This window comes from Thalassophryne amazonica, chromosome 18 (genome assembly GCF_902500255.1).
Source record: "Thalassophryne amazonica chromosome 18, fThaAma1.1, whole genome shotgun sequence".
Lineage (NCBI taxonomy): Eukaryota > Metazoa > Chordata > Actinopteri > Batrachoidiformes > Batrachoididae > Thalassophryne > Thalassophryne amazonica.
The window spans coordinates 34,490,451-34,746,481 of record NC_047120.1 but is presented as its reverse complement, the minus strand read 5'-3'; the positions used below and the strand labels follow the sequence as shown (position 1 = coordinate 34,746,481).

Here is a 256,031-nt window from a genome sequence, read left to right as displayed (position 1 = left end):
AGTGAAAATTAAACATTCTTAAACAAAACAGTAATAATACCACACTCATTTTGCACTCATCATAAGCTTAGGATACAGTGCTCTCCAAAAGTATTGGAACACTTGGTATTTCACACATATTATGTTAGAAAGATTAAAAAAAGAAAATAAGATTATAAACTCAAAACTTCACTATGCTTTGTGACAGAATCACTGCAATGACTGTTCCAAGATGGCGGCTGCATTTCTTGCACTTCAGCAACCAATCCAGAGTCTACTTCTCTTTATAATGTCTGTGTTCGTCTACCATTGTTTTGTGGCTTTTTACGACAACGGTTTGTGGCTTTTCCCCACTGCAGAGATTTTTTTGTACCATTTCCAGTTTGTGCCTCCGTCTACCATAGATTGAGCCTAGCACCGCTGCGCAGCACTCCGCTCGTATAACTACCTCAACAAAAATATAAACGCAACACTTTTGGTTTTGCTCCCATTTTGTATGAGATGAAGTCAATGATCTAAAACTTTTTCCACATACAGAATATCACCATTTCCCTCAAATATTGTTCACAAACCAGTCTAAATCTGTGATAGTGAGCACTTCTCCTTTGCTGAGATAATCCATCCCACCTCACAGGTGTGCCATACCAAGATGCTGATTAGACACCATGATTAGTGCACAGGTGTGCCTTAGACTGCCCACAATAAAAGGCCACTCTGAAAGGTGCAGTTTTATCACACAGCACAATGCCACAGATGTCGCAAGATTTGAGGGAGCGTGCAATTAGCATGCTGACAGCAGGAATGTCAACCAGAGCTGTTGCTCGTGTACTGAAAGTTCATTTCTCTACCATAAGCCGTCTCCAAAGTTGTTTCAGAGAATTTGGCAGTACATCCAACCAGCCTCACAACCGCAGACCACGTGTAACCACACCAGCCCAGGACCTCCACATCCAGCATGTTCACCTCCAAGATCGTCTGAGACCAGCCACTCGGACAGCTGCTGAAACAATCGGTTTGCATAACCAAAGAATTTGTGCACAAACTGTCAGAAACCGTCTCAGGGAAGCTCATCTGCATGCTCGTGGTCCTCATCGGGGTCTCGACCTGACTCCAGTTCGTCGTCGTAACCAACTTGAGTGGGCAAATGCTCACATTCGCTGGCGTTTGGCACGTTGGAGAGGTGTTCTCTTCACGGATGATGCGAAGGAGATGTGTTGCACTGCATGAGGCAAATGGTGGTCACACCAGATACTGACTGGTATCCCCCCCCCCCCCCCCCCAATAAACAAAACTGCACCTTTCAGAGTGGCCTTTTATTGTGGGCAGTCTAAGGCACACCTGTGGACTAATCATGGTGTCTAATCAGCATCTTCGTATGGCACACCTGTGAGGTGGGATGGATTATCTCAGCAAAGGAGAAGTGCTCACTATCACAGATTTCGACTGGTTTGTGAACAATATTTGAGGGAAATGGTGATATTGTGTATGTGGAAAAAGTTTTAGATCTTTGAGTTCATCTCATACAAAATGGGAGCAAAACCAAAAGTGTTGCGTTTATATTTTTGTTGAGTATAGTTGCCTCCTTCATAACATCTGTATGGGCATGAAGTGTTCAATAGCTCACCCATTTAAGATAGTTTAAATTGTAAGATTGTGAATAATTTAGGATGTAGTTACTTTGAGCGACACCTTGTTTTCCTGTGTCGCCAACCGAACGGTCCCCCCTAAAAATCGGTCCACCTTTTGCATCTGCGCATGCGTCATTAGCCACAATTCACGGATTAAAACCTCATTTCTGCTTAAAACTGCACTCCAGTCATCATCTATCTCAACAGATAACTAAAGCTTTTGTACAACAATCATTTCCACATAATTTCAGCATTATTTTATCATAAAAGACAGATGAAGTGATCAGAATACCGTGGCTAAATAAGCTGCTGGCTGATGCGTTCACTGCACGTCTGTCATTTCAGAGCGTCACGAAATTTCACAGAGTTTCTGCTTAAAACGGTCTCGATTCTGTTTAAAACTGACTGAAAAAGCACAAAAACTGGCATCAGTTAGCTCATTAACCTGGGTTAATTGTAGTGATTATCACCCTCACAGCTTCCTGCAGCAACTGTACATCGATATATGTTATTATATGTCATCTTTCTGTGAAGACCTTTGTCTGAAAGTCTATTTAAAGTCTAGTTCAAAGCATTTTCCAGCAATGTCTTGCATTCACCCAGAAACACACTGATATCAGGCTGCTGCCACTCAAAGCACCAGGAGCAACTTGGGGATTATAAGGACCTTGCCCAAGGGCTCTTGGTGATTTTTCAGATAGATTTGGGTTTGAACCAAGGAACCTCTGGGCTCCAAATTGAAAAAAGTAGCCCTTTTTTTCGTTTTTTTTTTTTTTTTTTTTTTTTTACACCAAGTTGCTGTTACGATCCTGTCCGGTTGGTGGTGGTAAAGCACATTAGCCCGCCATTCATTGGTAAACCAAAACAATAGAAGAAGAAAGCAGCAGCAGAGAAAAATCACGTGAAGAAGAACTCCGGCCCACCATGGCGGCAGTGACAGAAGGTGAGAATGAAAACGGACACAGCCGTGAACGCGGTGCCGTGGGACTCAAACAGCGGATTCACAGACGGCACCAAGCGCTGACGGAAGCTGCGGAGCGGAGGAGGGAGGCCAGAGATGGCCGGTCTGTGCCCGAGGAGCAGAGTGACTACTTCTCCAACGCTTTCAACCATGAGCGCGCACAAATCGAGGAGCTCCTGAGGAGGTGCTACGGAGCGGAGCGGACATCCGCCTTCGAGATCCTGGACCAGGCCAAACTCAGAACGGAGCAGCTACAAAAGTTTCTCAAAGACAGCTCCGGGTTCCTGAAGAATTACGAGCTGCAGCAGGCGCAGGATGCTTTCAGGAAGCTTCAGAGCTCTCTGGAGGAGACCAGGGAGGAGGTGCTGCCAAAGAAGAAGTTCGCCTTCAAGGCTCGGAGCAAAACCTCCGAACCCACCCCACAGCAAACTCCTGGTAGTGATGAGGCTGCTGCTGATGATGTTGGTGGCACCCAGGTGGATGGAGCTGTAACTGTGGAGCAGTGCGGTTTTTCCAATATGGAGAATGCCTTTCTAACCAAGACCGCCGAGGAGATCCAGAAACAAGACGTGCTGCTGACCCATCTGACCAACTGCAGGGTCCGCCTGAAAGGTTGTCCCAGCACGCTCCACCTGAAGGACATCGACGGCTGCGAGATCCTGTGTGGGCCCGTGTCCAGTTCCGTGTTTGTGGACCGGTGTCAGAACAGTATGCTGGCCTTGGCCTGTCAACAGCTGCGCACCCACAACACCACTGACACACAGGTGTACCTGCACGTCACCAGCCGAGCCATCATAGAGAACTGCCGCGGTGTCGGCTTCGCCCCATTCTCTTGGTCCTACCCAACCCTGGAAGAGGACTTTAGATTGTCCAGCCTGGATCGGGGCCGAAACAACTGGAACACAGTGGATGACTTCAACTGGCTGGCTGTAGGAACGCCTTCCCCCAACTGGTCTGTCATTCCGGAAGAAGACAGGAAAATCAGCTGGGACCTGTAGAGTCCAATCCCGTATTGACTCAGAATGAGGGAAGCCACCAAATGGAAGCTGAGGCTCACAAAATCTGAACAAAATTTCAGTTGTCATTTTATGTGTATAACTGACAAGCGTCAACAACTGTGTATTAGTTTTTGAAAGTGATTAAAAAGTTAAAATATGACTGACCTCAAACTGTTAAAGGGTGTATGACAAAATGATCCAGAATCCAGCTCAAGATGAAAATTCAGCTGCAAAAATTCTTAATGTTATTTCAAAAAGTTTTTTGATTAGATAGACATTTGTGGGGGGGAGGGGGGTAGTCTGTTTTTGTGCAATCTGACCTGTTTAAATCATTCCACTGCAGGCACTGCAAACACCTTTTTGCCAGAAAGCATTTTATTTGAATGGGTGCAAATCTAACAGTAAATATAATAAGAAATGGATGTGAGTGAGGAAAAAAAAAAAAAACAAGTAGCATGGGAGTGGTATATAAGTCCTGGTCTGAATTTTAAGTACAGAATTTAAAATGTGTTTGTAAATAAATACAAATTATGCATTATTGTACATTCATTAAGATTAGGAGTTACTGTAGGTGCTGTAATGGGACATAGCCTGAGATGCTGTAGCCTAAGTAGTAGGGTGTCGGCCTTCTCGCCCAAGTGGCTCGCGTTCCCATCTTGATTGGGATGGGAACATGTTGCATGTTGCACCAAAATCATAACAATTTAGATTTAGGCTGTTAGTGACCATCCAATGATTTTCTTATTTATTTTTTCTACTACAAGTCTTGAATGGCTGTGGTAAAGTCAGAATAGTGGATAATTAGAAATATTTTAGAACCACAGAATATGTTTTAAGATTGTCATTTCTAAAGGTAATTTGAGCTGTACTGTACTGTCGTAATCGCACAACCTACATAGACTGAAGAAGAATAGGATTTCATCACGTTGCTTGTGGCTGAGCTGACTACAGTGTCCTTGTAGCTATTAAGGGCGATGTTGCTTGTTTTCAGTCGTGTACTTAAAATAATAACTAGTGCATTGCCCATGGGGATCCACGGGTTCTAGATTGGGTAGTGTTTATAAAAAAGGTAACTGTCATTTTGGGGGGTGGTAATAAATTATGCAACGTTTCTATAATGATTTTAACTGAAAGTGCAGGAAATTAAAATGAGAAAGTTTTGTGAATAATTGTATTTATTGGGCACATTTAGTTGATGTCATGTTTTACAACTGGCATGGTTGAGAGCTTGTCTGGTTCCCAGGAACTGATTCATGGTGATATCAACATCCATTATTTATTGTTGTTATTTAATATCCCCAATTTTCAAAAAAAATATTAGTTCTGTCAACTTTCTCTTTTTGTGGTGTTACCTTGACCCAAAATACATAAACATATCAAATGGCAAATGTCAGCTCTCCCCAGTTCCTCCGTGATCAAAGTTACACCCACATACACAGAAGCCGTACAGATTCTGCACAGAAATGAATGTCGAATTTGCGCTTGAGGTCCTCCACATGATATGTCACAATTTTTGTGCATGATTAAGTGATGTTGCGTCAAACATTTTAAACATGAATTATTGCAGAGTAGCTGGGCAATTCTACCGCAACGGAATTACAATGGTAGTAAAATCTAGCTATATTTTAACTTGCCATTAAAAACATGTTCTGATTGTAATTTCATTACTATAGAATTTAGCTGCATGTCTCAGCAGTCATTTAAGTGAAAGCAAAGCTGGCTAATATTCTGCAGGAACATTTGCAATTGACACCAAATAAAATTAATTTAACCTGTTCTGTATTGCATTTGAATTAAACTTTAAAAAAATACTACATCTGGAATTAAGGAGGTACTGAAAAGTGCTTTTCTGCAGACTTTTCTCATGGGGCCACAAATCAGACCCAACATCAAGTTGAGGTATGGAATATACAGACTCTACAAAAAAATGGAGTAATCCTCACGTTTACTTTGATCTTTTATTTCATAGCAGAGAGCATAAACATGACATATTTCACGTGATCAACTTCATTTAATTTGTTAATACACATCTATGCCTGTATGTAAAGCTTCTAACACATTAACGAAAGTTGTGATGAGGCAATTTATTCTCAACAATAATTAAATCATCAATTTTAAAGCAAGTTTTCTCAAGACACGTCAGGGGAAGGATACATGAACATTTTAAAGTCATTGAATATGTCTGATTTCATGTGCATCAATCAGTATGGTACAAAAAGTATGGTAAATGTGTGTCAAATAGGCAGTTCTCAAAACTGAGTGGCCATGTTGGAAGGAGACTAGTGAGGGAAGCTACCAAGACATGCAGGCAACTCTGAACAAGATATAGGCTTCTGTGGTCTGTGCAACCCATGACTGGTTGCATTAAGATACAGGAGCTTATTATTTGACATCAGCACCTGAATGCTTATTAGTCATTCCGCAACGAGTGTTTTTTAGATGAGAACATTGTATCTGTGACCATGTAGCCTATACAGTAGTGTTCAGAATAATAGTAGTGCTATGTGACTAAAAAGATTAATCCAGGTTTTGAGAATATTTCTTATTGTTACATGGTAAACAAGGTACCAGTAGATTCTCACAAATCCAACAAGACCAAGCATTCATGATATGCACACTCTTAAGGCTATGAAACTGGGCTATTAGTTAAAAAAAAGAAGAGGGGGTGTTCACAATAACAGTGTGACATTCAGTCAGTGAATTCATCAGTGTTGTGGAACAAACAGGTGTGAATCAGGTGTCCCCAATGTAAGCACCTGTTGAACATGCTTTTCTCTTTGAAAGCCTGAGGAAAATGGGACGTTCAAGACATTGTTCAGAAGAACAGCGTAGTTTGATTAAAAAGCTGATTGGAGAGGGGAAAACCTATACGCAGGTGCAAAAAAAGTATAGGCTGTTCATCTACAATGATCTCCAATGCTTTAAAATGGACAAAAAAAAAAACAGACGCGTGGAAGAAAACAGAAAACAACCATCAAAATGGATAGAAGAATAACCAGAATGGCAAAGGCTCACCCACTGATCAGCTCCAGGATGATCAGACAGTCTGGAGTTACCTGTATGTGCTGTGACACTTAGAAGACGCCTGTTTGAAGCTAATTTATTTGCAAGAATCTCCCGCAAAGTCCCTCTGTTAAATAAAAGACGTGCAGAAGAGGTTACAGTTTGCCAAAGAACACATCAACTGGCCTAAAGAGAAATGGAGGAATATTTTGTGGACTGATGAGAGTAAAATGGTTCTTTTTGGGTCCAAGGGCCACAGACAGTTTGTGGACGACCCCCAAACTCTGAATTCAAGCCACAGTTCACAGTGAAGACAATGAAGCATGGTGGTGCAAGCGTCATGATATGGGCATGTTTCTCCTACTATGGTGTTGGGCCTATATATCGCATACCAGGTATCATGGATCAGTTTAGATATGTCAGAATACTTGAAGAGGTCATGTTGCCTTATGCTGAAGAGGGCATGCCCTTGAAATGGGTGTTTCAACAAGACAATGACCCCAAGCACACTAGTAAATGAGCAAAATCTTGGTTCCAAACTAACAAAATTAATGCCTCGCAGATGTGAAGAAATCATGAAAAACTGTGGTTATACAACTAAATACTAGTTTAGTGATTCACAGGATTGCTAAAAAAGCAGTTTGAACATAATAGTTTTGAGTTTGTAGCATCAACAGCAGATGCTACTATTATTGTGAACACCCCCTTTTCTACTTTTTTTTTTACTAATAGCCCAATTTCATAGCCTTAAGAGTGTGCATATCATGAATGCTTGGTCTTGTTGGATTTGTGAGAATCTACTGAATCTACTGGTACCTTGTTTCCCTTGTAACAATAAGAAATATACTCAAAACCTGGATTAATCTTTTTAGTCACATAGCACTACTATTATTCTGAACACTACTGCAGATAAAGAAAATTATTCCAATACACAATCACAGGAGTTATGTTAGCCAAAATCATTGCTACTTTTGTGAATGGGTTGCTGTATTCCTGTTCACTATCAAGTGTCCATAGCCTTTGTCGGCCATCAGGTGATACCATTAAAGCTAGTGGTGTGTTCCATCTAGCCAAAAACACAACCATGTGAAAGCTCAAACCTATTATGGTTCCTGGCTGAAGCTTGTGATCAGGCTCATCTTGTGAACAGGGATTTTTGTAAATTGGATCAGACTGCTTACAAGAGCTTAAAATGACGTACTCTTACCTTGAGTTTAATCATGAAGATCCTGGGCAGTCCTCATCTCCAACGCAAGGGGAACATCAAGTTCACCCTCACTTGTTAAGGAAGGGGGGGAAGTGTGAAAGTTGGTGACCTTGTAGGTGAATGAGATTAAGATTTTTTAGCATTTCGTTTTTTGCTCTTTTTTTCCTCAAAGTGGGAGTGAAGACCACCTTGAACCAAGAAGGATTGATCGATCAAAGTTGCTTTTGATTTGTGAACCTCCGCTCGTGCACTGTGGGATGGATTACAGGCTAATGTGACTCTCCTGAAGGACCAGCCAGAATATCGTGACAAAGAGTGAGAAGGGGAGTAAGGACCTGGGGTTGCTGGTTGGACCAAACAGGAGCACGTCAAACCAAAGGGAAATCTCAGCTCTCACTCTCCTTGAGTGTTGTTCTGCTGTATTTATTGGCAAGGACACTTCCCAGGCTGAACAATGGCTTTGATGAAGGTCAAGTTTGACATGAAAACGCGAGTGAAGCTCGCTCAGACAGTTTGGTTTATGTACTGGTTTGCCGTAATGGCTGGTGTGCTGGTCTTTAGCATGGGGGTTTTCTTCAACATTGAGCTACGGAAGCGCTCAGAACTTATGGACAACAAGGAAAGCCACTTTTTGCCAAACCTGCTCATATTAATGGGTCTAATAACCTGTGGCCTCAACATCTGTGGGGGTAAAATCTGCTATGACTCACTGGACCCTTCAAAATGGACAAAGTGGAAGCCCTTCTTGAAGAACTTCTTGATGTTCTGTGTGGTTTTCAATATCCTGCTGCTTGTGACAGCCCTGCTGTGTTTCTTGATGAGAATCCCTCTACAGTTCACCCTGGCTGAGGGTCTGAAAAGTGGCATGAAGTACTACAAGGACACGGACACACCGGGCCGCTGCTACATGAAGCGCACCCTGGACTTGATGCAGATTGAGTTTCGTTGTTGCGGGAATGAAAACTACAAGGACTGGTTTGAGATACAGTGGATTAGCAACCGCTACCTTGACTTCAGTGCAAAGGAGGTCAAAGAGTGAGTGATGGAGCTAAATTTGTGTCGTTAGAGATCAGTACTTAAGGTTATATAAGAGGAGCAAAGTGGACGACACTGCGTTGGGTTGCGTCATGCAAAATTAATTGTAAGTCAGTTTTGGGAGAAAGGACAAGCCCAGTTTTAGGGCTAAGGATTACCTGAGCAGAAGTGCTCAGTCAGTAAGGTTGTGGTGAATGGGGCTTAGAAGTTACACAGTTTTGTAGATAATTTTAAGAGATGGTTTTGGGACTTCAGTGAAAAATAAAGATACTAATCCAAGACTCAAGCAGGTTAAGGGGATACAACAACATTTACAATTCAGCCTAAGTATACTATGGTCTATGGTAGTTATCACAGGGTGGTAGCTACCGCCAGGTAGGGGGTCAACATTTAAAAATGCTCCAGTCTTGTTGAGTGGTATATCACATTGTTTGTCTGTTCATAAAGATTTGAAAAAGTTATAGTTCAGATAATCTATGACTGAACATTATGAAGTTATGGGGTAAAAACAGCAAAAATGGTGGTAAAGATCAATTTCAGTTTGTACAGGGATCAAAAGTTGAAGTTGCTCCAATTTTAGTAAAAAAAAAAGTAATCCAAATTAGTGGTTGATCTAACAGGAATAGTTTGTACCATTTGTTGTGCTTAGTTTTCACATTGGTTACATTACTGTTATGGAATAGTTTTGACCATGTTGAATGCTTGGCCTCCAAAGTAAAGGTCAAACAAGGTCTACATTCATTAGATTCTCTGACATATAATATAGACTACCCCGTAATGTGAATAGTAAGCATGTTATATATCATAGAATACAATGGATGTAGACCTTGTTTGACCTTTACTTTAGAGGCCAAGCGGTCACTTTTTTTTCAAAATTGGAGCATCTTTGACTGTTGACTGAAATTTGACTGTTGTCTGTAACAACTGAAATTCACCTTTGTCATCATTTTTTCTTTTTTCAATATGATTTGAGCTGTTTGTTTTTTTTTGTTTTTTTTTAATATTTACTCTTCTGTAAGCATTTATTGAACCCTACCTGGCTATAGCTGCCACCTTGCGTTTTTGTGTAGGCCATGGTATACTGAGGCTGTTTTGTAAATGTTGTTTAGTCCCTGTAAGTGGTAGTGATTATGTCAGAATTACCTTTTGGCTCATGGACTGTATGTATAGTTGAAAATGCAAGAGGTGAAAGTAAAAGTAATTGGTTATAGATAACTGTGTCTTGCTTCTTATTTGGAAAAACTGGCAATAATGTTGGCACAAAGTGTAATTAAAGTGTTTTATCTTCAGGATTATACTTGCATGTCCTTTCAGAACTGATGTTCTATCCAGGACAGGGTGTGGTAAACATAATTTCCACTAAGAGTTTTTAGGCAAGACATAACAACCATCACAAATATAAGTGCAATAATGCCAAATCCAAATGTATAGAAGTGAGTAGCAATTCTACATGTCCAAACATATCTAGATCTAGAATATTACTGTAGCCAACTTTGTTTGATATCACATTGGTTAGCATTCAACATTTGTGTTATTTACAGTGACATATTTTCAATTAGATAAATTGTTTCAATCAAAGTGTTTCTTGGGGCATTATTGGCGGATGAAGATCTGAAACACTCGGGTATTTACAATCCAATCACACTTGTCTTTCCATTGACCTACTACTGTCAGTCACAGTTAGATCCACTCTTCAGATTAGGCACATGAACAAATATAACATCCTAGTTTGGGTACCGGACAACATGGTGGCTTAGTGGTTAGCACGGGTGCCTCACAGTAAGAAGGTCATGGCATCGAATCCTACCTGTGGCCTTTCTGTGTGGAGTTTGCATGTTCTTCCCGTGTTTGCTTGGCTTCCCTCTGGGTCCTCCGGCTTCCTCCCACATCCAAAGACATGCAAGTTAGGTGGATTGAAAACTTTAAATTAACCATAGGTGTGCGTACCGTGTGGGTGTAAATGTGTTTGTTTGTCTATATGTGGCCCTGCGACAGACTGGGGGCCTGTCCAGGGTGTACCCCGCCTCACAGCCTATGACTGCTGAGATAGGCTCCAGCCTCCCATGAGCCTTGATTGGACTAAGCGGTTGAAGATGAATGAGTGAGTTTGGGTAGCAATGCATTTCCTTGTTATTGAAAACTTTGATAGCTAGGGGCAAAAGAAACGCAATGCCTAGTTCAAATCCCAGTTTTGGATCTGCATTGCAGGTCATCTTTCATGTAGTTTTTTGTCACTTCTTTTAAAATAAATGATGTTTTATCCACCTTTTCTGCCCCTTCAGTCGCATTGGCAGTAATGTGGATGGCCAGTATCTGATGGATGGGGTCCCGTTCAGCTGCTGTAACCCCAGCTCCCCCCGTCCCTGCATCCAGTACCAGATGACCAACAACTCTGCCCACTACAGCTACGACCACTACACTGAGGAGCTCAATGTGTGGATGCGTGGCTGCAGGGATGCCCTGCTAGCTTATTATGGTGGCATGATGTTCTCCATTGGCGCGCTGGTGGTGCTGGTCACAGTCCTGGAGGTCAGGATCACACAAAGCCTTTGATATCAAATCAAAAACTCATCCATGCGCGCACCAACAAGCCGTAAATTATGAGCTATTCATTACATGTCATAGAATCCCTGCAGACAATTTACAGCAGCTTGTGTTTTTGTCTAATCCATTGGATGCAAGCGTTACCTTGGAAGCTACTCAGAGCCACCCTTGTGGGAAAGCTCAATTTCAAAGTGGTTATGCAATCTGGCACAGAGGTGAAGGGGTGGCTTAATCGTGAGGTGAAGAGCACAGGCTCACTTCCTGAAGCTCTAGCTCCTGATCTAAAGTGAAGAATGACAGCCTTAACAGACTCTAAGCTGAAAAAACCTCAGAACCATCAGACAGGAGATACTTCACAATGCTAACCTCTTAGTAGCATGGTGGCTTAGTGGTTAGCACTGTTGCCTCACAGTGAGAAGGTCCAAGGTTCATTTCTGACCAGGTCCTTACAGTTTTTAATGATGTTCCTCCGTGCACGTCAGCTTCTTCTCACTGCCAAAGACATGCAGATTAGGTAAATTGCAAAACTGAGTGTAGGTGTGATTGTGTATATGTGTCGATAAAATGGAGGCATGTTCTGGGTGTACCTCTGGGGTACACCTGCTGGGATATGCTCCAGAGCCTCCTCGTGACACTTAATTTGAATAAACAGGTTTAGAAAATGAATGAATATTTATATTTAAAGACTGTTCAAAATATGTAGAATTATTAAAATGTTTGAATGAATTGAAAGTCTTTATTGTCATTGAATCGATTACAGAACAATGAAATTAGGGTTGCAACTCCAGGAGGTACTCATAAAATAAATTAAAGTTACATAACAAAATAGCACAAGTATTTAATTATAAAGCCTTACTTTTGCTTGATTTGAATGCAGTTTTGAGTCTGCTTATAACCAGTGTTGCCACAGTTACTTTGAAAAGTAACTTTATTACTTTATACAGTTACTTCATTAGCAGCTGTGGACAACTTGTCGGCAGTTGCTGAATGTAACTAATAAAGTAACTAGTAATCTAACTTGGTTATTTTATAGATTGAGTACTCAGCAAAGTAACTATTAGTTCCTTTTAGTTACTTTGCTGATTACTCAATCTTATGAGTAGCCAAGTTAGATTACTAGTTACCTTATTATTAGTTACATTGTCAGCATAAAGTTGTGAATGAAGCAACTGTATAAAGTAACTAAAAAAGTAGCTAATAAAATAACTTTTTAAAGTAACTGTGGCAACACTGTTTATAAGGCTTTGGATCCTTTGGTACTGCTGAAATACCTTTATGTCAACCGAACAGTTCGCTAACGAGAGACAGATGAGGTATACCGCCAGCCCTGTGAGAGCATATCAGTTACTTGTTTGGGTGTGATCCAGCATACAAATGTCTCAGGTTTGGGGACACCAGCAACTGTAAAAAGGCCAAAGTGACGCCCACATGTCATCTGACTACAGCAGATAGATGGTTACTTTCGGGAGTTGGGATGGAGTGGTTGTCTGCCTGGCTGGTTACCCTTCTGTAAAGAAGTGGAAATTTATTTTCCAAAATAAAGCTTTTTTTCATATCTGCAGTCGTAATATAATTGCCATCTATGATCCTGTTTGAGTCCTCAGGTTCAGGTTCAGCTTTACCTGTGATCCTCTCCAGGTTGCCGTCACTGTGGGCCTGCAGTACGTGAACACGTCCTTGTCCACCCTGGCCAATCCGGACGACCCAGAGAGTGAGAGTGAGGGCTGGATCCTGGAGAAGACTGTGAAGGAGACGTTCACTGACATCATGGCCACAATGAAGAGCATAGGCAAAGGCAACAAGGTGGAGGAGGGAGGCGAAGCAACAGCGGACGCAACAAGCTGAGTAAAAATGCTCCTGCAAAAACTGAAAACGCGCCAACCTGAAGGGCAGAGGAAGGGAACACTTAAAATTAACACCTTTTTTCTACCAACATTTATGCACATAAATACTACTTACACACATAAATGGACTTATTGCAAACATTACCCTTGAATAATGAATACTGTGCACTTCCTGCATAGACACAAATTGGATCATATGTGTTGTTATTTATGTTTTAATCCAGAAATCCATCTCAGTTTATTTCACAGCACACTTAAAAAATGGTGTGGGTTGGGTCTTTTATTCATTTTTTGTTTTCTTATTCCCACAAAAGTGAAAAAAGTTGTCAATAAATGTCACCTATTTTGAATCTATTGCCTGATAGTTGTAGAGAAGCTTGAATCTTCGACTGGACTGTGTTGCTTGACGCGAGGGCATTTTGCTTCAAATCGCAGAAGCTTCCTCAGCTAAAATTCTTGCTCTGGTGGTCTGACTTCTGTCTTGACTCTTGTAGAGAAGAATAATCAAGAAGTCACAAAAGCTGGAGTTTCAAACCTAACCAGACCCCTCCTACCGAGAGGCAGACTGCTATAGGCCAGTGACTAAACAATAGCTCTAATTAGCACCTATTGTGCTCTAGTTAGCACCCTCCTAATGACAGGGCAGCTGTCCCTCCTAATGATGGGACGGACCCTCTGTTGATCCAAAGAGAGGGTCCAAGAGAGAGAGAAATCCCAAAGTCCTCTTTGACACAATCAGCTCTATTGTGTCACCTGCTGCTGCTGTAACTCCTGTTCTTCCTAAAACAAGTAGTGATGAGTTCCTTAATTTCTTCATTGACAAAGTCAGAGTCATAAAAGATAGTTTGCCGCTCTCATTGCCCTCTTGTTGTGATTCCCGGTATTTGGGACCTCCCACTCAATGCTGGACCTCTTTTAAGCTCGTTACAATTGAGGACATTCTGTCATCAACATAATGAAACCAACCTCTGGTATTTTGGATGTAGTTCCTTTTAGATTGTTTATGAATGTTTTTGACTCTATTGGGCCTTGTATTGTTAAAATTTTCAATATGTCTTTGTCGACTGGTGTGTTTCCTTGTTCTTTTAAACATGCTGTTGTGGAACCACGGCTAAAGAAAGCAGGATTGGACTCTATGGAACTGAAGAACTTTAGGCCAATATCAAAGACCCCCTTTTTGGCTAAAGTCTTGGAAAAGGTGGTCTGTGTCCAACTTAAATCATTTTTGCAGACTAACAACATCTATGACACATTTCAGTCCGGGTACCATGAGTTTCATTCCACTGAAACTGCTCTGTTGAAGGTGGCTAGTGACATTATGATGGCCGCTGATAGTGGTAAATGTTCTGTGCTGATTTTATTGTATCTGTCATCTGCATTCGATACCGTTGACCATGGCATTTTGATTAATAGATTGCGGGATACGGTTGGCATGTCAGGTCCTGTATTAGAGTGGTTTAGCTCTTACTTGGTTGGTAGAACTTTTAGTGTTTCTGTGAACAATATGATGTCTGAATCTGCTGATCTTTTGTGGGGTGTCCCACAGGGCTCAGTCCTGGGTCCGATTTTGTTCCTGCTGTATATCCTTCCTCTTGGTAAGCTGATCCAGCAGTTCTGCGATGTGTCCTACCATTTGTATGCCGATGACTTGCAGCTGTACTGTTCTTTTAAGACAACTGAAGCACATAAAATTTGTTCTCTCATTAGTTGTCTCACTAAAATTACAGAATGGCTTACTGAAAACAGCCTGCAGTTGAATTCTAATAAGACTGAGACATTGATTGTAGCTCCAGATAGTGCTATGTCTGTCATTAAGAATCACCTTGGTAATCTGAGCAGCTCTGTTAAAGGCAGCCTGCGTAACCTGGGTGTCATTTTGGATGGACGGATGTCTTTGGAACATCACACCAGGCAGCTCGTTAAGAACTGTTTTTTCATTTCCAAATTACGCAAAATGGTGGCTTTTAATGAGCTAGAGATGATTGTGCATGCATTTGTTTCTTCACGACTTGATTATTGTAACAGTCTCTTTACATGCCTCAGTAAGAAAGAGCTGGCCCACCTGCAGGTAGTGCAAAATTCTGCTGCACGACTTCTTACCCGCGCCCACAGGAGAATGCATATTACTCCTGTCCTCAAGTCTTTACATTGGCTCCCTGTTTTTTACAGGATAAATTACAAAATCCTCATGCTGACCTTTAGAGCTCTACATGGGCAGGCACCGGAATACATTAAGGACCTGATCCAGCAGGAGTTTGAGGTCTTCCAATCAGAACCTGCTGATGGTTCCCCGAACTTGTTTTAAAACTCGAGAGGACAGATCTTTTAAAGCTGTGGCACCTCGCCTCTGGAATGAGCTTCCCTGTTCTCTTCGCTCACTAGATTCTGTGGATGTTTTTAGACAGCAACTAAAGACACATTTTTTTTTAAACTGGCATTTTAGTGTCAATTTATTTTATTGTTCTATATTTGTATGTGTTATTTTTATTGTCTATTTATATCGTGTGTGTTGGGTATTTTCTCATATTTTCTCAGATTTATATAAAATCTTTAACAGTGTGAAGCACTTTGTGACCTTGGTCTGTGAAAAGTGCTATATAAATAAAGCTTACTTACTTACTTACTTGATGGCTCCCTTGACGACTCTGCTGATGACGTGAATGACTCATTACCATGAACAAAAGACTGAAACTGCTTTGACCTGAGTACCCCATTGTAAACGGGGGATAAAGTGTGTCTCAGACCCCCTCCCCAGTTAAGGCTGGGTTTCAAACGTTTCACAAAGAATGCCTCCTTGACCCCTCTCTCAAACCATTTCTTCTCTCTGGCTAATATTTTAACTTCCTTGTCCTCAAACGTGTGGTTAGTGTCTTTAAGGTGGAGATGAACATTCAAGCTTCTCTACTATGGAAACCACCTGGACAACTGAGAGCCTACACAGAAACATTGCCTGATAGTTGTGTGAATGTGAAACAATAGTTGCTATGCAGTCATCCTCCGATAGGCCCATAATAGCCTCTGTTTTATTTTATTGAAATGTATCCTTTTTGCAGATTTAGGCACAGAGGGCCGAGATAGACTGGTGGCCATTCCAGGGTGTACCCCACCTCTCACCCAATGACTGCTGGGATAGGCTCCAGCTCCCTGTGACATTTAACTGGAATAATGCCCAAGCAACTCGGTACAACTTGTATATAATGGGGAAGTTTGGCACGCTATGTGGTAGAGCTCAGCACAGTTTGAGAAATGTCACTTAAACTCACTTCAAATTCCTAATTAACTCAGCTGGACTTATACGCAACTCAAGATAGCTCGTGGGTGCAACTCTGTCCGGTTTTCATACCGAGCATGGAAAGAATTACCATAAGCCATTTTGACTAGAGTACCACTGCTGACTCGGAGTTCCACCGATGGATGGAGTTCAACACAACTTTAAATGTCATATATTGACACAGTGCCAAATCATAAGTTAGCTCAAAGTACTGTGCACCAGTAAGCACTTTAAAACGAGTTGGTCCAGAGTGTACAGAGCTACCCAAACTTGAGTATGAGTTAAGCTGAGTGGGTTGGTTTGACTGAATTCCTGAACATGGTTCAAATTTAACTGCCCTTTCTTGACTTGTGCTCTGCGACAAGTTCATTTATTCATTTTCCAAAGGGTCATGGGGGGCCTATCCCAAAAACCATTGGGTGAGAAGCAAAGTACACCCTGGGCAGGCAGCCAGTCTATCACAAGGCAGACACATATGGACAATTTAAAATTTCCAGTTGGCCTAATCTGCATGCCTTTGGAAGTGGGATGAAGCTGGAAACACACAAACACAGGAAGAACATGTCAACAGGTGGGAGCGAACCAAGGACCTTCTACGTGTGAGGTAACAGTGTTAACCACTAAGCCACTGTGCTATCAATGTGATGAGTTCACCCAAGATATATGCAAGATGTGCTGAGTCACTCCTTGGAAAAATACACACCAAACACATCCTAGTTTGACAGCTGCTTCACTCCCAGTTGGTTGAGGTGTAACTTGCCCCAATACAGCCCAAATCATCCCCAAACATGGCCAGGTGAGAGGTGCTTAAAATATTTACAGAACTCTCACACACTGGAATTTGACCAAAATTAAAATGTTGATCAGTTTAAAATGTTGGACCACAGAATACATACTGTTACCTCTTTGGATCAAATCTATAAAATGGGGTAAAGCCATTTTTTTGTTTTTTGTTTTTTAAACATTGAAAGCCAAGGAGTTTTAGGGCGTTGGCAGAGGCATACTCTCTGATGGCTTTGAATCTGAATATTGAAATATTCGAAGAATGAGTCACATGACTTTGGATTGGATCCTAGAGACAAGAAGGGACAAGTCCAGAAAACAAAAAACTGTGTAGGACACTTGAATCTGGCAGCTAAATCCTAGCTTCTGATACTTGCTGTATAATCTGTGATCCTGCTAAACCCGTGTCCCTTCTTCATTCAGTATCTCCATCATGGCACCTGTATAATCCAACAGCTGGATCACTGTCTTTGTACATACTGTAGAAAGAATGAAAAATTTGAACTTTTTTAACAAATATATTGTGATTAATCATAATATTTGATTTAAATCAATGTAAATTATTTTTTTGTGCATAAAACAGTTTTTGGCTGTGTGTATAGAAAAGCTGAATGTATATACAAATAAAGGATTGTGATGTGATTCATGTTGTGTTTTCTTGACCTTGAGTAGCACAGAGTTGAGATTCAGAATCACGCTGCAAGAGCTGCGAGGTTCTAGATTAAGGCAACCAAATAAAGGCAATTATGGCATTACTGCTTTCACGTGGCCATGGGATGACACGTTGCTTGTCCAAACACTTAAAGAAACAAACACTTTGGTCACTTCAGTCTGCGTACACATCAACGAAGAAGTGACACAAAATCTGTTGCAAGATGTAAAAAGTGACTGAGGATCAGTGATGTGGGTATAGTCCAAGCAGATGGAAATCAACTCAGCAGCAAAAGTAGAAACGACTTTTCTTAACCAGAGTTGAGTAGATAAGAAGCCTCAGTGTTGTTAGATTAGCACAAGTCCTTTGGCCAGATTAGCAGGCGATGGCGTGATCATACATGGCTAACATCAAAATATGAAAAAGTGATCAGAGAACTGACAATGTCAGTGGACAAAACAGGCATGATGGATGTGTGTCAGTTCATTTTTACGCAGTAGCACTCCAGGCAGCGGTATTGTCTTCTGACCTGTATTTTTGTATAACAAAAATGCTTTTGATCTGATTTGGACCAAACTTGCTGAGAGGAACTGACGGTCTGCCTTGAACAACGTGATTGAACTTTGAGAAGAATCGGTTCAAGGTCACAGGTGAAGTTCAAAATTTTTGACTCATTGCTTATAAATACTAAAGCCTGTCTCTTATTGCTAATTTTTCATATGTGATTCTCTATACATTTGACAAAAGAAAGTCTGATAACCAATCGGGGCATAAAATCGAATATCATCGATGGTGAAAGTTTTATATGTCTAAAAAAAATTCATGACTGCAGGATGAATATTTATTTTAAGAAAAGTGAATAGTAATATTTAATTGGTGTAGAACTCAGCCACATGGGGTGTGTAGCCACTACATTCTGAGTGCCGGTCCCAAGCCTGGATAAATGAGGAGGGCAGACGGAAGCAGGGCGTCAACCTCGAAGTTTGTCCAATCTCAGTCACATGGGGTGTATAGCTAATACACCCTGAGTGCCGGTCCCAAATCCGGATAAATGAGTAGTGTTGCATCAGGAAGAGGAAAAAAGTCAACCCAAACATGCAGAACACAAATCGAATTTCCATGCCGGATCAGTCGAGGCCCAGGTTAACAACGGCCGCCACCGGTGCCCTTGTTCAACGGTGCCAGTGGAAATTGGGCTACTGACGGGCAAAGAAAAGGAGAAAATGTATCCACAGACAGTGGGAGAAGAGCAAAACTAGAAGGGTGGACATGAGAGTCGGGACATTGAATGTTGGCAGTATGACTGGTAAAGGGGGAGAGCTGGCTGATATAATGGAGAAGAGAACGGTAGACATATTGTGTGTGCAAGAGACCAAGTGGAAGGGAAGTAAGAGCAGGATCATAGGCGGGGGGCTCAAATTGCTGTATCATGGTGAGGATAGGAAGAGAAATGGTGTTGGGGTCATTTTAAAGGAAGAGTATTTTAAGAGTGTGTTGTAGGTTAAGCGAGTGTCTGACAGGGTGATGAATGTGAAGTTGGAAATTGAAGGAGTAATGATGAATATCATCAGTGCATATGCCCAACAGGTAGGTTGCAAGATGAAGGAGAAAGAAAACTTCTGGAGTGAGTTAGATAAGGTGGTGGAGAGTGTACCCAAGTATGAAAGAGTGGTGATAGGAGCGGACTTCAATGGGCATGTTGGCAAAGGGAACAGAGGTGTTGAGGAAGTAATGGGTAGATATCAAAGACAGGAATGTGGAAGGGCAAATGGTCATTAATTTTGCAAAAAGGATGGAAATGGCTGTGGTGAATACTTACTTTAGGAAAAGGCACGAGCGCAGGGTGACATATGAGTGGATGAAGGTGCACACAGATGGACTGCATTCTTTGTAGGAGATGCAAGATAAAGAAGTTGGAGACTGTAAGGTGGTGGCAGGAAAGAGTGTAGCTGGACAGCATAGGAGGGGGGTTTGTAGGATGACTTTGGAGGTAAAAAGAAGAGAGTGAGAGCTCAACAAAGAATCAGATGGTGGAAGCTGAAGGAGGAAGACTGTGAACAGAGGCACTGGATGGAGAGGAAGCAGTTTTGGACAACTGGAAAAGTACTGCAGATGTGGTGAGGGAGACAGCTAGGACAGTACTGGGTGTGACATCTGGACAGCAGGAGGAAGCCAGGAGACTTGGTGGTGGAACGAAGATGTCCAGGAAAACATAAGGAGAAAGAGGTTGGCCAAAAAGAATTGGGATAGTTGGAGAGATGAAAAAGGTAGACAGGAGTACGAGATATGGTGTAAGTTGAAAAGAGAAGTAGCAAAAGCTAAGGAAAAGACATATACATAGAGAGCTGTACAAGAAGTTGAATAGTAAGGAAGGAGAAAAGGACATGTACCAATTGGCCAGACAAAGGGACAGAGCTGAAACGGATACACTGCAGATTAGGGCGTAAAAGATGCAGATGGTAATGTGCTGACAAGCGTGGAGAGTGTTGAGGGAATAATTTGAGGAAGGAATGAATGAAGAAAATGCAACATTTCCAGTGGAGGCATGGAAATGTCTAGGAGAAATGGCAGTGGAGTTTCTAATCAGATTGTTTAATAAAATCTTGGAAAGTGAGGTGATGCCTGAGGAGTGGAGACAAATGTGCTGGTTCCTATTTTTAAGAACAAGGGTGATGTGCAGAGCTGCAGTAACTATAGAGGCATGAAGTTAGTCAGCCACAGCATGAAGTTATGGGAAAGAGTAATAGAAGCTAGGCTTAGAAAACAGGTGAAGATCTGTGACCAGCAACATGGTTTCATGCCGAGAAAGAGCACTACAGATGCGATGTTTGCTCTGAGAATACTGATGGAGAAGTATAGCGAAGGCCAGAAGGAGTTACATTGTGTGTTTGTGGATTTAGAGAAAGCTTATGACAGGGTGCCAGTACTTGTACTATTGTATGAGGAAGTCTGGAGTGTCAGAGAAGTATGTGAGGGCAGTGCAGGACATGGTTAAGACACCGTGGAGATATGCTCTGGAGAGAATTTTATATATATACTTTTTATTTTTATTTTGTTTTTAAACCTGCATGAAAAAGAAAGCAACCATATTAGAAATTGTACACAATAGGGAGTAATGAGGACTTTTACAATTGGACCTAATTGCTGCCAGTTGATGTGTTTCCAACAACCAGTAGATATCTTGATTACCTCAAATAGGGCACCACAGTCTCGTTTGAACCCTGCGAGATATCATGGGATTTGACCACTTACGAGGACGGCCGGTCCTGTAATATATACACAGCGTAACTACACATGGAAAAATGGTGTGCTGTTTTGTTTTTGGCTGCAATCACCGAAGCAGTCGTGAAAAGTATTTTTTTTTTTTTGGTTCCCAGTCTTGTTTGTTTCCCGCCCTCAAACAAGACTGCGGTGCCCAATTGCACACAATTTGTCACCTGATTATTCAGTATGGCTCCTGATTATGCACAATTAGGAAATTGGGACGAATTGGATGTATAAAACGGGTGGAAAATCTCTCCCTTCCATCAGTTTCATTGTGCCAACACCTTCAAGAGAAACAATCGAGAAATTTTAGCTTTTTTGAAATATAAAGGAAAAAAATGAAGTAAACGTAAGTTGCATAAGTGCAAAAATGATTTGTATAATGTGAATGGTACTGAAAATCAATATAAAGTATTACCTATTTCACTGCAAGGTAATAATAACAGTGATTTCATATCAGTTTTGGCTATGATTTTTCAAAGTTAATCCTTGTAGGTCAATTTACTGTTGATATATCATACTTTTAAACTGTGTAGCAGTAACTTTGACTCAATATTAACACATTTCTAGCAATAACACCAGAGAAAAGAAGCATAAACCATTGTTCTTTTCAGACTCTTTTCAGAAGCCACGTCGTCACAGGTTCAAACCTCTGCCTCCCTCTGTTGGTGGCTGCAGGATATACATTTGGTTAAAGTATAGCCCTTAAAAACCAATGGGAACTCAAGAGCGCCTACTTCTGCCAAGACCTAAGAGTCCTGTGTTTATCTTCCTTAACCAACTGGAAATTACAGGTGTGTGTGTGTGTGTGTGTGTGTGTGTGTGTGTGTGTGTGTGTGTGTGTGTGTGTGTGTGTGTGTGTGTGTGTTGGGTGGGGGAAGTGGGGGGGGGGGAGCGCTGTTTCAGTAAAGTTCAAATAACATGGACATTAATTAAAAATATTTTAGAAATATTAATAATAAATTTACATGCTAGTAGATAGGCCTATCTGTAGCCTTTCAATATGAAAATCAGAATTTGATGTGCATGCACTGTCCTGAATTGTCCAGCAGGGGCCAGGTTTAGCCAGGTGGCAGTACATCACTCCATGCCCTCGTTTTCATTTGGTCACCAGAAAAATATTTGAAACATGGGCGTTTCAAAGATTTCAAAATGTTGCAAAGCAGTATTTTGAGATTGCCATTAGTAAGTTGTAGTAACATGACAAAACATTTTGGCTCTATCCTCAGCCCACTATGTTAGCATCACATCTCTCCTCAAGGGTGCTAGTTTATCTCCACTTGTTAGCTGATGCTAACATGAGTGAGCAGCCATGTCTTTGGGATATTAAAAAGTGGAAATATTAGGTGCTGAAAAATAAAGCCAAAACCCTGAACAGCTAATTCCCACATTCATGATAGCTGTATGGTGTGATTTTTTTTAAATGTATAAAATTCATAAGTTTATGCTGTTTTAAGCCATAAAGCTATGCATAATTCAAGATGTAGTCAATTTGACAACTACTGTCCAGGCAGCTAGTTGCTGGCATGTTGCTAGCGATTAGCCTGCTAACAGAGTAACTCCTTTCTCAGCATTTTCATACAAATATAAGATAATGTAGATTGATGTGTGGTTAATTGCACTAACTGGTGATCTATAAAGTCTGTACACCAGTATTTTTACTGAATTAAACTTTAGTACTATTTAATTTGCATGGTAGCATTGTTAGCACTAATAACCAGGTATCTATAGCTAGGTAACATTAGGTAAAATGGTAAATGGTAAATGGACTGCATTTATATAGCGCTTTTCCATCTGCATCAGACGCTCAAAGCGCTTTACATTTATGCCTCCCATTCATGCCGATGTCAGGGTGCTGCCATACAAGGCGCTCACTACACACCGGGAGCAATAGGGGATTAAAGGCCTTGCCCAAGGGCCCTTAGTGATTTTCCAGTCAGGCGGGGATTTGAACCCATGATCTTCTGGACTCAAGCCCAACACCTTAACCACTAGACCATCACCTCCCCTAAACCATCACCTCCCACATTAGGGGTGGTGACCAAGTGGTTAGTGCACTTGGTTTCAGTGTGGAAGGTTGGTGGTTCAAATCCCACCCCTGGCACATTTCTTCATGGAATATGGAGTTGTGTCAGGAAGGGTATCTAGTGTAAAACCTCTGCCAATTAAACATGCAGATGCACCTTGGATTTACTGTGATGACCCTGAGTGCAAACAAGGGAGAGTGCCACCATTACTGAGTCTATATTGGTGGCTGTTTTTAATACCACCTGTCATAGTTTTAATACTGTCATCCATGCCACCCCTTATGAGAGCCACCACCCAGTTTGCACAAATATAATAATTAATCAACTGAACACAGATTACTTATCTTATTAGCCTAAGCTAGTTTAGTAACTTTGAAATAGGTGAATTTCTTGCCCCGAAGTCACCCAGGTCTTGCCCACGCTCCAGTATGCTGAGAACATGAAAACATAAGGTGTTGCTCAAAGTCATCAAATTAAAAACAGGGCTTTAAACACAAGAAAAGCATGAGAAGGAAATGTTTGGTCAAATGTGTGGGATTTTTTTCATTCTTGTGCAGCAACTTGGTTGTTTTGTTTTTATTCCCACTGTATTATAGTTAAAAAAAAACATGTTTATACCTAAGCAAAACTATAAATAATAATAATAATAATAATAATAATAATGAAATTAATGTTGGAATTTAGTGTATTGGAAATGTTCTTAAAGTGTTTTTGGAGTTAAATCTAGCAAGCAGATAAATGTATTCACAAGTTCCAACAGGTTTTCCTTTTAATCATTTTTGTGTACCCATGCTGTATCTTTGATATACATAATTTCTTTATATTAAAAATACAGTATCTGTTCACACACACACACACACACACACACACACACATATGTGTGTGTATATATATATATATATATATATATATATATTGTTTTTAATATAGGTTTTTATGTTGTAAAACACAGTAAGAAAGTGATCCCCCAGCACTTACTGCAGTACATTTTCTTACATCTCGAGGGAGATGATTGTCTAGTGGTTAAGTGTTGGGCTTGAGACCAGAGGATCTTCGGTTCAAACCCCAGCCTGACTGGAAAATCACCAAGGGCCCTTGGGCAAGGTTCTTAATCCCTAGTTGCTCCCGGTGTTTAGTGGGCCCCTTGTGTGGCAGCAGCCTGACATCAGGGTGAATGTGAGGCATTGATGTATAAAGCGCGTTGAGCAGCGCTTTGAGCATCTGATGCAGATGGAAAAGCGCTATATAAATGCAGTCCATTCACCAATTGTTTACCACTTTACCCATTTATGGGTTGGCTGGGAGTTAGATGGAGTCAAGATGGCAACATCCAGAGTCTCCCGATTTGAGATTCAAACCTGCTCTTCAAAAAAAAAAAAAAAAAACTTATGAACAACGTCATGTAGGGTTTGACCTTATATGCTCAAACACTGACAGTCGCGTCACTTGCTTGGGGGTTATCATGAAGGACATCAATTTGGCTTCCCAATAGACTAATCTCTGATACTGAATACAAATTTCTGTTAAACTTTAGAGGTTTACTGTCAAACTTCAAAACTGCATCAAATTCTGTCATTGGCAGCAGTCTTTAGTTATCGTCAAATTCCACAAGAGGGCGTATGTGTGTCTGCCACCAAACGCAGTGCTGCCAAACATTTTGCAGGAGTGATGTGATGAATTGGCTGGATTGATGAATGGACGCATGAATGAGGTGTACCAGTGTCAATAGATTGTTTAAAAAAATCAACCAGATATACTTACCAAATGTTGTTAATTAAGGCAACAGTCCCCCAAATTGTACCTGGGTTACCTCCTTGACTGACAGTTTTCTTCATCTCTCCCTGCTGTAGCAAATATTTAAATCAGGTATATTCTGGCAAAGTCCTGATCAACTGAAAATACAACACTGAGGAGTGAGGCAGTCAGCCAAATGCATAGGTAGGTATGAGGTGGATTTTTGGTTTAACTCCCGAAATTTTTGCCGCAGGAAACAAAAGCTTTATATGAAACTTTGAACCAAATGAGCTAGTTGTTTCAGAAAATTCTGCAGTACTTTAAAACAACTGGAACATTAAATTAATCTAGTGTTTCGGGTAATGATTGAGAATTTTAAAAATGTAAGGACTAAATGAGCCAACTGCCCACTAAGGCCAGCATTCTCCTTTAAGTGGCCTGCAGCATCTCAATGGCAGCTTATGATACTTTTTTATGTGTTGTTGTACTGAAATGCAGAAGTGGATAACTATTAACAAATGAAATGAAGTTGACCACACAAAACATGAAATATCTTGGGTTCATACTGTCCGCAGTGAAATTGAAATCAAAGTAAATGTAAGGATCACTGCTTTTTGTTTTATTGTTGTTGTTTGTTTTTGCATTTTTCATATTGTCCCAAAATTTTCTGATTTGGGGTTATATTTGGGAATGGCTATTAATGGTTAATAATAGGGCAGCACGGTGGCTTAGTGGTTAGCACTGTTGCCTCACAGCAAGAAGATCATGGGTTTGATTCCCACCTGTGGCCTTTCTGTGGAGTTTGTATGTTCTCCCTGTGTTTTTGTGGGTTCTCTCCAGGTGCTCCGACTTTCTCCCACATCCAAAGACATGCATGTTAGGTGTATTGAAAACTTTAAATTGACCCTATGTACACATGGGTGTGAATGTGTCTGTCTGTCCTGTGACTGCTGGGATAGGCTCCAGCCCTCCATGATCCTCAGTTGGAGTAATTGGGTATAGAAAGTGGATGGATGGATGGATGGATAATGCTACTGTTTCAGAAAGTGATTCACTACGCAAATTGTTATCATAGCGACATCTAGTGGACAATAACTCTGCGCTCTTTCTCAAATCGGAAGTCGATAATCCCGAGTCAGTATTTCTGACGTCTGAATGTCTAAATGTGTTGCAGTGCATCTACTTGTGAAAACACTGATGCCCACAGCAAAGTCATGTTTGTATGGATGGGGACGTTAAGCTCCTTTCTGCAATATTTTGACTATGTATGACTTCATCATGTAACTTCTATGTGACATCATAATGAAGTCATTAATTAAGATGGCAATTAATCACAAATTTTTAATGATCAGTATATGCTTTAGATCATCCATCTATGTTTTTGGTTGTTGAGATATATGAAAAAAGGTGTTTTTCAGACCATGTTTTTCTTGACCTTGATATTTGACCTTTGACCAAACTACTCTAAAATCTTATAATTTCTAGATGTTTGTCCAAGTAATATTCCCACTAAGTTTGAAGGAAATATATCCAGCCATTTTTGAGTTATCTTGCCCACACACACACACACACACACACACACACACACACACACACACACACACACACACACACACACACACACACACACACACACACACACACCAATGAAAACAATATCCTGCTTTGCCACTTCACTGGCACGCAGGGTATAAATTGACCAAAAAAAAGGCTAATTGTGCATACTGCTCACTGTGTGCACTGCCATATTGCTGTGCCAGATCATCACACTCACTCTAGATGGATCTTGCCCAACTTTCTGACTTGGAATTACAACTTGAAGGCCCGTTCTATTGTACTTTTCCAAGTCACCAGCTTTTAAAAACGTATAACATAGCCCCACCACCACCTCCACCATGAATTCCTGGCTACGCCCCTGAGCAGAAACATAAAAGAACAATAATGTGAACTAATTGCAGTAACATCTGATGGTCAATCGCGAGGGAAAATATCGTACTGTGATCTTGGCAACTTTGATGACTTTCCATAAGACACGGTGGATTCCAGATAGTGACACCCACAGTGACCTGCAACAACTTATGTCTCACTTTACTCTTCAGTATGCTGAATGAATATGACAGAAAGAAAAAACGGAATTTGTGAGAGAGAGAGAGAGAGAGAGAGAGTGAGAGGGAGGCTCGTGACTGGTAGATAGTGCTCAGAGGGGCATTGTTAGAACTATGAGAGGACAATGCACTGCCCCCGCCCTGAATACTCGCCATACCAGCTGACTTGCTATTACCAACACCACTGCCCCGTTACAATTCCTACAGCTCTGGCACACACACACACACGTACAGACACACTGTGTTCCCCCCTCAATCATAAGGTCAGACTTCCACAAGAAAAAAAAAAACAAAAAAACAGGTTGGGGGGTGGTGGTGGTGGGGGGGGGGGGGGTGTCACAGTGGACTGACACACAAAACCGCCATTTCTGGTTTCTAAGAAAAAAAAAACCTGAATCCAAGTTTCTGTGGTCTGGTCTGTGGTTTACAACAAGTACATTTGGACACCTATCTGTTTCTTCAGCAGTTCACTGGCCTCTCGATTGGCCAAGCAGCCACCCAGAGAGAACAAACGCACACCTCACACAATGGCGGCTGTCGGGGGGGTGGGGGGAGTGGACGCAGCACTCCTGTAACAACAAGCTTGGTCCCTCCTGTGGCCCCACGACGTGCAGAGACTCAAAACAGAATGCATTTGGCGTAAAGAAGAACTGCACACAGTGCACACCGGAACGCCGCAGCAAGCGTGTAAAGTACAGATCTTAAAATCGCTGGAGTGTTGCAGCGGAGTCGAAGGCGTTCAATGACTTTTAGTCGTTAGTGTGCCTCCTGAGTTTGGACTTCTCAGAAAGTCGACAAGGCCGCAGGCAGTCACGTGAGAGTCTTTGTTCAGTTTGAAACTTTGCCCTTTATCTCCTGTTGCCTGTCATCAACAATGAACAATTATTTGTAAATAAATAAGATCTAAGGGAAGTGATTCCCGTGAGACCGTCAAAGAAAAGAATTCATGCTTTGTTGCTTTTTTATCAGTCTATTTCTGTTTCACAGTTGTGTTACAGATGAACCAAGATGTTGACACATAACATTTTCTACGAGGCTGAGATCGGTCCTTCAACAATAATGTAAACTAGAAGGGAACTGACAGCACGCATACCGTCACATCGATAAAATCTATACAGAGGGGGCGTGGCACAATGCTGACTTTATACCATCAGATCTTTGTGATGTCATAGAGTGAGGGAATTTTAGCATTATTCATCGAACTTTGACAGGTTCCCTGCCCCCCTTTTCCCAGGAAAACCTACTTCTTTCATCAAATGTCTTCCCCATTTCCCAGAAGACCTGCTCCCTTTTCTGATAACTCACACTTCTTTTATGTGAAACAGATGCCTTTTTATAATGGAAGCTAATATTTAATAAACGTAATAAGTTACATTGGTTTTAATTCAAAGTGAATTGAGCTTGTAACCCCAAATCAGAAAAAAAGTCAGGATGACATGGAACACTGCCCTTTATAGTGTTGTCATTCCTTCTCACAACACTTAAAAGACATTTTGGCACTGAGTACATCACACAGTGGAGTGTTTCAGATGTTGTTTGTTCCAATCTCCCTGCAAACACATTTTAAGGTGTGCAACATACGGGGCAATCGTTGCATTTTCCACACGACAGGTCAAGACTGCAGACATGCCAGTCCAGTATCTGTACCCTCTTCTTCAGCATCAGAGCCTTTGTAATATGTATAGAATCTGGTTTTGCATTACCTTGTTGAAAAAAGCATGGACACCCCTGGAAAAGGTGTGGTCTTGAAAGTAGTGTATGTTGCTCAATGTACTTTTCAACATTAATGCTGCCTTTCCCAGCAGTCATGGAGTGAGTGGTGGGATACACCCTGGACAAGATGCCAAGTCTATGACAGGAATACGTGTAGACAGACAAACTCATTCACACTCACACCCACAGCCAATTTAAAGATTCCAGTTCATGTAACCTGCATGTCTTCGTAAGTGGGAGGATCCCGGAGGGAACCCAGGTGAACACAGGGAGAACATGCAAATTCCACACAGAAAGGAATAGATGGGAAGCAATCCCAGGACCTTCTTGTTCTGATGCAACAGTGCTAACCACTAAGCTACCGTGCCACCCATGCTGCCATCACAAAAGTATAAATTTCCTTTGCCAAGGACACAGACACAACCCCTTACTATGACAGACCCTGGATTTTGGGCTTGTTGCTGATAACAGTCTGGGCGGTCCTTTTTGTCTTTGGTCTGTAGCACACAGCATCCATTTTTTCCCCCCAAAACATCTGGAATACTGATTCTTCTGTCCATAGTACACGTTTTCTCTGTGAGATGGTCCAACCCAGATGCCTCCAATGCCATTAACGTAAAACTTCTTCTTTTGGACAGTAAAATTTTAAGCGGTATTTATGAAACTAACACCATATTGTAGTGCTTGACAAAGGTTTCCCAAAGTAATCTCTTGCCCATGTGGTTATATCAGCTATTGATGATTCTTGAAGCAGATCAGAGATCACGAGTGTTCTTCTTAGGCTTACACCCTTGCCCTTCATGCACTGAAATTCCTCTTTGAATCGTTTAATTATATTTTGCACGGTAGAGGGAAAAATATCTAATCTTCCCATTTTTCATTAAGGAATTTTTTTTTTTACAAAACATTTCAATAAAAACATTTCTTGACAAACTGTAGATCCTCTGCTCATCTTTGCTGTCTGAAACTCAGCCTTTTGTGGATACTGCTTTTGTACCAAATCATGATTACAATCACCTGTTGACATCACCTGTTTGAAATGCATCTGGAGCAGCTGCTTGATGAAGGTAAAGTCATTTAAAAATTCTGCCAGCTGGATTGACTTTTATCTAAAGTCATCGTGTTTTTAACCCCAAACATTGGTGGTGAATTTTAAATGCAGGAATAGATGTATATTAATTAGTTTCCTACAAACACATTAAGAATCTGTTTTGTATGAAACACCAAAATGGAATCAGATATCACCTTGCTCTTGTTCATATGAAATTTGTCCAAGTTTAACCTCAAGGTCATAACTGTTTTTCAAGCAGATTGGAGTCAGTATGGATTAAATACCATTGAAGGATTACTTGTGTGTTAGACAAGGATAAAGTCTTTCAGGTTTGGACAAAATTTGTCAAATATCCAGATCACACAGACTGCTATATTACACTATGTAACAAATTTTTATTTTTGTTTTGTTCCTGGGTACACAGTGTGTTTTTCCTAACCTGTTATGCCTTAAATATATAGAAAATAGCTGTTATTCCACAGAAACTTCTGCTTCTGTGATCAGGACAATGATATTTTGAAATTTGTCTGTTTTCAAGAATATTCTCGATTCACCTTCACTACTACTGAGTAGTCTTCTAGAATATTCTGAACTGTCCAGAATTTTCTAGAAGTTTCCAGAATTATCTAGAAATTTCAAGAAACTTTTAGAACTTTCTAGAACATTAAAAAAAAATAAAATCAAAGTTTGTGCTGAATGTAGTCATTTTTCCATAAACTTTAGAAATAAGCAGTTGAAATATAACACTTACAGCCGCTGGCAATAATTATGGAATCACTGGCCTCGGAGGATGTTCATTCAGTTGTTTAATTTTGTAGAAAAAAAGCAGATCACAGACATGACACAAAACTAAAGTCATTTCAAATGGCAACTTTCTGGCTTTAAGAAACACTATAAGATATCAGGAAAAAAATTGTGGCAGTCAGTAACGGTTACTTTTTTTAGACCAAGCAGAGGGAAAAAAATATGGACTCACTCAATTCTGAGGAATAAATTATGGAATCACTCTGTAAATTTTCATCCCCAAAACTAACACCTGCATCAAATCAGATCTGCTCGTTAGTCTGCATCTAAAAAGGAGTGATCACACCTTGGAGAGCTGTTGCACCAAGTGGACTGACATGAATCATGGCTCCAACACGAAAGATGTCAATTGAAACAAAGGAGAGGATTATCAAACTCTTAAAAGAGGGTAAATCATCACGCAATGTTGCAAAATATGTTGGTTGTTCACAGTCAGCTGTGTCTAAACTCTGGACCAAATACAAACAACATGGGAAGGTTGTTAAAGGCAAACATACTGGTAGACCAAGGAAGACATCAAAGCGTCAAGACAGAAAACTTAAAGCAATATGTCTCAAAAATCGAAAATGCACAACAACACAAATGAGGAACGAATGGGAGGAAACTGGAGTCAACGTCTGTGACCGAACTGTAAGAAACCGCCTAAAGGAAATGGGATTTACATACAGAAAAGCTAAACAAAAGCCATCATTTACACCTAAACAGAAAAAAACAAGGTTATAATGGGCTAAGGAAAAGCAATCATGGACTGTGGATGACTGGATGAAAGTGATATTCAGTGATGAATCTCGAATCTGCATTGGGCAATGTGATGATGCTGGAACTTTTGTTTGGTGCCGTTCCAATGAGATTTATAAAGATGACTGCCTGAAGAGAACATGTAAATTTCCACAGTCATTGATGATATGGGGCTGCATGTCAGGTAAAGGCACTGGGGAGATGGCTGTCATTACATCATCAATAAATGCACAAGTTTACATTGATATTTTGGACACTTTTCTTATCCCATCAATTGAAAGGATGTTTGGGGATGATGAAATAATTTTTCAAGATGATAATGCATCTTGCCATAGAGCAAAAACTGTGAAAACATTCCTTGCAAAAAGACACATAGGGTCAATGTCATGGCCTGCAAATAGTCCGGATCTTAATCTAATTGAAAATCTTTGGTGGAAGTTGAAGAAAATGGTCCATGACAAGGCTCCAACCTGCAAAGCTGATCTGGCAACAGTAATCAGAGAAAGTTGAAGCCAGATTGATGAAGAGTACTGTTTGTCACTCATTAAGTCCATGCCTCAGAGACTACAAGCTGTTATAAAAGCCAGAGGTGGTGCAACAAAATACTAGTGATGTGTTGGAGCATTCTTTTGTTTTTCATGATTCCATAATTTTTTCCTCAGAATTGAGTGATTCCATTTTTTTTTTCCCTCTGCTTGGTCTAAAAAAGTAACCGTTACTGACTGCCACAATTTTTTTTCTTGATTTCTTATAGTGTTTCTTAAAGCCAGAAAGTTGCCATTTGAAATGACTTTAGTTTTGTGTCATGTCTGTGATCTGCTTTTTTTCTACAAAATTAAACAACTGAATGAACATCCTCCGAGGCCGGTGATTCCATAATTTTTTGCCAGGGGTTGTAGAAGCCAGGAACAAAAATTGTCTTACATAGTGTTATGGGAACACTGAATGACAGAGATCATTTGTATGAATCTGTGCCAAACATATAAAGTATGTACATGTGTAATTGTATATCCATGAGGAGCTGGACGGGACATCCACAGACATTTTTCCGCAACATCTGCATGATTTTTGGTCATCTTCAGTGGTCGTGTGGCAATGATGTATTTCTGGTGGGATGTCCTTATATACCCCATGATCTTGTGCCAGTCCCTTAATTGGAAATCATCTGCAAACACCACTGAATTATGATTTCAACAAACCTCACTCCCAACAGCCCAAAAGAATTCTCTGGTCACAAGGCCAAAGTCCTGGGTTTTAGCCTTCTGGTTAGAAAGTCTGACTTCCATGCTGGAGATCGTGAGTTTGTGTCCTGAGGGGAGCCAATGGGCAGAGTCATAACAACACAACGCAGAGTCAACAAGTAAACCAAAGAATGCATCAAAAAATCTGATGTAATGCAAATTTTTTAGGCAGAAATTTGTCACTTTTTATTGAAAAACATAAACTAGATTTGCATAAGTTTAATTAACTATAAATTAAGTTGCTAAAATTTTAACCATAACATTTTTTTAAATTATTTTATTTAAGTTGGCAAACTCAAATAGTTTAAGGAAATTGGTTTCCTCAAATGGTTTGAGTTCAACTAACTCATTTTTATAGTGCACTTGACAAAGTTCCTTTGCAAAAGTCTATAAAGTTGCTTTCTTTATGACCTCATAGACACGTCAGGAGTAGTGATTAGAGTATGAAGGAGAGGGGGAGGGGGGAGGGGTCCGGGGCTGGGGGACCCTCCTCCCAATTGATGTCGGGGTCGCGCAGCGCGCTCCGGTCCCGTGCTGTGGTACTGTAATCATATGATAGGCAGTAGACCTCCGCCGCAGAATACCGATACACCGACGGACAGCGGACGATTCGGTGCGGAGGACAAACTGTCGATAGATTTCAGTCGTAAAAGAAGCGCGTGCGGTGCGTTCAAGTGTGCAGCGGGAGAAACGGAGCAAAAGTCCCCCGAAACGGAACTTTTCCCAAACTCCGGAGGGAGTGGGACAGAGGGTCATATTCCGCACCCAGACGACCAGACAGAACAACTGGACCCGGTTCAAGACTTCCATTTTTCCCCCTCTCTCTTTCTTTCTTTTGAGTGGGCTTGTTTTATATTGTTCCTGCTGTTGTCAGTGAGGCGTTGAGCGGCTTGAATCCCGCGGGGTTCTCGCGTCGCTTCGGGGAACAGCTTCATTCCCCACTTTGATTATTTATTTATTTTCCTCCCTCTTCGGGTAACGTTTTGGTCAGTTTACTGTGGCAGAAAAAGCAATGGTCGGAGAGACAGAGGTGAAGGAGAGACCGAAGTCCAACCCGGACTATCTAATGCAGCTGATGAATGACAGGAAGGTGATGAGTTCACTGCCCAACTTCAGCGGCATCTTCACGCATCTGGAGCGGCTGCTGGATGAAGGTAAAATAATTTAAAAAGAACTCCCGCCAACTGGAGAAACTTTTTTTTTTTCTAAAAGCAAACATGTTTTAACCCCAAACACTGGTTGTGAATTTTAAGCTTTGTTGCAAAAATAAATAAATAAATAAGCTAACGTCTCGGCAAGTGATTCAGCAGCATGAAATATACATTAATCTATTGGTTCGTGATATTGTGACGAAAAATACAGCACAAATTCGTTCTAATTCATTCCGTGATGGCTGCACGAAATTAAAAGTGAAGTGGGGGGGTTATGTTTAGGGTGGGGGGAAAGAGTAAGATTAGGTTATGGTTAAGGTTAGGGCATAGGCGTAGGAGGTGGGGGAGCATTTTGCTGAGCCCCCCCAGCTCAGTAAAATGCTCAAATTCAGGCAGATGGGCTGGGAAATTTGGGCATGGGCCATGTAGACTCTGAATACAGAATAGAATGACCTAAAATGTCAGACTTATTTTCGCAATTAATGTAAACAATCAAACTGCTATTTGGTCACCAATATAAAGATAAATATGGGTATATAAATATATGGTAATTTAAAGAGTCATGGGGGTTTCTGCAATTCGGGCAAATTTGGTGTCGCCCTCCCAAATAGACCCCACCTCCTACGCCTATGGGTTAGGGTCGGGGGTCGGAGTAGGGTTAGGAATAGTAGTTAAAAAACACCCCGTCACGAAAATTTGACTCGTCACGGGAGCACGAAAAAAAAAGTGAGATCAGGTTGTTATTACACTGTGCAAAGCCTTTACTATCCTATAAATTCTGATCATAGGTGTAGCTAAGGAGTGGATTTGGAGTGCAAAACCCTCCCCAAATATTCAATGCAGCTCTAATGGCAGAAAGCTTTTTGAGACTTTGGACCAAACCAAATGATTGCTTCACAACACAATTCACTGACTACGTTTATATGCAGCCAATAACCCTTTCATAACCAGAATATTAGCAATAACCCGGTTGCGCACGGCCATTAAACACCCACAAAAACCCGAATATGCTCATATTCTGGTTTTTAAAAACGCGAATAAGACCCCTGCGTTACTCCTTTTCTAACCCAAATATCAGGTCATATAAACGCGCATCGGGATATCCCCATAGAAAGGAACATTATTTTGTGTTCTGCGCATGTCCTATCCGCAAGGAATCTTGGTCTTTTGAGTACAGCAACTACTTGTATGCGGCGCACGCAACCCACCGGACACCACAAAAGCAGATGTAAACAGCGCATTGTGTTCTGCGTCCTTATCAGGCAGGCCGGTCGCGGCACCGGTCAGCATATCACCACGATTGCTCTCACTGCCTCGCTTACCGTATCTGCGGACTCGGTAAACGTCACAGCGGGCCACTGACACCACCCCCCCTCTCTGCTGTGCAGAGCTGCGCCAAATCTGGCAACAGGTCCAGAGACTGCGCTCACTGTTTTGATGCGGAGGCAGCCCGCAGGAGAGAAAAGTGAGAAAAATGTTAATGCCTGTTTGAGAAAAGTGTGTAGTGAGGGGTTTTACACGAAGCAGGATTTGCACAAACGCCAGACCAAATCAAGCACCGGTGGAAGACGTGCGTCACTGTTTAGATGATACCAATGACCATGTATACAGGAGTAACTCTGTCTGCTTAAGCATGTAAACGGGTTATTCCTAATGATTCAGAAACCAGAATACTGACCTTAACCCAAATATTAACGGCATGTAAACGTAGTCACTGTTTCAAAATGCTCAATGCAATAAATAACCAAAATGGTTCAAACCTGAACAAGCAAATTAATCAATTGTGCTGTAAAAGTATTCACATTTTACAATGCTAAAAACAGTAATGGAATTAATCGCATCAGACATTTACTGGCTGCTTCAAAATCTTTGCAAAATGATTCTGAGTTGAACAACTCAAAACATCAATTAAAATGAATTACTTCAATCATTCACTGTTTCAAAATACTTGGAAGAGTAAATTAATCACAAGGTAACTCACTGTTTCAACAACTCAAAACAGTGAAAACATGAATGGAATAGATTAATGTTGATAATAGACCAGAGCAAATAAAGAGATTTAAGGGAAGTGCTTGCCTTATATGTAGATACAGATCTTTCAGCTGCTGCCATTTAGAAACAATAATAAGACTAATGAGCAGCATAAATTACATTTCATGTCTTAAAATTAATTACTGTTTCAAACATGTTTTAACACCAAATTAGGTATTTGTTGCAGAAATTAATTAGCTGTTTCACAAAACACTTGCACATTATCAAAATGAAGCAAGTGGAATACCCCCCCCCCCCCCCCACACACACACACACACACACTCACACACGCACAAAACCCCCCACTCCTAAAACAAATAAATGAGCATTAAAAAAAGATTAATTCCCAGTCATGTTTCTGGATCTTACTGTTAATGAATCTGCATAATAAACCCAACACCATTCAGATATTAGCCTGTTGTACAGCTACTTGTGGGAATAATATGTGTTTATTGCCTTGAGACATATTTGTAATTTGTTGAGAGAAGCAAACACGCACTTATTCATCAAATTCTTATGAGGACTGTTGCATTTTGTATCTCATAATTATTAAGTGCAAGAACACTCTTTGCTCTTTGACCATTATTACCCTGTTACCAAACCTTTATGATGTCATTAGGCAATAATGGGAAATTTAAAAAATCAAAAGAAAAAATATGGGACAGACCCAGATCATGTCATTGAGAAAAGTAAGTGTTTATGTAGTTGTTTTAGGGAGTAAATTCAGTAGCATCGTTTCGTCATTGGGTGTTCTCATTGGTTGGTATGAACCAACATGCCCATGATTTTGGAGCTGCCCACCCCTTGTTTTTACAGCAGGCTGCTTTGCACATACTTGGTTGTCACTTTGAAATGATGCTACGGGGTAAAGGGTGTATTTGGCAAACAACTGTGACTGCATAAACCTGCAGCGAGGACTCGTCCTTTCACAGTGACAACAGCATTAACATACTTTTTCAAGCTTTTACAACAGTAGCCATCCAGCTTTTTTAAGTCAAGACCACTTTTTATGTCCAGTTAAAAATCATGGACAAAGTGAGGACATCTGCTCTGCACTCACAGAAATATTTGCCCTAACTTTTAAGATTTATGTAATTTTATTACATTACAAATTCCCATTTACTTTTTTTAGATAATTTTAATACAAACCTACCGAATAAACCTTACATGATGCATATTCATTAATCCTATTTATTTGAAATGCATAATCCTCAGCTTTATGTATTTAGTATTAATAAAATATAATTACTCTAAATCAATAATAATGACAGTATTTATTTAAAATAATAAAGTATATTGTTTGAATTGCATAAAAATTATGTTACCTATGTATAGTTAACATAATTATTAAAGTTAGGGTAAGTATTTCTGTGAGTGTGGACATCAAACAATAAGAAAGTGATTTATAAAATGCTACAACAGTTATAGTGCCATGACCTCCCGGTGCCATCCCAGAATGCGCAAGAAGTTGTGTTTGTGGCCAAGCTACGTTTGATGGCTATGCAGTAACTTTTGACTTGTGAAATAGACTCTGCAGTGAGTACATATGATCTCAATAGAAATAGTGTTAAATCAACTTTATCACTAAATAACAACTCTGTTAGTGTTGAGCCATTGGATTTAACACTATGGTAGTATGTATTGAACGCTATTTTTTGGAGTAGGACAGTATATACAGAGTCTGTCTTACTCTGTAAAATGTACCATTAAAGTAACAACTTCCTTTCTATAATCTGTCTATCAGTTTTTGAAATATAGTGTCTGCATTCAAACAAACAAACGCTCAGGACCAGTCACATCATCCTGCAGCTGCACCTAATGATTATTTTCACTCTGATACAGGTATATAATCATATAATCCATCTAATCTACCGACAGACAGGGGAGGGATTGTCTTTTCTTCCAATCAAGATTGCTCAACATGTCATAGATGAGTTATGATTGATTTTTTTTTTTGAGATATTTGTTCCAGCAAATAGCTGATTATATTTTAGCTATCTTAAAATGCTTGCTTTTATCTCCTTTCATTCTCACCTTATGACATCACAAAGGTCTGATAGAGAAACAAGACTTTGTCCACAGGTTAGTGTGGGGCAACACCCCAGTGTTGTGTGCACTCTGTTAGGCCCCTTCTTTACTTTTTTCTTACATACAATTAAACAATTAAGCATTTACACTTTGCAGCATCATGTGGGTGCAGTCCAAAGGAGCACATCTAAATTGCTTGTGTTGTCCAAAGCAGGACTGCAGATAATGATTGTTTTCACTTTCAATTAATGATTGATTATTTTCACGATTGATCAATTAGTTCTTAGGTCCAGAAAATGTCAGAAAATGGTGAAAAATGTCAAGCATTTTTCCCTCAAGGTTTTCAATTGTGTTGTTTTGTCCACGACCCAAAGACATTCAGTTTACTGCCATAAACGAGTAAAGAAACTAGTAAAATAAATAAGAATGTATTCACATTTAATATGAGGAAAACAGAGAATCTGGATATTTTATTTTTAAAAAAATGACAAAATTATTAACTAACTAGAGCACCATGCTCATAGAGTGCAAACCTCCACCAACACTAGTATCCAATTCCACAATTTTTTTTTATCTTTGAAAAAAATTTCAAGGTCAAAGTCCTGTCAAAGTCCTGTTAGAGGTAACTTTTCATAAGCTAAATTAGATGTGATCAAATGTCGAGAGTATGTATTTAATTCATCCACTTGAATCAGTTTTTTTTTCTGGTGTTGTCAGGGTTTTTTTTTTCCATCTTTTTCAGATTCTGAATTCTTTTTTCAGATTATTTTCACAGAACATTGGTTATCTATGCTATGCACCATTTGTCATTGCTTTTTGACACTTGGTTTCCCACAGATAACTAGAAAATAGGCCAACAAGCATAAAATTGGAACCTCCATCCAATTTTGGTGGTGAAGGTAAATCCATAACAGAAAAATGAGAGTGACTGAGGCACTTTTGATTGAGATATAGTGCAAAATGTACACCAAATGGGCTTTTCAATAAAATTCACAATCCAGATCAAATCTGGATCAAACTTTGTCAGGCAATAGTGAGTGCCAGTCTGCACCTCACTTTCTAATATGAGAGTGACTGGGGGATGTTTGATAAAAGATATAAGATATAATGTAAAATATACATTAAATGGGGTTTTCAGTGTTACATTTAAATGGCCACAAGACCTGGAATTTGGATCAGATCTGTATCAAACTTTGACAGTCAATAAAGGATACCATCCTACATAAAGTTGTAAAATATGAAAGAAAGTCAGTCTTTTTTGACAGTTACAAATTTTTGAAAATTCATTCAATATTAAAGGATAGGGATTTTTCGCAATTTTCCAAATTTTTCCTGACTTTGACTTATGACCTTGAAAATTGAATCAGTTATTGTCTATCAGGATATGAATCCTCTTTAAAATTTTCATAATGATATATGAAAAATTGTGGATTACAGGCTGTTCACAAACAGACAAACAAACAAACAGGGTCAAAACATAATCTCCACCCAACTTTGTTGGCGGAGGTAGTTATCAAAATAACTGTTGATTAATTTAATAGTTAATCTTTTCATCATTGCAGCTCTTGTCCATACAGTTTAAAACCAGAATATAGTAAATTTACATTGATATAAGATAATTAAAAGTGCAAAAAAATTATTAATTGATTACCAAAATATTTGACTAATTTTTCTCTTCTTCAGTACAGGGTGGTGGCCAAGCAGTTAGTGCACTTATTTCCAGAGCAGAAGGTTACTGGTTCAGGACCACCCCTGCCCATTCTCTGTCTAATGTGGAGTTGTGTCACAAAGGGCATCTGATGTCAAACTTGCGCCAAATCAATATGCAGATCCGTCTTCAGAAATTCATTGTTAAAAAAATAGTCAAATGACCTTGTTTTCCAAAATTGTCTCTCACTTGAGAGGTATTAAAGTTCAGAATAGTCCTTACAAAGACAGAAGAATAAGTATGCACACACACACACACACACACACACACACACACACACACACACACACACACACACACACACACACACACACACACACACACACACAGGCTTGCACTTGGTGATGGGAACAAACAGACAGTTGTTAGTCTTTCCCAGTGACCTAATGCACAGGCTTATGTGAATGTTGCAGCCCATCCCTGAGCAGGAACGAGAGCGTGTCGCTGAGTAAAATATGTGATTCCAGGGTGCTCCCAGGCACACGTTCTATCTGTTTGGCTCATCAGTGTGCCTCATGTGTTGCAGTAATATGTAACATTTTGCAAGCACTATTGAAATGACATAAACAGGCATTCACTCTGAAAAAGTGTGGGCTCTGGAGAAAATTTCACATTTTATGTTTTTAAATCTTATTTGCATTCCATGAATGAGTTGTGCTTTTCAAATTTGTCACTTTCAAAACACAACCGCTTAGTCCAATTGAGGGTCGCGGGGAGCTGGAGCCTATCCCAGCAGTCATAGAGCATGAGGCGGGGTACACCCAGGACAGGACGCTAGTCTGTCGCAGGGCCACAAAGAGACAAACAAACACAGTCGCACCCACACGCACACCTACAGACTATCTAAAGATTCCAATCCACCTAATCCGCATGTCTTTGGACATGGGAGGAAACCGGAGCATCAGGAGGAAACCCACACAAACCCACGACCTTCTTGCTGTGAGGCAACAGTGCTGACCACTATATATATATATATATATATATATATATACATACCGTATTTTCTGCACCATAAAGCGCACCAGATTATAAGGCGTGCCCTCAATTAGCGGGTACTTAACCCTTACAAAAGGCGCACGCTAAAACATATAGTCTACAAAAAAAAAAAAAAAAGGTCACGGAAGCAAAACGGTGAGTTTATTTGAACTTTTTAACAACTTTGAACTACCGGTATTTAACAATATGGTACTCACATTATTTTTTATTATGGTTCTGTCACAAATCCATCGAAGTCCTCATCTTCTGTGTCTGAATTGAACAGCTGGTCTTCTAGCTGTGGCCACCTCGCTTTGTTTCTGCCGAAACTCCGTTTGGTCTTTTTAACTTGGCGCAGTTCATTTTCTTGTTTCCTCTCGCAGCTGCTCTGTTCCCATGAACAACCGCGTAACTGTCGATCGTTTTTCCAGATTTTGGATTTCAGTGCACACATAAGGCGCACCGGATTATAGGGCGCATGGCCGATTTTTGTGAAAATTTAAGGCTTTTTGGTGCGCCTTATGGTGCGGAAAATACGGTGTGTATATATATATATATATATATATATATATATATATATATATATATATATATATATATATATATATATATGAAACGTCACCCCAAGCTGAGGTCAAGAGCACTCCGGAGCAGGTTTTCATCCAGGATGTCTCTGTACATTGCTGCATTTATCTTTCCCTCAATCCTGACTAGTCTCCCAGTTCCTGCTGCTGAAAAACATCCCCACAGCATGATGTTGCCACCACCATGCTTCAGTGTAGGGATGGTGCCTGGTTTCCTCCAAACATGACACCTGGCATTTCCCCAAAGAGTTCAAGCTTTGTCTTATCAGACCAGACAGTTTTGTTTCTCATAGCCTGAGAGTCCTTCAGGTGCCTTTTGGCAAACTCCAGACAGGCTGCCACGTGCCTTTTACTAGGAGTGGCTTCCGTCTGGCCACTCTACCATACAGGCCTGATTGGTGGATTGTTGCACAGATGGTTGTCCTTCTGGAAGGTTCTCCTCTCATCACAGAGGAATGCTGGAGCTCTAACAGAGTGACCTTCAGGTTCTGACTAAGGCCCTTCTCCCCTGATTGCTCAGTTTAGATGGGCGGCCAGCTCTAGTAAGAGTCCTGATGGATCAGAATTTCTTCCATTTATGGATCGTGGAGGCCACTGCACTCATTGGGACCTTCAAAGCAGCAGAAATGTTTCTGTACCCTTCCCCTGATTTGTGTCTCGAGACATTTCCTTTGACTTCATGCATGGTTTGTGCTCTGACATGCACCGTTAACTGTGGTACCCTATATGTAGGCAGGTGTGTGCTTTTCCAAATCATGTTCAATCAACTGAATTTACCCCAGGTGGACTCCAATTAAGCTGTAGAAACATCTCAAGGATGATCAGTGGAAACAGGATGTACCTGAGCTTCATGGCAAAGGCTGTGAATGCTAATGTACATAATGCACATGTGATTTCTTAGTTTTTATTTTTAATAAAAAAGCAAAAATCTAAAAACAAACAAAAAAACAGCCTTTTTTCACATTGTCATTATGGGTTGTATGTAGAATTTTGAGGGAAAAATGAATTTAACCTATTTTGGAATAATGCTGTAACATAACAGAATGTGTTAATTAACAGTAGATTTTGTAGGAGATCATCTTATTTTTGTTGGTTTTTGAATCTTGGCTTTCCCAGGTGAAGACTGTAGGTATTGTTAAAAAGGAGAAACCAATATAAAGATCAGAAAGCTATCTGCACCTGAAAACCAAGCAATTTTGAACCTTAGAAAAGAGGGAGATTCATTCAGAGGCACAAACACCAGGAGTAGCCAGTAGAGCAATTTTGAAATGTTTTGAAAAAGAAAAAAACCACTGGGGTACTGACCAACAGTCATCACAAGGGTCAAGCAACAAAAACCTGTCCGGAGCTGTGGCGAAAACCCTCAAAACAACAGTCAGGGACATCACAGAGAACCAACACAAGGCAAGGTAAAGGTTTCACAATTCACCATTCAAAGATTTTAGAGACGGTGTTACAAGGTGCAAACCACTCATCAGCAGAAAGAATAAACCATATTTGAATTTGGGGGGAAAAATACAGAGATGAGCCACAAAAGTTTTATGTATGTCATTTCTTAATAAAATTTACATTTACTCTGATGGACTACCCAGCAGTGGGGAATAAGTTTCATTACACTAGAAGTCTTTCAGAAAGCACTGTAACTAGGTTTAAGGATATGATTCCTTCTTTATGTTCTCTAATGCCATATACCAACACAGTGCAGAGTAGCTACCTAAACTCTGTAAGTGAGATAGAGTATCTCGTCAATAGTTTTACATCCTCATTGAAGACAACTTTGGATGCTGTAGCTCCTCTAAAAAAGAGAGCTTTAAATCAGAAGTGCCTGACTCCGTGGTATAACTCACAAACTCGTAGCTTAAAGCAGATAACCCGTAAGTTGGAGAGGAAATGGCGTCTCACTAATTTAGAAGATCTTCACTTAGCCTGGAAAAAGAGTCTGTTGCTCTATAAAAAAGCCCTCCGTAAAGCTAGGACATCTTTCTACTCATCACTAATTGAAGAAAATAAGAACAACCCCAGGTTTATTTTCAGCACTGTAGCCAGGCTGACAAAGAGTCAGAGCTCTATTGAGCTGAGTATTCCATTAACTTTAACTAGTAATGACTTCATGACTTTCTTTGCTAACAAAATTTTAACTATTAGAGAAAAAATTACTCATAACCATCCCAAAGACGTATCGTTATCTTTGGCTGCTTTCAGTGATGCCGGTATTTGGTTAGACTCTTTCTCTCAGATTGTTCTGTCTGAGTTATTTTCATTAGTTACTTCATCCAAACCATCAACATGTTTATTAGACCCCATTCCTACCAGGCTGCTCAAGGAAGCCCTACCATTATTTAATGCTTCGATCTTAAATATGATCAATCTATCTTTGTTAGTTGGCTATGTACCACAGGCTTTTAAGGTGGCAGTAATTAAACCATTACTTAAAAAGCCATCACTTGACCCAGCTATCTTAGCTAATTATAGGCCAATCTCCAACCTTCCTTTTCTCTCAAAAATTCTTGAAAGGGTAGTTGTAAAACAGCTAACTGATCATCTGCAGAGGAATGGTCTATTTGAAGAGTTTCAGTCAGGTTTTAGAATTCATCATAGTACAGAAACAGCATTAGTGAAGGTTACAAATGATCTTCTTATGGCCTCGGACAGTGGACTCATCTCTGTGCTTGTTCTGTTAGACCTCAGTGCTGCTTTTGATACTGTTGACCATAAAATTTTATTACAGAGATTAGAGCATGCCATTAGGTATTAAAGGCACTGCGCTGCGGTGGTTTGAATCATATTTGTCTAATACATTACAATTTGTTCATGTAAATGGGGAATCTTCTTCACAGACTAAAGTTAATTATGGAGTTCCACAAGGTTCTGTGCTAGGACCAATTTTATTCACTTTATACATGCTTCCCTTAGGCAGTATTATTAGACGGTATTGCTTAAATTTTCATTGTTACGCAGATGATACCCAGCTTTATCTATCCATGAAGCCAGAGGACACACACCAATTAGCTAAACTGCAGGATTGTCTTACAGACATAAAGACATGGATGACCTCTAATTTCCTGCTTTTAAACTCAGATAAAACTGAAGTTATTGTACTTGGCCCCACAAATCTTAGAAACATGGTGTCTAACCAGATCCTTACTCTGGATGGCATTACCCTGACCTCTAGTAATACTGTGAGAAATCTTGGAGTCATTTTTGATTAGGATATGTCATTCAAAGCGCATATTAAACAAATATGTAGGACTGCTTTTTTGCATTTACGCAATATCTCTAAAATCAGAAAGGTCTTGTCTCAGAGTGATGCTGAAAAACTAATTCATGCATTTATTTCCTCTAGGCTGGACTATTGTAATTCATTATTATCAGGTTGTCCTAAAAGTTCCCTAAAAAGCCTTCAGTTAATTCAAAATGCTGCAGCTAGAGTACTGACGGGGACTAGAAGGAGAGAGCATATCTCACCCATATTGGCCTCTCTTCATTGGCTTCCTGTTAATTCTAGAATAGAATTTAAAATTCTTCTTCTTACTTATAAGGTTTTGAATAATCAGGTCCCATCTTATCTTAGGGACCTCGTAGTACCATATCACCCCAATAGAGCGCTTCGCTCTCAGACTGCAGGCTTACTTGTAGTTCCTAGGTTTGTAAGAGTAGAATGGGAGGCAGAGCCTTCAGCTTTCAGGCTCCTCTCCTGTGGTACCAGCTCCCAATTCAGATCAGGGAGACAGACACCCTCTCTACTTTTAAGATTAGGCTTAAAACTTTCCTTTTTGCTAAAGCTTATAGTTAGGGCTGGATCAGGTGACCCTGAACCATCCCTTAGTTATGCTGCTATAGACGTAGACTGCTGGGGGGTTCCCATGATGCACTGTTTCTTTCTCTTTTTGCTCTGTATGCACCACTCTGCATTTAATCATTAGTGATCGATCTCTGCTCCCCTCCACAGCATGTCTTTTTCCTGGTTCTCTCCCTCAGCCCCAACCAGTCCCAGCAGAAGACTGCCCCTCCCTGAGCCTGGTTCTGCTGGAGGTTTCTTCCTGTTAAAAGGGAGTTTTTCCTTCCCACTGTAGCCAAGTGCTTGCTCACAGGGGGTCGTTTTGACCGTTGGGGTTTTACATAATTATTGTATGGCCTTGCCTTACAATATAAAGCGCCTTGGGGCAACTGTTTGTTGTGATTTGGCGCTATATAAAAAAAAAATTGATTGATTGATTGATTGATGAGACCAAGTTTAATTTCTGGTAAAGTGATGGGAAGTCCAAAGAGTGAAGGAAAAAATAATCATGTTGTGTCATGGCTTGAGTCTACATAGTTATTTCTGAAACAAACTGGCTGATCTGCCTTGATGATGTAACTCTTGAAGTTTACCATGAGAGTGAATGCAGAAATCTACAGGAACTGCCAAATTACAGATTGAGATAGGTACCAAAAACCAGTATTAAACGGGCCCCTTGGATTGGATTGATAAGCTCCGTCCCTTAATGGTACTGCTTTCTGTACTGGAGAATTAAAATTTAAAGCTCTTTCTCAAACTACAGAGTGCCACTGAGGTGCCCATGTCTCTCTGTTACTCACACACATGATGGTGGAGAGAATTACATGCTCATAAGTGTGGTTGCACTTAATTGATTGTTAAATTCTATAGCAAAAAAACAAACAAAATTAATTCTGTGCTAATTTGATTTTTTTTTTTCCAACAAAAAGTACCAATAAGAACCATTAAAGTACTGGACCGATAAGCAGTACCGCTAAGAGTAGTATCATTAAAATCTTAAGATACCCATCCCTAATTGCAGGGAAATGCCTCCATATTAATAATTATGCAGTAAGATAATGATTAAAACACAAAGTTAACTCGAGTCTGACCAATATATCGGTTGGCCAATACTTTTGGCTGATATGAGCCTTTTATCTTACAAAACAAACAATGGAGAAAAAACACTTTGACCATTAGAAATTATGTCATTATGCAGTTTCTACAGCAGAGGGCATGCCAACAGCATTGTTTTGCAATGTTGTCAAGCATTGTTGGGACCATCATCACCGCTTTGTCACACTACAAGAGAGAGGCAAAAGACCAGTTGGCATTCTTTTTCAATCAGAATGGCCGTTTTACAGTGAAAAGAGACAAATGATTGCTATGCTGCCAGCTAGATGTGGCCAAAATAAATGAGAAGTCCATCCATCCATCTTCTACCGCTTAGTCCAATTAAGGGTCGCGGGGGGCTGGAGCCTATCCCAGCAGTCATAGAGCGTGAGGCGGGGTACACCCAGGACAGGACGCTAGTCTGTCGCAGGGCCACAAATAGACAAACAAACACAGACACACCCACACACACACCTACGGACAATTTTAAATATTCCAGTCCACCTAACCCGCATGTCTTTGGATGTGGGAGGAAACCGGAGCACCCGGAGGAAACCCACGCAAACACGGGGAGAACATGCAAACTCCACACAGAAAGGCCATGGGAATTGAACCCACAACCTTCTCACTGTGAGGCAACAGTGCTAACCACTAAGCCACCATGCTGCCCAAATGAGAAGTCTATTTATCTATTTATGGTGCCGATCTGATCCAATGTGAGTATCGGGTTCCAATCCAATATTGGTATCGGGTTCCGAAACCAACTTAATTCACAGATTGAAAATTTCCGATACAACTTGCGGAGTTTTCCGATCTAGAAGCCATGTCTGTGTGTCTGCTGAATTTCTAACTGGCTGCTCTGCTAGCTCACTGCAAACTGTGGAAAGGGTTTCCTGAACGGAGGCATGTCTCAATGAGACGCGGAGCAATGAGACACGCTTCCATTCAGGAAATCCCTTCCAGAGTTTGCAGCCAGCCAGCAGGTGAACATTAAGGAGTCTTGTGGCTGACCAACTTTTCATCACGTCTGCTTTATTTTACGCTATAAACACCACAGAGCAAGACAGCAATGTGCAATGTTTGCTAAGCCATTGTACCGAGAGGCGGAAGCTCCCTCGTGACCTACAATACAACAAACTTAATCAAACATTTGAAAAACCACAGAAATGCGCTCCTACCTCAAAACAGTACACGTACTCCGGGCGGGTGTGCCATCTGGTGTTCAAGACATGAAACTTCAGCCACTGACCCAACAATGGCCCCATTTACATGTACATAAACATGTGTACCATTAATCATATTTGTTTTGTTCTTTTACATTTGCACATGTTTCAGCATTCTAAAGAGCTAATCTCTTGGAGAGAGAGAGAGAGAGAGAGCGCTGTCTTTTCTGTATGAAGTCTATGCTTTTTTTTTCCAAGACCTGCCATTTCTCTTTTCTCCACTTCAAAAGAAATACAATTTATGAACTGAAATTATGTAAACCAGGTTTTTCTGATTATCGGATTACTGAAGTGCATCAGATTATTACAGTTATCTGATTACTAACTTTCATCTGATTATTATGGTCATGTAAACATGCTCCACTACGAGGTGCTCACCTTGACTGGGACATCATCTCCTGTGATTTGAAAAAAATCAAGCACACCCTGTGATATAGGGTGTGCTTTATTGATAGGGTATATATTGGCAGACACATTGATATCATAAATTTTTTACTCCCTAATATCAGTATTGTATTGGCCCCCAAAAAATCCATATCGGTTGTGTTCTACCGCTAACTCAACAAAGACTTTTTCAGGAGACAAAAAGCAGAAGGGTCATGTCTGGCCAAGTCAATCATCAGACCTTTACCCAGATGACCAGAATTTCACCTTGTGAATGGAGAACAATGCTCTGAAAGAAACAACAACAGAAAGAAGCTGCTGTAGAAGTTTGGACAAGCAAAACGAGAAGAGAGCAACAGTGCTTGATGCAGTTATAGCAACCAAGAGATATGGAAGCAAATATAAAGTGTTACTTTCTTCAAGTCTGAGCAGTGCTCACCTAAAAAAATGGGTGTTCCATATCATTTAACACATCAGGTCTAACCGACAGGAAATACAATCGGACATTTTACAGCAACAGCAAATGAACCAGGCCTCTTGTTTTAACACCTTCAAAAACAACTATATGAATGAAACATGATTATCCACACACTGCAGCCAAGTCCAAAAGTATTTGGGCAGTGACACAATAACAATAACAATTTTGTTATTTTGCCTTTCTGTGCTTGTATTTTAACTTAATTCAACTGATTTAAGAAGAATATTAACCATTTAGGAATTATGGCCATTTGTATACATAGTCCCTTCATTTTCAGAGTCAACAAGTAATCGGAAAATTAAATATGAGGGTGACTTAATACAAATCATCACTTTTGCAGCCAGTTTTCAGGTCAGTTGAGGTGGATACAGTACATGCACATTTACAAATCACTGAATACGTTTTGGGCTTGATTTACATCAGTCGTTCAAGAATGCAAACAGTATGGAGGAGGCATTTCTCAAAAGCCCAGTGAGGGAAGCCACATAAACACCCAGGGAATTCTGAAGGAGTTATAGGCTTTTGTGGTTGTGACTGGAGAAACTGCAGTGCACCTTTTGTCAGCTTGACAGTGGAGTGGAACAGAAGGATTTTGACACAAGAAAACAGGTCAGATCTAGCCAAGCGTCTCTCATGTTCCAGGAAACGGTCCCAATTTTTTTTTCTTCAGATTTTCATTTTAAGAAAATAATTCTAAAGAAGGAGATGATAAAGAAGGGAATAGCAAAGCATTACAACTGGTAAAACCCGAATGAATTAAGTTGTTTGAACTTAAATTTGTAAGTTAGAGTTGATCTAACTTGCTAACGTAAGTTCAAACAACTTAATTTATTCAGGTTTTACTAACTGTAAGTTGGTTCTTTCTTCTGTGTAGAAAAGTGGTGATGCAACAGATGAAAGTTGTCCTGTGCACAATTTCTCGCATCACACCCACAGAAGCCTATAACTTCAGAATTTTTTTTTTTTTGGGTGCCTTGGTGGCTTCCCTCATTAGTCTCCTTTTTGCATGTTCACTAAATTTTGAGAACTCCCGACTCCAAGCAGATTTGGGGAGGTGATGGTCTAGTGGTTAAGCGGTGGGCTTGAGACCAGAGGATCCTCGGTTGAAATCCCAGCCTGACCACAAAATCACTAAGGGCCCTTGGGCAAGGTCCTTAATCCCCTAGTTGCTCCCGATGTGTAGTGAGTGCCTTGTATGGCAGTAGCCTCACATTGGGGTGAATGTGAGGCATTATTGTAAAGCGCTTTGAGCGGCTGATGCAGATGGAAAAGCGCTATATAAATGCAGTCCATTTACCACACAGTACCACACTGTGTTTGTTAATGTAGATGAAGTTTAAGACACATTCACTTACTTTAAAATATTCACAAATCCATCCCTTGACTTGTCTAAAGAAAACTGGCTGTAAAGGGAATGATTTTTTTGTAATGACATTAATTCTTTACATGTAGTACTTACAGCCTGTACAAATTGAGAGACTGCATATTAAAATGGGTGTAATTCCTAAATGGTTCATGCAACAGTTTTAGTTCAACCCCCTAAAATAAAGCTCGTACGAGCACATCAGGACTGTTTACTTTTCGCTCTAATTTTATGGTGCAGAGGCAAAATTACAAAATTTGGGCCACTGTCTAAATACTTATGGACTTGACTGTGTATCATCTGAGCTGTGGGCTGTGTTGATTTAAGAGTGTGAGGTTCACCCCCCCAACCACCACCAAAAAAAAAGTTGCCAGTCACACGAACTGTCAGGCACTGTGTTTGTGGTGCATTTTGGAAACACTACGGTGCAGTCTATATATAAATATGAGCGGCTGAAGAAGTGTTGCGATAAGACCTGTTATAGCGCTTCCCTTTATCTTTTCCCACTTGTACCATCTTGTTCTTCCTTCAGCATCTCTCACTTCCCTCATTTCCTTTCAGAAACGTACTTCCCAGTTTAAGTATGTGCGTCAGAAACCCTGCTTGCCCGTGCACATTTATTTGTGCATTAATCGTAACTTTCGGCCTTCACGGGTCAGAACGGGTTATTAGAGGTTGGTAGTTGCCACTGTGGCTGCGGCTGTAATTATAGCGTCCTACTGTAGTTATTATGGTCAGACTTATCAGTCACACAGAGACGTGCCTGTCAGACTGCTGAGGTCAGATGATATTTGCGCCCCAAGGCAGTTATTCTGCTATGTGTGAGTTCAAAAGGGGAGCCTGAGTGTATGTGTTGCGTATCAGTTTTTGTGATGCAGTAGGCAGTTATTATTGTGCTACTGTGTCATTACAAAGGCATTGTAGGCTAGCATTGGTCGGTGAGTTGACTCTAAACTAAGACAGTTGGAGACCTTTAAAAGTAGTGCTGCTGCAACAACCCCAAGACAACAAGTTGATCTTTTAGTGGCAAAATCAGCGCAGGCTGTTCTTCTCATCAGCACATTAAGAAATAAATGTTTGTTTTCCCTGTAGACATTTACGGATCTAACAGTCTTGGTGTTGTCTACTTGAATATTATAGACACTGGTGGGTAGAAGAGGTCACCATCTCCTTTATGAACAGAGAGTTCCTCATGTTATTTTTTAATAGGCATCCAAAGAATATTGCATGTCTGTGCAGAGAGAAATTAAGTTAGATTGCAAAATTAGGTTCTGCACTGAGGCTCAGATCATCTCTGATGGGAGACAAGGACTTCCATTCAACCATTCATCCATCCATTTTCTTAACCCGTTTATTCCAGTTAAGTGTCACGGTGGGGGGCCGGAGCCATTTCTTCTAAAATTCACATGACCACCAAAAGCACTCTAGGTGACATTGAGGTTTTGAACATTACTTCATTTCATATACTTATTAGTATATGAAAAGGAAATCAGAGAAGTGAAGTTTGTGTGAAAATGGTGAACTGTGTCAAATTTGTGGGTTTTGCACGCATGCATGAGTCTTGTCCAGGGTAGGGATGGGTATCGATAAGATTTTATCGATATCAATACCATTATCGATTCCGCTTATCTATCCGATTCCTTATCGATACCTCTTTTTTTGTGTACTAAAAGTAGGCTTTACAGGTTTTCTATGTCAGCGGGTCAAAGAGCTTTTTCTTATCATGCACCCGCTCTGTGGAACGGTCTTCCTGCGACCATGAGGTAGTCGGAGTCCGTGGACATTTTTAAGTCAAGACGTAAAGCCTATTTTTATTCTCTTTCTTATGAATAGTTTTTATTTTTTTTATCTGTTTTATTATTTTACTTCTGTTTTAATTATGTATTTGAATTTTTTTATTTTCATTTATTTATTTATTTACATTTTTTTATGTGAGGCGTCTTGAGACGGCTTTTGTTGTGATTTGGTGCTTTATAAGCCGATTAAATTGAAATTGAACAACATTTTATCGAGTCTTAGAGTAAATAAATATGAAATTGGTCACTGGATCCTTACACTTTGGACATAATAAACTCTACATGGTGGATCGTTGATCTCTGGACATACATAGAAATAAACAAAATCTGTAGTTATTGTCAAAAGCATTTCTGTTCAGACATTATTGGCATGAATGCCTTTCCATACATCTGAGCTGAGCTCTTGCAGCTGTACTGTGCTGCATGTCAGGATGTAATTCATAAAGAACGCAGCACGTCTCATTTTGGGAGGAAAAAAAACGTTTTCGATTGTAGTTTCTTGTCTGCATTACAACATTTGTAAGAGGTGTCATTTTATTTAAAGCGGCAATTCATTTTGAAGTTATTAATTCTGACAGATGAGTCTCATTTCTTGACTGCAACAAGACAAGAGTCCCAGTTAGTGACTTTAATCCACACAAAAGTGACACAATATTTTAATGGCTTTGAGAGGAGTTAAGAAGCGGACTTGCCGTTTCTGAAGAGCTGCGAATCAAAGAACCAACAAGCTAGTGGATCGAAGCATTGCTTCATTGGATCATGCTTCAAAGTGGTGTCGCACTGCAGAAACGGTCGATTACAGACCCGCTGCAGTCTGTAATCAACGTAGAGAAATGATCAATTTCCCACCAAACACCCTCAAAAACAATGGCTGCTCTGAAGGACCGATAAGGGAATCGTTAAGCAAAAAGGCTATTGATATCGGTGGATCAAATAATTTCTTAACGATACTTGAAAAGAACCGGTTCTCGATACCCGACCCTAGTCCAGGGTGAACCCCACCTCTCACCCTATGACTGCTGGGATATGCTGACCCCCCCCCCCCCCCCCCCGTCACTCTTAATTGGAGTAAGCAGGTATAGAAAATGGATGAATACATGAAAAAATAATGTTTGTTAAATTCTCTTATTATTAGAGACAGGTATATCCTTAGAAGAAATTATGTGATAGACATTTATCCAGATGATGGTAATTTATTTGGTGTGAAAAGGGTAAACTCAAAAACTACAATATTTTATGCCACAATGTCCCTGTTGATTCTGTAACATTGACTTTGAGATATATTTGTCATGTTCAAATGTTTTGTTTTTTCCCTCTCCTGTGATTAATGTGAAAAACATCTGTTCAGGATGTGAAAACTGTAGAACTTCAAGCCAGTTGTTCCACATTTTAAGTGCTACTATTCCATGTTTTCACTTTTGAGGCTTTTGTTTTTTCACTGTTTGAGGAAATTGGACTGAATTGTACCATGTCTTTTTTTTTTTTTTTGTACTGAGACACTGAAACTGTGATCTGTATTAAACTGTGACTGAGGCATCCCGTCACACCGCAGTAATTTATGTTTGTACTTTGAGAAGCTTGTGTTATATTAACCACCAAGGCTAAGAGTTGGACATTACAACCCCTGGCAAAAATTATGGAATCACCGGCCTCGGAGGATGTTCATTCAGTTGTTTAATTTTGTAGAAAAAAAGCAGATCACAGACATGACACAAAACTAAAGTCATTTCAAATGGCAACTTTCTGGCTTTAAGAAACACTATAAGAAATCAGGAAAAAAAAATTGTGGCAGTCAGTAACAGTTACTTTTTTAGACCAAGCAGAGGGAAAAAAATATGGACTCACTCAATTCTGAGGAAAAAATTATGGAATCATGAAAAACAAAAGAACACATCACTAGTATTTTGTTGCACCACCTCTGGCTTTTATAACAGCTTGCAGTCTCTGAGGCATGGACTTAATGAGTGACAAACAGTACTCTTTATCAATCTGGCTCCAACTTTCTCTGATTGCTGTTGCCAGATCAGCTTTGCAGGTTGGAGCCTTGTCATGGACCATTTACTTCAACTTCCACCAAAGATTTTCAATTGGATTAAGATCCAGACTATTTGCAGGCCATGACATTGACCCTATGTGTCTTTTGCAAGGAATGTTTTCACAGTTTTTGCTCTATGGCAAGATGCATTATCATCTTGAAAAATGATTTCATCATCCCCAAACATCCTTTCAATTGATGGGATAAGAAAAGTGTCCAAAATATCAACGTAAACTTGTGCATTTATTGATGATGTAATGACAGCCATCTCCCCAGTGCCTTTACCTGACATGCAGCCCCATATCATCAATGACTGTGGAAATTTACATGTTCTCTTCAGGCAGTCATCTTTATAAATCTCATTGGAACGGCACCAAACAAAAGTTCCAGCATTATCACCTTGCCCAATGCAGATTCGAGATTCATCACTGAATATGACTTTCATCCAGTCATCCACAGTCCACGATTGTTTTTCCTTAGCCCATTGTAACCTTGTTTTTTTCTGTGTAGGTCTTAATGATGGCTTTCGTTTAGCTTTTCTGTATGTAAATCCCATTTCCTTTAGGCGGTTTCTTACAGTTCGGTCACAGACGTTGACTCCAGTTTCCTCCCATTCGTTCCTCATTTGTTTTGTTGTGCATTTTCGATTTTTGAGACATATTGCTTTAAGTTTTCTGTCTTGACGCTTTGATGTCTTCCTTGGTCTACCAGTATGTTTGCCTTTAACAACCTTCCTATGTTGTTTGTATTTGGTCCAGAGTTTAGACACAGCTGACTGTGAACAACCAACATATTTTGCAACATTCCATGATGATTTACCCTCTTTTAAGAGTTTGATAATCCTCTCCTTTGTTTCAATTGACATCTCTCGTGTTGGAGCCATGATTCATGTCAGTCCACTTGGTGCAACAGCTCTCCAAGGTGTGATCACTCCTTTTTAGATGCAGAGTAATGAGCAGATCTGATTTGATGCAGGTGTTAGTTTTGGGGATGAAAATTTACAGGGTGATTCCATAATTTATTCCTCAGAATTGAGTGAGTCCATATTTTTTTCCCTCTGCTTGGTCTAAAAAAGTAACCGTTACTGACTGCCACAATTTTTTTTTCTTGATTTCTTATAGTGTTTCTTAAAGCCAGAAAGTTGCCATTTGAAATTACTTTAGTTTTGTGTCATGTCTGTAATCTGCTTTTTTTCTATAAAATTAAACAACTGAATGAATATCCTCTGAGGCCGGTGATTCCATAATTATTGCCAGGGGCTGTAGTAACTGCGTTCATTGTGATGTAATGTTTGCTCACGTTCAAAATCCAACAATGACTTTCTGAGGGAAAGGTCTTTTTGTGTCTCCCATCTATCTCCTAGTTTCATTCAATCTTATCAAATTTGATTTATATCGTACTTACTAGACCAAAAAGTGCTGTACAGGACAAAAAAAAAAAAAATGTAAACGTGAGCAACAGAACTACAGAACCCATATGTGTATAGAAACACATACATGAGTAGAACCTTAGGCCACAGAAAACAAACAAATCAACTTAATCTGCTTTTGAGAAATAAGACAGACGGCACATGTCTGAAGTCACAAGGGAGCTCCAAAGTAAAGAAACAGTACAGAAACACAGCACCTCCCAAATCAGGAATTTATTTTTTGTAACAATAAAAGATCATTGCAAGAAAAGCCAAAGAATCTAGTCAGAGAATAATCACTGAGTACGTTAGTAAGATACAGAGGACCATTCAGGTCTTGAGAATACTCGGATCTGAAGAAGAGCATATCTTCACAGAGGTAATGAAGTTGTTTCCACTTCTACATTCAGATCTTTGTGATGTCATAAAGCAACAACATTTAAAAAAGACAAATATGCCTCTCAATGTAAAGAAAATTTTAAAGAAAGCCCCCCCCCCCCAAAAAAAAAAACTGAGGCAGATCTGGATGACCACTGTAGACTGTTGATGTACTGGACAAACCCTCCTTGGTGTTGCCCATATGGTTTCTGAAGAGCACTTTTGAAGCTCAAAAAGTGTGGCTCTGGGTTTTGCCATCTTAGCAGTGCGTACTCTGCCTAAGTCCTGGCCAGCCCATAAATGGATAAAGAGGTAGAGCATGGGCATGGGCAAGACCCGTGTGACCTGGACGAAATGAAGCTCGAACACGCCCCATCTCAGAGTTACTGTATAAGCTAAAGGTAATGGGCTAACCTTGATTCATGTTTTATTATATATCTTTTATATTTTTGCAGACTTTTTGACTCAGTAGTCATGGAGTAACAGTTTAGCTAATACCAACAAGCTACCAATACCTGCTAACAGTGCTAACCTAACAAATAATATGAACATTTCGCTCAGTGGAAGTGCGGGAGCACAGACGTCCAAGATGGTACGACAACTAACCACACAACAAACCATATTATTAGATATTTGTACAACCCAAATTCCAGTGAAGTTGGGACATTGTGTAAAATGTAAATAAAAACAGAATACAATGATTTGCAAATCCTCTTCAACCAATATTCAATTGAATACACCACAAAGACAAGATATTTAATGTTCAAACTGATAAACTTTGTTGTTTTTGTGCAAATATTTGGTCATTTTGAAATGGATGGCTGCAACACATTTCAAAAAAGTTGGGAGGGGGGCAACAAAAGACTGGGAAAGTTGATGAATGCTCAAAGAACACCTAATTGGAAACACGTGAGTGTCATGATTGGGTATAAAAGAAGCATCCCCAAAAGGCTCAGCCATTCACAAGCAAAGATGGGGTGAAGATCACGACTTTGTGAACAACTGTGTGAAAAAATAGTCCAACAGTTTAAGAACAATATTTCTCAACGTTCAATTGCAAGGAATTTAGGGATTACAGCATCTACAGTCCATAATATAATCAGAAGATTCAGAGAATCTGGAGAACTTTTTACACGTAAGCGGCAAGGCCGAAAACCAACATTGAATGTCCGTGACCTTTGATCGCTCAGGCAGCACCACATTAAAAACCGACATCACTGTGTAAAGGATCTTACCGCGTGGGCTCAGGAACACTTCAGAAAACCATTATCAGTTACATCTACAAGTGCAAGTTAAAACTCTACCATGCAAAGTGAAAGCCCTACATCAACAACATCCAGAAACGCCGCCGCCTTCTCTGGGCCCGAGCTCATTTGAAATGGACAGACGCAAAGTGGTAAAGTGTGCTGTGGTCTGATGAGTCCACATTTCAAATTGTTTTTGGAAATCATGGACGTCATGTCCTCCAGACAAAAGAGGAAAAAGACCATCCAGAGTGTTACCAGCACAAATTTCAAAAGCCAGCATCTGTGATGGTATGGGGGTGTGTTAGTGCCCATGGCATGGGCAACTTACACATCTGTGATGGCACCATCAATGCTGAAAGGTACATCTAGGTTTTGGAGCAACACATGCTGCCATCCAAGCAACGTCTTTTTCAGGGACGTCCCTGCTTATTTCAGCAAGACAATGCCAAGCCACATTCTGCACGTGTTACAACAGCATGGCTTCGTAGTAAAAGAGTGTGGGTACTAGACTGACCTGCCTGCAGTCCAGACCTGTCACCCATTGAAAATGTGTGGTGCATTATGAAGAGCAAAATATGACAACGGAGATCCCAGACTCTTGAACAACTGAAGTTGTACATCAAGCAAGAATTGGAAAGGATTTGACCTACAAAGCTTCAACAGTTTGTGTCCTCAGTTCCCAAACGCTTATTGAGTGTTGTTAGAAGGAAAGGTGATGTAACACAGTGATAAATATACCACTGTCCCAGCTTTTTTGAAACGTGTTGCAGGCATCCATTTCAAAACGAGCAAATATTTGAACAAAAACAATAAAGTTTATCAGTTTGAACATTAAATATCTTGTCTTTGTGGTGTATTCAATTGAATGTAGGTTGAAGAGGAATTACAAATCATTGTATTCTGTTTTTATTTACATTTCACACAACGTCCCAACTTCATTGGAATTGGGGTTGTAATAAAATGCTCAGAAAGGATAAACATGGTAGATTGGCAACAGCTAGCCTCAACTGTTAGTCGTATCTGCCAGCGGAGCTCTGGGATAGGCTCATGTTACACACTACCTGTCAGTCAAAGTGACTGCGCCAAAATTTTTCAAACTTTTTGGCTAAAATATGTTAAACCGATAAGTTCGATCGAGCCTCAAGTGACCATTCAAAGAACTGCAAGATTTTCCATTACTTGATTTGCTTTGTTTTAGATGTCTGGAGGTTGAGGATTGATCGCCACTATCTAGTTCTCATGACCATTTCCCCATGGACATTAGTCAAATTCCATACACCACATTTTGAGCTTTCTTGCCTCCTGATAAACACAATCTCTGCCCCACCCCATTCATTTGGTTGAGAGAATAAATTCTATACTCGGTGTTGTGGTCTTCAGTCGCCCACCATAAACAACATTATAGAAATGCAATCTACTGGAAATAAAGGTTCTTTAATTTTAGCTATTTTCTTTAAATGGTCAAGAGCAGTAGCAATATTGCTAATCTGATTGTCAAAATTCAGGCTACAGTGTTATAATCTGATCACTGGTTGCAGGATAAACAGATTTATCCCTGCTTTTTAGGACACAGTTGTGTTTCAGTTCAGTTGTAGAAAGTTGTGGATATCTAACGATTCATAGAATTTGTGCAACTTTATTGGTCTCAGATCATTTTGTATAAAAGATGAAAATGCGAGTATGTGGTTTTAACATGATTCACTTTGAGTCTTAATGCTTTCAAGTGTGGCTGTATGGAAGTGAAAAACAGAGACCCAAGGATAGGACTTTGGGGAATCCCCAAAAATGTTTTTGTTTGAGATGATTGACAGCTTGTGTCTCTTTTTGTTACACTTGGAATTTCATTTCATGTAACCCTGGCAACAATAAGTCACTGTCCTGACTAAAAGAGGGTCTGAAGAAATATGACAGCTGTTAGACATCACTGGGCATTTTCGACTCCATTTGCTCAACTCTGCTTTCCACCTCTCTGTCTTTCCCTCCACCCCGTGTTTAACAGAAATCGGCCGGGTACGCAAAGACATGTACAACGATACACTGAATGGTGGCATGTTCAACGGCCGTGACTTAGAGGAGCTTCCTGAAGCTGTTGGTCCTGTGGCTCAGCTCCAGGAGAAGCTGTACGTGCCTGTCAAAGAGTACCCCGACGTGAGTTGACATATCCAAGACCTTTGACCTTTTGAAGAGTGCCTGTTTACTTTTCACTGTTGTCACTTTATCTCTTCTAGTTACAGACAGGCAGCCATGTTCTTAAATTACATTTTGTCTCTCAGCTCAGAGATAATCTTAATTTTGTAAAAAGGGTCGGCTATTACTTGATCTGCCAAGGCTTAAAATGACCCATCATGCAAGGTTATAAAAAGCCTTTAAACCCATTTATGCATCAAATACAACCCCTGGCAAAAATTATGGAATCACCGGCCTCGGATGATGTTCATTCAGTTGTTTAATTTTGTAGAAAAAAAGCAGATCACACACATGACACAAAACTAAAGTCATTTCAAATGGCAACTTTCTGGCTTTAAGAAACACTATAAGAAATCAAGAAAAAAGATTGTGGCAGTCAGTAACGGTTACTTTTTTAGACCAAGCAGAGGAAAAAAATATGGAATCACTCAATTCTGAGGAAAAAATTATGGAATCACCCTGTAAATTTTCATTCCCAAAACTAACACCTGCATCATATCAGATCTGCTCATTAGTCTGCATCTAAAAAGGAGTGATCACACCTTGGAGAGCTGTTGCACCAAGTGGACTGACATGAATCATGGCTCCAACACGAGAGATGTCAGTTGAAACAAAGGAGAGGATTATCAAACTCTTAAAAGAGAGTAAATCATCATGCAATGTTGCAAAAGATGTTGGTTGTTCACAGTCAGCTGTGTCTAAACTCAGGACCAAATACAAAAAACATGGGAAGGTTGTTAAAGGCAAACATACTGGTAGACCAAGGAAGACATCAAAGCGTCAAGACAGAAAACTTAAAGCAATATGTCTCAAAAATCCAAAAATGCACAACAAAACAAATGAGGAACGAATGGGAGGAAACTGAAGTCAATGTCTATGACTGAACTGTAAGAAACCGCCTAAAGGAAATGGGATTTACATACAGAAAAGCTAAACGAAAGCCATCATTAACACCTAAACAGAATAAACAAGGTTACAATGGGCTAAGGAAAAGCAATCGTGGACTGTGTATGACTGGATGAAAGTGATATTCAGTGATGAATCTCAAATCTGCATTGGGCAAGGTGATGATGCTGGAACTTTTGTTTGGTGCCGTTCCAATGAGATTTATAAAGATGACTGCCTGAAGAGAACATGTAAATTTCCACAGTCATTGATGATATGGGGCTGCATGTCAGGTAAAGGCACTGGGGAGATGGCTGTCATTACATCATCAATAAATGCACAAGTTTATGTTGATATTTTGGACAATTGAAAGGATGTTTGGGGATGATGAAATCATTTTTCAAGATGATAATGCATCTTGCCATAGAGCAAATACTGAAAACGTTCCTTGCAAAAAGACACATACGATCAGTGTCATGGCATAGGGTCAATGTCAACGATGATGTAATGACAGCCATCTCCCCAGTGCCTTTATAATCCTCTCCTTTGTTTCAATTGACATCTCTCGTGTTGGAGCCATGATTCATGTCAGTCCACTTGGTGCAACAGCTCTCCAAGGTGTGATCACTCCTTTTTAGATGCAGACTAACAAGCAGATGTGATTTGATGCAGGTGTTAGTTTTGGGGATGAAAATTTACAGGGTGATTCCATAATTTATTCCTCAGAATTGAGTGAGTGAGTCCATATTTTTTTCCTCTGCTTGGTCTAAAAAAGTAACCGTTACTGACTGCCACAATCTTTTTTTCTTGATTTCTTATAGTGTTTCTTAAAGCCAGAAAGTTGCCATTTGAAATTACTTTAGTTTTGTGTCATGTCTGTGATCTGCTTTTTTTCTACAAAATTAAACAACTGAATGAACATCCTCCAAGGCTGGTGATTTAGGGACTACATAGTGTTTTGGTAGTGTCCTGCAGTTTATAAGGATATCAACTTTATTTAATAGGTTTATACAACAATTTTATTACTGAGTGAGTTGTGTTGTCATGTACCAGGTAGGACACCTACAATTAAATTGTTTTTTGATTTTAATTTTTATTTAATTTAAATTAGAAAATTAGGTTTATTTATGGAAATTGAAAAAAAAAATTCTCATCTGATTTTTGTTGGAATAGGAATGATCCGCCAATTTAAATGACATTTTCTGTTTATACGAACATGAAGAAAGAAAAAAGAAAGAAAAGAAAAGCTATATATGTAAAAACAAAGTCTAAAAAAGTATTTTTCACTGTACAATCTGCTATGACACTCCAATCAGTGTTATATGCAATAAATTTTCATTTTACTTATTTACATAACCTTTTTAAACATTACTTCCACAAGTATTAAAAAAACAATGACATTAGAGTGCATTCCTGCCAAGTACAGTTTAGTACTTCAGTATGAGTTGCGTTGATCTAGGTTGAATGGCTCACATGATTTGGTTCATGCATCAGCCCACCAATCACAGTAAACAATTCCATGCTGTCCTCATTCACATGACAGCAGACTAACAGGACACACAGAAGCTCTTTGGAACGGCTGAGATCAAGGTTAAATATAGAGAGCAGTTCCTCTATCAGAATTTCTTGCACGCGCGTGCATTGGATTGTGTGTGTGTGTGTGTGTGTGTGTGTGTGTGTGTGTGTGTGTGTGTGTGTGTGTGTGTGTGTGTGTGTGTGTGTGTGTGTGTGTGTGTGTGTGTGTGTGTGTGTTTTGGTGTAAGTCAAGGGTCACCCTCGTGGCTGAAGTGTTGCAACCTTTTGTGAAACAAACACCAGCTTAAGAGACAAATTTGTGTGTGCAAGCAGAGTTTGGTGTCAAATAGGGAAAGAGACGACTGTGTGGACAAACTGTGTGGTAGAAATGGCTGAGGAAGAGGTGTCGCACGAAACAAAGGGCAAAGAAACAATCACACACAGCACATACAGAGGGACAGCTGCCTTGTTAATCACTCTGTCTTACTGACAGATAAGGTTACGAGAACGTCGCCATCCCATCAGGCCATTAGCGCCCGTATAATGAGCTATTTTTGTCTCTGTCAGTAACACACATCACAGATACTTAAACATTACACACACACTCATGCCAGTCTCAGACATACACACAGTTCAACAAAAGAGTTTTATTTGTATGAATGTGGTTGATGTGTGTTATGTGTTAGCGTTGCACCTTTTTTCATCATTTGTTGTCTTTTTAACGCAGTTCAATTTCGTTGGGAGAATCCTGGGCCCACGTGGACTGACGGCCAAACAACTGGAGGCCGAGACAGGCTGCAAGATCATGGTGCGCGGAAAGGGCTCCATGAGGGACAAGAAGAAGGTACGCAAATACACTCACCAAAACAAAAAAAAAAAAAATGCATATTCAATATCCAGCACAGGAAAATCTGATTTATAAAACAAAAAAGGTGTGCACATGCTTCTTCAGTGTGTGAGATGAGGCTGAATAGAAAAGTGGAAATGCAAGAGAAGAAATCTTAAAGAATTAGTCTGCTAACTGCTTTTTACAGTCTACACACAGAGTCGTTCCAGTCAAACTCTGATTATGATCATTATGGAATTTATTTTAGTACTTTATGAACTATGGATATCCTGGGTCCCCTGAGTTCCAACATTCAGCCCTGTGTGAGGAACCTCAGACTGATTTTTGACAGCCATTTAAAATTTAATAAGCAGATCCGTGCTGTTGTTAAAGTAAGTTTTTTCCGACTCCGCCTCTTAGCCAAGACCAAGCCCTATGTTTGTAGGATCAACCTCGAGAAGGTTATCCACGCCTTCATTACGAGTACGTTAGACTATTGTAACTCCCTATACATTGGCTTGGATCAGACCTCACTCAAATGTTTTCAGCTTCTTCAGAACGCAGCTGCTCGTCTTCTTTCAGGCAAGAAAAAGCGTGACCATATTTCGCCAGTTTAGGCCTGTCTCCACTGGCTCCCGGGCCAATATCGTGTTGATTTTACACTTCTTTTAATTGTTTTTAAAGCCCTCCATAGCCTGGCCCCGTGTACCTTTCCGAGCTTCTGCTCCGTTACACCCTAACCAGAGCCTTAAGGTCTTCTGACCAACTGTTGTTGGAGGTTCCTAAAACTAGATTAAAGACTAGAGGTGACAGGGCCTTTGTGGCGGCTGCCCCCAGGCTTTGGAATAGTTTCCCCTTCCATGTTAGATCGTCCCTAATGCTAGAGACTTTTAAATATTTAAAAACCCACTTCTTTTCCATGCCGTTTCCCAATTGAGCAAATGCATCTCTATTTTCTAATGTATTTTTTAAAAATATTCTTTTTAATGCCTGCTGCAATTTTATTGTTGTTTTTAACTTTTTATTTATTTAGTATTGAGCATAACCTGGTGCCCATTTTTATTGTACAGCACTTTGGTCGACCGCTGTCGTTTTAAATGTGCTTTAGAAATAAAGTGTGAGTTCATTTGAGTTGAGTTGAACCTTGATGACGTATCCAAACATAAATGCCTGTGGGGATCCACAGGTTCTAGATTGGATAGTGTTTATAAACTAGGTAGCTGACATTTTTTCAAGGGTGGTAATAAATTAAGCAAAGTTTCTATAATGATTTTAACTGAAATTAAAATGAGAAAGTTTTGTGAATAATTGTATTTATTATTTGGCACATTTAGTTGATGTCATGCTTCACAGCTGGCAAGGTTGTGATATTTCCTTTGTTCAGAGCTTGTCTGGTTACCAGGGACTGATATCAATGTCCATTGTTCAATGTTGTTTGCTAATATCGCTAATTTCTCGAAAAAATATTAGTCCTATCAACTTTCCATTTTTGCGGCGTTCATCCTTGACCCAAAATACATAAACACACCAAACGGCAAATGTCAGCTCTCCCCAGCTTCTTTCGTGATTGAAGGTACACATACGCACACATACACATACACAATGGCCACTTCACTTTTAATATATAGATTTTACCTGAACATGTGATAAAAAAAGTCCTTTACTTTGCACCAGCTGAAACAATCCTTTGAAATTTTCAGGAAAATGAGTTGGTATCAAACTCAGACATTCTCAGGTTCAACAATGATGATAAAAATGCTGAAATGTTTAGGCAAATGCAAAATTTTAAGTTATACATGTTTCCAAATGGTTATTTCAGGAACACAACCACCAAACTCCTCAGATTAACATTTGTGTTTCTGGAATTAAAGTTTATCTGCAGATAGGAATTATTTAACATATACAATTTATAGCATTTGGCACCATTATTGTATTCTGATATTTGCATCACACAAAAAGAAAGCTTTCTGTGACATCAGTGTTGCCTTTTAACTTCTGCACAGCTATTTGTCCTTTAAAGGGACCCGTCAGCTGTTACACAACCGTGCCTGTTGCTGTGGAGAAACAAAAGATGGTATTTCCACTGACCCGACAATCAAATCTTCTCTAATCACAATGAAGTTCTTTAGCATTTAAAAGCCTCATAAAAGTGACGGAATCAGGAACTAAGGAACCCACAATGATGTTTGTCCATCTATGGTTAAATGTGGGAGTCGATAATCAGGTCTGTGCACGTATGCCAAGTTACACACAAAGATTTCTAAACAGAATCGCTTTTTTATTGTTTGCGTACTCTGAAAAAGTGTTTACAGACATTTAAAATTTTGGTTGTTGTGGTTTTCTATCACATTGGAGAGTCTGTCTGCTTGAATTGATGTCAGCGCTGCTTGCTCAGTGTGTTCTAATTCACTTCAGTCCTTGAACTTTAATTAGAAACATACTAATCATAATATCTACAATAATGTATTACATTTGACAGGTGTCTTGTCTCACATTGTGCCACAGAAACATTAAAATAGTATAGTTTAGTGTACAATGTTTACAAAGTAGTGTACAATGTACAATGGTAATAATTAACCCTATTAAGTGTCCATTAAATTTATTGAACATTTAATATTCAGTTTTATTATAAATCTAACACACAGTTAAATTTTAACTTCATTAAGGGGGTGGGGATCCAAATTCATTGATATATTTGAAAAATTTTTAAGTAAAGCAATAGTTACTTTCCCTAATAACTAATTTCTTTTATAATGCTCTAACTCAGTTATTAACTTACTCACGTTTTTGGAAGAAGTAACTAGTAACTATAATTAATTGCTTTTTTTTAAAGTAACGTGCCCAACACTGAATACAACACAAAAAATACAACTCAACCTCAGAAAACTCAAACCATTAATGATGGTCAACCATTGTCAACATTATCATGTCTGCCAGTCAACAGAAGACATGTTTTTAACTTGTACAGTGTCTATATGTCTTTTTGCATCGTTATTTCTGATGTCAGAAGATTGATTATTGAAATACTTGAAAAGAAGCCACAGATTTAAAAAAGGGATATAAAAGACGAGATCTGGAATTTCTGTAAAACGGAACTGAAATCCGTTGTCTACTGTTTAAACTGGAGCACCGCACTCATAGAGTGCAAACCTCTGCCACTAGTTTCCAATTCCAAAAATTTTTACCTTGGAAAAGTTGTCACAGTCAAAGTCCTGTTTGAAGTGGCTTTTCATAAGCTAAATTAGATGTGCTCAAATTTCAGGAGTATGTGTTTAGTTCATACATGTGAATCAAAGTTTTTTGTGGTGTTGTCAGGTTTTTTTTCCAACTTTTTGATTACTGAATAGTTTTTCAGTTAATTTTCACAGAACATTGGTTATCTCTGCTATGCACAATTTGTCATTGCTTTTTGGCACTTGGTTTCAAACTGATAACTGGAAGACAAACAGGCATAAAATTGGAACTTCCGTCCAATTTTGGTGGTGAAGGTAAATCCATAACATAAAAATGAGAGTGACTGAGACACGTTTGATTGAGATATAATACAAAATGTACACCAAATGGACTTTTCAATATTAAATCAAATGTTCACACAATCCACAATCCAGATCAGATCTGGATCACACTTTGTCAGGTGATAGTGAGTGCCAGTCTATGCCTGGCTTTCAAATCTGAGGGTGACAGGGGCATGTATGTCATGTCATGATTGATTGACATTAAAAGGTGTTTTCAATGTTAAATTTCAATGGGCAGAAAATCTGCAATCTGGATCAGATCCGGATCAAACTTTTTCAAAGGATATCATCCTACATAAAGCTCTCAAATATGGATGAAATCGAAGCTTTTTTGACAGAGTTATAAATTACTGAAAATTCTTTCAGTGTTAAAGGATAGGGATTTTACCACTTTGCCAAGATTTTTCCTGACTTCGACCTTTGACCTATGACCTTGAAAACTGAATCAGTTCTTGCCTAACAGGATATAAATCCTCTGTAAAAAAAAAAACTTCATAACGATATCTGGAAAAATGTGGGTTACAGGCTGTTCAAAAACAGATAAACAAACAAATGGGTGAAAACATAACCCCTGTCAGCTTCATTGGCGGAGTTAATAAGAACTTTTCATGACGTTATCACCTGACAAATCTACTGCAATTAAAAGCAGCAGCTGACTGCAAAAGTTCACTGCTGTAACATTTAAATATAAGATCAAATGTATTTAGCGATGCCACACTCGCATTTCAAAATATCAGACAAGCGGAGAAAATGTGACCTTTTAAAGTTCAGTTACTTACAGTAGTATTTATTTCTGAACTTAGTTGTATTTCCATAAAATTTGCCATTTTAATATAAATATATTATTATTGAGAGTTAAATCTGACCATGACTTATGTCCTTCATCGCGGACTGATCTTAATATCTTGTCACTTTTTCCCATCCAGAGACCCAGTGTACCTGCCAAGTTTGATCAAAGTCAGTTTAGGCTTTCTTAAAATAGCTTGCTAACATACTGTACACATAAATATATTTACATCCATATCAGTACAGTGATGAGAGCACACACTTCTGGTGCCATCAATAACAATAAAATTACAAAATAATGAGTTGTTCAAGTTCTTTGCTTTTAGTCCATGGTTATAATTCATGGCTGTCAAGCAACCTATGTGAAATGTATGAAAAATACTTGTCTTCGTAACCTCTCTTCTTATCGTAATAAAAAAATTAAATCATGTCCTGACTTTGATGACTCTAATCAAACTAACCCCTCATAGTAGCTCTGGGAGGTTTGTGTTTGGATGTCAGTTGAGAATATTTGTATTCTCTTTTCTCAAAGTCCTTTAGTTGTCTTCTCCCGAATTCCCTGTAGTGTGAGTGGATGAATATGAACATATTGAAGAAGTTGATCTAACCACGGGGGTGAGGGACGTGCTGGTGGGAGAGACTTGAGAACTGCTTTTTAACTGCTGAGTCTCTGGTTCTTCATGGTCTCTCTTGTCAACTTGAGATGATCGAATCCAATCAGTCTCAACATGGAAGTCCTGTGAAACATCTTGTTTTTCTTCCAGTGTGTCATAAAAGCAAAAAACTTTCCATTCAGAGCACAGTTGCCTGCAAAGGCACAACAGTGCATTCGGCCGTATTAATTCTGAAGTACATTTAATCTCCTTGAGTAAATGCATGGTTTATTTCTTATGCTGTGATTAATCATATGGCTGACAGATGCTAGCTGTGTGTTGACCTCATGGCACGTTTCCCAGAGCCATAATCCATGATCCATGATGCCTCACTGCTGAAGACTCCAGAAACTAAAAATGACCTACAAGATAGAAACATGTTACCTGGTTGTGGCATGTTTTGGACACCCCAGTCTCACTTTTTTTTTTTCGTGCTCCCGTCACGAAAATTTGACTCATTTTATGACGGGAGCACGGTTTTGTTTTATTTACTATTACTAACCCTACTCCTACCCCCAACCCTAACCTTAACCATAACCTAATCCTACTGCTTCTTCCCCCAACCCTAACCATAACCCCCCCCCCCTCACTTTTAATTTCGTGCAGCCATCACAGAATGAATTAGAATGAATTTGTGCTTTGTGTGAATTTTGTGCTTTTCGTCATAATATCACGAGCCAATAGATTAATGTGTATTTTGTGCTGCTGAATCACGACTTGCCATGAGACCTGGTTGGTTTTGGAAAATAAGGATGGGCCATTGGTCTGCCTGAATGGTTGCTATAGACCCATGGGGGTTCCATAGGGTGGCAGATCCCACATTGCACTGCACAGTGCATGATCTTAGAGCTGAACTGATGTGACATCCACTAAGCCTGAGAACTGACCGCGCAGAATACCTGAAATGTTCCTCCCGCACATTAGGGGAGGTGATGGTCTAGTGGTTAAGGTGTTGGGCTTGAGTCCAGAAGATCATGGGTTCAAATCCCCGCCTGACTGGAAAATCACTAAGGGCCCTTGGGCAAGGCCTTTAATCCCCTAGTTGCTCCCGGTGTGTAGTGAGCGCCTTGTATGGCAGCACCCTGACATTGGGGTGAATGTGAGCGCTTTGAGCGTCTGATGCAGATGGAAAAGCGCTATATAAATGCAGTCCATTTACCATTCACCATTTACATTCTTCCTACTTGCAAAAAATAAAAAATAAACATCCCCCATTCTGGAAGCGTAGTTTTGTGGTATAATGGTCGGGTCTCTGGTTTTTGTTACCTTGTGACATGAGTTCAAATTTCAGTAGAGCCTAAATTTTTAGTCTTGTGGCATTTGATTTAATATAGACAGATGAAAAATGTACCCCCCTCTTTTTGTTTTGTTTTTTTATGTACCTTATGTCACTCTGTATAGAAACTCATTTGATCAGCTTTAAAAGATAAATGCAAGAACTGGAGAAGCAGCAAGGAAACAAAGTTTGAAAAGAAAAGACTCACCTGACCAGTGAAGGTCCTGCAAGACTTTGTTGGCTTAGGGTTAGATTAGGGTAAGGGTTGTGGTTTGGATGATCTCCTCTGACCATAAACTGTACAGAGGAATTATTCTTCATGATGTACGGCCACCTCTTGTACATTTGATGCCCCCAATGTATTTTTTATGGGGAGTTATAAAAAATTCTCCAAAATGCTGCATCTCCACCATATCAAAATCTTATAGGTTTTTTATTCGTACATGTTAAACCCGTCCAACTGATGGTGTATGTAGAGCAGGTAGCTCAGTGGGATCAGGTACCAACCTTGCCTGTGAAAGTAACCTGCATTGGACTGGTGTCCTATCCAGAGGGAGTTGTCCGCTTAACACTACAGAATCCAGGGATAAGCACCAGCACAAATGTGAATGAACATGATGACGTCACAACTTCGAGCTTTTCCTCATATCTGTGTCGATCATCAGGCTCCAGAGATAGAATACGATGACCAGTTAAGCTTGTTTTAAGCAAATACGATTAAATGTCATCAGCAAACAGAAATACGTGCTGCTGAATGACACCAACAACTGACAAAATAAATGTCTCTTCTTGCGTGCTGCTACCAGAGATGTGTTGTCTTCCAGCCATTGGCAACAGAAGAATATGAACAATATCAGTGTACGATCATGTAAGCTAGGCATCGGGGCCTATACAGGACTTACTTCTTCCAAGGTTGATGCAATAAAACACTGGTTATGTTGTTTTGACCATTTTGCAGAAGTGGTCAAAATAGAAAAGGTTCAAATCGACAACACTATTGATTTCTGATTATAGCAAATATCCACAGTTGTCCAAAACTTGATTGGTCCGAGGATGTCCTCCACCTGACTGCTATATGGCTGCATCTACTAGAATTAGAATAGAACAAACACAAAGCTACAAAAATAAATAAATGTGTGTAATGTTTCTGGGCGGGGCTGATTTTTTTTGCGTGGGCATTTCCTAAAAGATTTGATGTATTTCTTTGTACACTTGTGAATCCTTGGAAGCGTTCTGTCCGTCCGAGTGGTTTTCTCTCACAGGGTCTCCGATGCTGTTTTTCTCCAGTCGTGGTGTTTGGTCCATCTGTCCTCTCTTCCTCTCCCCTGGTGTTTGGTTGGATGGACTCTGCACAATCTTTCCAAACGGCAGGTGGAGCAAGTCCAGCATTCCAACCCCCTCTTTCCAGAACATTCCCTACCTCACACACCCCTCGGAGAGAGAGAGAAACACACACAGACGGAGAAGAAGGAAAACACAGACACAGTGGGATACAGCAGGCAGGGAAGAGAGAGATGTTGACTTTGAATGTTCTTTAAAATGATACATCACACTTGAAGAAACATGCACACAGGATATAGTCTCCCAGCATGCATTAGTCCAGGGGTTACACCGAGCCATTGCAAGAGGGACGCAAACTGCCGAGTTAAAAATGCGAATTGTAAGAAGATTTGAATGACTTTCTGTAAGTGGGGCAGAACAATGTATGAAGTACAAGAGGAGGTCTTATTGACGGGGAGGAAAAGAAAAACAGGTGATAATTGCCAAATCATGTTTTTAGTTCACACTAAGGATTAAAATGAAAGGGCACAACATGCTTGAACATGTTATTTTAGTGGAAATGTATGTTGGGTTCTTGTATCTCAAATGTAATGGTCATATGAGGCAATCAGAGGCGCAGGTTGGGATTGTCAGAAAATATTTGAACCCACTGCTTTGTAGCCCCTTTTGCAAAGTTTGGAACAATATTATTAACTAAAAAAAAAAGAAAAGTTTGGGGAGGAGCACTTCCTGGAATCAGTTTGTTTGAGGTGCTCTTTGCAAAATGATACATATACGAGGTCTGTGAGAAAAGTATCGGACCTTTTTATTTTTTCAAAAACCATATGGATTTGAATCACGTGTGATTGCATCAGCCAAGCTTGAACCTTCGTGCGCATGCGTGAGTTTTTTCACACCTGTCGGTTGTGTCATTCGCCTGTGAGCAGGCTTTGTGTGAGCAGTGGTCCACCCCTCTCGTCGGATTTTTATTGTGAATAAATGCCTGAACGATTTGGAGCTTTGCTGCATCAATTTTTTTCCAGAAACTGAGAGACCTCCAGGTGGACACCGTTCAGAAAATTAATATGCCTTTTAGGGACGATTTTATGGGGATTATACAGATTAAGGAGTGTTACTGCCGCTTTAAGGACGGCCCACAACTGCTGAGAGCACGGCGCGCTCCCAGCGCCGATCGACATGCTCAGACCCCGCTGAAACAACCAGATCATTTCCAACGTGAAGGCTTTGTTGATCCGGGATCTCGTCTGACTTTCACAAAAAGGCAGGAGACGTGGACATCAGCACTTTTTCGGCACATTCCACTGTTAAAGGAGTTTTTTTCATGGAAAGAAAAACGGAGGGATGCGCCACGGAGCCGTTCATTACGCGGGACAAAACCACCTCGGTGTTGGTCTCACAGGACGGCTTTCAGGTGGATTCACACGACTGAAAAGCAACCGGAATCCATCTGAAATAGATGATAACTGGAGTGCAGTTTGAAGCAGAAGCGAGGTGTTAATCCGTGAACCGCATCATCAGGGGGACTGATTTTTAGGGGGACCGTTCAGTTGGCGACAGCTCTCTTTAAAAGCTTTAAACAGACCTTTAATGTCACACCACAGCCACACAAGATCTTGAAAACAAACAGACTTCTACATGTTCCGGCTTCAAACCTTCATCAGGAAAGTAATACTATGGACTACTTTGCCCTGTGCTTTTCTTCGGACTGCCTTGGTGCTGTGATAAGACACACAATGAACCTGACTTTCACAGTAACAGTTTGCTGTCTGGCTGCTGTTTCTTTGAAATGAAAATGCCTCTATTGTAGAATACGATCAAGAAACTGAGGATCAGCAGTAGCCTATGTTGACATTCTACGGTGCACTGTGTAAGGGTGGTCTCCCATTGCTGATTTTTGATACCCAATTGTCTGTCTTTTTGAAATCGGGGTAATGGGGCTATTTCACAGAGCGCCGTTCCTTCCCATTTAATCCGGAATAGCAAAACTGGGTGCATTCTTAAGCACCATAGTAACTTCTTGATCCATCTTTGTCAATCTTGAACAAACTTGATGTATATAGTAGTTACTGCTATCATCTGCACCAATTTTTTGAACTGTTTAAAAATTTCATGCCAATTATCGAAATCTTTGCACGTACCTGGTAACTTCCGGGTATTTGCACTCTTAACGGTTTCAATCATGTTCGGACATCTTTAAATGGGGTATTCGTAGGGACTAAGGCTTGAAATGTGTTTCAGCGTGCTCCATGGGGGTAAAAATTTGAAACCCAAGCAGCTTTGTTGCAGTTTTTTGTTCAAAGTTGAACAGCTCAATCATGTCTGGTCGAGGGCGCAGGTCCTTTCTTTCGTTTTCATGCAGGTTGCCTTTATAATCCATGCAGTTGCCATGTCTGAACTTTATAAACCAGCCTGTTAGGAGGCAAACCGGATTAAGGCCTTTTTTCCTGTTTTTGCACTTTTTCGGATCTTGGGCGATTGTAGAATGGCGCCCTGTGGAATAATCATGTCATCTTTTGGTAAAAGTGCTATTGTAGAACACTGAGCAATCTGGAAAGTTTTAAACATGTTTTAAAAAATTGTGATGTCAAGATAAATCATGATCCCCATAACGTGAATAATTGGATTTAATTGTGGCAGAGCAGGCAGTGTTGTGGAGTAACTAGTTAAATATAATGGAGTTACGTAATTAAATTACAAAATAAATGCAGTTGTAATTTATTACAATTACTGAGAAAAATATGTACAATTAACTAGATTGAATATTGGCGATTACAAATGGATTACATTGGGATATAATTTAAAAAAAATTAATGTGCAAACTATTCAGTAGGCCTATGCTGCTTTGCATAATTCAAATTCAGAAAACTTTATTTTTCCCCAAGGGGCAATTCAAATGCCAAGAGCAGCAATATTTCAAACAGACAACAAAAAAAATGAGTGAATAAATAAAAATAAACTAATACCACAATAAATATATATCAATACAATTATAAGTGCTTCAGAAGTAAAATAGTTATATCATAATTACAGGAATAGCACATTTCTGAATGTGTGCTGCTGAGACAAATTTGAGTGGTCCTTATTTTTAATTTGCGCCACCGAATCCTGTCTGCTCAACCTCTGTGCCAGCATTGCCAATTTAGTAACTTTAGTAACTTAGCGGCTTTTGCCCTTCTCTCGTGACAAAAAAAAAACAAAAAAAAAAAAAACTATTGAGCAACTAGCAACAAATCTGGCAACTTTTATTCCAGACAAACTGGAGAGAGCCCCCCCCAAAACAAAATCTATCTTTTCTTTATTTTCAAACCCCTTGAAGGTGCACTTCTGTAGCCATTTTAAAGAATTTTTTTTGCACATAATAATAACAATAATGCTCTATGTCAGACTGGCGTCCTGTCCACAGTGTACCTCGCCTCACGCCCTATGACTGCTGGGATAGGCTCCGGCTCCCCGTGACCCTTAATTGGAGTAAGCGGGTATTGAAATGGATGGATGGATGATATTAATAATCAGATTCTAATACTTTGAAAAAATAACATTATTTAATGATTTATTATTATTATCATTCACTTACTATTTCTAATATATAAGAAATAAAGTAATTTTGCCTAAAACCCAGGAGGTTCACGCAATAAATTCTATAAGTATGTAGTGTATTATTTTAAAAATGACTATAAATTTCAGATATATGGAGAAGGAATCCATTCATGTGATGTTACTGTTCATAGCGGAGCTGCACGGTGCGATGATGGACCCCTGTGCTGTTGTTATAAGGCAGACAAGTAGACAGTCAAGGTAAAGTTAAATGGTGATTGAGTCATTTTGGGCCCAACCTCCAAGTGGTCATTCAAAGAACAGGGGGTTTTGGTACTTCCACGTTGGATTACTTCTTTAGGTTTCCATCATTTGAGTAGCACATATGTAGTCACCTCACATGACTTTCAGTGGTCTTGTGCCAGAGTTGAGCTGAGCTAACAGATCTGTTCCTCTCTCCTGATGGACCACTCAAAGAGCCGGGTTTGAAACGTGTGCGTTTGTGTTTTAGGAGGAGATGAACAGAGGGAAACCCAACTGGGAGCATCTCAGCGAGGACCTCCACGTCCTGATCACAGTGGAGGACACGCACAACCGGGCTAAGATCAAGCTGCAGCGAGCCATCAACGAGGTCAAGAAGCTTCTCGTACCCGCGGTGAGTATTGCTCGGACCCACAGCACCAAATCCCGTGGACTGAACCAGCGGAGACTCTGTGTGACTGGATGAGAGTTCAGTGTGTTGGTATGCATGGAAGGGGGAAGGGGATTGTCAGTCCAAATGTGTGTTTTTGTGCACCGTTCTCATCTGTGTGTATGTGTGAGTATGTGTAAGGGGTTAGGGTAATTAGGGAACATGCATAAAGGGGTTTCCATGGTAACCCTGGGTTGTTTGAAAGGCTGAGGGAATGAATGGAGAGTCTGTTCACTCGTTCTCTCCACTCCATCACTCCTTTCACTCGTTCACAACTCACTTCATTCCCAACTCCTGGCTACAGTATTCCTTTTTCTCCCCGGGTTTTGTTGTCGTCGGCACAAGAGGACACGTTGATTGCACTCCTCAACATTTCTCACGTTCTCCGAACCCACCTACTTCCCCCCTACACACAACATGAGGACAAACGCACATTTGAACATTGCACAAACACGGATGCACGCACACGTCAAGAGAACACACTTTGTAAAATGATCCTGCTGTTTGATAGAAATTTTCAAATCACAAGCCTCCTTCCTTTATGTTTTTTTTTTAACTTTTGCACAAGTTGCAACAATAGAAAAGGATTGAACAGAGCAGCAGGGAGATTCCAGTGCAGCAGTCAGCCATTGCTTTCCACTCCAATCACAGTGAAATCACCAGACGGATCAAAACTTTGAAGGAGTGTCTGCACGCTGTCAGGAACAGTACACCTGTTAAATGGTGTTTGTGTGCCAGCGTGTGGAGGTTAAAGTTAATGATGGTGTTCTGTTTGCTGATTCATATGCACTTGAAATCATACTTCTAGACCCCTGAGGTTTGAGTTAGTTTGAAAAATGCAATTTTCAGACTATTCAATGATCTTGATTGACCTCAGCGTTTGACCTTCATAATAATGTCAGTGCACGCATTATGTACCGTCACATTGTGAGGATATGCTATAGACATAATGCATTCTATAGCCCCTAACCCTAACCATCAAAAAGTAATGACAAACTCAAACCCAAACTGATATCTATTCATAACCTAAAAATGAAGGCTTAACCCTCAAATGGCCCTTTGAAGCAATTGCAGTAGTCTCTCAAACCCCTTCCAGTGGCTCCACTAATGATTTTATATACAACCCCAATTCCATTGAAGTTGGGACGTTGTGAAATGTAAATAAAACAGAATAGAATGATTTGCAAATCCTTTTCAACCTATATTCAATTGAAAACACCACAAAGACAAGATATTTAATGTTCAAACGGATAAACTTTACTGTTTTTGTGCAAATATTTGCTCATTTTGAAATGGATGCCTGCAACACGCTTCAAAAAAAGCTGAGACAGTGGTATGTTTACCACTGTTTTACATCACCTTTCCTTCTAACAACACTCAATAAGCGTTTGGGAACTGGGTATAAAACCACCACTGGGTATAAAAGGAGCATCCCCAAAAAAGGCTCAGCCCTTCACAAGAAAAGATGAGGTGAGGATCACCACTTTGTGAACAACTGTGTGAAAAAATAGTCCAACAGTTTAACAATGTTTCTCAATGTTCAATTGCAAGGAATTTAGGGATTCCATCATCTACAGTCTATAATATAATCAGAAGATTTAGAGAATCTGGGGAGCTTTCTACACATAAGCGGCAAGGCCAAAAACCAACATTGAATGCCCGTGAACTTCGATCCCTCAGGTGGCACTGCATTAAAAACTGACATCATTGTGTAAAGGATCTTATCGCATGGGCTCAGGAACACTTCAGAAAACCATTATCAGTTAACACAGTTTGTTGCTACATCTACAAGTGCAAGTTAAATCTCTACCATACAAAGCGAAAGCCAGACATCAACAACATCCACAAAAGGCACCGTCTTCTCTGAGCCCGAGCTCATTTGAAATGGACAGACGCAAAGTGGAAAAGTGTGCTGTGGTCTGATGAGTCCACATTTCAAAGTGTTTTTGGAAATCATGGACGTCGTGTCCTCCGGACAAAAGAGGAAAAACACCATCCAGATTGTTACCAGTGCAAAGTTCAAAAGCCAGCATCTGTGATGGTATGGGGGTGTGTTAGTGCCCATGGCATGGGCAACTTACACATCTGTGATGGCACCATCAATGCTGAAAGGTACATCTAGGTTTTGGAGCAACACATGCTGCCATCACAGATGGCTGCTGTCTTTTTCAGGGACGTCCCTGCTTATTTCATCAAGACAATGCCAAGCTACATTCTGCACATGTTACAATAGCGTGGCTTTGTGGTAAAAGAGTGCGGGTACTAGACTGGCCTGCCTGCAATCCAGACCTGGTGCCCATTGAAAATGTGTGGCGCATTATGAAGCGCAAAATATAACAACGGAGACCCTGGACTGTTGAACAACTGAAGTCATACATCAAGCAAGAATGTGAAAGAATTCCGCCTACAAAGCTTCAACAATTAGTGTCCTCAGTTCCCAAACACTTATTGAGTGTTGTTAGAAGGAAAGGTGACGTAACACAGTGGTAAACATACCACTGTCCCAGCTTTTTTGAAATGTGTTTCAGGCATCCATTTCAAAATGAGCAAATATTTGCATATAAACAATAAAGTTTATCAGTTTGAACATTAAATATCTTGTCTTTGTGGTGTATTCAATTGAATATAGGTTGAAGAGGATTTCACACAATGTCCCAACTTCATTGGAATTGGGGTTGTAAATGTCAATATCTAACACATCTAATAACAATCATATGAGTCTTGTTTTAATTGAGAAGTTAAAAAAATAGATGACGTCCAGCCTTCCATTGCAGCCTGACAAGCTTAAAGTTTTATAACATGAGACACATTCCCTGCGGAAAAAGGCATTAAAAATCTGTGTTTTGTCATCATAACAGTGAAAATTAATCCCACGCCTATGTATAATCTGACAAAGAGGTGCTAGAAAGTGAGAGAGAATAACAGTGCACCTAGAATTGAGCCCTGAGGTACCCCATAAATCACTCCAGAGATTTTTTTTTTAAAGCACCTTGCAATCATCCAGTCAGGTAAAGTCTTAGTCATGTAAGCACTTTACGAGAAATACCAAATAGGGTTCAGTTCCGTGCATCAAAATGGAGTGATCCCGAAGTACATGATGAGCTCTAAAAGCTAGTTGTCTGCATTCAAAAAAAAAAAAGAATTGCATGACTCACCTTTACCTTTAAAATGTTCAGTCAATTCATTATTCATTGACCTGTTTGTTGTCTTTGTTGAATCTTTCATTGGTTTTAAACCTACAAAGCAATCAGAGTTGTATTTATGTGGAACAGTGTTACTTTCTTGGATATACTGTTTTCTTTAATAAAAATACAGAGCAGATGGCTCAGCGGGATAAAGAATTGGGCTGCCAAAATGTAGACCTGGGTTCCATTTTAGTTCATGTTACTTGTCTTTGTCCTTGGACAAGACAATGCATCTGCATTGTCCCAATTCATCCCTCTGTAAATGGGTACTGGCCTTAGCTGGGGAAGTAACCTTCATTGGACTGGTGTTACATTCAAGTGGAGTAATAGACTGTCATTGGCCTCATGCTTCAGAATCTGTGGATAAGCACTAGCGTGCCTCAGGGCCTATATAAGACTTCTTCTTTAATACAATGTAGATCAGTGGCATAAGTAGTAGGCCTGCCAATATGTAGACCTGGGTTTGATTCCCCGTTGAGCTTGCAGAATCTCCTTGGAATCCGGAGGTAATCACCGGCGCCACTGGGCCTCGGGGGCTGTATAGGATTTCTTAATTGATACAATAGAAGAAAAATCTGTGTAAGATTTGACATTTTTAACAAAGAAAATCATCAAAATGTAATTAATACATTAACACTATAACTGTATGACTGGTTTGTTGATAACATATGTATCTTATAATGTTTTCAACAAGTACATAATGTTTTTTGTAGGCTTTTCCTTTTCTTTAACACCTGATTTTAACATATGTAGTAATTACGTATGTCTAGCACATGTAAAAAGTCTGAAATCCACTTTTTTTTTTAACAAATAATGTATAGATGCAGGCCCCTAAGAACAACTCCCTGAGTCCAAGGGGTATTACGTGCTCTGTGCTGTATTTATTTATTCATGACTTGTTGACCTATTGTTTCAAAAATTTGAATCGTGCTTGTCATCTGGCTGAATCGTTTTGTTGGTAAAGACGCTGATTGTTTTGTTTTTTCCTCTATGTAGGCTGAGGGGGAGGATAACCTGAAGAAAATGCAGCTGATGGAGCTGGCCATTCTCAACGGAACTTACAGAGACGCCAATGTCAAGATGCGTAAGGATGACATCATAGCTAGTATGTGGAGGAGGGGTCTTTGTGGGTTGGTGGGTGATAAAGGAGGGACCGAGGCTCTTGGTACAGGAGTCCACTGTATATTAGAACAATGCCTCTGTTTTTCCTTCTTAAATAGACCTTTTGTCCTCTCCTCCTCGTCCTTGTCTCTGTGTATGCCTGTGCTGTGGGTGTGTACATACTTATGTGTGCTTGTGTTAATGTGTGCATGTGAGCAGCCACTGCCACCTTCCAACTGGCGACTCCTCAGGCGCCTCGAATCATCACAGGTCCGACGCCCGTGCTGCCTCCGACCCTGCGGGCACCCGCTCCCGTCACCACGCCAACCATCATGCCTCTGATTCGTCAGATCCAGAGCGCCGCCCTCATGCCAGGAGCCAGTCCTCACCCAGCGCTTGTGCAGCAAGCGCCTGAATCTGGAATTATCTACACACCCTACGAATATCCCTACACACTCGCACCATCCATACTGGAATACCCAATTGACTCAACTGGAGTGTTAGGTGAATAAATTCAACCGTTCATCCGCTGCCAGTGCTAAAGCTTAGCTCTGCGCTAACTTTCTTTTTGTTGTTGCAGGTATGGCTTTCCCAACCAAAGGCTAACGCGATAGCAACTCCTCCTAGCACACATGGACTGGCTTGCAGAGACCCCTACATACTTGTGCTACAGCGCAAACAGCACAAAGTTTGCTCTGACTATAGGATGACAGATTCCTGCTACAGTCATTCTGTAGTTGTATCCATTCCTACGCTCATTAGATGCTCATTACTACTGTTAATTTTTTTCCTGTGTATTAGCACACTTGCAGACTTGTGTTGTTGTGTGACTGAATAACCTATTTAACGTTTTAAATAGTTCAGCTTCCGCTTGTAATTTTAACCTGTTGTAGCGAAGCTGTAGATGTTTTAGCACCGCTGTTTGTAAGCTTATTTTGAACACAGAGCTCTAGAGCGATCTTGGTTGATTATACTAGTTCAATATAGAGGATGAATTAGCGGTTTGGATTAATTTACTTTAGAGATCAGTGAAATGTGTCTTTTAGAAATGTGTTACTATACTTATTTTCACCTTTGTAAGTTCCTGCTTTCACTGATGTCGGTGCCATGGGCAGACTGTTTGACGTCTCTGACTAGTAACCTTCTGTGTTCTGTTTTGGCGTCACCGCGCTGCTAGCAGGTGCCATGACCGCTAAGGTACGACGCCATGAGAAGAGAATCCATCCGTACCAAAGGGTAGTGACCACAGACAGAGGTTAGTTAGCTCACCAGCTGCTCTGTGAGCGAGTGAACGTGTGTGCGTGCATGCGGAATGCCAGTCTGCGCGTGTTTGCGCCCCCTCAAATGGAGCGGCCGTATTGAGCGAAAAGGTCAAGACGCCAGTGTAAAATGTGAAACGGTATTTGTTGCACTGAGAGGGAGGTAATTAAGCAGATCTGGGCGGAGAGCTTCAGAGTGACAGCTGCGGCCGTTATCTCTGCTGCTATGCTAGATAAAACGGATGGCTTACAGATCGGGACCCTTTCAATTACAACGGATCACACTGTTCATGTGACTTAGTCCTTGTGACTCTGGATTTAGAGTCCTCTCCTCTCTCAAATACTGTAGAAAGTTTATTTATACCCAACGTCATTCCACTCGATCCTGCAAACTTTTATGAATCAATTTCTGTGGTAACACTTAAAAAGTAACTGTGTTTGTAAGAAGGTCATTTAATTGAAATGCAATATGATCTTTTTTTAACTACTAAAACACAGCATGTGATAACTACTGAGGTCTGTGTTACAAACTCTTTCCTATGAGATACTGTTGTTTGTGATGTTATCAGTCGCCCACTGGACTTTATCATTTGGGCTGTTTACATCTTCCATATATTTCCCAGCCAGAGTGGTGCTGTTACCATGTATTTAGCTGCAAAAATAAATTTGTATATAGGGATTCTAAAGATTTAAGTGCTTTTTTTTAAGCTTATGGAAGAAGATTGCTTGGAAATACTTGTAGGGTTTTTTTTTGGTCTTAGTTTGTATTTTTGTTTGTTTGTTTTTTCCATTATGCTTTTTATAGGTGAAATGTCTCCATGTAAACTTCAAACTTTATTCCAAGTGTGTAGCTACTACTGCTTTAGTCACAACAAAGGTGGCGATGAAGACAGTGTTGTTGTTTGTTTGTTTTTTTTGCTCTGTGTATTTAAGGTGAGGCGACTTTCTTGATTCGCAGGCCTCATGACTGTTTTATGCAATAGAAAGGGCGTGGCTACAGGTACGAGAGGCGTATCCCAATTGGAAGTGGCTACAGGCACGAGATACTTCTGCACAGTGGCACGCCAACACTTTCAGCAATTGGCGACAGTACCCTAGTAGTGTCAACAATGTGTGAATGTTATATTGCAGTACTATTTCTACGAACCCAGTAGCACCATGCAGTGATTATTCGAAGGGTATCCATTAGGGGTGTGCATCTCTCCCTTACAAAATGATCCGATACATAGGTTACGATACAATCCAGAGATTGTACTTTTTATTATGGAAACATTCGATCTGTTGCTATATAATGCAATACAGTAAAATTCTACGTTTCATGTAGTTCTTTATTTTTATGATTAATCAGAAGAAGCCAAATATAGACTTGCCTACCTTCAACTATGTGCTTCATAAAACAACTAGGGACGTTCTTGGTTTTACGACTGCACTGCAGCATGTTGGGACTGCCTCTGCTCTCATTTTGTTCACCACTTGGGGGCAGCACCACATACAGCATTGGAAAGCACAGAAGAAGCCCAGAAGAAGAACCCAGCTCTTTTTATCCCGCTAATATAGCATAAATTTACATGCACTGAAGTTCATCTATGTTTTGATGGTTGAACTCCTCAGTTTTCTTCTTTGTTTTGTGATGATCAAAGCCCCATGGCCTTTGAAGGTTTACCAGAGTTTGAAGATATGCACGTAGCAGCATAACATACCTTTAGCGCATTCAGATCGATTCAGGAGTATGCGAATCATTGTGGTGGTATCATTCACTTTAAAACTGATTTTGTATTCATATCAGTGAATTGCTGCACCCCTAGAAGCCATGTTTTTAGTTTTTGTGACTATAACACATGAGATATCCTCAGGATTTCCCAACATCTCATGCTAGTTTGTGATGGCATCACGAAATGTGTTATATTTTCATGACAGTATCATGAAATTATTTTGTGATGGTATCACAAAATTTGGGGTGGCATGGGTGTTGTGGTTAAGGTTAAAAGTAGTGAATTAAACTTGACCGTATCACAACAATGTCATGCATTTCGTAGTGGTATCATGAAAAAAAAGCTTGAGACTGGGCGGGGATTTTCACCATGCCATTCACGATTTCTGCAAAAATTCAAAATGGCGACACAAGCGCAACAAAAAGATCAAGAATTTTACAACATTACAGATTGTTATCAAAACCTCATAAAACAGTATTACTGCAATACCTTCCTAATCACCGCATGGTGCTACTGAGTGTCAGAGCACCACCACGCGGAAATGTCTTGCACCTGTAGCCTCTTCCACTTGGGATACAATTGTCTTACGTGTAGCCACACCCGAATAGAAATGGATTAGCTTGCTACGATATATAAATATATATATATATATATATATATAAATATAATATGTGTGTGTGAGTGTTTGAGTGTGTGTATGTTTGTGCAGAAGTGCTCTTGATGTACACGGTGGATGAAAAACACTAAAAGGCAATAAAGATGACTATTGGAGAAAAAAAAATCTATAAAGAAAACCAAATGCCTCTAAATTATTGTAGATAGAATGTGCATGATTAAAGTGTTTTGTCCCTCTAAAATCACCATCTCTTAACATCTCATCGCTGTCTCTTACGGTGCCTCTTTGCTTACTGTATGTAGTTATTAGTTGCTCTTCTAATACTTCATAGCAAATGAAACAATAATCAATAATCAGTAAACCTTTGCTTAATTATAGCTGTTAATCACCAAGATTTTACACCTGCTGCTGTACAATAGCGCTCCTCGTCAATAAGTTAAAGTCTTACCAAAGCTCAGGCACTTTCTTTGGACATAAAGGTCACTCTCTCACCCACATGAAACCATGCTGTCTCTCCCTTTGTCCATGGTTTCACTGTCTGTCTGTGCTAGGCGTAGCCCAGCTAGCATGAGTAGTGTCACTATAGCAGCGGTCACATGACAGGAGGGGCATGTTCTCCCAACTTTTCACGCCTTCATGAGCACACGAGCGCATGCTAAGCAGCCATTCCTTATGTCAACAGACAGTTGATGTAAATTCCCTGGAATGGTTATGCCGGGCTCATTACGGCGTTGTGCCCCTCGTGCTTTGCGACTGCAGTAGATCTGCCTTGTTGTCATCCTGACGCCACTAGCTGACACTAATCTCTCTTCTATCTTTTTTCTGTTTATGTCCCCCTTTGTTTCCTTTCGTTATTTTGTTTTGTTCCTTTTTGTTTGTTTTGGGGATTTTTTTCCACGTCTGTCCGTCTCTGTCTGTCTAACTCTAGCTGCCACGGCAACTAACCCATGACCCTTGACCTTCTGACCTTTCCGCCCACTGATGACCCACCCATCTCTTCCTGCTGGCGTGTTCATTGGCCCACGGCCCCGCCACTCCCCCAGCTCAGCCACCCAGAGACCAGCACATTGGGAACAACCCGGCCTCTTCCGTCTAACCAACCAAGCAAGTGGACGACAGCAATCTTGGGAATAAACCTCAGGACCTGCCAATCACCAAGTTCGAACCAAACGTGCCTTCCTTCCAAAAGCCCAAAGCTAGTTTAGGAACCCTTTGTGATCATTTCACATCTCCAGGTCCAGTCCAGAGTAGTTGTTGCACTGCATAACCACTAGACTTTTTCAGGCAAAGGGCTCGCCAACCCCGACAGTGCCAAACTGTTTATACGCTGCCCCGGTGTAACGGCCCAGCTAAACTCTCCCAGCTCCCCGCACTTCATACAATGCAATAATAATGACTATTAATGGTGTGGTAACTACACTGCTAATATTTCTAATCATCCACCACAAACATGTTTCATGAACACTAAACTAAAAGCAACATCTTGATATTTTGAATGGATTATTTTTGTTCAGCAGGCACCTCTTAACTCGACAAGTTTTTGCTTCTGGGCTATTTCACGTTACCGTCGTCTCATCTCGGACCACACTTAGTTGTGTTTTTTATCTGGGACACTTTTTCGCACTGATACGAAGACGGTTTTCACTTTGCTAGAGTAGCATAGCATGTTATCCCTCACGTGAGACGATACGTATATCGCAAAAGGTACCGATTACCCGAGCTTCCTGTGTGTTGAAATTTGACCGCGATTCTTTGTACAATCCTTCGTACAAATTCAATCAGTCATCTTCTTTCAACCTGCTGTCCGGATTTAAGAGGCCTGCACGTGACAGTGTCCCACAGTTCTTTGCATCAGCCCGAACTGGTGCAGACGTGCTGTCGCGCAGAAGTAAAAACTAACCCTTGGTGTGGGAAACATTTCTCTGTGATAGTGAACAGGAACTGTGTCCTTTTATCACATGTGTGTTTCTACTCATTTCATTGTATATTTTAACACTTAACATGTAAAACGTCGGATAACAGCGTGTTGCATTTACAAAACAAAACAGTGTTTTTGTGTTTGGGCTCGCTGTTTTACACCACAATGATTCTGAAGCATCCCTTAAAGTTACGTTTGATACCAACTTGGGAGCATTATTCCCTCTCCTACATGAATCATTTCAAGGAGAAATGCTAAAAATTCATTCGGTTAAAGGAAATGTGACTGGAAAAGGTTTTTCACAGTCAACTGTGAGGTGGTCAAGTGAGGAAACATAACAGATGTCCAAAATGCCAAAATATCAATCAGTGTTTTTGTATATTTTTATGTTAGCTCTCTCAGCACGTTGGATTTTATGAATATGAGCACAATGTACAGATGTTTAGCTTTAATTTGACAATATCAGCATTCAGGTTGGGTGAGTGGAGTAAGAGTTACAGAACTATTTATATGTAACACCACAGCCTACCACTGAAAAAACTCATAATCATGACATTTTATTGTTAGCGTCTGTGACAGAGTATCGCAGAAACTATAGGACTAAGGTCATAAAATCTAGTAGTGAACCCTCCAAGATGGCTACAGATGGGTATGGTTAGAAATGGATGAGGAGTTGTCTAACGCTTGGCCTTCAAAATAACTTGGGACATTGAGATGTGTGATTTTGAGGGAAAGGGGTGGTATCTTCAAAGCTGGAAATTATCCAAAAACAGTTTGGGCAGTAAGGTCTGTTGCTTTTCATTTGATTTTGACCCTCAAATGACCTTGATTGAGGATCTTGAAATAGTTGCTCCAAAAAGACTTGCGATATCAACACCAAAATAAAGCTAAAATCATCACCCATGGGGAGGGAACATTTTGGAATATTTTCATAATGACAGTCATATTGGCAGCCATCTTGAATTTACTGCATCTTGTGTACATAAATAACCTGGCTAATAGTTTCTTCCACTGAAATTGGGCCGCATGTGGGCTTGCTTGTTATTACTTGTTAGTAAATCTCTTGAAATCAACAATTGCTTGCCTGGAACCCATGATCATCACCAGATGCTGGGGCTTCTTCCTAGAAATAATCTTCCAGGCCTTTGTCTTGTGAGGTTTTCCCTTCAACTTGGCCTTTGGCAAGTGAAATATATGCTCCATTGAATGCAGGTTAAATCATTGAATTAGCCATTGTGGAATATTCCACTTTTTTGCCTTATAGAAGCTCTTCCCCATATGCCTGCCCTGTCCCATGAGATTTGAAGCATTTGACGGAGTTTGACCATAGCACATACTCTAGCCCTATATGCAGAAATTTTCCTTTTTTAGGTTGGCCACTACCTTCTATATTTACCCTGATCAAGACTTCAACTTTGACATAGATCTACTACCTTCCTGTAAGTGTTTGTGATCTTTGGAATAACTGGATGGGCTTTTCATCACCACCAAATTAATTCTTCTAAATTCAGCCACACTATTTATCTATTTTTCTGAGTTTTTTTGTTTTTCCAAACTTCCCAGTACATCCCCATGTTAGTGGATAGAAGCTGGACTAACAGTATTTAGAACTACGTACAATTGACTTTGATTCCTGGTCAGACTACCTGTCTGTATCCTTGAGCAATACATTTTATCTGCATTGTCCCAGTCCACCCAGCTGTAAATGGGTACCAGCTTTGGCTGGCAAAGTACCGGTAATCTGCGATGGGTAGCCCATTCCATCCAGATGGAATCATAGACCTTTATCCGTTTCACAGTACAGAATTCGAGGATAAACACTAGTGCCAATGTGCTTCAGGCCTATAAATTTTCTTCTCTTTGTTTTTAAAGCATGCATAAAATGGTTTGTTTGACCACACTTCCTGTTGATGCTATCGCTCAAATGGGTTTGTTTTAGTCATATTACCAGTTAACATCAACATTGCGAATGCAACACTTGAAATCAACTGCAGACCTTTTATTAGGTTACTTGTAAATGAAATAACGAGGTCAATGAAACAGCTCAGAAGCCAGTTGTCAAACAATGTTTGGTCCTTTAAAAAAGGAAAACAGTAAGTTTTACCCTGTGTGTAGTCTTGGGCAGTTTGTATGTCAGTACTTTAAAGCTGAAGGTCTGAACATTGAGCTCATTCATTTTAAGTTTTCTTCTCCAATGTGCTGCAGTAAACAGCTACATTAATAGTAACTTCACCAATGTTTAAAAAAAGTAAAAAAAAAAAAAAATGCCAACTCTGCATTCAAAGGTACAGTCAAAGGGCATGTTGCTCTTTTTTTTTTTTTTTTGCCCAAACGTAGGCAACTTGCACAGTAACGCCTTTGCCTTTATCCTACTGCAGTATTGTACGAGCTTGAACAACAGTGCCTTTATTTATTTAGAGCAATGGAACAATGTTACAAGCAAAATCTTATCTACGTGAAGGTTTGTGCACAGTGTGCATTTACACCATTTAGTTTGGCATAAATTTAATTTCAGACTGCATGAAGTAGGTTGCAGAATAATTGTCATCTACACATTGTGGCTTTATGTCTGCGGCATAAAACTATTCTCACGTCATACGTTAGGAGCTAAAAAGTGGCTCATTATATTTGCACCAGAATTACAGCAGGTGTCGGAGGCCTCGACAGAACAGTGTTATTATTATTATCATGATTATGATTATTATTATTATTTCTTTTTCTGTTTGATTTTTTTTTCCATACATTGTATTTGCATGTGTGTCCGCCATCATAAAAGGGTTTATACGGGCACTCCACCGTCTCACGCACACAAACCGACAAATGCCTTGATTTAAGGAGAAAAAAATCTTGGAGACGTAACATCTGTAACAAGTTTATAATGTATTTTTATATTTGATTTTGTACATGAATATAACATTAAATGTCCTTTTCGGATAAGAACATTATGCCTTCTTACAGAGCGTAATTTGATGAATATGAATTCTTTCTCGGTCAAGTCCTGATCTACTGGAGTCTCTGATGTTTCCTGTGTTGACTCAAGCCTTTTTGAGACGAGCATCGCTTGCCTTCTGTGCCTTTTGTATTCACGTGTGATAATTAACAGTATAGTTACAACATTAATCTACTCCTCAGTGCCAAGTGCAGGATACTAACTGTTACCACTTCTGTGATTATTAACCACTTGTCTCTGCTTTGAATCCTTTTAAGATACACTTGTCTATTAAGAAAAGAGAGAAGTATATGTGTTGAACAATAAACTTTTAACTTTTAAAGGTTTTCAGCGCAGGAATAACTTTGTACTGGAAGGCAATCCTGCATACTATTAAACTCATTGTAAAACTAACAAACTTTGTTGCTTTTTCTCTGTAGCATTTAATTATGCAAATCAGCTTCCTTTCCGCATACTAATCAAACACTCTTTAGATGCTGAAAGAGGTTTGCACCAAGCAGACTGTCGATCACAATATTACCCTGCAGATCACCAAAAAAGTAGCATTCACATGGGTTCTCCTCACTTCTCCTTTTCTGGTTTCTTCTTTCTATTTGCTCCTGGCATTTCTGTGAGTGAGCATTACTGAGATGTGTGTAATAAGGGAGAAAAAAAACACACCCAGCTCACCATGGTTTCTTAGAGGCATGCACATGCACAAAAAAGGGGGGGGTCCACATAAGGCAGCTGGGGAATTGAAGGGAAATTGATTGTGCAAGCCCGCCCTCAAACATCTGCAGAGTAAATATTACGCAGCTTTACAGTTAGTCCCTGAAGTATAATACTGCCCCAAAACCCACCCCTAACCACCTACATGTGTTATGGTAGCAGGAGTGTAACCAGAGGGGGTGCTGAGGCCCTCTTTCAGTGGCGGTGTCAGACGTTTTACTTGGTGGGGGTATGATTATTATTTTGTGGTTGGGCATCAGTGCCTGCTACACACGTGCTGTTAATTCACACATACAGTACACAACAGATAGAAGTAACAGCAGTATTTGTTTAAAAATTGTAGCAATTACTGTTCTGGCAGCACACAATTTTAGAAAATTTGACAAAACTTGCACAGCTACACGGGATGACCCAGTAAGACACAACCTGTCACGTCACAGTGTGACTCAGTGTGCCACATGCAACTTGATAAGGGTAGATAATCCAGTTTGGGAAACAGGAGAGAACATGGGAGTCTATGTTTACGTTTCATCATTCACTAAATTGCAACATTAATAAAGTCTGGGTTCAACCATGGATTTCTACATGTCCAGACTATGGACATGAGAATGTCTAATGGATGAGTTGGAAAAAAGATTCTGAGCTACAAGAAGGTAATAAAATGTACACAGATGTCTTATTTTCTTATGAAACACCTGTCATCAGGTCACAAGACTTCTACTGTCACATACCAAACAGCCCACTCCTGACGAGTTTTCCCATCTAATCGTCTTTATTTCCTAAAGACAATCAAGAGAGATGCCGCTCTCCTTTATGTATTATTCTTCAGTCATTTTGAATGTTGGGATCCTCCCGTTTGATATTTTCACCAGGTTCTGGTTATTGGGCAGAGCTGTTTGGCAAAGAAATGACCCATTTGTACTTGTGTTAGCATAAGAAAGCAAACAGAATAATGAAAAAGAAATCCACCTTGCGTAATATGAGTTTTCAATTTATTTTTTTCTATTTTTTTCTATTTTCATTTATATAGCGCCAAATCACAACAAAGTTGCCTCAAAGTGCTTCACACAGGTAAGGTCTAACCTTACCAACCCCCAGAGCAACAGTGGTAAGGAAAAACTCCCTCTAAGGAAGAAACCTCAAGCAGACCAGACTCAAAGGGGGTGACCCTCTGCTTGGGCCATGCTACAAACATAAATTACAGAACAATTCAAGGATGACTATACAAGAAATGCTATTGACGCACAGGACAGGAGGATCGCCAACACGAATACCACTCCCATCTCTGGATGGAGCTGCACCTTAAACAGAGAGAAAAAACAGAATCAGGCATTAGAAGGACAAAAAATACTGTATAATTTGCCAGCATTAAACAAGAAAAACAGAAGTACTAAGGTGATCGCCGGTGAGTGGCAAGAACTAGCTCCATTGATTACAGCGCAATGTTTAAACATTATATCTCATAGGTCCTATGGAAACTGAGGGGACTGTAGGACCATACCAGTCACAATGATGTTTTAGTTGATGAGGCTAAAAACATAGAATTTTGAATTTTCTAACCAGGTTATGTCAGATTTTGTGAAATTTGCTGGGGGGCTATAGCCCCATCAAGACCCGATTTAGAACTGCTTATGACCTACCAACAACTGAAGCATGATTAGAATACTGCATACTGTGGACTAAAAATCAGACACAAAAAATTCATTATTCCATGACAGTAAATTATTCCAGCAGACTGTGAACAAAATATGGCACAAAGAGGTTAGTTAAAGAAGAAAATATGCACATCAACTTGTCCCACAAAAGAAATTTGTGGAAAGAGATGAAAACAATAGTTTGGAAGTCAGAATGTGCAAATAAAAAAAACACATAACAATAGTATAGTCCATCCCATTAAAAAATATTTTTAAAAATGTGTAAAACTATTTTCTTTTCATTTGTGTGTGTGTGTGGGGGGGGGGGGGGGGGGGGTTAAAACAGTCACTAATGGTGCACCCTGCTCAGAGTGCCGCTCTCATTGGACCGACATCTCTGCTATTTTGGCATTATGGGATAGCTTGCGCCCACAGGTTGAGCTCACCGGACTACTTTTTCCACCCTGGTCAGCGTACCGCTCTCGTTGGAGTGACAACACACAGAATGTGTCTCTTCCCAGATAGATCTCTTTCTGTGCAGCTTCTTGTTCTGACTTTAACACGAACACCCAAGTCTTTTATCGCCAACTGTAAATAGTAATCAAAACATTCCAGTCATATCTTTCTGAACTCTTCCGCATCAAACTCCATCGTGTCAATGTTTACAATGTGCTTGAGCAATAACAGGTGAAATTGCTCATGAACTTTAAGTTTCTTAAATATTTATTATGGCCACTCTCAAAACTTCAGTTATCTTTATAATTTTATTACTGGTAAATTTTAGAATTAGTGTAGATGATATATACTCATTATCTCACAGGAATATATCAGAATTATCTGGGAACTACTTTTTGCGCAGGAATTCATCAAGCATGTTAAGGGCGCGTACTAACACAGAATACACAGAAACTGGCCAGAAGTTTGGCCAAAACGAGAGTCCACTTTTAGCTTGCCATAAGCTAAGCTAGTGGCGCTCCTGAGAGTGTGCTAATGGTGGTCGCTGAGCGTTAGCATCCCCTAATACTACTAAAATGTAGCCCAAGGCCACTTATTGCAGTGTTAAGGTGTATTCACATTGTTACATGCTAATTTTTACTGTTGGTGTCGCTATATACCGCATTTCTTATGTTTTGCTTCCATTGCTAAACATGGCTAGCATTAGCCATGTCATGAGCTTGACTACATTAGCAGGACTTACTATGTTTACCGTATGTTTTTAACCTGTGTCTCCGAAGACGGAGCAGGTCTAGGAACTGCTTGACTGCTTGATGTGTACCCAGTATCTTGACAAAAACTTTTGATATCAAGGTGAAACCTGATACACAATGTCCCCTCAGTATGACAGCTGACAACTTCAACACTTGATGTGTTTTGATTCTAACTGTGGCCACAGCAGGCAGAGTCTATGAAAATTATGTTTACGATCACGCATTGCTGCAGATGATTATATCTTTAGAAGACCTCACACAAATTTGAGGTTGGACTTGGCAGCACTGGTTCAAGTAGGTACTGGCGTAGTTATAAGAAAAATGAAAGCAACATCTCCCTCTATGCACGTTCATTTTCTTTTAACTTTATTCTTGAGAGGAAACTAATTTGTTGGAGGACAGTTCTGGAAAGCCTCCATTGTAATTACGCCTCTTCATTCATTCGCTATGTGTACAGAGGTTAACATTGTGTACAGTTAGAGTTCAACAAATTTAACCTTTCACTACAGTTCACCTCACGATATTGGTTGCATTCCGTGCAATTGCTGCAAACACAAAATACAGTTTGCCACAATAATGTCAACACAGCTTTCAGCTCAAATTCATTTGAGTATAATCATGTGTGCTAATTTGGTTTTGTAACAACTGTCAAAATGAATTATGCTTGAGTTGCATTTCAAAATAACAGCACACGGCTTGTGCAGTGGGGATTTTCTGAAGGGTCTTTGTTGGTTCTGACCAGGAGTACGACTGATAAAGTGCACATAAATGCAATGTGGAAACTGGTTGAGGAGGAAAAAAGTCAGGGACACAAAATCCATACATTTAATAAAACTTTGGTGGGACTTGCCTCCCTAGCCCCAGTTCCTACGCCATGGTATTAAAAATCAAGCTCATTAGTTCCCAAACGTTTTAGGTCACATACCCCTGTGCATATCCTAAGTTAGCGCACCCCTCACTTTTGACATTCCCCATAACCAGTGTTGTACAAGAAAGAGGTGCAAAAGCTGCCTCATTTCATTTCATTTCATTTATTTATTTAAAAGGGACAACACATATTAATAAACACATAAAGTGTAAATATGTCAGATTATAGCCATGGGCTAATTTCCATCTGTATTCCCTGACAGACTATAAGAATTAAACAATTTACAGTAAAAACACACAAACATCACAGGAGCTTACAATACAACAGACTACATTACATAGGGGTCACCAACTACTACAACAAGACACAGACTAGACAAAAGACAGGAAACAAAAGGACACTGACATGATCTGAGCATGAAGGTTAGCTTACACAAATTCAGTCAAAGGAGGACACGCAGTTAAAAAACAAAAAAACTACATGTACAATTCAATTAGAATAAGTTAATTAAAACTGCAAGTCTAATTTCATACATTTATATATTTTAAAAACCATAACTTTAAAAACAATAATTTATAAAGTGCAGAAATGCCAGGAGCAAAGTGAATGTGTAGTGCACTGCACATTCCCTCAGACCATAGTCCAGACCAAAACACCCAAATATGATCTGACCAAAAGAGGTTCCAGCTTAAACTGAACCACAGGCAGGTCTGTTTGCAGTTTGAAATGGTAAATCGTAAATGAACTGCATTTATATAGCACTTTTCCATATGCATTAGATGCTCAAAGCGCTTTACAGTTATGCCTCACATTCACCCATTCACAAAAACACATTCACACACCAATGTCAGGTGTGTGAGTTGAAAACACTTTCTGGATGGTTTCTGCCATTACATATTTTCTCTTGAACACCTCCTAGCGCCAATGCAAGCACCCTGGTTTGGGAAACTCTGCTCTAAAAAAAAGGCCACTCGGTGCATACCGCTGCCATCAAAGCAACAATTTCAAATACCATCATTATTTCAGACAGACAGAATGTGACCCATCCCACTACAGGCTCTGGATTTCTGCTGGACCACATCTGTGTAAACACCAAGCACCATGTGTGTGTGTGTGCGTGCGTACGTACGTGCGTGTGTGTGTGTGTGTGTGTGTGTGTGTGTGTGTGTGTGTGTGTGTGTGTGGTGTTGATCAAGGGGTAGATCAAAGTACAGCAACTAGGATCAAAGGTCAGCAAATGAGAACAAAGGGCAGTGACTGGGATCAGAGATGGGTGATCAAAGGTCACCTATGAGGCTTAATGTTCGGGGATCAGGATCAAAGGTCAGCAACACAGTGAAAGATGAGTTTGAGGATCAAAGATTGGGATAAAAAAAATCAGACGGGTGTAATCCAAAATTAGATTTGAGCCTGTGGGGGCCCTGTGGGGCCTTGCAAGTGGTCTGTGTGTTATATTGCACACATTCACATGGGGGTCATTGCCCAACCTCACCCCTTCCCAGTAAGCTGACAAGAGGTATGTTTCAGTCCATTTATCTCTAACATTCCTGCCTTGTGACATCACAAAGCCAAAGAACGTTAGGCCAGAAATCTCCTCTGTAAGTTGGTGGAGGTAATAATGCTTGGTCTCCCTTTTTTAAAAGTAGTCTTGCATGTATGCTCAGCTGATTGCAGCACCCACACTGTGGGCGGAGGAGAGGGGAGGTGGGGACGGGGGGGGGGGGGGGGGTCACACATTAGAAGTTTTACCCCGTAAGAAGAAAAGGCACATAGGGTTTCCCATGGTGAATGCAGCAGTGGGTGGTTCATTTGTCCTCTGTCTGCCCTTCCTGCTTTCTTTGTGGAGTCTGGGGTGATACTGAACTTCAGGCTTGGATTTGAGCCTGCGCTGCGACCGCAGCCCTGTGCAGCCACCCCCAATCACAGAAAGGACACAATGTGACTGCTGCTCACTGTCCTCTGGACAGGAAGCAGCATTCTCATGGCAGGACAGCGCTCACACATAGCAAACAAGAGAGCCAGGATCAGAATGTGTGTGTACGGGGATGGGTGGGGGCGCTTGTGTGTTTGGATGGGTGTGGACACTTATGTCTGTTTTTCCTGTTTTTAGTCAAGTTTGATGGGGTTTTTTTCCCCCGATCAGGCATAAAATACTCCTGAAGCTAATGTATTCTGCAGTCAGCTCTTGCTATTGCCAACCCTGGGGCCCAGAGCTCCCAGCGCTCACAGTCAACGTGCACTTGTGTCTATGTGTGTGTGAGTGGGAGACAGATTAGTGTGTTTGGGAGACAGCGAGAGAGAGAGAGAAAGAGAGCGAGAGAGAGAGAGAGAGACCGGAAAAGACAGGTTGATTTACATTGCCGTGTGTGTGTGTGTGTGTGTGTGTGTGTGTGTGTGTGTGTGTGTGTGTGTGTGTGTGTGTGTGTGTGTGTGTGTGTGTGTGTGGTGTGTGTGTGTGTGTGTGTGTGTGTGTGTGTGTGTGTGGTTCTCCACATAAAGCTCCAGATTTGCTCTTCTTGGTAAATATTTGATGTCCAAATGATTTTAGCCGAAGTCCAGAGCTCAAGAGAGCAGCTCACAAATTGTATTTCATCCCTTCTCTCCCTTGTCCCCTTCCCATGTAAATAAGGCCAACTCCCCCGAACGCCACACACACCCCTCTGAGGCAGTTTAAAGACCCAACACTGTCTTCTTGTCTCCTTGACAACCAGCATACACTGGGGTCCTGTCGTGGCCTCTCCGTCTTTTGTATTTGGGACCTCAAAGAGAGCATGAGGGAAGATGAAAAACAAGAGTTGCTGAAAGTAGCGTGTAGTTGATAATATTTTCAACATCAAAAATGGAGTACACAGTATGTGTATAGTATAGTATATACGATGTATGTACAACCCCATTTCTGTTGTGTGAAATGTAAATAAAAAGAGAATACAATGATTAGCAAATCATCTTTAGCCTATATTCAGTTGAATACACCACAAAGACAAGATATTTAATGTTCAAACTGATAAATATTGTTTTTGTGCAAATATTTGCTCATTTTGAAATGGATGCCTGCAACACGTTTCAAAAAAGCTGGGACAGGGGCAACAAAAGACTGGGAAAGTTGATGAATGCTCAAATAACATCTGTTTGGAACATTCCACAGCTGAACAGGTTAATTGGAAACAGGTGAGTGTCATGATTGGGTATAAAAGGAGCATCCTCAAAAGGCTCAGCCATTCACAAGCAAAGATGGGGCGACGATCACCACTTTATGAACACCTGCATGAAAAAATAGTCCAACAGTTTAACAATGTTTCTCAATGTTCATTTGCAAGGAATTTAGGGATTCCATCATCTACAGTCTATAATATAATCAGAAGATTTAGAGGATCTGGAGAACGTTGTACACGTAAGCGGCAAAGCCAAAAACCAACATTGAATGCCCGTGACCTTCGATCCCTTCAGGCGGCACTGCATTAAAAACCGACATCATTGTGTAAAGGATCTTATCGCGTGGGCTCAGGAACACTTCAGAAAACCATTGTCAGTTAACACAGTTTGTCGCTACATCTACAAGTGCAAGTTAAAACTCTACCATGCAAACTAAAGCCATATATCAACAACATCCACAAACGCTGTCGCCTTCTCTGGGCCTGAGCTCATTTGAAATGGACAGACGCAAAGTAGAAAAGTGTGCTGTGGTCTGATAAGTCCACATTTCAAATTGTTTTTGGAAATCATGGACATCGTGTCCTCCGGACAAAAGAGACAAAAGACCATCCAGATTGTTACCAGCGCAAAGTTCAAAAGCCAGTATCTCTGGCGGTATGGGGGTGTGTTAGTGCCCATGACATGGGCAACTTACATATCTGTGATGGCACCATCAATGTTGAAAGGTACATTCAGATTTTGAAGCAACACATGCTGCCATCCAAGCAACGTCTTTTTCAGGGACATCTCTGCTGATTTCAGCAAGACAATGCCAAGCCACATTCTGTACGTGTTACAACAGTGTGGCTTCGTAGTAAAAGACTACGGGTACTAGACTGGCCTGCCTGCAGTCCAGACCTGTCGTCCATTGAAAATGTGTGGTGCATTACGAAGCACAAAATATGACAACAGAGACCCCGGACTGTTGAACAAATGACGTCGTACATCAAGCAAGAATGGGAAATAATTCCACCTACAAAGCTTCAACAATTAGTGTCCTCAGTTCCCAAATGCTTATTGAGTGTTGTTAGAAGGAAAGGTGATGTAACACAGCGGTAAACATACCACTGTCCCAGCTTTTTTGAAACGTGTTGCAGGCATCCATTTCAAATAGAGCAAATATTTGCACAAAAACAATAAAGTTTGTCAGATGGAACATTAAATATTTGGTAGAACAAAAAAGGAGAGTTCTCCACGCTTCTGTACAGCACACAAAATCTGGTGCAACCAGGTAGGACTGATTTCAAGGATTTTCAGCACCTACTTCTGTGTTGCACCAGCTACTTTCCTCTTCTTCATTAAATATATTGTCTTTGTGGTGTAGTCAATTGAATATAGGTTGAAGAGAATTTGCAAATCACTGTATTCTGTTTTTATTTACATTTTATACAACGTCTCAACTTCATTGGAATAGGGGTTGTAGTATGTTCTACTTTTGAAGATGATGGTTATAATAGGCTGTGTAAAATTGTTCATCCTCTCCGGGAACCATCACCTTATCGTGGTGGAGAGGTTTGTGTGCCGCTATGAACCTAAGAGCTGTGTTGTCTGGAGCCTTTGTACTCCTGGTAGGGTCTCCCATGGCAAATTGGTATCAGACTACTCAGCCTCCCTGGTAAAGTCTACTCCAGGGTGCTGGAAAGGAGGGTTCAGCCGATAGTCGAACCTCGGATTGAAGAGGAACAATGGGGGTTCCGTCCTGGTCATGGAACAACCGACCAGCTCTTTACTCTCACAAGGATCCTGGAGGGTGCCTGGGAGTATGCCCACCCAGTCTACATGTGTTTTGTGGACTTGGAGAAGGCGTATGAATGGGTACCCCAGGAGATACTGTGGAAGGTGCTGCGGGAGTATGGAGTGAGGGGGTCCCTTCTCAGGGCCATCCAATCTCTGTACTTGCAAAGTGAGAGCTGTGTTCAGGTGCTTGGCAGTAAGTCGGACTCGTTTCTGGTGGAGGTTGGCCTCCGACAGGGCTGCGCCTTGTCACCAATCCTGTTTGTGATATTCATGGACAGGATATTGAGGCGCAGTCGAGGGGAGGAGGGTTTCCAGTTTGGTGGGCTCAGGGTCTCATCACTGCTTTTTGCAGATGATGGGGTCCTGTTGGCTTCATCAGCCGGTGACCTCCAACACTCACCGGATTGGTTCGCAGCCAAGTGTGAAGTGGCTGGGATGAGGATCAGCACCTCTCAATCTGAGGCCATGGTTCTCAGCAGGAAACCAATGAACTGCCTACTCCAGGTAGGGAATACGGCCTTGTTGTCATGAAAAGGAGCTGATCCAAAAGGCAAAGCTCTCAATCTACTGGTCAATCTTCGTTCCTACTCTCACCTGTGGTCATGAGTGTTGGGTCATGACCGAAAGAACTAGATCGCGGGTACAAGCGGCTGAAATGGGCTTCCTCAGGAGGGTGGCTGGTGTCTCCCTTAGAGATAGGTTGAGAAGTTCTGTCATCTGTGGGGAGCTCGGAGTAGAGTCGCTGCTCCTTCATGTTGAAAGGAGCCAGCTGAGGTGGTTCAGGCATCTGGTAAGGATGCCTCCTGTGCACCCCCCAAGGGAGGTGTTCCAGGCACGTCCATCTGGGAGGAGACCCCGGGGAAGACCCAGGACTAGGTGGAGAGATTATATCTCCACACTGGCCTGGGACCGCCTCGGGATCCCCCACTCAGAGGTGGTCAATGTGGCATGGGAAAGGGAAGTCTGGGGTCCCCCGCTGCAGCTGTTGCCCCCGTGACCCAAACCTGGAAAAGCGGTTGAAGATGAGATGAGATGAAAATTGTTCATTTCATGTTTCGAGCCTTTTGAAACAGCGACCTGTGCTCTGAAGCAACTGTTTCATTTGATGTTTTGAGTGATTTTAAAATGGAATCATTTTATGAAGTAAGTAAGTCTCTTTGGCTGCTCTCTTGTTTTTTGCTTGATTTTGCCACAGCAGATCCAAAGTGGATCTGCACGTTGATTTGGCACAAGACGCAATTCCACATTACATAGAGAAAGGTGGCAGGGGTGGGGTTTGAACTGAGAACCTTCTGCACTGAAACCAAGCGCACTAATCATCCCCCAGCCCCTCACTGTACTGAACAGCTGCAAAATACTTGAAATTCTAAGATATGGCACTGAATGAATGATGGAGGTTCCTTGCGTCATGAAATAATTCACTGTATAAAAGCTCTAAAAACATGAACAATTGTTTTACAAAATCATTCACTGTTTTGAGATGCAAATTGTTGCTTCAGAAAATGATTGTTTCAAAAACTCTCAAATGACAATATGAAACAATATGAGGATCATCACCTCTAAATCTGAGACTATGGTTCTCAACAGGAAACCTTTATTACAACCCCTGGCAAAAATTATGGAATCACCGGCCTCGGAGGATGTTCATTCAGTTGTTTAATTTTGTAGAAAAAAAGCAGATCACAGACATGACATAAAACTAAAGTAATTTCAAATGGCAACTTTCTGGCTTTAAGAAACACTATAAGAAATCAAGAAAAATAATTGTGGCAGTCAGTAACGGTTACTTTTTTAGACCAAGCAGAGGGAAAAAAATATGGACTCACTCAATTCTGAGGAATAAATTATGGAATCACCCTGTAAATTTTCATCCCCAAAACTAACACCTGCATCAAATCAGATCTGCTCGTTAGTCTGCATCTAAAAAGGAGTGATCACACCTTGGAGAGCTGTTGCACCAAGTGGACTGACATGAATCATGGCTCCAACATGAGAGATGTCAATTGAAACAAAGGAGAGGATTATCAAACTCTTAAAAGAGGGTAAATCATCACGCAGTGTTGCAAAAGATGTTGGTTGTTCACAGTCAGCTGTGTCTAAACTCTGGACCAAATACAAACAACATGGGAAGGTTGTTAAAGGCAAACATACTGGTAGACCAAGGAAGACATCAAAGCGTCAAGACAGAAAACTTAAAGCAGTATGTCTCAAAAATCGAGAATGCATAACAAAACAAATGAGGAATGAATGGGAGGAAACTGGAGTCAACGTCTGTGACCGAACTGTAAGAAACTGCCTAAAGGAAATGGGATTTACATACAGAAAAGCTAAACGAAAGCCATCATTAACACCTAAACAGAAAAAAACAAGGTTACAATGGGCTAAGAAAAAGCAATCGTGGACTGTGGATGACTGGATGAAAGTCATTTTCAGTGATGAATCTCGAATCTGCATTGGGCAAGGTGATGATGCTGGAACTTTTGTTTGGTGCCGTTCCAATGAGATTTATAAAGATGACTGCCTGAAAAGAACATGTAAATTTCCACAGTCATTGATGATATGGGGCTGCATGTCAGGTAAAGGCACTGGGGAGATGGCTGTCATTACATCAATAAATGCACAAGTTTACGTTGATATTTTGGACACTTTTCTTATCCCATCAATTGAAAGGATGTTTGGGGATGATGAAATCATTTTTCAAGATGATAATGCATCTTGCCATAGAGCAAAAACTGTGAAAACATTCCTGTCATGGCCTGCAAATAGTCCGGATCTTAATCCAATTGAAAATCTTTGGTGGAAGTTGAAGAAAATGGTCCATGACAAGGCTCCATCCTGCAAAGCTGATCTGGCAACAGCAATCAGAGAAAGTTGGAGCCAGATTGATGAAGAGTACTGTTTGTCACTCATTAAGTCCATGCCTCAGAGACTGCAAGCTGTTATAAAAGCCAGAGGTGGTGCAACAAAATACTAGTGATGTGTTGGAGCATTCTTTTGTTTTTCATGATTCCATAATTTTTTCCTCAGAATTGAGTGATTCCATATTTTTTTCCCTCTGCTTGGTCTAAAAAAGTAACCGTTACTGACTGCCACAATTTTTTTTTCCTGATTTCTTATAGTGTTTCTTAAAGCCAGAAAGTTGCCATTTGAAATGACTGGTTTTGTGTCATGTCTGTGATCTGTTTTTTTTCTACAAAATTAAACAACTGAATGAACATCTTCCGAGGCCAGTGATTCCATAATTTTTGCCAGGGGTTGTAGATTAACAGATGGATTGCCTACTCTGGGTAGGGAATGCGCTCTTGCCCCAAGTGAAGGAGTTCAAGTACCTCGGGATCTTGTTCACAAGTGAAGGGACAATGGAGCATGAGTTTGGCCAGAGAATTGGTGCAGCAGGGGTGGTGTTGCATTCGCTCTACTGTACTGTTGTCACGAAAAGGGAGTTGACCGAAAAGGCAAAGCTCTTGATCTTCCGGTCAGTCTTCGTTCCTACTCTCACTTGGGGTCATGAGGGTTGGGTCATGACCAAAAGAATCATACAAGTGGATATAAGCAGCCAAAATGGGCTTCCTCAGGAGGGTGGCTGCTATCTCCCTCAGAGATAAGGTGAGAAGCTCCATCATCCGTGGGGAGCTCGGAGTAGAGCCACTGCTCCTTCACGTTGAAAGGAGCCAGCTGAGGTGGTTCAGGCATCTGGTAAGGATGCCTCCTGGATGCCTCCCTAGAGAGGTGTTCCAGGCACATTCATCTGGGAGGAGACCCTGGGGAACACCCAGGACTAGGTGGAGAGATTATATCTCCACACTAGTCTGGGAACGCCTCAGGATCAGAGGTAGTCAGTGTGGCCCGGGAAAGGGAAGTTTTGTGTCCCCTGCTGGAGCTGTTGCACCTGCGACCTGATTGAGGATAAGTTGGTGAAGATGGGTGATGAGTGAGAGACAATATGAAACAGGTTTCAGAATCAGAATCAGAAGAAGTTTATTGCCATTGCCAGTGAACAGGATTCACAGACTAGGAATTTGCTTCGGTACAATGGTGCAACATTAAGAAGAGATAAAATGCTAAGATAAAATATAACATATGTGTCAAAATAAGATAAAATCTAAGATAAAAAAAAGAAATATGAAATATGAAAGGCTGTGTGCAACAGAAAAACAGAGAAACAGAAAAAAACAGTGCAGTGGGAGGAGTGCAATTAAAAACCAAAGTACACTGTCTAAAGTGACCCGTGATAAAATGATAAAGTGACAGAGTTAAGCTTAAGGTGACTGAGTTATGAGGTGTTCATGACTCTAACGGCAGAGGGGAAGAAACGGTTCTTATGGCGGGAGGTTCTTGTCCGGATGGACCGTAGCCTCCTGCCCAAGGGGAGTGGTTTGAACAGACCGTGTGCAGGGTGAGAAGGGTCAGCTGTGATCCGACCTGCTCGGCCCAGAGTCCTGGAGACGTGCAGGTCGTGGAGAGATGGAAGGCTACAGCCGATCACCTTCTCAGCAGAGGCCACAATGCGCTGCAGTCTGTGTCTGTCCCTGGCTGTGGCCCCGGCGTACCACACCGTGATGGAGGAGCAGAGGATGGACTCGATAATGGCCGTGTAGAACTGCACCATCAGCTGGACAGGCAGCTTGGCCTTCTTCAGCTGCCGCAGGAAGTACATCCTCTGCTGGGCCTTCTTGATGAGGGAGCTGATGGTTGACTCCCACTTGAGGTCCTGGGTGATGGTGGTGCCGAGGAAGCTGTGACAGACCACAGTGGTGATGGGGCTGTTGGTGAGGGCAAGGGAGGGCGGGGGAGCTGTGGCTTTCCTGAAGTCCACGATCATCTCCACTGTTTTCTGGGCGTTGAGCTCCAAGTTGTTGCTGCTGCACCAGGTCACCAGCCGGTCCACCTTCCTCCTGTAGGAAGACTCATCCCCATCCGAAATGAGTCAGATGAGGGTGGTGTCGTCCGCAAACTTGATGAGCTTTACAGAGTCGTGGCTGGAGGTGCAGCAGCATTTCACAAAATGATTCAGTTTCAGAATGCTTACCAAACTAAATCTTATGAAAGGCTCGAACTCTAAATTAACTAAATGATTGAGGTGACTTTTAAAATCAATCAATCAATCAATCAATTTAATTTATATAGCGCCAAATCACAACAAACAGTTGCCCCAAGGCGCTTTATATTGTAAGGCAAGGCCATACAATAATTACGTAAAAACCCCAACGGTCAAAACGACCCCCTGTGAGCAAGCACTTGGCGACAGTGGGAAGGAAAAACTCCCTTTTAACAGGAAGAAACCTCCAGCAGAACCAGGCTCAGGGAGGGGCAGTCTTCTGCTGGGACTGGTTGGGACTGGTTCTGCTGGGACTGGTTGGGGCTGAGGGAGAGAACCAGGAAAAAGACATGCTGTGGAGGGGAGCAGAGATCAATCACTAATGATTAAATGCAGAGTGGTGCATACAGAGCAAAAAGAGAAAGAAACACTCAGTGTATCATGGGAACCCCCCAGCAGTCTAAGTCTATAGCAGCATAACTAAGGGATGGTTCAGGGTCACCTGATCCAGCCCTAACTATAAGCTTTAGCAAAAAGGAAAGTTTTAAGCCTAATCTTAAAAGTAGAGAGGGTGTCTGTCTCTCTGATCTGAATTGGGAGCTGGTTCCACAGGAGAAAATGGTAAGTGATAAAGATATTCAGTGTTTCAAAATGCTCATAACATTATGAAGGAAACATCTTGTGGGGATTCTTTGGATCAGAAAACAATTAAGTGGTTTAAAATGACCCACAAACAAAATGAAACAATTGCTTCAGAAAGTGATTTTTGTAAATGTAAATTATAAAACTAAATTAAAAACATCTGATTTGGAAAGTTAACCTCAGATTTGCAAAATGTTTTTGTGTTTCAAACTACTTCCAAAACAATTACTTCAGAACACGAGTCACTCTTCAAAAAGTTCAAAATACCAAATGAAAAAAATAGCTTTCTTTTGAAGATTCACTTTTGTAAGTGCACAAAACACAAAATAAAGCAGTTGTTTTAGAAAAAGATTAAATTTCTTAAAATGCCTAAAACACTAAGCGAAACAGTTGGTGTTGCTGTTTCAGAATGCTTTAAACAATATAATAGTGACATTTGGTAGACATTGAGGTTGTCCTAAGATAGAAAATAATTTGTTGTTTCAGAATGCTCCAAAAACTGAATGACACAATAGTTATACAAAAGGGATTTTTCAAAATGTTGTACAGATTCAGTGAAAATGAAAACTTGGTATGCTAAATGAAACAATTATTTTAGTAAATAACTCAGTGTTTTGAAATGCTGCAAACACGAACAAAATAGTTCAGAAAATGACTGTTTTGAAATGTTTGAAACACTACAGTGGCATTCATTGAATGATTATGTTTTCAACTGGTTTAGAAAACGGTTCGCTTTTATGGCGCATCAGGTGTAAAATCTGTGCCAATTCAACATGCAGATCCACCTTGGATTTGCTGTGATGACCCCAAGTGCAAACAAGGGAGCAGCTATAAAGAGACTTAGTTTTTATTCTAAGTATGCCGAAAATTTGGCATTTTGAGCATTTCAAAAATACTATGTCAATTTCTGAAACAGTTACTTAATTAAAGAAATTCCAGATCATTTTATGAAGCGGAAGTTTCATTTAGATTTTCAAACCATTTGAATCATTTTCTGAAGTCGACTGATTGAATGTGCAATTGAATACAAAATCAAATCAATACAAAATCTCCTTGTTTCTTTGTGTGTGTGTGGGGGGGGGGGGGGGGGGGGGTAAGAAAAGAAACCACCCTCTAGCTATACATATGGTATTCACAATGATAGGGGATAGTGTAGCTTCACAGCATAGGATGGTGGTTTATAGGATGAATTTAATGTGAAGAAGAGGAAGAGAGACAGAGCTCAACAAAGGATCAGATGGTGGAAGCTGTAAGATGAAGAGTGTTGTGTAAAATTCAGTAAGCAGGTGACACAGGCACTGGATGGAAGGGAAGAAATTTTGGACAACAGGAAAAGTACTGCAGATGTGGTGAGGGAGACAGCTAGGAAGGTACTGGGTGTGAGATCTGGACAGTGCAAGGAAGACAAGGAGACTAGGTGGTGGAACGAAGAAGTCCAGGATAGCATAAGGAGAAAGAGGTTAGTGAAAAAGAATTGGGATAGTCGAAGAGATGAAGAAAGTAGAGAGAAGTACAAGGAGATGCGGTGTAAGGCGAAAAAGAAATGGCAAAAGCTAAGGAAAAGGCATATAGAGAGGTGCGTATGAACTTGAACAGGAAAGAAGGAGAAAAGGACTTGTACCAATTGGCCAGACAAAGGGACAGAGCTGTAAATGATCTGCAGTGGGTTAGAGTTATAAAGGATACAGATGGTAAAGTGCTGACAAGTGAGGAGAGTGTGGTGAGAAGGTAGAGGGAATATTTTGAGGAGCTGATAAATGAAGAAAATGAGAGAAAAGTCTGGATGATGTGGAGAGAGTAAATCAGGAAGTGCAAGAAAGTGGTAAGGATGACGTGAGGGCAGCTAGGAAGAGGATGAAGAAGGGAAAGGCAGTTGGTTCTGATGACATTCCAGTGGAGGCATGGAAAAGTTTAGGAGAGATGGCAGTGGAGTTTCAAACCAGATTGTTTAATAAAATATTGTGAAGTGAGAGGATGTCTGAGGAGCGGAGATGAAGTGTGTTGGTTCCTATTTTTAAGAATAAGGGTGATGTGCAGAGCGGCAGTAATTACAGAGGCATTAAGCTGGTCAGCCATAATATGAAGTTATGGAAAAGAGTAGTTAAAGCTAAGCTTAGAAAAATGGTGAAGATCTGTGAGCAGCAATATGGTTTCATGCCAAGAAAAAAAACAATGGAACAAAAATCTGATTTAAGCAGAGTAAAGACGAAAGAATAACGTATCCTTTACTTTTTTTACTTTCAGCTCTCTGCTGCCTCCCTCTGGTGAGTTGGGAGATAGCACATATTATTATTATTATTATTATTATTATTATGTGATTTTAAAAAGGCACTGGTAAAAAAGGACAATATCCAACGAAAGGCTTTGTAGTAAAAAGTGAACAGAAATTTTCAGTTTTATTTTGAAGCAAAATAAGGCTTATATTGTCCTGTGTACAAAAAAAAAGGCACATTTGGATGGAGGGACCTTGAGCTTTTTTCCCACCATAACTAGTGTATCTAAAAGCTTCAGAAATAATAAACAGCGGCAAATTAACCTTTATACTTGTAAATAAGTAAATGCAGTGTATTTAAATGTGGGCCCACTGTTCACCTTTAGAAATAGATGATTTATTTTAGGTGATTATGTGTAATTTTCTTTAGGTGGTCTTCTGCCATTTCATTTTTACAATTACAATCATTTTGTTAAGAATTATCATCTGTAACTGTCTTCTTGTGTCTTCTTTAAGGGTGATGTGCAGAGCGGCAGTAATTACAGAGACATTAAGCTGGTCAGCCATAGTATGAAGTTATGGAAAAGAGTAGTTAAAGCTAGGCTTAGAAAAATGGTGAAGATCTGTGAGCACCAATATGGTTTCATGCCAAGAAAGTGCACTACAGATGCAATGTTTGCTCTGAGAATACTGATGGAGAACTATAGCAAAGTCCAGAAGGAGTTACACTGTGTGTTTGTGGATTTAGAGGAAGCTCATGACAGGGTGCCAAGAGAAGAGTTGTGGTATTGTATGAGGAAGTCTGGAGTGGCAGAGAAGTATGTGAGGGTAGTGTAGGGCATGTAAAAGGTTAGTATGACGGTGGTGAGATGTGCAGTGGGAATGACTGATTCATTCAAGGTGGATTTGGGATTACACCAAGGATCAGCTCTGTCCTTTCTTGTTCACAATGGTGATGGACAGGTTGACGGATGAGATCAGACAGGAGTTTCCATGGACTATGATGTTTGCAGATGACATTGTGATCTGTAGTGAGAATAGAGACCAGGTTGAGTCTAGCCTGGAAATGTGGAGATATGCTGTAGAGAGAAGAGGAATGAAAGTCAGTAGGAGCAAGATTGAGTACATGTGTGTGAATGACAGGGAGCCCAGTAGAATAGTGCAGTTACAAGGAGTAGAAGTGGTGAAAGTAGATGAGTTTAAATACTTGGGGTCAACTGTCCAAAGTAATGGAGAGTGTGATAGAGAGGTGAAGAAGAGAGTACAGGCAGGGTGGAGTGGGTGGAGAAAGGTGACAGGAGTGATTTGTGACCGAAGAATATCTTCAAGAGTGAAGGGAAAATTTTACAAGACAGTAGTGCTTAGACGGCTTACAGACGGTGATACTAACAAAAAGACGGGAGGCAGAGTTAAAGATGTTGCGATTCTCTTTTGGAGTGACAAGGATAGACGGGATGAGGAATGAACATATCAGAGGGACAGCTCAGGTGGGACAGTTTGCAGACAAAGTCAGAGAGGTGAGATTGAGATGGTTTGTGTTGGTAAAGTGAATGACACGGATCCACAACAGGGGGCGTAAATGAACGGACAATGGAGATGCGAAAAAGGTAACAATTTAATGTTGTGAAAAGGTGCACAACTGAATACAAATGCTGCGTTTAAGAACAGTCAATCAATGTCAAAGGTGACGTGTGGGTAGGCTCGAGGATAGGAGACGCCTGTCCAGAGAAGAGCCGGGCCCCACACGGTTCCACTGCCAACGGAGACCTGCAACACACCGGAGCCACCAAGTCCTGAGTCCCCAGGTGGCCACTGCCTCCAGCTGTCAGATCCGGTACTGCTGGCAGGAAGAACAAACAGGTTACGGTGGGTGTGTGAACACCCAGCAAACAGTCAGCAAAAACACAGTTCCTTTCTGGTGGGAAAAACCTCCACCTCCTGATCACAGGTGCACAGAGTACGTGCAGGTCCTTATGTAACACTTAATAAGTTCAGGAGTGAGGAGCGGGTACGCCATCTCCTTCCAATGTCCACAAACTCAGCTACAAGCTGCGAGTGTACAAAAGGTTACAACTGCAAAAACTCAGATGCAAAAATGTTACAACTGCAAAAGCTCAGATGTAAGAACGTTACAACTGCAAAAGCTCAGATGCAAAAACGTGTGCGTACGGCACAGAAACGGCTGAGAGGTTTACCTGTCGGGTAAGCTGATTTCTCGGCAGGGAGGTGGAGTCACTGCCCAGCGTTTATGGGTTGAGGTGATGATGATGGGATGTGTGACAGCTGTCAATACCGGTGCTCCTGGTTGCTCCTGAGAGGCGATCTCGCCCTCTGGTGCCTGAAGCCCACCTTCAGGCAGGGCGCCCTCTGATGTTGGGCCAGCAGTACCTCCTCAGCTTCACTGCAGCCGGGCTGAGGACCTTAAGGATGGTGAATGGTCCGATGTAGCGGTCCTTTAGCTTCTGGGATTCAACCTGGAGTGGGATGTCTTTCGTGGAGAGCCACACCTCCTGCCCAGGCTGGTATGCAGGGGCCGGGGTATGCCGGCGGTCTGCATGGTCCTTGGCCCTCATCTGGGCCTTCAGCAGGGCAGAGCGGGCAGTGCGCCACAAACGACGGCACCTCCTGAGATGGGCCTGGAACGAGGGGACCCCGACCTCTCCCTCCACAACTGGGAACAATGGGGGCTGGTACCCCAAACACACCTCAAACGGGGAGAGGCCGGTTACCGATGATATCTGGCTGTTGTGTGCGTACTCGATCCAGGCCAGATGGTGACTTCAGGCCGTCGGGTGCGCGGAGGTAACTCCTGGTTGGCCCGCTCTGCCTGTCCATTTGTTTGCAGGTGGTACCCGGACGAAAGGCTCACGGTGGCCCCCAGTTCTCTACGGAAACTCCTCCAGACTTGCGAGGAGAACTGGGGACCACGGTCAGAGACGATGTTCATGGGGATACCATGCAGACGCACAACGTGGTGGACCAGGAGGTCTGCAGTCTCCTGGGCCGTCGGGAGCTTCGGGAGGGCTACGAAGTGGGCCGCCTTGGAGAACCGGTCCACTATCGTCAGAATGGTGGTCATACCCTGGGACGCAGGGAGACCCGTGACAAAGTCCAGGCCTATGTGGGACCGGGAGTGACGAGGCACTGGCAACGGCTGGAGGAGTCCTTGTTCCTTCATGTGAACTGCCTTGCCCCTGGCGCAGGTGGTGCAGGCCTGGACGTATTCCCGGACGTCGGCTTCCATCGACGTCCACCAGAAGCGCTGCCGGACCACTGCCACAGTTCTTCGCACCCCTGGGTGGCAGGAGAGCTTAGAACCGTGACAGAAGTCCAAGACTGCAGCTCTGGCTTCTGGTGGGACATACAGCTTGTCCTTGGGTCTATCTCCAGGGTCCGGGTGTCGTGTCAGGGCCACCCTGACGGTCTTCTCCACGTCCCAGGTGAGGGTGGTGATGACAGTGGACTCGGGGATGATGGTGTCTGGTGGATCTGACAGCTCTGTCTTGACTTCCTCTTCATGCACCCGGGACAATGCATCGGACCGTTGGTTTTTGGTCCCGGGGCGATACATGATTTGGAAGTCAAAACGACCGAAGAACGATGACCAGCGGGCTTGCCTGGGGTTCAGACGCTTAGCGGTCCGGATGTATTCCAGGTTCCGATGGTCCGTGAAAACCACGAAAGGTACCGCAGCTCCCTCCAACAAGTGTCTCCACTCCTCAAGGGCCTCTTTCACCACCAGGAGCTCCCAATTGCCAACGTCATAGTTCCGTTCAGCTGGGGTTAACCTGTGGGAAAAATAGGCACAAGGGTGGAGGACCTTATCGGACTCCCTGCTCTGGGACAGCACGGCTCCTATCCCTGAGTCAGAGGCATCCACTTCAACGACGAACTGGCGGTTAGGATCAGGCTGCACCAGAACAGGCCCAGTCGAGAACCGGCGTTTCAACTCCCTAAACGCGGCTTTGCACCGATCCGACCAGGTGAAGGGGACTTTTGTGGAGGTCAGGGCCGTCAGGGGACTAACCACCTGGCTATAGCCCTTAATGAACCTCTGATAGAAGTTTGCAAAGCCGAGGAACTGTTGCAGCTTCCTACGGCTTGTTGGTTGAGGCCAATCTCTCACCGCCGCAACCTTGGCCGGATCAGGGGCGACGGAGTTGGAGGAGATTATGAACCCCAGGAAGGACAAAGAAGTGCGGTGGAACTCACACTTCTCGCCCTTCACAAACAGCCAGTTGTCCAACAACCGCTGCAGGACCTGACATACATGCTGAACATGGGTCTCAGGATCCGGGGAGAAGATGAGAATATCGTCCAGATAAACGAAGACGAACCGATGCAGGAAGTCCCGCAAGACGTCATTTACCAAAGCTTGGAACGTCGCGGGTGCGTTTGTGAGGCCGAACAGCATGACCAGGTACTCAAAGTGACCTAACGGGGTGTTGAATGCCGTCTTCCACTCGTCTCCCTTCCGGATCCGAACCAGGTGATAAGCATTCCTAAGATCCAGTTTAGTGAATATTTTGGCTCCATGCAAGGGCATGAACACTGAATCCAATAGAGGCAACGGGTATCGGTTGCGAACTGTAATCTCGTTCAGCCCTCTATAATCAATGCATGGACGGAGTCCGCCGTCCTTCTTGCCCACAAAAAAGAAACCAGCACCTAACGGGGAGGAAGAGTTCCGGATTAGCCCGGCAGCTAAAGAGTCCCGGATGTAGGTCTCCATTGATTCACGCTCAGGACGTGAGAGGTTGTACAGCCTGCTGGACAGATACTCAGCACCCCGGGATCAAATCAATGGCACAATCATACGGTCGGTGCGGGGGGAAGCGTGAGTGCCAGATCTTTGCTGAAAACGTCAGCAAGATCATGGTACTCAGCCGGCACCGCCGTGAGATTGGGGGTTACTCGGACCTCCTCTTTAGCAGACGCACCGGGTGGGACCGAGGATCTTAAACACTCCCGGTGGCAGGTTTCGCTCCACTGAGCCACAACCCCAGTCGGCCAGTCGATCCGGGGATTGTGCTTAATCATCCATGGATAACCCTAAATAATTCTGGAGGTAGAAGGTGTTACAAAAAACACAATCTCCTCCCTGTGGTTTCCAGACACAACCAGTGCTAAGGGCTGTGTCTGGTGTGTTATTAATGGAAGAAGGGTGCCATCTCTAAGGGCGAGTGTTGTTGTTTTGACCGTTTGGGGCAGTTTTTCTGTGTGCTCGGTTGAGCTGCAGTGAAAACACTCCCCACGGGCCAGCCTCCTTTGTCTGTGATCTGACTTTCTTTTGGCCCTGCTCGTTTCCATAGCAACGTCAGCAGGGGGAGCTGTCATCACGTGGAGTGCTCTGGCTTTGGAGCATGGGGAAGACGGCGCCTTTTCGGACCCGGAAGGAAGAGGGACGGCTTGTGCCTGATCGCGCCCTTCGTCTCGCTCCCGTCGACGTTCTGCTATTCGGTTGTCTAACCGTACTACCAGGTCGATAAGCCCGTCTAAATCCCGCGGCTCGTCCTTTGCCACCAGGTGCTCCTTAAGGACAAGAGACAGTCCGTTTACAAAGGCAGCGCGGAGCGCTACAGTATTCCAGCCGGCTCTCGCTGCCGCGATGCGGAAGTCGACTGCATACTCGGCTGCGCTCCGACGCCCCTGTCTTATTGACAGCAGCACACTTGAAGCAGTCTCACCTCTATTAGGGTGATCGAACACCTGTCTGAACTCCCTCACAAACTCAGTGTATGCTGATAGAAGCCGTGCGTTCTGTTCCCAGAGTGCCGTAGCCCAGGCGCGTGCCTCACCTCAAAGCAAATTCACGACATACGCCACCCGGCTGGAGTCTGACGCGTACATAACGGGACGTTGTGCAAAGACGAGCGAACACTGCATTAAGAAGTCGGCGCACGTCTCGACACAACCTCCGTACGGTTCCGGAGGGCTTATGTATGTTTCAGGGGATTTGGGGGGGGGGGGGGTTCGCTGAACGACCACTGGAGGTTCTGTATTCTGCACCAGGTCAGCAGGAGGAGGTGCCGCAGCCGCGCCCTGTGCGCGCGTTCCACCTGCGTGGTGAGAGTCTCCATCCTATGATTGAGTATAATGTTCTGCTCGGTCACTAAATCCAACTGAGCAGTGAAGGCAGTTAAGATCTGCTGCAACTCACCCAGTACGCCTCCTGCTGGCGCCTGTGCACCTTGCGTCGCCATTGATTGTTCAATCGAGGGTTTGTGCCCCTCGGGATCCATGACGTTTGGCCAAGAAATCCTGTTGGGAAAGTGAATGACACGGACCCACAACAGGGGGCGTAAATGAACGGACAATGGAGATGCCAAAAGGTAACAATTTAATGTTGTGAAAAGGTGCACAACTGAATACAAATGCTGCGTTTAAGAACAGTCAATCAATGTCAAAGGTGACGTGTGGGCAGGCTCGAGGATAGGAGACGCCTGTCCAGAGAAGAACCGGGCCCCACATGGTTCCACTGCCAATGGAGACCTGCAACACACCGGAGCCGCCAAGTCCTGAGTCCCCAGGTGGCCACTGCCTCCAGCTGTCAGATCCGGTACTGCTGGCAGGAAGAACAAACAGGTTACGGTGGGTGTGTGGTTGCTCCTGAGAGGCGACTGCGCCCTCTGGTGCCTGAAGCCCGCCTTCAGGCAGGGCGCCCTCTGGTGTTGGGCCAGCAGTACCTCCTCTTCTGGCGGCCCACACAACAGTTTGGACATGTGCAGAGGAGGACCCAGGGTATATAGGGAGAAGGATGCTGAGGATGGAACCACGAGGCAGGAGGAAAAGAGGGAGGCCAAAGAGGAGGTTTATGGATGTGCTGAGAGAAGACAGGCAGGTGGTTGGTATGTCAGAGGAAGATACAGAGGACAGGGTGAATGACTGATCTACTGCGGCGCCCCCTAACGGGAAAGAAGACGAAGATTGGCAAGATAATGTCACAGCTATTTTATCCCACAGTTAAAATCTAGTTAGGGGTTAAGCCCAGAATCCACCCCCCAGCTATGCGTGTGGTGTTCACAAAGATGACATCACAGCTATTTTATCCCACAGTTAAAATCTGGTTTGTAGCCTGATTGAGATCAGCCAGGAGTCTTAAAAAAAAGGTGGCAGAGAGTGTGAGGCTGAATGAGGCATTGTGGGAAGACAGTGGCCACACTGGGTAGCAACACAGAGAACACTAACTCACTCATCATGCCAGAGAGTCTGAAAACACCCACACTGGGCGACAATGGCAAACTTCATGGCTGCACCTTGGCCTCTTCTGAATACGTGCTCACAATAGCAGAATCCAAATAAGACGCTGTGTTATTTGTGAAATTCAACACACTGAATTCCTTCAGCGGCTCTGTGGCTTTGACCAGCAGCAGATGGCTGTGCAGCATAAATGTGCATATATATGTGTGTGTGTGATCTCCATCTCTCTCTATTGCATCATGGGTATTACCCAGAATGCTTGATATGCGAGGTATGCACTTACAGCCTGCCATCTACAGCTACCACATGGAACTTATACCATAAATCTGCTCAGACTGTGTGTTGTTTGTTTGTTTGTTTGTTTGTGTTTTATTAATATACCAACTGGATTAATAACTATTTAATTAAAGAAAAAACAATGGAACAAAAATCTGATTTAAGCAGAGTAAAGACGAAAGAATAACGTATCCTTTACTTTTTTTACTTTCAGCTCTCTGCTGCCTCCCTCTGGTGAGTTGGGAGATAGCACGTATTATTATTATTATTATTATTATTATTATTATTATTATTATTATTATTATTATGTGATTTTAAAAGGCAACTGGTAAAAAAGGACAATATCCAACGAAAGGCTTTGTAGTAAAAAGTGAACAGAAATTTTCAGCTTTATTTGAAGCAAAATAAGGCTTATATTGTCCTGTGTACAAAAAAAAGGCACATTTGGATGGAGGGACCTTGAGCTTTTTTCCCACCATAACTAGTGTATCTAAAAGCTTCAGAAATAATAAACAGCGGCAAATTAACCTTTATACTTGTAAATAAGTAAATGCAGTGTATTTAAATGTGGGCCCCACTGTTCACCTTTAGAAATAGATGATTTATTTTAGGTGATTATGTGTAATTTTCTTTAGGTGGTCTTCTGCCATTTCATTTTTACAATTACAATCATTTTGTTAAGAATTATCATCTGTAACTGTCTTCTTGTGTGGCAAAATTCTGGACAGTACATTTTTTAAAATCCCTATAACTGAAGTACGAAGGACAACCATCCCACATTTCACTTTTGTTGGTGTACAAATGTTTGGACATTTCAAACCTGATTTTCTTTTGACCCATTGGCTGAGGGTGAAGAAGAAGCAGAAACAGAAGGAGAAGAAGAAGAAGAAGAAGCAGAAACAGAAGAAGAAGAAGAAGAAGCAGAAACCGAAGAAGAAGAATACCACCAATCAGTAATGTATAAGATCATATACATAATGAGTCAATATTTTCCTCTTTAAACAACATCACTTAAATTCCCCAACACACACACACACAACATTAATAATGTTTGTATTTTAAATAAAATTCCATCAGAAGAAATTAAATAAATGTAATTCTGGAATCTTAATAAATACCTCTCTGAATACTGTGAAAGCTTTTCAGCTACAGCTATGTTTCCATAGTTTGCTTTCTTAACAAATAACATTGGCCTTGGTGGCCACCAGCACTCTGCAATCAACAGCAAGGTCATAATCACAAGCAAACTAAAGGCCTACTTCACATGTGCCTGCTTGAACAAGCCCAGACTTGTCTCAGTGTGTCAATATTCTTATTTGAATTCATATAAAACAGAACTGCACATAGGAAACATGATAAAATGCCAATATGGCCCAAAACAGGAGTATCGCTCAAGCACAATTCAAATTTCAGAAGTGAGCATGCAGTAGTTTTTTATGGTGTGAACTGAAATTTTGTGGCCCCACTCAGTGACTGACTCCTTTAAACCTGCTTGCCCTGCTGATCACCAGGATATTAGTAGCAATTCATTATGTATTATCTATTTATTGTCAGTTATAATTATTATTATCTGTGAAATCTTCTTCTTCTTCTTCTTCTGTTGGCTGCTCCCTTAGGGGACGTCACAGCAGATCAGTCTCACAGTGCACCTGCATGTCCTCCCTCAGGCACATCCACAAACCTCCTCTTGGCCTCCTTCTTCTCCTCCTGCCTGGTGGCTCCATCCTCAGCATCCTTCTCCCTATATACTCTGCGTCCCTCCTCTGCACATGTCCAATCATCTCAATCTCGCCTCTCTGACTTTGTCTCCAAACCGTCCCACCTGAGCTGTCCCTCTGATATGTTCATTCCTAATCTTGTCCATTCTCATCAGTCCCAAAGAGAATCGCAACATCTTCAGCTCTGCCTCCTGTCTTTTTGTTAGTGCCACCGTCTCTAAGGCACACAACATAGCTGGTCTCACTACTGTCTTGTAAACTTTCCCCTTCACTCTTGCTGATATTCTTTGGTCACACATCACTCCTGCCACCTTTCTCCACCCACTACACCCTGCCTGCACTCTCTTCTTCACTTCTCCACCACACTCTCTGTTACTTTGGACAGTTGACCCCAAATATTTAAACTCATCTGTTTTCACCACTTCTACTCCTTATAACTGTTGTGTGGGCTGCCAGAAGAGGAGGTACTGCTGGCCCACCACCAGAAGGCGCCCTGCCTGAAGTGCGGGCTTCAGGCACGAGAGGGCGCTGCCGCCTCAGGAACAAGCTGTGGTGACAGCTGTCACCCATCATCCGTGACAGCTGTCACTAATCAACACATCTGGTATAAAAGCAGGAAGACACCTCCACCAAACTGCCGAGATATCATCTTCATCTGGAGGTAATATCCTCAGCCTTTTGTAAATCTGTTTATTGTGAGTGTTTGCAGGAGAACCGGTCGTTTTTGAGGAGGCTGTGCAAGACGGCGCTCCTTTTCAGCTGAGACCGCTGCAACGCGCTGAGTGAGAGGTGGAGGTGGTATTCCCACCAGTGTTACTGGGTGTTCACCACACCCACCCTTTGACTGTCTTTTGCTTTCCTGCCAGCAGTACCAGATCCGACACGCCGGGAAGGTGGGCCACCTGGGGACTCCGGGACTTGGCGGCTCCAGTATTCCTCGGGTTCAGGTGGCGGTGGAAATCGTGTGGTTTCCGGTTCGTTTCCAGACGGGCATCTCCTATCGTCGAGCCTGCCCACACGACACCTTTTATTAATTGACTGTTGCACATTCTGATTCTGCTGTGTTTGGTTGTGACATTCACACCAGTAAAGTGTTATAATTTGACTCCTTCCATTGTCCGTTCATTTACGCCCCCTGTTGTGGGTCCGTGTCACTACACTTTCCCAACAGGATATCTCGGCCAGCGTCATGGACTCCGAGGGGCGTCACCAGGTTGTTGAACAACCAATGGGAGAGCAGGGAGCGCAGGCATCTGCAGGAGGCGTGATTTGGTGAGCTACAGCATATTCTCACCGCCTTTACGGCTCGAATGGATCAAATAGCCGAGCAAAACATCCTCCTGAACTGCAGGGTGGAGGCTCTCTCCGCGCAAGTGGCGGCGAGCGCTCAGGGCGCTGCTGCAGCTCCTCCTCCTGTCGATCCTGTGCTAGATATTAATGTTCAGTGGTGGTCCAACAACCCCTCCCACCATCCCCTGAAGCATACATAAGCCCTCCTGAGCCGTACGGAGGTTGTGTGGAGACGTGCGCGGACTTTCTTATGCAGTGTTCGCTCGTCTTCGCACAACGTCCCGTCATGTACGCGTCAGACGCAAGCAAAATAGCTTATGTGATCACTCTGCTTCGGGGAGAGGCACGCGCTTGGGCTACAGCGCTTTGGGAGCAAAATTCACGGCTCCTTCCACGTACACTGGGTTTGTGAGGGAGTTCAGAACTGTGTTTGATCACCCTAACAGGGGAGAGACCGCTTCAACTGTGCTGCTGTCGATGAGACAGGGACGCCGGGAGCGCAGCCGCTTATGCAGTCGACTTCCGCATCGCGGCTGCGAGGTCCGGCTGGAATAACGCTGCGCTCCGCGCTGCCTTTGTAAACGGACTGTCGTCAGTCCTAAAGGAGCACCTAGTGGCCAAGGATGAACCGCGGGAATTAGATGGGCTTATTGATCTCGTTATACGGTTTAGACAATCGGTTGGAGGAACGCCGTCGGGAACGAGACGAAGGACGTGGCCGGGCGCGCGCCGTCCCTCTTCCTTCCGGGTCCCGAGAAGGGTCCGCCCTTCCCACGCTCCCTGGCCTCTACGTCCCGTGGGGCGACAGCTCCCCCTGCTGACGAAGCTATGGACACGAGCAGGGCCACATTTAGACCACCTAATAGACAGAGGAGGTTTCCACGCGGGGCGTGTTTGTTTGTGGCTCAATGGAGCATCAATTGCGCGATTGCCCCCGAACGGTTAAACACCAACGCCTGCCCCTAGAGACTGGGCTTAGGGTGGGCCAAAAACTCACGTGGGACACACACATATTGCCGCACGACTCCCAGTTACAATCCTTAGTGGGGATTTAACCCTTCAGGCCCCAGCACTGGTAGACACAGGGTCAGAAGGGAATCTGTTGGACAGCAGATGGGCCAGGGAGGTAGGGCTCCCTCTGGTGGCGCTACCTACACCATTGCAGGTGCGAGCACTAGATGGCACCCTACTCCCTTTACTCACACACAAGACACCACCAGTAACTCTGGTAGTGTCAGGGAATCATAGGGAGGAGATTGAGTTTTTTGTGACTCCTTCTACCTCCCGTGTGATTCTGGGGTTCCCCTGGATGTTGAAACACAATCCCCGGATTGATTGGCCGTCCGGGGTGGTGGTACAGTGAGCGAAACCTGCCATCGGAGGTGTTTGGGATCCTCGGTTCCTTCCGGTTCCCAGGCGAAGGAGCAGGTCCAAGTACCCCCCAATCTGTCGGCGGTGCCGGTTGAGTACCACAATCTTTCTGACGTTTTTAGCAAGGATCGGGCACTCACTCTTCCCCCGCACCGTCCATATGATTGTGCCATCGATTTGTTGCCAGGCGTGGAGTTCCCGGTCCAGCAGGCTGTACAACCTCTCCCGACCTTAGCGCGAATTGATGGAGACCTACATCCGGGACTCCTTAGCTGCCGGCTGATCCGTAACTCCACCTCTCCGATGGGAGCGGGTTTCTTTTTCGTGAGAAAAAAGATGGGCGGTCTTCGTCCATGCATTGATTATCGGGGCTGAACGAGATCACGGTTCGCAACCGATACCCGTTGCCTTTGTTGGATTCAGTGTTCACCCCCCTGCATGGAGCCAAAATCTTCACAAAGTTGGATCTTAAGAACGCATACCACCTAGTTCGGATCCGGAAGGGAGACGAATGGAAGACGGCATTTACCACCCCGTTAGGTCATTTTGAGTACCTGGTCATGCCGTTCGGCTCACTAACGCCCCCGCGACGTTCCAGCTTTGGTTAATGACGTCTTGCGGGACTTCCTGCACCGATTCGTCTTCGTATATCTGGATGATATACTCATCTTTTCTCCGGACCCTGAGACCCATGTGCGGCATGTACGTCAGGTCCTGCAGCGGTTGTTGGAGCACCGGTTGCTTGTGAAGGGCGAGAAGTGTGAGTTTCACCACCGCACTTCTTGTCCTTCCTGGGGGTTTATCATCTCCTCCAACTCCGTCGCCCCTGATCCGGCCAAGGTCGCAGCGTGAGAGACTGGCCCCAACCAACAAGCCGTAGGAAGCTGCAACAGTTCCTCGGCTTCGCAAATTTCTACAGGAGGTTCATTAAGGGGTATAGTCAGGTTGTTAGCCCCCTGACGGCCCTGACCTCACCAAGAGTTCCCTTCACCTGGTCGGATCGGTGCGAAGCCGCGTTTAGGGAGTTGAAACGCCGGTTCTCGACTGCACCGGTCTTGGTGCAGCCCGATCCTGGTCGCCAGTTTCGTGGTTGAAGTGGACGCCTCTGACTCGGGATAGGAGCCGTGCTATCCCAGAGCGGAGAAACCGATAAGGTTCTTCACCCGTGTGCCTATTTTTCCCACAGGTTGACCCCAGCAGAGCGGAACTATGACGTGGGAGATCAAGAGCTCCTTGTGGTGAAAGAGGCCCTTGAGGAGTGGAGACACCTGCTGGAGGGAGCGTCAGTGCCTTTCACGGTTTTCACTGACCACCGGAACCTGGAGTATATCAGGACCGCCAAGCGACTGAACCCCAGGCAAGCCCGCTGGTCACTGTTTTTCGGCCGTTTTGACTTCCGGATCACCTACCGCCCCGGGACCAAAAACCAAAGATCGATGCCCTGTCCCGGTGCATGAACAGGAAGTTCAAGACCAAGCTGTCCGGATCCACCGGAACCCATTCTCCCCCCGGAGTCCACTATCGTGGCTGCTCTGACCTGGGACGTGGAGAAGACCGTCCGGGAGGCCCTGGCACGGAGCCCGGATCCCGGAACAGGACCGACGAACAGATTATACGTCCACCAGAGGCCAGGGCTGCCGTCCTGGACTTCTGTCACGAGTCCAACTCTCCTGCCACCCAGGGGTGCGTAGGACCGTGGCAGTGGTCCTGCAGCGCTTCTGGTGGCGTGCCCTGGAGACTGATGTCCGGGCTTACATCCAGGCCTGCACCACCTGCGCCAGGGGCAAGGCTGACCAGCAGAAGGCACAGGGACTTCTACAGCCACTTCCTGTGCCTCACCGCCCCTGGTCCCACATCGGTCTGGATTTGTCACGGGCCTCCCGCCCGTCCCGGGGCACACCACCATCCTCACGATAGTGGACCGTTTCTCCAAGGCGGCCCACTTCGTGGCCCTCCCGAAGCCTCCCGTCGGCCCAGGAGACAGCGGATCTCCTCGTCCACCATGTTGTCCGGCTGCATGGGATAACCAACAGACATCGTTTCGGATCGCGGTCCCCAGTTCTCCTCACAGGTGTGGAGAAGTTTCTGCCGGGAAACTGGGGGCCACTGTAAGCCTCTCGTCTGGGTATCACCCGCAGACTAACGTACAGGTCGAACGGGCCAACCAGGATTTGGAGGCAGGCCCTCAGGTGCACAACCTCCGCACACCCGACGGCTTGGAGTGAACATCTGGCCTGGATCGAGTACGCTCATAACAGCCAGGTGTCCTCTGCCACCGGCCTCTCCCCATTCGAGGTGTGTCTGGGGTACCAGCCCCCTTTGTTTCCTGTGGTGGAGGGAGAGGTCGGTGTGCCCTCGGTCCAGGCCCACCTGCGGAGATGCCGTCGGGTGTGGCGCACCGCCCGTTCGGCCTTGTTGAGGGCCCGGACAAGGGCTAAAGCCCATGCAGACCGTCGACGGTCCCCGGCCCCTACTTACCAGCCCGGGCAGGAGGTGTGGCTTTCCACCAAGGACATTCCAGGTCAAGTCCCCCAAATTGAAGGACCGCTTCATTGGACCCTTCCCCATCCTCAAGGTCCTCATCCTACCGCAGTGAGGCTCCAACTCCCGGCCTCACTGCGGATCCATCCGGTCTTTCATGTCTCCAGGGTAAAACCGCATCACACCTCACCCCTCTGTGCACCCGGTCCGGCGCCGCCTCCTGCCCGTATTATCGACGGGGAGCCGGCTTGGACAGTTCGCCGGCTTTTGGACGTCCGTCGAATGGGCCGGGGTTTCCAGTATTTGGTGGACTGGGAGGGGTATGGACCCGAAGAACGCTCCTGGGTGAAGAGGAGCTTCATCCTGGACCCAGCCCTCCTGGCCGATTTCTATCGTCGCCACCCGGACAAGCCTGGTCGGGCGCCAGGAGGCGCCCGTTGAGGGGGGGGTCCTGTTGTGTGGGCTGCCAGAAGAGGAGGTACTGCTGGCCCACCACCAGAAGGCGCCCTGCCTGAAGTGCGGGCTTCAGGCACGAGAGGGCGCTGCCGCCTCAGGAACAAGCCGTGGTGACAGCTGTCCACCCATCATCCGTGACAGCTGTCACTAATCAACACATCTGGTATAAAAGCAGGAAGACACCTCCACCAAACTGCTGAGATATCATCTTCATCTGGAGGTAATATCCTCAGCCTTTTGTAAATCTGTTTATTGTGAGTGTTTGCAGGAGAAACCGGTCGTTTTTGAGGAGGCTGTGCAAGACGGCGCTCCTTTTCAGCTGAGACCGCTGCAACGCGCTGAGTGAGAGGTGGAGGTGGCATTCCCACCAGTGTTACTGGGTGTTCACACACCCACCCTTTGACTGTCTTTTGCTTTCTGCCAGCAGTACCAGATCCGACACGCCGGGACGGTGGCCACCTGGGGACTCCGGGACTTGGCGGCTCCAGTATTCCTCGGGTTCAGGTGGCGGTGGAAATCGTGTGTTCCGGTTCGTTTCCAGACGGGCGTCTCCTATCGTCGAGCCTGCCCACACGACACCTTTTATTAATTGACTGTTGCACATTCTGATTCTGCTGTGTTTGGTTGTGACATTCACACCAGTAAAGTGTTATAATTTGACTCCTTCCATTGTCCCGTTCATTTACGCCCCCTGTTGTGGGTCCGTGTCACTACACTTTCCCACAATAACCATGCTATTCCACTGGGCTCCCTCTCACTCACACACGTACTTAGTCTTGCTCCTAGTGACTTTCATTCCCCTTCTCTCCAGAGCATATCTCCACCTTTCCAGGTTATCTGAGAAAACATCACATTTAATATTCATTCATTTTCTATGAGTCAGGGGCAGCCTACATCAGGGGTTTTTCAAAGTGTGGGAGAGTGAGCCTTCCCTCAGAGAACAAATGATAGCTGTGCCCCCCCCCCCCCCCCCCCACACCACCTGACACACATACACACGATTTCAACATCTTTGTGTTTGTTTTTATTCTTTTACACGTTAAACACATTTAAATATATTTATGTTGTTTTAAGGAACTGTCTGTGCATTTACACATTTTACACACTTTCAAACATTTTAAACTTGTTTTGAAAAACTTTCCATTCTTCTATTTTTAACTTTTGTCATATTTTAAACATCATTTTTTTTTTTTTTTAAATTTAAACAACTCTGTGTTTGGCGTAACATATTTGACATAACTAACAAATTTTAACATCAATAATATTAATTAAACTTGTATACATATTTAGTCTCTCATCTAGTCTCACCTCTTGTTTAGTGCGAGCAATGAGTCTGGGTCTTTGACGCACACAGGTGGCTGATGCGGGACGCACTACGGAGAGGAGCAAACAAAGATTGTCTTCTACTTTTTTATTTTTCTGGTTGCCCCAAACTCTGTCTTCTCACTGGACGCACAAAAAAATGATCCATTTTGCTCCTGGCATGTTAGCTAACAATGTTTCCCCCCCCTTTTTTTTTTGGTTGACAGTTTAGTTTGGTTTTTTTTTTTTATTCTGGCGCCCCCAGGGGGAGCACGCCCCACACTTTGAAAACCACTGGCCTACATTATGTTATGTCGATGTCGTTCCTTGCAGAGTTTGGTTTTAACACATTCTTTAATAAAAGTGACTGTTCACTTATCAAGGTTATACGTATATATGAACTTTTTAAAAATATATATATATTTTTGATACTTTAATAGTACTTTGATGACTTTGAATGAGAGTCCTGCAAAAAGACTTCTGGCATCTCACATAAACTTTATTGATCCCGGGGGTGACATTTTTGCAACAGAAAGACTGGTGGCGCAACAAAAGTAGCTGAGTTTAATAAAGTAATCTAGAAACGAAGTGTTCAGCGTTTGTTACCGTAAGGGACAGTTCATAATTCATTTTATTGTGTAAAAAGAAGTATACATAATTGTATATAATGACACATCATAACAAAAATAAAATACACTAAGAACCACTGTAAAAACCTGGTGATGTGATTATAATTCATTTTGAACGCATTAACACTTGGTGAGAGACCCAAAGGTTCATAGGAACTCAGGCAGGCAGTGCACACCGCCCCGCCATACTTTAATAATTTTCCTTTTACAAAATATGTTTTAATTATCGAACTAAACGCTTTTATAACGATACATTTTTTGAAGGAGTTCGACAAAGTAAACGCTCTACAGCGACCCCTTGCGGGATCAGCGTTCACTGCTTCGTTGGGAAGTGGAAGAGGTTCTTTTTCAGCGTGAGGAGCAAAGCACTTATTAGCAGCTTATTTCCAAAAGGCAGTTCTGCTCAGTGCTAGTTGGGAGCTTGACTGCGATCCGTAACCGACCCAGATACTCGGCATCCCAGTGCAACCATTACGTCACCACCTCCCTCAATCACGTGCGATTTGTGTGATGTCACAACCCCGAAACGTAACCGGTTTTACGGCAGAACGTGGTGCTGCTGCTGGAGGTCAAGCTTGAGGAAAAGCGGAGAACTTTTATTTTTATTTTTGTCTAGACAGTAAAATTAGCAATATGTTTTAAAATTTAAATATTTTTGCCACTTTACCGTATTGTAGAATCCGAGGAATTGAGTGGGTCGCAGTTGCCGCTTGGTAGCATTGATAAGATAGCTAGCATTAGCCGGCTGCTGCTGCTGTCTCAGTGTTTTGTGACCTTTCAGCGATGGACAGCAGCGACAACACACAGGGATGGAGTATTTAAAGCGGGTTTTAGCGGTATGTTTGGGGGCAGCGCTCCTGAATACTCCAACAAAGAGCTCGCTGGAGTTCCCTGTAAGTGTTGCATTTCTTCTTCTTGGTCATTAGCAGCTAGCTTAAATGCTACCAGTGCCTTCACATGAAACAACCAAGATGAGTATGTAGTGTAGTTTTAAGCTTTAATTCAAGGGGTTTAATAAAAATACTGCTTTAACTATTTAGGAGTTACAGCTATTTGTATACAGTCGATGGGACATAAGTCGTTGGACAAAGTAAATATAAGTAATCCAGATCAGTTTTAACAATTAAGAATGTATATGCAAGTAGTATGGTCAAGCAGTTAGTGCACTAAAGGGTGCCTTACACCTTTGAAAGTCCCTTGTGCATCCAAAAAAATTACACAAAAAACCCTTTCTGTGTAAATTTCCAATGTCTCTTGTGCATGGTTTCAGTGTTGTAAAGACCAAATTTCTTGACAATCTATGCTTCCTGTACCACACTTCAGTGACCAATGCCATCCTTTGAGCATCTATTCAGTGGTGCTTCTGCCTCCTAGTAGATCCTTGAGCATTTCTTGGGGTGGGGGGACACTGGCATCTGCTATACGACGATATACATTTGGCTATATATGGAGTAATCAGGTGCTTTTCCATCACTCTTTGCCTAGCTGCCCAAAAAGAAACATCCCCTCTCCTATTTGGATGCAGAATCTTGAAAGTCATTTAGACATGAGTCTTGGGTTGCGCTGCCGTCCAAGGTGCTAAGAGTCGCGTGGAAATGCTTGCTGTGGGTCTGTGTTACATTATAGCGCTGCGCTCAATCTGGCACTCATCACCAGGGAGGTCTGTCACATCTGATCACACCTCCTCTCTTTAAAAGAAAAAGAAAAAAATTGCATCAATAGCTTATCCAAGGTTTACTTTTACAGTAATGATTGATTGGTTGGATGAATTGTGCTTGCTGTTGCATTCACCTGTGGTAACCTGCATTGTAAGTACATCAGAAGTAGAGCTTTATAATAAACTTTATTCATAAAATCACGGCAAACTACCCACATTGTTGTACGGTCATTGAGCATTCATTGGCTGACCATGGTGTCGTCTGTGTCTCCTTTGACCATCCTCCAACCTGTGCATCCCTTCTACAATTTTTTTTGAACATGCTCAAAAATTCATGGCGACCATTCGCCTGCTGAGCTTGTCTTTTGTGACCTAGATGTATACTGTGCCTTCATTGACTGTCCTGTGGTGTCCTCCCAGAGTTTCTGGTCATATGAGGGACTTCATCCCTGTGTAAGTGGGGTTTTACTTCCAAAACAGAAGGTTCCCGCTTCGAGACCATCCATGCCCATTCTCCATGTTATGTGGATTTGCATCCGAAGGAGCATCTGGCATTAAATGTCATGCCAAATCAACAAACAGAAAGGGAGAAACCGAAAGAACTTATTGTAAACAATAATCCTTGTATTTAGGTTTTTTTGATTACTTATGAGTTCTGGAGAAAATGACTGTAATGGTAAATGGACTGCATTCATATAGGGCCTTCCGTCTGCATCAGACGCTCAAAGCGCTTTACAATAATGCCTCACATTCACCCCGATGTCAGGGTGCTGCCATACAAGGCGGTCACTACACACTGGGAGCAATTGGGGAATAAAGACCTTGCCCAAGGCAAGGTCCCTTGGGCAAGGGCCCTTAGTGATTTTTCAGTCAGGCTGGGATTTGAACCGGGGATCTTCTGGTCTCAAACCCAACGCCTTAACCACTAGACCATCACCTCCCCCAATGTAATGTCGAAACAGTTGAGCGGAGCTTTTGTTCAAACCTTTGCTGAAAGTCTAAACTACAAGCACATCTTTAACTGTTTTATTTCACATCCATTGTGGTGGCTTACAGAGACAAAACTACACACATCGTCACTGTCTAAAGGCTTATGGATCTGACTGTGTTTATGTTACACAGTGTGTTGCTCATGTTGTGTTGTTTCAGTGACAGGAATGAGCCCTCTATCGCCGTATCTCAATGTTGACCCACGTTACCTGGTTCAGGTTAGTTGCTGCTTACAGTTTAACTGATTTTATCCCATAAATCCTGTGCTTTGTTGCATTTGTTCCACTCTATGTTTGAATGGTGTCTTTTAGGACACGGATGAATTCATTCTACCCACAGGAGCGAATAAGACAAGAGGAAGGTTTGAACTGGCTTTCTTCACCATTGGAGGCTCCTGTATGACAGGTAAGGACCAGTTGTGGTGTTGTTGGTCTGGACCCTGTTGTGCAGACAGATGACACATTAAAGGAAAAACTTGAAAAAGTGAGTGGAGAAATACATTGAATGCCCCTGTCTACAGGGTCCAACAGGTCAGTTAGTGGTTCAAATATGAAAATGATGTGAATTTTATGCGCTGGCCTCTACAGTAAAAATCTTAACCTGATTGAACACTGACATAATAATGAAAGTTTTACTGGATATTCCCATATTTATGGTTTTTCAGCCAAATGAGTATAATTTTCTGAACAATGAAAGCATATTTCCACATTTGTGCCAGTCCATTCTGTTTGCTTTGGATATTGCCGCGGCTCTTTGTACGTTTGCTTGGATTGATTGATCAGTTACAGTCTTGTAAACTTTGCATCATTTGCATTTGCTTCTATGATGTTGATTGGCTGGTGTGCACCACATGAACAATCGTGGTCCGACTCTTTAGCAAGAGAAGGGTTGGACAAAGTACTTTTCATTCAAAGCTTTTGAGTCATAATTGTTTTTCAAAAGCTGTTTGCAAATATACTGTTGGGCATTTCAGTCCAAAGGACATTTCAGATTTACCCGAGCAACCTAAAAGACAGTGATCTAGATGTGTTCGAAGATGAGTTTTCAGTTCATGCTAACAATGTGTTGCCGTTAGCAATGTAGACTAACTTAATGGAACCATTGCGCTTAATACAGTCCTGTAATCAATATACTCGTATAATGTTTGTTTGTCAAATAATTATTTCCAGTCTGTAGTTTTACATCAGATTTGACCAAATTTTGCAGCCCGATATTGACCCGAAAAGCAGCACAGTGTTTGAGTCTTCCATGCATTGAGCTCGAGTGTTATGAACTCAGCACTTCGTAGCACCTTACTAGCATATACCGTGGAGTCAGGGACAGCTAGCCTTGATACAATGTTATTGTTTGTAATGAAAGTGGAAACTGAGCAGTGAAAAGAAAAGCACAGAATGGTATTGCAGAGTTCTAGCTAGTGCAAACTTACGTTACGGCCCGTTACGCTATAATTTTGGACCGTTACGATTTTCAGTACAGCGGCTGTAGTCAACCGTTTCTGCAGCGCGACTCCAGTTTGAAGCGTGAATCAAAGCAATGCTTTGATTCAATGGCTCATGGCTCTTTGATTCACTGTTCTTCAGAAGCGGTAAATCCGCTTCTTAACCCCTCTGAAAGCCATTAAAATATCATGAGTCACTTCTGTGTGTATTAAAGTCACTAACTGGGTCTCTTGTCTTGTTGCAGTTGAGAAACGAGAATCGTCCTCCGTTCCGTTGTCACAGCTTTAAACGCTGTGCGGCTCTCTGCCAAGACAGAGTCCGGTCGGAATTAGTAACTTCAAAACAAATTGCCGCTTTAAATAAAGTGACACCTCTTACAAACGTTGCAATACAGACAATAAACTACAATCGACTAAAACATTTTTTCCTCCCAAAATGAGACGTCTTGCATTCTTTATAAACCTGACCTGCAGCACAGCTGTAGAGCTGCAGCTCATATGTATGGAAAGACATTCATGCCAATAATAATGTCTGAAAGGAAATGCTTTTGACAAAAACTAACAGATTTTATTTCTGTTTATGTCCAGAGATCAAGGATCCACCACGTAGAGTTTATTATGTCCACAGTTTAAGGATCCAGTGACCAATTTCATATTTATTTACTTTAAGACTCAATAAAATGTTGTTCAATTTCAATTTAATCAGCTCATAAAGCACCAAATTACAACAAAAGCCGTCTCAAGGTGCCTCACACAGAACAGTTCAACATAAAAAATTAAAATATAAATAAAATAAAAAATTCAAATACCTAATTAAAAACAGTACAACCCCTGGCAATAATTATGGAATCACCGGCCTCAGAGGATGTTCATTCAGTTGTTTAATTTTGTAGAAAAAAAGCAGATCACAGACATGACACAAAACTAAAGTCATTTCAAATGGCAACTTTCTGGCTTTAAGAAACACTATAAGAAATCAGGAAAAAAAAAATTGTGGCAGTCAGTAACGGTTACTTTTTTAGACCAAGCAGAGGGAAAAAATATGGACTCACTCAATTCTGAGGAATAAATTATGGAATCACCGTGTAAATTTTCATCCCCAAAACTAACACCTGCATCAAATCAGATCTGCTCGTTAGTCTGCATCTAAAAAGGAGTGATCACACCTTGGAGAGCTGTTGCACCAAGTGGACTGACATGAATCATGGCTCCAACATGAGAGATGTCAATTGAAACAAAGGAGAGGATTAGCAAACTCTTAAGAGGGTAAATCATCACGCAATGTTGCAAAAGATGTTGGTTGTTCACAGTCAGCTGTGTCTAAACTCAGGACCAAATACAAAAAACATGGGAAGGTTGTTAAAGGCAAACATACTGGTAGACCAAGAAGACATCAAAGCATCAAGACAGAAAACTTAAAGCAATATGTCTCAAAATCGAAAATGCACAACAAAACAAATGAGGAACGAATGGGAGGAAACTGGAGTCAACGTCTGTGACCGAACTGTAAGAAACCGCCTAAAGGAATGGATGGGACTTACATACGAAAAGCTAAACGAAAGCCATCATTAACACCTAAACAGAAAAAAACAAGGTTACAATGGGCTAAGGAAAAGCAATCGTGGACTGTGGATGACTGGATGAAAGTCATATTCAGTGATGAATCTCGAATCTGCATTGGGCAAGGTGATGATGCTGGAACTTTTGTTTGGTGCCGTTCCAATGAGATTTATAAAGATGACTCCCTGTAGAGAACATGTACATTTCCAGTCATTGATGATATGGGGCTGCATGTCAGGTAAAGGCACTGGGGGGATGGCTGTCATTACATCATCAATCTTTGTGTGTGTGTGGGGGGGGGGGGGGGGTAAGAAAAGAAACCACCCTCTAGCTATACATATGGTATTCACAATGATAGGGGATAGTGTAGCTTCACAGCATAGGATGGTGGTTTATAGGATGAATTTAATGTGAAGAAGAGGAAGAGAGACAGAGCTCAACAAAGGATCAGATGGTGGAAGCTGTAAGATGAAGACTGTTGTGTAAAATTCAGTAAGCAGGTGACACAGGCACTGGATGGAAGGGAAGAAATTTTGGACAACAGGAAAAGTACTGCAGATGTGGTGAGGGAGACAGCTAGGAAGGTACTGGGTGTGAGATCTGGACAGTGCAAGGAAGACAAGGAGACTAGGTGGTGGAACGAAGAAGTCCAGGATAGCATAAGGAGAAAGAGGTTAGTGAAAAAGAATTGGGATAGTCGAAGAGATGAAGAAAGTAGAGAGAAGTACAAGGAGATGCGGTGTAAGGCGAAAAAGAAATGGCAAAAGCTAAGGAAAAGGCATATAGAGAGGTGCGTATGAACTTGAACAGGAAAGAAGGAGAAAAGGACTTGTACCAATTGGCCAGACAAAGGGACAGAGCTGTAAATGATCTGCAGTGGGTTAGAGTTATAAAGGATACAGATGGTAAAGTGCTGACAAGTGAGGAGAGTGTGGTGAGAAGGTAGAGGGAATATTTTGAGGAGCTGATAAATGAAGAAAATGAGAGAAAAGTCTGGATGTGGAGAGAGTAAATCAGGAAGTGCAAGAAAGTGGTAAGGATGACGTGAGGGCAGCTAGGAAGAGGATGAAGAAGGGAAAGGCAGTTGGTTCTGATGACATTCCAGTGGAGGCATGGAAAAGTTTAGGAGAGATGGCAGTGGAGTTTCAAACCAGATTGTTTAATAAAATATTGTGAAGTGAGAGGATGTCTGAGGAGCGGAGATGAAGTGTGTTGGTTCCTATTTTTAAGAATAAGGGTGATGTGCAGAGCGGCAGTAATTACAGAGGCATTAAGCTGGTCAGCCATAATATGAAGTTATGGAAAAGAGTAGTTAAAGCTAAGCTTAGAAAAATGGTGAAGATCTGTGAGCAGCAATATGGTTTCATGCCAAGAAAAAAAACAATGGAACAAAAATCTGATTTAAGCAGAGTAAGACGAAAGAATAACGTATCCTTTACTTTTTTTACTTTCAGCTCTCTGCTGCCTCCCTCTGGTGAGTTGGGAGATAGCACATATTATTATATATTATTATTATTATTATTATGTGATTTTAAAAAGGCACTGGTAAAAAAGGACAATATCCAACGAAAGGCTTTGTAGTAAAAAGTGAACAGAAATTTTCAGTTTTATTTTGAAGCAAAATAAGGCTTATATTGTCCTGTGTACAAAAAAAAAGGCACATTTGGATGGAGGGACCTTGAGCTTTTTTCCCACCATAACTAGTGTATCTAAAAGCTTCAGAAATAATAAACAGCGGCAAATTAACCTTTATACTTGTAAATAAGTAAATGCAGTGTATTTAAATGTGGGCCCACTGTTCACCTTTAGAAATAGATGATTTATTTTAGGTGATTATGTGTAATTTTCTTTAGGTGGTCTTCTGCCATTTCATTTTTACAATTACAATCATTTTGTTAAGAATTATCATCTGTAACTGTCTTCTTGTGTCTTCTTTAAGGGTGATGTGCAGAGCGGCAGTAATTACAGAGACATTAAGCTGGTCAGCCATAGTATGAAGTTATGGAAAAGAGTAGTTAAAGCTAGGCTTAGAAAAATGGTGAAGATCTGTGAGCACCAATATGGTTTCATGCCAAGAAAGTGCACTACAGATGCAATGTTTGCTCTGAGAATACTGATGGAGAACTATAGCAAAGTCCAGAAGGAGTTACACTGTGTGTTTGGATTTAGAGGAAGCTCATGACAGGGTGCCAAGAGAAGAGTTGTGGTATTGTATGAGGAAGTCTGGAGTGGCAGAGAAGTATGTGAGGGTAGTGTAGGGCATGTAAAAGGTTAGTATGACGGTGGTGAGATGTGCAGTGGGAATGACTGATTCATTCAAGGTGGATTTGGGATTACACCAAGGATCAGCTCTGTCCTTTCTTGTTCACAATGGTGATGGACAGGTTGACGATGATGAGATCAGACAGGAGTTTCCATGGACTATGATGTTTGCAGATGACATTGTGATCTGTAGTGAGAATAGAGACCAGGTTGAGTCTAGCCTGGAAATGTGGAGATATGCTGTAGAGAGAGAGGAATGAAAGTCAGTAGGAGCAAGATTGAGTACATGTGTGTGAATGACAGGGAGCCCAGTAGAATAGTGCAGTTACAAGGAGTAGAAGTGGTGAAAGTAGATGAGTTTAAATACTTGGGTCAACTGTCCAAAGTAATGGAGAGTGTGATAGAGAGGTGAAGAAGAGAGTACAGGCAGGGTGGAGTGGGTGGAGAAAGGTGACAGGAGTGATTTGTGACCGAAGAATATCTTCAAGAGTGAAGGGAAAATTTTACAAGACAGTAGTGCTTAGACGGCTTACAGACGGTGATACTAACAAAAGACGGGAGGCAGAGTTAAAGATGTTGCGATTCTCTTTTGGAGTGACAAGGATAGACGGGATGAGGAATGAACATATCAGAGGGACAGCTCAGGTGGGACAGTTTGCAGACAAAGTCAGAGAGGTGAGATTGAGATGGTTTGTGTTGGTAAAGTGAATGACACGGATCCACAACAGGGGGCGTAAATGAACGGACAATGGAGATGCGAAAAAGGTAACAATTTAATGTTGTGAAAAGGTGCACAACTGAATACAAATGCTCGTTTAAGAACAGTCAATCAATGTCAAAGGTGACGTGTGGGTAGGCTCGAGGATAGGAGACGCCTGTCCAGAGAAGAGCCGGGCCCCACACGGTTCCACTGCCAACGGAGACCTGCAACACACCGGAGCCACCAAGTCCTGAGTCCCCAGGTGGCCACTGCCTCCAGCTGTCAGATCCGGTACTGCTGGCAGGAAGAACAAACAGGTTACGGTGGGTGTGTGAACACCCAGCAAACAGTCAGCAAAAACACAGTTCCTTTCTGGTGGGAAAAACCTCCACCTCCTGATCACAGGTGCACAGAGTACGTGCAGGTCCTTATGTAACACTTAATAAGTTCAGGAGTGAGGAGCGGGTACGCCATCTCCTTCCAATGTCCACAAACTCAGCTACAAGCTGCGAGTGTACAAAAGGTTACAACTGCAAAAACTCAGATGCAAAAATTTACAACTGCAAAAGCTCAGATGTAAGAACGTTACAACTGCAAAAGCTCAGATGCAAAAACGTGTGCGTACGGCACAGAAACGGCTGAGAGGTTTACCTGTCGGGTAAGCCTGAGTTCTCGCAGGGAGGTGGGTCACTGCCCAGGCGGTTATGGGTTGAGGTGATGATGATGGATGTGTGACAGCTGTCAATACCGGTGCTCCTGGTTGCTCCTGAGAGGCGATCTCCCGCCTCTGGTGGCCTGAAGCCCCACCTTCAGGCAGGGCGCCCTCTGATGTTGGGCCAGCAGTACCTCCTCAGGCTTCACTGCAGCCGGGCTGAGGACCTAAGGATGGTGAATGGTCCGATGTAGCGGTCCTTTAGCTTCTTGGATTCACCTGAGTGGGATGTCTTTCGTGGAGAGCCACACCTCCTGCCCAGGCTGGTATGCAGGGCCGGGGTAGCCGCGGTCTGCTGGTCCTGGGCCCTCATCTGGGCCGTCAGCAGGGCATAGCGGGCAGTGCGCCACAAACGAGCGGCACCTCCTGAGATGGGCCTGGAACGAGGGGACCCCGACCTCTCCCTCCACAACTGGGAACAATGGGGCTGGACCCCAAACACACCTCAAACGGGAGAGGCCGGTTACCGATGATATCTGCGTGTTGTGTGCGTACTCGATCCAGGCCAGATGGTGACTTCAGGCCGTCGGGTGCGCGGAGGTAACTCCTGGTTGGCCCGCTCTGCCTGTCCATATTGTTTGCAGGTGTACCCCGGACGAAAGGCTCACGGTGGCCCCCAGTTCTCTAACGGAAACTCCTCAGACTTGCGGGAGAACTGGGGACCACGTCAGAGACGATGTTCATGGGGATACCATGCAGACGCACAACGTGGTGGACCAGGAGGTCTGCAGTCTCCTGGGCCGTCGGGAGCTTCGGGAGGGCTACGAAGTGGGCCGCCTTGGAGAACCGGTCCACTATCGTCAGAATGGTGGTCATACCCTGGGACGCAGGGAGACCCGTGACAAAGTCCAGGCCTATGTGGGACCGGGAGTGACGAGGCACTGGCAACGGCTGGAGGAGTCCTTGTTCCTTCATGTGAACTGCCTTGCCCCTGCGCAGGTGGTGCAGGCCTGGACGTATTCCCGGACGGCGGCTTCCATCGACGTCCACCAGAAGCGCTGCCGACCACTGCCACAGTTCTTCGCACCCCTGGGTGGCAGGAGAGCTTAGAACCGTGACAGAAGTCCAAGACTGCAGCTCTGGCTTCTGGTGGGACATACAGCTTGTCCTTGGGTCTATCTCCAGGGTCCGGGTGTCGTGTCAGGGCCACCCTGACGGTCTTCTCCACGTCCCAGGTGAGGGTGGTGATGACAGTGGACTCGGGGATGATGGTGTCTGGTGGATCTGACAGCTCTGTCTTGACTTCCTCTTCATGCACCCGGGACAATGCATCGGACCGTTGGTTTTTGGTCCCGGGGCGATACATGATTTGGAAGTCAAAACGACCGAAGAACGATGACCAGCGGGCTTGCCTGGGGTTCAGACGCTTAGCGGTCCGGATGTATTCCAGGTTCCGATGGTCCGTGAAAACCACGAAAGGTACCGCAGCTCCCTCCAACAAGTGTCTCCACTCCTCAAGGGCCTCTTCACCACCAGGAGCTCCCAATTGCCAACGTCATAGTTCCGTTCAGCTGGGGTTAACCTGTGGGAAAAATAGGCACAAGGGTGGAGGACCTTATCGGTACTCCCTGCTCTGGGACAGCACGGCTCCTATCCCTGAGTCAGAGGCATCCACTCACGACGAACTGGCGGTTAGGATCAGGCTGCACCAGAACAGGCCCAGTCGAGAACCGGCGTTTCAACTCCCTAAACGCGGCTTTTGCACCGATCCGACCAGGTGAAGGGGACTTTTGTGGAGGTCAGGGCCGTCAGGGGACTAACCACCTGGCTATAGCCCTTAATGAACCTCTGATAGAAGTTTGCAAAGCCGAGGAACTGTTGCAGCTTCCTACGGCTTGTTGGTTGAGGCCAATCTCTCACCGCCGCAACCTTGGCCGGATCAGGGGCGACGGAGTTGGAGGAGATTATGAACCCCAGGAAGGACAAAGAAGTGCGGTGGAACTCACACTTCTCGCCCTTCACAAACAGCCAGTTGTCCAACAACCGCTGCAGGACCTGACATACATGCTGAACATGGGTCTCAGGATCCGGGGAGAAGATGAGAATAGCGTCCAGATAAACGAAGACGAACCGATGCAGGAAGTCCCGCAAGACGTCATTTACCAAAGCTTGGAACGTCGCGGGTGCGTTTGTGAGGCCGAACAGCATGACCAGGTACTCAAAGTGACCTAACGGGGTGTTGAATGCCGTCTTCCACTCGTCTCCCTTCCGGATCCGAACCAGGTGATAAGCATTCCTAAGATCCAGTTTAGTGAATATTTTGGCTCCATGCAAGGGCATGAACACTGAATCCAATAGAGGCAACGGGTATCGGTTGCGAACTGTAATCTCGTTCAGCCCTCTATAATCAATGCATGGACGGAGTCCGCCGTCCTTCTTGCCCACAAAAAAGAAACCAGCACCTAACGGGGAGGAAGAGTTCCGGATTAGCCCGGCAGCTAAAGAGTCCCGGATGTAGGTCTCCATTGATTCACGCTCAGGACGTGAGAGGTTGTACAGCCTGCTGGACAGATACTCAGCACCCCGGGATCAAATCAATGGCACAATCATACGGTCGGTGCGGGGGAAGCGTGAGTGCCAGATCTTTGCTGAAAACGTCAGCAAGATCATGGTACTCAGCCGGCACCGCCGTGAGATTGGGGGTTACTCGGACCTCCTCTTTAGCAGACGCACCGGGTGGGACCGAGGATCTTAAACACTCCCGGTGGCAGGTTTCGCTCCACTGAGCCACAACCCCAGTCGGCCAGTCGATCCGGGGATTGTGCTTAATCATCCATGGATAACCCTAAATAATTCTGGAGGTAGAAGGTGTTACAAAAAACACAATCTCCTCCCTGTGGTTTCCAGACACAACCAGTGCTAAGGGCTGTGTCTGGTGTGTTATTAATGGAAGAAGGGTGCAATCTCTAAGGGCGAGTGTTGTTGTTTTGACCGTTGGGGCAGTTTTTCTGTGTGCTCGGTTGAGCTGCAGTGAAAACACTCCCCACGGGCCAGCCTCCTTTGTCTGTGATCTGACTTTCTTTTGGCCCTGCTCGTTTCCATAGCAACGTCAGCAGGGGGAGCTGTCATCACGTGGAGTGCTCTGGCTTGGAGCATGGGGAAGACGGCGCCTTTTCGGACCCGGAAGGAAGAGGGACGGCTTGTGCCTGATCGCGCCCTTCGTCTCGCTCCCGTCGACGTTCTGCTATTCGGTTGTCTAACCGTACTACCAGGTCGATAAGCCCGTCTAAATCCCGCGGCTCGTCCTTTGCCACCAGGTGCTCCTTAAGGACAAGAGACAGTCCGTTTACAAAGGCAGCGCGGAGCGCTACAGTATTCCAGCCGGCTCTCGCTGCCGCGATGCGGAAGTCGACTGCATACTCGGCTGCGCTCCGACGCCCCTGTCTTATTGACAGCAGCACACTTGAAGCAGTCTCACCTCTATTAGGGTGATCGAACACCTGTCTGAACTCCCTCACAAACTCAGTGTATGCTGATAGAAGCCGTGCGTTCTGTTCCCAGAGTGCCGTAGCCCAGGCGCGTGCCTCACCTCAAAGCAAATTCACGACATACGCCACCCGGCTGGAGTCTGACGCGTACATAACGGGACGTTGTGCAAAGACGAGCGAACACTGCATTAAGAAGTCGGCGCACGTCTCGACACAACCTCCGTACGGTTCCGGAGGGCTTATGTATGTTTCAGGGGATTTGGGGGGGGGGGGGTTCGCTGAACGACCACTGGAGGTTCTGTATTCTGCACCAGGTCAGCAGGAGGAGGTGCCGCAGCCGCGCCCTGTGCGCGCGTTCCACCTGCGTGGTGAGAGTCTCCATCCTATGATTGAGTATAATGTTCTGCTCGGTCACTAAATCCAACTGAGCAGTGAAGGCAGTTAAGATCTGCTGCAACTCACCCAGTACGCCTCCTGCTGGCGCCTGTGCACCTTGCGTCGCCATTGATTGTTCAATCGAGGGTTTGTGCCCCTCGGGATCCATGACGTTTGGCCAAGAAATCCTGTTGGGAAAGTGAATGACACGGACCCACAACAGGGGGCGTAAATGAACGGACAATGGAGATGCCAAAAGGTAACAATTTAATGTTGTGAAAAGGTGCACAACTGAATACAAATGCTGCGTTTAAGAACAGTCAATCAATGTCAAAGGTGACGTGTGGGCAGGCTCGAGGATAGGAGACGCCTGTCCAGAGAAGAACCGGGCCCCACATGGTTCCACTGCCAATGGAGACCTGCAACACACCGGAGCCGCCAAGTCCTGAGTCCCCAGGTGGCCACTGCCTCCAGCTGTCAGATCCGGTACTGCTGGCAGGAAGAACAAACAGGTTACGGTGGGTGTGTGGTTGCTCCTGAGAGGCGACTGCGCCCTCTGGTGCCTGAAGCCCGCCTTCAGGCAGGGCGCCCTCTGGTGTTGGGCCAGCAGTACCTCCTCTTCTGGCGGCCCACACAACAGTTTGGACATGTGCAGAGGAGGGACCCAGGGTATATAGGGAGAAGGATGCTGAGGATGGAACCACGAGGCAGGAGGAAAAGAGGGAGGCCAAAGAGGAGGTTTATGGATGTGCTGAGAGAAGACAGGCAGGTGGTTGGTATGTCAGAGGAAGATACAGAGGACAGGGTGAATGACTGATCTACTGCGGCGCCCCCTAACGGGAAAGAAGACGAAGATTGGCAAAGATAATGTCACAGCTATTTTATCCCACAGTTAAAATCTAGTTAGGGGTTAAGCCCAGAATCCACCCCCCAGCTATGCGTGTGGTGTTCACAAAGATGACATCACAGCTATTTTATCCCACAGTTAAAATCTGGTTTGTAGCCTGATTGAGATCAGCCAGGAGTCTTAAAAAAAAGGTGGCAGAGAGTGTGAGGCTGAATGAGGCATTGTGGGAAGACAGTGGCCACACTGGGTAGCAACACAGAGAACACTAACTCACTCATCATGCCAGAGAGTCTGAAAACACCCACACTGGGCGACAATGGCAAACTTCATGGCTGCACTTGGCCTCTTCTGAATACGTGCTCACAATAGCAGAATCCAAATAAGACGCTGTGTTATTTGTGAAATTCAACACACTGAATTCCTTCAGCGGCTCTGTGGCTTTGACCAGCAGCAGATGGCTGTGCAGCATAAATGTGCATATATATGTGTGTGTGTGATCTCCATCTCTCTCTATTGCATCATGGGTATTACCCAGAATGCTTGATATGCGAGGTATGCACTTACAGCCTGCCATCTACAGCTACCACATGGAACTTATACCATAAATCTGCTCAGACTGTGTGTGTTTGTTTGTTTGTTTGTTTGTTTGTTTGTTTTATTAATATACCAACTGGATTAATAACTATTTAATTAAAGAAAAAAACAATGGAACAAAAATCTGATTTAAGCAGAGTAAAGACGAAAGAATAACGTATCCTTTACTTTTTTTACTTTCAGCTCTCTGCTGCCTCCCTCTGGTGAGTTGGGAGATAGCACGTATTATTATTATTATTATTATTATTATTATTATTATTATTATTATTATTATTATGTGATTTTAAAAAGGCACTGGTAAAAAAGGACAATATCCAACGAAAGGCTTTGTAGTAAAAAGTGAACAGAAATTTTCAGCTTTATTTTGAAGCAAAATAAGGCTTATATTGTCCTGTGTACAAAAAAAAGGCACATTTGGATGGAGGGACCTTGAGCTTTTTTCCCACCATAACTAGTGTATCTAAAAGCTTCAGAAATAATAAACAGCGGCAAATTAACCTTTATACTTGTAAATAAGTAAATGCAGTGTATTTAAATGTGGGCCCACTGTTCACCTTTAGAAATAGATGATTTATTTTAGGTGATTATGTGTAATTTTCTTTAGGTGGTCTTCTGCCATTTCATTTTTACAATTACAATCATTTTGTTAAGAATTATCATCTGTAACTGTCTTCTTGTGTGGCAAAATTCTGGACAGTACATTTTTTAAAATCCCTATAACTGAAGTACGAAGGACAACCATCCCACATTTCACTTTTGTTGGTGTACAAATGTTTGGACATTTCAAACCTGATTTTCTTTTGACCCATTGGCTGAGGGTGAAGAAGAAGCAGAAACAGAAGGAGAAGAAGAAGAAGAAGAAGCAGAAACAGAAGAAGAAGAAGAAGAAGCAGAAACCGAAGAAGAAGAATACCACCAATCAGTAATGTATAAGATCATATACATAATGAGTCAATATTTTCCTCTTTAAACAACAATCACTTAAATTCCCCAACACACACACACACAACATTAATAATGTTGTATTTTAAATAAAATTCCATCAGAAGAAATTAAATAAATGTAATTCTGGAATCTTAATAAATACCTCTCTGAATACTGTGAAAGCTTTTCAGCTACAGCTATGTTTCCATAGTTTGCTTTCTTAACAAATAACATTGGCCTTGGTGGCCACCAGCACTCTGCAATCAACAGCAAGGTCATAATCACAAGCAAACTAAAGGCCTACTTCACATGTGCCTGCTTGAACAAGCCCAGACTTGTCTCAGTGTGTCAATATTCTTATTTGAATTCATATAAAACAGAACTGCACATAGGAAACATGATAAAATGCCAATATGGCCCAAAACAGGAGTATCGCTCAAGCACAATTCAAAATTTCAGAAGTGAGCATGCAGTAGTTTTTATGGTGTGAACTGAAATTTTGTGGCCCCACTCAGTGACTGACTCCTTTAAACCTGCTTGCCCTGCTGATCACCAGGAATATTAGTAGCAATTCATTATTTATTATCTATTTATTGTCAGTTATAATTATTATTATCTGTGAAAATCTTCTTCTTCTTCTTCTTCTGTTGGCTGCTCCCCTTAGGGGACGTCACAGCAGATCAGTCTCACAGTGCACCTGCATGTCCTCCCTCAGCACATCCACAAACCTCCTCTTTGGCCTCCTTCTTCTCCTCCTGCCTGGTGGCTCCATCCTCAGCATCCTTCTCCCTATATACTCTGCGTCCCTCCTCTGCACATGTCCAAATCATCTCAATCTCGCCTCTCTGACTTTGTCTCCAAACCGTCCCACCTGAGCTGTCCCTCTGATATGTTCATTCCTAATCTTGTCCATTCTCATCAGTCCCAAAGAGAATCGCAACATCTTCAGCTCTGCCTCCTGTCTTTTTGTTAGTGCCACCGTCTCTAAGGCACACAACATAGCTGGTCTCACTACTGTCTTGTAAACTTTCCCCTTCACTCTTGCTGATATTCTTTGGTCACACATCACTCCTGCCACCTTTCTCCACCCACTACACCCTGCCTGCACTCTCTTCTTCACTTCTCCACCACACTCTCTGTTACTTTGGACAGTTGACCCCAAATATTTAAACTCATCTGTTTTCACCACTTCTACTCCTTATAACTGTTGTGTGGGCTGCCAGAAGAGGAGGTACTGCTGGCCCACCACCAGAAGGCGCCCTGCCTGAAGTGCGGGCTTCAGGCACGAGAGGGCGCTGCCGCCTCAGGAACAAGCTGTGGTGACAGCTGTCACCCATCATCCGTGACAGCTGTCACTAATCAACACATCTGGTATAAAAGCAGGAAGACACCTCCACCAAACTGCCGAGATATCATCTTCATCTGGAGGTAATATCCTCAGCCTTTTGTAAATCTGTTTATTGTGAGTGTTTGCAGGAGAACCGGTCGTTTTTGAGGAGGCTGTGCAAGACGGCGCTCCTTTTCAGCTGAGACCGCTGCAACGCGCTGAGTGAGAGGTGGAGGTGGTATTCCCACCAGTGTTACTGGGTGTTCACACACCCACCCTTTGACTGTCTTTTGCTTTCTGCCAGCAGTACCAGATCCGACACGCCGGGAAGGTGGCCACCTGGGGACTCCGGGACTTGGCGGCTCCAGTATTCCTCGGGTTCAGGTGGCGGTGGAAATCGTGTGGTTCCGGTTCGTTTCCAGACGGGCGTCTCCTATCGTCGAGCCTGCCCACACGACACCTTTTATTAATTGACTGTTGCACATTCTGATTCTGCTGTGTTTGGTTGTGACATTCACACCAGTAAAGTGTTATAATTTGACTCCTTCCATTGTCCGTTCATTTACGCCCCCTGTTGTGGGTCCGTGTCACTACACTTTCCCAACAGGATATCTCGGCCAGCGTCATGGACTCCGAGGGGCGTCACCAGGTTGTTGAACAACCAATGGGAGAGCAGGGAGCGCAGGCATCTGCAGGAGGCGTGATTGGTGAGCTACAGCATATTCTCACCGCCTTTACGGCTCGAATGGATCAAATAGCCGAGCAAAACATCCTCCTGAACTGCAGGGTGGAGGCTCTCTCCGCGCAAGTGGCGGCGAGCGCTCAGGGCGCTGCTGCAGCTCCTCCTCCTGTCGATCCTGTGCTAGATATTAATGTTCCAGTGGTGGTCCAACAACCCCTCCCACCATCCCCTGAAGCATACATAAGCCCTCCTGAGCCGTACGGAGGTTGTGTGGAGACGTGCGCGGACTTTCTTATGCAGTGTTCGCTCGTCTTCGCACAACGTCCCGTCATGTACGCGTCAGACGCAAGCAAAATAGCTTATGTGATCACTCTGCTTCGGGGAGAGGCACGCGCTTGGGCTACAGCGCTTTGGGAGCAAAATTCACGGCTCCTTCACACGTACACTGGGTTTGTGAGGGAGTTCAGAACTGTGTTTGATCACCCTAACAGGGGAGAGACCGCTTCAACTGTGCTGCTGTCGATGAGACAGGGACGCCGGAGCGCAGCCGCTTATGCAGTCGACTTCCGCATCGCGGCTGCGAGGTCCGGCTGGAATAACGCTGCGCTCCGCGCTGCCTTTGTAAACGGACTGTCGTCAGTCCTAAAGGAGCACCTAGTGGCCAAGGATGAACCGCGGGAATTAGATGGGCTTATTGATCTCGTTATACGGTTAGACAATCGGTTGGAGGAACGCCGTCGGGAACGAGACGAAGGACGTGGCCGGGCGCGCGCCGTCCCTCTTCCTTCCGGGTCCGAGAAGGGTCCGCCCTTCCCACGCTCCCTGGCCTCTACGTCCCGTGGGGCGACAGCTCCCCCTGCTGACGAAGCTATGGACACGAGCAGGGCCACATTTAGACCACCTAATAGACAGAGGAGGTTTCCACGCGGGGCGTGTTTTGTTTGTGGCTCAATGGAGCATCAATTGCGCGATTGCCCCGAACGGTTAAACACCAACGCCTGCCCCTAGAGACTGGGCTTAGGGTGGGCCAAAAACTTCACGTGGGACACACACATATTGCCGCACGACTCCCAGTTACAATCCTTAGTGGGGATTTAACCCTTCAGGCCCCAGCACTGGTAGACACAGGGTCAGAAGGGAATCTGTTGGACAGCAGATGGGCCAGGGAGGTAGGGCTCCCTCTGGTGGCGCTACCTACACCATTGCAGGTGCGAGCACTAGATGGCACCCTACTCCCTTTACTCACACACAAGACACCACCAGTAACTCTGGTAGTGTCAGGGAATCATAGGGAGGAGATTGAGTTTTTTGTGACTCCTTCTACCTCCCGTGTGATTCTGGGGTTCCCCTGGATGTTGAAACACAATCCCCGGATTGATTGGCCGTCCGGGGTGGTGGTACAGTGGAGCGAAACCTGCCATCGGAGGTGTTTGGGATCCTCGGTTCCTTCCGGTTCCCAGGCGAAGGAGCAGGTCCAAGTACCCCCCAATCTGTCGGCGGTGCCGGTTGAGTACCACAATCTTTCTGACGTTTTTAGCAAGGATCGGGCACTCACTCTTCCCCCGCACCGTCCATATGATTGTGCCATCGATTTGTTGCCAGGCGTGGAGTTCCCGTCCAGCAGGCTGTACAACCTCTCCCGACCTTAGCGCGAATTGATGGAGACCTACATCCGGGACTCCTTAGCTGCCGGGCTGATCCGTAACTCCACCTCTCCGATGGGAGCGGGTTTCTTTTTCGTGAGAAAAAAAGATGGCGGTCTTCGTCCATGCATTGATTATCGGGGGCTGAACGAGATCACGGTTCGCAACCGATACCCGTTGCCTTTGTTGGATTCAGTGTTCACCCCCCTGCATGGAGCCAAAATCTTCACAAAGTTGGATCTTAAGAACGCATACCACCTAGTTCGGATCCGGAAGGGAGACGAATGGAAGACGGCATTTACCACCCCGTTAGGTCATTTTGAGTACCTGGTCATGCCGTTCGGCCTCACTAACGCCCCCGCGACGTTCCAAGCTTTGGTTAATGACGTCTTGCGGGACTTCCTGCACCGATTCGTCTTCGTATATCTGGATGATATACTCATCTTTTCTCCGGACCCTGAGACCCATGTGCGGCATGTACGTCAGGTCCTGCAGCGGTTGTTGGAGAACCGGTTGCTTGTGAAGGGCGAGAAGTGTGAGTTTCACCGCACTTCTTTGTCCTTCCTGGGGTTTATCATCTCCTCCAACTCCGTCGCCCCTGATCCGGCCAAGGTCGCAGCGGTGAGAGACTGGCCCCAACCAACAAGCCGTAGGAAGCTGCAACAGTTCCTCGGCTTCGCAAATTTCTACAGGAGGTTCATTAAGGGGTATAGTCAGGTTGTTAGCCCCCTGACGGCCCTGACCTCACCAAGAGTTCCCTTCACCTGGTCGGATCGGTGCGAAGCCGCGTTTAGGGAGTTGAAACGCCGGTTCTCGACTGCACCGGTCTTGGTGCAGCCCGATCCTGGTCGCCAGTTCGTGGTTGAAGTGGACGCCTCTGACTCGGGGATAGGAGCCGTGCTATCCCAGAGCGGAGAAACCGATAAGGTTCTTCACCCGTGTGCCTATTTTTCCCACAGGTTGACCCCAGCAGAGCGGAACTATGACGTGGGAGATCAAGAGCTCCTTGTGGTGAAAGAGGCCCTTGAGGAGTGGAGACACCTGCTGGAGGGAGCGTCAGTGCCTTTCACGGTTTTCACTGACCACCGGAACCTGGAGTATATCAGGACCGCCAAGCGACTGAACCCCAGGCAAGCCCGCTGGTCACTGTTTTTCGGCCGTTTTGACTTCCGGATCACCTACCGCCCCGGGACCAAAAACCAAAGATCGGATGCCCTGTCCCGGGTGCATGAACAGGAAGTCAAGACCAAGCTGTCGGATCCACCGGAACCCATTCTCCCGGAGTCCACTATCGTGGCTGCTCTGACCTGGGACGTGGAGAAGACCGTCCGGGAGGCCCTGGCACGGAGCCCGGATCCCGGAACAGGACCGACGAACAGATTATACGTCCCACCAGAGGCCAGGGCTGCCGTCCTGGACTTCTGTCACGAGTCCAAACTCTCCTGCCACCCAGGGGTGCGTAGGACCGTGGCAGTGGTCCGGCAGCGCTTCTGGTGGGCGTCCCTGGAGACTGATGTCCGGGCTTACATCCAGGCCTGCACCACCTGCGCCAGGGGCAAGGCTGACCAGCAGAAGGCACAGGGACTTCTACAGCCACTTCCTGTGCCTCACCGCCCCTGGTCCCACATCGGTCTGGATTTTGTCACGGGCCTCCCGCCGTCCCGGGGGCACACCACCATCCTCACGATAGTGGACCGTTTCTCCAAGGCGGCCCACTTCGTGGCCCTCCCGAAGCTCCCGTCGGCCCAGGAGACAGCGGATCTCCTCGTCCACCATGTTGTCCGGCTGCATGGGATACCAACAGACATCGTTTCGGATCGCGGTCCCCAGTTCTCCTCACAGGTGTGGAGAAGTTTCTGCCGGGAACTGGGGGCCACTGTAAGCCTCTCGTCTGGGTATCACCCGCAGACTAACGGACAGGTCGAACGGGCCAACCAGGAGTTGGAGCAGGCCCTCAGGTGCACAACCTCCGCACACCCGACGGCTTGGAGTGAACATCTGGCCTGGATCGAGTACGCTCATAACAGCCAGGTGTCCTCTGCCACCGGCCTCTCCCCATTCGAGGTGTGTCTGGGGTACCAGCCCCCTTTGTTTCCTGTGGTGGAGGGAGAGGTCGGTGTGCCCTCGGTCCAGGCCCACCTGCGGAGATGCCGTCGGGTGTGGCGCACCGCCCGTTCGGCCTTGTTGAGGGCCCGGACAAGGGCTAAAGCCCATGCAGACCGTCGACGGTCCCCGGCCCCTACTTACCAGCCCGGGCAGGAGGTGTGGCTTTCCACCAAGGACATTCCAGGTCAAGTCCCCCAAATTGAAGGACCGCTTCATTGGACCCTTCCCCATCCTCAAGGTCCTCAGTCCTACCGCAGTGAGGCTCCAACTCCCGGCCTCACTGCGGATCCATCCGGTCTTTCATGTCTCCAGGGTAAAACCGCATCACACCTCACCCCTCTGTGCACCCGGTCCGGCGCCGCCTCCTGCCCGTATTATCGACGGGGAGCCGGCTTGGACAGTTCGCCGGCTTTTGGACGTCCGTCGAATGGGCCGGGGTTTCCAGTATTTGGTGGACTGGGAGGGGTATGGACCCGAAGAACGCTCCTGGGTGAAGAGGAGCTTCATCCTGGACCCAGCCCTCCTGGCCGATTTCTATCGTCGCCACCCGGACAAGCCTGGTCGGGCGCCAGGAGGCGCCCGTTGAGGGGGGGGTCCTGTTGTGTGGGCTGCCAGAAGAGGAGGTACTGCTGGCCCACCACCAGAAGGCGCCCTGCCTGAAGTGCGGGCTTCAGGCACGAGAGGGCGCTGCCGCCTCAGGAACAAGCCGTGGTGACAGCTGTCACCCATCATCCGTGACAGCTGTCACTAATCAACACATCTGGTATAAAAGCAGGAAGACACCTCCACCAAACTGCTGAGATATCATCTTCATCTGGAGGTAATATCCTCAGCCTTTTGTAAATCTGTTTATTGTGAGTGTTTGCAGGAGAACCGGTCGTTTTTGAGGAGGCTGTGCAAGACGGCGCTCCTTTTCAGCTGAGACCGCTGCAACGCGCTGAGTGAGAGGTGGAGGTGGCATTCCCACCAGTGTTACTGGGTGTTCACACACCCACCCTTTGACTGTCTTTTGCTTTCTGCCAGCAGTACCAGATCCGACACGCCGGGACGGTGGCCACCTGGGGACTCCGGGACTTGGCGGCTCCAGTATTCCTCGGGTTCAGGTGGCGGTGGAAATCGTGTGGTTCCGGTTCGTTTCCAGACGGGCGTCTCCTATCGTCGAGCCTGCCCACACGACACCTTTTATTAATTGACTGTTGCACATTCTGATTCTGCTGTGTTTGGTTGTGACATTCACACCAGTAAAGTGTTATAATTTGACTCCTTCCATTGTCCGTTCATTTACGCCCCCTGTTGTGGGTCCGTGTCACTACACTTTCCCAACAATAACCATGCTATTCCACTGGGCTCCCTCTCACTCACACACGTACTTAGTCTTGCTCCTAGTGACTTTCATTCCCCTTCTCTCCAGAGCATATCTCCACCTTTCCAGGTTATCTGAGAAAACATCACATTTATATATTCATTCATTTTCTATGAGTCAGGGGCAGCCTACATCAGGGGTTTTCAAAGTGTGGGAGAGTGAGCCTTCCCTCAGAGAACAAATGAATAGCTGTGCCCCCCCCCCCCCCCCCCCACCACCTGACACACATACACACGATTTCAACATCTTTGTGTTTGTTTTTTATTCTTTTACACGTTAAACACATTTTAAATATATTTATGTGTTTTTAAGGAACTGTCTGTGCATTTACACATTTTACACACTTTTCAAACATTTTAAACTTGTTTTTGAAAAACTTTCCATTCTTCTATTTTTAACTTTTGTCATATTTTAAACATCATTTTTTTTTTTTTTTTAAATTTAAACAACTCTGTGTTTGGCGTAACATATTTGACATAACTAACAAATTTTAACATCAATAATATTAATTAAACTTGTATACATATTTAGTCTCTCATCTAGTCTCACCTCTTGTTTAGTGCGAGCAATGAGTCTGGGTCTTTGACGCACACAGGTGGCTGATGCGGGGACGCACTACGGAGAGGAGCAAACAAAGATTGTCTTCTACTTTTTTATTTTTCTGGTTGCCCCAAACTCTGTCTTCTCACTGGACGCACAAAAAAATGATCCATTTTGCTCCTGGCATGTTAGCTAACAATGTTTCCCCCCCCTTTTTTTTTTTGGTTGACAGTTTAGTTTGGTTTTTTTTTTTTATTCTGGCGCCCCCAGGGGGAGCACGCCCCACACTTTGAAAACCACTGGCCTACATTATGTTATGTCGATGTCGTTCCTTGCAGAGTTTGGTTTTAACACATTCTTTAATAAAAGTGACTGTTCACTTATCAAGGTTATACGTATATATGAACTTTTTAAAAATATATATATATATTTTTGATACTTTAATAGTACTTTGATGACTTTGAATGAGAGTCCTGCAAAAAGACTTCTGGCATCTCACATAAACTTTATTGATCCCGGGGGGTGACATTTTTGCAACAGAAAGACTGGTGGCGCAACAAAAGTAGCTGAGTTTAATAAAGTAATCTAGAAACGAAGTGTTCAGCGTTTGTTACCGTAAGGGACAGTTCATAATTCATTTTATTGTGTAAAAAGAAGTATACATAATTGTATATAATGACACATCATAACAAAAATAAAATACACTAAGAACCACTGTAAAAACCTGGTGATGTGATTATAATTCATTTTGAACGCATTAACACTTGGTGAGAGACCCAAAGGTTCATAGGAACTCAGGCAGGCAGTGCACACCGCCCCGCCATACTTTAATAATTTTCCTTTTACAAAATATGTTTTAATTATCGAACTAAACGCTTTTATAACGATACATTTTTTGAAGGAGTTCGACAAAGTAAACGCTCTACAGCGACCCCTTGCGGGATCAGCGTTCACTGCTTCGTTGGGAAGTGGAAGAGGTTCTTTTTCAGCGTGAGGAGCAAAGCACTTATTAGCAGCTTATTTCCAAAAGGCAGTTCTGCTCAGTGCTAGTTGGGAGCTTGACTGCGATCCGTAACCGACCCAGATACTCGGCATCCCAGTGCAACCATTACGTCACCACCTCCCTCAATCACGTGCGATTTGTGTGATGTCACAACCCCGAAACGTAACCGGTTTTACGGCAGAACGTGGTGCTGCTGCTGGAGGTCAAGCTTGAGGAAAAGCGGAGAACTTTTATTTTTATTTTTGTCTAGACAGTAAAATTAGCAATATGTTTTAAAATTTAAATATTTTTGCCACTTTACCGTATTGTAGAATCCGAGGAATTGAGTGGGTCGCAGTTGCCGCTTGGTAGCATTGATAAGATAGCTAGCATTAGCCGGCTGCTGCTGCTGTCTCAGTGTTTTGTGACCTTTCAGCGATGGACAGCAGCGACAACACACAGGGAGGTGGAGTATTTAAAGCGGGTTTTAGCGGTATGTTTGGGGGCAGCGCTCCTGAATACTCCAACAAAGAGCTCGCTGGAGTTCCCTGTAAGTGTTGCATTTCTTCTTCTTGGTCATTAGCAGCTAGCTTAAATGCTACCAGTGCCTTCACATGAAACAACCAAGATGAGTATGTAGTGTAGTTTTTAAGCTTTAATTCAAGGGGTTTAATAAAAATACTGCTTTAACTATTTAGGAGTTACAGCTATTTGTATACAGTCGATGGGACATAAGTCGTTGGACAAAGTAAATATAAGTAATCCAGATCAGTTTTAACAATTAAGAATGTATATGCAAGTAGTATGGTGGTCAAGCAGTTAGTGCACTAAAGGGTGCCTTACACCTTTGAAAGTCCCTTGTGCATCCAAAAAAATTACACAAAAACACCTTTCTGTGTAAATTTCCAATGTCTCTTGTGCATGGTTTCAGTGTTGTAAAGACCAAATTTCTTGACAATCTATGCTTTCCCTGTACCACACTTCAGTGACCAATGCCATCCTTTGAGCATCTATTCAGTGGTGCTTCTGCCTCCTAGTAGATCCTTGAGCATTTCTTGGGGTGGGGGGACACTGGCATCTGCTATACGACGATATACATTTGGCTATATATGGAGTAATCAGGTGCTTTTCCATCACTCTTTGCCTAGCTGCCCAAAAAGAAACATCCCCTCTCCTATTTGGATGCAGAATCTTGAAAGTCATTTAGACATGAGTCTTGGGTTGCGCTGCCGTCCAAGGTGCTAAGAGTCGCGTGGAAATGCTTGCTGTGGGTCTGTGTTACATTATAGCGCTGCGCTCAATCTGGCACTCATCACCAGGGAGGTCTGTCACATCTGATCACACCTCCTCTCTTTAAAAGAAAAAGAAAAAAAATTGCATCAATAGCTTATCCAAGGTTTACTTTTACAGTAATGATTGATTGGTTGGATGAATTGTGCTTGCTGTTGCATTCACCTGTGGTAACCTGCATTGTAAGTACATCAGAAGTAGAGCTTTATAATAAACTTTATTCATAAAAATCACGGCAAACTACCCACATTGTTGTACGGTCATTGAGCATTCATTGGCTGACCATGGTGTCGTCTGTGTCTCCTTTGACCATCCTCCAACCTGTGCATCCCTTCTACAATTTTTTTTGAACATGCTCAAAAATTCATGGCGACCATTCGCCTGCTGAGCTTGTCTTTTGTGACCTAGATGTATACTGTGCCTTCATTGACTGTCCTGTGGTGTCCTCCCAGAGTTTCTGGTCATATGAGGGACTTCATCCCTGTGTAAGTGGGGTTTTACTTCCAAAACAGAAGGTTCCCGCTTCGAGACCATCCATGCCCATTCTCCATGTTATGTGGATTTGCATCCGAAGGAGCATCTGGCATTAAATGTCATGCCAAATCAACAAACAGAAAGGGAGAAACCGAAAGAACTTATTGTAAACAATAATCCTTGTATTTAGGTTTTTTTGATTACTTATGAGTTCTGGAGAAAATGACTGTAATGGTAAATGGACTGCATTCATATAGGGCCTTCCGTCTGCATCAGACGCTCAAAGCGCTTTACAATAATGCCTCACATTCACCCCGATGTCAGGGTGCTGCCATACAAGGCGGTCACTACACACTGGGAGCAATTGGGGAATAAAGACCTTGCCCAAGGCAAGGTCCCTTGGGCAAGGGCCCTTAGTGATTTTTCAGTCAGGCTGGGATTTGAACCGGGGATCTTCTGGTCTCAAACCCAACGCCTTAACCACTAGACCATCACCTCCCCCAATGTAATGTCGAAACAGTTGAGCGGAGCTTTTGTTCAAACCTTTGCTGAAAGTCTAAACTACAAGCACATCTTTAACTGTTTTATTTCACATCCATTGTGGTGGCTTACAGAGACAAAACTACACACATCGTCACTGTCTAAAGGCTTATGGATCTGACTGTGTTTATGTTACACAGTGTGTTGCTCATGTTGTGTTGTTTCAGTGACAGGAATGAGCCCTCTATCGCCGTATCTCAATGTTGACCCACGTTACCTGGTTCAGGTTAGTTGCTGCTTACAGTTTAACTGATTTTATCCCATAAATCCTGTGCTTTGTTGCATTTGTTCCACTCTATGTTTGAATGGTGTCTTTTAGGACACGGATGAATTCATTCTACCCACAGGAGCGAATAAGACAAGAGGAAGGTTTGAACTGGCTTTCTTCACCATTGGAGGCTCCTGTATGACAGGTAAGGACCAGTTGTGGTGTTGTTGGTCTGGACCCTGTTGTGCAGACAGATGACACATTAAAGGAAAAACTTGAAAAAGTGAGTGGAGAAATACATTGAATGCCCCTGTCTACAGGGTCCAACAGGTCAGTTAGTGGTTCAAATATGAAAATGATGTGAATTTTATGCGCTGGCCTCTACAGTAAAAATCTTAACCTGATTGAACACTGACATAATAATGAAAGTTTTACTGGATATTCCCATATTTATGGTTTTTCAGCCAAATGAGTATAATTTTCTGAACAATGAAAGCATATTTCCACATTTGTGCCAGTCCATTCTGTTTGCTTTGGATATTGCCGCGGCTGTCTTTGTACGTTTGCTTGGATTGATTGATCAGTTACAGTCTTGTAAACTTTGCATCATTTGCATTTGCTTCTATGATGTTGATTGGCTGGTGTGCACCACATGAACAATCGTGGTCCGACTCTTTAGCAAGAGAAGGGTTGGACAAAGTACTTTTCATTCAAAGCTTTTGAGTCATAATTGTTTTTCAAAAGCTGTTTGCAAATATACTGTTGGGCATTTCAGTCCAAAGGACATTTCAGATTTACCCGAGCAACCTAAAAGACAGTGATCTAGATGTGTTCGAAGATGAGTTTTCAGTTCATGCTAACAATGTGTTGCCGTTAGCAATGTAGACTAACTTAATGGAACCATTGCGCTTAATACAGTCCTGTAATCAATATACTCGTATAATGTTTGTTTGTCAAATAATTATTTCCAGTCTGTAGTTTTACATCAGATTTGACCAAATTTTGCAGCCCGATATTGACCCGAAAAGCAGCACAGTGTTTGAGTCTTCCATGCATTGAGCTCGAGTGTTATGAACTCAGCACTTCGTAGCACCTTACTAGCATATACCGTGGAGTCAGGGACAGCTAGCCTTGATACAATGTTATTGTTTGTAATGAAAGTGGAAACTGAGCAGTGAAAAGAAAAAGCACAGAATGGTATTGCAGAGTTCTAGCTAGTGCAAACTTACGTTACGGCCCGTTACGCTATAATTTTGGACCGTTACGATTTTCAGTACAGCGGCTGTAGTCAACCGTTTCTGCAGCGCGACTCCAGTTTGAAGCGTGAATCAAAGCAATGCTTTGATTCAATGGCTCATGGCTCTTTGATTCACTGTTCTTCAGAAGCGGTAAATCCGCTTCTTAACCCCTCTGAAAGCCATTAAAATATCATGAGTCACTTCTGTGTGTATTAAAGTCACTAACTGGGTCTCTTGTCTTGTTGCAGTTGAGAAACGAGAATCGTCCTCCGTTCCGTTGTCACAGCTTTAAACGCTGTGCGGCTCTCTGCCAAGACAGAGTCCGGTCGGAATTAGTAACTTCAAAACAAATTGCCGCTTTAAATAAAGTGACACCTCTTACAAACGTTGCAATACAGACAATAAACTACAATCGACTAAAACATTTTTTCCTCCCAAAATGAGACGTCTTGCATTCTTTATAAACCTGACCTGCAGCACAGCTGTAGAGCTGCAGCTCATATGTATGGAAAGACATTCATGCCAATAATAATGTCTGAAAGGAAATGCTTTTGACAAAAACTAACAGATTTTATTTCTGTTTATGTCCAGAGATCAAGGATCCACCACGTAGAGTTTATTATGTCCACAGTTTAAGGATCCAGTGACCAATTTCATATTTATTTACTTTAAGACTCAATAAAATGTTGTTCAATTTCAATTTAATCAGCTCATAAAGCACCAAATTACAACAAAAGCCGTCTCAAGGTGCCTCACACAGAACAGTTCAACATAAAAAATTAAAATATATAAATAAAATAAAAAATTCAAATACCTAATTAAAAACAGAAGTACAACCCCTGGCAATAATTATGGAATCACCGGCCTCAGAGGATGTTCATTCAGTTGTTTAATTTTGTAGAAAAAAAGCAGATCACAGACATGACACAAAACTAAAGTCATTTCAAATGGCAACTTTCTGGCTTTAAGAAACACTATAAGAAATCAGGAAAAAAAAAATTGTGGCAGTCAGTAACGGTTACTTTTTTAGACCAAGCAGAGGGAAAAAATATGGACTCACTCAATTCTGAGGAATAAATTATGGAATCACCGTGTAAATTTTCATCCCCAAAACTAACACCTGCATCAAATCAGATCTGCTCGTTAGTCTGCATCTAAAAAGGAGTGATCACACCTTGGAGAGCTGTTGCACCAAGTGGACTGACATGAATCATGGCTCCAACATGAGAGATGTCAATTGAAACAAAGGAGAGGATTAGCAAACTCTTAAGAGGGTAAATCATCACGCAATGTTGCAAAAGATGTTGGTTGTTCACAGTCAGCTGTGTCTAAACTCAGGACCAAATACAAAAAACATGGGAAGGTTGTTAAAGGCAAACATACTGGTAGACCAAGGAAGACATCAAAGCATCAAGACAGAAAACTTAAAGCAATATGTCTCAAAAATCGAAAATGCACAACAAAACAAATGAGGAACGAATGGGAGGAAACTGGAGTCAACGTCTGTGACCGAACTGTAAGAAACCGCCTAAAGGAAATGGGACTTACATACAGAAAAGCTAAACGAAAGCCATCATTAACACCTAAACAGAAAAAAACAAGGTTACAATGGGCTAAGGAAAAGCAATCGTGGACTGTGGATGACTGGATGAAAGTCATATTCAGTGATGAATCTCGAATCTGCATTGGGCAAGGTGATGATGCTGGAACTTTTGTTTGGTGCCGTTCCAATGAGATTTATAAAGATGACTCCCTGTAGAGAACATGTACATTTCCAGTCATTGATGATATGGGGCTGCATGTCAGGTAAAGGCACTGGGGGGATGGCTGTCATTACATCATCAATAAATACACAAGTTTACGTTGATATTTTGGACACTTTTCTTATCCCATCAACTGAAAGGATGTTTGGGATTTTTCAAGATGATAATGCATCTTGCCATAGAGCGAAAACTGTGAAAACACTCCTTGCAAAAAGACACATAGGGTCAATGTCATGGCCTGCAAATAGTCTGGATCTTAATCCAGTTGAAAATCTTTGGTGGAAGTTAAAGAAAATGGTCCATGACAAGGCTCCAACCTGCAAAGCTGATCTGGCAACAGCAATCAGAGAAAGTTGGAGCCAGATTGAAGAGTACTGTTTGTCACTCATTAAGTCCATGCCTCAGAGACTGCAAGCTGTTATAAAAGCCAGAGGTGGTGCAACAAAATACTAGTGATGTGTTGGAACGTTCTTTTGTTTTTCATGATTCCAGGATTAGGGTTAGGGTCAATTCCTCAGAATTGAGTGATTCCATATTTTTTTCCCTCTGCTTGGTCTAAAAAGTAACCGTTACTGACTGCCACAATTTTTTTCCTGATTTCTTATAGTGCTTCTTAAAGCCAGAAAGTTGCCATTTGAAATGACTTTAGTTTTGTGTCATGTCTTTGATCTGCTTTTTTTCTACAAAATTAAACAACTGAATGAACATCCTCTGAGGCCGGTGATTCCATAATTTTTGCCAGGGGTTGTAAAAGAATAAAACATAACAAAATAAAAACTACTCATAAGAAAGAGAATAAAAATAGGTTTTAAGTCTTGACGTAAAAATGTCCACGGACTCCGACTGCCTCACTGAGGGCCATGTACTGGCTAACCCAGAATGAGATTGCCCACTCAACAGTCTTCCACAGCCTTCTGGACATGATGAAGGGACTTGGGCTGTCGTACCTGGCTTTCCCCCTTCGCTCCCTCGACATTACCACTACCCTAAAATTTTATCCTAGCTCGAACCCTGGTATTGGATATGACAGTGACTCCCTAAGAAGAAGGCGTCATTAAAGGCTTCAAGTATCATACTGTTCTCTTCTTAGGGGTCAGCAGCGCACAGTCATACTTGCATCTCCTGGTCACATAATTTGTGGCACAATAATATAATATTCAAACTCATTTATTTTGCTTCTCCAGCAAGTAATATTATAGTCATTATTAACAAGAAACATAAATAGCTAGAACAACATCAAATTAACTACCACTTAGTTTAACTAGAGCACCGCACTCGTACAGCACAAACCTCTGACACTAGTTCCCAATTCCACAAATTTTTCCTTGTAAACAATTTTCAAGGTGAAAGTCCTGTTAGAAGTGACTTTTCATAAGCTAAAATATAATACAAAATATAGATCAAAAGGGCTTTTAGATGTTAAAATCAAATTTATGCTAAATCCGCAATATGGATTAGATGTGGATCAGACTTAGTCTTTTCATTGAGAGTGCCAGTTTGCACCTCATTGTCACAAATGAGTGATTCAGTCACTTTTGATTGAGATATAATGCAAAATGTACATCAAAAGCGCTTTGCAATATTAAATTCAAATGTATACAAAATCACCAATCTGGTTCAAACTTTGTCAGGTGATAGTGAGTGCCAGTCTGCACCTCACTTCAAATATGAGAGTGTTTGGCTCTGGTTCAGACTTTGTCAGGTGATAGTGAGTGCCAGTCTGCACCTCACTTCAAATATGAGTGTGTTTGGGGCATGTTTGATTAAGATAAAATGTAAAATATACATTAAATTTGGTTTTTAATGTTAAATTTAAATCGTTACAACATCTGTAATCTGGATCAGATCTAGATCAAACTTTGTCAGTCAATAAAGGATACCATCCTACATAAGGCTCTCAAATATGAAAGAATTCCAAGATTTTTCCTGACTTTGACCTATGACCAGCTCCCAATTCAGATCAGGGAGACAGATACCCTCTCTACTTTTAAGATTAGGCTTAAAACTTTCCTTTTCGCTAAGGCTTATAGTTAGGGCTGGATCAGGTGACCCTGGACCATCCCTTGGTTATGCTGCTTTAGACGTAGACTGTGGGGGGGTTCCCATGATGCACTGTTTCTTTCTCTTTTTGCTCCGTATGCATCACTCTGCATTTAATCATTAGTGATCGATCTCTGCCCCCCTCCACAGCATGTCTTTTTTCTGGTTCTTTCCCTCAGCCCCAACCAGTCTCAGCAGAAGACTGCCCCTCCCTGAGCCTGGTTCTGCTGGAGGTTTCTTCCTGTTAAAAGGGAGTTTTTCCTTCCCACTGTAGCCAAGTGCTTGCTCATAGGGGGTCGTTTTGACCGTTGGGGTTTTTCATAATTGTTGTATGGCCTTGCCTTACAATGTGGAGCGCCTTGGGGCAACTGTTTGTTGTGATTTGGCGCTATATAAAAAAAAAGTTGATTGATTGATTGATTGATTGATTGATTGATTGATATGACCTTGAAAATTGAGTCACCTCTTGCCTATCAAGATATGAATCCTCTGTAAACCTTCATAACAATATATGGAAAAATTGTGGGTTACAGGCTGTTCGCAAACAGACAAACAAACAAACGGGTGAAAACGTAACCTCCCCCCACAACTTTGTTGGTGGAGGTAATTGACTGCCATACTCAGGTCCATTCTGGCAGCATGTGCTGGTGCAGTGCTTTGCTGCATCCACAACACCACAGATTGATCTTAAAAATATTGTACATATATATTGTATAAATAAAAATAAATATTGTATGTATTTGGTTATCACTATTACGTAGTTAGTATTTGTGAATGTTGTGTTGAAGCTTCAAAGAGTAGATATCTTCATATAAACATTTGACCTCTACTTTTTTTAACATAGCTTTTTTTTTGATGGTGGTATTGAATTTTATATATAGAATTATATATTTCCACTACATCTACAGCCGTATCTTCAATCATGCCTGCTTGATACAAAAATGTTTTTTGTTTGTTTGATTGTTTTTATCATTATTATTATTCTTTAAAGTAGACCTGCATTGAAATAAATGCAGTCAGATCTTTGGACCAAAAAATTACTTATATTTACACATAAGATCCTTCTGAATGTAGTAAAGTAAATCTGCCAGCCCAGATCTGTCATTCAGCGGAGAAATCTTCATTTAAAAATGACAAATTTACAGCTAAAATTTAGCCCTCCGCAAAACTGTCATCACATCCGGGACGCTGCCGAGACGTCAAAGAGGTGACCCTATCCCAGCATGCATTGCGTACGCCAACTGTAATTTGTAGATTTACGTCAGTTTGCATCTCTTACAAAAGCACCTTTTTATTGTCTTATATGGAAGGATAGACTTTTTTTTAAAACTTCATACTGTCTTGCAGTATGTTTGGTGAGTATACATTTCTTTTATTTTTGCTTGAAAAATATTTTTGGGGACTTTTTCATACGCCCATTTGATGGAGTGGTGTCGCATTGAAAATCTACTGTCTTTTAGCCTCCAGTGTTACCGTCGCGGGGTACGGATGCGGGACCCGTAAACAATCCAAGTCATTAAAAGATACAAACGTCTCTCAGCGGCCACGGAGCTCTGCTGCTGCGATTACCGAGACTGTGTGGCGCTGTGGATTTTTCTGCAAGAAGTCTGTCCTTGCAGGCGGCCGGAGTGCTCCGCATCAAAACAGCGAGCGTAGTCTCTGGACTTGCTGCCAAGTTGGCCGCACCTCCATTCAGTAGATGGGGAGGTGGTGCCGGCTGCACAGCAGACACGGCGGCAGTGTGAGTGGCCCACTGCAGCATTTACCGAGCCCGCAGACTCAGTAAGCGCATCGGAGGCAGTGAGAGCAAGGCGTCGGGGAAGAACATCGCTCGCTGTCGATGTCGCCGCTGATCTGAGCATGCAGAGCTGTATCTCGCATTCATTGCAGCTTACTTTTGGATGTTGAAACCAGGATGTGTATAACAGTAACTACTAACAGATAAAATCAATTTCAATGCGGGATCGGACTGAAGGCGCGAGTGCTCCGTCTTCTGCCGCACGTCACTGCAATGTCCCGGATGTACAAACAGTTTTCACAGAGGGCCAAATTTTAGCTGCAAATTTGTCATTTTTAAATGGAGATTTCTCCGCTGAATTACAAATTTGGGCTTGCAGATTTACTTTACTGCATTCATAAATACATATCAGCTATTTCTTTCTGAGATCTGACCACATTTATTTCACTGCAGGTCTACTTTAACACACTTTGATCACTGCTGACAGATGTTGAACTGACATGTTAGATGGTGCTCTGCACTACCATCATCAAAACACCAAATAAGGGAATATCTTCTCAAAGAGTGGTGTTGCATCCCACCAATAGACTCAATGTAAAGATGCATTGAAGCTTACTATGACATTTAATATAGTTTTTTTTCTGTAATGAGTTTAACCTGTCTGTATCTCTTGCCAGCTGTTGTTCCAGACATGCACACACCACACACAGGCTGGTTGCTACCCGAACCAAACTCAAGTTTCATGTCAACACACAAACATGAATCAGGGTTTGGCGTCATGATCTTTCGGGTGGAAGAGAACCAATCTATTGTTATCATTATACATGGTCATACTTGTCTCACCCGTACTGTTTTTGTGGGCTACAGGAGCTACATTTGGTGCGTTAAATGGTCTGAGGATGGGTCTAAAAGAGACCAAAGCTATGCCATGGGCCAAACCTCGTAATGTTCAGTGAGTGTACATGCAAGAGTTTGATTAGTCAGTAGTTTTAATTTGACATATTCACCACAATGTTCCTCTTTTCTGTTCTCACTAGAATTCTAAACATGGTGACCAGGCAAGGTGCATCTTGGGCCAACTCATTGGGATCTGTTGGTAAGCCGTCGGCAACTGTCCTAGAGATTCTTTTCTTAAGTACAGTCAGGTCCATAAGTAGTAGGACAGTGGCACAACCTCTCCTGTACTGTTTAGTTGATTTCAGTGAACTTCACACAGTGGTATTGAACCACATGTAAACATGCATGAAGTAAAATAATTGTGGTCTGACATCTTTGAGGTTAGATAATTCGACATTTCTATTGAATTAATGCATCACAGGATATTGATCTCTGGGGCATAATTCCCGCTAAACCATTGTGGTGGTGCATGGAGACAAAATAACAAAAATTACCACTGTCCTAATAGTTATGAACCTGAATGTAGTCAATACGTTGTCTGAGATTGCGGTACATTTTTAATTTAATTAATTTTAATTTTTTGAATTAATTTAATTTTAATTAGCTTATAATGTGCCAAATCACAGCAAAAGCCATCTCAAGGCGGCTTACATAAAACAATTCAACATAAAATTTAAATAAATAATTAAAAATGAATTAAAAAAATTAAAATACATAAGTAAAAACAGAAGTAAAAGAATAAAGCAGATAAAGTAAAAACTATTCATAAGAAAGAGAATAAAAATAGGTTTTCAGTCTTGACTTAAAAATGTCAACAGACTCCGACTGCCTCACGGTCGCAGGAACACTATTCCACAGGGTGGGTGCATGATACGAAAAGGCTCTTTGACCCGCTGACGACTTCTTCACCCTGGGAACACAGAAAAGTCCCACATCCTGCGACCGCAAAGCCCGGGCCGGCACGTAAAGTTCCACCAGATTAACCAGATAAGATGGCGCCAGTCCATGAACAACCTTATAAGTCAATAGCAAAACCTTAAAATCTGCTCTCACAGAGACAGAGAGCCAGTGCAAAGATGCCAAAATGGGTGTGATATGTTCAGACCTTCTGCTACGTGTCAGAAGTCTGGCGGCAGCGTTCTGAACCAGCTGAAGACCCCTGATGCTGGACTGCGGTAACCCTGAAAATAGAACATCACAATAATCTAGTCTAGAAGAAACAAAAGCATGAATCAGGGTCTCAGCATCAGCCATAGACAGGATGGGACGGATCCTTGCTATATTTCGCAGATGGAAAAAAACAGTCCCTCTGTTTAAGAAGGGGGACCGGAGGGTGTGTTCCAACTATAGGGGGATCACACTCCTCAGCCTCCCCGGTAAGGTCTATTCCAGAGTACTGGAGAGGAGAATTCGACCGATGGTCGAACCTCAGATTCAGGAGGAGCAGTGTGGTTTTCGTCCTGGTCGCGGCACACTGGACCAGCTCTACACGCTCCATCGGGTGCTCGAGGGTTCATGGGAGTTTGCCCAACCAGTCCACATGTGTTTTGTGGATCTGGAGAAGGCGTTCGACCGTGTCCCTCGGGGCACCCTGTGGGGAGTGCTCCGGGAGTACGGGGTCCAGGATCCTTTGTTAAGGGCTATCCGGTCCCTGTACGACCGCAGCAGGAGCTTGGTTCGCATTGCTGGTAGTAAGTCAAACCTGTTTCCAGTGCACGTTGGCCTCCGCCAGGGCTGCCCTCTGTCATCGGTTCTGTCCATTATTTTTATGGACAGAATTTCTAGGCGCAGCCAGGGTGTAGAGGGGGTCTGGTTTGGGAACCACAGAATCTCGTCTCTGCTGTTTGCGGACGATGTGGTTCTGTTGGCTTTGTCAAATCAGGACCTTCAGCGTGCACTGGGGTGGTTTGCAGCCGAGTGTGAAGCGTCCGGGATGAAAATCAGCACCTCCAAATCCGAGGCCATGGTTCTCGACCCGAAAAAGATGCTTTGCCCTCTTCAGGTCGGTGGAGTGTCCTTGCCTCAAGTGGAGGAGTTTAAGTATCTCGGGGTCTTGTTCACGAGTGAGGGACGTGAGATCGATAGACAGATCGGTGCAGCATCTGCAGTGATGCGGTCGCTGTATCGGACCGTCGTGGTGAAGAGAGAGCTGAGTAGGGGGGCAAAGCTCTCGATTTACCGATCGATCTACGTTCCGATCCTCACCTATGGTCATGAGATTTGGCTCATGACCGAAAGAATGAGATCGCGAGTACAAGCGGCCGAGATGAGTTTCCTCCGCAGGGTGGCTGGGCGCTCCCTTAGAGATAGGGTGAGGAGCTTGGTCACTCGGGAGGAGCTTGGAGTCGAGCCGCTGCTCCTCCACGTCGAAAGGAGTCAGTTGAGGTGGCTCGGGCATCTTTTCCGGATGCCTCGCTGGAGAGGTGTTCCGGGCACGTCCCACTGGGAGGAGGCCCGGGGAAGACCCAGGACACGCTGGAGGGACTACATCTCTCGGCTGGCTTGGGAATGCCTTGGGGTTCCCCCGGAGGAGCTGGGGGAGGTGTGTGTGGATCGGGAGGTCTGGGCGGCTTTGCTTGAGCTGCTGCCCCCGCGACCCGACTCCAGATAAAGCGGAAGAAAATGGATGGAAGGAAAAAAGCAGTCCTAGTAATATCCCTGATGTGGAGGTCATGATAGATTTGATATCGGCCTGTAATTTTTCAATACACTAGGGTCAAGGTTAGATTTCTTAAGTAATGGTTTAATCACTGCAGATTTAAAACATTTCGGAACAGATCCAGAGGTTAATGACAGATTGATCATTTCCAGCACAGTCGGCCCAAGAGTGGGCCACAGGTCCTTAAACAGTTTTGTTGGTATGGGACCAAATAAACAGGTTGTGCTTTTTGTAGATGCCACAAGTTTCGTCAGCACGCCTAATGAAATACTATTAAATTCTGTCAATCTAGGTAACACCTCAATGGTAGTGCCCACCTCCATAGCAGGTTTTAATGGTTTGGCCAAGGCGTGCTGAGATATCGTCAGGCTAATATCTTCTATTTTCTTCTCAAAATAATCCAAGAAATCCTGTGCTGAAAAGGGAGAATAACTAACAGTTGGCTGCCTGTGAATAAGAAATGCTACCGTTTCAAAGAAGAACTTTGAGTTATGTTTAATGATCAAATCAGAATAACAGGCCTGCTTTGTGGCCAGTAGTGCATGCCTATAATCTAAAATGGCATCCCGCCACACAAGGCGGAACACCTCTAATTTGGAACGGCGCCATTTCTGTTCCAAACCTCTAGCCTTCTGCCTGAGGTCATGCAAGTAACCATTGAACCAAGGTGACTGTGCCTTGGGAGGGCATGACCTTAAAAGAGGAGGCGCAATCTTACCGAGTGTAGTTTTAAGCGCTAAATTTAGACTATCCGCAAGGCTGTCTACTGATTTAGCATTCTCCAGACTCAAAGCTAAAATATCAGTTAGTCTTGCCTTAAGTTCAGTCATAGTTGAGGGTTTAATACGACGCCGCTGTAGTAGACAAGGTTGTTCCACTAAACGTGGCAGCGTAAATGTAAACCTGATAAGTGAATGGTCTGAGACTACAGATTCGAGAGACAAGATGTGGATATTTGTGACAGCAAACCCACATGCAAGAACAAGATCCGGGGTATTTCCACTAATGTGTGTTGGGTCCTGAATGCATTGCTGGAATCCTAATGTATCCAAAATTTGCATAAATGATTTGCTAAGGGGATCAGAGGGCTTATTTATATGAATGTTAAAGTCACCAATAATCAAAATGTTATCTGCACTAGTTGACAAACTAGAGATGAACACACCAAATTCATCTAAGAAATCAGAATATGGGCCAGGGGGCCTATAAACAGTAACAATATAACATAGCTGAGCTCCAGTTTTATGACCCTGACAGTACTTAGCATCACGGGCATAACGGAGAGTCAGATGCTCAAAGGAATTATATTTGTGACCCCCAACACCTAATAAAGAAAACCTAGATTTGTAAATAATACCCCCGCCTTGCTTCACACCACGAGATACGTGACTAAATGTGTACGCTGGTGGACGGGCCTCATTCAGAGGAAGGAGAGTTGTGGGTTTGAGCCAGGTTTCACATAAGCCAATCATATCTAACCGATGATCCATGATTAAATCATTAATCAACAATGATTGAGGACAGTGATCTGATGTTTAGGAGACCCAGGGTAAGGACCTCAGTGGGGATGACAGTCTGACTGTTCAGAACCCGGCGAAGCAAGCCCAGGTTCCGAGAGCGCCACTGGCGCACATCAATCCGGCGAAGACGTGGACGGCTGGGCCGACAGTCCTCTGAGCCGACCAGCGGCACCACGCAGGCTTTAACCGGATCCACAAGGCGCCAGGGCAGCACAGATCCTACCAGAATTCTGTGCACAGCTCGTCCAGATGCCAAACAGAGCTTCAGCTTCACCAGTTGGCCACTTCATCTCCTGCGGTGAGGAGTGTGCTTTCGGCCGAAATGCAGCGCAGGAGCACGGCACAGAAAAGCTGGCACTTCAGATAAAAATGGGGGCGGAAAGTTCTGTCCACCCGCCGATAACTACACCACATCACGAACCGGGGGCTGGAGATCCAGCAGCGTTTGGCGATCATACACCTGCAGTGCCTCTGATTCAAAAACAGCATAAATTAAAAACAATAAAATAAACAGTTTGGAGAGCAGCAGACGAGCAGCCAGACACAACGGCGCCATCTTGGCACTCCCACATTATGCTTTGATTTCTCAGTTTATCACAGCTGTGTCTTGTGAAACCAGATGCTGACTAAAATTAAATTATTTTGTGTTTGCAGCTTTGTTGTATAGTGCTTTTGGTGTGGTGATCGAGAAGGTCAGAGGAGCAGAGGATGACCTCAACACAATCGCTGCTGGGACGCTGACTGGGATACTTTTCAAATCAGCTAGTAAGTCTCTTTTTTAGGTTCTGTTTTTGTGTCTTTCACCTCCATCACTTGCTAATGTCAGTGAGAACAAGTCAGCAAATGTTTCAGTTGGACTAGCAAGAATCATGGCGTTATCATTTTTAACTCTACGTATAAAATCCTCCACAGCACGTCACCCAAGTGAATAATTTTAATCTTAGTCAACCTTACAGCATGAGATAAATTTTACTCCCATGTTTTTCAGTGAGTTTGTCAGTTTGTGGGAAGTGTTTTTTTTTTTTATATATACTGTGTTCAGATTTTTAGTCACTGTGATCTCATTTGTCACTCCACCTGCAAATTTTACTCTAGATGTGGTTCCTGACACAACTTTGTGTACAAGGGGTGGTAGCCTTGAAATGGGGGATTTCTTTTTACGGTTCATCCGGAAAGTATTCACAGCGCTTCACCTTTCCACATTTTGTTATGTTACAGCCTTGTTGCAGAATGTATGAAATTCATTTTTTCTTCAAAATTCTACACACAAAACCCCATAATGACAATGTGAAGAAAGATGCTTTTAGATTTTTGCAAATTTATTAAAAAAAAATAAAAAAGAAATCACATGTACATAATTATTCACAGCCTTTGCCATGAAGCTCAAAATTGAGCTCAGGTGCATCTTGTTTCCACTGATCATCCTTGAGATGTTTTTACAGCTTAGTTGGAGTCCACCTGGAGTAAATTCAGTTGCTTGGACATGATTTGGAAAGGCACACACCTGTCTATATATAAGGTCCCACAGTTGACAGTGCATGTCAGAGCACAAACCAAGCATGAAGTCAAAGGATTTGTCTGTACACCTCTTAGACAGGATTGTCTTGAGGCACAAATCTGGAGAATGGTAGAGAAAAGTTTCTGCTGTTTGGGAGGTCGTAATGAACACAGTGACCTCCATCATTGACCTCCATCATAGACATCTGTCATCACTTTGGATCTACCAGGACTCTTCCCAGAGCTGGCCACCTGTCTAAACTGAGCAGTCGGGGGAGAAGGGCCTTAGTTAGGGAGGTGAACAAGAACCTGATGGTCACTCTTGTCAGAGATCCAGCATTCCTCTCTGACGAGAGGAGAACCTTCCAGAAGGAAAACCATCTCTGCAGCAATCCACCAATCAGGCCTGTATGGTGGAGTGGCCAGACGGAAGCCACTCCTTAGTAAAAGGCACATGGGAGCCTGTCTGGAGTTTGTCAAAAGACACCTGATGGACTCTCAGAACATGAGAAACAAAATTCTCTGGAAAGATGAGACAAAGATTGATCTCTTTGGCGTGAATGCCAGGTGTCAGGTTTGTAAGAAACCAGGTACTATCGCTACGGTGAAGCATGGTGTTGGCAGAATCATGCTGTGGGGATGTTTTTCAGCAGCAGGAACTGGGAGACTAGTCAGGATTGAGGGAAAAATGAGCACAGCAATATACAGAGACATCCTGGATGAAAACCTGCTCCAGAGTGCTTTTGACCTCAGACTGCAGTGATAGTTCATCTTTCAGCAGGACAATGACCCTAAGCACACAGCCAAGATATCCAAGGAGTGGCTTTAGGACAACTCTGTGAATGTTCTTGAGTGGTCCAGCCAGAGCCCAGACCTGAATCTAATTGAACATCTCTGGAGAGATCTGAAAATGGCTGTGCACCGACGCTCCCCATCCAGCCTGATGGAGCTTGAGAGGTGCTACAAAGAGGAATGCGCAGATCTGCCCAAAATAGATGCACCAAGCTTGTGGCGTCATATTCAAGAAGACTTGAGGCTGTAATTTCTCCCAAAAGTGCATCAGCAAAGTATTAAGCAAAGAGTGTGAATACTTACGTATACGTGATTTCTTGTTTTTTTGTTTTGTTTTGTTTTTTCTTAATAAATTTGCAAAAATTTCAAAAAAATGTTTTTCATGTTGTCATTATGGGGTGTTATCAGTAGAATTTTGAGAGGGAAAATTAATTTGCTCCATTTCGGAATAAGGCTGTAACATAACAAAATGTGGAAAAAGTGGAATGCTGTGAATACTTTCTGAATGCACTGTAAGTCCCTTTGAATTATTACCGTATTTTCCAGAGTCTAAAGGGACTTTCACACCGAGCGCACAAACACAGCGCACATGGCTCTAAAACCGATTATTTTCTGCGAGAAGCGTTGTCCCAACACCACGTCGCAATTTAACTCGCTGAAAATGAGCTTGTGCGCTGCTCCACCAGGAGAGCACACTGCTGTTTGACGTAGCTTTGCGCATTCAGTATACACGAGGCATCAGGCCAAAACACAGAAGACGACAGAGTGCAGAAATGTGTGACAGAGGAACGTCAGAACTGCTAATTTATACGCAGCAGTTTTCTAAAGAAAACTCTTACGTTTTTTTGTTTTGTTTTGGGTTTTTTACCTCAAGATTAGTTTCTGATTACTGTACATTTTGAAGTTAAAAAAAAACATTTCTTACAGTAGAAAACTTGTAAAAAAAAATCCAATTCTTTAGAAATCGTTGATGTTGATCTGTAAATTAAAACCATAACTTATCTGTTCTTGTTTCCGGTTAGATGACTTCTTCATTAACATGATAATGAACCTTGGACATTTATTTTTAGACAAAATAGCATGAAAAGTAGTAATGTGTACATTTTTAAGTTTGGTCGATTCATTCATATCTGTATTTCAACCAGGAAAAAAAGACACTAAATACATGCAAATATTTATGATAAACACAACAGGAGATGATGTAACAATGACTGCAGTGTGTCTTTTAATTAGGACTTCTCAATGACACAAGTTTTAAACAAACTGAAGTGTAACGTGTTTTTAAGTTAAACCAGTTTTGGTGGATGTGAGAAGTTTGCAGATTGTGCCTGAATCTACAGCCCCAAATTGAAATAATAGCAAATGATTTGCAGAAACTATAAATTGACTAACATGTATTTGTTGGTAGGTTTAGTATCCCTACACATTTGTTTGTTTGTTCCCCCCCAGGTGGTCTGAAGGTTGCAGTCCGCGGAGGCCTGGTTGGTTTGGCCTTGACTGGTGCCTACGCTCTCTATAATAACTGGGACCACCTCACTAGCAGAGCTTCCTCCTCCTCCCCGTACTCTTACTCTTCCTCCAAGCCGTACTAAACCCCGCCCACTGTGCAGCCGATCACCTGCAGGATGCAGAGAAAACAGACTCTGATGTTTGCAGGCACAGAGCCACTTTTCGTCTTCATGCTGAGGAGCATTCTGCAAGTAAACGTGTATCTGATAAAAGTGGACTCAGATTCTAGCGGAACTCCACAGATCCGTTTTTTTTTGTTGTTGTTGCCGATCTAATCTGGATCAGCATTGAGCACACCTGTGGTGATGTGTTCAGGTGTGCTTCAGTATGTCAGTGTTTATTGGAGACTTTTTTGGTGATATTTTTTAGAGTACTGTCAAATTAGTGCCATAAACATAGAATTGTGAGCCCACGTGACTTTATCAGGTAATCTGGCTGGTGTTTGTGGTTCACCGGGTGAGTGTCACTGTACTTTGTGGAGGGCTTTTTTATGTAATGGTCTCTCCACTGTGGCTAATACAGACCACAACACTTCCAAATTAAGACACCAGTAAAAGCCGAAAATGCTTACAAATGCAAAAAAACCGCCTTCATCAATTCAACAGGCCTTTGCTTCAGAAAGCTCTTGCAAATTTACACTTTTTTTTAAATCATAAATGTTTTGTTTTTCTCTTACATTAATTTGGAACGGTTGTTGCCTCTTATCAGCCGCTGTATCTGCCCCCCAAAGAAAAGAAAAATTAAAGTTGGGTTCTGCTGTTTTTACTTTGCCGTATTTATTGGAAAATATCTGCAGTGTTTACTGTTTGACTGCTGCAGACTAAATCTCGTACAGCGGGACAGTAACACTGTACTGGAAGTACGTGCTGTATTTGTGTCTCCTTCAGACCAACAACTATAATCAAAAATAAAACCAAATGTGAAGAATGTACTCTAGGATTTTACTTTTAACATGTTTTATTGTACAATTGTAGATGGGATATAAAACTCTGAGTAGTGGATGCTAAGCAGTGCTTTATAACAGTTTTTTTTAACAATGGTACACATAATGTCAGAAACAAGTGATAAAGTGATTGATGCACGACGTCCAAGTGAGGGGTTTCGTGGAAAGAAGGTAGCTCGGAGTCAGTAAATGTCCCAACAGGCGATGTGGAGCTTATGTCTGCTGTCAGTGCAGGAAGAAGTCCCTGATACGTGTTGCTTCAAGCCAGGGGATGTAGGCCGTGGTGCGGGTGAACACGCTGGGTTTGTTCTCTACAGTGCAGCCGATTGGACCAAAGCTCACGACGCCGTGCACCTCCCAGCGGTCTCTGCCCAGCTGGCACAGCAGAGGACCGCCAGAGTCTCCCTGTGGGGAGACGGAGGAACCAGCATCATCAGAGGGTCGTATCTGCAGTCGGTCTTAGGTCATAAAACTACTTTTTGTGCTGTCAGCTGTTCAGTACAGCCAGGTCGTAAGTATTTGTACACACACAATTTTTGTAGTTTTGTCTTGACGCCACTAAATAATCAAAATGTGCTTATAGTGCAGACCATTAGGAATTACGGCCTTTATTATACATAGTGCTTCTAATCTCAGAACCCATAAGTAACTGGAAAAACTCCCAAGTGTTACTAATATGATTCATATTTTCTTTGTTGCTATGATTGACTCGTGAAAATTCCAGAGTTGCTGAATATGTCTTGGACTTCGTTTACGATAAATCTGTCTGGCCTAGGCAGTATTCACAAACTAAGAGACCAGGCAGGAAGGAGATTAGTTAGGAGTGAGGGAAGCCACCCATAATTCTAAACTGGAGCACAAAGCTCCGGCAACACTAGCTTCCAATTTCACAAATTTTTACCTTGGAAATAACTTTCAAGGTCAAAGTCCTGTTAGAAGTGACTTTTCACAAGCTAAAATATAATACAAAATATAGATCAAAGGGCATTTCAATGTTAAAAAGAATCATATCTGCTAAATCTGCAATACGGATCACATGCAGGTCAAACATTGAGAGCACCAGTTTGCACCTCATTGTCACAAATGAGTGATTGAGGCACTTTTGATTGATATATAATGTGAAATATACATTAAATGGGCTTTTCAGTGTTAAATTTAAATGGCCACAAAATCTAATCTGGTTCAGATCTGGATCAAACTGTTAGTGGATAAAGAATACCATCTTACATCCATCCATCATCCATCCATTTTCTTCCGCTTTATCTGGAGTACTCTTAAATATGAAGGAAATTTTGTAGCTTTTTTGACAGATGAATTTTTGAAAATTTCAATGTTAAAGATATTTTTCCAAGATTTTTCTTGACTTTGACCTATGACCTTGAAAACTGAATCAATTCTTGCCTATCTGAACGATTTGGCGCTTTGCTGCATCAGATTTTTCCAGAAACTGTGAGAGACCTCCAGGTGGACACCATTCGGAAAATTCAGATGGCTTTCAGCGATGATTTTATGGGGATTACACAGATTAAGGAGTGCTCCAGCCGGTTTAAAGACCGCCCACAGCAGCTGAGAGCGCGGCGCACTCCAAGCGCCGATCGACAGGCTGACACCCCGCTGAAACAACCAGATCATTTCCAACGTGAAGGCTTTGTTGATGCGGGACGTTGTCTGACTTCCACAAAAAAAGGCAGAAGGCGTGGACATCAGCACTTTTTCGGCACATTCCACTGTTACAGGAGTTTTTTCATGGAAAGAGGAGCGGAGGGATGCGCCACTGTGCCGCTCATGGCGCGGCACAAAACCACCTCCGTGTTGGTCTCACAGGACGGCTTTCAGATGGCTTTCGGTTGCTTTTCAGTCGTGTGAATATCCGAGAAATTGTGCATGAGCTGGACATGCCCCAACATCTCCTGTGAGGCTTCATCACGGCGTTGCTTTGCGCCATGCGGAAACGTCCCGACGCGCGGAATTCCTCCGCACGTCTGTCTCAATGTGCCGAAAAAGTGCTGATGTCCACATCTTTCGCAATTTCTGTGCTAGCCAGACGACGTCCCGGATCAACACAGCATCCAGTTTAGAAATGAACGGCACATTCCACTGTTACAGGAGTTTTTGTCATGGAACGAAGAGCGGAGGAATTCCGCGCATTGTGGCGGAGCCGCATGGCACAAAGTAACGCCGTGATGAAGCCTCACAGGACATGTTGGGGCATGTCCAGCTCATGCACAATTTCTCGGATATTCACACGACTGAAAAGCAACCGAAAGCCGTCTGAGCCATCTGGTAGCCGTCCTGTGAGACCAACACGGAGGTGGTTTCGTGCTGCGCCATGAGCGGCACGGTGGCGCATCCCTCCGCTCCTCTTTCCATGAAAAAACTCCTGTAACAGTGGAATGTGCCGAAAAAGTGCTGATGTCCACACCTTCTGCCTTTTTTTGTGGAAGTCAGATGACGTCCCGGATCAACAAAGCCTTCACGTTGGAAATGATCTGGTTGTTTCAGCGGGGTGTCAGCCTGTTGATCGGCGCTCGGAGTGCGCCGCACTCTGACGCTGTGGGTGGTCTTTAAACCGGCTGGAGCACTCCTTAATCTGTGTAATCCCCATAAAATCGTCGCTGAAAGCCATATGAATTTTCCGAATGGTGTCCACCTGCAGGTCTCTCACAGTTTCTGGAAAAATTTCAATTCAATTTATTAATTTATATAGCGCCAACTCACAACAAAGTCGCCCCAAGGCGCTTCACAAAATTTGATGCAGCAAAGCTCCAAATCTTTCAGACATTTATTCGCAATAAAAATCCGACGAGAGGGGTGGACCACTGCTCACACAAAGCCTGCTCACAGGCGAATGACGCAACTGACAGGTGTGAAAAAACTCACGCATGCGCATGAAGGTTCAAGCTTGGCTGATGCAGTCACACGTGATTCAAATCCATATGGTTTTTGCAAAAAATAAAAAGGTCTGATACTTTTCTAACAGACTTCGTATATGAAAAATTGTGAGCTCCAGGCAAACAAACAAACGGGCAGTAACCTGCGGAAGTTATGAGTTGTAGGCCTCTGGCTATGATTGCTCAGTTTGTACTGTGCAACTTTTGTCTGCTGCACTATCGCAGCTTCATGGAATAATGAAGCAGAGAAAGATTTTCATACAACACATCAAATCTAGGCTTGTGTCTCCCATGTGTTTTCTGGGAAAACTGTAGTTTATAAAGTTTTTTTTTTAAAGGTGAAGATGTGTAATTGGTGATGCAACAGACAAGATGCACTGTGTATAATTTCTCCAGCAATAAATTCCTTCAGGTTTGTCAGGTGTCTTGATGGCTTCGCTCACTCGCTCAGTTTTTGAGTCTCTGTAAATGGCTCTAACTGCTATTTTTATTAAATCCACTGGATTAAAGTTAAAAGTCTACAATCACAGCTTTTCATCAACATTGTCTTGGAGTCTAAAAGCAAAAGTAAAACATTTTGTTACTGTCTAAATACATATGGACCAGACTGTAGCTCAGGTCTACCTGGCATGCAGCAGGAGGATCCTCTGTGTCTTTGAACCCAGCACAGATCATTGAGTCTTGGACACGATCACCCCAGAATTTCTTCTGCCGACAGGTCTTGAAGTCGATGATGGGCAGACGGGCTTGATTCAGAGCTTCTGCCAGTGAGACATTCTCCTTTCCACCTGAAACACATTTAAGGACCTCAAACCCACAGAAAACTGCATTTAAATTCCAAAAATGCTTCTTTAAAAGTTGTTTTTAATGTCCCACCAGTATAGGTTAAGACATGTTATACTGTAGGTAGTAATACACACACTGATGTGCCAAATAGTGGAAAGTTCACATTTAAAAGGTCCAGACTGTTGCCAAATTTGCTTAAAATGTGCAAGTTTTGATTTGTGGCCACACCACTCCAGTGCATAGCACTAGAAATTTTGTGTTTATACTATGACTACTATGTGGCGCACACTTCGCTGTGATATTTTGAGACATTGGAAAAGCGTAGGCATGGCCCCTGTAACATGCAGTGGCGGGTCTATCCCCTCAAGTGTGTTAACGCAAAAACAATAAATATTGAAATTCAAATTAAAAGGGCAAATACTGAGGATGAACCCATTAAAACTGAGTGAAATTCAGAGACTTCGGGTATGGCGTTTGGAGAGTAGACGCGTATTCGGCTCGCTCCACTGCACTGTTCAATTTTTTTTACCTTGCAAACCTCGCACCTTTTGCTTGGAATTCTGATCACCAGCAAAATGTCCAAGTAAGTCCAGACGCTTACGACGGAGCTTAGCTTTCTGCTGGAAGACCACAGAGCTGAGCTGGCTGCGGACTTTAGGCCTTCTTTTGAATGTTTGTCATCCAAACTGGACAGTGTCCAATCTGCAGTGCGTGACCATGGTTTATGTATTAATTCTCTTGAATCCGTGCACACTGATTTTGATCAGCGTTTGGACCAGCTTGAAGCCGAGTACTCTCCACTGAAAAGACGGCGAGTGTTTAAAATCCAAGATGACAGACCTGAAGGAACACAGCAGCTGACAGAATGTTCAGATTGTAGGTTTACCTGAAGCTGTTGAGGGTTTGCGCCCTTCTGCTTCCCCCCCCCACTCCTCGTTAATGTTTTTGAAGCAGAGGTGCTATCTTCACTGCTGGAGTTAGGGCGCACCAGAGGTAGCTCCTAAACCAGCTCCCAGAGGAAAACCCCAACCAGTTATTCTGCGCTTTCATAGTTATCAAATGAAAGATCTGGCGATTCGCAAGGCATGTAAGAAGGGTGACCTGACCTACACTGGACATAAGATTTGGCTCTATGAAGATTACAGCCCCACAGTGGTAAGACAGCATGTGGAGCGCAAGAGAGCCATGTCGGAACTCTACAAGTGGGGATTCAGGCCTGCACCCCCATACCCAGCCAAACTGTGTATTACTAATGGGGGAGAGGAAGTGGCTTCAATCTGCATCAGATGCCAATAAGTTCATAATTAACACACACACCCCCATTATCCTTTAGTGTGGTTGTTGTTCATGACTTCTTCCTTAGTTTTTCCTGCCTTTTCTTCCCCCATTATCTCCCCTTCGAGCACATACTCACCTCTGGTGTCCCCCCAGCCGGTGACCCAGCAGTAGTGTCCTGGTCTGAGGCTGGTCTGCTTGTGCGGCAGACAGGCGTAGCGGATGAAGTTGGAAGGGAGGATATCTGTGGCAGCTTTCACTAAGGCGATGTCGTAGTCCAGCTCGCTGTGTGTGGGATAATGGAAGTTTTCGTGCCGGTAGATTCTCTTCACCGGAAAAATCCTCTCTGCATTCTCTGAACGCTTTAGCTGGTGCTTCCCGAGGATGACCCTCCAGCTTCCAGCATCCTCGTCTTTACCCCTGAGAGTTTGATGGCATAAAGTAAATCTTTGATGCTTGTCATTTTGTTGTTCATAATTTACCTAACCACTTGTTGAGACATCAGTGTGCTCATGTTGCTTTGCTTGTTTCAAAATGGGCATCTTACTTTTGGAAACAGTGAGCAGCGGTGAGAATCCAGTTCTTGTGGATGAGAGTTCCTCCACAGACATGGATGTAGTGTTTGCTTCCTCTAGGACGAACCTAGAATAGATCAGCCAGACAGTAGTTTATTCCACCTTTGTTGTCTAAGATGTGCTCATAAGCATTTTGCAGATTGTACAATTTCATTGAGGATGTGTTGAGGATTATACCCTATCCCCCAATCAAGTAGTCCTGTATGTAAGCTCTGGCTTGATAAAGCAATAATGTAATAATCTTAATGAGTCTTACTGTATCCTGGATGCCAATCTTACCTTCCAGACAGACAACAAGCCCACCCCCACATCGTGATCTATCTGCCACAGTCAGGTGAAACATGGGCGTCCTCTTGCCCTGTGGAATAGTCAACACCTGCATGCTGGATCAAGCCCAGAGAAAAGCGCCACACGGCCAAAATGTCGTAGTTGACACTTCCCTCGATGCAAATAGTACTACTCATCTGAGTCTCCTTAAATAACCCTTCATTTGACACAAAGTCGTTCCAGTGTACCCTTAGATCCTCCAAAGAGACTTAGTACCGAAGACATTTAGCCATCTTAGGTCACTGATTGATGTCTAATTCTCACAACTATATAGTGAGACAAAAAACATCAGGACTCGAAAGACTTGGATCTTAATTCTCCTGCGCAGACACCAGCATCACCAAATGCCTCTGTCCACGAACCCCATGACTCCACAAGCTCTTCTCAGGTGTCTCTCGATCTCAAAGACCGAGGAACCAGACATAAATGTCACTGCCAAGATAAGTGAATGTCTCTACATGTTCAACATTTTCACCACACACAGATACTTACACTTCTGATGGTTGAATCCAAGAAATCATTGAAAGCCTGGATCTTAGTCATGATCCAGAACATTTACAAACTGACACTCCGATTTCTCACGCAGCTGTTTTTGACATAGTGAATAAAGTTACCTAGAAGACCCTTCATTACATTAGATTCTTCCACCAGTGCCACATCTGTCTTACAAAGAAATCTTGAAAAATTGTACTTGCTCAGCTTCTACATTTATCTGTTTCTATTCCAGGTTATACCCAACCTTTTCACCAAGATTAGAGACCCTATTTAATTTCTCAACTAAATTTAAAATTAGGTGGTTCTGGTGCCTTAAACCATCTACGTCTCTTTGCCATCATTGACTTGGCGAACATGCCATTAGAAGTGTCTGCAAGCACGAGAGGATCCTTATGGAGGTAAACGTGTCTATGTTTATCTCACTAAATGTAAAAAAACAATTTAAGATGAATGGATTGGATGTGAAGGTAAGTGGCTAACTGTATATTCAGGTCTTCTTAAAACAGCCGTTTCAGCCTACAACATCTAAAAATAGAGCCTGGCTTGAAAAATGCTGGAGTTTCCCTTTAAGGGTGACATTAGTAAATTTTGGTATTCAGTGTTTCAGCGTTTCCCATAATGCCGGCTGCCTGTGCTTCCCAGAATGCACCGCGGTGCCAGCAGAGTTCCGCTGTCTCACAGCACATGTAAACAAGACTTCAGGGTCTCCAAGAATAAAGGTTGGGAACCACTGTTCTAAGCAGTAACTGTTACTACATGAGCTCTGGATCCTCAAGTTACTTTAATACAAAGACAGATTTACCTGCAGTGAGACCTGCCACGGCCAAGAGTGAGGTCTGGCTTCATTTCCAGAGATGATCCTCTCTGCCATGTTTGGCTTAAAGTAGGCCATGCCACAGTCCTTCGGCCAGTCTGCCAGAAGAGACAAAAAACAAAACATGGTCCAGATGGAGGGTACATTTAAATATATATACATTTGTACATTTGAAGAGGATGTCTTCGGAGGTTTTAAGTGTATTTGCCCTCACCCAGGTGAAGGATTTTGTGTTGTGGTTGTTGTCCGTGCGTCAGTGCGTATGCAGCCACAGGCGGGGTTGCCTGGCTCAGCAGCAGCAGCAGCAGCGGGAGGAATGGAGCAGGTCCTGGTCCAGGCATCACCTTCTACAGAATCGCTGGCCGGCACACATCCTGTGCTATTTATACCGGGCAGTAAGCACACATGCACAGGTACACAAAGAATGAGCCGTGTCACAACAAAAGCCAAACACTGGATTGTTCTCCCATAGTGTTGGGCTTCAACTGCCACTGAAGAAAATAGGATTTTGGGGGAGTGGGTCCCATCAGCAGTTTAACATACATGCATGCTCACTGACTGTACGTATACAGCACACTGATGTGCACACTTGTTTACATGTTATGGCACCGTGTCACCTGACTTAAAGCAGTGACATCATGACCCAGAAGTGACCTTTACCCCAGCTCTCAGCGCACTCTTGCAGTCACGCGTTATAGTCCACCAGATAATAGAATATTTACAGAAGAATCCTGCAAATGGTGATACAACCACCAAATTTGGCAAAAAATACACCTTAGACATTGCTCTTTTGAAAAAAACTGACTGGCCACTTGAATTTTTAAGAGGCAGCCAAGTAGGGGTCAATTGAAGAATTACACAGGGGTCAAAATATAAAAATGCTCCAGTCATATTGAAAATTATTCCACATTATTTGTCTAATTGTAAAGATTCCAAAAAGGTATAGTTTTGAGTATCTATGACTGAATTCTCTAGAGTTATGGGGTAAAAACACAAGAACAGTGACAAAGTTCAGTTTCAGTTTGTACAGGGGTCAAAAGTTAGAGTTTCTCCAGTTTTGTTAAAAGGTGATGCAAATTATTGGTTGAGTTAATAGGGTTTGTAAAAGGAATAGTTTGCACCATGTATCATGGTTATCACGTTACGGGGTAACGTCACATGTCATAGAATCCAATGGACTTCAACATTATTTGACCTTTACTTTAGAGACCAAACATTCAACACAGTCAAAACTATTCCATTTATTAATCCAAGTAGCTCAATCAACAATTTGCACCTTTTTTTTTTTTTTTTTTTTTTTTTTTTTTTTACTAAAATTGGAGCAACTTTAACTTTTGACCCCTGTACAAACTGAAATTGACCTTTGTCACCATTCTTATTTTTTTTTACTCCATAACTCCATAACATTCAGTCATAGATAACAAACTATACCTTTTTGGGATCTTTATAATCAGACAAATAATGTGGTATAGTTTTCAATATGATTGGAGCATTGTTATATTTTAACCCCTGTGTAATTCTTTAATTGACCCCTATGTGGCTGAAAATTCAAGTGGCCAGTCGTTTGTTTTTTTTTTCTTTTCAAAAGAGCAATGTCTAAGGAGAATTTGTGCTGGATTTGGTGCTTGTATCACCATGTGAAGGATTGTTTCAAGTTATTTGCTGCTCTATTAGTCAAATTTATGTTGTGATACCTGCACAGTCGTCTGGCTGAAGGTGGATTATATTACAGGCAGATACGTATGGATATGGCAGGTGACTAAAAAATTAATTTGTCAGACTTGCAAAAATACATATATAAAAGCTCAGTGTGCAGCATTTACCTTTAATTTGAGGGTATTTATATACACTCACCAGCCATTTTATTAGGTACATGTTGCTAGTACGGGGTTGAACCCCATTTTGCCTTCAGAACTTCTTTAATTCTTCATGGCATAGATTCAACAAGGTGTTGGAAACATTCCTCAGAGATGTTAGTCCATATTGCCATGATGGCATCACGCAGTCGCCCATTCAGCCAGTCTGCCCATTCTCCTCTGACATCAACAAGGCATTTCCGTCCACTCTACTCACTGGATATCTTCTCTTCTTCGGACCATTCTCTGTAAACCCTAGAGATGGTTGTGTGTGAAAATCCCAGTAGATCAGCAGTTTCTGAAATACTCAGAGCAGCCCGTATTGAGGTGTGGGGAAACACATACTAATTCAATTTCTATAAGAAAGCCATGAGAGTTACCAGTAATAAATCTTACCATGATCCAACCAACCCATTATTTATTTGCTTAAATATTCTGACATTCATGGACTTACATAGCTGATTACATTACAATGCAAACTATGTACAAAGCAAAAAAAACAAGCTTTTACCTCAACATGTTGGAGTGCGGTACAATTATACCTAACAGTTATACCTAACAGCTAACGTTAGCTTATCTAGCCGGCCTTAGCAACGTTCATCGTAGCTTACAAAATAGTTGGTTCCTTTGTGTTTGATAACAATCTTCTCCTGTGATGTCTTATCCTTCTTATGTCTTATTACTTATTATATTATATATATATACCTTTTTCTTGAGCTGCTTGGGTGGGTAGGGAGAGTTCCCATGGGATAAAAAAGCTTTTTAACCTACCATCCCTGGTTCTCAAGACCAGGCACCTAAGAGGCTCTACTTTACTCTTTTCTACTCTCCTATTTTACTCTTCCTTTTTAGATATTGTTCCACCTTAGAATTGGAATATAATATATAAGATGTACCTTACTGAATTTTCATGTCCAAAATCTGTTTAAAATGAAGGATTCCAGTTATAATTTGAGAAGAATATTGATAAATCAAGGACTCAAACTGCTGTAAAAAGTCACAGTGTCTCAGTAAAAGGAGTGAATATTTGGAACAACTGTCCCGAGGGTATTAAATTATGCTGTACTCTAGTCAGCTTTAAAAGACTATAAAAGCCATATAATTTGTGGTTACAGTACGGACAATTAAGGTTATTGATTTTGTACTATTATTTTTGGATTGTGCAATGTGCGCTGTTACTTATTTTTTTATGATGAGAAATTTAAGTTCATTGATTATCTTCAAATGCTTTGCTTGTTCTGCTCGTTTTGTTTTTGTTGTGAGGAGTAAAATTTACTGAGGTTAAAGGGGTAGGTGTATGTAAGCTTTTGCTTCTACCTACACCTTTTCAGTTGCTCTGAGAAATCAGCTTTTTTTTTGTTTGTTTTTGTTTTGGGGTTTCTTTGCTTGTTTGTTTGTTTGTTTGTTTTGTACTAAAAAGTTTCTCTTTTTTTCTTTGTACCAAAATAAATAAACTCATTCATTCATTAAACTGATTCATTCACCAGCCCATCTGGCACCAACATCCCACATTCAAAGTCACCTCAATCCCCTTTCTTCCCCATTCTGATGCACAGTTTGAACTTCAGCAAGTCGTCTTCACCACATCTAAATGCCTAAATGTGTTGCGTTGCAGTCATGTGATTGGCTGATTAACAATTTATGTTCACAAGCAATTGAACAGGTGTACCTAATAAAGTGGCCAGTGAGTGTACATGGCTGGTGAATGGTGTCGGACACGGAATCAGATAGTTGCTTACTGTTGTATTTCATGGCTAAATACATCTGATCATCTTGTGCATGACAAGCAGGGTGATGTAATCCCTCCTCTATGTGTGGGTATTAGAACAAAATTTTTTTTTTTTTTTTTTTAAAAGGCTGGATGTATTTTCACAAAGCCTGGTGCAAATATTACTTCAGTTTGTGTTTCCAGATCATTAACTTTTGGAACTGGTTAAGGTCAAGGAAAACATAAGCCTTTTGTCTTATGTTTTCCTTGACCTTAACCAGTTTCTGGACGGATTTTCTCTGATGTTTTCATTTTCTCATTATTTCTTGTATGACTCAACATGTAGGAAGTTTAACGTTTATTTCAACTGTTGCATTTGCAATTTTTTGCCTCTCACGTGGGACTGTGAAGTCCAAAGATCTGTCCGTGTCAGTGACAGTCTTTTTGGGTTTGGGGTTCCACCAAATGATCTTTCCCAAACCAGTTTGCATCAAACAAAATACTGTAAAATAACATTCATGTGAGGTTGTGTGATATAACAGCATGTAGCTTTCAGAATTTATAAAACTATCTTGATATAGCTTATATTTATAAAATGTAATCTATTCAGAAGTTAAGCTAGGCTATATTGGGCACACTGATTAACCTAATTGGAACTAGCTAACAATTTCCAACAGTATTTCTTTTTATTGGTTAGCCTGTCCATCAAACATTGATGAAGTTGATGCCTAGCAAGACTAACATTTATAAGGAACATCCAACAACATTTCAAAAAGCCGACTGCAAGGAATATGCAACAAAATATATTAAACTATGGGGGGTAGACCAGAAGTCAAAAAGCTTGAGCTTTGGCCTCATGTTCATGATTTGCTGATAACTCCAACACGCTGTGGCGGACAGCTACAATAACAACAATGTTAATGTTCAAATGTTTATGCCCCTGATATTAATAAGAGGATGGACCAGAAATTAAAAGTAGAAAATACACATGCGTGTTGTTTATAGCCAGTTAAATATGACAACAACAATCCCTCCGCTGGAAGCCACTAGTGAGCCGAGCCTTTTCCTGCAGAGAATGACAGAGAATGTGCCTGCTCATGTGTACGGCAAACGTCAAATCTCACCACAGCGGTTCATCAAGGTTACTGAGCTGGCCAGTGGAGAGTTTGTCAGGCGACTGAAGGATTGAGTGACAGCGTGTTTATCAGCTGGAAGCAAAGGCATATTATTCTAAAACACTGTTTGACAATGTCATGTTTTGAGTTACCACAAAGATTTTCCCTAGGCTGTGGAAAAGCCTAGGCATGTACCAACACCAAATGTAGTGAGTCCATGCGCTCCAGTTCAATAACACGAAAATTCAAAAACAATAAATGCTATCGTGTTTTACATCTCCAAATTTAAAAGGATTACATCAAGGGCAAACTGATTAAATTTGGTGCACCACATCAACGGAAAAAGTAACTGTGTTTTGGGGCTACCAGAATTTTAATTAAAACCACAAAAATTCCACCATTATCACTGTAATGTTGACCTCATTGTACTGGCTCCATGTACAGCTGCAAGTAGATTTTAATATGTTATTGTGACCATAAACATACACGGCACTGAAGCGTACCTTCCTGTGCTTTCTCTAGGCTGGCTCTGCCCCAGAGTTGATAAAGAAGTCAGCAGGCTACAGGGTTTTATATATTTTTCTTCTTTCCTTTGAAATCTCTCTGCTGACATCAAACAGTCAACTTCTGTGTAAAACAAGAGTCTCTACATTCTGTGATTCGTAACCAGAGGTCTTATTTTATTAACGTTATAATGAACAGACACTTATTGAGACTTAAATGAGGCGCACTAATTGTCAGCTACAGCACTATGGCCATGTGATACACTTTCCTGAGCACATTCCAGCGTGCAGGGGCCTCAGTGTTGAGGACCAAAGCAACTGGAAAACATCAGTCAGTATTCTTGGAGCTTCCACACCATCCAGTCCTCCTCAATGACTCGATCACACTTTTCTTCCTGCTACGTCCATTCCCACTCGATGGTGACTTAAGATGGCTAACGTTGTCCTCCTCGTGCAGCTCCTTTTGTGTTTCTTCACGATCATATTTTGTATCTTCCTCAGTTTTCCTGCGTCGGGACGCAGCTTCTCCTTTTTCCTCCTTTTGACCTTCTTCTTCCACCAGATCCCTTACTCCATCGTCTTCTGGTTTTCTCTCTTTCCCACCTTCCACCTTGCAAGTTGACATGATCACCATCACATGCGGATTTCCTTCAGGGGCCAAGATCTTTACCGCCTCTGAAATCAGGGGAGGATTCGGTGCTTTCTTCTTCTTCTTCTTTGAGTTCTGTGTTGATGAAGATGGGCTTCTTTTGTTCATGCTGCTGTGGAGCTGCAGATGCGTCTGTACAGCTGTGCTCATCTGCTCTGCATCCAGGGATTGTCTATCTGAGTCCAACACTATTCCATGCTCATCCTGCTGTACCTGCTTCATGCAGCCTCTCCTCCCTTCCTCAACCTTCTCCTCCCTTTGAAACTCCAGACGAGACCTTCTCTCCACATCATGTGAGGAAAGAGAGTCCACATGTGGGTTGTAGTCATGTCCCTCCTCTTCACTACTGTCCAGAGGGAACATACTGGAGGAAGGTGACACCAGATTGGAGATGGATCCCACTGAAGACTTGAGGTTCAGTCTTGACCCAGGTGGAGAACCCAAGACAGAATTGGAACCCACATTGGATGCTGACATGTACGATATGTTCCTCCACCAGGAGACAGAGACAGTCTGCACTGCTGCATCAGCTAATTCTAGTTGTGATGTCATTGTACCCTCTTCCTTGAAACCCCCTTTCTTTGGATGTCTAGATGATGTCTTTGTGACATCTTCACTGGTGTGGTCAGTGTGGAACCTGCAGCAATCATTCAACCACGAATCACTTAAGGAAGAAACAAGAGGTGGCTTCCATCCCTTACAAGGGTAGAAAGTTGTGAGACATCGCTGTCCTGGCTGACATTGAGATGGTAACCAATACTGACATAGTGAGGTTCCTTCTCTTGATCCATGTCCCTCTGCTGGAGTTTGCCACACCGAGGTAAACATTTCATGCCTCACTGAGGTTCTTGACGCAGCCTTCGGTAATTCTCTCTCTACAGGTGGTGGCAACCTGTCTTCTGCACCATTAACAAAGTTTCCAGGATCTGAAGACACACTTCGAAAAACATCTCTGTCCCTTAAGGTAACAGAGGATGGAGCTGGTGAAGGAAATACAAAGTAATGATTCTGCAGACAGTCTTCATTCTCTGGGCGCTGGAAGGGATTGGGTGATTTGGGCAGTGGGTGTGAAGTGCCACAAATTTGCAGCATTGGTGATGGGGATGGTGAGGATTTGCCTGGAAACATAAGTAAGTCCTCTTGTTGATGTGGCAGTGAAGATGAGAAGAGGTCTGGAAGTGGCATGGTGGGCGTCTGCAGCGGTGAGATGAATTGACAAGGAGTGGTTGGGGAAGATATTGGTTTTGACATGAGTGATTGCGTTGAATCGGGAATCTCCTGGGTGAAACTAGAGGGGCGTGAGGGGCTTCCCTTCCATATGACAGTCTCTGGAGTGCTGCTGCGGCTGTGTGTGCTGCCACTGCTCCAACGCTGTACGTTGGCCATCCACCGCTCGCTGAGTGGGGGAGGACTGAGTATGTCTTCGTGTTTGCCTGCGAGTGCGGGTTGGTGGTTGCTGTCAGTTGTACTGCATTTTGACCACACATGAGGGTGGAGATGCAGGAAGATGAGGGACTTCTGGTCCACGTGGGTGTTTGTGCTGGAGCTGCGCCGCAAGTCCACTGAGGTCCACGTTGGGTCCGGTTTGTGTGGTGTCCCTGTTGCCTTAACCACATCTGTAGAGCTTTTAGAGAGGGAGAATATGGGCACATGGTCTTCCTCGTCCTCCAATGCTTGCATCCCACCTTCATTTAAGACTGACTGACTGAGGGAATGACAGTAGTTCTCCGAGGCAGGACGCCTGGGTTTTGCCATGGTAACAACACCAATCTGCAAAAAAACCCAAACCCCCCCCCCCCCCCCCCCCCCCAAAAAAAAAAAAAAAAACAGACTTAATTTCCAGGCTAACAATTTAACATTCCTACAACATTGTGGCAAAGTAGTGCTTTGATAGCAGCAACATTCAGAATCAACATTTCAGCAACATAAATGCACTGAGTTGTGAGAAATTTGCCACAAGGTTGTGCAGAATACAACATATCTACAATGTTTATGGAATGTTATTGTTTTGCTTCCTTTACACAACCAATGAAAGGAATCTGTTTACTAGAAAAAAAAATTAATAAGTAAGTAAGTAAGCTTTATTTATAAAGCGCCTTTCACAGACCAGGGTCACAAAGCGCTGCACATGGCATCCAAAAATAATCTAAAAATAATAGGTTTTACACCCACAATATTCATAGGCTGAAAGCCATAGATAAACTTCTATGCCTCTACCCAGGATTGAACCATGGACTCCCACACAAAGCCCGCTCTCACTTTTTTTTTATTTGTGATATCGTCACAGAATATACCTTAAACCCAAATGCGCCCCCTTCCCGTGTCACCCCAAATTTTGTGATACAATCACAAAAATCTACTGTATTTCTTAGCGGTATTACAAACTAATAGATGAATTCACTTTTTGTGATGCCATCATGAACATGGCGGGATACTGGGTTGCTCACACATTATTCAAATGCATTATCACTGCTCCACCTCGGCTCTTGGTAAAGCAAAATGGTTCACACGAACACACACGTCATTGTTGTGTCCCAAGGATCTTGAAATGGAGCAATATCTCCATCTGGTGGACAGTGAACACTAGAAAAACTGCTGGACATTATGGACGATGCCAATCAGCCTTTGCACACCGTCATCAGCAACCACAGGAGCCTCTTCAGCCACAGACTGATAAACTCTTTTGTGCCTCAGGTCATCAGACTGTACAACTCCTCACTCAGGGGGAGGAGGAGTAACAGAAAGACAGAGGACAGGAAGGAGAGGAACAGTAGTAGACAATAAACCAGTGTTTTTCTTTTTACTTTCACTTTTGATACTCTGTGTGCTTCTTACCCTGTGTGCTACGATACAGTGCTGCTGGAGGGAGTTTTCCCAAGGGATTAATAAAATTCCATCTAATCTAATCTGATCTAATTTACTCCTCCAATTTACCATGAATGACCATGAATACAGGTAAAATAGAATTTCACCAAGAGCTCAAGTCTTCAGTGTTGTTGCAACATTACCGGGACTCCACAGAGTGACATCGTGGCGACTTTAAATCCCAATCAAAATACAGTGTTGCATTTACGTCGTGTGTTTGCTGGGATTGGATGGTATTTACCCTTAATCGCCTCTACAACCCAGTGGCTACTGAGACCCACTAATTTGCACTCACAGATTATCCTAATGAGATTACACAACCCAGACTGATTAAGAAAAACTGATTGATGAAGGCCGATATAAGAGAACTTTCTATGTCAAAATGTATGTGTAGCATTTTAAAATGAAACTAAGTCATGCGACCACTGGATAGCAATCTAAAGCTGTCACCGTGCCTTTGTTTAACGCCAACTCCCAAACTTTAATGCACTTCTGTCCCACATTGACCTGGTAGTCCTTAAACCTAAAATGACCTCCGTAAGAGACAACCTAATCCTTTGCCTGTCATGGAAAGGTTTACATCTATTTAACCCACAATAAAACCACAGGATATCCACAGAGAAAACGATCAAGTCTCGCTCAGTCCTCTTACCTTTGTGTTCACGCTGTTTGCCACCTCAAATCACAACTCGCACTAAATGGCATGAATCATTCCTGCCACTTTTTATTCTGAAGATCACTTTTCCAGTTTCTAGCAGCCCACACAGCCTCTCGTGCACACCTTGTCTTCAGTCTGCAGTTTCTCCTCTGTTTTCTGAAGTTGTCCTTCTGCCTCGTTTTGTGTCTCTCGATCATTATGAGGATTCCTCTTTGTGATTGTGTTGTGTGACTGCCGCTACTCTACTTTTATCTCGAAGGATTAGTTGTCTTCTTTTATCTGATTAGCTGCTGTTTAATCTGAGGACAGTCTGAGTGCACACTGACTCCTCAGTGTGTCAGGTTGGTTGTGAGATGAGATCACACGCCATTCAAAGAGCTCATGCAAATGTTTGTCCGTCTTGAGGCAGATTCTTGAAAAACACCTTCTGACAAGCCAGCCTCCCGTCCTGTACACCAGCATGGACTCCCAAAATTTCCTGTATATTTGTATTGTCAAGTGTGTCTGTAGCATGGCCCAAGTAGTGGGTCACCCTTTTGAGTCTGGTCTGCTTTAGGTTTCTTCCTCAATATCATCAGAGGGAGTTTTTCTTTACTGCTGTCTCCTGTGTTCTTGCTCTAGGGTTTGGTAAGGTTAGACCTTACTTGTGTGAAACGCCTTGAGGCAGCTTTGTTGTGATTTGGCGCTACATAAATTAAATGAATATGAGGATAAAAGCAAGATTCTTTTGCTTTATGCAGATCTTGACAAACAATTATGAAACTGTAACTGTGTGATGTATGTAGGTGGATTCTGGTGGGATTCAAGCAAAAAAAATACAAAGAAAATCAAATGATTTTTCAGAAGCAAAATAATCAGACAGGCCTGTACTGGAGCTGCTGAAAATGACTAAAAACCTATAAGGTGGAAAACATTATTTTGTTGCAGTTACAGTGATCGGGAAATGTCATGGGACAGGGAGTGTGAAACATGGCAGAAGTGTTGCGTGTTAGTCAACAATAAAGTGGTTCTGTTTTGGATAGATCCACCCCAAACCAGTCTAATACACAGTTATTCATCTCTGAGTTCAAAAACACATTATGTGGAGTTTATAGAAAATTTTACCACGTGGAATTTGGGCTATAGATGTCACACTTTTGAATGCATTTTCTCCAATCCTTCAGTCAGCTGTTATATGTTCATTTTACTAAAACTGGAGGTGTTAATAAGTGTATAATCATGATAATATATAATAATTTCTCATATCATAATATGTATATGCTGCGAAAATGAACGAGTGAAGCTCTTCAGCATCTCAACATGTCATTTAAGTCCTTCAGACTTTTTTCAGTAAACATTTCTGGGGAGCATTAGCATGGCTAAAAACCTCCAGAAGCTCCCAGACACCCCCCCCCCACTACGGGCCTCTTAACCCCCTGCCATTTTAAGCATTTGTCTTTATTTGTCTCTCACATGCCTGGATAGTCCTCACCATCTCATTTAGGTCCTTCAGACTTTATTTTCAGTAAATGTTTCTGGGGAGCATTTGCATGGCTAAAAAACTTCATGCAATTTACACACGACCTAGTCACTGACTGACATCATGTGCTGTCAAGGTGAGATTCAATGTCAGATTCAATGTTGACTCAACATTTAGCATTCCTGCTTCAGTGTCAACTGCATTGATTTCCTATGAGATCTCCTCTATTCTCTTTTTTTTTTTTTTTTATTGAGACAAACAAAAAGTTACACAAAACCCTTACAGACGATACTAGCACAAAAACAACATAATGAAAAACTGGTTAACATCCTCCCCAGGAAGTGTTCAACATTTGACATTTCCTGTTTCACTGTGGACCCAAAGTTTGGCACTTCCTGTTTGGGACTCCCTGTACCATTAGCGTATAATTTAATGGGTGGACATCGATTTGAAGCATTTTGCGCTCTTTGAGGTTATGTTTTCGCCCCGTTTGCATGTTTGTTTGTGAAGATCCTGGTACCCACAATTTTCCATATATCATTATGAAATTTTTACAGAGGATTCATATCCTGATAGACAAGAGCTGATTAAATTGTCAAGGTCAGGAAAAATCTTGGAAAAATCCTTATCCTTTAGGGCCCCTTCACACATGGTACGAATAAGTACAAATCAGGTCGAATCACGGTGGAACAACTCGTATGAGCAAACCACGAAAACATCGAGCTGACGGGCAGGTGTGACTAATTCTGCTGCAATGGTTTCATGCACGCGACGGTGATGTGCACAAGTGTACATGACACCGTCGCAGCGGGAACACAGTGTGAGCAGCTGGAGCATCACGCAGCTGCTGTGAAAAAAAAATACAAAAATATATGCCACCTACAGGATTCGAACCTGCAATTTACAAAAGCTCTGACTGCCAGCCAGAAACTTTACCATCGCTTTCCTATCGCTGTCCTATAAAAAGTGTGGAAAAATGCCTGAAATCAGCAAGGACATAGATGTATTTAAAAAAAATAAAACCACACACCATATAAAAACACCGCATTTTATTGAATCCCTCTTATCGAGTGAACAATACAAGTATGATCTGTCTGTTCCTCTGTAGATGACCCATGGTCACAGACGTACAGTCATGAAATGACATGAATGAAGCAGGGCGCTCTTATCATGTCCACATCTACTGGTCTGGCGTGCCCAGCCAGCCCCGCGCGTGTGTCAGACCTGACACACGTGTTTTGTGGATGGTATGCTGCAGGGCAGTCACCGCATCATGTGGAACAGAGCTCACGTGGGTGACGTGACATTCAGATCGCCCACTATGTGTTATGATCTGACGGACCGTTTCACCTGGGGTAGCCTGTCAATGTGTGTGCCGTGCTCACTCACTGCAGCCATTGCAACAGCGATATATGTTTTTATGTATGTCCATGTGACAACAGCAGGCAGACACATGCGCGTCACAGTGGATAGTTGTAAGTTCATGTTCGTCTAAACACGGTATGTGTTCTCCAGCTGGGACGTCCAGAACCAGAGCTCTCAACAGCTGCTGCTGTCGGCAGACACACCCCCGTCAGTTCAGCGCACCCACCAATGTGTCACTCTGTTTCTGTGTAATGTGAGCTGTCAGTGAGTCTCTGGTCAGCAGCTGACAGGCGCCTCACTGTGCTGTGTGCGCTCAGACCTGCCTGTCCAGCCCCGTCTGTGCAGCATACATATCAACATGCCATGTGGCGAACCACATGTACGCCACATGTGTTTCGGGAGGGAGAGCGCGACACACGCGATACACATGTATGCCACATGTATGCCACATGTATGTGGCTTTTTGCAAAGCCACACACATGGGGGCACTTAGACAAATTTCACATCCAGCTCGAAAGTGATCATCTGCTGACTGTTTTTGAGCTAACAGTGCGAATGGCCACACATTTTTTAAGTGCCAAGCGAGCGGTGTTAGATGTTCGTGTGTGTCACCTGGAATTTGGCCAACACCTGCCGCGAGCGAGAGGGATCGAATGGGCTCTCACAGGGCACACTCTGTCTTTCACCCGCTGGTGTGCATGAATAATTGTAGCAACACGTACGAGGCGTTCGAAGCAACTCAGATTTTTTACGATTAGTGTTGGGAAAGTGTAGTGACACGGACCCACAACAGGGGGCGTAAATGAACGGACAATAGAAGGAGTTAAATTAGAACACTTTACTGTTGTGAATGCCACAACCAAACACAGCAGATTACAGAATGAATACAAGTCAATCAATAAAGGTGTCGTGTGGGCAGGCTCGACGATAGGAGACGCCCGTCTGGAGACGAACCGGAACCACACAATTTCCACCGCCACCGAACCTGAGGGATACTGGAGCCGCCAAGTCCCGAAGTCCCCAGGTGGCCACCGTCTCGGCGTGTCGGATCTGGTACTGCTGGCGGAAAACAAAGACAGTCAAGTGTGGGTGTGTGTACACCCAGTAACAATTATGGTGGGAATTCCGCCTCCACCTCTCACTCAATATCTTACAGAGTACCGCAGTGATTCCTCAGGGGAAAAGAGTGCCGTTCCGCACTCACTCAGCTTCCACCGACAGAGGTACCGGTACTCCTGCAAACACTCACAATATTCAGATTATATTGTACCACACAAACGGCTGAGGATATTACCTCTCAATGAAGTTGATATCTCGGCGATGTGGTGGAGGTGTCTTCCTGCTTTTATTCCTGGTGTAATGTAGATGATAAGTGACAGCTGTCATGGTTGATGGGTGACAGCTGTCACCTCGGCAGTTCCTGGAGGCGGCAGCGCCCTCTCGTGCCTGAAGCCCGCACTTCAGGCAGGGCGCCCTCTGGTGGTGGGCCAGCAGTACCTCTTCTGGCGGCCCACACAACAGATTAGCATGCAATTCCTCCTTAGTGCGCTAGTCGACTTAAATTGTGTGTTATGTGTGAAGGGGCCCTTAACATTGAACGAATTTTCAAAAATCCATAACTCTCAAAAAGCATCAAATTTCTACCATATCTGAGAGCAGTATGTAGGGTGACATACTTTATTGACTGACAAAGTCTTATCCAGATTACAGATTTTGTGGCCATTTAAATTTAACATTGAAAACTCAGTTTAATGTATATTTTACATTATATCTTCATCAAACATGGCCCAATTACTCTCATATTTGAAAGTGAGGTGTAGACTGGCACTCACTATTGCCTGACAAAGTTTGATCTGGATCTGATCCGGATTGTGGATTTTGTGGCCATTTGAATTTAATATTGAAAAGCACATTTGGTGTATATTTTACATTGTTTCTCAATCAAAAAGTGCCTCAATGATTCTCATTTTTCTGTTATGGATTTACTTACATCACCAAAATTGGTTGGAGGTTCTAATTTTATGCCTGTTTGTCTGTCTTCCAGTTATCAGTTGGAAACCAAGTGCCAAAAAAACAGTGACAAATTGTACATAGCAGAGATAACCAATGTTCTGTGAAAATGATCTGAAAAAGAATTCAGAACCTGAAAAAGTTGGGAAAAAAAACCTGACAACACCACAAAAAAACTTTGATTCAAGTGCATGAACTACTCCTGACATCTGATCACATCTTCTAACAGAACTTTAATCTTGAAAGTTTTTCAAGGTAAAAATCTGTGAAATTGGAAACTGCTGTTGGTGGAGGTTTGCGCTCTAAGAGCACGGTGCTCCAGTTTGCCTTCTAATGGCATTTTAATTACAAAAAGGCTCAATGTTATCTGGGATGGTGATGACATCAACAGACATCAGAAGCAGCAAATCTTTGCTGATTAACTTTTACATCACAAAATTAATAACAGTCACCAAAAAAAGCTGTATATTCATGCATCCCTGATATCACTCTTTAGTGCTTTATGAGAAAAGCCAGATAACGTGAAATGGTGAGAATGTGTCAGCTGTGTCAGACACTGACACTCAATGAGTCCAAGTCTGCAGAATTTCACTGTTTGGTGTGATTCCTGCCATGCTGCAGCTGAAAACTATCTTCTTTTTCCATGGCAGGTAAGCAGAAAACCACAGCAGACGTTCTCTGTGTCTCAGTTTGTCTGTGTGCCATCATCCCAACATGTTTCATGTTGCATGTGCGGCTGTGTTTGTGCAGACGGGATGTTGGGGTTGTCTGTGGGTCTCTCTGTGGGCCTCATGGTGCTGCTGCTGCTGGTTCTAATGGTTTACTGTCTGTGGAAGAGGAAGGGCCAACCACGGTACCAAGAACTGCTCTCTGCAGTGCCCACAGTGCCGACATGTGCCCCTCCAGTGATCCTAGTTTCTCAGGGCTCCTGGGCCACGTTAGTACAACAACAAAAACTCAGACATAAAGTTAAACATTGAGATTTTAGTCTGTTTATTAAATGAGTCTTATTTTGAAAAACAGGGTAAATCTTTGTTCAATTGTATTTAGAAAATACATTGAAATAGCTGAGGCGTTTGGCAGGATACAGTGGCCCTAATGTGCAAAACACTACAGCACTGGAAGCAGCACATTAACATTTTGGATAACACAAATAGGAAAATACAACAAATGCAACAAATTTTTAACTTATTAAACGATGAGTACCAAGCTGTGTTTTGCAGTGTCTGGATGCAGGATTATTTTGTGTTCCTTGGATTAAAAAGATGTCAGCAGGCTATAAAGCCTTTGTGTCTCTTGCTCCTACATGTGGAACAATCTGCCTGTGGATGTTGGAAACTCCACTTCTGTTTAATCAAGACCAACCTCAAAACGTAGTTGCTGTTATGTGTCGGACGCGGTCGGAGCACAGACCCAGCGTTTGACAGGACCCAGCATAAAATAAGCAGAGCACGGTTCAAAAGGTAACAGAATTTAATAAACATAATAGTGAGTGGAGTGATAAACAACCCAAAAGGTCCGCGGTCTGGTTAGGTGGAAACACGGCGCGCTCTCAGCAGTGCAAACGGTCCGGAGCCACAGCAGTTCTGACCCAGGGACCCCGCCGACACCCCCCAGGCGGCCGCGACAAACCGAGTCTGCGAAGGAAGAAATCATGAGGTGAGTCCAACACTCTCCACACAGCTCAAAGGTGCACACAATCAGCAAACACTTCCTGGCTTTAATATAACTCAGCTTCTCACCCTGCAGGCACGGAACAACTCAGTTCAAATCTCCACTGCAGCAGAAGCTGATTAGGCGATTAGCATAGCGTAACAGCTCAATATAACAAGGTGTGAGGGACACCAAATCCACTGTCATTACTTCATGAAAGTCACCAAAACCAAATTACCTCAGGAAGTGTGCTGAAGAGCATGAGACCTCACCCAATCCTCCTTCACAGACTGTGGCGTCAAACCTGGAGCGGTCTCTGCATCCGTAATGTTGAGATTGTTCTCCTGACATCGATCTCACACGTCTGCTCACAAGGTCGAGTCTCTGGCAATCACACACTGTGCATTCAAGCTCTGATTAAGACAGATACACCACAGCTGTGAGTCCTGATGACCTGACGTGATAACAAGCCTCAGGTGTTCAGGGTGAGGTCCTAATACTCAGCCACACGTCAGCCACTCAGTCCTGAACGCATACCACCTGGTGGGAGAAACAGAAAACAAAAACAAAGCCAGCCAAACACCCCAGCCCACAACAGTTGCTTTCTACTGTTTATAATTATTATCATGATAAAGTAAGTCCCTTCAGCTGCTCCCTTGTTTGCACTCGGGGTCGCCACAGCAAATCCAAGGTGGATCTGAATGTTGAATTAGCACAGATTTTACGTCGGATGCCCTTCCTGACGCAACTCCACATTACATGGATACATGGAGAAATGTGGCAGGGGGTAAGATTTGAACCGGGAACCTTCCACACTGAAACCAAGTGCACTAACCACTTGGCCACCACCTCTGCAGTGTCATACTCTGTAGGCCATCATCAGTCTGTATGACGATGGCCTACCCTTTGATGTTCTTCATTTAGATTTTCAAAAAGCCTTTGATTCTGTTCTGCATGGTACATAAATTATGTAAGTATGGCATTGGGGGCAAGCTTTGGAACTGGACTGAAGATTTTCTCAGTGATAGAAAATGAGTTTGCATGAATGGTGTTAGTTCTACATGGATGCAAGGTACTAGTGTGGCATCCCTCAAGGATCAGTCATTGGACAAATTTTGTTTTTTATTTATTAATGATCTGCCATGTGTGATCAAATCAAAGTGTAAGATCTTTGCTGATGACACTAAAGTATATCAACCAGTTACTTCTTTTATCGATGTAGAAGGAGTCCAAGATGAAGAATAATCTTAGAATAATCAAGAAGAATTAAGAAGAATAATCTTGTTGCATGGTCTGAGAATGATTGGAAGCTCCAGAGAGACTGGAAGCTCAAATGGAGCAGCTCTGGGTGTTACCATATTAGCAATGCTTAACTCTGCCTAACTCCTTCCCAACCCATAAATGGGTAAAGAGTGGAGTGTGAGCAAGCCCAGCGTGACCTGGGTGGAACAAATGAAACACGAAAATGCCACCAACCCTGAGCTTCCAGCGAATCTAAGCTGCCACTAACAGGGTAATTTTAGGTTAGGTGTTTGATAAATGTATATTTTTGTGGACCGGATGGTGGTTTTCATAACAGAGAGGCTGGTTGTGGGTATAAAAACATATGGCTGTCATTGCATCAGTAATTCTGGCCCTGTCACACCTTGACGGTTTAGTCTGCGTATGCCGACGTATTAAAAATACATTGAATACACTGGCATATTTCTAATAAGTTATGGGTAAATTTTGTATAAGTTAAGAGCATGTTGAAGCACACTGGTATATACTGTAGTACGGGGAGGTTGTCGAAAAATTTTGTGCATGCACAAAATTTTTGACACATGCCAGCGTATAACTCACATGTCCCACATACGCGGGCCATAAGTTGTAGGTAAGTTATGCGATTGTTGACACACGTTACTTTTAAGTTACTCATGATTTGAAATATCCATCCATCCATCCATCCATCCATCCATCCATCCATCCATTTTCTTACACATTATCCGGAGTTGCCGCCCAGACCTCCTGAGCCACACACACCTCCCCCAGCTCCTCCTGGGGAACCCCAAGGTGTTCCCAAGCCAGCCGAGAGACGTAGTCCCTCCAGCGTGTCCTGGGTCTTCCCCGGGGCCTCCTCCCGATGGGAGGTGCCTGGAACACCTCTCCAGCGAGGCGTCCAGGGGGCATCCGGAAAAGATGCCCGAGCCACCTCAACTGGCTCTCGACGTGGAGGAGCAGCGGCTCGACTCCGAGCTCCTCCCAAGTGACCGAGCTCCTCACCCTATCTCTAAGGGAGTGCCCAGCCACCCTGCGGAGGAAACTCATCTCGGCCGCTTGTACTCGCAATCTCGTTCTTTTGGTCATGAGCCAAATCTCATGACCATAGGTGAGGATCGGAACGCAGATCGATCGGTAAATCGAGAGCTTTGCCCCACTACTCAGCTCTCTCTTCACCACGACGGTCCAATACAGCGACTGCATCACTGCAGATGCTGCACCGATCCGTCTATCGATCTCACGCTCCATCCGTCCCTCACTCATGAACAAGACCCCGAGATACTTAAACTCCTCCACTTGAGGCAAGGACACTCCACCGACCTGAAGAGGGTAAAGCACCTTTTTCCGATCGAGAACCATGGCCTCGGATTTGGAGGTACTGACTTTCATCCCGGACGCTTCACACTCGGCTGCAAACCGCCCCAGTGCATGCTGAAGATCCTGATTTGACGAAGCCAACAGAACCACATCGTCCGCAAACAGCAGAGACAAGATTCTGTGGTTCCCAAACCAGACCCCCTCTACACCTTGGCTGCGTCTAGAAATTCTGTCCATAAAGATAATGAACAAAACTGATGACAAAGGGCAGCCCTGGCGGAGGCCAATGTGCACTGGAAACAGGTTTGACTTACTACCGGCAATGCGAACCAAGCTCCTGCTGCGGTCATACAGGGACCGGATAGCCCTTAGCAAAGGACCCTGGATCCCGTACTCCCGGAGCACCCCCCACAGGGTGCCCCGAGGGACACGGTCAAATGCCTTCTCCAGATTCACAAAGCACATGTGGACTGGTTGGGCGAATGCCCATGAACCCTCAAGCACCCGATGGAGTGTGTAGAGCTGGTCCAGTGTGTCGCGACCAGGACGAAAACCACACTGCTCCTCCTGAATCCAAGGTTCGAATATCGGTCGAATTCTCCTCGCCAGTACTCTGGAATAGACCTTACCGGGGAGGCTGAGGAGTGTGATCCCCCTGTAGTTGGAACACACCCTCAGGTCCCCCTTCTTAAACAGAGGGACCACCACCCTGGTCTGCCAATCCAGAGGCACTGTCCCCGACCGCCACACGATGTTGCAGAGACGTGTCAGCCAAGACAGTCCCACAACATCCAGAGACTTAAGGTACTCAGGATGGATTTCATCCACCCCAGGAGCCTTGTCACCGAGGAGCTTTCTAACCACCGCGTTGACTTCGGCCTGGGTAATGGATGAGTCTGCCTCTGAGTCCCCAATCTCTGCTTCCTCTTCGGAAGACGTGACAATGGGATTGAGGAGATCCTTGAAGTACTCCTTCCACCGCCCGACAACATCCCCAGTCAGGGTCAACAGCTCCCCACCCGCACCGTAGACAGTGCTGGTGGAGAGCTCCTTCCGCCTCCTGAGGCGTCGGATGGTTTGTCAGAATTTCTTTGAGGCTGACCGATAGTCCTCCTCCATGGCCTCCCCGAACTCCTCCCAGACCCGGGTTTTTACCTCTGCGACCGCACGGCTGCGGCATGCTTGGCCTGCCGGTACCTGTCAGCTGCCTCCGGGGTCTCACCTACCAACAAGGACAAGTAGGACTCCTTCTTCAGCTTGACGGCATCCCTTACTTCCGGCGTCCACCACCGGGTTCGGGGATTGCCGCTGCCACAGGCACCAGAGACCTTGTGACCACAGCTACGAGTGGCTGCATCGACAGTGGAGGTGGAGAACATGGTCCACTCGGACTCCATGTCTCCAACCTCCCCCGGGATCTGGGAGAAGCTCTCCCGGAGATGGGAGTTGAAGACCTCGCTGACAGAGGGTTCTGCCAGTCGTTCCCAGCAGACCTTCACGATACGTTTGGGCCTGCCAGGTCTGACTGGCTTCCTCACCTGCCAGTGGATCCAACTCACCACCAGGTGGCGATTGGTCGACAGCTCAGCCCCTCTCTTCACTCGAGTATCCGAGACACGTGGCTGAAGGACAGATGATATGACACAAAGTCGATCATCGACCTCTGGCTCGGGGTGTCCTGGTGCCACGTGCACTTATGTGCTTACGTGCACCCTTGTGCTCGAACATGGTGTTTGTGATGGACAAACTGTGACTAGCACAGAAGTCCAACAACTGAACACCACTCGGGTTCAGATCAGGGAGGCCGTGCTTCCTGATCACCCCACTCCAGGTTTCACTGTCGCAGCCCACGTGGGCGTTGAAATCCCCCAGGAGAACAATGGAGTCCCAAGTTGGAGCGCTATCTAGTACCCCTCCCAGGGACTCCAAGAAGGTTGGGTACTCTGCACTGCCGCTCGGCCCGTAGGCTGAGACAACAGTGAGAGACCTGTCCCCAACCCAAAGGCATACGGACGCGACCCTCTTGTTCACCGGAGTGAACTCCAACACATGGCGACTGAGCTGGGGAGCAATAAGCAATGGGACCCCAGCTCTCCGCCTCTCCCCATGGGCAACTCCAGAAAAGTGGAGCATCCAGCCCCTTTCCAGGAGTTGGGTACCAGAGCCCAAGCTGTGTGTGAAGGTGAGCCCGACTATCTCTAGTCGGTATCTCTCAACCTCCCGCACAAGCTCAGACTCCTTCCCCCCCAGTGAGGTGACATTCCACGTCCCAACAGCCAGGGGCTGTGAGCGTGGACCGGGCTGCTGGGCCACCCGCCCTCGACCGCCACCCAATCCTCTCTGCACCCAACCCCCATGGCCCCGTCTGCAGGTGGTGAACCCACAGGAGGGCGGGCCCATGTCGCTCTTTCGGGCTGAGCCCAGCCAGGCCCCATGGGCTAAGGCCCAACCACCAGGCGCTCGCATGCGAGCCCCAACCCCAGGCCTGGCTCCAGGGTGGGGCCCCGGCTCCGCCATACTGGGCGACGTCTCGGTCCTTGATTTTTTACTGGTCATGGGAGCTTCTGATTTGAAATACTTCAAGATAATGTCTAGTGTACCCAAACCCTATTTCTAACCTACGAGTAACATATTGAACTTATGTCCAACGCATATTGACATATGTAGGTGTGTTCTGGACGACCACAGAACTTACTGAACATGTCAGCTACCATATAATGGCATATCGGCAGCTTTTTTGATTCGTCGGCACACCCTGGCTAAATCGTCATGGAGTGACAGCTGTATAACTTATTCAACGTAGGCAGCATATTTGCCAAATATATTAAAGGTGGCTATAACCTGGCTAAATTGTCAAGGGGTGACAGGTCTATAACTGTTCCACCATCAGTGGACATAATGTCACCGAGCTACATGCTAATTAGCACTAACCTGGTGCTAACATATGACTTAAACAATATTAAAATTTTCCTCAAAAGTAATAGTGGACCATTGCCTTCTTTGATGGTCCATTGTCATGATCAGGCAAACTAGCTATAGAGACCAAAACCATTTTTTGCACTGAGCTGTAAATATGTTTATTTATGCTGTAAAGTTGGAGATTTTAACATGGGCATCTGCAGGTAGTGATTCACTTTCAGATCCAGCCTCAAGTGGCCATTCAAGGAACTACAAGATTTGTCACTTCCATGTTGGTTTCACTTATCAGAGGCGGAGGTCAGGGCTTGGTTTTGCACTTCAGGGCCAGTACATTAAAAGCTCACATGCCCAACAACCTTGTTATCATAATGACTCAGCATTAAATGGGAAATAACACATCATTATTAACACCAGGCAATATCAAAAGATAAAATAGTATGAGGGATATGATCTAGCAGATTAGCATCTGTGAATTTAATTGATTTTGTTGTTTTTGTGACACATGTTGCTGTTTTAAATTCACAAAACTAAAGCAATAAAAATGTTTCCTGAGACAACGACCAACAACATGTTGGTATTTAAAGGTTGCAGAATGTACATTTATTAACTCTTATTTCCCTGTGAAAGGCCCAAAGAAATTCCTTTCACTTTGCCTCCTCGCTTTATGACAAAAACACCTGTCAACATGAAGACTGAGGACAAGGAGGATGACGACGGGATGAAGCTTGAAGCCCAGCAGGACATACTAGCCCATCGGGGTTCACTCTCAGTAAGCAGTAAGCAAGCTAAAGCTCTTTTACAATTATAATTTAATAACCCTTATTAAACAATGTGGATGACTGTATCCTAAAATGATTCTTAACAGTGCAGGTTAGACACTTGATTCTTACACCATTGGTACCACCTGGCCAGTAGATGAGGTGATAATACTTTAGAATGCTTTGGTGCATACAGTGTCCTCCAAAAGTATTGGGCCCCTCGGTATTGCACACATTTTAATTTGTTTATTCCGTTTCAAATGCAAAAAGTAAATCAGGCTTCTCAAAATAAAAATTTTGAAAATTATCTTCCTTAAACTAACAAATCTCTACAACTTGATATAAATTAATTAAAAATATAAAAGCCAAGATGATGGGTTGCATAAATAATCAGCTCCTTTGGTATTTCACCTGTAAATAATCAGTTTTATTACCAGTTTTCTTCAGACAAGTCAGGGGATGGATACATGAACATTTGGTATACAGAGAAGGATTTTCTTTAAAAGAAGACCTGAAAGTTCAGCTACAATTTACCAGAAGGTACATCTGAGATGAAAGCCTAGATTTGATGTTTTGGTGATAGAAAATCCTCTATATCACTTCATCATGAAGCTGTATAATTGGGGATACAAAATGCAAAACATGTACTGTGCACAATTTCTCCAATCACAGCCACAGAAGCCGACAACTCTTCTGGTTGCCTGGGTGTCTTGGTGGCTTTCCTCACTTTTCTGCTTCTTGCAGTCACTCAGTTTTTGAGAACTGTCGACTCCACACAGATTAACCATAGAGTGCCATACTGTTAGTGTATAGTGCCATCAATCCCATCGTCACGTCTTCCGAAGAGGAAGCAGAGACTGGGGACTCGGAGGCGGACTCATCCATTACCCAGGCCGAAGTCACCGAGGTGGTTAGAAAGCTCCTCGGTGGCAAGGCTCCTGGGGTGGATGAAATCCGTCCTGAGTACCTTAAGTCTCTGGATGTTGTGGGGCTGTCTTGGCTGACACGCCTCTGCAACATCGCGTGGCGATCGGGGACAGTGCCTCTGGATTGGCAGACCGGGGTGGTGGTCCCTCTGTTTAAGAAGGGGGACCGGAGGGTGTGTTCCAACTATAGGGGGATCACACTCCTCAGCCTCCCCGGTAAGGTCTATTCCAGAGTACTGGAGAGGAGAATTCGACCGATGGTCGAACCTCGGATTCAGGAGGAGCAGTGTGGTTTTCGTCCTGGTCGCGGCACACTGGACCAGCTCTACACGCTCCATCGGGTGCTCGAGGGTTCATGGGAGTTTGCCCAACCAGTCCACATGTGTTTTGTGGATCTGGAGAAGGCATTCAACCGTGTCCCTCGGTGCACCCTGTGGGGAGTGCTCTGGGAGTACGGGGTCCGGGGTCCGGGGTCTGGGGTCCTTTGCTAAGGGCTATCCGGTCCCTGTACGACCGCAGCAGGAGCTTGGTTTGCATTGCTGGTAGTATGTCAAACCTGTTTCCAGTGCACGTTGGCCTCCGCCAGGGCTGCCCTTTGTCACCGGTTCTGTTCATTATTTTTATGGACAGAATTTCTAGGCGCAGCCAGGGTGTAGAGGGGGTCTGGTTTGGGAACCATAGAATCTCGTCTCTGCTGTTTGCGGATGATGTGGTTCTGTTGGCTTCGTCAAATCAGGACCTTCAGCGTGCACTGGGGCGGTTTGCAGCCGAGTGTGAAGCGTCCGGGATGAAAATCAGCACCTCCAAATCTGAGGCCATGGTTCTCGACCGGAAAAAGGTGCTTTGCCCTCTTCAGGTCAGTGGAGTGTCCTTGCCTCAAGTGGAGGAGTTTAAGTATCTCGGGGTCTTGTTCACGAGTGAGGGACGGATGGAGCATGAGATCGATAGACGGATCGGTGCAGCATCTGCAGTGATGCGGTCGCTGTATCGGACCGTCATGGTGAAGAGAGAGCTGAGTAGGGGGGCAAAGCTCTCGATTTACCGATCGATCTACGTTCCGATCCTCACCTATGGTCATGAGATTTGGCTCATGACCGAAAGAACGAGATCGCGAGTACAAGCGGCCGAGATGAGTTTCCTCCGCAGGGTGGCTGGGCACTCCCTTAGAGATAGGGTGAGGAGCTCGGTCACTCGGGAGGAGCTCGGAGTCGAGCCGCTGCTCCTCCACTTTGAAAGGAGTCAGTTGAGGTGGCTCGGGCATCTTTTCCGGATGCCCCCTGGACGCCTCGCTGGAGAGGTGTTCCGGGCACGTCCCACTGGGAGGAGGCCCCGGGAAAACCCAGGACACGCTGGAGGGACTACATCTCTCGGCTGGCTTGGGAACGCCTTGGGGTTCCCCCGGAGGAGCTGGAGGAGGTGTGTGTGGATCGGGAGGTCTGGGCGGCTTTGCTTGAGCTGTTTCCCCCGCGACCCAACTCTGGATAAAGCGGAAGAAAATGGATGGATGGATGGATGCCATACTGTTTGTATTTCTTCATCATTGATGTAAATAAAGTCCAAAACATATTCAGTGACTTGGAAATGTTCATGTATCCATCTCCTGACTTGTCTGAAGAAAACTGGTAATAAAGCTGATTATTTACAGGTATTATACCAAGCATTCCATTACTTATGCAACCCATCATCTTGGTTTTTATATTTTTAATTAATTTGTATCAAGTTGTAGAGATTTGCTTTGAGTAAGATAATTTTAGAAAGATGCCTTATTTACTTTTTGTATTTGAAATGGCATAAATAAATTAAAATGTGTGAAATACCAAGGGGCCCAATACTTTTGGAGGACACTGTATATTTGCATATTAATGATGTTGAAATGATTCCTCTTGTGATCATGATAACATTAAAAATATATATACTTGATACTTACACTGTAGGTATCCAATGCACAACAAAAGTATTAACGCAACTCAGATAGCCTTGATTTTAATGCATTTTATACACTACCAGTTAAAGGTTTCGACACACTTTCCCTTTTTGACTGGTAATGTATGTACATAGCTCCAAGCTTTCCAGAGTTACATTAACACTAACTGAAAAGCTGAACATTCATAACTCCAGCAAAGTCCAGATTATAACTCCCAACAGTGGTATTTTCAACATTACAGAGAGGACTTCCACACTGTTCAAATTTGCAAGTGTAATTATTTGAACATCGATGATCTGAATGACAATGCACTGGGGTTATGTATGAACGCAAAACCATCTGGTTATGAGACATCAGCGCCTCACTGTCATAGGACTGCCACTGAAAACACACAGTTTGTGCTACTTATTTTTCTTACCGCTCATCTGACAAACAGGGTTAAAATGACACCTCCAGAGAGTTCATTTCCTCTTGTACAGATCATCTTGAGGACATTAATTAGGATTAATTAATTTGTGTTCTGACCACAATTAGTATACTGCAGACACTTGATGCTTACACCATGGGTATCTCCTTGTCATTAGATTGGTATTAGAGTGATATTTGTGTGTATTTATTGCAGAATGATGAAGATGAAGTTTGTCTTGTGAACACAAAGAATTAGTAGACATTTAATACTTACACCATAGGTCTTCTCTGGAGAGTACTTCAGGTTCAAAGGTCAGCATCAAATATGAGTATTCAGGATTAAAGGTCAGAGGACAGGATCATGACTGAGGGTCATTGATTGGGGTTAAAGTTCAGCCCCATTTTCTCTCTGTTAAAAACAGCTTGGTACCCAGTAGGGACGCTGCTCGCTGGTCTGTACTCTGTTCCTCCTCTGAATGAAGTTGTCGCTCCGCCCCCCGGCATTGCCACGTGCCTCTGCTTTGCAGTGGAATATCGACATGGTGCCGGACAGGTCGTAGTCACTTTGCTCCGCCTGAACAACCTCCCACCCCATTTCCATGGCAACATCATGCTGGTGGAGCTGCTGCTTCTCCCTGATGACCGTCGCCCGCGCCAGGCCAAGGCCCGGGGCACAGGGCCTGACCTGGAGCTCCATGACTGCTTTGTTATCCAGGTGAGGCACCTGAATAACTTTGGAATATATGTCAAGCTGACCGTCTGTTTGCTGTCTGTCGAGTTTTCGTTCCCGTCACAGGTGTCGAGAGCGTGTTTGCTTCAGAGCGTCCTGAGTGTTTGCGTGCTGAGCGTAGACCATGATGGGAAACGCCACACGGTGGGCAGGGTGCTGTTTCCTCTGGAGGGGGCACTCAGTCAGGCTGGTTGGGTGCTCTGGAGAGACCTGGACACCGAGGAAGACACACAGGTAGAGTAGACAAAATGAACACAAGGTTTACGTCTCTAAAGTTTGAAGCTTCACAACTCATGACTCACGAACCATCTCAAAAAGAGACTATCGATCGTACCATCGATTCTACAGAATACTAGCAGGGTACCTGGACAATGCCAGGGTGTGAGATTTCACAGACATTTATGATTTCATAGATGTTTATGATTTTGACATTTATGATGTTGACATTTATGGCAGTATTGATTCCTTAGCAACCACACTATCGGAAGCAAAGCACTGAAATCAATGAAAGCCATCAACAGCATCAGAGATGGAAGTGATGGAGTTCAAAGGCAACTTTAATCTACGGACTGCATTTATATTGCATTTCTATTTATTTATATAGCACTTTTCCATCTGCATCAGACGCTCAAACCGCTTTACAAATAATGCCTCACATTCACCCCGACATGAGGGTGCTGCCATACAAGGTACTCACTACACACCGGGAGCAACTAGGGGATTAAGGACCTTGCCTTGCTTACTGATTTTCCGGTCAGGCTGGGATTTGAACCAAGGATCCTCTGGTCTCAAGCCCAGCGCTTTAACCACTCCATCATCACCTCCCCAAGAGCTAATGTTTGCTAAGTATTAGACATTGGTGAAGGAAGGAAGTGGAACCTTTAACTTGGAAGGTCCATAAGTATTCGGACATTTCCTCTCCTACCAGTCTTTATAATAAACCAGTTGCTATGGTTGCTGTTGCTTAGCAACAGGCCAGTCATCATTTGGATAGGTGGACACACACACACACACACACACACACACACAAACAAACCCACAGCTGAGTTTTATATGTGATCTTTGAAGAGCCACACATAGTTGTGTAAAGTGTTTTTGTTTACTATATATTCCTTTATAACTTTACTTCTTCATTACTATATCATGAACTATCATATGCCAATCGATTACAAATATTTTACTGATCAATAGGGGCTTTTGTTCAAGTCTCTAACCACATTGGTAGTGGCAATATTATCAAAAGCATTACTTCTGCCAAAGAGGTCATTTTTTCACTGCCGTTTGTCTGTTTGTTTGTATCTTAGCAGGATAATTCACAAAGTAATGAGCAGTTTTCAATTAAACCTGGTTAGCAGATGGATAATGTTCCAGAAACTAAGGGATTGTATTTTAAATATGACACAAAAAATACCTATGTTGGATCCAGGATCCAGAAGGAATTTTAAGCATTTGGGAACATGTCGCCGTAGGTAGGAGCTCTCTGAGTGCCTTGTAGTTTCGCCTGTGTTTTCCAGAACCAATCTGTTCCAAAGGTTCATCATCTGGAGACACTAAACCAAGTAATATTCCCATTAAGGTTGGTGGAAATCTGTCCAGCTGTTTTGGAGTTATTTTGTTCACATGCACACAAATTAGCCTCAAATTACAACAATTATTTATCTCAAAGCTTTTGAATGTAATGTCTTAAATTTCTACAATGTTTTATGTTGTTCATGTTGGTGCGTGTGAACTTGTGACCCACTGAAAATGTGACTGTGAATCACAACTGAAATAAATGTATCTTCTAAGTAAGAGTGTATGTAAACATAATGTCCAAATACTTCTGGACCAGACTGTAAAACATGACTCTCCTCCTCCTTCAGTGTTCGGACCTGGGTGATGTGCAGATATCACTCAGCTACAATCCTCCTCTGCAGCGCCTCTCTGTGGCGGTTCTGAGAGCTCGAGGCCTGCAGCCACTCACAAACACAGGTAAACAAACAAACAAACAAAATCTTCCAAGCTATCCAAAACAGTCATGTCTGTGTGTTTTCCAGCGTATGTGTGCAGGTTAGTTTGAAGAAGCACGCTCATGTGGTGAAGACCAAGAGAAGCTGCGTGATGAAGCCCGAAACTGACCCCAGCTTCAACTACAGGGTGACCTTTAAACTCTGACCCCAGCACGTGGACGAGGCCTGTGTGACGTTTGAGCTGCAGCAGCCAAATCCCACCCACTCAGGTGAATATTAGCCTCATCTATGAGAAGAAAACTTTTAATCTAAACCAGGGGTGGCCAACTTCGGTTCTCAAGAGCCACATTCCTGACACTCTTAGTTGTCTCCCTGCTCCAACACACCTGAATCCAATGAAAGACTCGTCAGCAGACTTTTAATGAGTCTTTCACTGGATTCAGGTGTGTTGGAGCAGGGAGACAACTAAGAGTGTCAGGAATGTGGCTCTTGAGGACCGAACTTGGCCACCCCTGATCTAAACCCATACCTTCACATTTATTCATTTGTCAGATTAAATCCTAATGGGACAATGACTTTGTGCTTCATTAAGATAAACAGCTAATTAGTGGAGACTCTCCATGAGATAAAAGAACAAAGAATTCCATCAAATTTATATTAATCGAGAGCACGATCCTCTGACAACACTAGTTTCCAATTCCACAAATTTTTACTTTGAAAAGAATTTTCAAGGTCAAAGTCCTGTTAGAAGTGACTTTTCTTAAGCTAAAATATAATCAAAAGGGCTTTTCAATGTTAAAATCAATATCCGCTAAATCCGCAATACGGATCAGATACGAATCAAACTTTTCACTGTCACAGTCACTGTCACTTTTCACAGTCTATTCTATTCACTGAGAGCCCCAGTTTGCACCTCATTGTGTGTCACAAATGAGTGATTGAGGCACTTTGACTGAGAAATAATGCAAAATGTTGACCAAATGGGCTTTTCAATATTAAATTCAAATGTCCACAAATCCACAATCCGGATCAGATCCAGATCAGACTTTGTCAGGTGATAGCGAGTGCCAGTCTGCACCTCACAATCAAATATGAGAGTGATTGTGGCACGTTTGATTAAGATATAATGTAAAATATGCATTAAATGGGGTTTTCAATGTTAAATTGAAAAATCATTTAATGTTGAAGATAGGGATTTTTCTTGTCTTTGACCTTTGACCTATGACCTTGAAAATTTAATCAGTTCTTTCTTATCAGGATATGAATCCTCTGCAAAAAAAATTCATAACAATATATAAAAAAAACTGTGGGTTACAGGCTGTTCACAAACAAACAAACAGACAAACAATCAGGGGTGAAAACATAACCTCCACCTTTGTTGGCGGAAGTAGTACACTTTTCTTATTCACAAATGAACCTTTTCCCAGAATTAGCAGATCTCCAAATATGTAGCATACCACTATTTATACTGCACATTGTTACGCTGATATTTCAATTATTTATTTATATTTAACAATCGAGATCGAGATCTCTTTTGCAAGGGAGACGTGGACCATTATAACGTTTCCAATTCACCTAACCTGCATGTCTTTAAATGTGAGAGGAAACCAGACCACCCAGAGAAAACCCACACAAACACGGAAAGAACATGCAAAATCTACACAGAGGCTACAGGTGGGAATCAAACCCATGACCTTCCTGCTGTGAGGCAACAGTGCTAACCACTACTGCTGTGATATAACTAATGGCTATATTTAAAAACAAGAGCAATCAGAGATTTCTGATGTCTGCCAATCTGAATCCAGATCATCTCCAAAATTCAGTGAAGTCTTTCATGCCCTAATATCTATGTGTTGTGCAAATTTAGTGAGAATCAGTGAAGTAGTTTTGCTGCAATCCTTCACAGCCTTTATAAAGTGGAATCTTGATCCAGAATCTGGATTCCGATCCGGATCACCTCCAAAATTCAGTGGAGTCTTTCATGCCATAATATCTATCTGCGGTGCAAATTTAGTGAAAATCCGTGCAGTAGTTTTCCTTCAAAGCTTATATAAAGAGAAGTTTGATGTAGAATCTGGATCCTCTGGATTACTGAAATATTTTGAGCCAGAAAACCTGATGAAATAATCAAATATACTGTATTAGTAACTGCAACCCATTAAATTTTAAGATTCAGTGGCCTGCTCAAGGACATTTCAACACTGAGCTGTAATCAGGGATTAAACCCACTGACCCTCTGGTTAGTAGCTATATGTCTAAACACACTAAAACTGCGTTTCAAGTCAACACATGTCCAAGTCACGATGTTCGTGTCCTCACAGCTGCATCAACACTTTGCTTGTAATAATGTGTCCGTCTTTGTCCCAGAGTCTCCGGTCCTGCCGGGAGGGCTGGTGTTGGGTCCCTTCATGTACACCAGAGGTCCACAGCTGCAGCACTGGATGGACATGCTTGGCAGGCCACAGGAGACAGTCACACAGTGGCGCCAACTCAACACAACCAATTAACACCCAAAATGTATAAATACACAAAGATAAAAACAATTAAAGAACATCTTCTTATCCCACTCTGTCTGTACTTTGAAAATCACATATTTATCCATGATGATAAATATGTGAAAGTGTTATTTTCACAGATGGCATGAGCGCCACCCTTTATGGTCCAAAAATGTCAATTTATGTCCACCATTACTGCAGACCAAACTGAAAGAAATCAAACCATAAAAAACCTGAAAGTCACACACACAAAAGGACAACAGGTTTAATTCCCAATTTTAAAAAACAACAACATTCTCTTTAAATAAAAAATAAAATAATAATAAAAAAAATACCCTTTTCCATGTCAGCGAAAAACTGGGACCAGAGGCATTTTTTTTTTTAGCCCCATGATGTCACAAAGTGTCAGTTTTCTCATTGGGAGCAAAGGTGTTTCCAGCAGCCACTTAAAAAATATATAACACAATGCTAAAATACCCTCGGCTGTACGAGCATAACAATAGGAAACAGAATGTGACCTTTTTGACCTCTTAACTGGACTGGACTTATGCTGAGCACAGACAGACGGACGGATGGATGGATGGACAGACAGATGGATGAACGCAAAGCCTTCGTAATACCCGATGGCCATATTTTGGCCTCCGTATTAAGTGAGTATACTTTTATTTTGCTTATGTACTTAAATTAAATGAAATACATACTCAACAGATTATAGTTAAAGAATAATTAATTTTTTTATCATATACCTATAAATGATACGCCAATATGATTGGATAAAACACTAAAGAATAAATAGCGGACGGGTAATATTTTTCATACCACCCGAGTAATCAGCCAATCCGGACAGCGAAGCGGTGCCATGACAAAGAGGCGCAGTCAGAGGAACTGTGAAATACTGGTGAGTCACTATTAACAATTTCTTACGTGTCCAACCTCGTAGGTTGATCGTTAAAATTAAATTTGTTAGTTCTAAAAGCCATCATAATTATTTATAGGAAAACGTTGTTTTTTTTCTACTAAGGTTTGAACTTTGAGTGTTTACACAGGAGAGAAAAGTGAGAAAATGTTAATGCCTGTTTAAGAAAAGTGTATAAAGTGTGTCGTGAGGGGTTTTACAGCCTTAAAACATCTATAATAATTGTAAAAAATAACGCTGACTACTTCGCGGATTTCGCCTATCGCGGGTTACTTTTAGAACGTAACTCCCGCGATAAACAAGGGACCACTGTATATGATAAAATCGTTATCAAGTTGTTCACCAATGAATATGGCTTTTTACACCCTTCAGAAAACCATATAACATTTATCATTTATAGGTATATGATAAAATCATTAGCAAGTTGTTTGGCCGAAGGGTGTATGGTTTTTTCAGGGTGTATAAACCCATATTCATTGGTGAACAACTTGATAACTGATAATACTGATATACACTCACCAGCCACTTTATTAGGTACACCTGTTCAATTGCTTAATACAAATAATTAATTAGCCAATCACATGGTAGCAAGTTACAACTCAGTGCGTTTAGGTATCTAGATTTGGTGATGTTCGAACTGAGCATCAGCATGGGGAAGAAAGGAGAGTTAAGTGACTGTGAACATGGTACGGTTGTTGGTGCCAGATGGGCTGGTCTGTGTATTATAGAAACTGCTGATCGACTGGGATTTTCACACGACTCTCTCTACGGTTTACAGAGAATGGTCTGAACAAGAGAAGATATCCAGTGAGTGGCAGTTGTGTGGATGGAAATGCCTTGATGTTAGAGGTCAGAGGAGAATGGGCAGACTGGTTGAGTCAGCGACTGCATGATGCCATCATGCCATGGACTGACATATTAACGTGGGAATGTCGTTGCATGCTAACAAACATATGGTCCTTGACAGATCATTTAGCCTGGTCCAATGGCTGGGAAATCCCAGACGATTGGCGTCTGAGGACCTGCTGCAGCCGTTATCTGCCTTCACATCCATTAGGTGACAAACCATCAGCTCCTCCACCTGATTTTACGTTGAGGAATTCTTGTTCTGCCAGAGCCCCAGTAGCCGTCTTGTGTTTAGGGTGCCTGATGGGCCTTCATGGTGACCGTAGCAGCCCCGGGGCACACAAGGGCCAGACCATATTTCACCCCAACAGTTAATCCCCTTCTTGATCCCTTATCCATGTGTCATGACATGCTTGAGGGGATGAATTTTGACACCTGGATGTCCATTAAATCCCTTGGATTAGTATAGTATACTTTCATAAAGTAAAACGTGGACTACATGTATATAGCTATGATCTCTACTTAGAATGTAAGCTTCAGATTTACTTCAGTTTAATAAAGTGACTTCTAGGTATATTTTTGGTCAGGGTATGACCACGTTAAACTGAGTTTTGCCACCTTAGGAACAAACTTTGCAAGTTAGCAGACATAACATCACACAAATTTACACAATTTCAAAACTATCACATCAGCTTGTAAGACAAGAATCAATTACATCATAAAGTCGCTACGTTCTGCTCATTTCATATTGCTTAATAATGTTTACGTTTCTTAAGAGTCCGAGGTACATGATTTAATTCTCAACTCATTAACACTTCGCGGACTTGTCCAGCAGGGGGCGACTTTTGTCTGCGTGTCTGTGGACGCTGCTGCAGTTCAGCACCACCGAGTGCTGTCGAGTCACCAACTTGACCGGCGGTATGGTATCGCCGTCCAGCACAGTTACGTGAGAGGTTTACCGTCATGAAGATAAACGAGAACACTTTACTGGAAGGCGACAGAGTGGTTCTGGTCCCTTACAACGCGAACCATGTGCCGAGGTAACGTCTCCAGACTGTCGGATTAGCTAGCTGACGTCAGCAAACGCGTTAGCTTTTAAATGGGCGTGGAGGTCATGTACTGCCAGAGCCCGGATAGCTCAGTCGGTAGAGCATCAGACTTTTAATCTGAGGGTCCAGGGTTCAAGTCCCTGTTCGGGCGAGTAGCTTTTTAATGTTGTATCTAACCTATTCTATATACATATAAAGCAAGAGACCACGATATTTTGTTTCTTAGTTTGTGGTTAGTTATGATTTTTGTCCGAAGGAAATGAACACAAAAGTACATAGGAAGTTACTCCATAGCCAGTAAACTGTTATAATTATATATATTATACAACCCCTGGCAAAAATTATGGAATCACCGGCCTTGCAGGATGTTCATTCAGTTGTTTAATTTTATAGAAAAAAAGCAGATCACAGACATGACACAAAACTAAAGTCATTTCAAATGGCAACTTTCTGGCTTTAAGAAACACTATAAGAAATCAAGAAAAATAATTGTGGCAGTCAGTAATGGTTACTTTTTTAGACCAAGCAGAGGGAAAACAATATGGACTCACTCAATTCTGAGGAATAAATTATGGAATCATCCTGTAAATTTTCATCCCCGAAACTAACACCTGCATCAAATCAGATCTGCTCGTTAGTCTGCATCTAAAAAGGAGTGATTACACCTTGGAGAGCTGTTGCACCAAGTGGACTGACATGAATCATGGCTCCAACACGAGAGATGTCAATTGAAACAAAGGAGAGGATTATCAAACTCTTAAAAGAGGGTAAATCATCATGCAATGTTGCAAAAGATGTTGGTTGTTCACAGTCAGCTGTGTCTAAACTCTGGACCAAATACAAACAACATGGAAAGGTTGTTAAAGGCAAACATACTGGTAGACCAAGGAAGACATCAAAGCATCAAGACAGAAAACTTAAAGCAATATGTCTCAAAAATCAAAAATGCACAACAAAACAAATGAGGAACGAATGGGAGGAAACTGGAGTCAACGTCTGTGACCGAACTGTAAGAAACCGCCTAAAGGAAATGGGATTTGCATACAGAAAAGCTAAATGAAAGCCATCATTAACGCCTAAACAGAAAAAAACAAGGTTACAATGGGCTAAGGAAAAGCAATTGTGGACTGTGGATGACTGGATGAAAGTCATATTCAGTGATGAATCTTGAATCTGCATTGGGCAAGGTGATGATGCTGGAACTTTTGTTTGGTGCCGTTCCAATGAGATTTATAAAGATGACTGCCTGAAGAGAACATGTAAATTCCACAGTCATTGATGATATGGGGCTGCATGTCAGGTAAAGGCACTGGGGAGATGGCTGTCATTACATCATCAATAAATGCACAAGTTTACGTTGATATTTTGGACACTTTTCTTATCCCATCAATTGAAAGGATGTTTGGGGATGATGAAATCATTTTTCAAGATGATAATGCATCTTGCCATAGAGCAAAAACTGTGAAAACATTCCTTGCAAAAAGACACATAGGGTCAATGTCATGGCCTGCAAATAGTCCGGATCTTAATCCAATTGAAAATCTTTGGTGGGAGTTGAAGAAAATGGTCCATGACAAGGCTCCAACCTGCAAAGCTGATCTGGCAACAGCAATCAGAGAAAGTTGGAGCCAGATTGATGAAGAGTACTGTTTGTCACTCATTAAGTCCATGCCTCAGAGACTGCAAGCTGTTATAAAAGCCAGAGGTAGTGCAACAAAATACTAGTGATGTGTTGGAGCGTTCTTTTGTTTTTCATGATTCCATAATTTTTTCCTCAGAATTGAGTAATTCCATATTTTTTTTCCCTCTGCTTTTTCCTGATTTCTTATAGTGTTTCTTAAAGCCAGAAAGTTGCCATTTGAAATGACTTTAATTTTGTGTCATGTCTGTGATCTGCTTTTTTTCTACAAATTAAACAACTGAATGAACATCCTCCGAGGCCGGTGATTCCATAATTTTTGCCAGGGGTTGTAAAACATATAAAGAACACGTGCAAAGGAAAGAATGTTTTCATTCGTTGACCTTTTGCAGTTGCGGGTCTGATGCACCTGCTTGTTGGATATAAAATGCCACAAAGGAATGTCTCTTAAGTTTTTGAGTCATATATAATGAGTATCTGCTGACAGAGTCCCAGCCCCAATACTTGTATTTTCCTCTGTAATACACTTGCGCACTGTACTGCAAGTTAATTAAAAACCATCCAGTGTATATGGTTGGCAGTTAAACAGCTCTGCAGTGCATAAAGAAGATGCATGATGTAACAGTTTGGTTAGAAATATTTTCCCTTCTTACCATCCAGCACCAGTGTTGTTCTGTTTTGACGTTCTGTACAGATTAATGTTGTTGTTACCCATAAAAAGTATCAATTTAAAGCTGCATGTGGGTTTTTTCCCTTTAAGGTATCATCAATGGATGAAGTCACCTGAACTCCAGCAGCTGACGGCGTCAGAGCCACTGACCCTGGAAGAGGAGTACAACATGCTGAGAAGCTGGAGAGAAGATGATGACAGTAAGGATGTGCAGCAATAAAAATATAAATCACATTTTTTTTAAAAATGCTCTAAAACCCTGTAATTCTCTTACATAATTCTATAAAGAAAGTCTTTGCTAACATTTTAGCAATAATTTCAGGCTGAGGGTCACTTCTTGGCCAGAAACACTGGACTCACATACTGTAGGCTTGAAAATCATTTTCCCAAACAGTTGATTCATTCATTGTTTAAATGTGTTGAAAAGTGAATGATTTTCTGTTGTAATCGTTTCATTTGGTGTTTGAAGCTTTCAAAACCTAGGCTCCTGAACCAAACATTTCAAAGTAGTCCATTGATTTGAGAAGAAACGGTCAGTTCTGCTTTTGAACTGTGTAATAAATTGAGTTGTCACCTCCACACAAACACACACACACACATTTTTGATCCTACAAAACTAAAATAATTCAGTTGTAATTCAAAATCTTGCTGTATTTGATGTTTTGAGTCTTCTTTTGTTAGAATGCACATTCATCATCTTGGACAAACAGATGTGGATGGATCCATGTGTAGAAGAGGAGCAGTGCATGGTGGGAGACGTCAACATCTTCCTGACTGACCCCACAGATCGCTCCGTAGGCGAGCTGGAGGTCATGATAGCAGGTGGGTGAAAAGATTCTTTGCAGCACAAATCGTCTGAATTCTCAGTTTTTGTTTTTCGGTCTCTGTCAGGGGTGGATCGATTGATTGATTGATTGATTTTCAGAGCCTGGCTACAGGGGTCAAGGCATTGGAAAGGAAGTGACGCGCATGATGATGTGTTACGGTGAGCAGTTTACACAACCCATCACAATATTTCTTAATGTGACAGATCTGGAGTACAGAGTGTCCGCGGTTTGTTCTCCCCTCCACACAGACGCACCCGCCTGTCTGTCTCCTTCTCCGTTTTGACGTGTGTCTCACACACACTGTTTCTGGCTGTTCCATTCAGTGTTGCCAGTTGACAAGCAAAAAAGGGAACTAACTGGTATCAACCAGGGTCCGAAATGAAGAGAGTTTCATCTGTTTGACACAGGTTGTTTTTTTTTAAAACACAACCACATGACTCACAGGAACGATCACACCACTCGACTTGTGGGCATCCATGTGTTTAACTAGAAGGGCCTCTGCCTGCACAGACGTGTGGTTTTAACCGATACAGAAACTGCCACATAGCAAAAAGGCCTCGTGCACATACAGGGGTCATTTCACTGAGCAGCAACAACTTTATTCAATTTTTCACAATAAAAGGTTCTAAAATATGAACACACACAATACAAGTCGTATCATTAACAGGAATGTCCACCAAAGCTTTCCTGGGTACTAAAGATGAAACGAGGCATCGTAAACCTGTTAAAAATCGACCTAAGTGTGTGAATGAATATTCAAATGTGTTGATATATTCAGCTTAGCTAACTTCACCACGATACACCTGAGATGTTCCTGATTATGCAAAGCAAGTTTTTAATGCGTCACTTTGACTAAACACACCTTGAATTCCAGCAATGCGCACCTGGGTGAGGTGGGCGATATTTTAGAAACATAATGAATGTGAAACTACAAGATGTAGCCCAAAGGGTGTTCAGCTTTTGGCTGCCTGTTTTGGTTCGGGCCGTACACTTGTAACTTCATGAATGACTGTGATGAGTGTGCACTCTCCCACCAGGAGTCACAAGGCTCGGGATTCGAAGATTTCAGGCTAAAATCGGGCTGGACAACCACGCCAGCATCGCCCTGTTTAAAAAACTAAACTTTCAGGAGGTAATTAGACCACAAAATCCCAGAGCACTTACAATGAGACTTCATTGAAGATAAAGAGCTTCCTGCTTCTGTTGCAGGTGTCTGTTTGTAAAGTCTTTAAGGAGGTGACCCTGGAGGTGACGGTCGACAGCGTGTGGGCGAAGCTGCAGGACAGCACGGCCTTCATGAGAGAGCTAGCCTATAAGCAGACCTGCAGCAGCAGACAACCTGATTGTAACCCAAAGCCTTGTGCACCTTAAAATAAATAAATAACCAAAAATGGGGTTTGTGTCTTTTTTTTTTTTTTTTTAACCTTGTGCAGTAGATTCTTAACTGCAAACGGAGCAGCACCACACCTTTCCACTCTGAGGATACAGGCAAATTGTGTTCTGGGCCCTGGGCCAGACATTAATTAAGGTAATGCCCCCCCCCCCCTTAATTTGAGGATTAGAACAATAAGGAGAGAGTGGAAATAAGGTTAAACAAGAGCCATCAGAGATTTCTGACGTCCACCGAGGGCTGACGAGAACTCAAAATAAGTAGTTTTGATGTAATCAAAATCTGACAAAGTGAAGCGTACAAATTGAAATCTTGATCCAGAATCCGGATCACCTCCAAAATTTCCCTCTAATTTTTCATTAATTGAATAGTATTGTATATTTTCATACATGAATAACAGGTTATTTTCACTCGAGCTCATGTTCAACAGGCGCGATCATTTTGTCTATTTTGTGGTTGAATCAAGTATGACATAAAATTTTACATTTTTATTTAAACAAATTTAACAGTATATATACAGTGACTGTTTCAAACATGAACAGTACTATGTTTTTATAAATTCACAATATTAATGTTCAAAACAGACTGTCACATTCAAATGGCAAAGTCAATAAAAATGTTGTGTATCTTTCATTTTTAAGGAACAAAAGAGGCTGCTTCAAAAGGAGAAATGAGTGGTCAAATTTTAAGGTGTGTAAACAATTCAAATGTGGTTTAAGGACCATGTCACAAATAAAGAATACAAGTAAGACCAATAACACACACATTATATATATATATATATATATATATACTCAACAAAAATATAAACGCAACACTTTTGGTTTTGCTCCCATTTTGTATGAGATGAACTCAAAGATCTAAAACATTTTCCACATACACAATATCACCATTTCCCTCAAATATTGTTCACAAACCAGTCTAAATCTGTGATAGTGAGCACTTCTCCTTTGCTGAGATAATCCATCCCACCTCACAGGTGTGCCATACCAAGATGCTGATTAGACACCATGATTAGTGCACAGGTGTGCCTTAGACTGCCCACAATAAAAGGCCACTCTGAAAGGTGCAGTTTTGTTTTATTGGGGGGGGGGGGATAACAGTCAGTATCTGGTGTAACCACCATATGCCTCATGCAGTGCAACACATCTCCTTCGCATCATCCGTGAAGAGAACACCTCTCCAACGTGCCAAATGCCAGCGAATGTGAGCATTTGCCCACTCACGTCGGTTACGACGACGAACTGGAGTCAGGTCGAGACCCCGATGAGGACCACGAGCATGCAGATGAGCTTCCCTGAGACGGTTTCTGACAGTTTGTGCAGAAATTCTTTGGTTATGCAAACCGATTGTTTCAGCAGCTGTCCGAGTGGCTGGTCTCAGACGATCTTGGAGGTGAACATGCTGGATGTGGAGGTCCTGGGCTGGTGTGGTTACACGTGGTCTGCGGTTGTGAGGCTGGTTGGATATACTGCCAAATTCTCTGAAACGCCTTTGGAGATGGCTTATGGTAGAGAAATGAACATTCAATACACGAGCAACAGCTCTGGTTGACATTCCTGCTGTCAGCATGCCAACTGCATGCTCCCTCAAATCTTGCGACATCTGTGGCATTGTGCTGTGTGATAAAACTGCATCTTTCAGAGTGGCCTTTTATTGTGGGCAGTCTAAGGCACACCTGTGCACTAATCATGGTGTCTAATCAGCATCTTGATATGGCACACCTGTGAGGTGGGATGGATTATCTCAGCAAAGGAGAAGTGCTCACTATCACAGATTTAGACTGGTTTGTGAACAATATTTGAGGGAAATGGTGATATTGTGTATGTGGAAAAAGTTTTAGATCTTTGAGTTCATCTCATACAAAATGGGAGCAAAACCAAAAGTGTTGCATTTATATTTTTGTTGTGTATATATACACACACACACACACATATATACACACACTTTTTTGTTTTTTTAAATGGTTAATGCGGCCACAAACCCAGCTATATCTCACGTTACTCCTGCAGCTTGATAGCTGTGTTAAATAAACCAAAACTCAGCCAGAGGAAAACTACGAAAGCTATGTTCAACCAATCAATTTTGGATATTAAGAAAACTTTAAATGACACTACAAAATTTTAGTCTAACAGTATGACTGGAATAGATACAAGTCAGGGGAGAAGATCTCAGTACAGGAACAGGGTAACAGTTCTAAATGAACCCATTAGTTGCTGGAAGCTGACTACACATTTTAAAGCCATTTTGTCAATTTCAGATCCTAAATCTTAACAGAATTTCACAGTTGGTGAGGTGATCTCGCTGTGGATAAAAGACAACATTCAAACAGCTGTAAATGATTTTTTTATTATTACTGATGCTCGATCATGGACACATCTGTACATGAACTAGTGCAGCAGACCACCAAAGCAGCTTTGTTTGCATGCAGACACCCTCACAACACCACGCCTGGTCAATTTGCATAATGCACTTTGAGAATATTTTGGTGTGATTTAGCTGGTTTGAGTGATAGAATCATATAAAAGGCTCTGTTTTACATTCACACTACTGACTTTACATGTCAGTGCAGCACAAACACGGCTGCCTGACATTTTACTCAGCGTTTCTCAAATCCAGCCCGCTCACTGTGTGACGCACGTGGTGCTGCCGGTCCTACACACTGGAACTCGGTCAGCAGGGTGTCATTTAAGACTGCATCTATAAAAACATCTTTGTATGAAGAGAGTCAGAGCAACAACAATTCCATAGGAATTTAAGATGAGTTTTGCACATCTAATTTGTACAGACTTCACCTCCCAGCACCACAAAAACAGGGCAAAGGGACACGAGGTTGCTCACCCTAAAGGGATTCATGAATCAGTTTAAGGGGGGGGGATACAAATGATGGGTAAAGGTGGAAATCAGCCTGTCGAGTTAGTTTTTGGATGCGGTTGCAGGTTCAACCAGCTCTTTCACCTTAAAAGACAGATTCTGCACCAATTCTCTAACCACACCCTCCTGCTCCCAGGCCCACGATAGGCCATTGTCCACAGCGACGTTAACTGGAACACAAATAGATTCGTGCCGCAGGTTGGTCAGCTGGCAAATGCATACAGCTCCAGCCAATCCCAGCAGCAGCAGGAGGATGAACTTGAATATCAGGCCAGTGAAAGACCATTGAGGTTTAGGCACCGTTTCCATGGTGACCTTTTTAACTGAAAAGATGAAGAGAAATTATTAACAAATAACATTCTCTGCAACATGAACAAAATGGCCAAATGACACTATCTCACTGCACAAATCAATTCTGGTTAATTTTCTTGCAGCTGTTTGTGAATATTTTTGGAAGCCAATTCAAATTTTGTTTTATGAATCAGTATTCTGAGCTGTCAAAGGGTAGTGATGGCCAAATGAGACATCATGAAATATTTGCCTTTTTTTCCAAGCCCTGTAGATGGTAGTAAAGCTTCAGCGTAAACTGAAACACAATGTGTTTGGAACCCTTTAAAAACATAGAGAGAGAGAGATTACCATGTAATGGGCTCATAAAAAAAGCTCCTGCTTCATGAGGCCTCATACGGCCGTCTCTATCAAAGGATCATCTGCATTTCACTATCACAGCAGTTTAACATAGCTCACACATACTTGCATTTGCAATAAAACAGAATGTGGTGTAAGGGGGCAATTTCACCTATAATTTGGGATATTTATATCCAAACTGTGCAAAAAAAAAGAATTACAGCTATTTTTATACTGACTACCTCAATTTAGCGCAGCAGATAAAATATTTACAGAGAAATCCTATAAATGGTGATACAAGTACCAAATTTGGCACAAATACTCAGACATTACTCTTTTGGGAAAACAAAAGATTACCCACTTGAATTTTCAGTAGGCAGCCAGGTAGGGGTCAACTGCTTGACTGATTGATTGATAAGAAATTAACAACACTACCAACACATAAGTGTCACATAAGTGTCAAACAGTTGCCAAATATTCACCTGGAACATTAAACACAAAATACACCACAATATCCATCATCATAGGTTAAACAACAGGTTATCAGTTGTTTAGGAATGCGACTACTTCACCAGGATAATTACCTACCCTTTACGACAAATGAAGCTGGTCCGTTAGCATACAAAAGGTTAGTCTCCCCCTACACGGGCCTGACAGCTGAAAGTCTCCTCCGAAAAACTAGGCAACTGGAATAAAATACCTTGCCCAAAGACATAACTGGTGTGAATGGGAATCGGAACAGTTTCCAACTTAAAACCTAATAAAAGATTAATCTCTTTAAGAAAACTTACAATGCGTGATCGTGAAACATCTCTAAATAACATCTTAAGATCAGGAACGTCATAAAAATTCACACGAATATGAGCAAAACCAACACATTCAAGCAGGACATGTTTCACTGTAAGTACGCAATTACACGGTATAAAAAAGGTGGGTCGTCTGCTGCAAGTACATATGCATGTGTCAAGTGTGAATGACCTATACGAGCTCAGGTCAACACAATGTCTTCCCGCCGCTTAGCTAGTGGTAAACGAGTAAGCGAGTCAACGACTGGTTGATGTTGATGAAGTTTATTGTTGGGATGTAGATCGGTAAGGGTCAATTGAAGAATTACACAGGGGTCAAAATGAAAAGATGCTCCAATCATATTGAATACATTATTTGTCTGATTACAAAGATGACAAAAAGGTACAGTTTTGCCTGAAATTATTCTGGAGTTATGGGGTAAAAACAGTAAGAATGGTGACAAAGGTCAGTTTCAGTTTGTACAGGGGTCAAAAGTTAAAGTTGCTGTAATTTTGGTAAAAAGATGCAAATTATTGGTTGCATTAATAGGGCTTTAAAAAAAAAAACGAACAGTTTGCACCATGTGTCACACTTAGTTATCACATTATGGGGTAAAATATGTCACATGTCATAAAATCCAATAAACATAGATATTGTTTAACCTTTACTTCACAGACCAAACATTCAACACAGCCAATACTATTCCATTCATTAATCCTATTAGCTCAACCAACAATTTGCACCATTTTTTAAACCACAATTGGAACAACAAACTTTTCACCCCAGCACAAACTGAAAATGACCTTTGTCACCATTCTTGCTATTTTTACCACATAACTCTAGAATATTCAGTCAAACACAGTCCCAACTATACCTTTTAAGAATCTTTATGATCCGACAAATAATGTGGTATTGGAGTTTTTAAAATTTCATTTATTTATTTATATAGCGCCAAATTACTACTAAGTTGCCTCAAGGCGCTTCATCTTTTAATTTTGACCCCTGTGTAATTCTTCAATTGACCTCTACCTGGCTGCCTAATTGTTTTTTTTTTTGTTTTAAAGAATAATGTCTAAGGAGTATTAGTGCCGAATCTGGTGCTTCTGTCACCATTTGCAGGATTGTTTCCATTATCTGCTACACTAATTTTAACAGGAAGTGCTTATTGCGCTTACATCCAAACAGAAGGTCCTCGGTTCAAGGTCATCTGTGCACCAAGAAGGGCATCTGGTATGAAACGTAACCCAAATCAACATGCAGCTCCATACTAGATCTGCTGTGGCAACCCCAAGCAAGCACAAAAAAAAGGAACAAACTGAAAGAAATGAAGATAACTAAACTAAAATCACTGCTCTACAAAACTGTCAAGAATGAAAAGTAGTGTGAACGCCACAATCTGTTGAGGACGCACGACTCTGTTGTTGGGGCTCACTCAAACCACTAACCTGAGAAGTGTGACTGTGCCCCTGAGAGTTACTAACAGAACAAAGGTTAACTAGCGATCGAGCTGGAATCAAGCTAACAAAGCTATCACACACAGCTATTTTCAAAATCACTGCAAGCTGTGGTACTTGTAATTTGCCTTCCATACAAACGGTCCCTGGTTCAAGGTCACGTGTGCCCTTTCTCCATGAGTTCCGCAAAGACGGGCATCCAGTGTAAAACGTGGGCCAAATCAACACGTGGTCCATACCGGATCTACTGTAGCAAGCCAGACCAAAAATGGGAAGAGCCAATAGAAACTGAATATTTATATTCAGTGATAAGAAAAAACACTATTGGGCACAGGTAACCTGACTCAAAACAATGCGATAGTGACCTCTGGTGGACAGCTGCAGGATGTGCAAATGTGCCCGAGAGACAGTCCAGCACATAGTAGCAGAATGCAAGATACAAGCTGGGACAGTGTAAACAGAGGGACAACCAAGTGTCAAGAATTGTGTACAAGAACATCTATGCCACATACAGATCAGAAGTCCTGATAGGAGTCCAAGGTGTTTGAATGACAGGGCTGAGGTCCTGTGAGACTTCAAATTCCAGACAGACAAGGAGCTGCTGGCCAACCAACCAAACAGTGGTGGTTGATAAGAGAAAGAAGGCCGCAGTTGTGATTAATGTGGCAATCCGAGCTGACAGCAACATCAGAGCGAAGGAGCACGAGACAATAGAGAAGCACTAAGGGCTGAAGGAGCAACTGCAGCAGATGTCCAAAGTGGTCGCAGTGGTAATAGGAGCATATGGATATATAACTCGAATCATGTAATCCTACCTGCTGTCTGTCCATTCTTCTTCTTCTTCTTCTCATCGTTCTTCTTCTTCTGTTGCTCCTGTGCAGCCAAGGCAGCCACCTGAGCGTTATACTCTTTCCTCCGCTTCTCCTTCTCTTCTGCCTTCTCCCTTTTACGAGCCTCCTTCTCTCTGGCCTCCCGCTCCCTCTGCCTCGCCTCCTTTTTCTTCTCCAGCTCTGATGCATTTGCAGGAGGGGAAAAAAACAACAACAAAAAAAAACATTCAGCTCTTGTGAAGCAGTCAAGACAGACAGAGACGGTGCTCAGCAGAGTAAAACAGACAGCTGGATTCTGGTTCCTTGACTGATACGCACCTCTTTCCCTCAAAAGGCGTTTCTCTCGTGCATGGTCTACCTCGTCCTGAATGGCTCTCATATGCTGCAGAACCTTGAAGACAAACATTTCTAATGTCATTTACTGTGAGATATATGACATCTGTGTGCTGTGGCCTTGTCGTTCCGCTCCTCTCACCCTGGTGGCGCACTGTTTGCACTGCTTTTCATCCAGACAGTCTCCCGCTGCTTTGGCCAGGGTGGGCTCCAGCGGGTTGTCCTTCAAATCCAGCCACTTCAGACTCTGGAAACACAGGCACACAGATTGTACACTTAAAACTGTTCTGGTTTTCTGATCAACTCGTATATAAACTTAACCAGACAGTGCTTGTATGCGACACCAACCCTGAGCTGAGAGAAGCTGACTGGCAAGACGCTCAGCTTGTTGTTGTACAGGTCTAGGTGCTGGAGGTTGATCAGGTTCCCCACATCCTCCGGCAGGCTGCTCAGCTGGTTTTTACTCAGATCCACCTTCACCAAATGGTTCAGGTTGCAGAATTCTGGCTGTATAGAAGAAAAACCATCTCACTATTCACAGTTAATCAGTGACGACAGGAAACATTCTGGACAAAAAAGTGATGTCTAAATATATTTTTGTGGTACTCTATGTGCATTTTTAAACCATTAGGTCAACTTTAACTCAAAATTGGTGCCACATTACACCCTAGGCTTTGCAAAAGCTTTGTGTTGCCCAATATCACCTACTGAACACTGTCACCTGCTGGATCAAAGATGGAAATTAGAAGCATCTTTAGATTAAGTTACATGAAAATGAGCCTGTCAAGTTTTTAATTTCCATTATCACTCCATAATTTCTATGGTGTACTTCAACGTATGAGGGTCACTTTACCAGTTTTGCCTCCAATGCAGTTATTTCAATAACAAGCAAGATACTGAAATGAAACATGTACCAGAAGAATCCTTCAACTATTGGTACACTAAATAGTTTTCATTTGCAATTTCAGGCATGCGCAGAATCGCCTTTGACGTAACACTTGTGCACAGCAGTCAGTAAAAAAAAAAAAAAAAAAAAAAAAGGCAATGTGTATGAGATCTTAACAGAACATTTCAGCTGACCTTCATAGCAGTACTACAACCCCTGGCAAAAATTATGGAATCACCGGCCTCAGAGGATGTTCATTCAGTTGTTTAATTTTGTAGAAAAAAAGCAGATCACAGACATGACACAAAACTAAAGTCATTTCAAATGGCAACTTTCTGGCTTTAAGAAACACTATAAGAAATCAAGAAAAAAGATTGTGGCAGTCAGTAACGGTTACTTTTTTAGACCAAGCAGAGGAAAAAAATATGGAATCACTCAATTCTGAGGAAAAAATTATGGAATCACCCTGTAAATTTTCATCCCCCAAATTAACACCTGCATCAAATCAGATCTGCTCATTGACATTGACCCTATGTGTCTTTTTGCAAGGAATGTTTTTGCAGTTTTTGCTCTATGGCAAGATGCATTATCATCTTGAAAAATGATTTCATCATCCCCAAACATCCTTTCAATTGTCCAAAATATCAACATAAACTTGTGCATTTATTGATGATGTAATGACAGCCATCTCCCCAGTGCCTTTACCTGACATGCAGTCCCATATCATCAATGACTGTGGAAATGTATATGTTCTCTTCAGGCAGTCATCTTTATAAATCTCATTGGAAAGGCACCAAACAAAGGTTCCAGCATCATCACCTTGCCCAATGCAGATTCGAGATTCATCACTGAATATGACTTTCATCCAGTCATCCACAGTCCACAATTGCTTTTCCTTAGCCCATTGTAACCTTGTTTTTTTCTGTTTAGGTGTTAATGATGCCTTTCGTTTAGCTTTTCTGTATGTAAATCCCATTTCCTTTAGGCGGTTTCTTACAGTTCGGTCACAGACGACTCCAATTTCCTCCCATTCGTTCCTCATTTGTTTTGTTGTACATTTTTCGATTTTTGAGACATTTTGCTTTAAGTTTTCTGTCTTGACGCTTTGATGTCTTCCTTGGTCTACCAGTATGTTTGCCTTTAACAACCTTCCCATGTTGTTTGTATTTGGTCCAGAGTTTAGACACAGCTGACTGTGAACAACCAACATCTTTTGCAACATTGCGTGATGATTTACTCTCTTTTAAGAGTTTGATAATCCTCTCCTTTGTTTCAATTGACATCTCTCATGTTGGAGCCATGATTCATGTCAGTCCACTTGGTGCAACAGCTCTCCAAGGTGTGTTCACTCCTTTTTAGATGCAAACTAACGAGCAGATCTGATATGATGCAGGTGTTAGTTTTGGGGATGAAAATTTACAGGGTGATTCCATAATTTTTTCCTCAGAATTGAGTGATTCCATATTTTTTTTCCTCTGCTTGGTCTAAAAAAGTAACAGTTACTGACTGCCACAATCTTTTTTTCTTGATTTCTTATAGTGTTTTTTAAAGCCAGAAAGTTGCCATTTGAAATGACTTTAGTTTTGTGTCATGTCTGTGATCTGCTTTTTTTCTACAAAATTAAACAACTGAATGAACATCCTCCGAGGCCGGTGATTCCAGAATTTTTGCCAGGGGTTGTACAACAGATCATACTGGGTAAACCGCTGGGATCATCATTTCAAACACATGGTGATAACTTCAAAATGCAAAGATCAAATTCAACCAAACTTGGTGGAGAAACTGATTGGACCATATTCTCGCAACACATCATGTCAAGGTAAGGTCTAAGATCAAGGTCAAATCAGAAAGCATCATCCAAAATGCCGTGGCATTCCCTTAGTGGTGAGGAAGAAGGCCTCTTGGTCGATTTCTGGAGAGGATTCTACATTGAGGGTCAATCTAGAGACCCTTTCACATGGGTTTGTTTAATGTGGGAATGTTGTTGTGCACTGACAAACACATGGGTCTTTGACAGATTCTTAGCCTGGTCCAATGGCTGGGAAATCCCACACGAAGGAGGTCTGAGAACCTGCTGCAGCCTTCATCCATCTTTACAACCGTTGGGTTACAAGCCATTTATCCTCCTCCTAAACTGCCGTTAAGGACTTCTTGTTTCACCACAGCCTGTCAGCCGTCTTGTGTTCAGGGTTCCTGTTGGACCTTCTTGGCTACCGTAGTGGCCACAGGGCACACAAGGTCCACACCATATTTCACCCCAACAGACAATCCCCTACTTGATCTATTACCCAGGTGTCATGACACGGACGAGGGGTTGGATTTCAACACTCATCATCTAAAATACACCCACACTTCTATCTCAGAAACTAAATGAGACATCGAAACGGTTTTCTTCACAGACTTCTGCTCGGTTAAGGGTACAACCAGATCTGACGTCAGTGATGCCACACGGTGATGTCAAACAACGTCAAAAAAAAAAAAAAAAAAAGCTTTGCAACGATCACCTTGTTCTTTGAAGATAACAAAGGCCTTTCTTGACAGAATAAAGTCAACATGAGAACAGCAGTTCTTTCATACTCACAGGAAGGGAAATGATGTTGTTGCAAGACAAATCCAGAACAGTTGCTTTGGGGTATGCAGCCTGTTGGGAATTAAAAAGATAGATTAGCCTCATTATATAAAGTGTAAATGCAGATATTTACAGACAGATGAATTTACCAGCTCCCTGACTGGAACCTCTGTGAGGTTACACAGGCTCAGGTCCACTTCATTCCCACTGATTTTATCCTTCAGGTTCAACACTTTGCTGTTTTTACTCATTCTGCTCTCTGCGGGGGAAAAAAAATACAGTAAATGAAAACGTCAGAGAAACGCGCAAACGTTAAGTTTCTCACAGACAAGTGTACTTTGCTCACCTGTTATAAAAGCTGCCAAATACAGAATTCCAGTGGAATGAATGCTGAAAAAAATAAACGTCCCCAACGTTCTCACTACAGAAAATTTTATGGAAAATCTCCAAAACACCGAAAAGTCAGATTTTTGGATCCACTGACTGCCTGATTGAAAATCCACGTCACAAACTGAACGACGCTGCACAAGAGAGAAAAACAACAGCGCCACCTACAGTATCGGAGGAAACGACCGAAACTTCTTTTTTGGGAGCTTTGTTGTGTTTATTTCTAATAGTAATAGTTTTAACGTATATTTTATGCATAATTTTATTGCCAAAACAAAAGTCAAATCATGTCAAATGAAGTTAGAAAGTACAGTTGCTGTTTTTTATCTAAAAAAGGAAATTACAGAGAAATGAATACACATTTGTACTTTTATGTGATCAGCTTGTTTCTGTTTCATTTAAACTCATTTAAACCACCTGGAAATAAACCAATGAAAAATAACAAAATTTAATATTTATTTATGTATTATAGGTTAGATATTATATTATATAAGCTAGATTATTATTGTCATTATTATTATTATTATTATGATAGATGTATTTTGCATCTTTTAAATAAATAGGAATTTTTTAATATATACTAAATCCTATTTTACTTCAGCTGAACATGAACTGTCACCCTGATATGTTTTGAGATGATAATTCATTCATTTTCTGTAACAGCCTGCACCCATCCAATCCATTCTTATCCCAGCCGTCATAAGGAGAGTTACACCTTGGATGGGACACCTGTCTGTCCCAATATAGACAGACAGATAGATACATTCATATTTGCACACAAACCAGTCAATTTAACGTTTTAAATTTGCCTTATCTGCCATTGCCCTACAATAGACTGGCATCCTGTCCAGACCAGGGTGTACCCCGCCTCACGCCCTATGACTGCCCGTGACTCTTAATTGGAAGTCTGAGTCTGAGTATAGAAGATGGATGGATGGTCTGCCATTGCCACAATGCCACTCTGCACCATACAGGCCACGTTTTACAGGAGCATCTCTAAACTTGGAGAAACATTTTCATCATGCTTCACTGTGATTGGTGCACCAGTCAAAAACCAATGAGACAAGCATGTGAGCGTCTCAGAACACGTTTACTGAGCACATCCACTGTTTCCAGTTGAGCTAGCCTGCATAAGCATCGTGAAGCTGTGTGAGCCTATCAAACAGATCCATGGAGAAGCTGCCTGGGAATACATGGTTGCCATAGTGCTTGCACCATTAAAATAATGAGGCCTGAAGGGGAATAAATCTAGCAGTGTTGTATGACAATGTTATACGGTCCATCCCAAGTAGAGAAGGACTAGAAAAAGTGAGACGGCGATGGCGTAAGAAAGGTAGAACACTTTGTTGATCCTCGTGACCCAGCAGGCAGGTTTCCGAGGTCCCTCTTTGCTGCTCGCGAGCAGCCTCAGAGTTTTCTGCTGCTGCTTTAACTGCTCCAGGATCAGCAGTAACACGTGAACCTCTGCAGACTGCACGCTGTTGTTCACCTGCACACATGTACAGTCGTGACAAAGTGGCTTTGCTCTCTCGTCGAGGCTGAATTTGCTGAACTTGTATGAATCGGGTTGTACCTCCTCAGTCACAGATAAGTGCTCGTGTGGTCTGTCAGTGTTGTACCCATGGCAGATATACACACAGTCACTTTTCTCCTCTGAAACAGTACATGCACACAAAATAATCCACAGTACATATAATACATTAAAGTCATTCACACTTCACTGATGTAAAAACTCACCGGTGTTACAGCTGTGGATTTCAGGGTTTTCCTCTTTCTCCTCCCTGTTGTTTTTCCACCTTTGCCTTTCCCAGGACATGCAGTCTTTGTCTGTCAGATACGTAACTAAAATAGTCTCCAAGAGACTCATCAGCATCAAGGCAAAAATCACAATGCAGTAGGTTGCTAAGAGGAGAAAACAGCCAATAACAAGTCATCAGTTTGCTATTGAGTGCACCTAAATCTGACTCACAAACGAGAAGTCGCAAATTAAACAATCATATCCCAAGGCCTCATTTATAAAACACTGCATGGGATTCATACTAAAAGTATACAAATACTGGTGTCGCACACAAAACGGTTTCCCCCGTAAAAATTGGTCTGGCCTGCCTGTACTGCACATGCATCATTTAGGACCACAGCAGCTCGTCTGAGACAGGATCTCTTCACCCAAAATGATCAAATGGATTCCTGGGATTATTAACCATCAGATGACAAAGTAAAACCTCTTAAATCATTCTAAAGTCAGTTTTAAGCAGAAATGAGGTTGTTTGAAGCAGAAACAAGTCAATAATCAGTGATGCTTTGAAATGACAGAGGCGCAGTGAACGCATCAGCTAGCAGCTCATGTAGCTGTGGTGCTCTGATTGCTTCCTCTGTGTTTTATGATGAAATAATGCTGAATTTATGTGGAAATGATTGTTGTACAAAAGCTTCAGATATCTGTCATTGTGATAGATGATGATTGGAGTGCAGTTTTCAGCAGAAACAAGGTGATAATCCGTGAACCGCGGCTGAAGGCAGGGCGGACTGATTTTTAGAGGGGACCGTTCGGTCTGCGACACCGGAAGTCAGGCAGAGTTGGGGCCGCAGAGAGAAAGTCTGGGCTTTATAATGACATGCAACATTGTGATTTGTAGTTTTAGTGCATTGTATGCTACAATAGACAGCAAACTTGAAAATCAAATTGACACGTCAGAAGAAAAAATCATATTCAACTATACATAGATAAGTATGACTATTTTGTTCAAATCACTGTGGTTTTAGGTTAATCTTTTCATTGGATTATGTTCACTTTGCTTTTGTCTTACTGCACGCTCTTGTCTGGTGTTCAGGATTTGGTATGGGTGTGTCTTGTCTGGTCTATTTTCCACGCCCCCTTCCCCAATTGTTCCCTCACTCTTGTGTTTCGTTTCCTACCACTTGTTTTATTTAAGCCCTGTGTTTTCCTCCTCGCTGCCAGTTTGCTGAATTTACATTCACGTTCCAGCCTTTTTCCACAGTCCAGTTTTGCCTTGTTCTGCTACCTGCCTGTTTTTAGACCCTGCCTTGTTTTTTTTAACCTTGATTTTGTCTCTGCCACCATGCCATGTATTTTTGACCTCTGCTTACTTCTTGGACCATGTCTCAGCCTCTCAACTCTCTCCTACTTCTGCCTCGCTGCATGACAGCATGTGTACCGAATCTCTGCTTGTCCTCTATATTAAACTTTTTTCTTACTCCATCAGAGTGTGAGAGTTTGCATTTGTGTCCCACCCCGTTTGAGCCACACCTCCACTAAGGCTGACAAAATCGGCTATTTCAGTATATTTCCTTTCAACTGTCAAACTTTTGTCTGGCAAATAAACATCAAAATCAAGTCCATACAAATAAGCAGTTCCTAATATACGAGGTCTATTAGAAAAGAAACCGATCTTTTTATTTTTTCAAAAACTATATGGATTTGAATCATGTGTGATTGCATCAGACAAGCTTGAACCCTCGTGCGCATGCGTGAGTTTTTTCACGCCTGTCAGTTGCGTCATTTGCCTGTGGGCAGGTTTTGAGTGAGCACTGGTCCACCCCCCCTCGTCGGAATTCCTTTGTCTGACTTCTTCCTGAGAGACTGGCGCTTTGCTTGATCAAAATTTTTTCTGAAACTGTAAGGCACATCCAAGTGGACACCATTCGAGAAATTCAGACGGTTTTCGGTGAAAATTTTAACGGCTGATGAGAGATTATGGAGTGTTACTGTCACTTTAAGGACTGCCCACGGAGCCGGACGGCACGCCGCGCCCCGAGCTGCCGTCATCAGCCTGTTTCGAGCTGAAAACTTCCAAATTTAAGCCTCTGTTGACCCAGGACGTCGTGAGAGAACAGAGGAGTTTCAGAAGAGCTCGGGATCAGCAGTTTATCTGGACATTCCACTGTTAAGGAAATTTTGTAATGAAAGACGTGCGGACGGATTCGCGCGTCAGCACCCAGCAGCTCATCGCGCGGTGCCACAGCAAAACACCTCTGTTGGAAGCATTACAGGAAGTTTGAACATGCCCAGCTGTTAAACAATTTCTTGGATACTCACTCGACTGAAAGCCATCGAAAACCGTCTGAATCTTACGAATGATTATCAACACGGAGGTGTTTTGCTGTGGCGCCGCGCCATGAGCGGCTGGGTGCCGACGCGTGAATCCGTCCGCACGTCTTTCATTACAAAAGTCTCCTTTAACAGTGGAATGTCCGGATAAACTGCTGATCCCGAGCTCTTCTGAAACTTCTCTGTTCTCTCACGATGTCCTGGATCAACAGAGGCTTAAATTTGGAAGTTTTCAGCTTGAAACAGGCTGACGACGGTGGCTTGGGGCACGGCGCACCGTCCGGCTCTGTGGGCAGTCCTTAAAGCGACAGTAACACTCCATAATCTCTCATCAGCCGTTAAACTTTTCACCGAAAACCGTCTGAATTTCTCGAATGGTGTCCACTTGGATGTGCCTTACAGTTTCAGAAAAAATTTTGATCAAGCAAAGCGCCAGTCTCTCAGGAAGAAGTCAGATAAAAGGAATTCCAACGAGGGGGTGGACCAGTGCTCACTCAAAGCCTGCCCACAGGCAAATGACGCAACCGACAGGCGTGAAAAAACTCATGCATGTGCACGAGGGTTCAAGCTTGTCTGACGTAATCGCACGTGATTCAAATCCATATAGTTTTTTGAAAAAATAAAAAGGTCAGTTTCTTTTCTAATAGACCTCGTATGCTATAACATCCAGAGATGAAAAGGGAGAATATGCATTGGTACACAGATCGTGCAATCTAGATTATAGTCTTTGGTGTATTTTGTACCTATGAGTGGGGTGTTGTTGGACATTGAGGGCAGAATGTCGTTTAAGATGAGCATCAGCACAGAAATACCCAGCAGTATGGTAACCTTAAAACCCAGCTTCTCTCCTCGATGATCCAAGATGAAGAAGGATGCCAAGTCCAGACTCAGGAAGAACAGGATCGGTAACAAGAAGTTAATGACGTACAGAAGGGGCCTCCTTTTTACGGTAAACTAGATAGGATAAAGTTCAGTCAAGATATGCATTCTGATAACAAATAAATTGAAACTAGAATGTTGTTGCTTACAGTGTATGTTAGCTGGTCCCACTGCTGTCCATTATAGGACATATTTCTACTGGCAACTGACAGGCGAACAAAATCCCACTCTGCTTGGGTTTTCATCAGTTCTTTGGAAAACTGTGTGGCCCGAGATGAGTTGGATGAAGGGCTGAGCATCATTTCATTAACTGAGAGAGAGAGAAAACAGAGTGATTGTGAAACATGACCATCACCTTCTGAATGGACATCTCTCGCTGTCCCTCACCAGAGTGTATACCAGAACCAATGGTGATGGTGCACTTCTGTGTGTCAAAGGGGAACTTATGGACATCCATTGGGCAGGTGCTGACCACCTTCATGTCCTGCTCAGACATGACCGTCCCATCATAAGACACAAAGACGTAGGGACTGATAGGAGAACTATCCTTTTCTACCCTGGAAGAAAATGCACAAAGACAATATTTTCACTGCATGTTTGCGGAGCACTAAAACCGCATAGTGTTGCTCAAATGTTCTTGCAGCTGTAATGTGTATTTTAATGGAAATGAGCATACAGCCAAGCCATTTAACCTCAAACCAAACACAGGAAAGGTGACAGCAGCAAATATCGGGCTCTCAAATCATTAATGGATCAGCAGAATAGCCACAAAGTGCATATTCAAGGCCACATCCTGTATTACACATGAACATTCTGATCTTTCTTATTTCATATACTGGATTCATGCAGCACTGTTATCTGTCATTTCTTGGAAGACATTTTTTCTGACTCAATCTGTCATTTTAGAAAGCTTCTGGGCGCGGGGGGGTTCAGCATACATTCATATCAGTCAGGTGAAGTCTGGCCAGAATTCAAGATCAGACCATTTTTCAGGAATTTGCCTGAAGTCTGTCTGAAGGACTTGCAGACATGGAAACAACTGGTGATCTGAATGGACTGTGGGTGTTTTTCTGTAACCAGACCCAGAAAGTTGCTGAGGATTGTGTCAAATCAACAGTGTACATAGGAGACAATGTTTCATTTCTGAGGACACTTTACATATCATCCAGAGCAGTTAGTGTATGGCTTTATGGAAATTCTACGAGGTCTATTAGATAATAAACCGACCCTTTTATTATTATTTTTTAACTATATGGATTTGAATGACGTGCGATTACACCAATCATGCTTGAACCCTTGTGCGCATGCGTGTGTTTTTTCACGCGTGTCGATGACGTCATTTCCCTGTGGGCAGGCCTTGAGTGAGATGTGGTCCCGCCCTCTCGGCTGAATTCCTTTGTTTCACACGCTGCTCGAGACGGTGCGCGTTGCTTTATCAAAATTTTTTTCTGGACCTGTGAGGAATATCTGATTGGACACTATTCGAGAAATTAAGTTGGTTTTCGGTGAAAAGTTTAACGGCTGATGAGAGATTATGGGGTGTTTCTGTCGCTGTAAGGACTTCCCATGCAGCGGGACGTCATGCAGCGCTTCCAGGCGCCGTCGTCGGCTTGTTTCGACCTGAAAACATCCTAATTTAAGGCTTAATTCACCCAGGATGTCGTGAGAGAACAGAGAAGATTCAGAAGAGGCCGGCATGAGGACTTTATGCGGACATTCCACTGTTTAAGGATAGTTTGTAATGAAAGACGTGCGCTCAAATTCACCGAGTCGTTTCCGTGATGACTCGGCAAATCTGTGTGCGCCGCGACAGGAAAAACACCTCCGTGTTGAAAACCATTTGTAAAATTCAGGCGGCTTTTGATGGCTTTCAACAAGTGAGTAACTGAGAAATTGTTTAACAGCTTGGGCATGTTCCAACTTGCCCATTAAGGTTTCCAACGGAGGTGTTTTTCCTGTCGCGACTCCCCGCGGTTGGGTCCGGCACGACATGCGACTCTGCCCGCACGTTCTTTCATTACAAAATGTCCATTAACAATGGAATGTCCGAATAAACTCCTCATGCCGACTTCTTCTGAAAGTTCTCTGACGACTTCCTGGGTCAACAGAGCCTGAAATGTGGAAGTTTTCAACTTGAAACGGCGAGACGCTGCCGCCTCGAAGCGCAGATCGCTGTCAGGCGCTGTGGGCCATCCTTACGGCGACACTACCAGACCAAAATCTCTCATCAGCCGTTAAAATTTTTACCGAAAACCAGCTGAATTTATCAAATGATGTCCACTCAGTTGTGCCTTACAGTTTTGAAAAAAATTTGATCAAACAAAGCAGCAGTCTCTGAGCCATTCCTAAACAATGAAAAAATCGACGAGAGGGTGGGCCACTCCTCACTCAAAGACTGCCCACAGGCGAATGACGTAACCGACAGGCAATTAAGAATCAGGCTGTAATGGCCCTGAGAATCGACAAAGAGATATTTGTTGGAGGAATCTGTGATCAGGAGGATCTGTGATCAGGGGATCTGTGATCTACCATCTGTGGTCTAGTGATCCTCGATCTGCTTATAGTGGAATCAAAGCACTTTGTTCCTCCAAACCTACACCTCGTCTTACTGCAGTTATGGTGGAAGATGGTTAAGTCCTGATAGATGCCTCTGCTGTACTGTCACATAGAGCTGCCTACTTTGAGCAGATGCATAAGTCTGGTCCTCCTGGTGGGATACTAGACATTTCTTGCACCAGAGTTCTTATAGCTGATTTTAGAATCAATTGTGAACCATTAAATCTTGGTGAGAGCGCAAAGGCCATGAAACAAGTAGTGAAGACCACTGTCTCTATGGCAACACATGAGGAGTTAATTTTAATTAGCTGATAACATCTTTTCTGTACAAACTGATCAGTCTATAAATTGTTAGTTGAATAAAATACAATTATGTAATATATATAATTAATATAATAAAATTCTAATATATCATTTTAGAATTTTAATATATTTATATTATATATATAATATAGTAAAAAATTTTATATGTGTGTGTGTGTGTGTGTAACAAAATTACAGCTATATAGACCCATCCATCTTTCCCATTCCACAAAAAAAAGAGCAAACAAAATAATCCAACCATCAAGAGAACATGATGCTGTTCAGATTCCCATCATATTTAAATTAGGCATGATTATGTCGTCATGTAATATAGTGACTCAGTGAAATTTCAGAGAGCCAATAGTGACTTCTGATGAGATTTTTATTAGTTTTTATTTTTAACCGATAGCCTAAAGTGTAGCTAGGCTAGCCGAGAAGGATGGTGGAAACCAGTGGAATGATGAAAATTTCTTGCTAGGATACTTCCAGTTAGTTACAGTTAGCTAGAGTAAACATTAGTTAATGACAGTTAACAAGTGAACTTTATTTGACATAGTAGCCTGTCCAAAGTAGATTTATTGCTAATTCTCAAATGTTAGTTTGTGAAGACCAGCTTAGGTATCTAATGCCATGTCAAAGACACAGAAAGCATGTAGAATGAATAAGATTTGTGATTTTGTTGTAGCACTACGTTGATTTATGCAGTCTAGGGCCTTGTCAACACAGACACAGCACTTCCCCAATGCAATCTTTTTCTTTCCTTGTTTTCAAATAGGGTTCCGTAAACATGGCACTGCTGTATCAACAAATATCTGCGTCCATATGAAAAGGCTCAAAACAACTGAAAACACTGTAGAACAGGGGTGGGCATCTTGTTCCAGAAAGGGCCAAGAGGGTGCAGGTTTTCTTTGCAGCCACTGACTCCACCAGGTGATTTCGCTGATCACCTGGTGCCCACCCCTGCTGTAGAACATATGCCAGGCCTGTATGTGGCGCCATAACAGTTCCACAAAAAAACAGAAAAGAAGATGTATCATGCACATAACTATAGTGTAAGGAGCTAATCAATGTAGCTGCAACATTCAAGGATGTTTCAAAGCAGAAAGAACAGCTGTTATCAACAGAAGATGTTCTTAGTTTGGAAGATGCTGTTTGGAAATACTTTGAGTCCTTATAGTGGAAATTGCATGTGAACAAACGCAGCAATTTTAAAGAAGTCCCTCTGTGTTCTCAGCCTGAGCTAAAGAAAGCCGCTGCTTTGTCCCACCAACAAGAATAAAGATAACTTATTTTAAAAGCTGAAAGTCCTTTCTGCAGTTATTTTATTAGCGTCACAGCGCTCTATTTATTCAGGATCACCTTTCACCACAGCCATTAATTCTTCATCTCTCCAGCTTTCTGCTTATGATGAAAATAAATGTCATTAATGACAAGACACAAAAAAATAAGTTACACTCTTAACAATAACGTGTCATTAATTCTGAGCTGCTGTGATTAGAGAGGTGGTGTTATGACATCATCCTTTCAGAAATGTTCCATATTGCTTGTCCACACAATGATGCAAATCCAGTGTTTTCAGATGTATTCACCCTGGGGCCCTTTTTCAAAAAGAATTACATGCCTGCTCCATGTGGACAAAACGGCAATACCATACAAAACTTTTGTGGATGTGTCTGAACCCATCGTGTGTGTGGACGGGCCTCAGTTCAGCATGGTTATCAGTTATCTACAGTAATTTCAATCATACAGAAGACAATCCAATCCAAGTGGAATGAAAGTAATCGGTTACATTACTTTAATGTTAGGAATACTTTTTCTATCAGGTATTCAGTAATTGTAATTGTACATATTTTTAAAGTAGGTCACTCACATCTCATTGATGAAGAGATCTGGGGTCCAGAGCATGTCTCGTGGAAATGAAAGTTGTTTTATTCCACAGAACTGAGAAGGGTCCCATGATATACGCTCATCCTTCCACATCTGTGAAACATATGAGATAAGTTCACTATATATATATATATATATATATATCAAATCTGAAAGACTGAATACAACAAGTCACTGACAAGATGTGCCATTTTTAGGAAGCAAGATTCACTTACCGCTGTCACCCAAATGAAAGGAACAAAGGTTTGTGTCTTTTCAACCTGGGAATAAATATCACTGCTTTATCATCGTGTACGTATTAATGACACTAAAGGACAGGTTTGTTTTTGTTTTTTTCATCCTGAGTCATATTAAAACATTGTCAGCAGTCAAACTTCTCAAGGATCTACTCTATTTTGACATTCGTGCTATATGGGATAAATCCCTTTTGGACATTTTGCAGAAACAGAAATACACAGACATTTATCAATGGGGCACCTGTGGTAGAGGTCCTGGTGAATTCTGATGCCTCATGGGTTCCTTCCCACGTTTCCATAGATGCATCTTCAATTCATGGTCTAATTTCCATTCCAGTCTGATAACGTGGCATCCATCATAATGGGGCTGTCATCCTCCCTACAACCTTGGTGCATCATTCTGAAGGTCTTTCCATTGATTGTTTCGGGTTTCTCTCTCACGGGAGATACAGGCTGGGCTGCTAGCCCTTCCTGTATTGGTAGCCGTCTCAAAAAAAAAAAAAAAAAAAAATCAAATAAAAGTACTTGAAGTGCAAGATCCATGAGAAGCATCTGCTAACGTATGGTGGTTCCAGTTTATGAACATGTGGACAATATAAGGGGTTCAACATGTTTGTATGTCCCTCCACAACAGGGAGTGCCCCAAAAGATAATTTTTCACAAACCTTTTGGGGGTTAAAATAAGTCACTGCTCTGAGGTACGGTGCATCCAGAAAGTATTCACAGTCCTTCACCATTTCCACATTTTGTTATGTTACAGCCTTATTCCAAAATGGATGAAATTCATTTTTTTTTCCTCAAAATTCTACACACAATACCCCATAATGACAATGTGAAAATGTCTTTTGAGATTTTTGCAAACTTATTAAAAAATATACATATAACGCAATGCTAAAATACCCTTGGCTGGAGGAGAATGTACCTTTTAACGACATCTGCAGGAGGTTCTGTGTGTGTGCACATACGTAAGCTTTTGAAAAGACCCGAAGTTACCTTTGAACGTGTATGATGCATGTGCACACTGATGTCCACGAGACGTCTTGTAAATCAATCCAAAGCTGTTATCAGGTTACACAAATAGTGTTTCAGTTTTACAAGTTTTTACAGTTTTTCTTGCTAGCATTTACACAATATCTGAGAAACGTCAAATTTACACAGAAATGCAGTGGTTTCGGACCCGATTCCACCTTGGTGAATTAGCAGCCAAAGAGAGACCAGCCGGTGATGTCACAATGCCTCTCTACTCTGACTGGCTGTCACCAGTGTCATGATTGGGTATAAAAGGAGCATCCCCAAAAGGCTCAGCCATTCACAAGCAAAGATGGGGCGAGGATCACCACTTTGCGAACAACTGCATGAAAAAATAGTCCAACAGTTTAAGAACAATGTTTCTCAACATTCAATTGCAAGGAATTTAGGGATTCCATCATCTACAGTCCATAACATAATCAGAAGATTCAGAGAATCTGGAGAACTTTCTACACGTAAGTGGCAAGGCCGAAAACCAACATTGAATACCCATGATCTTCGATCCCTCAGGCGGCACTGCATTAAAACTGCCATCACTGTGTAAAGGATCTTACCACATGGGTTCAGAAACACTTCAGAAAACCATTGTCAGTTAGCACAGTTCGTCGCTACATCTACAAGTGCAAGTTAAAACTCTACCATGCAAAGCGAAAGCCATACATCCACAACATCCAGAAACACCGCCACCTTCTCTGGGCCCAAGCTCATTTGAAATGGACAGACACAAAGTGGAAAAGTGTGCTGTGGTCTGATGAGTCCACATTTCAAATTGTTTTTGAAAAACATGGACGTTGTGTCCTCTGGACAAAAGAAGAAAAAGACCATCCAGATCGTTACCAGCACAAAATTCAAAAGCCAGCATCTGTGATGATATGGGGGTGTGTTAGTGCCCATGACATGGGCAACTTACACATCTGTGATGGCACCATCAATCCTGAAAGGTACATCCAGGTTTTGGAGCAACACATGCTGCCATCCAAGCAATGTCTTTTTCAGGGACGTCCCTGGTTATTTCAGCAAGACAATGCCAAGCCACATTCTGCAGGTGTTACAACAGTGTGGCTTCGTAATAAAAGAGTGTGAGTACTAGACTGACCTGCCTGCAGTCCAGACCTGTCGCCCATTGAAAATGTGTGGCGCATTATGAAGTGCAAAATACGACAATGGAGACCCTGGACTGTTGAACAACTGAAGTCACATATCAAGCAAGAATGGGAAAAAATTCCACCTACAAAGCTTCAGCAATTAATGTCCTCAGTTCCCAAAGACTTATTAACTGTTGTTAGAAGGAAAGGTGATGTAACACAGTGGTAAACATGCCACTGTCCCAGCTTTTTTGAAACGTGTTGTAGGCATACATTTCAAAATGAGCAAATATTTGCACAAAAACAATAAAGTTTATCAGTTTGAACATTAAATATCTTGTCTTTGTGGTGTATTCAACTGAATATAGGTTGAAGAGGATTTGCAAGTCACTGTATTCTGTTTTTATTTACATTTTACACAACGCTCCAACTTCATTGGAACTGGGGTTGTAGGTCACGTGATTATCGGGCTACGTATTTGTACATGTATTTGTCATTGATACAAAGATTCCTAAATGACATTTAGGAAGCTGCTACGTATCCTTAATCACAACCCCCAACCCTGATCATAATCCCTAACGTAACATGGCTGCGCTACATACAAATAGAATTTGGAATTATTAATAGAGCTACATACAGATAGCCACTTTGTCGCTAAAAAAACAGTATATTAGTAAAAGCAACAAAAAAAAACATGTAGCTAGTGATATTTCTTTTGACATCGCTGTACTGCTGGTATTTAAAAAGTATGTTGCTGGTGCTATTTTGAGTGTGCTATGGATTTTTATAACTTCTGTGACAGCTGCCATTTCTTTTCATTTATAACTTCTTTAACTAGAGTCCCTTGATACAAAGAGTAGTGACATGACAAGTAAAAAAAAAAAAAAAAACATTCACATGACTCCTGGTGCCATCTTGGGGCCAAAATAATGTTTACTGTTAATCTGTCTGCATGGAAATCCAGCTATTTTATTTATTTATTCGCTGAAAATGTCGGGTTGCTGTGCATTTGGATGCACAAATAGACACAACAAGGGCTTCAAGATGTACAGATTCCCTTCAGAGACGAAGAGAAGAAAAATTTGGGAAAATAAAGTCAGCTGTGTGGGATGGAAGTGACTTCATCGTCAAAGCTTTGAGAGGTAAATTTATTGTTCAGTCCCATGTACAGTAAAACTCACCTAAACTGTCATCATATAAACCGTATATTTGCAGTCACCAGACAAAAAAGCCCCAGAGTTTTTATATTGTTTTCCATCTAATAAACACTGCATACAACAGATTTTGTATAACACATTTTTCGCTCACACTGGATAAAATGTCCCGTCTGATCGCAATGCATTTGCATTAATAATTCCTCGCATGTGGGGCTGGAGTCATTTCTGTGATTAAAAAAGCATCCATTTATTTTTTCATACCGTGCTCAGACACAGACTGACGAGCACCTGTTAAATCAGACACAGCAAAAGGCTGTGATTTGACACTTTTCTGCTTTCACTCTTTCCTCTCATATTTTTATAGATTTTGCAGTGTGCATGCTGCCTACATTTTGGGGTCACATACGTGATCAAAAAGTCCACAAATTTACAGCACAGAATCAAAAAAAGAGGAAATTGTACATCTTACCTTTGAATTGGAGGTGATGATTGTCTAAAAAAGCTTGTTGAGGGTTAAATTAGTTGAGAATAAAGCATAATCCAGCGATGGAGAACTTTAGGCTTATAGTTAAAAAATAATGAAGCCAAAGTGTGACATAACCATCAAAATTTGAAAGTGGTCTTTTTTGTGAAATGTTATCATTTTATGTATGGTTATACAGTAGTGTTCAGAATAATAGTAGTGCTATGTGACTAAAAAGATTAATCCAGGTTTTGAGTCAGTGGTGTAGTCTACGTGGAACGCAGGTAGACGCCGTCTACTCACCTAAAATGACCAGGAATTTCCGTCTACCCACTTCAAATTGCCCCGGGGAACGTGGCGGTGTAAATAAAATAAGCGCTTATTGACTGTAATTTTATTTTCTCCCTTTAAAAGACAGCCATCAGGCGTCCATCACTGCAGTGCACCGTATGTCCCACCCCCGCTCGCTCTGCTAGATTAGAGTTTTAATTGGCTCATAGAGAGATGGGGCGGGGCTACCAGCTAATCAGCGCGAAAGCCGCACACAAACAAGAAGAATGCTGGAAGTGTCGATGGTGATTATTACCCGAAAAAATGAAAAGAAAACAGGCCCCAAAACGTCCACCTGCTGCTTCAGGGCCGATTGATGAAGTTTGCACCCTGAGTGGAGGAGATAAACCTGGCGCTGTCTGCATTTCTGGTAAGTGGGCTAGCCTACTACAGCTAGTTTTTTATTTGTTCACTAAGCTAATGGGCCTTTCACACCGAATACATCAGACGCGTCAAAAAAAACGGTCTAAAAAGCATTATTTTCAATGAGACGCGTTGCTTTTTAGATGCTGACGGGAGCGCGCATTGCCGCTTGTCGGCAGGCTGACGTAGACAAAGTTCAAGCCAATCCAACTTTCTGAGCCGCGACGTACCTTTGCGTTGTCCAATAGGAACGACGCGTCGGGCCAAAACACGGAAGACTAGTGGCAGAAACAGAAACCACTGATCTGTACAAAATGGATCTGTACAAAACAAACGTGTCACAGGACTGCTCATTTATGGAGCAGTTTTATGAAGAAAAATCCTTGGAAATGTTTTTTTGTTGTTGTTTGTTACCTCAGAATTTCTGATTACTGTTAAAAAAGTAAAAAAAAACTTGTAATTAAAATAGCTAAATAAATCAATAAATGGTTCTTTAGAAACGTTTAATCTGTAAATTAAAACCACCTGTTATTTCAGATTAGATTTCTTGTTTAACATAAGGAACCTTGGACATTTATTTCTAGACAAAATAACATGGAAATTTGTACATTTTTTTTTAAGTCTGGTAGATTATTTATATCTCATTTCAACCAGAAAAACAGACACTGTAAATAAATACAAATGTTTATTATAAATGCAACAGGAAATAATTTAACAATGACTGCAGTGATTGTAAAGTAGGATTTCTGTGACATAAACCTCTTGATGAATTTTTTTTAATGCTCATTTCAACTTGTAATTTTGACAAAATATGTAATTGCCTTTAATGTTGTTATCAGGACAGAGTCATGAATTTGAGCACAATAAGTGGAGAGCTTCTACTTGTGCAAATGTCTTTTGACTTTGATTCGTGGACATTTTTAATGATCCGTTCATTTATTGTTAAAATATAAAATGAAACAGCTTTTTAAAAAATAATAGAGTTTTGCTGGTAATCTACAGATTGTCAAGATGTCTCTTGAGCTTGAGTCCCGTTGGCTGTTGGATAGTGTAGTTTTAAAATGACTGGAATTGGTAAGTGGCATACTCCCAGTAGTTGCATGGTTGTTTTAGTTAGTTAGTTGGTTGTCTTCATACTATACTTTTGTGCCACTGATTTGGCCTACAATGTTTTTGTCATGGGTTGAAAAGGTTTCCGCAAAGTAACGCATCTACCATATTTTCATTGTATTTTAATTTTCTGGGAGCTAGCTTCTGTCCTTCAGCCTAGCTGCTGTTTTAATTGAACTTAACATATACTAATACTAGCTTGTTTATACTGGGTAGGTTTCCTTATGGACCACAAAGCCAACAGGTTCCAGTCCCCCGTCTGGACCTGATGATGGACTGTCAATTTCAACAGAGATTGTGGTAGGAGGCGTGAGGCTCTGCAGCTGGTGCATGCTCATGTAGACCGGTGTGTTCTGTTTTGTTTATGCGTCTAAACTGTCCACAAACAACGTGGGGCCATGCGGATTATATGAAGGGTGAATCTTGCAGCTGCTGAATTTGACAGTACAGGCTCATATCCGATACTAAATAGAGGGAGGAAAAGTGAACTCTTGCAATATACTTAGTTGGGAGGCAATAATCTGCTCCTTATTATTGTTGAGAACTTTTCTTTCTTAATAACAAGGAGTCAGTCACTTTTTTTTGAGTGACTGGGACTTAAAGTTGTCTTATTTACTGTTAAACAATGCACAATAGCTTGCATATGATACTTTTGGCTGGATTTAAACATTGTTTATTCCTGGTTTATGACCTGATTAAATTTCTTTGTTAAATTAGGTTTTCAGATGCCAAAAAATAAATGTATTTGATCTTTGTATTTTTTAATCACTCTTTTAGATTTACTGTTGTATACTGTATTTTGCAATTGGTGCAAATTACTTACTTACATTCTGACACATTTCTCACATTTATAGTGGCAAATATAGAATATAAATGATCAGATGGAAAGTATAGATCTATTTGTTGTTATGGTGTTAAAAATGTTAATAACCGGGGCGCAATGCACGGGTTTGATGACGGGCAAAAAACAGTCTACCCACTTCAAAAATGTCAACTACACCACTGTTTTGAGTATATTTCTTATTGTTACATGGGAAACAAGGTACCAGTAGATTCAGTAGATTCTCACAAATCCAACAAGACCAAGCATTCATGATATGCACACTCTTAAGGCTATGAAATTGGGCTATTAGTAAAAAAAAAGTAGAAATGGGGGTGTTCACAATAATAGTAGTGTGGCATTCAGTCAGTGAGTTCGTCAGTTTTGTGGGACAAACAGGTGTGAATCAGGTGTCCCCTATGTAAGGATGAAGCCAGCACCTGTTGAACATGCTTTTCTCTTTTAAAGCCTGAGGAAAATGGGACATTCAAGACATTGTTCAGAAGAACAGCGTAGTTTGATTAAAAAGTTGATTGGAGAGGGAAAACTTATACGCAGGTGCAAAAAATTATAGGCTGTTCATCAGTTTGTGAGATGACCCCAAACTCTGAATTCAAGCCACAGTTCACAGTGAAGACAGTGAAGCATGGTGGTGCAAGCATTATGATTATGGTCATGTTTCTCCTACTATGGTGTTGGGCCTATATATCACATACCAGGTATCATGGGTCAGTTTGGATATGTCAAAATACTTGAAGAGGTCATGTTGCCTTATGCTGAAGAGGACATGCCCTTGAAATGGATGTTTCAACAAGACAATGACCCCAAGCACACTAGTAACCAAGCAAAATATTGGTTCTAAACCAACAAAATGAATGCCTTGCAGATGTGAAGAAATCATGAAAAACTGTGGTTATACAACTAAATACTAGTTTAGTGATTCACAGGATTGCTAAAAAAGCAGTTTGAACATAATAGTTTTGAGTTTGTAGCATCAACAGCAGATGCTACTATTATTGTGAACACCCCCTTTTCTACTTTTTTTTTTTACTAATAGCCCAATTTCATAACCTTAAGAGTGTGCATATCATGAATGCTTGGTCTTGTTAGATTTGTGAGAATCTATTGAATCTACTGGTACCTTGTTTCCCATGTAACAATAAGAAATATATTCAAAACCTGGATTAATCTTTTTAGTCACAGAGCACTACTATTATTCTGAACACTACTGTATATCAGAGTTTCAATATTTCTATTGGTCTCGGTTCAGTCATTGCTAGAACTTATCAGTGCATGCCCATATATAGAGGGGGTTCAGGGGGTTCAACCGACCCCCCCCCCCCCCCCCCCCCCCGAGAATTCTGATGATTTTTTTCTGATCTGGATATCAACGTTATGTATTTTCTTTTCATTGATAATAAGCAACAAGCACTAACTGTTACACAGCTATTATCACACACCCTCAAGTTTCAATTTCCTCTGCCAGAGTAATCCCTTAAGTGATGAAAGGGGGAAACTGCTAGATAAACTTTTCCCATGGGGGTTGAGAATTTTTGCTCCCTGGACCCTATCCTCCTCTGATATCAAACAGATTAGTAGGCTTGTAAATACCCATGTAGACACACAATTACACTTGTCTGGTTTGTAAAAACATGTTTGTATGTATAAGCTGAGAAATAAAGGGAGCTTCCCCTTCCTGTTGCCAATACTGTAAAGGTGCAAATATTCGCGTGGGATTTATTATGCGAATTTCGCGAGTTAAACAAGGTTGCCAAATTAAATACCGCTATTTTAATATATAACGTACATATACATACATATTCATAATGTAAACGCAAATATTAATACCACTAAATACGAGGTCTGTTAGAAAACTATCCGACCTTTTTATTTTTTGCAAAAACTATATGGATTTGAATCGTGTGCTTGCATCAGCCAAGCTTGAACCTTCGTGCGCATGTCTGAGTTTTTTCACGCCTGTCGGTTGCGTCATTTGCAACCGACAGGCAGGTATAAAGTTTGCATTAATGGTATCTTGGTTCTTCCTGGGTGGTTCTTATGGCAAATGATCCAATCCCAAGCAAGGACTATTTGTATATAAAAATGTATTTCCTAAAATGATACATTTTGGGTTTCAAATGAAATTTAAGTAGCTTTTTACCCCTCGAAATCCTCAAAAAGCTTCTGCTGCTGAGCCCCCCATGAGGGCGTTGCTCCTCGACCTCACCGGGGGGCCCTGCAACCCACTGGACCCCCAACTCAAGGATTTGAACCCCCCCTTTCACATTCCTATATACGGCCCTGTCAGTGCATATATATATATATATATATATATATATATATATATATATATATATATATATATATATATATATATATATATATATATATATATATATATATATATATATATATATATATACACGAGGTCTATTAGAAAAGTATCCGACCTTATTATTTTTTCAAAAACCATATGGATTTGAATCACGTGTGATTACATCAGACATGCTTGAACCCTCGTGGGCATGCAAGAGTTTTTTCACGCCTGTCGGTTACGTCATTCGCCTGTGGGCAGTCTTTGAGTGAGGAGTCGTCCACCCGCTCGTCGATTTTTTTTCATTGTTTAGGAATGGCTCAGAGACTGTTGCTTTGTTGATAAAATTTTTTTCAAAACTGTAAGGCACAACTGAGTGGACACCATTCAATAAATTCAGCTGGTTTTCGGTAAAAATTTTAACGGCTGATGAGAGATTTTGGTCTGGTAGTGTCGCTTTAAGGACGGTCCACGGCGCCTGACGGCGATCTGCGCTTCGAGGCGGCAGCGTCTCGCCGTTTCAAGTTGAAAACCTCCACATTTCAGGCTCTGTTGACGCAGTAAGTCGTCAGAGAACAGAGAACTTTCAGAAGAAGTCGGCATGAGGAGTTTATTCGGACATTCCATTGTTAACGGTCATTTTGTAATGAAAGAACGTGCGGGCAGATTCGCATGTCGGGCTGGACCCGACCGCGGGGGGGTCGCGGCAGGAAAAACACCTCCGTTGGAAATCTTAACAGGCAAGTTGGAACATGCCCAAGCTGTTAAACAATTTCTCAGTTACTCACTTGTTGAAAGCCATTAAAAGCCGCCTGAATTCTACAAAAGGTTTTCAACACGGAGGTGTTTTTCCTGTCGCGGCGCACACAGATTTGCCGAGTCGTCACGGAAACGACTCGGCGAATTTGCGCGCACGTCTTTCATTAAAAAAATGTCCTTAAACAGTGGAATGTCCGCATAAATTCCTCATGCCGGCCTCTTCTGAATCTTCTCTGTTCTCTCACGATGTCCTGGGTGAATTAAGCCTTAAATTAGGATGTTTTCAGCTCGAAACAGGCCGACGACAGCGCCTGGAAGCGCTGCAGGACGTCCCGCTCCGTGGGAAGTCCTTACACCGACAGAAACACCCCATAATGTCTCATCAGCCGTTAAACTTTTCACAGAAAACCAGCTTAATTTCTCGAATAGTGTCCACTCGGATATTCCTCACAGGTCCAGAAAAAATTTTGATAAAGCAACGCGTCTCGAGCAGCGTGTGCAACAAAGGAATTCAGCCGAGAGGGCGGGACCACATCTCACTCAAGGCCTGCCCACAGGGAAATGACATCACCGACACGCGTGAAAAAACTCACGCATGCGCACGAGGGTTCAAGCATGATTGGTGTAATCGCATGTCATTCAAATCCATATAGTTAAAAAAAAAAATAAAAGGGTCGGTTTATTATCTAAGAGACCTCGTGTATATATATATACACTCAACAAAAATATAAACGCAACACTTTTGGTTTTGCTCCCATTTTGTATGAGATGAACTCAAAGATCTAAAACTTTTTACACATACACAATATCACCATTTCCCTCAAATATTGTTCACAAACCAGTCTAAATCTGTGATAGTGAGCACTTCTCCTTTGCTGAGATAATCCATCCCACCTCACAGGTGTGCCATATCAAGATGCTGATTAGACACCATGATTAGTGCACAGGTGTGCCTTAGACTGTCCACAATAAAAGGCCACACTGAAAGGTGCAGTTTTGTTTTATTTGGGGGGATACCAGTCAGTATCTGGTGTGACCACCATTTGCCTCATGCAGTGCAACACATCTCCTTCGCATAGAGTTGATCAGGTTGTCAATTGTGGCCTGTGGAATGTTTGTCCACTCCTCTTCAATGGCTGTGTGAAGTTGCTGGATATTAGCAGGAACTGGTACATGCTGTCGTATACGCCGGTCCAGAGCATCCCAAACATGCTCAATGGGTGACATGTCCGGTGAGTATGCCGGCCATGCAAGAACTTCCAAGAATTCATCTTCCAAGAATTGTGTACAGATCCTTGCAACATGGGGCCGTGCATTATCCTGCTGCAACATGAGGTGATGTTCTTGGATGTATGGCACAACAATGGGCCTCAGGATCTCGTCACGGTATCTCTGTGCATTCAAAATGCCATCAATAAAATGCACCTGTGTTCTTAGTCCATAACAGATGCCTGCCCATACCATAACCCCACCGCCACCATGGGCCCTGTTGATCCACAACATTGACATCAGAAAACCGCTCACCCACACGATGCCACACACGCTGTCTGCCATCTGCCCTGAACAGTGTGAACCAGGATTCATCCGTGAAGAGAACACCTCTCCAACGTGCCAAACACCAGCGAATGTGAGCATTTGCCCACTCAAGTCGGTTACGACGACGAACTGGAGTCAGGTCGAGAACCCGATGAGGACGACGAGCATGCAGATGAGCTTCCCTGAGACGGTTTCTGACAGTTTGTGCAGAAATTCTTTGGTTATGCAGCTGTTCGAGTGGCTGGTCTCAGACGATCTTGGAGGTGAACATGCTGGATGTGGAGGTCCTGGCCGGGTGTGGTTACACGTGGTCTGTGGTTGTGAGGCTGGTTGGATGTACTGCCAAATTCTCTGAAACGTCTTTAGAGACGGCTTATGGTAGAGAAATGAACATTCAATACACGAGCAACAGCTCTGGTTGACATTCCTGCTGTCAGCATGCCAATTGCACACTCCCTCAAACCTTGCGACGTCTGTGGCATTGTGCTGTGTGATAAAACTGCACCTTTCAGAGTGGCCTTTTATTGTGGACAGTCTAAGGCACACCTGTGCATTAATCATGGTGTCTAATCAGCATCTTGATATGGCACACCTGTGAGGTGGGATGGATTATCTCAGCAAAGGAGAAGTGCTCACTATCACAGATTTAGACTGGTTTGTGAACAATATTTGAGGGAAATGGTGATATTGTGTATGTGGAAAAAATTTTAGATCTTTGAGTTCATCTCATCCAAAATGGGAGCAAAACCAAAAGTGTTGCATTTATATTTTTGTTGAGTGTATATATATATATGTGTATATATGTATGTATATGTGTATATATATATATGTATGTATATGTGTGTGTATATACTATAATGTGCTAGAGCGTAACACTTGCGACAACAGGTGGAGGTATTGTCTTTAGTCTGCAGAACCCTGAACCAGACATTCTGTCCATTAGTTCCTCATGTTATTGAACAAGTAATATAATTATTCTATTGAAGCAGAGTAGGAGATATAGCTAAGGTTTTGACAAAAATAAATCAAGGACTTATTCTCAGCGTTACGCTTGCAACAGTTTTACCTTGCTTTAAAAACATTATGTTTTTTTCTAGGAAATGACATTTCTACCTTTACAAAAATGTATTACTGTGTGTTAGTATACGCACAAACAAACTGACAAAATACAAGGTTATTTCTTTAACATTGAACTTTAAATGATAATGCTAAATATCAGTGTCACACAAAATTTATGAAAAAAGTGCTATTTTGGGGTAAATGTCGTGCATGTCTCTGGAACCGTGTGGAATTTTTCCATGAAAATTTCAGTACCTGTCAAAAAGACTATAGGCAACTCACAGATAAATCTGAATGGTGCTAAGTAAAATAATGGCTTGTTCATGAGAAATGCAATGCAAATCAGCACTTAGGTTTCATTATTTTTGAACTAGGCGTTTAAAACTGTCACGTACGTCGGTGTCATGACACAAAGTTACAGAGCTGCAGACGTGTAAATCAGGCTTTAAATTAATTAAATAAAACATAAATTGTAAATTTATGTAAATTTGATAGCTTAACTATTTTTATATCTATTTTGATAATACCTGTACCTGGATGTGTTGCTGTAGGTGGTTAAATTATTTAAAAAGTGTGGAAAACATGAAAGGTTCATTCAGTAGTTCAGCGCAGTTAGACCCAAAATGGTGCCATGTTCTCAGTTGATGCCCGTCTCTGTATAAAAGGATCCTATCCTTAACGAATCTTCCCCCCAAAAATGATCAAAGATGATTACAGCACACATAATCTTGATCGCTAAGTATGTTTTAGTATGATTCAGGATATAAATACTAAACTTGTCCTTTAGGTAGATAACATGTTGCAACACCTGTGCAGTACCTACCACAGCCAGAATGGCATACAGAATAATGTCCAACTGTACCACAGTAGGACGCCTGTAGTCCAGAACAGGTCGGGTCAACTTAAAGGCATCGTTATCTGTAGCCAGGTTCAAGTAATCCACAACATCCTTGTAACTGCACACTTTTGTCGAGGAAGCCTTGCCTACAAACAGCCATGACAGGAAAATGAAGTACACTGCATTAAAACACACACACAATTTCTGTCCTGTCTTCAGCTGGCTGAGAGAGGGCAATTACAATAATCATTTGTATACATGTAGATGTCACGATAAGATGGACTTTCTGGATTACTCTTCCAGTTAAAGTGACAGCGTGTTTATCAGCAGCATCTGTTCAATTACCTGCAACAATGAAACAATGTGTTTTTATTAGAAGGGAACGGTCCCCTTCATGCTGGCTGTCATGTAGATATTAAAGGCTCTAAAGGTTCTAAGTTTATGAAAAAACACATTGGTCATTTTTGCATGTGCAATGCCTTACTTGGGCTTTTACACATTTGAATTTGTGTATGCCATTTCAAACACAAAAATAATTCAGGCTTCTCTATAATAAAATTTCTAAAATTATCCTTCTTAAACTCAAACTGAAAGCAAATCTCAACAACTTGATATAAATTAAATAAAAATGTAAAACCCAAAATTGCATAAATAAAGGAACGCTTTGGTATAACACACGTAAATCATCAGTTTGATTGCCAGTTTTCGCCAACATCAGGGGATGGATACATGAACACTTACAAATCACTGAATGTGTTCATTTGGATCTTATGCAAGAAACATCAGTCTTTAAGAAATACAAATAGTATGATACTGTATGGTAACTCTGTCTGGATATATAGACATTGACCGTGTTATTTTAACACGGTCAGTGTTAATATTTAGTTCTTACAAACTGAGTGACTGTGCAAGAAGGTGAAGCGTGAGGAAAGCCACCAAGACACCCAGACAACCCAGAAGAAGATATAGGCTTCTGTGGCTGTGATTGGAGAAATTGTGCACAGTGCAACTTTTGAATTTTGCATCACCAGATATAGAGCTTCATGATGAAGTGGTACAGAGGAGGATTTTCTTAAAAAGAAGACCTAAAAGTTCAGCTACTTGGTGGTTTTCCCTCACTCTTCTCCTTCTTGCACAGTCACTCAGTTTTTGAGAACTGTCTACTCCATGCAGATTTATCATAAAGTGCCATACTGCCTTATTTCTTCATAATTGATGCAAATAAAATGCATAACACATTCAATGGCTTGGAGATGTTCATGTATCCATCTCCTGACTTGTCTGAAGAAAACTGGTAATAAAACATGATTTACGTGTATTATACCAAAGAATGTCATTATTTATGCAACCCATTATCTTGTCTTTGATATTTTTTATTTAATTTATATCAAGTTGTAGACATTTGCTTTCAGTTTGAGTTAAAGGAGTATCATTTTAGAAATTTTAATATAGAGAAACCTGATTTACTTTTTGCGTTTGAAATGGCATAAACAAATTCAAAAGTGTAAAAGCTCAAGGGGAGGTGAATTCTTTTTGCAAGGCACTGTAATTAAACTGATCGTTGTAAATGCTATATTTCATTTCTGCTGATAAACACTCCTAAACCCAACACCTTGCCAGGTTGTACTGCAATGTTGATAGACTTGTCCATAGTCACTCCACCTTTTGCATTTTGTACCACAGCTGGAAGACTAATGAAAAAAGAAGAGGAATCACTTTCCTTTACACAGTCTACTGGTTGCTAGAGCAGGCTAACAAATTCGAGAACCCTCATTTTAGTGAAGCAGATGTTGGGAAAGTGTAGGAACACGGACCCACAACAGGGGGCGCAAATGAACGGACAATGGAGTAAGTCAAAATAACAAGCTTTACTGTTGTGAATGTGCACAACGAATACAACCAATCACAGCAATGGACAACAGTCAATTCACAAAAGTGTCGTGTGGGCAGGCTCGAAGATAGGAGACGCCTCTCCAAGGTAAGACCGGAACCACACGGCTTCCTCCGCCACAGGACCCCGGAAATACTGGAGCCGCCAAGTCCCGAACTCCCAGGTGGCCACTGCCTCCGCGTGTCGGACCTGGTACTGCTGGCGAGGAACAAAGGACAGTTAGATGGGGGCGCGTTTGCACCCAGGACTCCGAACAGCAGGGAAGTTACCTCCACCTCTCGTTGGAACAGTAATCCACAAACTAAGCACAAATCCAAAAAGATACACTCCGTAGCTTTGATACGTTACCTCTCTGGTAGAAACGATATCTCGGCGATGAGGTGGAGATGCCGTCCTGCTGATATACCCCAGTGATAATTGCCGTCAGCTGTCTCAGGTGATGGGTGACAGCTGTTACCGAGGCTGCTCCTGTGGGGCGGCGGCGCCCTCTGGTGCCTGGAGCCCGCACTCCAGGCAGGGCGCCCTCTGGTGGTGGTGGGCCAGCAGTACCTCCTCTTCAGCGGCCCACACAACAGCAGAGGCTCAATACACATTGCACATGAGAGATTATTGTCAAACTCGGCTGTTGATTTTGCAAGATCTTTCTACTCAGTGACAAGCTGCGGGATAGATCCTGTGTTGTAAGCTCTTGTTACGTGTAAGTTATGTGGGACAAGTTTAGTTTTGGTTGTACAGTGGTGCATTGTCAGCCCATGCAAGTCTCATTTGTCAAGACTGTGTGTGGATCTCGTGTTAATTTCATCAGATGAGACAAGACGAAATATCTTTGTCAATGACCATTTTTTTCATGACAAAAATGAGTTTAAGATGACGTGACATTAGTGTTGTAAAACGCTGACTAAGACGTAATTAACATGCATTATTGTTAATGAAAAAAGATGAAAATAAAATGTTTTGCATGAGATAAAAACTGAAATAAAATTTCTCTCCATTTTCGTCTACAAGCGCTTCCAATTTGAAAATGTTTCCCGACGCAAAATCATCAGGTTTGGACGCAACATGGAAAATGTACAGTAGGTGCATTTGAGAATTTATACATTTACACTCTGTCTCACGGTGTTAAAGTGCACTGTAAACCTGAAGTTAGCACAACTCAAAAATATTGAAACAATCAAGTGCCACAAAATTTTTGAGTTCATAAACTTAAAAGTCAGTTGTTCACAGAACTTAAAAGTTTTGATTACATCACTCTAAAACATTCCAGCTGCATTTAGTTATGTCCACTTGTTACCTCTCTTTAACATAAAGAGCTCAACTTTACAACTCAACTCAACTCGTAAAGTTGAGTTCAACATCCAAAACTTGTAAGAGCTCTTTATGTTAAAGAGAAGTGGATATAACTAAACGCAGCTGCAGTGTTTTAGAGTGATGCTACTTGTACCTCATGATTACAGTTAGTGTTCATTAAGTAAACGTAAGCCCCTTCAGGTGCTTCCTTGTTTTTCACTCAGGGTCGCCACAGCAAATCCAAGGTGAATCTGCATATTGATTTGGCACAAGTTTTATGCTGGATGCCCTTCCTGACATGACTTCACATTACACGGAGAAATGTTCTTGCGGTGGGGTTTGAACCAGGAACCCTATGCATTGAAACCAAGTAACTGAACTACTTCTCCACCACCCCTGCTAAACACTTCATTAAGTCAACTCAAATATTTTGATATGATTATCACGATGATATGATTATTTTAAGTTGTGCTTAAGTTATGCTTTGTAGTTGTGCTTCCTTAATATTGAATTAGTTAAAGTCAATCACAAATTCTGAGTTTAATTTACTCAAAAAGCAAGACCATGCTACACAAACTTGAAATATTTAAGTAGAATGTTTTTCTAAAACTTTGAGTTTAAACTACTTAATCTTTTTAATTAATTTGAACATTCGGGTTTACAGTGCAAGAGAATGCAAGGGAGCATGAATACCCACCCACAAAGAACGATTAGAGCACCGCGCTCATACAGAGCAAACCTCCGCCAGCACAAGTTTCCACAAAAATTTTACCCTAGAAAAACTTCTCAAGGTCAACGTCATGTTTGAAGTGGCTTTTCATAAGCTAAATTAGATGTGATCAAATGTCAAGAGTATGTATAGTTCATGTACTTGAGCTGAAGTTTTTTGTGGTGTTGTCAGGTTTATTTGTTTTGTTTTGTTTTTTTTTCAACTTTTTCAGTTTCTTCTGAATTCTTTTTCAGATCATTTTCACAGAACATTGGTTATCTCTGCTATGCACAATTTGTCATTGCTTTGTGGCATTTGGTTTCCAACTGATAACTGGAAGACAGACAAACAGGCATAAAATTAGAACCTCCATCCAGTTTTGGTGGTGTAGGTAAATCCATAACGGAAAAATGAGAGTGACTGAGACACTTTGGATTGAGATATAATGCAAAATGTACACCAAATGGGGTTTTCAGTATTAAATTTAAATGCCCACAAAATCTGTAATCCGGATCAGATCCAGATCAAACTTTGTCAATCGATAAAGGATCTACCATATCTCACGGCATGTCGTGATTCAGCATCATGAAATATACTCGTACATTAATCTATTGGTTTGTGATAGTGTCATGAAAATTGCCAAATTTTTGTTATGGGAGCACAAATTTATTCGAATACATTCTGTGAGGGGTGCACGAAATGAAAGTGATGTGTGTGTGTGTGTGTGTGGGGGGGGGGGGTTAGTATAGTAATAGTAAGATCTGTCTGTTGTATTACTTTGTTTCACTGCGTTACATTGCTGACTGGTAATTGTTTTTTGTGTTTATTTTTTGTTTGTACACGGAAACTGATGTACGGGGTGGGGGCGTCTATAAGCTTTTGCTTCTGCCCACACCCTTTCAGCCGCACTAAATTGGTAAATTGTTTGAGTTTTGTTCTATATGTTTTAATTTTTGTTTTTTCTTGACTTGTTTTATAAATGAGAGATTTTGTTCGTGCGTGCTGAATAAATCATTCATTCATTCATTCATTCATTCATTCATTCATTCAAGATAAAAACAAACACAGTCACGAAAATATGACTCATTTTGTGACAGGAGCACAAAAAAACTCCTGAGACTGCATTGTAAAGGTTACAATCCTACATAATGCTCTCAAATATGAAATAAATGTTTTCTCTCTCTCTCTCTCTCTCTCTCTCTATATCTATCTATCTATATATATATATATATATATATATATATAAGAGAGAGAGATGAATTTTTGAAAATTTGTTCAATGTTAAAGATAGGGACTTTTCCTGGCTTTGACCTATGACCTTGAAAATTGAATCAGTTCTTGCCCATAAGGATATGAATAGTCAGTAAAACTTTCATGATGATATATGAAAACCTGTGTTCACAAACAGGCATACAAACAAACAGGCAAAACCGGCGGAGGTAAAAATGTGAAGGGAAGCAATATTGTGACGGGTAATGGCATAGGGCAGTCTAAAACCTCATCACGAGGTGACACTAAATTCTACACAGTGTATCTTTAAAGTCTTTCACTTCACTTATTTTTGCCCTTTTCATTCATCATCAGCTTCATCACAATCCCAAGAAGTGCAGAGGAATCAGAGCAGCACATCTGATTTTGCTTGCAAAACTGAGTGAAAATGCTTCATGTGAAATGTCACAGGATCCAAATGTACAAACAGCACATAGATCAGACATTAAAAAACAAACAAACAAATGAAGCGCTGCCAAACAAATGTGTCCTGAGCTCTGGCTTTAAAAAAAAAAACAAAGAAATAATTAGACTTTCCTTCAGTTCAAACTCACCACAGGTATCCTCATCCAGCAGACTTACCTGTGAGGATGAGCAGAATGAGACAGACAGCGCGCATCATAGCTGCATGAGGGATGAATGCGTGCATGTGTGCCCCTGCAGAGACAACACTGTGACGATACTTTGTCTTGAGCCGAGAAGGGCTGGGCATCACATTCTGGGGCCACACCGCCTGAACGAAGAAACCCTAGTCTCACAGACGCTGCAGTCCTATTAAAGGGAAGAAAGTCACACAGACATGTACATAATCAGCTTTAATTCAAAGGGTTTAATAATTATAATATCACATTAACAAATTAGAAATTACAGCCATTGTTATATGCTGTCTAGTTCATACATATCAGCATTTTTGCAATCAATTTTCTTTAGACAAGTTAAGGGACGAACACATGGACATTTCCAAGTGATTGGATATGTCTTGGACTTCATTTACATCAATAATTATGAACAAACACATGGTAAACCTGCCTGGGGTAGGCAGTTCTCAAAAACTGAGTGAGTGTGCAACAAGGAGGATAGTGAACTCAGAAGGAGTTTCAGGCTTTTGGGGCTGTGATGGCAAAACTGCATGATGCAACTTTTGTCCTTTTGCATCACCAGTCACTGTTTAATGATGGAGTGGAACAGAGAAGGATTTTCGTATGTCTCCCATGTGTCTTCTGGCAAAATCTAGCTGAAATTTCACACTTTTAGTTTGTTGTTGTTTTAAAACAAAAAGGTTGCACAATGCAATTTTTGCCACCACAGCCACAGAAACCTGTACCTCCTTCAGCACTACCTGTGCGTCTAGGTGGCTTTCCTCACTGGTTTCCTTTTTTCTTTTCTTTTTCTTTTTTTTTTTTGGAAGCACATTGTGGTTGTTTCATTTCATCTCCAAAAATGGAGTCTCCATCCATGTACTTCTAGACCCCCTCACTTATACACGCCAATATGATCCTTAAAGTGCACAAAATTCTATTGGATGCCAGTAGAGACGATCAGTATTGACCAATCAGAGATAATGCAAATAGAATGTTTGGGAAAAAAACAGATTTGTGTGACAGTTAGAATGAGGCCATTATCCAGAGCTGCGCACAAAAAGGCGCCCTGAGAACAGTGTGAAATGTAATTACAGCTTAAGACAGGATGTGGTAATAACATAATTCAGTCTTCCCACTCACTGTCAGTACCACATTCTCAGTCCTCAGTGGGCAGAGAAGCACTAGAGCTTGTGTTTTATTTATGCAGACTGCCACTTTTATGAAGGCACTAATGCAGTTTGGCCAAGATTATTTAATTTATGAGCAATCAGCACACTGATACCGGCTCCTTCTGCCCACTGCGTCCTACTTATACAACTATTTATACTTCAGCCAGGCTGCACTGATATACAGCACAAACAACATGGCACATAAAGAATAAATAAATAAAATAAATAAAACCTTAACAATGTGTGAATTAAAGGCACACCTGTGCTGGATTTGGATCATTATGTAAGAAGACCTCTATTAACCCCCAAAACGTGAATCTGCTGCAAATTATGAATTATCGGCAAACAGTGAATTGCAAAATGTGAATACTGAAAAATTAGCTCACGAAATGTGAATTTCTTCATCACTACAGATATTTCGTGTCACTATAAATAATACATTTTTGATCATTAATGGAGCAAACCACAAGAACAAGATATTAATGTGTTTTTTTCCAAATATATTCATTGATTGAGAGAAATTTGTTTATATTTTTGCAAATGGATACCTTTTTTTTTTTTTTCTTCAAAGGAGTGGCTTCAGGACGACTCTGTGAATGTCCTTGAGTGGCCCAGCCAGAGCCCAGACCTGAATCCGATTGAACATCTCTGGAGAGATCAGAAAATGGCTGTGCACCAACGCTCCCCATCCAACCTGATGGAGCTTGAGAGGTGCTGCAAAGAGGAATGGGCAAAACTGCCCAACGATAGGTGCACCAAAATTGTGACATCATATTCAAGAAGACTTGAGGCTGTAATTGCTGCCAAAGGTGCATCAACAACGTATTGAACAAAGAGTGTGAATACTTACGTACACGTGACTTCTTAAGCCCGGTCACACGGCACTATCAAAGGACACAGATGCCAAAAAGAAACAAGACATTCTAGACTTACGTTGACTTTTGGAGACATCATTTAACCATCATCCAGCTATGTTTCTGTAGCTGGCGCTTAGTCAGAATTTTCAAACAGTTGCAAAATGTGAACATATCCTGACGACAGCTTCAATTTGTCCATATTCCATTTTGCTTTCTGTCTTGATGGTTCCTCATCGTTTGCGATGCACTTTTTTTTGCTAGTTTTATAGCCTACTGTAAAATGTGTTTAACTTGAGCCTTTTTATTATTATTTTGGCATAATTCTTATAGTTTTTTGGTGGAAAAACTTGAATTGCAACATGTTGTCTTTGAAAAGTGATTGAAAAGGCTTTAAAACCACCAAATATTTTCCATATTACTTAATTGAGTAAATGTGTGCTACCTTTTAGATTATAATCTGCTACATTGCAGTGTTAAGCATTTACTGGCAGTAAATGTCTGCTTTAAATTGTAATAAATACATCGCTTTAGAATCTCTGTAGGTATATACAGTGGGGGGAAATAATTATTTGATCCACTGTCAATTTTGCAGGTTTTTCCACCTACAAAGAATGGAGAGGTCTGTATTTTTTATCGTAGGTACACTTCAACTGTGAGAGACAGAATCTAAAAAATAAATAAATCCACAAATCACATTGCATGATTTTTAAATAATTAATTTGCATTTATTGCATAAAATAAGTATTTGATCCCCTAGAAAAACAGACCTTAACAATTGGTACAGAAACATTTATTGCCATTACAGAGGTCAGATGTTTCCTGTCATTCTTGACCAGTTTTCACACACTGCAGCAGGGATTTTGGTCCACTCCTCCATACAGATCTTCTCCAGATCTTTCAGGTTTGGAGTTTCAGCTCCCTCCAAAGATTTTCTATTGAGGTCAGGTCTGGAGACTGGCCAGGCCACTCCAGGACCTTGAAATGCTTCTTATGGAGCCCCTCCTTAGTTGCCCTGGCTGTGTGTTTGGGGTCATTGTCATGCTGGAAGACCCAGCCATGACCCATCTTCAATACTCATACTGAGGGAAGGAGGTTGTTTGCCAAAATCTCACAATACATGACCCCATCCATCCTCCCTTCAATACGGTGCAGTCGTCCTGTCCCCTTTGCAGAAGAGCACCCCCAGAGTATGATGTTTCCACCCCCACGCTTCACGGTTGGGAAGGGTTTTCTTGGGGTTGTTCTCATCCTCTAAACACAGCAAGTGGAGTTGATTCCAAAAAGCTCTATTTTGGTCTCATATGACCACATGACCTTCTCCCATGCCTCCTCTGGATCATCCAGATGGTCACTGGTGAACTTCAAAAGGGCCTGGATATGTGCTGGCTTGAGCAGGGGGACCTTGCTACCCTGCAGGATTTTAAACCATGACAGCATCATGTGTTACTATGTAATCTTTGTGACTGTGGTCCCAGCTCTCTTCAGGTCATTGACCAAGTCCTCCTGTGTAGTTTTGAGCTTTCTCAGAATCATCCTTACCCCAAGAAGTGAGATCTTGCATGGAATCCCAGACCGAGGGAGATTGACAGTCATCTTGTTTCTTCCACTTTCTAATAAATAATCATAACAGTTGTTGCCTTCTCACCAAGCTGTTTGCCTGTTGTCCTGCAGCCCGTCCCAGCCTTGTGCAGGTCTATAGTTTTGTCCTTCCACACGGAAGGTGGTGAGGGGGAATCAATGGCAAGCAAAAAACATAGTATACCCACTAGAAAAATTAAGACTACACCACTGGCTCCCATTCTCATCCAGCCGGACCCGGACCGCCAGTTCATCATGGAGGTCGACTCCTCCGACATCAGGATCGGGTCATCCTGTCTCGGCAAACTTAGGTTGACAACCACTTCCATCCCTGTGCCTTCTGTTCCCGGTGTCTGTCTCCCACTGAGCATAACTATGACGTGGATAACCGGGAACTCCTGGTTATCAAGGCGGTACTGGAGGAGTGGAGGCATTGGCTGGAAGGGACTGCTGTTCCATTTATTGTTTAGACAGATAAGAAAAACTTACATTCAGTCAGCCTAAAGGCTCAACTCCCGACAGGCCAGATGGTCACTATTCTTTGGAACATCAGAATCAGAACCAGAACAGCCTTTATTTGCCAAGTATCCACAAGAGTACAAGGAATTTGACTTCGGTCTGAGTTGCACACTCTAAGTATACACTAAACACTGAATAATTCACAGTTAAAATGCGCAATAATAAAATAAAAAATAAAAAATGTGTGAAACACAAACAGATTGACGGTTAAGAGTTTTATCAAACTGCAATGTGGATCTTCTGGTCCAGTCCGTGGTTGCCTCCAGTGTCTCAATGAACATTTCCAACATCTGTAAAACTATCTGTACAAAAAATTGTTACCCTGTTTTTCATCACAGCTCCCAGCATTCTTGAGCCCTAATTCGGTTCAGTTGGCTCAATCGTAACAGGACCCCATCATGCTGAAAATTCATCTTTCCCAGTTCTTCTGTCAGAACAGAATGAACTCTTTCCTGGGAAATGCTTACAGTACTGACCATGTGACGCTCACTTCTGTCAGCGAGGACCACATCATGGATCTTCTGGATTGTATCTGTGGACATGGCAGTTCTGGATTCGCTGATTTTGCTCCATCTTCGATGCTTGTTCTCCCCCTCTTGAATTTGTCCGACCACTGTTTAACTGTAGTAAGACAGGACATCCTCCCCTAATGTTATTATCATTATCATTCCCTAATGGATCTCCTTTGGAAACTTTCCCTTTTCGTAAGATACTGAATGTCAGCATGCCCACAAGCTTTGTCCATTTTGCTAATCTGCCACACCCCTACTTAGTTGTCTGAAATGTTGTGTCTGCAGCATTGGACCCAGTGAGTAAAAATTTCACATTCTTAAGAGAAGTGTTGGTTTCTCAGAATGTGAGAAATGGAGAACTACAGCCTACTTTTTCCAGGTCAGGCTACACACACACACACACACACACACACACACACACACACACACACACACATATATATATACAGTAGTGTTCAGAATAATAGTAGTGCTATGTGACTAAAAAGATTGATCCAGGTTTTGAGTATATTTCTTATTGTTACATGGGAAACAAGGTACCAGTAGATTCTCACAAATCCAACAAGACCAAGCATTCATGATATGCACACTCTTAAGGCTATGAAACTGGGCTATTAGTAAAAAAAAAGTAGAAAAGGGGGTGTTCACAATAATAGTAGTGTGGCATTCAGTCAGTGAGTTCGTCAATTTTGTGGAACAAACAGGTGTGAATCAGGTGTCCCCTATGTAAGGATGAAGCCAGCACCTGTTGAACATGCTTTTCTCTTTGAAAGCCTGAGGAAAATGGGACGTTCAAAACATTGTTCAGAAGAACAGCGTAGTTTGGTTAAAAAGTTGATTGGAGAGGGGAAAACTTATACGCAGGTGCAAAAGATTATAGGCTGTTCATCTACAATGATCTCCAATGCTTTAAAATGGACAAAAAAAAAAAAAAAGAGACGCATGGAAGTAAACAGAAAACAACCATCAAAATGGATAGAAGAATAACCAGAATGGCAAAGGCTCACCCATTGATCAGCTCCAGGATGATCAAAGACAGTCTGGAGTTACCTGTAAGTGCTGTGACAGTTAGAAGACGCCTGTGTGAAGCTAATTTATTTGCAAGAATCCCCCGCAAAGTCCCTCTGTTAAATAAAAGACGTGCAGAGAGGTTACAATTTGCCAAAGAACACATCAACTGGCCTAAGAGAAATGGAGGAATATTTTTTGGAATGATGAGTAAAATTGTTCTTTTTGGGTCCAAGGGCCGCAGACAGTTTGTGAGACGACCCCCAAACTGAATTCAAGTCACAGTTCACAGTGAAGACAGTGAAGCATGGTGGTGCAAGCATCATGATATGGGCATGTTTCTCCTACTATGGTGTTGGGCCTATATATCACATACCAGGTATCATGGATCAGTTTGGATATGTCAAAATACTTGAACAGGTCATGTTGCCTTATGCTGAAGAGGACATGCCCTTGAAATGGGTGTTTCAACAAGACAATGACCCCAAGCACACTAGTAAACGAGCAAAATCTTGGTTCCAAACCAACAAAATTAATGCCTCGCAGATGTGAAGAAATCATGAAAAACTGTGGTTATACAACTAAACATAAAACTATGCAACTTTAGTGATTCACAGGATTGCTAAAAAAAAGCAGTTTGAACATAATAGTTTTGATTTTATAGCATCAACAGCAGATGCTGCTATTATTGTAAACACCCCCTTTTCTACTTTTTTTACTAATAGCCCAGTTTCATAACCTTAAGAGTGTGTATATCATGAATGCTTGGTCTTGTTGGATTTGTGAGAATCTACTGAATCTACTGGTACCTTGTTTCCCATGTAACAATAAGAAATATACTCAAAACCTGGATTAATCTTTTTAGTCACATAGCACTACTATTATTCTGAACACTACTATATATATATATATATATATATATATATATATATATATATATATATCTATATATATATATATAATATATATATATATATATATATATATATATATATCGTTCTCAAAAACTGAGTGTGCAAGAAGGAGAAGAGTGAGGAACGACACCCAGACGGCCCAGAAGAAGTTATAAGCTTATGGGGCTGTGATTGGAGAAACTGCACAGTGCAAATTTTGCATATTGACTCAGCAACCGTGACATCATCAGCAGAGCTGACGACACCAAGCTGTCAACACCTGATAATTAGTGCTAACATTGTTAACATACAGATTAAGTACTACAATTTTGCTCACTGGAAATACTGGAATCCTGACCATGAATCAGTACAATCAACAGCACAGCAAAGCTGCATCTTAGATATTTTTAAAAATATGCTCAGAAAGGTCAGAGTTGGTCAACTGCAGAGCAGGTAGCAGCCATCTGCTCGTCTGGCTCCGGCACACACGCCGCTTAAATTCATCACACGCATTGTTTTATCTCAATTACATTATTCTTGTAATCATCTAGAGCCAAAATCATATATAAAATCAAAATGAAATTAGTCAGTTAGGTGACAGAAAGCCTTGTTTGGTGGATTAAAGATGCCTGATTAGGAACAATTTGAACATAAAACCACGTTAGAACTTCTTTGAAAGCAATTTTTTCTTTGGTGCTTTCTTTTGTAGGCCACTGGTTAATATGATTATGCTCTGTGGCGTTTTAACTCTTGAGCCTTTTTTGTTTGACTTTTTTCTGCATTTAAAAAATAATAATAAAAAGATGCGATATTTGTTCTGTAGCCCGACAACTGGCTATGAATTGGACTGAATACTGAGCTCCATTTTGGCGTTAGATTTCCTAAATGACCAATAGGAGAGCAGTGCTGGAATTCCCTCTCCTAAACGACCAATAGGAGAGCAGCATTCACGCACATCAGCATGAGGCTGACGCATGGGGTGACGTCAGCGTCTTGGCCACCAACCAATTACAGGGTAGGAGAGAGAGGCCAGTGTCTGGCCCAATTCAGGGCCGGTTGTCGGGCTATTTGTTCTGTGGCAGGTACATTATTTCTGACGGTAGCAAATGCATATGTGCAACTCTCTGCTGGAAAATTCAAGCAAAGCAGAGATTGAAAAATGACTGTTTACAAATGAGGAGAGTTAAAGTTGAAGTATAGAGAACCATGTACGGGAAGATCGCAGACCAGTGATGGACGATCAGTGAAGTAAAACAAAACAGTCCTGATGACGGTATCACAACTCACCAGCAAAGGATCTCACACCAGAGTCAGCTCTGTTTAGTTGCAAAAACTTTTATTTCCATTGACTGTAATTCAATGACATTTTAGCTCTCAAACCTAGAAAATCACTGGAATCTTGCAGACTTATGACACATTCCATCGATATCATACTGTGACTAGTGTCAGAGAACCTACACATTCAGACTGTGATTAAATGTGGCAGACTTTATGCAGCTTGGATCTAGTGCAATACTCCTGACCAGTGCAGTTAGGCCAAAGGAATATGTTACCAGTGACAAACATACAATACTTCAGAAGGTTATGGTGATGCTGAAAGATTCATCAAGTTTATGCAGCGATCCGACGCCACATATTCTACAGGAGGGTGCAGGCTGTCCGAGACTAACATGCTACTATCGCCTCATGCACCGCAAAATGTATCACCTAAGAAACAACTAATAGTGCATTAAATGTTGATATTGTCCCTTTTCAGCTATATATATATATATATATATATATATATATATATTTTTTTTTTTTTTTGTAATGAGCACGGGTGTGTGCACATGTGTAAACATTAAAAGATTTCACATATATT

At 42.4% G+C, this 256,031-nt stretch overlaps 10 protein-coding genes, 2 long non-coding RNA genes and 1 other non-coding gene across 16 annotated transcripts; 9 read left to right on the top strand and 4 right to left on the bottom strand.

Annotated features, from left to right (window-relative positions):
* Nucleotides 1-2,504: 2,504 nt before the first annotated feature.
* Nucleotides 2,505-3,577, top strand: tbcc (tubulin folding cofactor C). Its single transcript, XM_034194199.1, has one exon. It carries the CDS (start codon nt 2,532-2,534, stop codon nt 3,564-3,566), a length of 1,035 nt encoding a protein of 344 aa, XP_034050090.1. The 5' UTR covers nt 2,505-2,531; the 3' UTR covers nt 3,567-3,577.
* A 4,447-nt stretch (nt 3,578-8,024) lies between these two features.
* prph2a (peripherin 2a (retinal degeneration, slow)) lies at nt 8,025-13,550 on the top strand. Its single transcript, XM_034194200.1, has 3 exons — nt 8,025-8,811; nt 11,094-11,340; nt 12,994-13,550. Exons 1-3 carry the CDS (start codon nt 8,231-8,233, stop codon nt 13,198-13,200), a joined length of 1,035 nt encoding a protein of 344 aa, XP_034050091.1. The 5' UTR covers nt 8,025-8,230; the 3' UTR covers nt 13,201-13,550.
* A 19,553-nt stretch (nt 13,551-33,103) lies between these two features.
* Nucleotides 33,104-84,018, top strand: qki2 (QKI, KH domain containing, RNA binding 2). 3 transcript variants are annotated; one of them, XM_034193615.1, is made up of 8 exons: nt 33,104-33,736; nt 58,241-58,389; nt 61,556-61,672; nt 73,211-73,354; nt 77,572-77,659; nt 77,896-78,180; nt 78,857-78,931; nt 82,192-84,018. In XM_034193615.1, exons 1-8 carry the CDS (start codon nt 33,595-33,597, stop codon nt 82,212-82,214), a joined length of 1,023 nt encoding a protein of 340 aa, XP_034049506.1. In that variant the 5' UTR covers nt 33,104-33,594; the 3' UTR covers nt 82,215-84,018. The 3 variants fall into 3 exon arrangements, 2 of the variants coding, with proteins under 2 accessions (XP_034049506.1, XP_034049507.1); XR_004566433.1 differs by having other exon boundaries at nt 33,105-33,736; nt 78,257-78,931; nt 82,192-83,540; XM_034193616.1 differs by lacking the exon at nt 82,192-84,018 and having other exon boundaries at nt 33,105-33,736; nt 78,257-79,614.
* LOC117530719 lies at nt 76,657-81,468 on the bottom strand. Its single transcript, XR_004566434.1, has 3 exons — nt 81,137-81,468; nt 79,791-79,792; nt 76,657-76,671 (listed from the first exon to the last, which is right to left on the bottom strand). It is a non-coding gene; the product is annotated as an uncharacterized LOC117530719 (long non-coding RNA).
* A 5,536-nt stretch (nt 84,019-89,554) lies between the features above and the next one.
* LOC117530720 lies at nt 89,555-108,253 on the top strand. Its single transcript, XR_004566435.1, has 3 exons — nt 89,555-90,189; nt 98,103-98,107; nt 108,243-108,253. It is a non-coding gene; the product is annotated as an uncharacterized LOC117530720 (long non-coding RNA).
* Nucleotides 108,254-120,748: 12,495 nt separating this feature from the next.
* Nucleotides 120,749-123,213, top strand: LOC117530565 (mitochondrial import inner membrane translocase subunit Tim23-like; the record flags this gene model as incomplete). Its single annotated transcript, XM_034193457.1, has 3 exons — nt 120,749-120,986; nt 122,900-122,958; nt 123,052-123,213. Coding segments are annotated over 3 exons (444 nt in total), but the record flags the coding sequence as incomplete, so codon positions are not given.
* Nucleotides 123,214-144,411: 21,198 nt separating this feature from the next.
* Nucleotides 144,412-163,319, top strand: timm23a (translocase of inner mitochondrial membrane 23 homolog a (yeast)). The gene is made up of 7 exons (XM_034194213.1): nt 144,412-144,773; nt 146,695-146,753; nt 146,847-146,940; nt 154,382-154,466; nt 154,552-154,610; nt 159,245-159,355; nt 162,329-163,319. The coding sequence occupies exons 1-7, from the start codon at nt 144,662-144,664 to the stop codon at nt 162,469-162,471; spliced, it is 663 nt and encodes a 220-aa protein (XP_034050104.1). The 5' UTR covers nt 144,412-144,661; the 3' UTR covers nt 162,472-163,319.
* zgc:112285 (uncharacterized protein LOC561476 homolog) lies at nt 162,650-170,587 on the bottom strand. The gene is made up of 5 exons (XM_034194212.1): nt 170,483-170,587; nt 168,831-168,925; nt 168,423-168,703; nt 166,847-167,010; nt 162,650-163,736 (listed from the first exon to the last, which is right to left on the bottom strand). Exons 1-5 carry the CDS (start codon nt 170,570-170,572, stop codon nt 163,557-163,559), a joined length of 810 nt encoding a protein of 269 aa, XP_034050103.1. The 5' UTR covers nt 170,573-170,587; the 3' UTR covers nt 162,650-163,556.
* A 14,849-nt stretch (nt 170,588-185,436) lies between these two features.
* syt15 (synaptotagmin XV) lies at nt 185,437-201,061 on the top strand. Its single transcript, XM_034194558.1, is given in 7 exon segments — nt 185,437-185,619; nt 192,459-192,607; nt 196,270-196,562; nt 196,644-196,811; nt 198,440-198,548; nt 198,613-198,795; nt 200,894-201,061. Coding segments are annotated over 7 exon segments (1,224 nt in total). The 5' UTR covers nt 185,437; the 3' UTR covers nt 201,034-201,061.
* On the top strand, nt 198,074-208,355 carry nat9 (N-acetyltransferase 9 (GCN5-related, putative)). Its single transcript, XM_034194557.1, has 8 exons — nt 198,074-198,080; nt 199,484-199,489; nt 203,737-203,823; nt 206,232-206,341; nt 206,823-206,963; nt 207,067-207,126; nt 208,006-208,100; nt 208,178-208,355. Exons 3-8 carry the CDS (start codon nt 203,747-203,749, stop codon nt 208,337-208,339), a joined length of 645 nt encoding a protein of 214 aa, XP_034050448.1. The 5' UTR covers nt 198,074-198,080; nt 199,484-199,489; nt 203,737-203,746; the 3' UTR covers nt 208,340-208,355.
* On the top strand, nt 203,911-203,983 carry trnak-uuu. Its single transcript has one exon. It is a non-coding gene; the product is annotated as a tRNA-Lys (tRNA).
* Nucleotides 208,356-210,693: 2,338 nt separating the features above from the next.
* lrrc59 (leucine rich repeat containing 59) lies at nt 210,694-219,243 on the bottom strand. Of its 2 annotated transcripts, XM_034194442.1 has the most exons (9): nt 219,064-219,243; nt 218,867-218,976; nt 218,730-218,789; nt 215,611-215,769; nt 215,405-215,509; nt 215,248-215,320; nt 214,915-215,109; nt 211,267-211,555; nt 210,694-211,226 (listed from the first exon to the last, which is right to left on the bottom strand). In XM_034194442.1, exons 2-8 carry the CDS (start codon nt 218,966-218,968, stop codon nt 211,275-211,277), a joined length of 975 nt encoding a protein of 324 aa, XP_034050333.1. In that variant the 5' UTR covers nt 218,969-218,976; nt 219,064-219,243; the 3' UTR covers nt 210,694-211,226; nt 211,267-211,274. The 2 variants fall into 2 exon arrangements, with proteins under 2 accessions (XP_034050333.1, XP_034050332.1); XM_034194441.1 differs by having other exon boundaries at nt 210,694-211,555.
* Nucleotides 219,244-220,036: 793 nt separating this feature from the next.
* On the bottom strand, nt 220,037-247,781 carry LOC117530923 (5-hydroxytryptamine receptor 3A-like). Its single transcript, XM_034193882.1, has 10 exons — nt 247,636-247,781; nt 241,883-242,043; nt 229,014-229,058; nt 228,782-228,891; nt 224,440-224,609; nt 224,202-224,362; nt 223,917-224,127; nt 220,842-221,006; nt 220,678-220,757; nt 220,037-220,593 (listed from the first exon to the last, which is right to left on the bottom strand). The coding sequence occupies exons 1-10, from the start codon at nt 247,763-247,765 to the stop codon at nt 220,375-220,377; spliced, it is 1,452 nt and encodes a 483-aa protein (XP_034049773.1). The 5' UTR covers nt 247,766-247,781; the 3' UTR covers nt 220,037-220,374.
* Between the last annotated feature and the right edge of the window lie 8,250 nt (nt 247,782-256,031).

Excerpts from the sequence above, each read along its gene's own strand:
- tbcc (XM_034194199.1), top strand. The coding sequence starts at position 2,532 with ATGGCGGCAGTGACAGAAGGTGAGAATGAAAACGGACACAGCCGTGAA.
- prph2a (XM_034194200.1), top strand. The coding sequence starts at position 8,231 with ATGGCTTTGATGAAGGTCAAGTTTGACATGAAAACGCGAGTGAAGCTC. Across the intron at positions 8,812-11,093 it reads AGTGCAAAGGAGGTCAAAGA|TCGCATTGGCAGTAATGTGG; the intron begins GTGAGTGATGGA and ends CTGCCCCTTCAG. Across the intron at positions 11,341-12,993 it reads TGCTGGTCACAGTCCTGGAG|GTTGCCGTCACTGTGGGCCT; the intron begins GTCAGGATCACA and ends GATCCTCTCCAG.
- qki2 (XM_034193615.1), top strand. The coding sequence starts at position 33,595 with ATGGTCGGAGAGACAGAGGTGAAGGAGAGACCGAAGTCCAACCCGGAC. Across the intron at positions 78,181-78,856 it reads TGACTCAACTGGAGTGTTAG|GTGCCATGACCGCTAAGGTA; the intron begins GTGAATAAATTC and ends CGCTGCTAGCAG. Across the intron at positions 78,932-82,191 it reads GGTAGTGACCACAGACAGAG|CTGCCACGGCAACTAACCCA; the intron begins GTTAGTTAGCTC and ends GTCTAACTCTAG.
- timm23a (XM_034194213.1), top strand. The coding sequence starts at position 144,662 with ATGGACAGCAGCGACAACACACAGGGAGGTGGAGTATTTAAAGCGGGT. Across the intron at positions 154,467-154,551 it reads GCCAAACCTCGTAATGTTCA|AATTCTAAACATGGTGACCA; the intron begins GTGAGTGTACAT and ends TGTTCTCACTAG. Across the intron at positions 154,611-159,244 it reads CAACTCATTGGGATCTGTTG|CTTTGTTGTATAGTGCTTTT; the intron begins GTAAGCCGTCGG and ends TTGTGTTTGCAG.
- zgc:112285 (XM_034194212.1), bottom strand. The coding sequence starts at position 170,572 with ATGGCCTACTTTAAGCCAAACATGGCAGAGAGGATCATCTCTGGAAAT. Across the intron at positions 168,926-170,482 it reads CGTGGCAGGTCTCACTGCAG|GTTCGTCCTAGAGGAAGCAA; the intron begins GTAAATCTGTCT and ends GATCTATTCTAG. Across the intron at positions 167,011-168,422 it reads CGGCTGGGGGGACACCAGAG|GTGGAAAGGAGAATGTCTCA; the intron begins GTGAGTATGTGC and ends AATGTGTTTCAG.
- nat9 (XM_034194557.1), top strand. The coding sequence starts at position 203,747 with ATGAAGATAAACGAGAACACTTTACTGGAAGGCGACAGAGTGGTTCTG. Across the intron at positions 206,342-206,822 it reads CTGGAGAGAAGATGATGACA|AATGCACATTCATCATCTTG; the intron begins GTAAGGATGTGC and ends TTCTTTTGTTAG. Across the intron at positions 207,127-208,005 it reads GCGCATGATGATGTGTTACG|GAGTCACAAGGCTCGGGATT; the intron begins GTGAGCAGTTTA and ends CTCTCCCACCAG.
- lrrc59 (XM_034194441.1), bottom strand. The coding sequence starts at position 218,968 with ATGAGTAAAAACAGCAAAGTGTTGAACCTGAAGGATAAAATCAGTGGG. Across the intron at positions 215,770-218,729 it reads ACAACATCATTTCCCTTCCT|CCAGAATTCTGCAACCTGAA; the intron begins GTGAGTATGAAA and ends TCTTCTATACAG. Across the intron at positions 211,556-214,914 it reads GAAGAATGGACAGACAGCAG|TTAAAAAGGTCACCATGGAA; the intron begins GTAGGATTACAT and ends TCATCTTTTCAG.
- LOC117530923 (XM_034193882.1), bottom strand. The coding sequence starts at position 247,765 with ATGCCCAGCCCTTCTCGGCTCAAGACAAAGTATCGTCACAGTGTTGTC. Across the intron at positions 229,059-241,882 it reads TGTATGCCATTCTGGCTGTG|GTTGAAAAGACACAAACCTT; the intron begins GTAGGTACTGCA and ends ATTTATTCCCAG. Across the intron at positions 228,892-229,013 it reads CTTTCATTTGGGTGACAGCG|ATGTGGAAGGATGAGCGTAT; the intron begins GTAAGTGAATCT and ends TATGTTTCACAG.